The sequence below is a fragment of the Hakea prostrata genome, chromosome 9 (genome assembly GCF_041222555.1).
Source record: "Hakea prostrata isolate BN-2017 chromosome 9, UWA_Hpros_2, whole genome shotgun sequence".
Taxonomy (NCBI): Eukaryota; Viridiplantae; Streptophyta; class Magnoliopsida; order Proteales; family Proteaceae; genus Hakea; species Hakea prostrata.
Genome location: NC_142608.1, coordinates 878,537 through 1,147,555, shown reverse-complemented (window position 1 = coordinate 1,147,555; position 269,019 = coordinate 878,537). Strand labels below are relative to the sequence as shown.

Genomic DNA, 269,019 nt, shown 5'->3' with positions numbered 1-269,019 from the left:
CTGGGCTCTTCTTAAGAACGCTCTTGGGTTCTTGAACTTGTCAAGAACTCTCTTGGGTTCTTCGTTGATTTGAAGAGCGCTCTTGGGTTCTTAAGCTTGTTAAGAACTCTCCTGGGCTCTTCTTAAGAACGCTCTTGGGTTCTTGAATTTGTCAAGAACTCTCTTGGGTTCTTCGTTGATTTGAAGAGCGCTCCTGGGTTCTTAAACTTGTTAAGAACTCTCCTGGGCTCTTTGTAAGAAATGCTTGTGTCTTCTTCGCTATAACTTTCTTTTCAAGAAAAAGGATGTCAGAAATGGAGACGTAGACTTTATTGAGAATCAAATGGTCTTTCGACTTGCTTGCATTTTTCTGACATAGTCCACGGCATCTTTCTGAATAGTCGGCCAATAAAGGCCTTGGCGTATTATTTTGTGGGCTAAAGCACGACCTCCCATATGCGCTCCGCATATTCCTTCGTGTACTTCGGCTAAGGCATATTGAGCTTGAGAAGGGCCAACACACTTTAGAAGAGGCTGTGTGACCGATCTTTTATAAAGTTGTTCTTCAATAATGGTGAACTTTGCTGCTTGATTTCTAACTGCCTTAGCCTCCTTGACGTCTTCCGGAAGGATATCATTCTTCAAGTATGCTATAATTGGGCTCATCCAACTAAGCTCTTCTTCAATATCCATCGCCTCGGCCTCCCGAATACTAGGAATTTCTAACTGTTCAATATAAACGGCTGAGCCTAAGGTCGAATATTTGGATAAAGCCAACTTGGATAACTAATCCGCTACTTCATTTTCCTTTCTCGGAATTTGCTTTATCTCAAGATGATCGAAATAATGGCGACAATCATCGATTTTGGCTAAATAATTTGCCATTCTTGTTTCCTTTGCCTCGTACACGCCACGAACTTGATTCACGATCAACTGCGAGTCGCTTCGGACTTCCAATTCTCGGACTCTTAGGGCTCGGGCAAGTCTTAGTCCTGCTAAGAGGGCTTCATACTCGGCCTCATTATTAGAGGCTTTAAAGTTGAATCTTAAAGCATAATGAATAGTGAACCCATCCGGGCTGATAAGCATTAGTCCTGCTCCACTCCCCGAAGAGTTGCTCGAGCCGTCAACATGCAAAGTCCATAACTCTGGACCGGGTGAATTTTGTACTCCCGAACTAGGCATGCTATTCTCAAGAATGAAGTCGGCCAGAACTTGTCCCTTTATGGCTGGACGAGTTCTATACTCAATTTGATACTCGCTCAACTCAATAGCCCATGTGACCATTCTTCCGGCTAAGTCCGGTTTCGTAGTATCTTCTTCAACGGGAAGTTGGTCAAGACTACAATTGGATGAGCTTGGAAGTATGGTCTGAGTTTCCGAGATGCGATTACAAGTGCTAAGGCTTGTTTATCCACATCCGGATATCGTGTCTCGGCATCTATTAAAACATGACTTATGAAATAGACAGGATTTTGTGAAGTACCTTCTTCTTTTACTAAGACCGCGCTTACTGCCGCTGGAGAAATGGCTAAGTATGTGAATAATTGTTCTCCCGTTGAAGGTCGGGCTAAGAGAGGTGGAGTCCCGAGCTTCTCCTTCAATTTCTCGAACGCTTGCTGACATTCATCGGTCCATAAGGTATCCTTTGCCTTCCCGAGCTCTTTAAGAGCTTTGAAAAAAGGCAAGCATTTCTCACCCGACCGTGAGATAAATCTGTTTAAGGCTGCTACTCTTCCGGTTAGACATTGGATGTCTCTAACCGTCCTTGGTGACTCCATCTCGAGCAAGGCTTTGATTTTCTCCGGGTTTGCCTCAATTCCTCTTCGGGATACCATAAACCCAAGGAATTTTTTGGAAGAAACTCCGAAAGCACATTTCTCCGGATTTAGCCTCATCTGGTATGTTCTCAAAGTATCAAAAACTTCTTCAAGATCTTCCAGATGACTTCTTCGGACGATACTCTTTATGAGCATATCATCCACATATACTTCCATATTTCTTCCTATTTGGTCTTTGAAGACTTTGTTTACCATTCTCTGATAAGTGGCCCCAGCGTTCTTCAACCCGAATGGCATTACTTTATAAAAGTAACTTTCTCGATCCGTCATGAAGGCCGTATCCTTCTCGTCCTTGGGATTCATCATAATTTGATTATATCCCGAATAAGCGTCCATGAAGCTCAATACTTCATGTCCTGCTGTAGCGTCGATCAAAAGGTCGATCCGAGGAAGTGGATAGCAATCCTTTGGGCATGCTTTATTCAAGTCCGTGTAATCTGTACACATTCTCCATTTGCCGTTGGCTTTCTTCACCATGACTACATTCGCCAACCAAGTTGGGCATTCTATGGGTTTTATAAAACCCGATTGCTCTAGTTTCTCCACTTCGGTCCGGATGGCAGCATGTTTCTCGAGCGAAAAATTCCTTCTTTTTTGGATCATTGGAATCGCATCGTCCCTTATCCATAAGCTATGTTCTGCAATTCTTCGATCTATTTCGGGCATGTCTTCGGCCGACCATGCGAATACATCTAGGTTGTTTTGGAGAAACTCGGTGAGCTCTTCCTTGAATTCCGTAGGCTGTTCGGACCCGATCATAGTCCCTCTTTCGGGAAGATCCGGATGAAGTTGAATTCGCTCAAGATTTTCAACTGGTTCGGCTCTCTGCATAGCTTCTTCATTCCGATCATCCCGAATTTCAATACTCATTGTATTGCCCGATCTCTCGGCTTTTTTGACTTTCTTAAGATAATTCACATAACATTGTCTGGAGAGTCGCTGATCCGAAGAGCACTCCCCGACTCCCGCTGTGGTTGGAAACTTCAACTTCATATGTGTTGGAGAAACCACCGCCCCTAAGGCGTTAAGAGTTGGCCTCCCGAGTAAAACGTTGTAAGCTGAAAGGTCCCGAACCACCATGAATGTTGCTTGGACGACTGCATCCCGAGGGGAAGTCCCGATCCTTAGATCCAATTGGATAGTCCCTTCGGATATGGCGGACGACCCGGCGAACCCATATAAATGAGTCCCGCATGGAGTCATCATCTCGTCCTCAAATTTCAATTTCTTAAATGCTTCATAAGATAGTAAGTCGGCGGAAGATCCCGTGTCCACGAGAACTCGGTGAACTTCTCGGTTTGCCAATTTCACTTTGATAACTATAGCATCGTCGTGAGGAGAAGTGACGCCCTTGAGATCTTCGTCGGTGAAGGTTATTGGATCTGGGCATAAGTCATTTCTTCGTTTTCTTGGCAATTGCATCGATCCAACGAACCGTGCCTTTTGCTTCGTCTTCTTAATGGATTCTTCCGTCGGATTTCCCAAAACGATGTAAATGGGGGAAAACTCCCGAGTGTCGGGTTTCTTCTCGGGATTCTTATCTGCCCTCTCGGGACTTTTGGATCCGAGTCTCTTAGTTGATCTAGGTGGGGACTTCTCTCGATCTTGTCGCTTCTTCGAAGATATTTTTCAAGTTGCCCCGCTGCTGGATGAGCTTCTCGATCTCGATCTTTAGATTTCTGCACTCATCCGTATGGTGACCGTAGTCTTTGTGGAAACGGCAATATTTTGTCATATTCCTATCTTCGGGTCGGGCTCTTATCTTGCCCGGCCACTTCAAGTTGTCGTTGTTTCTGATCTGTAATAGAATTTCTGACCTCTTAGTATTAAGAGGTGTAAAGTCTCCATTAGCGAGTCTTTCTTTCCAAACTCCCTTTTTGTCATCTCTTGCCCGAGCATTTGAATTTTGACCTCTTTCTCCATAATTCTTCTTGTCCTTTACGCCTCTTGTGGACTCTTCCCGGGCTTCGATAACTTCGCAACCGTTGCTTGTTTTTGGCATTTCTTGAGAAGTGCTCCATAAGTCCTCGGCTTGTCTTGGAGTAATACCTCGAGCAAACGTCTTTGGGTTATTCCGCTCCATAGTGCATTGTACGCCACCGTGTCATCCAACTCTTCTACCTCGATAGCCACTTTATCGAATCTGAGAAGAAAGTCCCGAACGGACTCATTTGGTTTTTGCCTGATGGCAAAAAGACTATCTGCTGTCTTCTTACTCCCGATACAACTTCGGAATCGGGCAATAAATTTTCTCCCGAGTTCTCGAAAGTTTTGGATGGATCTTGGCGGTAGGCTAGAAAACCATTTTATCGCCGGGCCTTTGAGAGATGCCGGGAAAGTTCGGCATAATAGCTCATCTTCTCGGCCAATAACAGCCATGACCGATTTAAAATAACTAATATGTTCTCGAGGATTGGACTTACCTTCAAAGGGAGTGAATGTCGGCATGATAAAGTTCGGTGGAAGAGGTGCTCTCATGACTTCTTCTGAGAAGGGTTCTCTATCAACCACATCATAGTCGTCATCGAGGTCCCGATCATCAAGCCGTCTCTCCATGGCATCTAATCTTCTCCCGAGACCATGCGCCTCTTGACGAACTTGCGGAGACCGAACACTTCCGAGATCAGAATATTGGGAAGTTGGTCCATGAGAAGATCCATATTGACTAACCGACCCTCTCGGGTTATTAGATCTAGAATGGCCTCTTCCGTGACTTTCTCCTTCTTGCTCCCGAACTCCTTCATTTCTGCACCCTTTTCTAGGTAAATCTTGAGTTTGCCTAAGCCCAGCCAAACGGTGGAACACACTTCCCCTTGACCGATCCTCTCGGGGACGTGGCTCTTCGATATGCACTCCTTGGGATCTTTCTCCAAACCGTTCGGCTGGTCTCCTTGGTATTCTGGGATTTCTCCTTTCTTCATTCATCGGGCGTTGCCTATCCCGAGTCTGACGGACGGCTTCACGCCTTCGTCCCTCTTGGGAATTTCTGGGGGGTCCGGATGGTACCCCGATCTGATGGACTAAGCCTCGAACGACTCCTTGGAGTTCCAACATTTGTTGTTGGACTTCTCTTTGCATATTCTGCAAATCGGCCACTGTCGCTGGAATAGGAGGTTGACTCGAACCGCCTTCTCCAAATGGAGTTGGAATAGTTAACGGGGGATTCTCCGGAACTCCTTCTTGACCTTCCTCTGGAATAGGAATTTGTCGATCTAGAGAAGGGAGAGTTTGTTCTTCAATACGTCCGTTTTCTGTCTCCCTTTCTCTCGCTCGAGTGAGAATTTGAGAACTTGTCACCTGAGGCGTGGTACGTCTCGTCATGACTTTTTGTGACGTTTCCCACAGACGGCGCCAAATTGTTGCGTCTAGAACTTCTTCGAGAGTCGGATATTGAGATGACCACCTTAAGAGCTCTCCAACCAAGTTGGAATAACTGAGATGCCTGCACACACAAAGAAAGCAAGAACGGTCCGGCCTAGTTTTGGCCGGGGAACCGCCTCCGACGCTCAAATCAGCCTAGGTAACAATAATGGTTCTTGAGAGTGAGAGAGTTCTCAAGAACGTAATGAGTAAGTACTCAGATGAAAGTTCTCGTTACCTTTCTCCATGTTGGAGGTAGGTTTATATAGAAGTTACCTGGAGGCGGCGATTCCTTAGATTCCGGATCGATAGTTGAGGAGTGAGTGGAGTAGTGGAATAACGGCTCCTTCTTTGTCGCACCTGATATCGCCGTTATGATGACTCACCTCCCCAATTCTCGGAATAGATATGCTGAGTGTTTATGAGTAACTAACTCTTCTTGACTTAGTCAAGAGAGTCTTCTGAGAAATGCTAGAGTTGGATATTTTTCCCAAGTGTGGCACTTCTCCAACGAAGAAACGAGCCTGCCCAAGAGGGAGGTATCTCTCCCGAATGAGGCCCTCGGGACCTTCTCCAACGAAGAAACGAGCCTGCCCAAGAGGGAGGTATCTCTCCCGAATGAGGCCCTCGGGACCTTCTTCAAGGATGAGATGCACCCGCCCATGGGGGTGCCTTTCTCTCCCGAGATGGGGACTCGGGACTCTAGCTCCCCACAACAATAAGTTTCTAAATTTACCACACCAAACCCCTGAGTCTGACTATACCCGACTCTAATCCCTTCTTTCTCATGAACCAATTCACGGGAAGAAGGTTGAAGGAAATTGATTGCTCCGACCTGAACAGAAATTGATTGCTCCGACTGAACTAACTTCAAATACCCTTGAACGGAAAATAGAAAATTGGGTTCCTCTTTGTTCATCAATTCTTGTTTCTTGATTCTCTTCGTCTTCTTTGGGCATACAATTATATGGGATTTGTGGGACTTCAAGAAAATGGGAATTCAGATGGGTTCACATGTTCTTCATTGAGAGATTGTAACCAACAATATGAAGAGATATGTTTTTGCTTGCACGCCTTTGCCTCTCTCAACTCTATACTTTTGGGTTTCGGTGAGTTCCCCTCTTTAATTTGTTGTTTCATTCTGTAATGACCCACTGGGTTCTTCTTTTTTTTCCTCAACAGAGAAAACCCACATCTAAATTGTTAAGAATAATTAATGCACAATCACGAATAGAGAAAAACACAAGCAAAACACACAAGAGGAAAACCCACATCTAAATTGTTAAGAATAATTAATGCACAATCACGAATAGAGAAAAACACACAAGAGGAATTTAACGTGGTTCGGCAAAATTCTGCCTATATCCACCAGAGAGAAAAGGAGTTCCACTATTTCAGAAAAACTCACGCCACTCTTCCACCCACAAAGTATTACCCTTTGCTTAGGTTATCCACAGAGACTATTTATAGAGAAACCTAAAACCTTAATTCTAATGTAATTACAAGTTTAATCCAGTACTAATAATTGACCCAAACCTTGTTTCAATTACAAATACAACCAAAACTATAATTACATTGACCCACAAAAAATACAAGACACCCAAACCCAACAATCTCCACCTTGGCTTGAATTCTGCAAACCACCTTAAAGAAAACCATTGATGATGTCTCTCTGCAATCACCAGTCTCTGTGTATCCACCACACTTTACCGCATGGCCCACGTCCCCTCCAGGGATGCTTTTGTTACCGCCATCACTAAATCAGCATGGTGCACACCCTCCACCTGGGGTGTCTCGTACAACTAGCTGCTATACGATGAGACGTGGCTCCACCTCTTCTTCTGTCACAGCTGGCTTCGAGAGATCACTGCCACTCACCAAATCCAAAGCGAAAGTCACTCATTTCTTTCCAGATTTGCCCTTGTTTTGCGCCTGAACAACCTGCAAATTCTGTCTACCTATCCCCCTTGCCAAAGTGTCAATTGGAGCTCCACCTGTTTCAACACTCCCTGCAAGCCTGTACAACTTACTAATCATCTTTCCCCGCATCACAACCATTGATCCCCTTGAAACCTTGAAAACTCCACCTTCAGATGACCATCTGAAACTTTTAAAATCTAGAGTACTCAATGAAATCAGATTATTCCTTAGATCTGGCACATGTCTAACCTTAGTCAAAGTTCCCACAATCCCATCAAACATGCGAATTCACACAGTCTCAATTCCGACAACCCTGCTTTCCGCATTATTTGCCATCTTGACTGTACCACCTTCACATGCATGATATGTAGTAAACTGATTCCTGACTGAACACATGTGAAAAGAACACCCAGAGTCTAAAATCCAATATGAAGTATTCAAACCTGATGATGAAGTCAAAAGGACGTCATCTCCTCCATCATCGCTCAATAAGACAACAATAGATGATTCATCACTCTCCCCGTCCTTCCTTTTCCTATCCTCCTTACGCCTTAGACAATCTTTCTTTATATGCCCTTCCTCTTTGCAATAGTAACAAGTTACTTTGCGACCAACAAACTTTGAGCGACCCCTTGACTTGCTAGACCTCTCCATTTTCCCATTTGATCTTCCTCTACTATGATCACCCTTACAACCAAGGCACTACTTTCATCTAACTCCCTATCACCGCTATTTTTCCGCTGTGTTTTATTCATCAGCAGTGCAGTAATAACATTGTCAAGTTTCAAAGTATCCTTACCAAAAAGTAATGTGGTCACAATGTGATCAAATGACTAAAGCAATGATGCCAACAAAAGTAACGCCTTGTCTTCCTCCTTGATTTCCTCATCCAGAGCTGACAACTCCGTCAAAATCCTGTTGAGCTCATCTAGGTACTTGTCAAAATTTGCTCCCTCTAACAATCGAATGCTATATAACTGTTTCTTTAAAAACAACCGATTTGTCAACAACTTGGACTTGTACCTACTCTCTAGCTTTGCTCAAACTTCCTCTGGATCCGCCACCCCCAATGACTTCACAAAGAACATTATCCGCAAGATACAACTAGATCGTGCTATTTGTTAGATCCCTCAACTCTTGCCACTCGTCTTCCTTCATCACCTCTAGCTTTTCTGATTTGAGAGCCTTAACAGTCTCTTCCCGCGTAAGGATGTTTTTCTCCCATTATTGCCTCAAGGTGAAATCGTTATGACCATTAAAAAATTCTATGGAGAAATTAGAACTCTTCACTGCCATCTGATTTGTGCCCTTCATACCCGTCAACAACCCAAAAGACATGTTCATTGATCTCCGTACAAGCTCACAAAATCAATTCCAACGGAACAAAATCTCCTCAATCCGTCACTTCCACTGAGTCCAAAACGCCCAAAAACCATAGGAACACTTAACTCCGTACAGAAAACATTAACAAAAACCTATGAAAACAACCTGTACAAAATACGATCCGATAATAAATAAATAAATAAAAGAAAATACCATTTTCTTTTTTCCATCTTTTTCCCACTGAATCTCCCTTTTTTTTTTCTTTTTTCTCTCCCTGTTCTTCTCCCATGTTTCGCTTCTCAACTTTTCAAAAAAAAAAAAATTTTCGAAGCAAAGTAATCATTGCATCAAGAAAAAAGAATTAAAAAAAACTCTTATTCTTCATGGTCAACAACCTTCTTGACCGTACTCTTTTTTTTAAACCACGATCTTAAACAAGATCGCCTTCTTCTTCTTTTTTCCAATCCGCTTAAAGCATAAAAAATAAAAAAAAGACAAAAAACTTCACGATTCTAGATCTAGAATCGTACCTTCGATCAATCCGTCGAAGCTTTCTCCATTCTCCTAGCACCTATCATCTCCTTTCTAGATCTTCGCACACCTCCAGCGACGATCCACCAAACCTCGATTTGATACCATTTGTTAGGAATAATAGATGCACAATCATGAACAGAGAAGAACACAAGTAAAGCACACAAGGGGAATTTAACGTAGTTCGACAAAACTATGCCTACGTCCACCAGAGAGAAAAGGAGTTCCACTATTTCAGAAAAACTCAGGCCACTCTCCCACCCACAAAGTATTACCATTTACTTTTGTGTTTCTTAGGTTATCCTACAGAGACTATTTATAAGGAAACCTAAAACCCTAATCCCAATGTAATTATAAGTTTAATCCAGTACTAGTAGTTGACTCAAACCCAGTTTCAATTACAAATACAACCAAAACCATAATTACATGGACCCACAGAATACAAGACACCCAAACCCAACATAAATGACCATGAAGAAGCTTAAATCTAGACATGGACAATGGCTTTTTGAGGAGGACCATGTTAAAGCTAAAATTTGCCATCATTTCGCTACTATTTTCACCTCCTCTCACCCAGTTCCCCCTAATGAATTTCGTAGGAAGGGCTATTTCTATTGATGAGAATGATATTCTTTGCAAACCTTTCTCTCCCACATAAATTAGGAAAGCCCTTTTCCCAGAAATTGATGTCATGCCTACTAGATTATTCTTCAACAGAACTAAGATTTAGTGGGTCAATGCAAGAATTAATTGATGGGGTTCAGCGTTTCTTCACAATACTAAAGAGTCCTAATAAGATTGTCCTCATCCTCATCTTAGAAAAATTTAAACCACAGAAAGTATCACACCTGTGACCTATCAATCTTTGCACCATTCCATATATAATCACTACTAAGTGTTTAACTAATAGGCTCAAACCCACCTTAGGGTCCAATATTGGTTAAACTCAGAGCACATTTGTCCCTAGAATAGCAATTTTTTATAATGTCTACTTGGCCATGAACATCTTAATTTCCTCAAAAAATCACAATCTAGAAATGGTTACATGATTTGACTCATGTAAATTTTATGAAAAACTTGAGTGGTTTTCCATTGAACATGCTCTTAAACAATTGGGTTTTGCCAAAAAATAGGTTCATTTGTTTATGCAGTGTATTACAACTGTTGAGTTCCAAATTAAATTTAATGGGGCCTTCTCTAAAAAATTTATTCCCCAAAAAGAAATTAGGCAAGGGTGTCCTTTGAACCCATACATTTTTATTCTATGTCAAGAAATACTTTCCCAAAGACTAACATTCGATGTGAGCATTCCAAGACTACTTGGTATGCATATCTCACAGCATGCTCCTATTGTTAATTTTTTTTTTTTTTTTGCTGATGATTGTATGTTTTCCCCCCTGCATTTGTTGAGAATGCATCTTTGATTAATGTCTTACTATAGGATTATGAGTTAGTCTCTGGCCTTCATATTAACCTAACAAATCAACTATTCTTTTTAGTCCCATGACTTCCCCTTCCCTTAAGTCTGATATCATTTCTACCCTGGATATTAAAGAAGTCCTATCTGATGGTCATATTTGGATCTTGCATCTTCTTCTGGTAGATTGAAAATTAACCACATTTTCTCATTCATGATAGATAGACTTAAGTCCAAATTGCCAGGGTGAAAATCAAAGCTTCAATCTCAAGTTGGGAAAGAAGTCCTAAACAAAGTTGTAGCTTCTACTCTTTCAATGTATGTAATGTCCTGTTTTCTTCTACCCATTGAATTGTGCCACAAAATGAAACAAGCTATAAGATTATTTTGGTGGAAGAATAATAAAGGAAGGGAATCAACTAGATCAATTGGAGAATTTTATGTAGGAGAAAAAATGAAGGTGGCCTTAGATTCTCGAACTTAAGTGTTTCAATAAGGCCCTTCCTGCAAAACAATACTGGGGCATCCTTGCAAAAATCCTACTACTCTATGGGTCAAGTTTGTTACTGCCAAATACCTTAGAAACCACTCTTTACTTGAAGTCACAGCTAGGTCTAACGGTACTTGGGGTTGGGGAAGCATTCTTGCATGTAGAGATTTATTACTATCTGGATTGGTCAAACATATTGGAAATGGTCTCAATGCTTTGATCTATAAAGATCTATGGCTACCCATGTCCCTTTTAAAGGAACATTCAGCCCTCAAATTCCTAATGGTCCAACTATGGTGGCTGATTTGATTGTTTGGCAGTATATGAGTGGAATGATCCATTATTAAGTACTCTTTTCTCTATACATGAGACAAACAATCCAAGCCATCCCATTACTTTCCCGAAATACTTCTGATAAATAGGTATGGAGTAAGTCTCGAAATGGCAAATTCATTGTCAAAACTACTTATCATTTGTCTTTCTATTTCTGACTGTCATGGACATAATAGCTTCCTCATCTTTATCTCCCCATTTGAAAAGAGATCTGGTCAATTAACACATTACCAAGAATTAGGCATTTCTTATGGAAGTTTGCCCATGAAGTGGTGGTAGTTGGTGATATATTATTTCAAAAGAAATGTGCTTTTACTCCATTATGGCTTATTTGTGCTTCAGATCATGAATCATTGGCTCATGCTCTTTTCATTGTAAATATGTACAAAATGTTTGGAGGCTTTTCACCTTTAAGAATAAATACTACACTCTTTCATAGTAACTCTCTACTTGATTGGTTTTATTTCATCCACACTCTCTCTTCAATAGCTCAAATTAATTATTTGCCTTAAGTTCATAATTTGTGGAGCTCTATTTTATGGGCAATTTGGAAAGCAAGAAATGATGCTTTGTTTAGAGGATTATTTCCATTTGCAAACTACATACTTAACTTGTCTTCTTTGCAGGTTATGGAACTCTCAACTCTTGACCAATAACATGTCTCTACTCAAACACAAGTTGCTGAAAATCCATTTTTTGTCTTCTGAGACTGAGGACTTTCATCGTCTATATATGGATGGAGCATGGGAGAAGGAATATAACTCAGGGTTGAAGAGGATGCATCTTGTGGGACTATTATTTGAAAAATATTATTTTTTTCACTTTTTGTTTTGTGCTTTTTATGTTATTTCTTGCACTTTTTAAGCAATTTTTCTCGCGATTTCATCCCAATCTTACCAATTCTATCCCAATGATTCTAGACTTAAAAGTTAATATACTAAATTTAATTAGGAGAAAATTTTACATAGAATAATTTATAGATAGGAAGACATTTTATAGCAAAATCCTCAAGATTAATGAGCAATCTTACCAACTATATTCTAGTGATTTAGTCCTCAAAAGTCAACATGCTAAATGTGGTTAAGGAAGAGTATATACATGAAATAATTTATGGAAACAATTTAAATTATGAAGGAATTTTGTAATAGAATCGTCGGTTAATCATTCCAATTATGTCCGAATGATTTAGGCCTTAGAAGGTAACATATTAAATGTGGTTAGGCAAGAAATTTAAATGGAAATATTTATAGGAAATAATTTAAATTTATCACATATTTGCATCAAATTAGGATATGTATAAAATTTACCAAAATCATTGACTAAAATAACCCCGAAATAGGGGGCGAAATATTGCCGAAATCTCGGCGATATTTCGCCAGTTCGCCAGGTAGCGAACCCGGCGAACCGGGCGTACTTTCGTTCCTTGTCACTAAGTATTAGGAGTGATAAAGATGATTTTTCATCATTTCCCTAAGGGATAATTACTATTGCCCCCTTGTACTTTGGTTTTATTACTAATCAAACCTCTTTCTTTATGAAATTACTGTTGCCCCCCTCACTTCTAACGGTGTTAAGTGGTTGTTAACATCACATATGTAATGTCTATTTGGCCCTTCATTAAAATTAATAAGTTAAAAAATATGACATTATCTTCATTTTTAGAAACTATATTGAATGTCAATTATATCCTTAAAATCTTATATTTTACAATAAATTTTGGCTTTGGTGGGACCACACACTTTGTACAATGGTTAGCATATATTAGGGGATTTTCAATTTTCAACTTTGAATTACATTTTATATTTCCTAATATTTTAGTTTCTATTTTAAGTTTTATTTAATCACATATTTCTTTTATTCGGCGAATTCTTTTTAGAGAAGAAAAATCAAGTCTTTTCTTTATTCGGTAGTTTCTTTTTAGAAAAGAAAAATTAATTTAAAGTTAATTTTCCTCCATAGTCAATTAAGGATAGTATTATAACTTGCAAAAGAGTAAATAAGTAAAGAGATAATTGTAGGGTTATTTTTGGGTTTTTGAAAAAATATATAGATGCCACATCATCAGTAAACTAACTGAGCTTAACGAAAGGGGGCATTAGTAATTTTAGACAAAGTTAAAGGTTGGATTAGCAATTTTAAAAAGTAGAGGGGATAAAGTAGTAATAAAATCAGAGTACAAGGGGGCAACAGTAATTATCCCTTTCCCTAATTGTCTCTAATTTGAATTATTTCCATATCATTTCATCCTCTCATTTGAATTATTTTCATATCATTTCATCCTCTCATTTGAATTATTTTCATATCATTTCATCTTCTCATTTGAATTCTTTCCATTTATCACTCCTCTCATTTGAATTCTTTCCATATCATTTCATCTTCTCATTTGAATTCTTTCCATTCATCACTCATCTCATTTAAATTCCTTTCATTCATCATTTTTTACATTTGAATTCTTTCCATACCATCTCATCCTTCCATTTCATCAATATCCTAATTTGGCTTTGGCTTGATTAGATTTCTTTATTAAATCATTTACATACAAACATTTCCATGTATTGTATTTATATGTTTCATATCTTTCTTTTATTGTTCATAGTTACCTAATAACATGGGATGTATGTTGCCTATATATTTGAGGTTCTCTCATATGAAATCATTCAACTATTTTTCCCGTTGAGATTGTTTCCTAATATGGTATCAGCCTAGCATACGATTCTCCATCTTCATCAGTTACGTCTTCTTCTTCCTCATCTTCCACCTCTTCTTCTGTAACAACCCCCGTATTTCTAACCCGGGATCCGTATTGCAAGTCCGAGAACCCGAAGGTTTAGTCGGGTAAATTTGTGGAGTGTCCGGATAGAAGTCCATGATCCATACCCTGAACCCATGGATCTGAATTCTCTGTTTGAAGAGCCTGCCTTTCTTGGCAGTTGGACTTCTGGAAGTCAAGTGATGTCTGGAGATGTCCGGAATGAAGGTAAGATCTCCCCCATCTCTTCTTTAGGGCTAAGTTGTACTTGGACATCAACCCCCTGGCAAGAGCACCCTTGTATGGCAAAATATATGGGGGCAGTTGCTAGTGGCGGTCGATTGAACCAAGCGACCGACTGGTTCTGATTTCGGGGTTTAGCCCTATTTTGCCCCCTGACTTCTATAAATAGTAACCATCGCCTATTTTACGAAGATTTTATTCGTGGTTACCATTTTTTGAGGTTAGACGGCTGCAGAGAAGTGCTGAAAGCTGATCTGAAGTGTTGTAGAGTCCCAAAAGGTTCTACTGTCATTCATAGTCAATCCAGTTGAGGTAAGTGGTTCCCTGTTCACTTATGTTTCACCACTTGCTATGATTAAGGTAGTTCAGTGTTCATCTTTGGTTGTTCTTGATCCTTCCATTGCATTGTCTATCCTTTTGATGATCTTGGTTAGATCAGATATGAAAACGAAACCCTGCTTAAGTGAAAAGGCCTGATCTAATCAAAGGAAGGTTTCTGGGTAATCCATTTGTGATGATTGTTAGGTTTCTTATCACCCAGTGGTTATGGGAGTAATAGATTTGAGATTCGGACTATGATCATCCAAAATTCGGATTGAAAACGGATGATCAGAAGCCTTGAGTTTCGATTGAAACTCTCTGTTTTTGGGGCGGTCACTCAACCTAAGCGACCAGCTGGTAAACAGTGACCAATTGACTTTTGGTTTTAATCCAATTTGATTCAATTGATTTATACCTTATTGTAACCCTGTGTATAGGTGTTCTCTGTTTGAAGAGAAAGTTTTATAATTGTTTACGGATTTCTTTTTACGGACAAATTACTTATATGCAGGTAAGCGCATACAATCCTATCTTTATGAATAGACTTGAACATGCTAGTCCAGTGTCTGTTAGTATTAGCCTTTCATTTTATATCTTCCTGTAATCATTTCTCACATGCTGATCTTGTTATATTACTGTTGTTTATCTTGTTTACATATATTCTTTGTTGGTTATGAATGTGATACATTGATGATGGTTAGTATGTGGTTCTGATAGATGAGGTATTCCTTTGGGATATCTTAGCTTGGGATATCAGAAGGCTGTGGTATGGGATATCCTGCTGATATCTCCAGCACTGTCATAACTATTGGATGACATTCTTAGGTAGAGTCTAGAGTTGCATGGTTAGGTACCCCACATGCTACTACCTGAAAGGGGAATTGAAACCGGATGACTCGTGATGACAGTGATGTGAGGTTGGTCCACTGTTGGTCATGTAAATGGTAGGGTTGCATATGTTAGGGTTGGGCTCATGGACGTCTAAGGAACGAACTGGGTGTCGTGAGGAGTCATGAGAGCATTCTGCCCCAACAATATGTGGATGACCATAGGGTTATGGAATGAAGTCCAATAGCGGTAGCCAGTCCAAGAGGATTCTTATTCCTAGGTCACGAAGGATATTGAACTGAGTTGGTTGGTGCCATATGGGATGTATCTGGACTTCATGTAGACATGTTACCTGTATGACCTTGCATTGGATTAGAAACCCCGACATGCGTCAGTACTCATTGCCAATGGTCTTGGTGAGAGAGTGTTGACTTAACCCCAGCCATGGTTTGAGAGCCAGATGTGGACCTTCCATCTTACCTAGGATCCCTACAGAGGTAACCAGTCCTTGCCAGATCAGAGTGACTAGACTTACCCAGAGGAGGGCTGGTGTTATCTCTTAAGGCATGTCAGCTGTTAGAGACTTGCATAGTTAGAATCATAGTATCATTCATACTTTGCACTCATTCATATCATTTATGCATTTCTGATTTTGTTGGATATTGGATGGGAATAGTAATTGTTCTTACTAAGTTCTCCATAACTCACTCCTTTATTTGTATATGTTTTATTAGCCTATGCAGATGGAGGAAATGTGTCGGAAGATGGACTGGTTTCCTATGAAGGAACCTTCTCGTATGAAGAAGATGTGGCACCGACAATGGAAAATGGAGATAGCCTGTGCGGGAGCTCCTATGAGTGCATTCCATGCACTTATCGCACCCATTGATGGACAGAGAAGAAAAGTGGTTAGACAGTTCGCTCAACGAATGGAGAAGAACTGGAGGACCCCCTTTCTAGAGATTCATGAAAAACATTACTTAGCTTTAGAAAAAGAAACTGGAAAGAAAATAATTTAATATGTTTTTGAATTGCTTCTGTTGAACTCATATTCATTTTTGATTTATTATTCTTTCATTGATTATTTTATTGGAGTATTTGGACTCTTGTAATCCTTTAATTCATTAATTAAACTATTCTTGCTCTTGATTGTCTTTATTTTTATTTATTATTGTTGATAGACTAAAACCGTGGATCCTGTGACGGATCACTCCCACGGGTCGTCGGGCGGGTAACCGACACCGACGGGTGGGGTGTGACATCTTCAATGGCTACCAATACTACGTCTTCAATGGATTCCTCTCATACACTTCACTCTTTTGCTACAACTGTGATCCCTTTAGCTGTTGCACCATCTTTCACCACAGATCAGTACCATAAACTTCAATCTTTGTTGGAATCTGATAACATTACACCATTGGCAAATGCTGTAAGTAAAGTATCTTCTCTATGGGTTATTGATTCGGGTGCCATTCTTCATATGGGTTCCGACTTATCTTTATTTCATTCGGATAGTCTTGTTCCCCACACCCAATCTATTCGCCTTCCAAATGGTGGTTTTGCTCCCGTTACACATATTGGGAATTGCAGCCCCATACCCACTTTACCTCTCACAAACGTATTACATGCTCCTTCCTTAGGTTTTAATTTATTATCTGTTATCCAACTTACCCAACAACTTCATTGTTTCATAACTTTTTATCCTGATCATTGTGTGATACAGGACCTACGCACGAAGGAGAGGATTGGGCTAGGCAAGGCGTACAATGGACTTTATTATTTGGAGTTGGATTATCCCATCGCTGCTGTTCTTTTACCCGCCAAAGACCTTTGGCATTCTCATTTAGGCCATCCATCTTTAAAGGTTTTTAGTTATAATGCACATTTGGATCTGAATATTTCTTTTCTTAAAGATTGTATTTGCTCCATTTGTCCTTTAGCTAAGCAAATTCGACTTCCTTTTCCATCTAGTACAATTTCTACCACCTCTTGCTTTGAATTGATACATTGTGACATATGAGGAGCTTACTTCATTCCCTCAATTTGTGGTGCAAAATATTTTTTAACTATTGTGGGAGATTTTTCACATGCACCTGGGTGTTTTGTTAAATCATAAATCTGATGCTTAGTCCCGATTAAGGGAATTTTTTGCTATGATCAAAACCCAATTTGGATACCAGATTAAACAACTCCGAACTGATAATGGTCGTGAGTTTTTTAATCACCATTCAAATGCCTTTTTTACAACCCATGGTATTATTCATCAACATATATAGTTGCGTTGATACACCCCAACAAAATGGGGTTGTTGAAATGCAAACACCGTCATCTTCTTAATGTGGCCCGTGCTCTATCTTTTTAAACAAGTCTACCTCATAAGTCTTGGGGTCCTTGTGTTTTGACAGCCACTAACCTAATTAACCATTTACCCACCCTTCTTTTACATGGTAAGTCACCACTTCAAGTTTATTTGGCAAGATCCCTTCATATTCTCATCTTCGAACTTTTGGATGCCTTTGTTATGGTCATAACCATTCATCCATTCGTCATAAATTTGATCCCCGAGCATTTTCAGGTGTTTTTATTGGGTATCTATATGCACAAAAAGGGTATACGATTTATGATTTACAAACACATAAGGTTTACATTAGTCATGATGTCACATTTGTTGACGATTAATTTCCTTTTTCAAAATTGTCATCCCCATTATTACCTGTTTTACCCATTGCAGCTTCAGATATTGATAGTTTACCCATATTGTTAGACCCACCCTTATCAACCACACATTCTCCCCAACCGGTTGAAGAACCTCCTTCACCCACCCTCCCATCCACTACCATTTCTCGGCCATCTCGGGTTCATCGATTGCCACCCCATCTTCAAGACTATCATTGTTACGCCATGGATGCCCAAGCTCCTCCTTCATGCACAGGTACTCTCACTCCTGAAAATTGTTTTTTATCCTATCATAGATTATCATCACCCCATTTTAGGTATCTCAATGCCCTCAATGCTATAATTGAACCTACAAGCTTTGATAAGGCTATTATTTCACCTGATTGGAAGGAGGTAATGAACAATGAAATTGCAGCTCTTGACTTTAACAAGACTTGGTCTCTTGTACCTTTACCCCCAAACAAATAAATGGGTTTACAAAATTAAACGGCATTCAGATGGGTCAATTGAGCGTTATAAAGCACATTTGGTGGCAAGGGTTATACTCAAATTGAGGGGGTTGATTTCCATGAGACATTTGCCCCAGTTGCTAAGTTGGTTACTGTTTGTATAATTTTTAAAAGTAACCGCAAGCTCATGGTATCGTGTAGCTAACGGGTCGATCTCAGGGAGATATGCCACTTAGAATTTGAACTTCTTAATAGTAATGCGAGAGTGGAATGATTCAATTTTTTTGTTAACTAATTAACTAAACTAAACGATCCTAATCTATATGTCTAATGCAATCGAATTGAAACGAAAAATAAATTAAACACAATCAATGCATAAATAAAAGACAGGAAAAAAAATGCGAACAATAACAAAGCAATAAACAAAGAAATAAACAAAGCAATAAAAGGAAAAAGAAATAGTTAAAATGCAAATGCAACACCACCCGTCACCAGAAGCAGAGGCACGACTGTAGGCTTGCTCCGGTTATGTGGTCCGAGATTATGAATGAATAGGCAGAAAGTAAATAACAGAAAGTAAATAACAAAGCAATAAACAAAGCAATAAAAAGAAAAAGGAAATAACTAAAATGCAGATGCAACACCACCCGTCACCAGAAGCAGAGGCACGACTGTAGGCTTGCTCCGGTTATGTGGTCCGAGATTATGAACGAATAGGCAGAACAATAAATAATGGTGAAAGTAAATCCTAAATTAAGAATATGGAGGGGTAGATAGAAGCAGGAATGGAGGGAGGAGAGAAGATTAATAAAGAAGGTTACTTACTTGCGAATTGAACAAACGATTCGAATCTCAACCAACCCTAACAACCAGATCTAGATCTAGAATGATCTAAATCTGCAATTGCTAGACCCAGAGAAAAACGAATCTAAAAAAATTGAAACTTGAACTTGAAGCTTGAACTTGAATTGCATTACATAAAAAGATTAAACTTAAAACATTGAATCTAGAAATTTAAATCTCACTAATGCAAGCAAAGAAAACTAGAGAAAACCTTAATAAACTAAAGAGAGAAGAAAGAATGCTTCTACTAAGCTCTAAAACATGTTCTCCTTTGATGGAGTATGCTCTCCTTTTATAGAGTTTACATGAGATATGAAGCACGGCTGAATTTGAATAAAACTCAGGGTTTCTATCTAACTCATCCAATTAGGGTTTTGACGTACTAATCGCGCCGACTTAGAGAGATCAGATGCATAATCCCACCGTTGGATTTGAGGTTTAAGTAGTCGTGAAGCTCTTCTCCAAAAATCAGCACGATCGGACATCGGATGACCGTTTGATGAAGGGTTTGATCGAAACTGGACAGAGGCATTCAAAAACGGGATTTTTGCTTCATCCTTATCTGAATATAATTCTTTTTCCTCTTTTTTTTTCTTTAATCAAATCCTAAATAGAAAATAAGATATTGAGGTATGCAAGGACTCTTTTCCATCTAGACTCTCTCAATAATATCTCTGTAGATTTGATTTAAAATCTCAGCCGTATATCAAATTTGCCTTCTTTATCTCTTCAATATTTCGGAGTTGGCCCGTAATCACACATCTCTAGCCCATCATGCTCCAGATCAGGTCCATTTTCGCATTTGAGAATTTGAATGGACTTCTTGACGAGTAAAATAGCATGATTCAAGCCCAAAACTCCAAATATTTGCTTAAATCTTGAAAAGTCCTAAAATCTGCAAAAACAACATAAAACCCAAAGTAACTCCATTCTAAGTGTATAAAATGCATGCTTTATGCCCTAAGATTTCACACATAAATGTGTTCATCAGATTCCCCCACACTTAGACTAAGCTTGTCCTCAAGCAAAAATTAAAGAAAAATACAAATGCAGGTAAGAAACTAGTGCAACAAAATAAATCCTAACTCACTTTCGTAGGAATCACGGTTACACTTAGCATGTGCAATGAGCCTTTAAACCACTAGGTTACCCCTAGAGAACGAGTTTTGTCTCGTGGATGTTTTGCAGTGAATGTACATCCAAAATTCCAATTTTAGCTCAAAATAAAACATTGCAAATTCCAACTCTAACAATTGGTAAGTACTCATACAGGATCAATAGCTATGACAATTTTTCTCACAATTGATTTAAGATCCCCCACACTTGAACTTTATTACCCCATATTGATTCTTGAGACTTAGCATATATCTCAATCAAGGACTCACCTTATATCTTTCAAGTACACCTCTCCTTTAAGCAAAACCACTTATAAAGTAAGGGGACCAAGGACTAAGGTTTTGAAGTATTTTTGACCAAACAATTTTACCAAGGCATTGATGACACTTGTATTTATTTCTCTTTTTTTCTTTTGAGTAGTGAACTCTACATTACTCCACTACGGTTGGCTTGAATAACATGGTGGAGCAGACACCAGAAACCCAAGTTACTTAGTAGCTTTGCTTTGCATATGCCCACATAGACAGTGATGCGAGAGTTCTTTTCAATAATCTCCTTCCTAAGAGTTTCGATCAAGTCACCTCGATTCCTGAGTCGGAGTGCCCTGTCTAGTTCCAAGGAATTCAACTTTTACTTTCTACTCTTTTTTTTTTTTTTTTTTTCTTTTCTTTTTCTTTCTTTTTCTTCTTTTGTCATGCCATACACAAAATTGATCTCAACTTCTAGCCAAAGAAACAAGGACCCACAAAACTCATAGATGGTTCAACGCCTTAAGTTAAGGGCCTTTTATTTTTTTAAGGAAAGTCTTATCTCAACATATATACAAGTTCCTTCCCCTCAACAGGGTTTTTATGTGTTCATGATGGGTACCAAAATCACTCTCATTTCACACATCATAGCAATTGAAAGAATATGTATAATAACCAAAAGTCAAAGTTAAAATCTACAACGCAGCTATACCCCCCCCCCCACACTTAAGTAATGCAATGTCCTCAATGCATGTATGCTAAACAAATAAGACAAATGAGGGGTATACCTTTCAGTCAATATGTGCTTATCATGGGAAGCTTTAGTCTTATCTTCAATATCAATGTATGATGGGGAAGGCACTCCAAATAAGAAAAACCGTGAATCGAAAAATCATCTCTAAAGATTTCAAGAAAAACATTCACAATGTTAAAAAAAATTCTCATCATACGTTGAGGTTCTCTAGAAGGTTTTGCATCTTTCATAAGATGAATATGATATTGTTCAATGGAAGAGCTTAGACCTTTGATGTGAGTGACAAACCAACCCAATGCTTCTCTATTATCATTCAACAGTGTGATCAACTCTTCTGCTTTGTCAGAAGTTAAATCAGAGACAACAATAACAGGAAGATGATTATCTTGTCTCAGGAAAGCATACTTTAAATTAGAAGGCAACTCTTTCAATTCTAGCTTGGGGGGTTCAATTATTGATGGCTTGGGAATGGAGATGGAGATGGATAGAGGATTAATAGGCTCCAAAGGTGTGTGAAAATTTAAGACTTCGGAAAAGAAAGTTTCACTATCATCATCCAACATATCCATACATTCTTGAAATTTAGAATCAAAATCAATCTCAAAGTTGGTAATCACATCATTAGGAAAATCAAAAGATTCCTCAAGCATATTGATCTCTTCTTCTATTTGTGGTTGTTTCCCTATCCTGAACATATTAAACTCTATAGTTTGATTTCCAAAAGATAATCGTAAGAGGCCATTTCGACAATTGATTAATGCATTACTAGTAGCCAAAAATGGTCTTCCTAAAATTATTGGGATTTCATCCTTGATTGAAAAAGGTTTAGTATCTAGCACAATGAAATCAACTGGAAAAATAAATTCTCCCACTTTCAGTAAAACATCTTCAACCATCCCTTTAGGAATCTTAACTGACCTATCTGCCAACTGAAGAGTAGTTCTAGTTGCTTTCAATTCTCCCAATCCTAGTTGCTTATAAACATGGTAAGGCAAAAGATTCACACTTGCACCAAGATCAAGTAAAGCATGTTCAATGTGTGTATTGCCTATGACACAAGCTATGGTGGGGCTCCCTGGATCCTTATATTTGGCTACTAAAGGTTGAGTAATGATGGAACTAATGTTACCTGCCAAGAACGCCTTTTTGGGAATGCTAGTGATTCTTTTATGAGTGCATAAATCTTTCAACACTTTTGCATAGGCGGGGATCTGAGATATGACATCCAAAAGAGGGATATTCACTTCTACCTTTTTAAAGACATCAAAAATTTTCTCCATAGTTGCAGTCTTCTTCTTATTAACTAGACGACTAGGATAAGGGGCCTTAGGAACATAAAAACTCTCATTTGAAATTTGCTCTTTTCTCATAGTTTCTGATAGTGGTTCACCAAACTTAGGTATTGCTAAAGCAACTGGCTCATCCTCAACTTCTATGGGTTTCTCAGACAAACTCTCATTAGGAGATACTTGAACATTCTCCTCATCACAGTGGTCACTGATCTCGCTTTTTTCATTAATATGTGACTCACCTGTTAAATACCCTTTCCCACTTCTCAAAGCAGACACAGAATTAATTGAAGCTAAAGAAGAATGGGAGGATTCAACTTGGTTGACTTGATTTTGTGGTCTTTGTTGAATCTGAATCCTAGGATTTAACTCAGGTTGGCTAGGCATTTTACCTTTTTCTCGCTCAGACAAAGCACTTGCAAGAGTGGAAATTTGTTTTTCCATATTATGCATAGAAGTCATGAAGGTACTGGAAAGTATTTCCATATTCTTCTCTAAGGAAGAGAGACAAGAAAACTCTGGATTGTTACCTCTGTTGAAACCTGGTGATGATTGATTTTGTGCAATGTGAGGCATATAAGGCACAATAGGTGGATTGACAGGCCTAGTTAAATTGGCATTCTGGAAATTTGGGGCTTGAGGGAATTGGATATTTGGATTATAAGAAAATTGGGCATTTTGCTTTTGAGGGGCACCAAAGTGATTTTGTGTGGAATAATTGCTTAATCCATTTTGGTTTTGCCCTTGAGACCATGAAAAGTTAGGATGATTCTTCCACCCAGGATTGTACGTGTTACTGTACGGGTTTGGAAACATCGCACTGACATTTTCATGTTGGCCTCCAGAATAGCTAGGGCATTCCTCAATTACATGTGTAGGAGACTGACACCATGCACACATAGCAATAGATTTGTCAATAAAATGTGCTTGACTTGGTGGTGCAGCTTTAACTACCAAAGTCTCTAACTTTTTTAAAATGTTATCTATTTGTACTTCCTTATGAATTTGGCTATCAACAAAATATCCCCTACTAGTCCTTTCAGACTCTTTGGTTGACTCCCATTCTCTAGTTCTATCAGCTAGGTCTAAAAGAAAATTCCAAGCTTCGGAATCATCAGTGAATGATGTAAATCCTGTGGGGCACATTGATTCCAAAAGTTGCTTTGTTTGGTAATCGATACCCTCATAAATTATTTGGCATAAATGCCATAATTCTATACCATGGTGAGGGCATTCTTGGAGAAGGCTTTGAAACCTCTCCATTACCTTAGCAAAGGACTCATTGGGTTTCTGACGAAATTGAAGAATATCATTTCTTATTTTGTTCGTCTTAGAGAAAGGAAAGAATTTCTTCAAGAATAGAACAGTAAATTGTTCCCATGTGATAATGCTATCCCTAGGTAAGCTATAAAGCCACTTTTTGGCTTGGTCTTTTAATGCAAAGGTAATAAACCGTAGTCTTACGGCATCATCAGTAAGTTGTTGTACCTTCATAAGGACACAAACCTCCTCAAACTCCCTAAGGAACAAATATGCATCTTGATCAGGTAGCCCATGAAATTGGGGTAACATAGATAGATAATGAGATTTGAGCTCAAGATTATTACCCCTCACTTCAGGTAAACGTATACAGGAAGGTTGTGCAGATCGGGTAGGATAAAATCTATCCCTAAGACTCTTAGGTGGAGGTGGTGGAGGTAGACCTTCCATGGTCAAGGTAGACACTCAGACAATTCTATTTGTAGAATCACGAGTTCAGACACACATGCACTAACCACTTAATGCAATTAATGGCTCTTATGAAAGAATGAGATTTTTTTTAAATAAAAAAATAAATAAAGTACTAAAGAATAAAAGAAAAGAAAATAACAAAAACGAAGGGAAAGTAATGAATTTCCCACCACAAAGATTGAAACAATGATTCCAAAGCTGTAAGGTTGCCGTATAGCTGAGCGCTTATAGGTTTGACAGCAAGGGAATCCGTATAGTCTTCGGAGCCACCTACAATCGAATCCTGGGGATTCTGCAGTAGAGTGGGGACTACTATACGTTTTTGTTTCTACTCAAGTTAAGAGTAATATCTTTGAATTTTATTTTATTTATTTTTAAATCACTTCGATTTACCTAAGAATGAGAAAAACAAAGTGGACTAATACCTCCCCGGCAACGGCGCCAAAAACTTGTTTGTAGAATTTTTAAAAGTAACCGCAAGCGCACGGTATCGTGTAGCTAACGGGTCGATCTCAGGGAGATATGCCACTTAGAATTTGAACTTCTTAATAGTAATGCGAGAGTGGAATGATTCAATTTTTTTGTTAACTAATTAACTAAATTAAACGATCCTAATCTATATGTCTAATGCAATCGAATTGAAACGAAAAATAAATTAAACACAATCAATGCATAAATAAAAGACAGGAAAAAAAATGCGAACAATAACAAAGCAATAAACAAAGAAATAAACAAAGCAATAAAAGGAAAAAGAAATAGTTAAAATGCAAATGCAACACCACCCGTCACCAGAAGCAGAGGCACGACTGTAGGCTTGCTCAGGTTATGTGGTCCGAGATTATGAATGAATAGGCAAAAAGTAAATAACAGAAAGTAAATAACAAAGCAATAAACAAAGCAATAAAAAGAAAAAGGAAATAACTAAAATGCAGATGCAACACCACCCGTCACCAGAAGCAGAGGCACGACTGTAGGTTTGCTCCGGTTATGTGGTCCGAGATTATGAACGAATAGGCAGAACAATAAATAATGGTGAAAGTAAATCCTAAATTAAGAATATGGAGGGGTAGATAGAAGCGGGAATGGAGGGAGGAGAGAAGATTAATAAAGAAGGTTACTTACTTGCGAATTGAACAAACGATTCGAATCTCAACCAACCCTAACAACCAAATCTAGATCTAGAATGATCTAAATCTGCAATTGCTAGACCCAGAGAAAAACGAATCTAAAAAAATTGAAACTTGAAGCTTGAAGCTTGAACTTGAATTGCATTACATAAAAAGATTAAACTTAAAACATTGAATCTAGAAATTTAAATCTCACTAATGCAAGCAAAGAAAACTAGAGAAAACCTTAATAAACTAAAGAGAGAAGAAAGAATGCTTCTACTAAGCTCTAAAACATGTTCTCCTTTGATGGAGTATGCTCTCCTTTTATAGAGTTTACATGAGATATGAAGCACGGCTGAATTTGAATAAAACTCAGGGTTTCTATCTAACTCATCCAATTAGGGTTTTGACGTACTAATCGCGCCGACTTAGAGAGATCAGATGCATAATCCCACCGTTGGATTTGAGGTTTAAGTAGTCGTGAAGCTCTTCTCCAAAAATCAGCACGATCGGACATCGGATGACCGTTCGATGAAGGGTTTGATCGAAACTGGACAGAGGCATTCAAAAACGGGATTTTTGCTTCATCCTTATCTAAATATAATTATTTTTCCTCTTTTTCTTTCTTTAATCAAATCCTAAATAGAAAATAAGATATTGAGGTATGCAAGGACTCTTTTCCATCTAGACTCTCTCAATAATATCTCTGTAGATTTGATTTAAAATCTCAGCCGTAGATCAAATTTGCCTTCTTTATCTCTTCAATATTTCGGAGTTGGCCCGTAATCACACATCTCTAGCCCATCATGCTCCAGATCAGGCCCATTTTCGCATTTGAGAATTTGAATGGACTTCTTGACGAGTAAAATAACATGATTCAAGCCCAAAACTCCAAATATTTGCTTAAATCTTGAAAAGTCCTAAAATCTGCAAAAACAACATAAAACCCAAGGTAACTCCATTCTAAGTGTATAAAATGCATGATTTATGCCCTAAGATTTCACACATAAATGTGTTCATCAGTTACTGTAAGAACACTTCTTGCCATTGCTGCCATCAAATAATGGTCCTTGCATCAATTGGATGTGAACAACGCCTTTCTCCATGGCGATCTTGATGCAGAGGTATATATGACACTTCCACCTGGTTATCATCGAAAGGGGGAGAAATTGGTTTGGCGCTTGCACAAATCATTATATGGGCTTAAGCAGGCATCCCATAATTGGTTTTCCAAGCTTTTTGGTGCCCTTATTGATCTTGGATATACACAATCTAAGGCAGATTACTTTCTATTTTCTCTACTTACAGAATCTTCATCTATCTTTGTACTTGTTTACGTTGATGACATTTTAATTGCTGGGTCTGACACAAGTATGATTTCCAACTTAAAATCACTTCTTCAGCAACGTTTCTGAATTAAAGATCTTGGATTGCTTAAATATTTCCTTGGTCTTGAGGTGGCACGTTCCAAGAAAGATATTTTCATCAACCAACAAAAATATACATTGGACATCTTAACTGATGTTGGTTTCACAGGTGCTAATCCGACTCAATTTTCAATGGAACAACACCTCAAGTTAACTACTTCTAATGGTGAGCTCTAACCTGATCCAACACCATACCGTCGGTTATTGGGAAAACTTATTTATCTCACAATTACTCGTCCAAATATTGTTCACACTGTGAATGTTCTTAGTCAATTCATGCATGAGCCTCGTAAACCTCATATGGATACTGCTAATCGTTTACTTCGTTACCTCCATGGCACTCCAAGGCAAGGGATTCTTTTATCTGCTGATAGTGAATTATCTTCGTGCTTATTGTGACTCAGATTGGGCAAGTTGCCCTATGACTCGAAGATCTACCATTGGATATTGTGTATTTCTTGGTTCCAGCCCTTTATCTTGGAAATCTAAAAAACAAGCTACTGTGTCCCGCTCATCTACTGAGGCTGAATATCGTGCTATGGTTGTCACTACTTGTGAACTCATGTGGTTAGTTACATTGCTAAAAGATCTTGGCATCATGGTCCCTCAACCAATACCTTTATTTTGTGACAATCAAGCTGCTTTACATTTTACTGCGAACCCAGTCTTTCACGAGCGCACCAAGCACATTGAGATTGATTGTCATGTGGTTTGTGATCAAGTTCAACATGGTCTTATTCAACACATTTCCACCATTAGTGCTGCTCAAGTTGCCGACATTTTCACCAAGGCCCTTGGAAAATATTTATTTCTCAATCATAGAGGCAAGTTGGGAGTTCTTGACATTCACTCTTCAACTTGATGGGGAGTATTAGGCGTGATAAGGATGATTTTCCATCATTTCCCGAATTGTCTCTAATTTGATTCTTTCCATATCATTTCATCCTTTCATTTGAATTCTTTCCATATCATTTCATCTTTTCATTTGAATTCTTTCTGTTCATCACTCCGCTCATTTGAATTCTTTCCATATCATTTCATCTTCTCATTTGAATTCTTTCCATTTATCACTCATCTCATTTGAATTCTTTCCATATCATTTCATCTTCTCATTTGAATTATTTCCATTCATCACTCCTCTCATTTGAATTCCTTCAATTTATCATTCTTTACATTTGAATTCTTTCCATACCATCTCATCCTTCCATTTCATCAATATCCTAATTTGGCGTTGGCTTGATTAGATTTCTCTATTAAATCATTTACATACAAACATTTCCATGTATTGTATTTCTATGTTTTATATCTTTCTTTTATTGTTCATAGTTATCTAACAGCATGGGATGTATGATGCCTATACATTTGAGATTCCTTCATATGAAATCATTCAACTATTTTTCCCATAGAGATTGTTTCCTAATACTAAGAGATGATTTGGTCATTACCATGGAACCAATTTGGATGACCAATCCAAACCCTTTCCGCGATAACTAATTTTAAGGCTCTTCTTCTTTTCTTTTTTTCTTTTTTTTTTTTTTTTTTTTTTTGGGGGGGGGGGGAGAGGGTGAAAACTAATTTTAAGGCATATGACAATATCAAGATAAATATAACGAATATTCAATTACAATAGTAGAAACGCAGCACTCTTGTCAACTACTCTTCCCATCAGCATCATATGCTTGGCGTTGCATCTTAGCAGGCCTTGGTATCTCTTCATCTTCTACTCCTGTACATATTTCTCCATACTCCAATTCTGGCCAATTCAGTAGATCTGGTTCCCCACCTAACCAACTGAAGAATTCTGCTACATTGGGCTTTTGCTGCTCAGGTTTCCTGAATAAGAGCTTCCAGAATTTTAATCTCAACTTGGACAGGTAACTATCAGATCCTCGAATAATCAAATTCTCGATAGCATCTTTTCCATGCAAAGGAATTCCAAACCAGTCAAAGCCTTTGAAATAGTGAACGTAGATTATGTCTTCTTCACTTCTACGAATGCCCTCAATTTTCAGCGTATGATGAAACCTAGCTGTCATTTCATTTTCGCGTACGGTAGCAGAAATCTCAAAACAGATGACTTCTGGACTTCGTATTAATTTTTGACCATCGAACAAATTAGGTTTGAATTCAAAAACAATGCACAGAACCAATTCCTTATGACTCATCCCATCATTAGCTGTCAAGGAATAACTAAATTCATCAAGCCTCCCGATTAAAAGTGATCCCTGCAAATCAGAAGAGATCAATCAAAAAAAGCCACTATCATAATCATCATCATCGTCAAAGTTAGCACTCAGTAATTTCTAGATTAAGTAGTTGCAGTATAATTGGACTAATGACATCCAAACAAGAAAGCTAAAACCAACCTGGCCAAGTATCTTCCTTCTTGGAAGTGTTAACTGAGAGCAATTTGTGGCATCCAAAATTTCAAAGAATTTTGGTGTCTCAATAAATTGAATTTGTTGTAGACTATGGCAATTGTTAATATATAATCTCCTCAAACTTCTCAGCCTTGACATAACTGGAAGTCTCACTAGAGCTCTGCAACCCAAAGCATCTAATTCCTCAAGTTTGTCTAGTAACCCAACACCATCAGGCAATTCAACAATTTTTGAAACATTTCTCAATTTGAGCTCAACCAAAGATTTTAGATTGCCAATGGTAGTAGGCAATTCCTTTAGTGAGTCGCAGGATTCAAGATTAAGGCTTTTGAGTTGAATCAATCGTCCCATGGATTTGTCTAGCATATACAAGTTTCTGCAATATCCAAGGTCTAATTTTTCCAAGCAAGGAAACCATAGAAAGGATGGGAATATCTGTAGATCTCCACAATTACTAAGATTCAGAACCTTCAAATTTTGGAACTGTTGTCAAACAAAGAAAAATATAAGTACCATAAACAGAGCTCCACAATCGACAAATGAAAAACAAAAAAGCCAAATGTTATGTACCTTATTTTCTTCTTCAGGATTGGAAACCCAAGTTTGTTTAATCATGCTAAATGATAGGTTTAGATTAGTCAGTCTCTTATGATAAAAATTGTTTGGTAGAAAATCCCAAGAACAAGTATTCCATCTGAACCATCTTAGTGCATAAGAAAGGCGCCAAAAGTCTCCAATGAAACTTTTTGAATTGATGTTGAGGAGTCTTAGGTTGGACATCCTCTCAAAGTGTTCACTTGCTAATGTAATTGGTATGCCAGTGGGAAGAACAATTCCTTCAATTTTATTAGTTCCCTGCAACAGGAAGTTATCCAAATAATTGATATCAATGAACATCAAAGAAAACCCTAAAAAAAAATAGTAAAAGTTCCAAATAGAGAATCATCTTTTTAAGTCTTACCCTGTTTCCTTCTAATACCTCCCTGATTTCATCGTGAGACCACAACCTGCTACGATTGCCCGGCTCTCGAAAGCTTTCCTTCAAGACAATTTCCTTTCCCATGCATTGAATTTGATCATGCATCCTTAAGTAGCAACCACCATCCTCATCATATTCAAAATTTAGAAGGGACCTTTGAATTAGTCTTGTTATCGCTAATCTAGGATAAAAACCACAAGCTTCCCAGATGGAAATTACAGTTTCTCTATCCCATCCAACGAAAAAGCATGCAGAATCAAGAAATATGGCTTTTTGATAATCATTTTCTAGATTATCATAGCTTATCCTCAACCTTTCAAAGACCTCATCATTGGGAGCACATAATTTCAATTGTTCTATGGTACTTTCCCACTCTTCTTTGTTTCTTACACCAGATAGATAAGAACCCAACACTTCTAAAGTCAGGGGCAACCCTCCTGAATAGCTTGCCACTGCACGTGAAAGCTCCACATAATCTTCGAAAGGCTTGATCTTCTGAAAGGCACACAAACTAAAGAATTGAAGAGATTGGTCATCATCTAATTGTGTAGGCCAATATACTCTATCCTTAGCAATGTTGGCCATATTTAGAATACTCTCATCTCTTGTAGTTATTATGACTGTACTTCCTCGACCAAGCCAATTTAGATCCAAAGCGAAAGCATCAAGTTGGGAACGATGATCCACATCATCAAGAATAAGAAGAACATTTTCTCCATGAAGTCTTCCTTTTATCATTCGTTTTCCATTTTCAACACTCAATATTTCACCATGAACTTTTCTTTTGGAGACACTTAGAATAAGTTTCTCTTGTAAAGAAACTAATCCATTATCTCTTAAAGCTTCTTCTCTAATGTTTGGAAGAAAGCAACCCTGACGAAAGCTTCTGATGATGGAATAATAGAGAGCCTTTGCAACGGTTGTTTTCCCAATACCACCTATACCACATATGCCGATATACTGAACATCTCCAAAATTGATATTTAACAAAGATTGTAGATCGTTTACTCGGGAATCTAATCCGATGCGGTATTTAACATCCGTGAACGGAATATTGATTGCTTCACTTAAAGCCCTCTCAACAACAAGCTCAACTAGCTTTGCTTCATTCCTACAAATATTGAGCAAATGAAGAATTTAGGTTTTAGATGTTAGGAAATATGGTCAAACTAGCACATGAAGGGGCGGACCCACTAAGGGGCCGGTGGTCCATGGCCCAGGACCAAAATCAGGTCCATTTCTTACAAGGAAATGGATGATCCATTTCCTTGTAGATGTGACATGTGTCCTAACATCACATCAAATGGTAACAATCCATTTATAGGTTACATTAATCAATTCTTTGATGTGACTTACAAATGGATTTCAACCATTTGATGTGATCTTGGGACACATGTCAGAAATGGACCTGATAAATTTCACCATGGCCCACCCTCATTTTTAATTAGAAACCAACTCCTCAATCTCTATTTATTCTCTCATATCTCTCATCTCTCCTCTCTCCTCTCTCTTCTTTTCTTCCTATTTATTCTTCCCTTTCTATAAACGTGAGTTAAAGGAAATTTTGGAAAAAAAACTTCTCCACAATTAGATACTCTTTCTCTTTCTCAATTTATTTATTGTTTATATATATATTTTTTTATTTTTTATTTCATTTTATATTTCTTGTTTCTTTATTTCTTCTGTAATTTTTTTATTTGATTTTATATTGTAAATAAAATGTCTACAGTTAATAAGTAACTAAGTATTAAGTAACTAAGTATTTTGGTTTGCATCTGACTTTTTAAGGATGAAGTCGTGTATTTTTTTTTTCATATTGATGCTTTAATTTACCTATATCTTGTTTTAAAAAAATATCATTACCAATAATTTACCTATTTTTGTCAAATATGTGTGGGCTCTACAAAATATGTGGACATATTCCTTGATATAGTAAAATAATTCATAGATGGGACCCCTAATAGGTTTTATAAGGGTCTACACAATATGTGTGGGAAAAAACATTGTTGCTTCTCCAATCAATCTAGACTTCTATTCTTCAGCCACCAATATTGAATCCTGGGTCCACCACTAAGCACATCGTGTTGTTTTAGAAGGGATCGTGTGAAAGTAGGTTCATATTTGGGTATAAGATGTCAGTAAATAAGGTCTAACAGCCTTAAACTTCTTAATCTTGTTCCTAAGCCAAGGGTTGAATCATGGCCTTTTGAGTTCATCCCATTTTTGCTTTTCATTGCTAGGAACCTGAACGATGTTAGGCTTGGTAAAATTAATCAGGTACTGTTATCAAGCTGCCTTGAAGCTACAACCTCGTTAGGTAACTGTATTTTGGATATTTTCAGCAATTTATATTCTGTTTTCATAAAAATTTAAAAAAAATGAAGAATTCAGGTTTTCAATTGAATGAATAGCAATTACCAATCAACCCCTGTTTACCCATTTTGAGAAGAAAAAGAAAGCATAAAGTGAGACTTACCCATTTTCGATTTCACCGAGAACCCACCCTTTCATACTTCCAATCTTTGTCAAAGCATCCCTCCAAAGCTGTACGATATGGAGATCAAAATTCTTCTCATGTTCAAGAAACGCTTCTTCAAAACTTCCATTCTGATGTCGAACATCTGATGGATCAACGTCAAAGAATATTGGCAGAACGATCTGATTGTTGGATGTATGACACTCCAATATCTTGACAAGTTCCTTCAAGCACCATTTGCTAGCGGCGTAGCCTTTAGAGAAAACAGGAATGGAAATTTTGGAGCCTTGAATTGAATCGAGAAGTTTTGACCCAATGTCTTCACCTTCCCATAGTTCGTAGCTATCCAAAAAGACACGGATCCGTTCTCTGGTAAGAGCACGATGGAGGTGGCCAGTGAAGTTTCTTCGTGTGTCTTCACCCCTAAAGTTGAGAAACACATCATAAGTTGTTGAAGATTCAGCGGCGGTGTTGTAATAGTTGGAGGAAGAAGAGGAAGCCTTAGCATGACCTGCCATGAAGTTGAAGTTACAGTTGCAGAAGCTGTGGCAGTAGAGAGTAGGTGAAAATTGAAATGCCCTCTCTCTTTAATAATTGTACTGATTGCAGTAGTGCATCTCATAGTAGGACTGTAGGACACCTTTTATTTAATATTTTTTTCTTGGATGTTTCCTCATCTTTCTCCATGTTTGTTTTTTTTCTAGTGAGAGATGAATAAATCTATCTTTTTTTTCTTCTAACTTGTCTGCGTCTTCTTTAACCTTTTTGAAAATTGTGGTAGATGATTACCTGCTTTCTGATTTGTTTTAGGCCTGTTTTCTAACAATAATGCATCTTAAATTACTTTTTTTTTAGTTGTTTAATCTAAATTGTTTGTCTGTATAGTTTAGATGGGACCTTCGTATGCACTCACTGGAATGAATCTCTCCATTTGAGCACCTAACACAGGAAAGCTCACTATGAAGACAAAATTTCTATTATGATGAAAAAACTCAAAATAGAGGATTTCGATGGGGATTCTAGAATGCTAAGTAATATGGGTTTCAATAGAATTAATGGCATGGCAATAAGGGTCATGGGTAGATCTACATTTTGTTCAATAATGAATCTCCATGGAGACCCTAATCAGCCACCCAAGTCACCATGAAACTCATATGTTGGAACTACCAGGGAATAAGCCCTCCCCTAACTCAACAATATCTGAACATGGTATGTAAGAAAGTGAAGCCTAACATTGTGTATTTGTTGAAAACTAAGAAGGGGATGCTGATACTTTTATATTATCAAAAACTTTAAAATTTGGTAATCATTTTAGCATGGATTCGGTAAGCAAACTCCGGAGGGATTGAGTTACTTTGGAATAGTAATGTTTCTGTCATAATTTTGTTTGCTTCCTCTCATAATAGTGATTCATTAATTGGTGCTCTTTCTACGAAATATTTTGTAATGATGAGAAATTTGGGAGGAGACCTAAACCTCAAGTCCAAATGGATAGCTTTAGGAATGCCATTAAAAATTGTATTTTGTTAAGAGGTTAAATGCTTTGGACCTAAATTTTTTTAGCCCAACAAATTACAGTGTAGGGGTCTTGTGAAAGAGTACTTGGATAGACTTTTTTAAATATTGAATTCTTGGATTTATTTGGTAGTATTTAAGCTCATAAGCATTGCCATGATTGGTTGTGACCATACTCCAATAGAAGTCTCTTTTTTCCCACCCAATAAGAGACCTATGAGATTTAATTACGAATCTAAATAGAAAGACCACCCTGAACTCCTGCAACAAATTAGTCTAGGTAATAAAGCCTTTTGTCTTGGCTCACATGTTTACCAACTCCATCAAAAAATCAAAAGTTGTACCAAGACTCTTAAAATTAACTTAGAGCAAATCCACCTTTCAAAATGCCTCCCAAGAAATTTTCAGACTTTCCAAACAATTGGAAGGATGCCAAAGAAAATATCCCTGATTCTTTAGCCCAGGAAGAAATTGAAATTAAGAGGGAACTTGAGCAGCACCTTTTGGTAGAAGAAAATTTTTGGTGTTAAAGATCTAGAGTTTTATGGCTTTAGAAAGGGGTTAGAAGTACCAAGTTTTCATGCATCCAATACTTAATTTAGAAAATAAGAAAACACCATCTCCAAAATCCAACATAGGTTTGGAAACTAGTTGAATAAAGAATCCTAATTAAATATATCATCATGAAAAGTTACCTAGAACCATTTTCCGAAGAGATATTTTGGATGAGCAAATCCAAACCGTCACCACGATAACTAATTTTAAGGCTCTTTTTTTTTTTTTTTTGTGAAAACCAATTTTAAGGCTCAAGATGCCTATAATATGACAATATCAAGACGAATATAACAAATATTCAATTACAAAAACAGAAACGCAACAGTCTTGTCAACAACTCTTCCCATCAGCATCATATGCTTGGCGTTGTATCTTAGCAGGCTGTGGCATCTCTTCATCTTCTATTCCTGTACATACTTCTCCATACATGCCCTCATCTAATTCTTCCATTTCTGACTGCAATTCTGGCCAATGGAGGAGATCTGGTTCCCTACGTAACCAACTGAAGAATTCTGCTACATTGGGCTTTCGCTGATTAGATTTCCTGAATAAGAGCTTCCAGAATTTTAATCTCAAACTGGGCTTGCAAAGATCGGATCTTCGAATAACCAAATTCTCAATAGCATCTTTTCCATGCAAAGGAATCCCAAACCAGTCAAAACCTTTGAAATAGTAAATTATGTCTTCTTCACTTCTATGAATGTCCTCAATTTTCAGCGTATGATGAAACCTAGTAGTCTTTTCATTTTGGCGTACAGAAGCAGAAATCTCAAAATTGATGACTCTTGGACCGTATACTAATTCCAAATCATCGAACAAGTTAGGTTTGAATTCAAAAACAATGCACAGAACCAATTCCTTATGACTCATCCCATTATTAGCTTTCAAGGAATAATTAAATTCATCAAGCCTCCCAATTAAAAGTGATCCCTGCAAATCAGAAGAGATCAATCAAAAGAAGCCACTATCATCATCATCATCAAAGTTAGTACTCATTAATTTCTGGATAAAGTAGTTGCAGTATAATTGGAGTAGTGAAATCCAAACAAGAAAGTTAAAACCAACCTGGCCAAGTATCCGCTTTGCAGGAAGTGTTAACCAATTGCAATTTGTCGCTTCCAAAATTTCAAAGAATTCTAGTCCCTCAATACCTAGAATGTGTCGAAGCTTTACGCAATGGTTGATATACAATCTCCTCAAATTTCTCAGCCTTGACATAACTGGAAGTATCTGTAGAGCTCTGCAACCGCTAGCATCTAATTCCTCAAGTTTTTCTAGTAACCAAACACCATCAGGCAATTGAACAATTTGTGAAACATTTCTCAATTTGAGCTCAACCAAAGATTTTAGATTTCCAATGGTAGTTGGCAACTCCGTTAGTGAGTCGCAGGATTTAAGATTAAGGCTTGTGAGTCGAATCAACTCTCCCATCGATTCGTCTAACCTATACAACTTTCTGCAATATCCAAGGTCTAATTTTTCCAGGCAAGGAAACCATAGAAAGGATGGGAATTGCTGTAGATCTCCACAATTACTAAGATTCAGAACCCTCAAACTCTGGAACTATTATCAAACAAAGAAAAATATAAGTACTATACAGAGCTCCACAATCAACCAATGAAAAACAAAAAAGCCAAATGCTATATACCTTATTTTCTTCTTCAGGATTGGAAATCCAAGTTTGTTTAATCATGCTAAATGATAGGTTTAGATTAGTCAGTCTCTTATGATAAAAATTGCTTGGTAGAGACTCCCAAGAACAGGTATTCCACCTGAACCATCTTAGTGCGTAAGAAAGGCGCCAAAAGTCTCCAATGAAACTTTTTGAATTGATGTTGAGGAGTCTTAGGTTGGACATCATCTCAAAGTGTTCACTGGCTAACGTAATTGGTATGCCCGTGGGAAGAACAATTCCTTCAATTTTACTAGTTCCCTGCACCAGGAAGTTATCCAAATAATTGATATCAGTGAACACCAAAGAAAACCCTAAAAAGTAATAGTAAAAGTTCGGAATAGAGAATCATCTTCGTAGGTCTTACCCTGTTTCCTTCTAATACCTCCAAGATTTCGTCAGGCGACCACAACCTGCTACGATTGCCCGGCTCTCGAAAGCTTTCTTTCAACACAATTTCCTTTCCCATGCATTGAATCTGATCATGCATCCTTAAGTAGCAACCACCATCCTCATCATATTCAAAATTTAAAAGGGACCTTTGAATTAGTCTTGTTGCTGATCTAGGATAAAAACCACAAGCTTCCCAAATGGAAACTACAGTTTCTCTATCCCATCCAACGAAAAAGCATGCAGAATCAAGAAATATGGCTTTTTGATAATCATTTTCTAGATTGTCATAGCTTATCTTCAACCTTTCAAATACCTCATTGGGAGCACACAATCTCAATTGTTCTATGGTACTTTCCCACACTTCTTTGTTTCTTACACCAGAAAGATAAGAACCCAACACCTCTAAAGTCAGGGGCAACCCTCCTGAATAGCTTGCCACTGCACGTGAAAGCTCCATATAATCTTCGAAAGGCTTGATCTTCTGAAAGGCACACAAACTAAAGAATTGAAGAGATTGGTCATCGTCTAATTGTGTAGGCCAATATACTCTATCCTTAGCAATGTTGGCCATATTTAGAATACTCTCATCTCTTGTGGTTATTATGACTACACTTCCTCGACCAAGCCAATTTAGATCCAAAGCGAAAGCATTGAGTTGGGAACGATGATCCACATCATCAAGAATGAGAAGAACATTTTCTCCATGAAGTCTTCCTTTTATCATTTGTTTTCCATCATCAACACTCAATATTTCACCATGAACTTTTCTTTTAGAGACGCTTAGAATAAGTTTCTCTTGTAAAGAAACTAATCCATTATCTCTAGCTTAAAGCTTCTTCTCTAATAGTGGGTTAAGTGAATGATTAAAAGCATGGTAAAAAATTCGGGGAAACTCAAGTTTCGACTAGGTGGAAACTTGGAAAATTTCGAGGAAATCGAGGACTTTTCCGTATAAGTTTCGACATCAAGTTTCGATAGGTTTTAGAGAGTATTTTGGGGTGGGATCCTGTATTTAAGCTAATTAGAGTATAAAGAATACATTTGTTGTGTTTTGTTAAAAAAATCAATGTAGATATGGCATTCAATGTACATAACATCAATATAGCGTTACAAAAAGTACATTATAAACTTAACTACTTAAACACATAACATTCAATATATAATTTCTAACTTCAAAATAGTTGACAATAAGAGAAAAATACAACTTAGTGTTAAAAGGAGTGCCAATAGTGGATTCATCTTGTGAGTTGAATAGTACTATGCCTGTAACATCCTCTCCTCCAACCAACGAACATAGACATCCCATGACATTTTATGCCTATGGTTGTCAAGTTAATCGATAACTGTAACTTTATGAGTCTGGTCATCAATATGCTTAAGATAACCAACCTGAGGGAATACGCACTTTGGATGGGGCTTTGTTGTGGGTATTTGGGGAAACATGAAATAAACAAAAAAATTGAAATTACAAAATTTACAGGAAAAAGTCTCATGTTTCCACAAAATTTCCTAGGTTTCCACGAAATTTCCCAAGTTCCTACAAAATTTCCCAAGTTTTCACGAAATTTGGGAATATTTTTCCTCATGAACCAACTGATCCAACTGGGTTGAACCAAGTTTCGACAGGTTTCGAGGTTTCGACAATTTTCGATGAAATTTCGAGACCTCAATGAGTTTCGTTTCGCATTTTCCAAAATGGAAAATTTTGGTGGAAATTTTGCAAGTTTCGATAGAATTTTGTTCTATGATTAAAAGTCTCTAATTCTCATGGAAAGGTCTTGAGCTCACACCCATTTGAGATGCCTATATTAATAATATTCTCATGAAACGACCTGCTGTAACTTCTCCGTCACCTACATTAGGTATCCTCCCTAAAGCCGAAATTGCTTCATTGAACAAATTTCAACATAAGGGTATATCATGGTCTTTGTAATTGTCTAATGACCATTCTAACAAAATATGAACTATAAATTTTTCAAGTATAAAATTGGATGTCAATGCTTTAAGCCTCCATTTTGAAGTGTCAATGCAATTTGCTGAGGTAAAAATAAAAAAAAAAATTTGGTGGCTAGAAGGTCATTTAGTATTAACAATTTGAAATGAAAAAACTACAAGCACATAGGTTCAAACTATTGAATCTCTGAAAATTCAAACACATATCAATTCTAAATACAACCAAACAAAGAGACTGTAATCTCTCTTCAATCCGTGTCTAGAAATAAAAGCACCACCAACTAGATGCGTCAACATCCGCTTCCCCTTCTTTTAATGTGTCGAACATTCCTACAAAAAAGGTCTACTGGTTAGACATATGTTTCTTGCACATTAATTAAATGAAATAAATATCATCCCCTTCGTTGATGAAGATAGTTCCATTTTTTGAAGTCTTACCTTCTAATCAATTGTTTGGATCTATTCTGCTTCAATATCAATAGGCATCCATAGGCCTGAGGAAAAAAGTTGGAAGGATTGAAGAGACTTTCTTAATTATACTATCTCTAAATAGGAGTTTGCCACCACTGTGTAAGAAGCATATTCACGAGAAAAATATAATCAATTCAACCCAAAAAAGAAAAATATCATCGGAGCTCCTACATGTCCCACCAGGAAAAGAGAATGAAAAACAGATCTTAAAAGATTGGCTCTACCTATAATGGTCGAATTGGTCTTTCGGGTTGGTGAAATACGCATTTGAAATTTAGGACAGAATAAACCGTCTTCCATAAATTTTCAAACTTCGAACAAACAAGTAATGCAAGGCAATGGTGTCATGCTGACCAACATTTTGAATGGTTTCCTCTTAAGTTTCCAGGGGTTGTAGGCTGCACCCCTGGGTTGTGACAACCATGCACTTTGCAAGGCTGGGATTACCGCCCCTCACACAACAAAAAGAAAACCCCAATGATAAGTTTGTACATCCAGAAAGAAAGAGTTTTCTGGGCGTGTGTGCGTTGGGAATGCACTACTGCACAGACAAATTTTGCAGGCTTTTAAAGATTTTTTTTTTTTAATGATAAAGAAAAGGAGTATGGTGACGCAATATTTTGCAATCAGTTCTTTGATGTATTCAGTTCTTCATCCATCTGGCTAATTAGAGATGGAGGTACCCAGTGAGGATGGCAGGTAGCCCAGGTACCCAAGCCTGGAAACTGGCAATATAGGCACAAAGGGTGCAGTTAAATTTTACCTCAGGCCAACCATGGAATAATGTTCAACTGAACAAAGAAAGTTGTTAAAAGTAACCAAAGCCAAAGAAAAGTACCCACATCTGATCATATCACTAGAAAATGAACAATGAATTCAGTTATCAGTAAAACATTCAAGCTCCCAAGAGAATGCACCTATGGTAGTAACCAAATAAGAAGAATGCTGATTACCTTCAAAGCTTCATGATACAGAGGCTGGAACATTGACTGCCTGATGTAAAATTTCATATCTAACAATATGCATATACAAACTCATGATCGAGAGACCTCAACCTTCCCCCTGATACAAAAAGTTCTTTTTTCTTTTTTTCTTTTTTTCTTTTTAAACAAACAAGCAACATCCCAACAGCATATAAAATTTGCTTATTTACCATGTCGGAACTCAGGTACCATATAAATAAGACTTTACAGCACACAATTGTGGCACCACTAGTCTTGGAATTTAAGACCAAATCCACACTAAATATCAGGACCTTCCTGCATTGCCATGTCGCTGACTTCTGAAGTGATTAAGAAGCTGCTGTGCCTGCAATAAACAAGGAAGCTCAATAATTTAGACCCTAAAACGTTAGCATAATAGTTGGAAAACCCTAGCATGAAACCAAACAAATTTAAAAGGGATAGACCTAAGGTCCCTAGTTCAGAAGCTTGCTTATAGTTTGAAGATGTTCTCTGGACATTCCGTGTGTACCCAAGAATAAGCTCACTTACCAGGGACACTGAACAATTAAGGGAGTTCCAACTGATGTCCAAAAAGAACAATGTAGAGGACACCAGCATTTTAAGGATGAAATGATAGGAATCCGTAGGAATAGAGATAATAGGGTTTTCCTACATTCTCCGTGCATGATCACAAAAGGGCGTACCCAGTGCCGAAGCTCCCACACTGTGGGGTCTGGGGAAAGGACTTTCTAGGCAGCCTTACCCCTGCGTTTTGCAGAGAGGCTGATTCGAACCCGCAACCTCCAGCGCACAATGGAGAGACTCCACCATTGCGCCAGGCCCGCCCTTCTCCGTGCATGATCACAATGTTTCATAAATGGTAAATTTAAGGACCACTAGTCCTTGGGCCAAACATAAAGGTTCTCAAATAATACCCAAGAAATTTTCAGACTCGAGTAAAAATCATGGAATTTTAAGCCATCAAACTGCAAAAATTTGTCCAAATAAATTTTAACCTGGACCTCTTATATGTTTTCCGATGTTTTGTGAATACATTTCTTCTAGAGGGAAAAATTAAGTTCCCATAAACATCAATAATCTCCAAGTTTCTTCCTCTTATAGGCTTCCATCAGGCGATTCTTCCCTAACAGCGTCTAAATTGAGATACCCCTCAAGATGCTCTTTCAGCCCTCAGGTGAGAGGAGACCAACAATGGAGTAAAGGATATCTGGATTTCTCAGATTTCAATATTTTTTGCCACTAATGCAAGGAGCCTTGTTTGAGAGGCTCATATGGTATTTCAGAAAATTTCCTAATATGTACGATTCCTCGCTTCTTCCGATCATACAATTATTTTTCAGCTACAGAATCCATTGCATGCCAACAATGCAATAGTAATCTAATCATCTTCAAAAAATGATATACTAATGTTCATCTCCAAAGGTAAGACGAGCTTTCTGAATGCAGGAAATGGTTCAGTACATCCTACATTTGAGCCCAGAGCACCCACATTAGAGATTAATTGCCCAACCTTGAAAACAAACCCCCAAGATTAGTCTATTTTTCTATTCCTAGAGATATTAATATCAGGTAGTCAATAGGCAAGAAATCATCATTATCGAATAGAGGCTTCCTGGTCAGACTGCTATCCATGGATGAGACACATTCAACAGGAATTTCTAACCCACCTGTCAGAGGTTTCTGCTCAATGAACAGATGTCAAAATAAAGGCATCAAGATGCCAAAGACATCATTTGTGCTCACAAGGCTTCAAGAATCAGAAATTGGATCGGCAGATCACCTGACTTATAGCAGAATCAATGATCACCAATCTCAATTCCAGATGTTTTGATATGGCCAGTTCCCGTTATAAAAACACAGGAATCATTCACTCCTCAAATTGGCTGACTCTCCAGTTTTTAAGGCTGCCAATGCCATCCCCACTTCTGCATTTGAGATCCCTGATTCCCAGTTTTATAAGCATTCTCCTAAACTGATGTATGTGAAAAGCTATTAGCAGCATACCTTTTCTTTGGCACGGGGTGTACCAGACTGTGACAGTGCCACCAATGGTGGCACAGCTCCTTCTTGAAGCACCATATTAGAAAACCTATTGCTGGTGGTGCAGAGCTGTAGCAATGCTGCAGCTGCATTTTCCTTCCCCCTTGCTGACCCAAGTTCAACTACTTCAACAAGGACAGGGATCCCCCCCTCCTGACCAATTGCAATCCGCCCCTCTTGAATTGTTGCAAGGTTTGCCAAAACAGCAACTGCCTTATCAACCATCCCAGCTGCAGGATCCATCAACTCAACAAGGTATCTCACTGCACCAGCCTGCACAATCCGGGCCTTGTTCTCATGGAATATAGACAAATTAAATAAAGCTGTAGCAGCATCTTTCTTCCCCCGAGGTGTTCCATTTCCCAGTAACTCCACCAGAGGTCTAATTGCCCCAGATCGACCAATTCTGACCTTATTCTCCTCGATGACTGAAAGGCTAAAAAGGGTAGCAGCTGAGTTCTCTTTTGCCTCAGGGCTCCCTGCCTCAAGCACATGAATGAGGGGATTAATTGCTTCAGCATTTGCAATTAAAGTTTTGTTATTATCGTTAATTGATAAGTTAAGAAGCGCTGTGACAGCATTCTCTTGGATCCTTGGGTCAGTTGAGTGAAGCATAGCAACCAACAAGTTTATGGCCCCAGAGTTTGCAATTATGATCCGATTATCCATATTGTGCTTAGCAAGAAGACGAAGTTCAGCTGTGGCAGCCCTTTGTACATCTACAGAAGCACTGTTCAAGTCCTCGACCAACTTCCGAACTTGGGTTTCAATACCCGATAGATCAGACCTTGTGTCAATAGCTGGCGAAGAGACTATTCTTGGAACAAATCTCTCAGATGGTCGACGCCAGATTGTTTGGCTTCTAGATCGTGTCTCTAACCGTGCTGGAAACTCAGGTTCTCTCCGCGGTGCTGAAGTAGCTGGACCTGGGGCCTCAGATGTCACCTCCCCAGAATTATCACTACTGTAATGGGCCATATCACTAGACAAACGTGCCTCCTCATTGGTATCCTTTGGTGTTCCTTGGTGATAATCTGCACTAGAAACTGTGCTTGATGCAGAAGCACTACGATTATGACCCTGAAGCTGTTCGCCAGCACCACTTGCTTCAGGAAAGTCTCTTCGGGATGCCACTGAAGGTGGAGCACCTAAAGCATAATTTCTCTCTCCCAAACTGGCCCCCCTATCTTCAGAGCTCATCAGTGATATTCTACCAACATCCAGTGCAAGTCCACTTCCATTTCCACCTTCAGATGCTGGATGGGGGTGTGAAGGAGAAGTTTCCTCTATATGGGGTCCATTAGATGATGCAAAGCTCTTATTTGGTGAACCAATGGACCTGGTTGACTCCTGCGACCTTGCCTGGTTGCTCCTGGCAGGAGAATGAACTGAATGTGGTGGGATGTACGAGTCTCTGGCACCTGAATCAGCATGGGCAAGTAGAGTTGACGGTTGATTTAAGCTCATTGACTTCACAGGGTCAGGCAGCTTCACATTGTTTGACTCGCACCAATTAGCAATTAGAGCTTTGACAGTATAATTGGGGATCAGGTTAGTGTGGGCTAGAGTCTGGCGGGTCTTCGGACAGATAGTAAGACCAAGTTCAAGCCACTTCCTGATGAAAGCCCGCTCGTAGGTTTGTCCCGAAGCCACAATCACAGGATCTGTCATCAGCTCAAGGGAAAGAGGGCAACAAAAATCAGCAGGGATGGAGACAGGGTTATTGCTCTGTGACTGCTTTATTTTTACTAGGCGGTCATGCATGTGGGTGACAAGAGCAATCATGTGATCAATCTCCTCAACCTCTCCATCCTTTTCAATCTGTTCGGCCTTTGCTTTAACCTTTTCAAGAGCCACAGCCTCCATTAGAAGTTCCTGGTTCGATGACAAGCTCAAAGAATCAGCAACCTTAACCAGGATCTCTGAGCTTGGTACAGCTTTATCCACTTGATCATTAATAGCTTGTTTAATAATAGCTGATGTCTGCTCACTTCCCATACACCGGAGTTTCTGAACATAGTGCTGCAATTGATCATTCTCAGGGTCAGAATGAAGAAATAAGAATCAGGACATAATTTGAAAATGGAATTTAAGATTCACACGATGACACCCTAGGGATGATGTATCTCCTCAATCTGGTACTACAATCAGCAGAAGACATTAAAATTTTCACACTTCCCTACAGTTGCATCAACTGAATGGTCAAACAAGATGAAAATTCTCTCTCAAGATATCAGTTACAGAATGCAAATTTACTCTCCAAGGATTACTGATAATAGGTCTCTGTGGTTACAAACTTACAATCATCCAACTGATGCTTACTTATCAAGCAATAAAACATACTTCTATCAGGTACTAGGGTCCGGATTGCTGAGAATTTTCATCACTTAAAGGATGGCTATGGAGGGATAACAAAGTCCACATAAGACGGGAACCTTACCTCAAGAGAAGCTGAACTCAAATCATCAGGGAGGTATTCACACAAAGAGTTCAGAACACGAAGAAGCTCCAGACCAGAAGACTGAATCTTTGTAATCACTAATTCAATCTGCAACACCTGGTAACAAATCCAATCAAAGGATATAAGAAAATAAATGACGTTTATAAATTTAAAAGAAACAAAAAACAAAGAAAGGGAATAAAAGTATATAGTAAGTATGCAAATATTGAACCTACTTCAAGCCTCATTTAGATGCCCACAAATTCCCCAGAAAGAAACAGGAGTAAGTGCTAAACAAACCACTAGAAAACTGCAGAGCAAAGAAACTTTTCCACTTGGCCCAACAAAGTATACAGGTTGTATTTAGAATCAGGATTTGCACATACAATGATGTTATTAGAGATACACAATTTATTAGATGTAACATCCATCAGATTCTCTTCTTCTGTGTTTTTCTCTTCTTTTTCTTTTTTTTTTTTTTTTTTTTTGGGGGGGGGGGGGGGGGGGGTTGGAATAAATCACTATCTTGTTTCAACTCCATATGTCTATGGCCACGGAGAGAAGTATTGCTCCACGAGTCTCTAATACCACTCACTCAAAGGTTCCACTCATGTTATTGAAGAACTTCAAGTATTAATAACGAATGTTACCAACTAAAGGAGGAAAAACATACCACAAGGAGAGAGAGAGAGAGAGAGAGAGAGAGAGAGAGAGAAGAAGACAAGAGGCAACCATTAGACAGATTAGGTTAAAACCAAATTCCCAATGCTAGTAATGCATGAACTGAAAATTTTAAGACCAGGTTACAAGCCATCCAAACAGTTAATATAAACCCAAGGCTCTATAAACCATTACCAAGATGTTAAATGGATTAATTTCTCGAGATTGACAGCAGAAGGTAATTGCATACTGGTGGAATCATAATACAAAACTCGGGCAACTTTTCAGAAATTTCACTAATTTCAACATGCCAACAAGAAATAATGAGTGAAACTCAGAATCAACACTGTTTTATTTCGGTCGTGTTGAGCTCATTCGGTCTGTCCTCCAATCCTCATACCTCTACTGGTGTGGCATTTTCCCCCTTCCCAAGTCCATTTCGTCGGCGATGGAATCCATCTTCTGTGCCTTCCTCTGGAAAGGCTAGGAATCCTCGCAATTCCTCCGCCCCATCAATTGGTCCAACATCTGTCGGCCGAAAACTAAGGGGGGCCTAGGAATCCGTAGGATTCATGATGTCAATTCCGCTGCTTTGATTCGTCTCATCTGAAAAATTGTTTCTAAATAAGATTCCATTTGGGTCAATTGGGTCTACTCTTACCTTCTCAAATCGGACTCTTTCTGGACTGTACCTATCCCTTCCAATCCTTCCTGGATCTGGAGGAAACTCCTTCTCCTCAGACCCCACGCTCCCCCTACCATCACCACTCATATCTCCTCAAGCCTCTCCACTAAGTTTTGGCTAGATCCGTGGCATCCGATGGGTATTCTCCTCACTCTTTTTCCCTCCCGCACTATCTATAACACCCGCATCCCCAAGTCTTCCCTCTTATCGGACTTCATCTCCGATGGTTCCTGGACCCCTACCCCCCACCCTAGTCTCACACATGTCTGGAATTCTCTCCCTCCCATCATCCCCTCCACTCATGACACTTTAGTTTGGCTCTTCTCAACCTCTAAATCCTTCACCTCGGCTTCTGCCTGGAACCTGGTTCGATTCCCTTCCCCTTTCCCCCTATGGCCCCCCTTGTCTAGTTCCCCGGACACATTCCCCGTCACGCCCTCACCCTTTGGAGAGCCCTAAACCATGCTCTCCCAACCTAGGCTTTCCTCGTCTCCCGCCATATCCCTACGAACCCCAACTGTATCCTTTGCTGGATCGGTACTGAGGATACTGAGCATTTATTTTTCTCCTGCCCTTTCTCTAGTTCTCTCTGGAGAAAAGCCCTTGCTTTCATTTGGCCCCGCTCCCGCCGCTCATTTGGGTTTGATCGTGACTAGTCTTGGGTTTTGAGTAACTTTACAGGCTCCTCAATTTGCAACCGGGTTGGTAAGCTTGTCTATGGTGCTATGATCCATCATCTCTGGTGGGAGCGGAATATAAGGCGTTAGACTTCTAAATCCCGCTCTCTTGATTCGATTTGGAACGCAATTTATTTTGATGTTTCAGCTAGGCTCATTTGTATTCCCCACCCCCCGGTTGTTGATTCCCCAAGGAATAGGCTTATTGTTGTCTCCTTGGGCCTCAACTCCCAATTCATCCCTTCTCCTTGATCCTTCCCGTTTGGATCGTTCTTGTAGTTCGTCTTTTGTTTTATATTATTATTTATTCATCCAAAAAAAAAACACTATTTTATTTGAAAGTCTGGTGCTCTACCAAATATTGACATTTTGTCATATCCAAAAACAACTTTTTCAAATATACAACAACTCAATGACAAAACCCCTTATATTCTTGGATTTCAGCTACCCTACCTGATCAAACTGCCATACACTGCTGGGGTTGCCACATTACTCCATAGATATCAATTCCATACTAGTGAAGATTTGGTTGGATTCAACATTACAAACTAATAAACATCTACCCAAAAATGGTATTTTTCCAAAAAGCAAGCGGTAAACATTCACACAGTGGATGACACCTTGGGATCTCTTCGCATACATGATGTGTTGGTGCAAAATCAAGCTAGCCAAGTTTACCACCAGCCCATCCAACCAATCATATTGTAGGATAATCTGGAGCATGATTCGAGATCTCCCAAGATCTCACTTTTTCAGCCAAGCGAGACGAGACAAGAGTCACAAGACAATTGGTGAGACGAAAAATTTACCAAATCTCGCTCGTATCTCATATATCTCGGTCACATGTTGTATATCTCAGTCATATCTTGGAATATTTGATAATATCTCGACTAGCTTACTTATATCTTGGATATACTTCCGTCAAATCTTGGCAAGATCTTGTCAATATCTTGGATATCTCGGCATCTCACCAAAACCTTGGATCTCGCCATTATCTCAGCAAAATCTTGCCAATATCTTGGATATCTCAGCGAGATCTCACCAGTATCTCAGATATCTCAGTGAGATCTCAGTTTATCACAAAACTTTATTGTAATTTGTGCCCAACATGTCATAAACTTTGCAATTGAACATTGATGATGAAGATGTGCAACGTATAATATGTTATAGTTTTCTGAGTTTTGAACATTGATGATGTGTACAATAGGTTTTATAAGTTGTGCCTGATGTAAACCCAATTTTAGGGTTAGGGTTTTTTGGAAGAATTCCCTAAAATTGAAAATTTGAGGGTTTAAATCTTCCAGCAATCAATTATCAAATCAGGATGGAATGGACGGTATGGTTAAATTTGGGTTCTGGGTAAAGTGGGAACTAACAAAACCTAAATGGGTTGCAGGCGTTGAGATGCTAATGGGTTCAGGATTTATAGGGAACTTTAGGAGTAATTTCAGGGACAGGTAAATTAGTTATTGGTTGGATCTTGAAAGGGGAAGGATCTCTTCTATTTCTTCCTTTCTTTTATTTTCTTTCTTCTTTTCTTTCTTTCCTTCTTTTCTTCTTTTTTTTTTTTCTTTTTTTTTTCCCCTTCTTTTTCTGTTTCTGAATTGCAACAGGAAGAAGGGAAGAGAGGGGGGGACCGAGAGGGTTAGAAAGGGGGCGGGAGGGTGTTTTAGGGTAGGCAAGAGGTGGCAGAGGGGTCGGGGAAGGGATTAGGGTGTCGTAGGGGGCTGGGGATGCTCCTTCCAAGGTGCGATAGCAAAGCGGGAGGGGTCCTAGGGTTGCGATGGCAGGGGAAGGCGGAGGGAGGTGTGTGCAGGGTCGTGGGAGGGGCCAGCGTTGCTGAAACTGCAGGGTAAGGGGAAGGGAGGGGCTGCGATGGTACTAGAAAGGGTAGAAGGGGGTTGTTTACTTGTATAGTTGCCAGAATTTCTGGAAGAAGAAGGGTGCTAGACAGTATATGTTGGTGCTGATCTTTGAAGAAGAATCTCAATGCTTAACTCAACCATGGCCCCCACAACAGGAATCCCAATCCTCAACTCAGTTAATCTTGTTCAAATAATCAGACTTAGAGATTACAAAGACAGAGTAGGCCTATTTATGGCCCACTAAAAGACTCTAATCCTTAGTATGTTTCCTTTATAGATTAGGATCCCCTTACAAATAATCTCAACCGTCCAAATAAATATCTAAAGATCCAATGGAATCTCCTTAAAAATAGATTCCCTTTAAGACTCAAATACTAAAGAAACTCTTCTTGTAAATGAAGTAATAGTCTATTTTTAAAGAAGAATCCCAAAGAAACTAATCTTCAACTCAAACTAGACTCCCTAACTGATCAAGACTCCTTGAAAATAAAAATAAAATTCTGAAATTTAAAATCAGAAACTAATAAGGGCTGGAGTGGACCAAACTACCACTCTTGGAGGATTTGGCCAGCCGTAGGTGCACCACTTTGAAGTGGCCTTGGGGCACACTCCAGGGGTTCAGCCAGCGGTCGAATTCCGGATCACATTAGCGCCTTCGGCACCAAGGTTTTAAACCTGGAGTTGACAGGGAACTTAAATATATGGTTCTATTTTCATCAATCTAAGGCCACAACTATTTTCAGAAGGTCCAAAATGGATTGGATTGCAAGTCTTAGCCCCAAAAGATCCTTATAAGTCACCATGTAAGGCCATCAAGTTAGGGGGAAAATATTCCCCCAACTCACCAAGATCTTGCGAGATCTTGGTTTTTTGGCCCTGTGAGATGGCTAGCAATAGCGAGTTCTTGAGCCAAGATGTGGAGAAACACTCAGCCTTAATTGGCATTTAATCTAGTGGGACCCACCTGCCCCATGATAGGTTTTTTTGTTCATGTCCTGCCACATTGTGGATCTAACAACGCATGCATCTTATGAGGTCAAAATGGTGGGTCAGCCCAACCTAATGAACGGATTAAAATCAATGAAGACACAACTAAACAATCCTTTGTACTAAATTAAGGATAAATCCAACATGGCCTAATGTGTGACATTTATAAATTAAAACATTTCAAGTCTTGGCTTGAGCTGAGGGCAAACGCAGGGTTTCGTTGTTTAGGGGTTCGTCACCATCGACTCTCTTTTCCTTCTCTCACCCTCTCTTGTTCTATCCCTTTGTTCTCTCTCTCTTCATACCCTCTCTCTCTCTCTCTCTCTCTCTCTCTCTCATGCTCACCTTCATACCCTCTCCGACATTGTCTCTCTCAGTCTCTCTTCCCTCCCTAGCAACTCTTTTCACTCTTCCTTCCCTCACTCTCTCTCACTCCCCCTCTCTTCCATCCCTCTCTAAACTAATGATGACTAGGAGCCAGAGAGCAAGAGAATCCCTCCGAGAGAAGGGACATCTCTCTCTCTTCGTGCACCCTTTTAGGTTTCCTGTAAGGCTCAATGCCACATGTTGAGTCATCTTGTTTCTCTTTTGTATTTCCCTCTTCCCTTCTTTCCTTTGGTAATGACCATTTATTCATCCAAAAAAAGGGCTTGGCTTGAGCTTGAAGCAAACCTTAGAAAAGGAAGATGAGAGAGTAGGCCAAAAGGAGCTTGGCTTGGCCTACTACCTACCAGTTTCACACACCAACTCACATTACAAGTTAAGGCACACCTTATGTAAGCCTCTTTTATCCTCTTTTGGATTTTGGAAGACCTATAAACCACCAAATGCTACAGACATTGAACCTTACAAACAAGGTTGTAATGATAAATGCTCCTTAACCCTGGTGACTTCCCATCAATTGATAGGTGTAGACCTTTGATTTACCCAGGATCTAAGACTGTTTGACCATGCTAAGTCAAAACCATAACTTTGGGTTAATTACCCACCCAGCGTTTGCAACCCACATAATAATGGAGGCTTTGCTATGGAATCGGTCCATGTACACTCTTATATGAGATTTACTTCAAATGACCTAAAAATACCATTTGGCCATGCTTGAGGTCCTAAAAATCACAACATTGAGTGCGGACAACCACCAGTTTATCCTACATGATAAACAAGGGATAATCTAGTGACCATCTGTTGAAGCAAAATGCCATTTATGATTTTAAACATTACTTGCAAACAACTATATTTATAATGACTTTAAAACATTCATTAGTCAAAGACGAGCCACAAATGAAGGCCTATCAGGGTTTATTAAAGGATGTGACAGCCAAGAAAATCATTGATCAAAAGAGGAGTGACGAGAGATTGACTTTGTTTTGAATGTTTATGCTTGTATTGTTGTGCTTACTACATCGCATTGATGTTGATTTGCATCCTGCTTCTGCAATGGATGATAGATCCATCCATATTTTAACATGCATCTACACGTTACAATAGAATGCTTACGAATGTTGAAGACGAGAGATGCGCATAACTACTATGCTGTGGAACTGCAAAATGAGATAGAAATATGGAATGTGATCGGTCATAATTAAGATTAAATGCTGAGGAATATGAGGTGTTAGTTGTTGTGATTATTTATAAAATAGTAATGGAAATATGATTGACATATAAATGTAGACATAACTTATTTGGTTTCCTAAATACGACCCATACAACTTATTCCATAAATAGAGTATCTATATATTGTTGTGTACGGATCATGGACTATACTTGTACCACGTACATATCATCATGGTCACACAGCAAAGATCTCATGAGGTATCTCGCTTTTTTGTGAGAGCAACATGAAACCACAGGCGAATCTAGAAATTATGCCAACTTGAACGAGATCTTGAATCATAATTTCACAACAACCGAAAATTTAACCCAAGACATATTATAAAAAGCCTCTTAACTCGATTGAGTCAAGATATCTCGACTCAATTTCGCAAAGGTAGAGCTACTTCGCCTTTTTGTGCCCAGTGGAGCCAGAGTTGCCAAATTCCCATTGTTTTTTGCCAGATTCATGTTGTGAGCTGTGACAAGCTACTGCAACTAACTCTTAGCACTCCTATACCATCTCTAGTTCATTTCATCCACTCGCAAGCATGGTTTGAGATCTCACAACATATTTCGCTTTTCTAAGAAGGCAAGACAAGACAAAAGGCGAGGTTTCGCTGTAGATCTCGCCATATCTCGCTAGATATCTCCCCAAATCTCACCATATCTCATTGGAACTCTCAATTTTCGCCCAATTTTTTGTAGATTTCAGCTGGATTTTCACTTGCAACCACTTTTAGCACATCTACAACACCAAAGGAAGATCAGTCATTCTATGCTAGTCTTATGAACTTATGAGTTATGACTTAATAGAATTTCTAATGGTTGTATAATTTTATTATTCGATTCTTGAGAGTTGAGAGTTGATATTGTGATGCTCATATGGATGGAATTTTGGTGACATTTAAGCCATTTGATGTATTTGATACACTTACTTTTCATTTATAAGCCTTAAAGGTTCTATATTACATGTTATATAACATTGCATTCTCCAATCCTGCAACATTTCGATCTCACACTTAGGGTTCACTTAGAACTTATACTTAGGGTTGTTTTCTCACAAATCCAAGGCCACCAGTATGTTCAGAAGGCCTAAGTAGGCTAACTACCAAGTTTGAACCTAACCTAGACCCTAAAACCCACCGAGATGGGCCATCAAGTTGGCCAAACAAAAAAAGACCATATCTTGATGATCATAAAATAAAAGTAACTGCAAGCGCACAAATCATGCAGTAAAAATCACAAGGAGGGAGTATACGATCTCATCCCTTTAATTGATGTGAGATGTGAATTGCTCTTGAATAGACAAAAATTTTGCTACGCTTAGCCCGATCTAACTCCTCCAACCCTTGTCACTAAGATTGGAATATTTAGAGAGGGAAGTATCGCAAGAGAGAAAAACAAAGACGAGAATGATAAAAATAATAATTCTATTTTATTCAATAGAAATAAAAACTACAATGCATAAAGAAAATTTCTATCTACTTGAAAAGAAAAATTGAACTAAATTAAAAAAAAAATTGAAAGGAAAAGAAAGACGCTTACTTGAAGAATAAAATTATACTAAAGGTAGCAGGCTACCTTAAAGAGCCAACTAAGGGATTTTTACCAAGGAAGAAGAGCTTGAACAATTTCCAGTATATCTAGCGGGGAGTGGGGCTTGGCTTTTTTATAGGTAAAGATCGAGGAAAAATGCTTTACATTTTCCAATGTGGACTAAACAATAAAAGAGAATATTCCTAAGTAGCAAGGGATATTCATGAAAAAGTACAAAATACAATAAACTAAAAATCAATATCCCCATTTTGTCTTTCTAAAAATGGTTTCATATCTTCAAATCCAGGCTCCCAAATGGGGACCCACGAGAAGAGCTCGATGATGGCTTTTGAGCATCCTCTAAAATGTTCCTTCTCGTGCCTTTTAGCTCTACATTTGCCCTTTTTTATTTACCCTACAAATTCAAAAACAAGAAAAACTTCAAGGTAGCTTGTCTAAAATGTGTAAAATTATATGCTTTATGCTCTATGATTTCGCACATAAATGTGCTTATCACTTGACCGAGATCTCGCCAACTCGGTTGAGATCTCGGTTTTCGGAAGGGGCAAGATCTCGCTCGAGGGCGAAGGTAACTCTATGCCACCAAGTTATAAATAAATGTTGTTGAATAGAGCGAGATCTTGAACCATGCCCTCAAAGTCATCTAAAAGGAAGGTAACTCTACACCCCCAAGTTATAAACAAATGTTGTTGGATACTGGAACCAATGGAGCCGCTTAGCGCTTAGCACTTAGCACATGTTAGCAATTTGACATTATGGGAAAGATAAAACATAGGTTTCGAGTTGTACCTATGGATTGATATATGATCTCTGAGGTTTGATCAGTCAACATGTGCATTTTACAATCTTGTTTGAACATTAATGTACAAGGTAAGGGACTTGTACGCACATATGATGTATACAATACAGCATTTAGGCAGTTACTTCTGCATAACAGTTTCAAACTAGGGGATCCAACCTGGAACTCCCATTTATATTTGTTTTTTTACAAGACTGAGAGCACTGCTATGCTCAAAACGCCTGTTATAGGCTGGACAGCAAGACCCAGGCCCAAATGACACCAGATACCCCATTTGGCAAAGGAATAGACCTTGCCATATTAAACAGTGAGCAAAGATGAGCTTACCACTAAAGTTCGCCACTGATGACAGATGATGAAATCAACCACCTTAGAAGCCCTAGTTAAGTGGGTAGATGCTAAAATAAGCATAAAACCCTCTTAGATAAACAAAATAAATCTAACCCTTTTCATCCCATTAGGGTTAGATTGAATAAAATCTTGACCTTTAACCTGCTAAAAGGGTTATGGTAAGACAAGTAAAATTTGCAAGCTTAGTCCACAACATCTTTAACCACCCTCCAATAGGAACTCTAAGAGATCAACACTCATTGATGATTGCACCAGTCAAGGAGGTTTTACCAAAAAGAAAACAACATGTAAGAAGAGGCTTCCCAGTGATCCCACTGGTAATTCATAGGAGGATGAATACAAAGATCAAGACACCTCTATAGACACCAGCAGAAGGCCAGAAGTACCAAAGAAATTGCAGAAATTGCAGTAGCAGAGATTCTGGCTGTGCACAGGCAAGAGAAAATCTCAAGGCAGTGGGCTAAGCCCAGCCCACCTAAAATTCACAAGTCTTGTCCAAGTTGGGGGACGCCCTTGACCTGGTCCACAACATGAAGTGTGTAGAGGATCTTAGAGATTGGAATATCTACCAGAAATGTCTGAAGTTTGAAACTCTAAAAATTTTAGAGAGCAAAGGAGAACCAAGAGTATCCAACCATCCCAGCACAGCCACAAATACAAAAAACAAGAAGGTTAACCAATCTATCATTGGTTATATCCGTTTAAAAGAGAGAGTAAAAGATAGAGCACAGGATCCCAACCCTTTGTCATGTCCAGAGTAGCACGTCTTGCCCAGGTCATGAGAGGCATGATGACTTGCAATCATCCTCATCTTCCTCCGGCTCATCACTGCGTTTCAGACTAGAGCGCCAAGTAAACACAAGGGTTGCACTTGTTGTGGTACTTAACACAAGAGCTTACAGCATGAGCTGACAACAGCCATGCACCACCTGGTGTCCACGTCTCCAATGGCACCCCTCTCTCGACATGATCACGGCATGCCAAGCCCCGGTAACATTCTTCGCATTCTATTGAATTAAACCACATGCTCCACCACTTGTGTGGGTCCCATCAATTACTTTGAGTTTCATTCTCGCAAGTGCGCTCCCCAGGCACTTCTAGTCATATCCTGAAACTGGAAATGAAGTTATTCCAACTCTTACTCTACTGCACCTAACGCAGACCTGAGAATTGCCTGGTATGGTGGGCTTCCTCAGAAAGGGAATTCGAAGAATAGGAAGAAGAGGAAGGGGAAAATCAATAGTTTGATAACTGTAAATATAGGACAAGTGAGTCGATATGATCAATTTACCCTTTTAAATATATATGTTAATGAGGTAAAACAACAAAACATGAAAATATGAAGGTTTTCTTTAATATATTCAAATAGAATTTAAATAGCAAGCTAAGTAACACCCTGACCATGGCCAAACTGTGACTGAAAAGATTCTCTTGTACAATTCAAAAGCTGCATTATTTTAGACATGCCCTAATCAGTACTGCCATACCAAAGGGCTCTTCTTGGACTGGGACAGAGACAATGTCCAAACAAGTGATGGCATCATCAGTTTACATCATCTAATAAAAATTACCTTTTTCGATTTCAACAACCAAAATCATGTCAGTGTTGACAGCAAAAAGAAATGTTTACGTTAAACAACAGCATAATCCTAAGGATACAGCTACCCAGATTCTGTTTTATGCATAAATAGGTAACATTTACATTATCAACTGCATCAAACAGGTCAGGTTCAACAACTACTTCAATTTTCTCATGCTCAATTACCAACAAAATTTGGATAGTTGTATCAGCCAAGCAATTCATCGCAATGAATAAACTGTCAAATTTCAACTATTTCTCACAAAGAATCTCCTCTTATTTTCGACAAAAAGCACAATAAAAAATCAGAAAAGAAATAGTTTAACATACAAAATAAACTTTACTCATCATTGGATGCCAGCTGTCAACAAGTTCCCTAGCTTCATCAACAAAGCCATCCAACTCTTCCAATTCAATTTTCAGTTGTTCATTTGAAGCTACTTCAGAATCAATTATTGCATCAAGTAATGGCCTCAATAGCTTCAAGATCTCATCTAACTTTTGGTAATACTTCCGAACCAGTTCAGCGTCTATGTTGTCGAAAGAAGATAATTGACTGAACCGAGCAATATTGTTGAGGAGTGCTTTTATCAACGATATCTCCATCAGACTTGTTTCAAATCACAATAAAATCCTCCAGTGACTGAAAACAAAAAGCTCTGACTTCCTGATCAGTGACACAGTTGTCATTTTAGATAGCACACACAGGATAAAAGTAAACAACTTAATCATGACGAAATACGTAAAGTTTCAGGACAAACATATAACGATAACAGAGAAACTTATCAAACTACAAACCAAGGCCAAAACAATAGCAATGCTATCACAGTTCAGTGAGGAGGGATCACCGAAACAATACGCAGCACAACCACCAGAAGAAGAAGTCGAACAAGGAAAAAAATTCTTCTTTGTTTGTGGAATCACTTACTTCACAATTCATCATCTAGAATTGCAAGAACCATTTTCAATTTATCACCACATAACAGGACCAACTAAACTTTTTGATGAAGTTAAACTTGGGCAGTGTCTGGTGATTAAGTGGGAACAAAGCCTCTGACCTTAAATCTTTCATGATTGCAATAACACTTTTCCACCAACCACCAACCCTAATTGCAATTTTGGAAAACCTAATTTTGCACCCTACTGTTACATCGCTACATTTCTGCCACCCAGCTGTTTATCTTCTTTTTTTCTTCTTTTTCTTCTGTACACCCCCCCCCTCCAAAAAAAAAAAGGCTATTACTTAGCTGGGCTGGTGCTAACATAAGTTGCACTCATTTACAGAAGAAATTCCAAGGAACCCTAATTTTAGTTCATCCTTAGGGTATTCCTTAGCTGTTCTACATAAATATCGTTTCAGTAATTAAGAAATGCTAGTCCACAATTGAAAAGAACTTCATGAAAGAGATGCCTCAGTTTCTATGAAAAAATGGTGTTGCCTCGGATTGCAACTTTTGTAACATCTTTGAAGCTTAATAGGACAATAGAGAACACAATCTTTAGTCCAGTAGTTATTATGGTTGTATTGATTGTGATGTCATGGCATAAAAGCAAAGAAAGGAACTCACGTTTGTGATCTCTACACTCCAAGAGACACTGTAAATAGAGATAAATCTTGGATCAAGTGCCTCTTGCACTGAACTAACAACACAGAAATGAGAGAAAAAAATGACTGTAAGATCTATACCAAGAAAGCCCCAGAATTTAAAGTAGGTCTCCAAAAACATTCTCTTCTTCTTCTTTTTTCTTTTTCTTTTTTTTTTTTTTTTTTTTTTTTTTGGGGGGGGCGTGTGGTAAGGATGATTTCGACAAAAAGGAGAAGCCCCTAAAAAACATAACTTCATACACATACAATCTGAGGTCACAACAACAAGAAAAGCATACTTTCAACAGCTATAGCTAAACAACTAATTCTTGGAGACACCAGGCCATCACCATCAGTACTCTAAAAAGAATAATTGAAATGTGAATGAGAATGGTGAGAAGAAAACATCACAGTAAACTTTCTTTCTGAAAAATGGGGTAGCTGATGTTCTTGTGAAATGAAGTAGAGTTCATTTCCATTCCAAGTAAAGACCAGAATTCCTGACGAATGGTTGGCAAGTTATATAGAGACCCAAAAGAACAACAGCAGATGAACCAATAAGCTCTGATGAAAGAAGGGCTAAAATGGGAAAAATGCAAAGAATATGCATAACACAGAAGAATCTTTTGATATGAGGAATCAAACAGAGGCACTACCATTCCAGACAATGCATAACAGTAAGCAAGCGGAATACCACTTGAACTACTGTATCAGGTACCTTATCATATGGATAACTTAAATAAATATAACATATCACACAGAAGAGCATACTTCTTCGATCTGCGCTACAAGAACACCTAGAATACTCAGTTATATCAAGAAAAAACAAGTCTACTTCGGAAATGAATGTAAATGACTTTCTTTCCCTTCTTCAGTCTGGGAAAGATAACGTTTTCAGTCCTGCTACCTGGAGTTAGCTTAACAGAGAAAACCTAGACTTCAAATTACACGACATCGAACGAAGCAAGATGAACCAAAGCTAATCATCATGAACAGTTTCACAATCCAATATCCAAATTTGATAAAACCCAAACAATAAACATCCCGCACCAATAAAATTCATACATCAGTCACTCATGAAATAAATTAAACAGCTTGGAAAACAAATTTTGATAAAAAGAATGAAAAAAATACCTCTTTTACTATAAACCTTCTCCAATTTCAGATGCCAAACCAATCTCTCTCACATTTCTGCTCCTCCAATCACCAAATCAATCCATTTCGATCAAAGAAACCATCTCATCCCAAAATCCACAAAACCCATGTGCCAAAACATCAAGAAATCAAACCCACGTTTAAAATTGCAGAAACTTGATTCCAGTAACCGGCCCCTATAGAACCCCCGACCAAAACCAGCTATTTACCAGTTAATTGCCCCCAAGAACAATCTCCCAACAAGTCTTTCAGAGACTGGAACTGTAAACCCGATCTGGGTATTCGACTTCTGCGATGCAGTGTCGAAATTCGAAAAGAATTGAAACAATTATGTGCAGGGAAGAAAAGGGTCAAAACTCCGACATCTAAGAAATGGGCGCAGCCTGCAAGGGTAAGAATAAAGAAAAGTATATTTTTTTCCTCTCATCTATCTTACGTAAGCTCAGCTCATCCTACTCCTCCACACGGTTACTTCTTCCCTGAACGTGACCGTTTCACCTCAAAATTTGAAAAGGTTATTAGTTGAATGATACTAAGGACCTGGTCTTGACAAGTAAACTCTTCTTTCCAGTGCTAGCAGTCACAGATGCACGTATGTATACAAGCAAGGAGACCTCGGTTACAGAAGGGATTAAATAGGCAAATTATAATTTAGAGAAACATTCTACGTTTCTCTAAAAATCGGTACAAGTTCTTTGACAAAAAAAAATACAAGTTCAACCCAAAAAAATAAACACAATTTACCCGTGAAAAATCTAAAGTGTTTTGATGCTATTCAATCAAAAAAGTTAAATTTAAAGGGTACTCTAGTTGGCAAGTGATGATTGTCTAAAAAAAAGCTAGAGGCGTTGAGTTAGCTCTTCATTGGGAGTTTAGTGCTCTTTACTATTTTCGATGAAAATTGAATGACTCTAATACCTTATGTTCAAAACCCAACCTAAATGCATCACTTGAGGTCAACCAAGGTGGTATCGATTTCATATTCAAAGATTCATAAAGTCAAATTAAAGCAATGGCGTGCCTTTAGTAAATGAGGAAAAGCACTCGCTAATTCTGTACTTTTGATCTTATTCTACTGGTTTCATTCTATATTTTCGTCTTGTTTCCTCTTTTCGTATTTTGAAGGATGCAGCAAGGTTGTTGACTAGCTATTTAAACCAAAATATCTTTTCATATTCATGAAAAAGATTTTGGTCGATGTCCACTCCTTAACTATCTAATTCATGTAATGATAGATACCTTGATTGCTCTCGCTTCTACAATGGAAAAAAAAATCCAATCTTGACTAACTAGAATGAATAGCTCACACTTGTGCCCATGAGAGTAAAAGATTACTATCTAGAATGATAAAAACAAATTGATAATTTTGGATGAAATATTAAACTTAGATGGTGAGATTCTAGTAGAGGGTATCAAATCGAAACTCGTATTGCATATTGGAACTAAAATCACCCGCATAAAACTGTGTCACACCTAGTTGTTTCAAGAACAAAAGGTGGTAGGTTTTGAAACGATACTAGGTGCAATATGATACAAAAACGATTTCAGGTTTGTAAACATTATACAGCATATATCAGTTAGGTGTATATTTGTAAGAACTATTTATCCTTAGTTTTAATTAAGTATGTGTACAGATTATTTGATACCTTATTTGTATTAGTTGCAATAATTAGTAGTACAACCATTAAAAAAAAAAACCATACTACTTAACACCATTAATTGTAATACCTGAATTTCCTTTTTAACCTAAATCTTGTAATAATTTACCAAAAAAAAAAAACTAAATCTTGTAATAATAAAAAAATTGAGATACCTGACTTCAAACAGGCTGGCTATGAACTAAACCATAAAATGCCTAAATTCAGCCCCACACAATTATTAATAAGACTGGTTTATCCCCAACCAGAGCTCCTACATGTTCCCTTTTCATGGCAGGAAAGTTAAAGCTTCTATATATTTCTCCATAATCAGTGCCTACAAAACCGCAAAGTGAACGTTGGAATTTTCTGTTAAAAGGTGTTGAAGCCAAAAACACAACTTTTTTTAATGGGTGGAAACCCTAGAGAGGAATTTCAATCATTTTACTAGCATTGCTTTTCTTTCATTCCCATCTTTTTCATCTTGCTAAGGTATTAGGACTTCAAGAATTAAATTAGATCAGAACTTTAGTTGAGATTTCCAATGCAAAGTGAAAACAACATATTTTGTCCAAAGAAACTGACAAGCAACATGCCTTAATTATTTTCTTTTCAATAATTTTTATATAGTTTTTGTTTGGTGTTGTATGGGTATCCTTTGTGTTATTCTTTTTCTCGTTAGCTTCCTGAGATTTATAGTCTTATTGTTTTGGATAAAAAAAACCTTTACAATCAACGTGCTTTGGCTTTTGCCTTTGGATAAATGATAGACTAAAAAGAAGTCACGCTGACATGATATTTTTAAGATTTATTAAAAATTAATAAATTTATATATATTAAAATTTTTAAAATATAAGTTATTATATATATCACTAAAGATAATTTTGGTGCCAACCCGGTTTATACGTTCCCACCACCCGGCATGGTGGGTGGCCCATGGGGATTTTTGCATCTACAAGGATTTGATACCGGAACCTTGCTTAAGCGGATCAAGTTGGTATTGTTAAAAAAAAATAATAATAATTTAAGTTTAATCTTTTCATTAATAAGTGTTGGTATTGTTGATCGAGTCAATCCTTTAAATAGCATACCTGATTTTAATGTTGTAGATCATAACCATTAGATCTTAAGACTTACCATATATTATGATGCGAGAAATATTTGGCTGGCCAACACCTATGAAGAGTTCTTGGAGGTTATGGTCCAATCCAAGTGCCCTTTGGGCTAGAATGTTAAAAAATACATATTTCCTTAATTTTGATTTTTTGCAGGCCAAATTTGGACATTACCCATCATGGGGTTGGAGAAGTTTGTTGGAGGGGCGTGATCTTCTTAAAAAAATGCATGATTTGGATTGTGGGAGATAGAGAAAAGATTGATATTGCAAGATAATTGGATTCTTACTATTTATCGTTTTAAAATCAAATATTGTAAACCGGAGGGATGCAATCTTTCCAAAGTTGTAGAATTGATTGACCACAATACAAGATTTTGGAGGATCAATTTATTGGAAGAGATTTTCTTACCAAATGAGGTGCAGGAAATTTTAAAAACTCAGCTCAACTTATTTCCTCAGGAAGATAAACTTATTTGGAGCGGGACAAGATCTGGAAAATTCACAGTTAAGTCAGCTTATCATTTTCTAAATAATTTGAAAGAAGATCCTACTGTGAACAACTCTAATGGAGAAGATGCCTCTTTCCATGAAGGTCATTGGAAGATAATTTGGAATTCACAAACCTTGCCAAGGGTTAAAGTACTTATTTGGAAAATATGTGCTCAAGGTATTGCTTATGGAGATGGTTTTCGAAAGAGGAATATTCAGGTTAATCCTTGCTGCTCAAGGTGTGATGCAAATATTGAAACATCATAACATATTTTCTTGAACTGTCAATTTGCAAAGGCAGTATGGTTTGCTTCTTTTATTTCTCCTCCTTCAATGCAAATGCTTAATTTGTCCTTGAAATAATGGTTTGATGTTTGGGATCCGTTGTTTAAGGAAAATAAAAAATTTGCGAATGAGAGATCTCTATGGCCACTTTCTTATTTTGGTTTATATGGAAAGCTAGAGATGAGCTCATTTTTAATGGGAAGGACAGCTCACCCTTAGATGTGTTGAATGCTGCCAATGGAGCTTTCTCTTAATTCATTGTAGCTGCTAGAATTAAGCAAATTGATGCTTCCTCTCCTGATCGTGAAATCTTTCAGATCTATCATGATATACATAAGCTTCAAATAGAGTTTGTATCTTGTGTTTTTGCCTTTTTTTTTTTCTTTCTTTTCTTTTCTTTCTTCTTTCTTTTTCTTTCTTTCTTTTCTTTTCTTTTTTTTTTTTTTTTTTTTTTTTTTTTTTTTGTAAAAGGTAACTGTGTATTAGAAAGAAAAGAAAAAGTTACAATCTGAAATAAGTCTTCCCTTCAGCGTCATCTTTTATAATACGAGACAACGCTTCAGGTAAAGAATGATGAGAGAAAGAAATTTCATGTACAGATGGGTAAAGCCCAGCCAAAAAATCTGCTCCAGCATTAAGCTCACGGACAACATGATGAAGCCCATATTGGCATAACCGTCTCAATGAGTCTCGGATGTTACAGACATCCTCTGTTGCATACCATGGTATGGTAAATCGACCTAAAATCATCGCAATAGCACTCGATGAATCAAAGCGAATCTGGACTCTCTGGATAGAATGTTCCAAAGCTAGTACTAGTCCTCGACAAATGGCCGTGAGCTCAATGCAAATAACATTTGTTTCCAGACATCTACCAGCAGCAGCGAAGATAACTTCACCCATCTCATTTCTCACAAGAATCCCATATCCTCCTTGATTCCCCATGACAGAGCCGTCACAATTGAGAGAAACCCATTCTGCAGGTGGTTTATTCCAAGTTAGAGCATGTGGTCTTGAAATCCTATATTGCACCTTGATCTTCCAACGATGAAACAAAGACCGATTGCGTTCATTATCTATGACTGGAATTTCTGTCCCAAGGAATCTCAACCTCGTATCATAAATAATATGGTTTAAAACATCAGTGTGAGTCTCCGACTTCCCCTGAAAAATGCGATTATTCCTCTCTATCCAAAGACGATAGAGAAAGCAACAAAAACTGAACCGAAATAGTTTACCCATCAAATCCTGGTTGTTGAAATGAGAAGCTGCCCAGGTCAACTCTTCGCCCCAACTAGATCTATCACTTGGCTTAAAACCATGTAATCGAATAATCGAATTCCAGATTTGCTTTAAAACCATGTTGAAGCATTTTTTTGCTTTCATTCCAAGGTCTTGCAACTTGATTGCAGATTCCTTGGCTAAGGTGACCTTCTCGGTCGAGCTACCGACTGTTTGACATAACACCATTCCTTGGCTTTCTTCAGATGTGTAAAAAAATGCTTGTAATAGTTCTAATCTTCAATAAATGTATTCTTTACCTTAAAAAAGAAAAACTACGTAGAAATGTCTGCACAGTAACAAACAAGAATCATATATTATGTGGCTCTAATTTAAACAAAATAAAGATTAGTAAATTAATATTATCTTTTAAGTGGTAAGTCTCGAACCTTTCACACACAGGCTCTCTGAGTCTCTGTAATTATTTTTTGATTAATAATCTTGTCTAGATAATCATACGATAGATGATTTATATCCAACTCATTAAGCTGTACAACTTTCTTGAGTGAGACCCACCTCTAACATAGAATGGAAATTTTTTTAATGTACTTTTAAGTTTATATATATATATTATACATATTTGAGTGTCTTGTTATGTTATTACTTGGTTTAGTTATTAATGGTAATACCAACTTTGCTTTTTCAGCAAAAGCCAGAAAGGATTATGATTGATAATAACATGAATTGCAATTTGCATATAATAAAATGTATGAGACAACAAAAGTATTTTATTTTTGATGAAAAGACAACAAAAATAATTATCACAAAGCAGACCTGGACAATCCAATTAAGTGTTGTTCTCCATTTCACCGCTAGTTGAATTGGCCAATGGATCATCAGTATTTTCCTTTTCTCTTTAGGTAAAACTATTATTTGAATTGGCCAAATAGGTTTTAATAATAAAAAATTATGATAGTAACCAAAAACAAAAAGCCATTTGTTTAACATAGAGAATGTATGTGTTTGTGATCTCACGGGGGACCAATATCATGTCCATTTTTGACAAGAAACTGGACCTCATAAATTTCCATCTCACAAGGGATGTTGGAACTTGAAAACTTTCGTTTGCATAAAAGCTTGACTAAGTAAATTGGATTGAAAGCAAAGGATATTACTATTCGAATGTCTCTTCCATCAAATATTTGGGAGGGGGTTTACATCCGAACACTTAAAAATTAGATCATTTGAATGTATAGTAACAATGAATTAAGGGCCTGTGAATCCAGAGATTTGAAATCTCTGGCTTCATGAATGTGAGATTTATACCTGTTTGGTTGTGAAAATTTATAGATTCATGAAATTTAGATATTCATATTTTTACATAAAAAATGTGAATCTATAGATTTATGTGTAAGGGGTTATATTCAGATATTTCATTTCTACTATAAAAACGGTAAACATTTGTGCATTCACAAAAATCACAGATGAATTCACAAATTTCATTCCACGTATTCAATTAACTAAACAGTTAATTTTATAAATTATGACTCCATAGATTTGAAATTTCTAGATATTTGAAATCTCTAGACTCATGTAACCAAACAGACCCTAAAATACTGGCATCTTCTATCTTGAACCAGACTTGAATTAGGTTGGACTGACATGAGAGGGTTACAATTTTTTCTTTTTTTGCATCAATTTAGAAGAAAAGGAAAACGTAAATTACATGCAATAATCACAAACAGCAAAACAAAATTTTGGAACGTAAATTGATGGTAGTAGTCAGTTTTTAAATTTGTATTTATATCCATTTAACGGAATTCGATTCGAAATGGTCTAAAACTAATTGAATATGAATATGAATATGATATTCCCCACTTACATACAATATTCATGTAGTATTTCTTATCAACAAAATGACAAAGACAACAAGGGCTCACAGGCTTAGTGGATGTGAAGGAGATGGGGGGCACAAACATGAAAAGGGACGGACGTTTGAACTCAAGATCTCTCTAGTCACATTGTCCATATATAAGAGATTGTCACTACTGTACTATAAGCATATCCAGTGGTGAAGTTATTTTATGATTACCGTTCGATACCTAAATCTATCAAATGTAATGTGACATAGATATGCTAAATGTATATGGAGAGGAAAATTTTCAATCTATATGATTGGATGCTTGATATGTATCCAATCCTGAAAAATTATTTTTTTTATTTTTATTTTTCATCCATATGTTAAGCATCCAACCATGTGGATTGTAACTTAATCTAATTTTCCTTTCCATGTAGGTGGAGGAAGCAATTTCATCTTTAATGGCCTTGACACTATTCCGTAGGAGGTGATCTCTAAGACTTCGTTTGTTTGCTAGAATAAAGGTGGGGTGGGAAAAAATGGGTGGAAAAATTCTTGAAAAAAGTGTAGATTTTTTATTTTTCCTTTAAATCCCAAAATGGTACATTGTTTGGGAGTCCGGATCAGCGACCCGTACGAGGAGCACTTTGTGCTCCCCCCACGCTTCCTGACCACAAACATCAGTGGGGCCCACGGTGAAAAACACTTTTTGGAAATTTTTTTTTTTTTTTTAATTTTCACCAGTGGAACCTACTGATGTTTGTGGTCAGAAAGCCATGGGGGAGCACTCTGTTCTCCCCCGACGGGGAGAAGATCCGGATTCATTGTTTGGTTGCTTGGGGTGGGAAAGTGGGAGACAAGTTTCCTTGATTTAAAGAAACTTGTCTGTTGATGTGGCAGTCCAACTTTCTCACCCCATGCTATTTTAAAACCCCACATATTTAGTGGGACTTTGTGGGAAAGTTGGGAAAAGTAAAAAGTGAGACCCACCCCTATTATTTTTCCACAAAACCCTTTCCTTTCCTTCTCCCTCACCCCACTACACATGGGACCCACATGTTTTTTGTTCCCACCCCTTTTTTCCCACCCCACCTTTGCAAACAAATGCAGCCTAAAGCATCTACTGCTTGTTCATAATATTCCTCAATTTGGAGCCCTTCTTCTTTACCAGATATCCCTCCCCTTTTTAGAGAATGGCTTGCTCCTGATGAGGGATGGCTTCAAATCAATTTTGGTGCTGCTTTTCCAGATTATGCAACTCATGGTGGCATTAGAATCATTGGCAAAATAAGCAACAGATACATCATTTTTGTGTTCTTGGATGAAATACTTACAAGTTTAAGCTTAATTGGGGAACTAGAAGCAATTTAAGCTGGTCTTCAATGTGCTTTGGATGTTGGCCTTCGTAGAATCATTGTCAAATCGAATTGTCTTGTTGCTGTTAAAGCTCTCAACGAGGAAGCTGCTGGCAGCTACTCTAGTGGTGGAAGACATCTTGGAGTTTGCTTCTTCAGCTTGTGTCCTATTCTCTTCTATTCCGCGCTCTTCCAATATTGTTGCGGACTCTTTGGCCTTGCGTGGCATTTCTCTTGGTTCCAGGTGTTTCTTGTTTGTGAACTCCCTAGGCTGCAAGATGTGCTTGCTTTTGAGCCAGGCTTTTGTTCTTCCTCTTTTAGTTTTTCTGAATAAATTTACCTTCCACCAAAAAAAAAATATGTAGGTGGAGAATCAAGGCTCAATTACCAAAAACACGAATACAAAAATCTAGCTCTTTTAAGTGTTTATTTAGAAGGAGATAATAGAAGAGTTAATCTAGCGTTTTCGTTTTAAGTGCTGAAAATTTCTCTTTTGTTGAATTCAGGTTTATTAGCAGATCTTTAAACACTGCTGCAATATTATTGCTCGTGGAGCAAATCTATTTGCTCTTTCTAGGTTTTGGTGATTTGCCCCACCTCGTTTTATGTGTGTAAACAGTGACTTTTTTTTCAGGATTATTACTTGGGATATGTTAATATAAGATTGATAGCTATTGGGCAAAAAAAAAAAAGTTTGTCAATTGATGAAACTTTTCAGTAAAAAAAGGTGTATATATATATATCCCTGAATTTATAGTTAATAAAATTTATTACTCTTTTTATAAAAAAAAAAAAATATTACTCTTGAAAAGAAATTAATTATAAATATCTTTGTGTCAGTTTTATCACATAACATAATAGCAAGGTGGTATTTATAATTAAAATTTTCAGGATAATAGATGTAATTGAATACAGATTTAGGGTTTATATGTAATTTTTTTAATTTATTTATCCATCCAGTGGCCATATTTCATTCTGAGCGTCTCTGGTCCTTCCGTGGCTCGACTTCGCGGTCTAAAGCAGTCGAACGAGCAAGAAGATACGTTGTAAGTTCCAAAATCCCTCTTACAAAAATCGGTGAAAGCAATTTTTAGGGCTTCTTTGAGGCTTTGGAAGATCATAAGTTCATAACACGATTTGATTGCTCCTCGTTTCATTTGCAGTGTTCAAACCTGTACATGGTTCATCGGAATTAAACCAGCGAACAGGATAGATTTGGAGTTGCTACAGGATTAGTTGGGTTTTAGCCCTTTTCTTATTGAACCATGATTCTAGTACAGTGAATAGAGTGATGTGATGAACACAATCATGGCGACTGGGCGAATACATATCTCTAGTTTGGATGGAAATGGATTTCCCTTGTCGAAATGTTCACGGAATTGCTCTTCCTTATTTACTATTCCGATTTCTGTGAAACCCATGTTCGGTGTCCCTCTCGAAACGAAGAAGGTGAGCTACATTTGGAGTTTCAGTTTAAAATCATCCAATTGCAGAACAACTAAAGTTCTACTAAAGGGAGAGTCAAAGGAGTCAGTAAATGACGGTTTTCTTGAGAAGGAATTGAAGTTTAAGCCGACATTCGACGATTATTTGAAGGCTATGGAGTCAGTTCGAACTGTCAAGGAGAAGTACTCAACTAAAGATGCTAAAGGGCATTATCCAAAGAAGGGTTTGAGAGGAAAAGATATTCTGAGTACACCCATTTTGGATGGAAAATTGAAAAGTTTTAAATTATGTGAGTCTGAGTTGCATGCGCATTCATCAGAAAATGCCAATTCCATGAGAGGAGATGAATTACCTGAGAGGGAAGGTCTGGGGGGAGGCAAATCAGGCTATAGGGGAAAAGGGATTAGAGGACTCAAGAATCACAGTGAGTTGGATGAGGTGGAAACGGAAGACGCAGGGAAAGCCCAAGCTTTAAGCCTCAATAAATTGGATGACGGAGCCAGTGATGCTAAGTCAAAAGTTGGAGACGGGGATAAGAGGAAATTGTCAGAAATAAGTGGTAGATGGATGAAAAATCAGGATATTAGTTTAGGACAAAAGTCTGGAAAGTTCAGAGTCGGTCAAACAGTGACTAACAAAGGGAGATCTGATGCTGTAAAGCAATTAAGTGGTAATGTAGCTCTTAGGCAGCAAGAACTAGGGCTGAATGAAGGTTCCATACAAGTAAAGAAGGATCAGCTGAACCAAGATATTAACAAGTCTAAGAATGTATCAGATGAGGTTTTGCGTGACGAGTTAGTCTTTAGAGGTAAAGTAGCAAGTAAGTTGGAGCACTTTGAGCCTGCTAACATTATACAGGAAGAGATGAGCTCTTCTGGGAACCAACTGCATTTTAATTTGAATGGCAGTGACTCTGAAAGCAAACCATTTAGTCCTGGAAGCACTGTTACACATGAAAGCCTGGGAGGGTACCATTTACGAGCTGGGGACTCTAAATATAAACTTTCAAGGAAAAATTTCAAGCTGACAAATGGAAGGAAGCCTTCGCTTCATATAGGCGATGATGATTTGGAGCTTGAAAGAGCTGCCTTCAAGTCTTTTGAGGTTTTCACTGATGTCAAGGACAGACCACGAGTATTGAGGATGGAAATGGAGGAAAGAATCCAGAAGCTAGCCAAGTGGTGAGCAAGATATACCTTTTGAGACTTGCACCTGTGATTGAATCCCAAGTCCAGCCATAACAATCCGACAACTATTCACCGATACTCTTACCTATCAATGCGGAAACTTAATGTTAGTTTTTATATGATAACTGCTTTGTTGAGAGTGGAAATGATAAGAAGTGAACATGGAAACCCTTGAAGTGACTCTTATCACAAAAGCACAAAAAGAAAACAAAATGTTGCTGGATTTAAACAATGGTGTGTCATATATGGGCTGTGCATACCAAAGCATTCCGTGCTCCCCTGTTATTAGATTATGTTTATTTAATTTCTCTTCCTTGATTTATTCATCTGTATTCTAAACTTTGTAATATCTAATATCATTGTCTATCTGTTGACTTACTGGATTTATTTTTGCTCTTTCTAGATCGGCCTTGCATCAGTTATATATATCATTGAGCAAGAATATGCCTCCTGCAATCTTGGTAATCTTCAGGTTAACATTTATTGAAGTCCAGCCAGAAGCATCTAGTTGGCTACTTGTCCCCTTTTTGAATCAGATGCGACTTTTCATTTGGCATAGTCCTCCTTTGAGTACTACAGCCTCTGATAGAGAAGCTTCTCACTGTTGAGTTGTTAAACCTGGGCAGGAAAATTGTTCTCAATAAAAGAGATAGCTTTTGGGAAATGATGGCTAGTGTCTCAAGAGAGCACAGCCATGTTCTATTTATAACAAGAGAAAGAGTGTAGCTATAATAGACCCCTAGAACATTACAAAAGTTACAAGGATACCCAAAACACCCACAAGCTCAAATTACCCCACTCCCCTGTGAAGTTGTGCCGCATAATGTGTCACACATGCCCAACTTGCACAAAATAGAAGGAAAACCCTCATGACCAAGCAGTTTGGCGAAAACATCTGCTAAGCGGTAGCTATATTAAACAAACTCAATATAGAGAACTCCTATCTCAGGCTTCTACTTGATGAAATGATGGTCTATTTCCACATGCTTTGTCCTGTCATGTTGAAGTGGATTGTGAGTAATACAATTTCAGACTTACTATGATGGTGCAGCATCATTGGAGAATTAGTGCTAAAACTTAGGTACTGTAGAAGGCTTTGAGCCGTAAGAAATATATGTATGCCTAATGCCCTGGCACACAACTCTGCCTCAGTGTTGAGATGAGCAACCACACTGAGGCAGTCAAACGGTCACTGTTTGTTCTTTCTATATGTGGTAGATTCCTTTTCTTTGTTGGTAGTTGGTACAAGAGTATTGTTATGGCATACTGCTATATTCATGTTTTCTATGCCAACTGGTATACACATATTTGGATTCAGTCAAAGGAGCAGTTCACTTCAAAATTGTTTGTTTAACAGGTTGAATGCTACAGACATCAATTTACCTGAATGGTTGTTCTCCAAGATTATGCACAGTGCAAAAATCAAGTTTTCAGATCATTCCATTTTGAGGGTCATCCAGATATTGGGGTCATTAGGGAATTGGAGACGAGTGCTGCAAGTCATTGAGTGGCTTCGATCACGTGAGCGCTTCAAGTCTTACAAGATGAGGTAAGACTTCTGTGGAAAGATCTGCTGGTTACATGTCTTTGATATAGAATCAAACAATAGAAGGTAGCTCTTATGTCTAGTGATATTATTTTCACCTTTTAGACTGTTATATAGACTGGTAAAAATATTAATGAAACTTAAGATAAATGTTGTAGTATTAGACAGGTTAAATAGCTTCCGGTCGAACCCAAAAAAAAGGGGTTCTATGGGGTTTGGTCCAACTAGAGTTGGACTTAATTAAGTACTCTATTTCAGTTTTAATTTAGTCTTATACTTGGTTCATTATTCTTATTCATAGGCGAGAGTGAGTGAGACTTTGCTTAGGATTTTGTTTTGTATTTTGATTCCAATTAGTATTTGAATTTTATTTCCTTTAAATAGAGTGTATTAGGTTACAATTTTCAGGTTGATAGATTGAAATTGAAGTGGGTTATGTGTTATTGAGAGATTCTCTTTCCCCTGTTCTACTTCCCCTTTCTTCCCTTCCCTATTCCCGTAATTCTTCCTTTGATTAAAGCCCATCATTGCAGACTGATAAGAACCCACAAATCGAATGCAAAACTAATATTATTTAATTGATAGAATAGCGAAGAACAATGATAAACTGGTTACAATGGTGCTAGTGACCCCCACAGCACATTGCTGCCCCTCAGCCTACGGCTGCCCAAATACTCACATAAAAAATCCTTTTTTACTACTCACATCTTACCCCTATTTATAACCCCTATTCAACCTTAATCTCCCAAAATCTCTCTCATCCAATAGTAAATATTCTGCAATATTTTGTCTGTCCCCAAATCCCTCTTATTTAGTAGTAAATATTCTGCAAATTATTCACAATATTCTGCAACCTCTTTCTTAGGACCAAATCTGATTTCTTTCACCAACTGTTGTTCGCCAGATTTTCAGCAAATCATTCCTCTACCAATATAGCATAATAATGTGATCCCAGGGCTCTATCACGAAAAGAAATGATTTAGTTATCAATTCTTTTCAAAAGCACTATCATACAGGGCCCTAGGTTTTTATTTCGATAGTTCTTTAGTATTTCTTTTTTAGTTGTTCCCTTTCTTAAATTTTTTAAGAGGGAGGGTGCTTACTGTAATTTCAAAAGCTTTTGGTTCTGGAAATTCACAGGATCAGTGAGTGGAGATTTTTCTTAGGGAGGGAAGTTACTCTCTATTTCCCCCCCTCTCTTAGAATTATAACTTATTTTCTATTTGAACTATATTATGAGTATGTTTCACACTTTCACTACATTGGAGAACACAAAATAGTTCCTTTTAAAAGGATTGCTTCTCTCTTTTTGCTTTAGCAGTTTTGTCAGTGGAGATTCCTAGTTTCAGTATTAGCTAGGCTAGAAGATTTCTTAGTTGCTGCTAGGTTAATGTTAAAGCTCATCTCCTTTCTGTTTCGGGGTTGATATCCTTTGCCATAAGGTTGTGATCTAACCGTTCTGCTCTCCCCCTGGCCTCTGAAAATTGTGCAGAAATTATCACTTCGGCCTGCAACTTGGGCTTTAGATCTTTAGGACTGCTTTGGAGTATAAAATATGTTTTTTGAGTTATGGTTGATTTATCATAAGCTTATGATGTTTACTATTTTTCCCAGACCGACCCTCTGCTATGACCGGTCAACTTTATAGGGCCGTGGGGTCACCTTTTTTGAAATCTTGTTGAACTGACATTTAGGAATCAGGTACTTGTTTGGCAACTAATTAACTATATCTGTTTGAATTATTAATTTGGAGCTTCTTTTGATTTGTTGAATTTTACCAAAAGGCTGTCCTTATTTGCCTAAATCTTGGTTTCAACCTAGCTATTTGTCAGTTTAATTAAGAATTTCCCAGATTGTGCTTGGGTTTATTATTTTCAAGTTGGTGGCCCATTACCTATGGGATTAGGGATTGCTAGACCCTTCCTGTAATACTGTTGCTGCTTGCCCTTTAGCTTTGTAAATTCCTTTTCATGAAATCAAGCCTTTTTGTATTTGTTTCCTCAAATTTTATTCAACTTTTTGTTGACTATTTGTTGATCATTTGATACTTGGCCAACTTTGGCATCTTATCTAAGTCCTTATTTGCTTTACAGATATATTTATACCACTGCACTTGATGTTCTTGGCAAGGCAAAGAGACCAGTGGAGGCACTCAATGTTTTTCACGCGATGCGGGTAAACCAGTCATTGTGTATTTGTGCTTGTTATTTGTATTCATTATGAAAGACAATACATTTTCCGAAATTTTATTGCCACATTTCCAGAGACTCTTTTGGAAAAGCTTAGTTTATCATATATATCTTTTTTCATGATTTATTTGCATTGGGATATTTATTTTGTGCATTGGTTTGTTCAAAACACCTTCCTTTTATGTTGCTTAACAACAGCAACTGAAGGGTCCACAAACATATCTTGTAGCATATGAAACAGTAGGTGTGTTCTTTTTTCAGATTTCATGAGATCTCTATGTGAAACACCTTCCAATGTTTGTTAACAGTTATATCTTCAGTTTATGACCTTAATAAATGAAAATAACGTCGATAATCATAGAATAAATCTGGACTAACTTGGTATTTTGCATTCTTCCAGAATCAGTTGTCCTCATATCCTGACCTTGCAGCTTATCATTGTATTGCCGTCACACTTGGACAAGCAGGTCATATGAAGGAACTATTCGATGTAATTGATTGCATGCGCTCATATCCTGAAAAGAATTTCAACAAAGAGGTGGTTCAAAAGTGGGACCCACGTTTGGAACCTGATGATGTTGTCTATAATGCTGTAAGCCTTACTTTTCTTAACATCGTATTCATTATTTTGTTTGGATGTCTTCTAGAGACTGCAGTGTCAAGATGAAATCCTACCTTCCCTTGCATTTTAGCATGTTTAATTGTCACTATAAATCTTGGATTATAAATTCCTTATTACAGTGTGTAGGAATATTTTTAAGTTTCTTCCTTTTGCATGTAGGTATTAAATGGATGTGTTCGGCAGAAACAATGGGAGGGAGCATTTTGGGTTTTACAGCAGTTGAAACAACAGGGACTGAAGCCTTCTAGCACCACATATGGACTTGTCATGGAGGTCTGAAGCTACTTCCTCACTTCAGTTCCGTGTGGCTTTCAAAATAGTCTTATCAATCTCTTCTTTATTTGTTAGAACAATCTTTGTGGGGGTGTGATGAGCATGCTATTTATCAATTTAGCTTAGTTATCTTAAAACTTGAACTTCTTTTCTAATTCTTGGATTTTTGTAGGTTACTTTAAGTTTATTAAGAAATGAAGCTAGGGTTCATCATTATGATCTAGTCCAAAATATCAGTAGCATGTTGTGTTTTTATGGAAGAACTTTGATGTGTTCATACTTCATTGTAGCTCAAATTGGAATTCAAGTCCAACTCATAGTTCAAGATTTGTCAGATTTGACTGAAATCTGCTATGTCTGAACTGTATACAATTGATGACCTTTTTTTGGCCTGGAACTTTTGGGTAACCCTAATTAAGCATCTCTAAACATATACGAACATTTAGTGTTATTGAATCCACCCAAAATGTACTCATACCTTATTTAAATCACATATATTGTGTTTTAAACCCTAGTTTGTTAGTGTACATTGTGCATACAACAATATCCAAGCCTTATCCCAACTTAATGAGAGATTGGCTATGTGTATCCAATAACAGGCAAACCCGGTGCCAAAGGCTTATGCACAAGCAGAGTTCGGAGAACAGTTTTCCTATGCAGTCTTGCCCCAACAATATTTGTTGGGAGGCTGTGTATGCCTTGACCTTGGGGCTCTAATTGGGGTCCACCAACCATTGCGCCAAGGCCCACCCCTCACGTGTATCCAATAATAGTTAATATATTAAAAAGAGAAGAAAAGGGGAGTGGGAGGACATACATCTAAATCTCGAAGAGGTGAATAAAAACACAACATCACATTAAGATCCAACTATATGGGGTTGACTACATGGATCTTTGATCTCTCATCAATACTTGAGGTCACACTAGGAGCAAGGCCTAAGTCTCACTGGTTGAGTCTCATAAATATGAAAATTGCCTTATAGATGATCTCGCAGGCATAAATTCTAATTGGTTTTCCAATGTTGTTGTCTCCTTTTTTAGTGAGCTTTGATAGCTCTCTTGTGTATACTGTACGCTGCTATATTAGTAACACCAAGTCACAGTGACCTAGTAATGTAGTACTGGATTTGATTGATCAAAATAGTAGCCAAATAGGATCTTTCACAGGGAATCAATTTCAGATTTGATTGACTTAAGATGAAATAGAATTCAGATGTGAAAAAAGGGCTGAAACTAGAGTGGTATTATAAAGATAATAGCATAACAATATGGGCTGAATAGATCTTCAAAATAGGGGCAAAACTATGATGAAGCAATTGAAGAGGCAATATGAGGGAATTGAGAATAATAATGTAACACCCGGGCTTCACACCGCAAGGTGGAGCGATTGGATCAAACACCAACTTACCTTGATCAAATATACGGAGTCTCCATAGAGAAGGAATGCTAATAAAGTAATTTGATTTCACTTGATGAGTTGTGTCTCATTTCTTACATAAGTCTCTTTATATAGCATTCTAAAGAGACATAAACATTTATGGTAACATCCAACCACTAGCTAACACTACCTACCTATTAATAACTCAACTACTACCTGACTCTTGACAAAGGAAAACTTCTTTGACAATGAGTTCTTTTATTTTCAAAGCACAACCCCTTTTATTGACTTTTCAAAAACTAGACTTGGGCTTAGGTCTAGAGCATGGAAATCAAAATATGTGGGCTAACTTTAACCCACTAAAACAGTCCTAGCTCGTGAAAGTCATGGGTTGATTTAAGTGATAGCTTTAGGCCTTTGATGGGCCTGACCCAATGGGCTTCTTCTTTCTTTCAATTCTGCATCGACTCTTCCTGGCTTGAAAACATTTGTCTCCGACGAATGAATGAATGACATGTAACGTTCATAAAAATCGGGATTGAGGTTCTTGAAATCGTCAGCATGAATCCAAGTACTATTATGTTGTGGACTATTCTTCCATTTGACGAGGAAAACATGGTATCCAGTGCCACGACTAGTGGTTTTGTAAGAGTCATCCAAAACCTCCTCAATGATGTCAGTGATTGGTGGCTAGAGTTTGGGCAGCCTAAACATTTATTCAGTGTCTCCATCATTAGAGTGGTGTCCTACATAAAGATGTAAGTCAGCCACGTTGAAGACATTGCTTATGTCCATTTCTTCTGGTAGCTCGAGTACATAAGCATTTGGTCCAATGCGTTTCAGCACCCTGTATGGACCCATCTTCTTTGGATGGAGTTTGTTGTTGACCCCATGTTGGAACCTTTCTGGATTGACATGAACCATCATCATGTCTCCCGGTTGAAACTCCACATATCGGCGATTACAATCAGCTGTAGCCTTATAGACATCATTGTTGAGAGCTATTCTTCGGCGAACATCAGCATGTACCTCTGTGATATGGCGCAAAAACTCGTCAGCCTCAATACTCACATATGCTTGTGGTGGTAGTGGGATTAGGTCTATAGGCCGTGGGGGTTGAACTCTAAGTAGAATCTCAAAAGGAGTACAACCCTGTTGTACGATTAACTGAGCTGTTGTAAGCAAACTCAGCTATGTCAAGTATGGACGGCCATGTCTTCTCATAGTCACGAACCAAGCACCTCAGTAAGTTTCCCAAGCTTAGATTCACCATCTCTGTCTACCCGTCAGTTTGTGGATGGAATGCAGTTGAAAACTGTTACTTTGTGTTAGTTCTCAACCACAATGTCTTCCAAAAGTAGCTCATGAACTTGACGTCACATCACGTCACGATCTGAGACAATGCTACTTGGTGGTCCATGTAGTCGTACAACCTCCATAAAGAATATCTTTGCAATGTGAGATGCATCAAAGGTCTTGTGAGTTGTGACATGGTACAAAGTGAGCCATCTTTGAGAATCGGTCAACCACAACCATGATGGAGTCGTATCGCTCTTTTGTTGAGGGTAGCCCAAGTACGAAATCCATGCTAATATCAATCCAAGGTGCATAAGGAACTGGTAATGGTAAGTACAGACCTGTATTTTGCTTGGTTCCCTTGGCTAGTTGACAGACTCGACATCTCTTGATTACATGATCAATATCCTTTGCAATATGAGGCCAATAATTCCGATCGGTAACTTGTATGATAGTCTTATCCCTGCCGAAATGACCTCCCAAACCTTCGCCATGCAACTCCAGTATGATGTGATGTCGTAGGGAGGAATTTGGAATGCATAACTGAGTTCCCCAAAACAAATACTCATCATGAAGTGAGTATTTATGATGCTGCTTGCCTTGCTATAACTCCTTGTATGGCTTGTTGAAATCGTCGTTAGATGCGTACTCATCATGTATATGATCAATGCTAACTGCATGTGCTGAGAATGTGCTAAGAGTAAGTACTTTTCGGCTCAATGCATCAGCCACTGTATTCTCCTTTCCTGCTTTGTACTTCATTGCGAACACAAACTCTTGTAGATAAGCAACTCATTTAGCGTGTCTGTTGTTAATCGACTTCTGTGAATGTAAATACTTGAGGGCCTCATGATCGGTATAGAGAATGAACTCTCTGCCGATGAGATAATGTCTCCAATGGTGTAACTCTTGATTACAACATAGAGCTTCAGATCATATGTCGAATAGCGTCGGTTGGCATCATTGATCTTCTCGCTATAAAAAGTGATAGGGTGTCCTCCTTGCATCAATATACCTCCTAGACCAGCATCAGTTGCTACCTCAAATATAAGGTCAAAATCTAGCGGGCAAGCATCATTGATTTTCTGCTATAGAAAGTGACAGGGTGTCCTCCTTGCATTAATACACCTCCTAAACCAACATGTGAGGCATCAGTTGCTACCTCAAATATACGGTCAAAATTTGGTAGGCAAAGTATTGGAGCCTCTGTCATCTTTTGCTTGATAAGATGAAAGGCTTTGGTTGCCGCTGTTGTCCACTTGAACTCACCTTTGCCTTGCTTCAAACACTCGGTAATAGGTGCCACGACTGCACTAAAGTTCCGAATGAATCTTCTGTAAAACGATACAAGTCCATGAAAACTACGAACCTCGGTGATTGTCTTTGGTGTAGCCCAATCTGTTATACTTTTTATCTTCTCTGGATCAACTTCAACCCCTTGTGATGAGACAATAAAACGTAGGAACACAACCTTTGGCAACATAAAGGAGCATTTCTTGAGATTGATGTTTAGCTTCTCATGGCGAAGCAATCTCAAGACTTGTCGTCTGGATGCTTGCTTTAGATCAATATATCATCAAAGTATACGACCAAAAATCGACCAATAAAAGGACGGAGTACCTGTGTCATCACCCTCATGAATGTACTAGGTGCATTCGTCAGACCAAAAGGCATGACTTTCCATTCGAATAGTCCATCCTTGGTCTTGAAGGTAGTCTTCCGCTCGTCTCCAGGCTGAATATGAATATGATGATAGCCACTTCTAAGATCCAATTCATAAAAGATCTTAGCCTCGAATAACATGTCTAGCATGTCATCAAGCTGCGGTATAGGAAACCTATACTTGATTGTGATCTTGTTGATTGCTCTACTGTCCACACACATGTGCCATGAACCATCATTCTTTGGCGTGAGTAATGCTGGTACAACACATGGACTTAAGCTCTCCTGAATGAATCCTTTATGTAGCAACTCATTCACCTGTCTTTTGAGTTTGTTGTGCTCTGTTGGGCTAAGGCGATAAGCCAGTAGGTTTGGTAACACCGAACCCGGTACCAAATCAATGGCATGTTGAATGTTGCGTATAGGAGGTAGCTCATTAGGCAACTCATCAGGAACCACATCAGAAAAATCAGAAAGTATCTCTTTGATGGGTGGAGGGAATATACCTCAGGTGGAGGGGTAACTTCCCTCGTTACAAGAGCCAATACCAACCCTGTATCATGGCTAGTGTAAATGAACTCCTTGTGAGGAACAACCAACAACTTCTTTTACGGCATGGACAACCACTTTTGTGCTTCATTGGTCCCCTTTGGGTGGGGGTCGGGGGCGTGGGGGGGGGGGTTTGGGGGGGGGGGGGGGGGGGGGGGGGGGGGGGGGAGAAGAGGATCCTTTGAACTTGAATACACATTGGTTTTTCTTCCCCCTGACCATAACATCGTTATCATACATCCATGGTCGATCAAATACAACATCAGTAAGATGCATTGGGATTACATCACACTATACCTCTTCCTCATATCGATGGAGTTTCAGTGGTACAGAACACTGTTGATTTACCTCCAGAGTAGTCCCATTCAGCAAGGATACCCGATATGGTTGAGTGTGCTCAGGGGCGGAGCCAGGATTGAACATGGAGGGGGCCCGAATGTATGTGGGCCAATGTGGGACCCACTGTAGGTCCCATCTTAGAATATATTATTATATTTTAATGTAGAGTCTACATTAAAAATTAGGTAAATTAATAGAAAATTCGTGAGTGTGTGAGAGAGAAATGAATAATTTGAGAAAGAGAGAGTGAATACCTGATGTGGAGAAGATTTAGGAAAATTCCAAAGTTTGCTAACTACTTCAATATTTTGTGAGACGTGTGAGGAAATAAAAGAGAAAAAATAGGAATAAAAGAGGAAATCCATGAGCGAATAAATAGAAATGAAAATAGGAGAGAATATATAAGTAGAAATTCATGGATCGTGAGTTAGTTTTTAAGTTAGATTTTAATTAGAATTTAACCTTTTATTCCTTAAAACTAGGGATTGAATGATAACCATTAGATAGAGATTATGAATGACATTTGTACCCATCATCTTTATTTTAAAATTTTATTTTTAATTTTTGGAGGGGGCCAAATAGTGGTATTTCACATTTAAAGATAGAGAAATAAGGAAAAAAAACAATAATATTTCCAATTTCAAAAAATCCGGGGGGGGGGGGGCATGGCCCCCTCCGGTCCCAACGTGGCTCCGCCACTGAGTGTGCTTCTCCACCTTCAAGTTTGCTTTCTTCGCAAAAGTGTTTGAAGTAACGTTGACGCAGCTCCCACTGTCAACTATCACCAAAGCGGTATTATCTCCGAACTTCATACGGCTACAGAAGATACAATTGCGCCGCCAGTCCTCTCCTTTGGTTTCAGCTACCAAGATGCAGCTTACTATATGAATGCCATAAGCATCACCTCTATTAGCATCATCTTCATCATATGCAGCTCCGTCATAGTCGCCATCATTGAGCGGGTATGGGAATAGATCAGAATCTTCTTCCTCTGTTGACTTTTCAATCTCAGCAACAACATTAATCTTTTGACGGTGTGGGTAATATTTAGCATAATGTCCAACCTCTTGACAATGAAAACCTTGGCTGCCACTAGTCATAGGAGCTTTGCCCTTATCTTGTCAGGTAGGAAATGTGGGTTGAGTAGGGGTTGTTGTAGTCGGTTTTGGTGCTTGAAAATTTTGCCTAACCTCCCCGGCTTGATATCCAAACCTTTTGTTGTTGGACGCCAATAATTCTTCTACACATAGGGTTTTTTCAGAACAATCCCGCACATTCTCTACATCCACAATGCCAATGGCCCTATTAATTTCAGGCCGTAAACCCAATCTGAAATGTGACAAGATTTGGATCTCCCTCTCTCGAATTCCTGTACGAGAAGAAAGAGAATCAAATTGCACCATATATTCTGCAACTAACAAGTTCCCTTGACGAAGAGAATTTAACTTGTCTTGTAGTCGCAATTGAAAAGTAGATGAAGTACTTTTCTCTCAATTTTCCTTCATTTCCTCCCATGTAGTAGGAGCTCTACCACGATCTTCCAACTCATATTCGCGAGTTCTCCACCAGTCACGTGCAGCTCCAACTAACTTGGTACGTGCTAGCTTCAACTTTCGTACCTCCGATAGTTCATACCAATCAATATAGTCATCCAACATTGCCAACCAATCAAAAAACACTTGAGGATCATGCTTACCTGAGTATTCTTTGAGTTCAAGCTTACCTTGTGTGGGCCACCAACATGCCTATTGAATGTAGGTTGTTCTTCAGCGAAATAACTTCGTAGGTGCTCCTCAAAAGTTGGTTGCACAACTGGAATCCTTTGGGTCCTCTCCCCATATTTCTTCGAGTAGGAAAATTGGCTACAGAATGAGATGGATGGGATTCTTCACCAAGTGGAGGGTGAGGAGCATGAGTAGAGGCAGCAACTTTGGCCTCCATATCTGAGAACCTCTCGTCCATTTGCTTCTGGTTCGCAGTGATTTGGTTGCTCAGTTGTTGAACCATCTCCATCATTGCCGCGATAGGATTAGTTGGACTAGATGGTTCAGAATTTTCACTCACTGTCATGGCTCTAATACCAAATAATGTAGTACTGTATTTGATTGATCAAAACAGTAGCCAAATAATGTAATGCCAAATAGGACTTTTCATTGGGAATCAATTTCAGATTTGATAGACTTGAAGATAAAATGGAATTCAGATGTGAAAGAGGGCTGAAACTAGAGTGGTATTATAAAGATAATAGCATAACAATACGGGCTGAATGGATCTTCAAAACAGGGGCAGAACTATGATGAAGCAATTGAAGGGACAATATGAGGGAATTGAGAATAACAATGTAATACTCGGGCTTCACACCAACCTACCTTGATCAAACATAAGGAGTCTCCATAAAGAAGGAATGCTAACAAAGCAATTTGATTTCAATTGATGAGTTGTGTCTCACCTCATTCATAAGTTTATTTATATAGCATTCTAAAGAGACATAAACATTAATGGTAACATCTAACCACTAGCTAACACTACCTACCTATTAATAACTCGACTACTACCTAACTCTTGACAGAGAATTTTTTTATTTTCAAAGCACAACCCCTTTTATTGATTTTTCAAGAACTAGACTTTGGCTTGGGTCTAGACCATGGAGATCAAAATATGTGGGCTAACTTTAACCCACTAAAACTGTCCTAGCCCATGAAAGTCATGGGCTGATTTGGGTGATAGCTTTATGCCTTTGATGGGCTTGACCCAATGGGCTTCTTCTTTCTTAAATGTCTTCAATTCTGCATCACCTGGTCCTGAGCAGGAATGAGGATCTTTAAGTTATAACTGACAGGTTTTTAGTTCAGGCTTACAGTCAGTAACAGAGAACCAAGTCAGATTTGTAAGAGTAGGTATTTGAGCGCTACATGGGGGTCACCATGTGGGGTTTAATCACACCCAAATTTCAATTTCTATGGGTTGATCAAGCCCTGGAAGTCTCAGAATAAGGAAGTTAGAAGTTGCTGAATTACTCCGAAGTAGTGAAATTCAAAACTAGGTTTTGAATTAGAATTTTAACGGATAGGACTCAAAATCTCTAGCCAGCTAGAGGATATGCCTCAAATGGAGATCTTCAGGTAAGAGAATAACCCTTCCAATAGGCTTCAGTCTCTTCAAACCAGAGGGAGGTTTGCAGGGATACAGCCACTTGGGGCTGCAGCAAATTGACCTTAAGTCATCCTGTTTATATCAGTTCTCAGTTAATTTTCTATGTATGCTGAATCTGTACTCCGAGGAACTTCAAAGGCTGGTCGAGTGCACTTGTATAGGTCAGAAGCAATCCTCCAATCTCAACCCTGTAACCTGAAGGAGCTCTGAGATCAAGGCCTCATAATGAGCAACAGAAATAGAAGGTTGATGCAGCCAGGGGTTCTGGTTTGTCTTCTTACGTTAAGCAATCAAATCAGAAAGCCCTTTGGTCTCAAAGGTGAATCAAACACCAGATTATAACTTGGTAGCTTGGTTGCAAGTTTGAAAAGTCAAAATAGGAAGTAAAATATAGAGGGAAGTTCAATTGGAGAAGAGAAGGAGAGGTCTCTCACCATGTTTACTCATTACTTTCTCAAAGAGCAGCTGACTCTCAGCAAATTAAGTCTAACTACAAACAGAAGGGTATTCTTTTGCATGGTACTGGTTGTACAGATAATCATATAGTCATTGATTCCGGGGCAGACAGAAGCCAATTTCATCTCTGCTGATTTTGCTCAACCACTCAACCTTCCACAGAAGCAGCTCTTCAAGGAGATTTACAATAGTTTGAATAAATCTACGGGTTTGGGCCATTGCTTGGTCCCCGCCATTGGCACACTTGATACTCTTCTAAGATGATCTTGGCAACTAAATGCTGGCATTCTGTGTGATGATGGACATAATATCGTCAAGGTGCAGAAAGTAGGTCATGCATTATTACACCACATGCATTGTCAAACATAGCTCAGGGGCATCAGTCCCCACCTCCGGTGATACATCGGTGTATTTCCTTGTTCTCAGAGTTACTTTCTGATCATCTATTTCAAGAAATTTCCCAGTATCAAGATAATTACATGGTTGTCGTGGGTTTGCAACCGAAGTCATTGGTAATTGAATTTTTTCACAAGGGCTGATGTGGTTAGACATTGGACAAATTAAGAACCGTAATTTTTTCAGTCTCTTTCTTGTTTCTGTTTATCGAGCAATAGGTAGAATTAGAGTTAAAGTCTAAGGGCATCCACATTATGCCAAAAGGTTGGGACTGACTCTTGTCAGCTCCACGTAGGATCCTATGGAAGTGGATCTTGCACTGTTTTGTGTCATTTTTGTAACGTCTTTCTTCTACTATGTTTATTCAGGTTTGGCAAGATTTTATCAATGGTTCGGATTAACTTTGGCTGGCCGACAGTACAAAGTCTGGTGGAATAGTTTATCTAATGTATGTAACTTTGATTTTAACAATAGAGAAAATATAAACGCATAATAAGATATCTTTAAATGCATATTATTTCACATAAAGAAGATGTAGGTACACATCAAATGTTGAGACATTGATAGGCACCAGGAGTTCCCAGGTGCCTCTTAATTGCCATATATGTAACCTGAAGACTGAAGTAAATTTCATTTTTGTGGTGCAGTGGGCCCCAGCTTTTTTGTGTCTTTTTACTTTTGACCGTGCTCTTGCACACTCATGTCTTCTGATGAATTTAGGCCGTAAAGATGCATTTCAACTTCCAAAAGTAATGGTCCGTGACTGCTCTTGATCTATTAATTTAAACAGGTAATGCTTGCATGTGGCAAGTACAACTTGGTTCATGAATTTTTCAGGAAAGTGGAGAAGTCATGCATTCCAAATGCTTTGAATTACAAAGGTATTTATGTAACATTTCCCTCTGCAGCAGATAGTGAACTTTTTCTCAACAATATGTTGAACGGCTTTATGTCGCTCACTTGCTTGCAGTTCTTCTGAACACTCTTTGGAGGGAAGGTAAAGTGGATGAGGCTGTGTTGGTAGTCCATGACATGGAAAGGCGAGGGGTAGTGGGCTCTGCAAGTCTTTACTATGACCTTGCTCGTTGCCTCTGCAGTGCAGGAAGATGCCAAGAAGCACTCTTGCAGGTCTATACTTACATTGCTATTATGCCGTGTTTGTGTTAACATGATTTATGGAGAGGAATGTACTGTTACTAAAATGTATACTGACAATTCTGCTACTTGTCTTGATGTTTTTGCACAAAACAGTCTTTATTCCTGCCATTGTTTACTCATTTAAATCTTGCCTTCTGTTGTGATGAACAACTTATACAAGCCTAAAAGGTTAGTATTATAGAGAAATCTATAATCAGATATAAGGACGGCATTTTAGATTTCACCTAATTGTCTGAAAATGTAATGCTCAAATGTCAGTAGACCCAAAGATACTGAACTTTAATATATTGTGGGGGAGGAATACCTGACATTGCACACATGGCGTACAATTCTCTTAGGTTAAACTCTTGACTATTCAGATGTATTCTGCCTGTCTCATCATTTGGAGTGTAATGAAACTTTAGAGAATGCTTCTTTCAGCATAAATATACAAGCATGATTTGTTAGAGACCAAAGAAAATCAAGTGATTATCTGATTTTGAAGCCCAAGTGCATTTTTGTATCGCATAGTTTTCGCATTTTTTGACTGATTTAGGCTATTCTAGAGCAGTATAAGAGACACATTGACACCATGGGTCCAAAACAATAGGACCATGTTATAAGACTATACTAAATGATGTAAATGTATTTGCTTATCTATTCTCCAATGATTGTATGAGAAAATAAAGTTGTACCTAAAATTAAATAAAGCACCACTATGTTGAAAAATGCTATTTCTGTATCTTTTTAGTGATTCATTGCATGCCTGTTTTTGAAGAAAACAGATTTTTTTTTTGTGGAAGTTTTTATTCTTGATCTACTAATTGAAAGATTAGTTTGAGCAGAAAATACAGTGTTTTAATCCATGCACTTTTGAATGGTGTACGTTTGTAGAAAATAGTGATAAATTTCTAGCAGAGTTTAAAGTAATTACTTCGACATTACATTTCCAAATATTTTCATATATGGTACCATTTAGACAATTTCCAGTGTTCTTATTAATGGAAATTTGATTGGCAAGTTGGATCCCCTAACAAGAATGTACTATCTCCATAATTTACCAATTTTTGCACATTGTAATTGATTCTTTACATTGGGAGGAAGGAGAGCTCTTATTTTATGTTTACTTGCTAAGTAATTGGATGGCAGACTGACACTGTCATTTTCTGCAGATTGACAAAATATGTAAGGTGGCTAACAGGCCTCTCGTAGTCACTTTTACTGGACTCATTCAAGCTTGTCTGGACTCTGGAAGTGTTCAAAATGGAGCTTATATTTTCAACGAAATGCAAAAATTTTCCTCCCCGAACCTGGTAACCTGCAATATTATGTTGAAAGCATACCAAGAAAGTGGAATGTTTGAAGAAGCCAAAGATCTTTTCCTGAAGATATCTGAAAATGTCATTCACATTAAGACAGACGGTAATTATAGGGGTAGAGTAATTCCTGACGACCACACATTTAACATCATGTTGAATGCCTGTGTTGCAAAGAAGAAATGGGATGATTTGGAGTATGTCTATAAGCAAATGCTGCATCACAGGTACCACTTCACTGCAAAGCATCACCTTGGGATGATCATGGAGGCATGTGAGGCTGGAAAGGTAACCATTAAGATCCTGCTGTTTTACTCAAGTTGGAAATCTGACATTTTGGATCTACCATGTATGTAAATAAATGTTAGGACAATACCCTTTTCTCTATTCTCAGGCTGGAGGCCCTTTCAGCTAACCTTGTAGGGGAGGGTAAATATAGTGGCCTTAGAAGTTTAACCTAGGTGGTGCAAGCAATGTGGTTAAAGCATCACCTATAGTACATGTGCTGGGAAGGTGGGACTGTTGGCCTTAGGCTTATATTATTTAATTCTCCAGTTGCAGGACTGTGTGGTCTGATACCTTAAGTATATGAATCAAATATGCCAACCAGCCCCAGAAGTACTGTTATGCAATGGCTGATTATAGAGCCTCATAATCATCTAAAAGTAAGTAGCATAAGAGGAACTTCATATAGAAAACCAATCTGGTTTTAAGTAATAGATTTAAATCGTTGCAGAATTATAACTATTATTCAGTTTTTTAATTGAAACTGGTTTCTGAGAGATATTAGGAGAACAAAGTAGTAGAAAACAGCTCAGAAACTGATCTCTTATTAGCATAATTTTAAATATAGTGGTCACTGGTCACATGTCGCACAGAAACCAGGCAACACAATAATGCAATGGCTGCAATGGAGGAGGATCATGTCCTGGCATAATAGTGTATTGCAGGGGAACAAAGTAATAGAAAACAGCTCAGAAACTGATCTCTTATTAGCATAATTTTAAATATAGTGGTCACATGTCGCACAGAAACCAGGCAACACAATAATGCAATGCCTGCAATGGAGGAGGATCATGTCCTGGCATAATAGTGTATTGCAGGGGAATGAAAGGAAGCAAGAAAGAGACAGAGGGATAAGACTCTTTTGGGACTAGAAAAGTTCACATTAGCTATGATGTAGAAGAAAATAGGAGTGGAGAATGATGTGTAGCAAGGAGCTCAGAGCCACATACTTTTCACAAAATTAAATTCCAGTATACTGTGTAAATCAGTTGGGGAGTACATCCTTACATAGGACAGAAGCAGTGTTTAAGTAAACACCATCCCACTTGAAGTGAAATGCTAGCTGAATTAAATGGTCACTTGGCAACATAATGATCTTGAACACCAACATAGACAAGTTGCAACCGCTAGTAAACATGCACCCATGTGTGGGTCATATAGAGCCACAACTGGATACATGGGGTAGTGGCGAACGAGGTGAAGTATGGTGGCATTGTTAGAAAAAGGTCACTGAATTGATGTTGAAACAAAGTATGATTATCCGGGGATAAAAACTTTCATAGAGCAGAAAGTCATGTACCCCAGTGGATTAAGTTTTGGATTTGGAGAAATCTTGATATGATCCATTAATGGTGGCCTTTGACATCTATCATGATCACCCCATCGGCTGAGAATATATTTTGTCTGATGTCTTAGATTTATCTTTTGTTTTACACATGTTATTACTTGAGAAATTTGTTAAAGCAATCTAGAAGGAGGTGTCAAAGCACATCACAAAAAAAAAAGTATAAACCAAAAAAAAAAACGAAACAAATTAAACCCCCCCCGAAAAAAAAAACAAAAAAAAAAATCTAGAAGGAGGTGAGTCGGTTGCAACTAGTAGATTTTCCCAATTTTTCGGTTTGATTGCACATACAAGATTAGATATGCAAATTTAAATATAATTAAGCAAAATAAATTGAACTTAAACAAATTTGCAAACGCACAATCCACAACACAAGGATTTTATAGTGGTTCGACTTTACAAGTTTACCTTCACTCCTTTCTCGGCCTCGAGAGAGATTTTCACTAGTGATTTTTTCCCAATATGGTGGTTAAAGAATCAAACCTTTACAATCTTTGTTACGGGGCAAGAACACCCTTTTATAGTATTTGTTCACGAGCAAGAACACCCTCTTTACAATCTTTGTTCACGAGCAGGAGCACCCTCAACAATCTTTGTTCACGGGCAAGAGCACCCTTAAACCAATTCTAGTATACCTAGACTTAGAATTGGAAACAACTAAATACAATAGTATGGTTAGAGATTACCTAACAAAGGGTGTGATACTTTACCCCTTATGTGAGTGTGATTCAATGAGAGTTGTATGCCCAAATAGAAATGATATGCACCATCAATGACCTTTCAATAGTCTCTGTCATCTCAAGCTTAGCTTCCACAGGCTTCCTTAAATGCCTTGGTATGTTTTTCAAGGGTGGAGTAAGGTTGAGAGGTAAATACAGTTGAATTTTTGCAATTTGAGAGCTTGAGAGTATTTGGGGAGTAGATGATCAATTGGCAAGGTTCTAGCTCTCAAATGGGGTGAATTAAGCTTATATAGATGGCCTTCAAGTGCCTTAGCCTAACCCCCAATGGATAGAAAACGGACGACCTATGGCCCATACGGATCGCCTTCTGATCAGACGGATCACCGTTTGATTAATTGATTAAAATATAGCTGTTGGAGATTAGACGGATCGGATCGTCTTCTGATCAAATGGAGCGCCTTCTAGTCAGACGGATCTCTGACTGAGCTTCTGTGACTAAACAAATGTCCTTCTAGGGCCAGACAAAGCTCCTTCTAGTCAGAAGAATCTTTGTCTGAGCTTCTATGACCAGATGGAGCTCCATCTACAGCCCAGTGGCACAAGATTGGATTTTAAGGCGATTTGGGTTCTTCTAATTATGTCCTCATACTCTCCTAACAATGTCTTAGCTTAATCTAATGACATGATGCACAAGGTTTGATGCAGAGTGCAATTACATTTTTATATGCATGGTGGTGTCCTAGGTCCTAATTTGCTAATTCTGCTTACTTGAGCTTGAGTTGATGTTATTGAATCATCTTTTACTCCATTCTTCATGCTCATGTTGACTTAGACTTCACCATCTTGGTTTGGTCTTGGCCTTGACTTGGGCTTGGGCATTCGACATTGAGTTGGATTTCATCCACTTGCTCTCATATTGAACTATATATACACAGCTCAATATAACGAGTAGTAATTCATGTTTGTTATCATCAAAACTAATAGATGCTGATGTGGCAATGCTGATATGGCATTTTCTTACAAAATTCGTTCTCGCTTAGGATCTGTTGGGATAGCAGTGAGTGAAAGTGTAATTTACATCAAGTTTACTTCCAATCAAACAACCCATTGAAACATTTACTTTATTTTTTTTCATTTCATTTTTCTTGCTCATTATTACCAATGGAAGTGTTTCTCACTACTTAATTCAGGGAGAATTGGTGGAGATGACCTGGAAGCACTTGGTTCAGGTAGATCAAGTTCCACCTCCAGCTATCATTAAGGAGAGGTTTTGCATGAAATTGGAAGAAGGTAACTATGCTGCAGCCATCTCTTGCATCACTTGTCATCAGACAAGTGAAGTGCATGCCTACTCCAAGAAGACATGGCTGAATTTATTTAAGGCCAATGCCCATCGCTTTCAGGAGGATACTGTTCTTACATTGATGCATGAGCTAACCTTTCTTGTTACTGGCAGTGATCATCCCCACCCTACATTACAGCATCTAATATTATCTTGTAGAGAGTTTGTCAAGAACCATGTAACAGATAACACCAACACAATACAAAATGTCCAAAAACCCCTTCCTGTATAAATGAAATAATTGGTTTGAAGTACTTTATTCTATCCATTGTTAATGCTAATGGCACTGCCAGTGTCTCATGTAACTGTAGTAAAAATTGGAATTGAACTGAATATGTACATCCTATTCCTTGTGTCGATCTCTATGCAACTATAGGTCCTTTCTGCTGTTGATCATTGTCTTTTGAACTCGAAATCCGGCATTCCCTGCATGGTCATGGATGACTGGATTAAGATTGGTTAGAAGCTAGTGCTTTCTTTCATTTTTTTGGGTAATTATAGGCAAGTGGGATATAAAAACATGAAAGAAATTAAAGGAGACTAATGCATTGCAGTTACTAGCATCTTATGGATTCTCTGGCAAAAGTGTGGGCATTTGAATTTTCATTTCAGGCTCTTTAAAGCACTAAAATTTGTGGATTTCATTCCACTTTATTTCCTGTTCTTCTGCCCTCTGGAATAAATGACAAGGAAGCATCCATCAGAAAATGTCGCAAAAATATTTTACTAAAATTTTCTTACTACAATCAAATATTGAAGGGAAAATAATTCAACGTCTACAATTTCAGTCGAAAATTAAAAGGGTGTGCATATAAAAAAATTGGCATTAGTATTCTTGATCTTGACCCTGACTTGATTATCAAAAAATAAATAAATAAATAAAGATAAAAAAGAGCTTGACCTTGGTTTTGATCTTGATCTTAATTGATTCTAAATTGCTTGTGAAAAGGTGATGAAAAAATTGAGTATGTCGTTTGAGATATCGTTTAAATAATTTCCATGGATAGAAAGTTCTAAGCATCTCATTTGAATAATAAAATCTTATATATATCTTATAAAGAACAAAAGATCTAACATGAATCCTGTCTATATTCTAGTTTAATATGAAATAAATTAAAATAAAACTAATACAAGGTTGTGTAAAGCTAGGGTTGGGGTTGATCCATCACTTGAATTTGGTTCAACTTGATAGTATTAGGATTTGAGAATTGTGAAAGCCAAGTGCGCCCTTAAAGTAAATGGGGCCAATCTAGGGTTGGACATGAGGCAGGTTAACGTAGATTTGAACCAAGTAAGTTTTCATACACTGGTTTTTAAGGAAAAATGGACTTCAAACATTAATATGGACCATAATTAGTAAATTCGCTACATTAATATGGACCATAGTTAATAAATTTGCGTATTAATCACCGTATTGATTAGTATCTCGAATGCATAATCACCGTATTGCTACATTTCGGCATGTCACTGAAGGGCGACACGAAACCGAGCTTCATTACGACACCGACCGAAAGTTGTCGAAAAACCGTTGAATGTCGCCAGAAAATCGTCGAATCGGCAAAATATGGGCCAAAATCGAACTATTGCTGCCGGCTCTTCACCTTCTCCGACTCTGACGACGGAAAACTTCACCGCTATTGTTCCTTGCAACTTTTTCTTCAATATCTCTCTCTCCCACTCTCTCTTTGCCTACGTTTTCTTTATCCCGTCAAATCTCCAATTCTGTTCTAGATTTTGACCATGTCAAAAACTGATCTAAAATCTACACTGATACTAGAGCAGATAAAGCTTCACCTCACCTCCAACGTCGGTAAAGAGCTTACCAAGAAGATTGGCCTCGTCTATCAGATCAATATCGCTCCCAAGGTTCCTCCTTTCTTCTTTTGTTATTCTTTTCCTTTCGTTATTAATTTGGAGCCCTATTGCTTGCTGCTTCCCTTTCTAATCCGTTTATTCTCTGTTTGCTCAGAAATTGGGTTTGATGAGGAGAGTTATGTGGTTGATCTCAAGAAAGGAGAGGGAGGATCACGGATGATAGAAGAGAGTTTTTCTGCACTCTCCGACTTGCAATTCATATATCCAAAAATCGCTGAAGTATCGGCAAATATCGCCGTGTCAGTGGTGTCACCAGCCATCGACACGGCGACATGAAGAGATATATCGAACACTGTTTTCTGCATATCTTTTGATGTATTTTATTTAATTTAGATAAATAATATGAATATTCTTAATGTGTTATGATGCATATTATACTGAGAGAAAAAAATATTTCTTTTATTTGATAATATCGAAGCCAATGTTCGTGCTATAAATGGTAGTATAACACTAATTGAAGGTTCCGGAAGAGCTAATCTATTATTACCTGGAGACCAAATTGATTATAAATAATGCATTATTTTGTAGTAAGTTTCAAAAATTTTTATTAAGTTTCGAAGATATTTATTAAATTGATTATCATATTGAGACTACAAATGATGGTAAAAGTGAATATCTATACATTACTACAGAAGTATTAGATCTTTTCTCCCAAATTGTACCATACGAATATTCGCATGGTTGAAACACATGCTTTAGTAAATAAAAAAGAATATTGATTCTGATAGCTTTATTACAAGGAGGCGACTTCTTCTTTTTCATCTTCTACCAATTTAGAGAACAAGTCATCGCTCACGTGTCACAGAGGGCAGCAGCGACACAGGTGGTAGGCACCTCACTTCAGGTTGGGTTAGTTCAAGGCCTTGGGTTGAGGTGCATTCTTTTATCTGTGATAGATTGGGTTCCTACGATTCATGAGTTCTAGCCTAAGAACTTACACTCCAACAGGACCAATCAATTCCCTTGCAAATCCGTTTGACCACGCTTTTGCTTTTGAACCTTCGACAAGGTTCTCATAAGGGGTAGACAATGTTACGAGCCTGGTTAGGGATATAAGGATAATTGTAAAAGAATATTTGGGTTAGCATGGTCAGTAGTCCTACACTGTAAATGTAAGAGCATATGGCAGTGCAAAACAAATGAAAAATGATAATTCGTATCTCCTGAGTGTCTCTCTCCTCTGCTCGTCTTCCCCAGCCCTGATCTTTTAATTTTCTGTTCTTTCCCTCTAAAATTTTCATTCCTCTCACAGCATCTAAAATTAAGGTTTGTAACAGGCTTGCTGTGGTGATGGAAGATATAGTGGAAGGATTGGGTGTGTTTCAAAAGAATTGGTTTGTCAGTATTCTTCAACTCGTGTGGTGGGACTTCAATGATCCTACAGAGGCTGGGAACTTGTTACTGGTTGATTCTATCTGGTCCAACCAGTCTCTAGGTGAGCTTTGTACTCCCAACCACAATTTCACAATTGGCCTTCAGCTCAGCAGTTCAAGAGCTTGCTTACATATATAGTTTCTTTGAGTAATTTTTTAGTCTTCCATTCTGAAAAATAAAAAGAAATGCATTTGGGCCCCAAGAGAATCCCAAAGGCATCTGCTGTATAATACGAGTGTCAAATGCATAGGGGCAAGTTGGACATTTTTATTATTATTTTACCATAGATTCAAATGATCAAATTAAAATTTAACTCACGAATTGAAGAGGGATGGACACATGAAAATAGGTATAATGGATCTCTTTGTCTGATTATCTTAGTCTCAATACGAGGATTTTCATAAAACCATGAAGAGGAACAGGTGTTCTTACTATAAAAGGCATTGGTCAGGTTTATTGGGCAACTCATGGGTGAAAATCCAAATGGCCGGTCCATGGGTGAGTTTATTCATACTTGAAATACCAAGTAGGTCACTTTGATTATAATTTGTGTACACGTAGAACTCTTTACAAAATGTGCTATGGAAATTAATTAAGGACCAATCCTTATCATCAAACGCTGTTAAATTTTAAATTTCCAATTATCCTTCTCAGGTGGAAAAGTATATCAATAAGTTCACTAGTTAGCAACAATTCAACCAAAAAACCATAGTAAAAGTTACCAAAGTTACAACCTAATCATAAAAACACTTACAAGAAAGAAAAAAACCACTGGAAGACATAAATTAAAAATACCTGAACCGCTCCTCTTCCACCACCCTCTCTAAGGTGTGAACCAGACAGGAGGAAACCGAGAAAATTTCAAAACACTTGGTGAAAAAGGTTCAATGCTATTATCTTTTAAGTGAAAGACACTAGTACCTGTGGTCATTTCATGTACCTGTTGTCCTTCCCAACCGATTATTTCATCAAATGTGAAATATATACAATTTTCTCTAAATTGAGGATAGTCACGTGTTGATGCAGACGTTGAAGTACTCTTACTGATAAATAATATACGATCACCCAAGTCCTCCACCTGAATCCATCTTAGATTTTTCAAATCCAATTTGAATATCTTGAATGTAAGACTTCCATAATATCGTAAATCACCATCTTGACGACTTTTCACAACCAACAAAAAGTCTCCAAAGCATTCTACTAAATAAAATGTCCTCCGCTGCACCCTGCTCCGAATATCCAAATTATCCAAATTCAGATCCACAACAATGGGAGGAGGAATGTTGCAACTTGTTGTTTTAGGACGAGGAACCAACTCCACAAGTCTAAGATCACAATAATCATTAATGGCATACAATTTTCCATCATAAAGAATAATGTCTCTATAATATACTCCCAACTTGGTCCACCATTTGTCTTGTGGATTACAGAAGGCCATCATATGGTTAAAATAAATCGCAATTACCACGCAACTATCTTGCTTAGCTGCCACATAAGACGGAATATTCTTATGATCGAGATCATAATTATTAGCAGCACAAGCAGGAGTAGGTAACACTATAGCCTTATTGATTAAGTTCCTATTCAATGAAGAATGTTTAAGGCAATAAATGTCAGACACACCTTCCCCAAAGGGAAAGGTTAATAGCAGTGGAAGCTGAATCACAACTCCAGTTAATGGATTCAGAAGAAAAATTGATCCCTTTTTATGCACCATGATTAACCATCCTCCATTAGACCCAACGCATTGAGAACCATAGACGATTTCAGGAAATTGTAGCCTCAAAATTTTGTGATTACCATCAATGTTGGCCTGGGAAAGGTTGAAAAACTTAGGAATATTACCAAAATATGAAAAAAACATCAACCACGGCAACCGAGCCCGCAAGTGCAACCGAGACCGCAAGTGCAACCGAGACCGCAAGTGCAATGGCAATATTTTCTTGGAAGTCATTGCTGTTGAATACCAGGACTTGCAAACTACACCAAAGCTAAGAAAGTCATCCAAGTTTAATTTGTTTACAATGGTCACCCTGATATCTTCGGAAAGTGTATCCATGATATTTCTTTTAATGCCATCATCAATAATGTGATCAATCTTCGACCGCTTATAAGAGGAATTCATGATGCTTTTGAATGAATATAACCGAAACAATATAGGATGAGAGAACCTATTCTTTTATCTGTCTTGAAAGCTATATATACTGGAATTAGAATTAACAAATACATATATACTGGAATTAGAATTAACAAATACAGAAAATTAGAAACAAGATACAGATGATGAAATCTATGTTACATGACCCATTAGATTTTGGACAAATCCATGCAATTGTGTTAATCTTTTCATTAAAAAAATAAAAAAACTACAGAAAATTGGTGTTTACCCTCACTGTTGATTCTTGTTTCACAATCTAAAAACAGGGTCGTAGGATAAGGTGTCAGAAAGAATTCACGATAAACAAGAATTAGCGTGGAGGGAAGGGTGAGCAGCAATACACAAGAAAGAAAAATAAATAAATAAACTAGAGAAGAGAGACTTACAAGATATTACGCGTTTCCTACGATCGAAAGGTACAGGTTCATGGTATTGAATCTGCTTCTTCTTCAGAATGATTTCAGGTAAATTGAAAACGAATCACTCGAGCAACAAATCCTTCTTCAACCTTTTGGATCCAGTAATGGAAGATCCTCTCGGTCCTTGGGATTGAATCTGCTTCTTCTTCAGAATGATTTCAGGGAGATTGAAAACGAGTCACTTGAGCAACAAAACCTTCTTCAACCTATTGGATCAAGTAATGGAAAGATCCGCTCGATCCTTTCCTTGCCTTCGTTATCGAATTTCTAGGTTTTCCCCTGCCCTAGCTATACATAGACAAGTAAACCTAACCGACTCGTCAAGATTCCAAGTTACAATCGAATTCTGTTGCCGCTAGTTTCACAAGTGCGAATCATCTCCTGTGACGGGATTACAATCACAAATCATGTGGGCCTACAAGTAAAAAATAATAAATATTAAAAAAACATCACTCAAACCATGTGGGGCCCTGTAGTTTGTGATCAATAGCTCTTAGGAGAGCTGATTTGAACCTCTAGTTTCCCTGTTTCTTGAATCGTCTACCCCGGGGCAGACCTTGCTCCCACCCTCATCTGCCAGGTGGGACCCACCCCTCTTATGAGGGTTGTAGTAGCAGGGAAAAAAAAAAAAACTTCTATTATGCACATCTCTCTATTGTAGTGCACTTTTTGGATCAAATAGAGGCTTGATATTAAAAGCTTAATTTTAAATTTAAAAAATTCTCAATAACCTTGTTTTTGCTTTGCTTTTCAACACCATTTGGTATATATGTACACTATTGTGCACATCAGAGGATGTTTCCTCCAGTAAACGAGCAGGAATGCCCAAGAGAAGAGGATCACACACTTCAGGTATTTTACTTGTATCATATTAATTGTTTAATAATAAAAAATAATTTTTTAAAAAGAAATATATTTCATACTACTATTATATAAAAGCATGAACTACTCTTTTGTCACAAATCTTTTACTTGACTATTATATCATTTACTTTTGTTCAAATATCTTATTTTTTATATTAATTTCTATCATTTACTTTTTTTTCTTATTTAAATGTGCAAAAATCAAAATCAAAATCACAATCTCAATAAAAATTCCAAGATTTTTTTTTATATGATAAAAAGATCTCAATCAGTCGACAAGAAATTTTACTTACCTTAAACAAAATTAAATATTTTCCTAAATTTATATCATCCTATGATTAAAATTTTGTTATTTTGTTATTTTAAAATATTTAATCCTTTCTTGATTTACAAAAATTTATTATTTAAACTTAATTAATTCTATTAAAGAATCTTATTATTTTCCGCCTCCATATTTTATTTTGTAATTATTTTTAAAAGATTTTCTAATATATTTTTATTCCAAGTTTTAATATCTTTTTACCAAAATACTGTTTCACTTGTTTTTTTTTTGTTAAAGAAATACTATTTCACTTGCTTCTTTTTTTTTCTTCCATCTTTCTCTTTTAAAGAATATCTATATATTTTCATTATTTTGATAACAAAATTTTTCTATTTTATTTTTTATTTTTATGGTTGATGCGTCCAAAAATCGTTCAGTCCTTGAATTTCTGCAAAACAACATCAAACATGGGCCAACTTGGCGGTCGGGAAGTCACTTCTGAAGGTTGAGTCAGTAGTTGGAACACCACAGAGCCTTGGCTAGTTGCAGAGCTTAATTGACAGATAGAATGAAAAAAAAAAAAAAACGATTCAATTACCTCTATTGGGCATAAAGTTGTTTATTATTATTATTATTATTATTATTATTATTATTATTATTATTATTATTATTATTATTATTATTATTATTATTTTGGGAAAGGTAGCTTGTTACTATGGAGTGGAAACTAAATTACTAATATACGACGCCGAGTGGGTGTGAACCCAGGACCTCCTATTGGGCATAAAGTTTTAGTTTATATAGGATTTACCTCTCTTTCTTGACCGACGGATTTGTTCATGATCCTCCTTGGTGGCCGTCCGACTGATGGTAGGGTGTTTCCCCTTTTCTCGAGGGTGAAAGCGGTTTTCATGATTAACACAATTGCCCACTCCTTATGATAGTTGTAACCGTATACAACTCAATCACGTATCCCAAATTTCTTGGGATCTTGCTTATCCTTGGAACCGCAAGGTTCCTTCCTCATCACGCTATAATGAGCTGACCGGATGTCCAAACCCGACCATGATGGCCGAACCCGACCGTGATGGTCGAACCCGACCGTGATGGTCGAACCCGACCGTGATGTTCGAATCTTGACCGTGATGGCCGAACTTGACCGTGATGGCCAAACCCGACCGGATGGCCAAACTCGACTGTGGGGTCAGGCCATCTTCGAGCGGGGTCAAAGACTGAACCGAAGATGAACCCTGTTCAATAATATTTTATCCACAACGATACTACATAAAAAATTCTCTATCTTATTATATTATTAGCCTTCTTTAGAATGATGATAATGGAATATATAGAATATGAGAATCATGACATTCTTTCATGATATAAAATACAAATTCTACCAAAATAATACCTTCTCCTAAATTTCTACCCAAGATTTATATTTTCATTTATATATTTTTCTTACTATATTATTTGTATTTTCGAGATATAAATTATAGAAATCATGACATTCTTTCTTCAAAATATGTTTTTATATAATAATATGATATATAAAAAGTCATTTTAACGGAAAAATATGACAATTTTGTGAAAAAAAAATTTGAATGAAAGTTACGTAGTTTTAAATAATAGTATGATATAAGATGTCTTTTTGCTATAAAATTAGGATAATCCGTCGGAGACTAGCTTCAGGCTTGATCTGGTGTTTTCTTTCTTCCCCCCACCTGCAACTCAGGGTCATCTTTATCAGCCCTGTCAGGTATCGAACATTATACGTGAGCAATGCGCTGCGCTTCATCAGTTTTGACTTGAAAGTATTTACGCCAATCCGAATTCTCTTAACTTCTACCTTTTTCTGTTTTTCTTAATTCATTGAATTAGGTATCATGCTGACGTGACTGAGTTTTCCTGAGTTTAATGGAGGTCTGCTAATCGGGAACTTAACTAGAGGGCTTTCAAATAACTTTATTTGGATTTTTTTCCCTAAATTATTTGGATTTCATTTCTGAATAAACATTTGATAAGGAAGATCACCTCTTTTGCTGTGCATCTTGAGTATTTCCATGCAGATCCTGTGTATCATCTCCAATCCGATATGAAAAGATACATCTATTGAAATCACCCTACTGATACAATACAGATGACGATCCATGCAAATTGCTGTATCTTCATGTGAAGCCACTCAACTGTATTTAAACTTTGCTCTTCAACGATCTTTCAGCAGAGAAAGGCATGCCTGATCCTCTTTAAGTTTCAGATGTGTATAATTCATGGGTAGGATGCAGCTGTCCTATTATATTGCATTTTTTTTCCCTTGGATTTTATATGAAGAAATTTCTGCAAATGTCTCTACTGCTCAAAGTTTTAAGAACCTTTAACCTAATATTTTTAAAAGCTTGGTTCCATTCATTTGATTTTTGTATTCCTTAAATCAGATCAGTATTTCTAACGATGGATGGGGCAGAGATTTTAAATTAAAAATAAGAACATCAGTCAAAAGCGAATCCCACATATATTAAAAAAAAAAAAAAAAAAAAAAAAAAAAGGTGCAAAGTGCAAACAAACTTTCACTAATTTTCTGTTCTTTCCCTCTAAAATGGAAAATTTTCCATTCCTCTCACAGAATCTAAAATTAGGATTTGTAACAGGCTTGCTATGGTGACGGAAGATACAGTGGAAGGATTGGGTGTGTTTCAAAAGAATTGGTTTGTCAGGATCCTTCAACTCGTGTGGTGGGACTTCAATGATCTTACAGAGGCTGGGAACTGGTTACTAGTTGATTCTATCTGGTCCAACCAGTCTCTAGGTGAGCTTTGTATTCCAACCACAATTTGACAGCTCAGTTGTTCAACAGATTGCTTACATCTATAGTTTCTTTGAGTACTTTCTTAGTCTTCCACTCTGAAAAACAAAAAGAAACACACTTTGGGCCCCAAGAGAATCTCAAAAGCATCTACTGTATAATACCAGTGTCAAATGCATAGGGGCAGTTTGAACATTTTTTTATTATTATTTTACCATAAAATCCAATGATCAAATTAAAATTGAACTCACGTATTGAAGAGGGATGGACACATGAAAATAGGCATAATGGATTATCTTAGTCTCAATAGGAGGATTCTCATAAAACCATGAAGAGGAACATGTGTTCTTACTATAAAAGGTATTGGTCAGGTTTATTGTGCACCTCATGGGTGAAAATCCATATGGCTGGTCCATGGGTGAGTTTATTCATATTTGAAATACCAAGTAGGTCACTTTGATTATAATTTGTGTACAAGTAGAACTCTTTACAAAATGTGATATGGAAATTAATTTAGGACCAATCCTTACATCACACGCTGTTAAATTTTAAATTTCCAATTATCCTTCTCAGGTGGAAAAGTATATGAATAAGTTCACTAGCTAGTAACAATAACAATTCAATCAAAAAACCATATTACAAGTTACCAAAGTTACAACCTAATCATAAAAACACTTACAAGAAAGAAAAACCACCAGAAGACATAAATTAAAAATACCACGTGCACTGATCTCAATAGCCAGCCTGAACTGCTCCTCCTCCACCACCCTCTCTAACAAAAACTTGGTGTGAACCAAACAGGAGGAAACCGAGAAAATTTCAAAACACTTGGTGAAAAAGGTTCAATGCTATTATCTTTTAAGTGAAAGACACTAGTACCTGTCGTCATTTCATGTACCTGTTGTCCTTCCCAATCGATTTCTTCATCAAATGTGAAATATATACAATTTTCTCTAAATTGAGGACAGTCACGTGTTGATGCAGATGTTGAAGTACTCTTACCGATAAATAATATACGATCACCCAAGTCCTCCACCTGAATCCATCTTAGATTTTTTAAATCCAATTTGAATATCTTGAATGTAAGACTTCCATAATATCGTAAATCACCATCTTGACAACTTTTCACAACCAACAAGAAGTCTCCAAAACATTCTACTAGATAAAATGTCCTCCGTTGCTCCTTTATCTCAGTATCCAAATTCGGACCCACAACAATGGGAGGAGGAATGTTGCAACTTCTTGCTTTTGGACGAGGAACCAACTCCACAAGTTTAAGATCACAATAATCATTAATGACATACAATTTTGCATCATAAAGAATAATGTCTTTATATAATGCTCCAATCCTAGTCCAACTTTTGTCCAATGGAGTACAGCAGGCCATTATACTGTTATAAAAAATCGCAATTACCACGCAACTATCTTGCTTAGTTGCTGCAGAAGACGCAATATTCTTATTATCAGAATTATTAGCAGCACAAGCAAGAGTAGGTAACACTATAGCCTTATTGATTAAGCTCCTACTCAATAAAGAATTTTCAAGGTAAATGTCAAACACACCGTTACTAAAGGGAAAGCTTAATAGGACTGGGAGCTGAATCACAACTCCGGTTAATGGATTTAGAAGAAAAATTGATCCCTTGTTAGCCAACATTATCGACCATCCTCCATTAGACCCAACACACTGAGAATCATAGACGATTTCAGGAAATTTTAGCAGCCTCAACTTTTTGTAATTGCCATCCACATTGGCATGGGAGAGCATGACAAACCTAGGAATATTACCAAAATTTGGAAAAAACATCAACCACGGCAACCGAGACCGCAGGTGCAATGGCAATATTTTCATGGAAGTCATTGCTGTTGAATGCCAGGACTTGCAAACTACACCAAAGCGAAGAAAGTCATCCAAGTTTAATTTGTTTACAATGGTCACCCTGATATCTTCGGAAAGTGCATCCATGATATTTCTTTTAAGGCCATCATCAATAATGGGATCAATCTTCAACCGCTTATAAGAGGAAGTCATGATGCTTTTGAATGAATATAACCAAAGCAATATAGGATGAGAGAACTTATTCTTTTATCTGTCATGAAAGCAATATATACCGGAATTAGAATTGACAAATACAGAAAATTAGAAACAAGATAGATGATGAAATCTATGTTACATGACCCAGTGGATTTTGGACAAATCTATGTAATTGTGTTAAATAACTTAATAAATTTTCTCTTTCCATAAAAAAAAAATTTAATTACAGAAAATTGGTGCTTACCATCACTGTTGATTCTTGTTTCACAATCTAAAATCGTAGGATAGGATGTCAGAAAAAACTTCACGACAAACAAGAATTAACAGCGAGGGAAGGGTGAGCAGCAATACACAAGAAAGAAAAATAAATAAATAAACTAGAGAAGAGAGACTTACAAGAGATTACGCGTTTCCTACGATCGAAAGGTACAGGTTCATGGGATTGAGTCTGCTTCTTCTTCAGAATGATTTCAGGTAAATTGAAAACGATTCACTCGAGCAACAAATCTTTCTTCAACCTTTTGGATCCAGTAATGGAAGATCCGCTCGGTTCTTGTGATTGAATCTGCTTCTTCTTCAGAATGATTTTAGGGAAATTGAAAACGAGTCACTCGAGCAACAAATCCTGCTTCAACCTTTTAGATCCAGTAATGGAAGATCCTCTCGGTCCTTGGGATTGATCTGCTTCTTCTTCAGAATGATTTCAGGAAAATTGAAAAGGAGTCAACAAATCCTTGTTCAACCTTTTGGATCCAGTAATGGAAGATCCACTCGATCCTTTCCTTGCCTTCGTTATCGAATTTCTAGGTTTTCCCAAGCCCTAGCTATACAGACAAGTAAACTAACCGACTCGTCAGGATTCCAAGTTAAAATCTGATTCCGCTGCTGCTCACTGGATCTTCACGAGGTGCAAACTGCACACTGTGCGTGCTCGCTTGACGGTATTATAATCACAAATCATGTAGGCCCACAAATAAAGAATAATAAAATACTAAAAAAACTTAAAAAAATTACTTGATTGACTGCTTTTAAGTTTTCCTTACAAAAATAGACACTCAATGTTAAACTTTACAAAACTAGTTAAAACCTGAGTTTTGCAATTACAAAAATAGCCACAAATAGTGTTTTTTCACATCTTTGGACATTTTTACCCCTAAAGTTGACCAGACTTTTTCCTTTTGGATAAAATAGTGATTTTTTCACTCGATGTGATCAGTTTTAAGGGTAAAAAAATACCCAAAGAGGTAAAAAATACTAGTTTCATAAATGCAAACTCAGTTTGGCTAATTTTGTAAAGTAAAACATTGAGTGACTATTTTTGTATGAGAAAACCTAAAAGCAGCTAATCACATAATTTTCCCAAAAAACTTCATCATCCAAACCTTGTGGGTCCCCCTTCATTTGGGGTCAATAAGCGAGGAACTAATTCGAATCTCTAGTTTCACGGTTTCACTTGAATTTGGATCCTCTGTTCTCGAGCAGACCTTGCTTCCCACCTTCATCTGTCAGGTCGTCGGGCAATGTGGGACCCACCACTCTTGTGAGGATTGGAGTAGTAGGGGGAAAAAAATCTTCTATTGTGCACATCTCTCTGCTATACATAATGCACTTTTTGTACCAAATAGAGGGCTGAGATTAAAAGTTTAATTTAAAATTTTTTTAAAAATTTATCAATAATCTTGTATTTGCTTTGTTTTCTCAGCCAACCATTTGAGATATATATATATATATATATCCCTCTGAATTCAGATAATTAGATTTTTGCATTTCTCTGTATTAATTATACATTATGTCTATAATGGTAAATTAATATGTATGAATTAAAAGCAAATTCTGAAAGATCGTGAACTAAAAGTAGTTACAACATTAAATTCTGAAAGATCGTGAGAAACCGAGAAGCCATAACAATATCGTCAATAGACATTGATGAGGGTTGTTCATCTTTCATTATAGAACTCGACCACCATCTTCTGCTTCTGCTTTGAATCCCTCGACAAGTCGCTAAACCTTGAAAGTCACTCACTCGGTTACCATCTTCTGGCTTCGTTTTGAATCCTCGACAAGTTGCTAAACCCTGAAAGTCACTCACTCGGGCTACCTAGCGAGTTAGGTCGTCGATATAAAACCCTTTCTCTTTTCATCATCGTTGCATTTCTTGTTCTGTAACGGCGAGGGGGGAAGACAATAACTGAGTGACACAATGGTGTCGTTAAAGCTTCAGAAGAGGCTTTTTGCCAACGTTCTCAAGTGTGGAAGACGGAAAGTTTGGCTCGATCCTAGTGAAGTCAACGAAATCTCCATGGCCAATTCAAGTAGGTTCATCCTTCTTCCTTTTGCCTTTGTATCTCACCCCTTTGTTCTTTTCCTTTTGGTTGGTTACTTGCCTAGGTGATTTTGGTTCGGTTTCTAGAACAGATTTTATCTTCAATTTCTGAATTTGGGGATCTTTCAAACTTATCGATGTGCTGCAGCATTTTTTTTCCTGATAGTTGACATGGAAAACTGTTTCATATTTCTTCATGAATTCTTTGGAAGATTGGACAATACGAATTATCGAAAGCAGAAATATCCATCAGATACCAAGTTGTGTGGCGTCAGAAATTTTGTGGAGGGGGTTATATAGCTGAATTTGGGTAAATATGTTATATATGGCCACATTCCTAAATATCCAACTGCACTTTACCATTAACCTTCTACATGCCTCAACAAGTTGGACCTTCTGTAAATTCTATAGTATATGTGTCTAGGGAAGCCTTTACCTTAAAGTCAATATCAGTTGGTAAGGATGCAGATCCTAAAAGTGAAAAGCCAGCCTTTTTTCTTTATTTGGGGGGAGGGGGGTTAACTATGATTCTTATACTTCGGTTAAAATGAAACCATTTTTCATGTCTGCTTTGAACTTCTTTTGGGCATTGTGAAATTTGAAGGCTTCATGGTGAGAGTGTGAAACAATTCGTCTTTTATCTGAAATCAATTAATGTTTCCACAAGTCTCAAGGCATGGAAAGCATCAGTAGATGTTCTTGTGGAATGGCACATTTCTGTTAAGAGTTTCTTATGCATTGAATTGCCAATTTGAACATTTTTCAGATGTTCTCTTATTTTTCAGAATAAAGATCCAAACATATCTGATGTTATATGTTTCAATCTAGGTGGATTCATATGCTTACCTTCCTGCTGGTTTTGAACCCAGGAAGTAGATCTTTTGGATGATGGCTATAGCGTATAAGTGGCGGAAGTATGGCTAGGAAGTGGTCAAAGGGAATCCTCACTCAAGGTTGTACATCTGTCTCTTTCCTGTATAGTCATAAAAATTAGGAAGTCATTGCTGCTACATTACATCTCTTGTAACAAACCATTGCAGATTGTGGTAAAGATTTACAAATTGCTCTGTTGTAATGACTGGTCATTATAGTTATGTCACTTGAAAAGGAAATTAAAGGAGGATGAATGTTTGGAGGGAAACAACCCCAGTTATAGACATTGGTTTCTCATTTTACTAGATTTTGTTGAAAGAAATTTCAAAATTTTTCTTCGATGCTCATGGCTTTCCAAATGTCTATACTCTGCTTCAATTTAATTACATTAAGAGCAAAACGTCTACATGCATTTGCACGTGCATTTTTACTAGTATAAATATATATATAGTATCATACTATCATATAAAAACATATACTACTCTTTCGTCGCAAATCTTTCACTTGACTATTATATCCTTTACTTTTGTTCAAATATTTAATTTTTTATATTAAATTTTTTATGGTATCCTTTATATATTTTTTTCTTATTTAAATACGTAAAATCAATCAAAATCACAATCTCGACAAAAATTCCAAGATATTTATTTTTTTTATATGGTAAAAAGATCTCAATCACTCGACAAGAAATTTTACTTACCTTTAACAAAATTAAATATTTTTCTAAATTTATACCATCCTATGATTTTAATTTTTTAAATTTAAAATATTTAATTCTTTCTTGATTTACAAAAATTTATTATTTAAACATAATTATTCTTTTAAAGGATCTTATAATTATAAATCAACCCACCTCCATATTTTATAAACAAAACATCTTTCACTGAGTTCATTGTATTTTTATTTGTTTGTTGAAATTTATTTTTACCCCTTGTTAATGTATGCAATTTCAATCACAAATTGTGGTAAATTTATTGTCTAGATTGAGTTTTTGTTTGGAACCATCGAAATTACTTGATAACTTCTTCAAACCTTGTATTCTATTAGGATGCCTTGGATTATAGTGATTGATGACGTTTTACTCACCTTATAAGTTCGACTTCCTATTATATTTCTAGATATTTAACGATTTGGTTTGCGGTTTATCGTTTTTATTGACGGTTGAAGTAGTTCATGATGAAGGACAAAATGTTGGCTAAGATTTACTGCAAGAAGAGATTACTGCAAGAAGAAGATAAAGAAATTGATTTTACTCTCATAGTGAACTTCCGCCATCTCCCAGGATATGTCAATATCCACCCAAAAGATAAGAAAGCTTTGTTCTATTGATTCTTCGAAGTTGGGAGTTGCAGAAAAACCTTTAGTGGTCTGGCTCAGTGGAGGTTAGTTGCTTTCTCTCTCCCTCTCCTCTCCTAGAATCTTTCTCCATGGAACTGAGTTTTCTTTTCTTTTAAATCTCTTAAACTTTTCACAAAATGTGCATTCATTGGGATTTTTGTCCGCTCCGGTTCTGAGAAAGGCAATTGTTCTTATCTTCTCTTGAATATAGAATGTAGAATATAGAATAAAACTTAAGTGCATTTTTTTCTCCTATAACGGTTATCTTTGACGGTTGAGCCAAGGTTTATGGTTAACATCCTTTTTAGTCAACATTAATGACGATTAAAATTCTTTTTTCCAACGCAATACACAATGTAATTTGATGAGTTTACTGTTGAAATGCGGCCGGTCAAATTTTATGCACCTATAAGTGAAAGGATTAGATAGTTCTAACCGTTTATTCTCTAGGTTGTATGCAATTGTTATTTCTCGTAGAGTATGGTAGGTATTTTTCAAATTTTATGTCTAGGCACAATAACCAAACTCTGGAACAATCAAATAACGTTTTTTTTCTTCTAATTAGGTATAACAATTCAAAAGGAGAGCGGTTACACAAGCCAAGCTCTAGGGACAACAAGTCTCGGAGTCCGGGGAGAGTTCACAGGCCATAAATACCTAGAACCAGAATAAAGACCACGACGGGCCAAAGCATCCGCTACCAAGTTAAAAGAGCGCGAAATCCAAGAGAAGGAAACAGATAGGGGGCAAACATAGAGCTAAAATTTCATTAACAATTGGGGAGATAGAAAGGATGTCAGAACCTCCTTTTTGCAACTCAGAAATGACAAACAAGCAGTACGCTTCCACCACCACGAATTGAAAATCAGCTGGAATAGCAAAATGAAGACCCTCTTTAATAGCTTTTAACTCACCTTCCAGTGCAGAGCTCATTCTTCTAAAATCAGAGACAACAAATAGAATGGAACCATTATGGTCTCGTCTAACAAAACCAATGCCTCCCATAGTCTGACCTTCACAAAAAGTCACATCCGAATTGATTTTAATCCAGCCTACTGAAGGGCAGATCCAACCCGGCAAAAAGTGATCAGCAGCACTATTCGGTTTAGAAGACCAAACATTCAGATATTCCGAAGCTTCAGCTTGGGCCCTATTGATAACCTCCACCGGGGAAAGAGAAATAGCCTTAAATAGTAAAGAGTTGCGTGCATTCCAAATGGACCAAATGAGAAAGGAGGCTAGACAAAAATGATCCATAATTGTTCATACAGTCTTAAGAGTATTCTTTCTTCACTGTTCATGTTCCAAAGTTTCTTAATCCATAACTGCCAAAATTTGAAAGAGGGTGAAAGGCTTGAACCTGAAATGTCCAAAGATTTAATAATTACGATCACTTTAAATCGGGTTGATCGAATTATTTTCCATTGTTTATATAGTATATTGTTTTCATAATATTTTTAGGGATTGGGATTGTGTCGTTGCTTCTGGTCCTGGTATAAACCTGATTTAGTTATGTTTGCAACTTCAGTTTATGAGTCAAATTTCATTTTTAAATTTGTTTAGTTTGAGGTCACACCAAATTTGAGGAAAACGTAACCAATAAGAAGAATTAGATATCTTGGTTCTCTGTCTCTCACGATAGGAATCCCCAAAACTAGATCTCACAAAAAGAAGAAGAATTTCTTATCTCTTGTCTCACAGTGGAATTTCCAAAATTAAGTGTGAATTTATTTTTATCTCTTCTTTTTTTTCCCCACCTGTGGACCCACTGTATTTTGTGGTGGTAAAGCCATTCTGTGCTTTCGGACGGGAAGAAGATCCGGACTCAAGCATCCCATCCCCTCCCTTCTATAGGGAATGATTATGAAAAAGTAGGTTTTTTTTTGAGTGACTCAATCTGGGACACTACCAACAAACTTGTGTTTGGTGCTGATGTCTCTCATGTTGGGATGAAGCCTAATTTCAGGAGGACTTCCAAATCTTCCTCTATCAGCATGATTTGGAAAGTCAATTTATTTCCTATCAACTCCAACTTTTATTTAATTTCACATAGACGGTTTGACAATACCCAAAGAAAATGGCTTCTTGTTGTTACCTTTGGTTAAGGTGCTTCTATTCTCTGCTTTTAGGGCAAACTTTCTTTAGGTGTCGCCAATGATGGAATGTTAAAGCGGTTAAAGGCCCAACTTCCCTAGGGGAGGTCTTGGGTTCGCACCCATTCGGCGGCATTAATATAAAAAAGCTCCTCTGAGGATGTAATCGAGGTGCGCGCAAACTAGAATGAACCTCAAATCCAAAAAAAAAAAAAAAAAAATTTCTTTAGGTGTGCTTCTCCCCCACCCCAACAACCTTTTCTTCTCACTTTCTTCCCCCCCCCCCCCCCCCCCCCTTCCTCCAATAATCTGTTCTGCAGTTTTTCCATCATCAAGAATCACAATTGGAGGTACTTCAGTCTGTTGCCTTAGTGGGGTTTACAAGATATAAGGGTTATTGGATCTACACAGCAGATATGAACTTTCACAGTTGTTGCAATTAATTTTGTTCTCAACTGAGTTAGTTCCCAGTAATTCAATTAATTTTGTTCTCAACTGAGTTAGTTCCCAGTAATTCAATTAATTTTGTTCTCAACTGAGTTAGTTCCCAGTAATTCAAACCAGCTAAAATTTCCTTAGGCATATCTGAATTTAGAACCCCACAAATCATTTAGGGTTTGGAAGGGGCGGGGAAGAGAGAGAGAATCTACCCAGTGCAAGTATTTCTAAGTTTAGCAACCATATATAATTTCAGGGAAGTTTCTTAGAAAAGGTGTTGGGAAGAGAGAAAAGAGAAACGGTAGTGGAAAAGAAAGTAAGTAGTGGACGATATGGGGGAGAGATGAGGAAGAGGAAGGAAGCAGCGGATGATACAGGCAGAGATGATCAAAGAGAATGCAAGTGAGATCCAAAGAGAAAAATTAAGTTTCTTTTTTTCTTTTTTTTTTTTTTTTTTTTTTTGGGGTGGGGGGGCGGGGGGGAATACAATACATGGAACTGAATGTCTTCTATCTGGGAGGGAAATTGCTTGGGCACTTGCAGCGAAGAGATTTCGATCTGGACCGTTCATTTCTAAAAATTTAGTTTTCACACTTTTGATAAATTGACTCGATCTCGACCGTTTGAAGCACAATGTTGTGCATTAATCGCGCAGCACTGAAGTTGTTCTCGTCTGGGAGAGGGGACATGGGTGACTGTAGAGAGAATGAAAGTAGACATAAGAGAGGAGAGATGAGATGGTAGAAAGAATGACTTCAGGTTTGAGGAGGACTAAGTTTGAAAATTTAATTTTTTCACAAAAATTTATTAAATACAACAAATGCATACCAAAAGATGTATCAAAAGGGAACTCCTCCAATCTTACCCAAAGTTGGAATTTCAGTCTCTACTGGATCTCATCATTCAGAAAGGTTGATCAAGAAAAATAAATGGAGCCAATAACAGTACTGATCCAGGATGTATTACTACAAAATGTTTCAACTTTTAAATTGGTTTATAAAATTTTGGCTATTAATTCATAATTCAATGGTTGGATTTAAGATTTAGCATGAGGGAGATCAAGTGCAACCGTCCTAGAGAATGCAGGACTTAGATAACCACATAGGAGATCACAACCTATATCCTGGAAGAATTAAAGAAATAGAAAATAAAAGACTGTACAAAGACGTATCAGAAAAAGGAACAGAAAAGAAAATAAAGTGAAGAAGAATTGAGAGCGAGAGAAAGGGGTAGTCCAAGAGGAGATAGAAAGAGTAAGTACTAGAGGAGAGAGAAGTGACCAAGTTCAAGAAGGTTTTAGAAGAAAAAAATCAAGAGAGAAATAGAAGGGAGGGGAAGCAGCCCCATCGCATAAAGAAAAAAGGGAAGGAAATCCAAGAGAAGAGAGACCCTGCAATAAATAAAAGTAACAAGATCCATACTTCTTAGTGGAGAGGTCATGGATTTGACCATTGCAGACAACAAAGCTCCCTCTGAAGATGTTATCGAGGTACGTACAAGCTGGCCCGGATGAACCTCAAATACCTAGAAGATAAAAAACTGCCCAACCTAATAAATACATGATTCTTTTTCTTTTGATTTTGTTATTTCATAACATGTAAAGCTAGGCATATGGTTAATTTGTGGGTTTTTTTTGTCAAATTGAGTAAACCCTAATTGATGATTGCTTGCTAATCTCTTGGAAAGATGGTTGAACGTGAACCACCAATAACTTTATGAAAATTTAAAGGAATCACAAAATGGACTTACGTTGACCCAATACCATCATTAGAACAAACAATTATGGCATGAATTATTGTCCTTTTCATATTCTATCATTCATTTAAATCAACAATGACAAGATACCATATCCTTATTAGGTTATGGTTTAACCTTTTTGCCGGGAGTGGCTGATCCTATGGAATCATAAAAAAAATGAGTATATCTCCAAATCCACATGGAAATTAGATTTGAAACTTTACATGCGTCTAGAAGACTAATAGACGAAGGATTCCAATGAATTGAGATCCTTCTGACTTCGTCTGATAGGATGATAAAATACCACGAAGCAGATTAATGAACTGGAATCACATCGGAAACTCGGTTTTCGTAAGAGACATATCTAGACTTCTATAAGGTATTTTGATCTGAAATTTTTAAGACACAATCGATATTAATTCTACAATATATAATAAATGTCAAAAATATTAAATTAAAAATCATTTAGTGAAGGTTCTGGAGTTGTTTTTCCACCACGTAGCCTCAATTGTAATTACATTGGGATTTGGTGAGTGGCAGTGATCTCTCGGAGCTATCTGTGATAGGAGAGATGGAGCCACGTCATGCGTGTATAGCGGCGATGAGCTGTATGGGACACCCCAGGTGGGGGTGTGTGTCATGCTAGTTTAGTGATGACAGTAACAAAAACATTCCTGGAGGGGATGTGGGTCATGCGTGTATAGTGGCAATGAGCTGTACGGGACACCCCAGGTGGAGGGTGTGCGCCATGCTGGTTTAGTGATGGCGGTAACAAAAGCATTCCTGGAGGGGATGTGGGCCATGCTGTAAGGTGTGGTGGATATATAGAGACTGGTGATTGCAGAGAGACATCATAAACTGTTTTCTTCAAGGTGGTTTGCAGAATTCAAGCCAATGTGGAGATTGTTGGGTTTGAGTGTCTTGTATTCTGTGAGTCCATGTAATTATGGTTTTGGTTGTATTTGTAATTGAAACATGGTTTTGGTCAATTACTAGTACTAGGTAAAATTATAATTACATTGGGATTAGGGTTTTAGGTTTCTTTATAAATAGTCTCTGTGGGATAACCTATAGGCATCAATCTCTGTAGGAGATTGGGGAATCAATCCCTGTAGGGGATTGGGGTACCCATCCTGATAAGGATGTAGGACAAGCAAATGGTAGCATTTTGTGGGTGTGAGAGTGGTGTGTAGTTTCCAGGAAATAGTGAAACTCTTTTTCTCTCTGGTGGACGTAGGCATGATTTTGCCGAACCACGTTAAATTTCCCTTGTATGCTTTGCTTGTGTTTTTCTCCGTTCGTAGTTGTGCATCCATTATCCCTAACAAATTGAATAAGGACTATTGCTTCCAAGATCTTTAAAAAAGAATCAATTGTACAAGACTATTTTTGGTATTACTAGTGGTTGAGTTTAAATAAAACTTTATAGGATTCGTTTGCAAATTCTAAAGAGAGTATGGTCTGAAATTAGCAAAATCTAATGGATGGTTTTCAATTCCTGAATTTGGTAGGAGTTTTTATCCTAGTAAGGCTTCTATGTATAATGGATCTAGAAGATTTGAATGAAACTACAAGCCTGTAACTTGGGGAGAATGTAAATCTAATATTGGAGAAGGCTCCTCCAAGTTTGAGTCAATTCTAACCGTAATACGAGGGTAGATGTTACTTGGGAATTTGGTGTCTACAAGAACCCAAAAATCAACAAAGCAACAAAAATTAAAGAGATATGGGGTATTAAAAAATAAAGTGAGATGGAAGGGGGGATGGGAGATCCCTGGCTTACCAAATACTTGGAAGTAAAGCCTTGTGATAAGCTGTGATGATGGTGGACAAAACCGACGCAAGCTGAATCCACAGTCATAGAGGAATCTCAGGCTGACTACACTAGATACCCGTTTCTTTTTGCATTCGCAAATAGCTTTGAAGTGGAAGGAAGCCCTAGTCCATTTGGGAAGCATTAGTCCAAGCTAAGCATTTCGAATTCCAACGCATGACTATTGAGGGAGATTACTTGTTCCTTATTAATTCAGCTCTTATCATAAAAAATTGCTCTCTCAAACTCAGAATCATCTGGGACATACTACAATATCTTCGTTTGTTTTCTCACGTACAATGGGGTCATACACTCAGAGAAGGAAACAACATTGAGGAGTCATAGAATGGAGTTGAACTTGAATGATGTGCATTAAATGCACAATACCTGTTGCCTATGGTCGAGACCGAGATTTTGATTTAGACAGTAGGCAGCACGTACAAAGCTGTGCATTAAATGCGTAGCACTGAAGTCGAATCCCACCCTAAAGGGGTCTCCTTTCCAAAATCTCTAACGACATGTGTGATCCAACGAAATGCATTAAATGCGCAGCGAAAAAAATCGATTGTCAATAAGCAGTTCAGATCGAAATCTCTAACGCCATGTGTGATCCAATGGTGTGAATTCTCTCCTTTCTCCTTATTTATATCCCCCACTCAGATACACTGTTCGGTGTTCTTACCCTATGGTTTCTCTTATAAATAAATTAACTACTTCACCTAAAAAAAAAGAAGAAAAAAAAAATCTGGATTGACTTTCCCACTAAGGTAAGGTTATTCCTCTGTTCCTATTTCCCTTTTGTTTAAAGAGTGTGAAGTTATTTTTTTCTTAGGGTAATTCCTATGTAACATCATTCCTTGAACCCCTTTTTGCTTGTTAGGAATTTTTCTGTCGCCCCCTATCTCTTGCACCAGATCATTAACTTGTCCATTTCTAATTGTAGATATGATATATGTGTTTCAAAATTACATCAAAAAGTTGAGGTTCATTTACAAGTCACGTAATTTAAAAGGTTGATGTGACTTATAAATAGATTTCAACCATTTGGTATGATGTTGAGACACATGTCCCAACATGTCATACATTACAAGGAAATGGATGGTCCATTTCTATCATGTCCCTCTTGCACCCCATTTTTTTTTCTTTTTCTTATTCCAAGTATTCCATCACTATGTTTGTTTATACTATTATAGGATTCTTTCTTTCTTCTTTCCACATTTTCATTAACTTCTTTCTTGTCTTTCCTTCTTTTGCTGCTTTGGGGAGTTTCTTACGTGTTGGAATATAAATATAAAATGACAAAATCTCTAGGGGCATGTTTCATGACATGAATTCAGGGGTATGAAACGAAATGGGATTTCAAATCTATAGATTCATGATTCAAAAAATTAACTGTTTGGTATGCCTTAAATCTATCGAAGTTCATAGAGTTTCATTGGGTGACTCTGCGTGAATCCACAAATTTTATCGATTTTATATTTATGGTAGAATCCATGGATTTCACCCAATAAAGAAGGGCTTAATTCACGTTTTTAGGGAAAAAAGTGAAATCCATGGATTTCATGAATCGAAGGATGTTTTACAACCAAACAGGTATAGTTTTTCAATTTATCAATCCAAGGATTTGAAATCTCTGGCTTCTGATTGTTGGGTTTTGTGGGCTTAACTAACACTAGTCTTTTCATTTGGGTTTGAGGTTGTTTCCACATACACTTTAGATCATTATTTACCTCTTGTATGCACCCCAAGGATTTATATCAGCAAGTTGTTAATGACTGTAATGGCAGATAATTGTGTTCCATATATTGAGGAGCATTTCTTGTTGTTCACATTAATTGTTTACTAGTTGAATCGGGTTTTTGAGTGATGAAGGATTATGGACATTATAGCCAAATACTTAGGTAAAGGTACTTGTGTTAGTGTAGCCCAAGTGGGAGATTGTTGGGTTTTATGGGATTAACTAACACTGGTCCCTTTATCTGGGCCCATATGCATTCAGGGGTATTACTGACCTTTACTATTGTGGGAGTGGTTAAAGGTTAGGGTTTTATATTATAAATAACTTATTGAGTCCCCGTAGCCGTCACACAATACATTTGGGTTTGAGGTTGTTTCCACATACACTCAAACGAAAGATTTCAAAAAGTGAAAGGCTACGGAAGATTCAAGAAGAGCAAAAAAGGATTTATAACAAAAACACACTACAGGTATTTATTTCTACGCTTCCGTAATTATATTCATAACTATGATTTAATTATTAGAGGAACAATATAGATCCTGGTGTATCCAACACTGATATCTAAATGAACCTTAAAGAAATTGAAGGTGTAAACAACTAACATCCCCAAATTAATAATAATTTATTAAATAATTTATTTATTAATCTTATTCTATTTATTAACAAAAAAAAATCCATCATAATCCAATCTATCAAAAACTCATAATTTCCAACAATTTTTTTATGAAAAATAGTAACTATTTTGCCTTCATGAAATGCAAACTAAGTGTTTTTGATACAACAATTATAAGGCATTTTAAATGAGCAATAGTCACATAACTTTGCATGTATTACCAGGATAAAATATTATTATAAGTATAAATTAAGTCTAATAGTGTTTCCCTATTCATTTTTCTCCCTGTTTACCTTCTCATTCTAGACGTAAGTTGTGAGAATAATATAAAAAGAAATATCAAAGATAAATTTTCTAATGCAAATAACTGAGATATTGGAGAAAATTAAACTGGTAAGTACATAATGAAAATTAAACTTTTAGAATTATTTATTTATTTATTTTTAAATCATTAAAATCATGTTGATTGCAAGCCTTTAAGATACTTTAGATGTTTATTTATTTATAAACCATAAAAGTTTTTTAATTATATTAGATGTTAAAAATAAAAACAGAATTTAAATATCTAGAAGAAGACATGTGTGTGTGTGCAAATGCATGTAACTATGAGAAAAAAAATGAAAGAAAAATATTGAAATATAAATTTGAAAAAAAAAATAGATAAGAAGACTATCATACTAAATAGTAATTTATCTATGAATTTCAAAATAATTAATTGATGTCTATGACATCATACATTATATTCCTAAATGATATTTCTTAACCTAAATAACAATAAAGTTGTTATTAATTCATATTATTTTTTTATAAGATAATTCATATTATTCTATTGCTTAGATGTTTGTTTGAATATTATTTTATGTTTGTTTTATTTTTATATTATCTTTTAAAAAATTATTCAATTGTACAGTATTTTATTATTTTATTAAAAAAATATATATCTTTTAAGATATCAAAATTCGTATCTCAACTTATATTTTAGGGATAATTACTATTGACCCCTTGTACTTTGATTTTATTACTACCTGTATCCCTGTACTTTTCAAAATTACTAATCCAACCTTTAACTTTTTCTGCAATTACTATTGCCCCCTACCATTAAGTTCCGTTAGTTTACTGATGATGTGGCATCTTTATATTTTCTCAAAAACCCCAAAATACCCTTATACTTATCTCTTTATTTATTTACCCTTTTGTCAAGTTACAGTAGTACCCTTAATTAACTGTGGAGAAAAAGTAACTATAATGCATTTTATTTAAAAAAAAATACCAAATAAAGAAAGAATGATTAAATAAAACTCAAATAGAAACCGAAGAGGAAGGAAAATCGAATTCAACTCAAATTGGAAACTGAATATCACCTAATATATTTTCAAAATAAATGAAGTTTAGTGAAGGTGGGAAACCAAATCGGATTTAGATTTTGCCCATTTCATTAATTTTAAAAAATTAAATTTAGGGTAAAATTGACATTTAATCGGGTTTTTATAAATGGGGTAGCATCATCTTTGGATTTCTTAATTTTAATGAAGGGCAAATTAGACATTATATATTCAAACTTAACGGCTACTTAACACCGTTATAAGGAACGTAAAGAACATGGTTTTATTAGTAATAAAATCAAACTATAGGGGGCAACAGTAATTATCCCTATATTTTATTATTATTTAAAAAAATACAAAGAATAAATAAAATGAAATGAAATTATTTGATCAACAGTAAAAAAAATTTTGAAAGATGAATAGATTCTGATAGAAATTTCTATCACCTCCAGTACTGACATCCTCCTGTTTCATCCTATTGACCACTAGATGATGAACACCTGTCTTATTCTAATCCTATGGTTGTAAAACCTTAACCACCAGCAACCCACTCACTAGTATTTCTCTCCTCCTTCTGTCTTTTCCCTCTTTTACTCCGGCAACCCACTCACCACCAGCATCTCATTTCACTCTTCCCTCTTCTACTCCGGCAACACTACCGTTATCGTGGATATGGAAATTGGAGGGAAAGAAACTCGACGAAGTAAAGGCGAGAACTTCTCCGTTTCCAAGATCTGGCTCTCGTCAAAAAGAGTAAAATTCCTGATTCTTCAAGATCTCGTATGATAGGCATTCCTTCTTCTTCTCTTAATGGTGGCTTGCCGTTGGCAGAAAGAACTCCAGATCCATGAAGGGTCATTGTGATCTGTATTTTCTTGATTTATTCACTCAATTCATTTTCTGATTGAGCATTTTTTTCAATCGGGGAATCCAATTGGGTAGCAGTTAATCAGTTATGCTTCTCTGCATAAATACTCTTAAAAGTGAAATACCATAAAGGAGATTGCCTATATGCTAACTCATCTGATGGGTCTTTGTTCTTAATCTTTATGAGCTCAGAAAAGTAGCAGGGTTGCAGAGGATTCATTTTATATAATGAATTTTTGAAGAAAAAAATGGCCAAATATTTCTTCTTCTTCTTCTTTTTCTTTTCCCTTTATATTTCTCCTGCAACAAACAAGTCTCCAGAAAAACAAGCTTCGAACACCAGAAACCGAAAACCGAACCCAGATCTGAGAAGAAGAAGAATAGAGATCTAAGAAGCAGAACTAGAAAAAAGCAGATTTGAGACCGATCGCTTCGCTTCAGTGATCGCTCGATTCCTCTCTCTCTTCGCTTCGCTCCAGTGATCGCTCAATCCCTTGATTCGCTTCATCGGCGATGAGTCAATGTTGCTTGAGGCGAAGAGGGAGAGCCAGCCGAAACAAAAGAAAGAAAAAAAAATAAAGGATATACTGGTTAAGTTGGAATAATCGTAACCATACGATTAGAATGAAATACGTGTTGAAGATCTAATGGCTAACAGGAGGAACTGGAGCCTGACACGAACTGGAGCGGATAAAAATCCGTATGAGACTGAGTGAAACAGCTAGCTGAACATGCTCAAGAGAGGAGATCCTTCTAGGAGAATGAGTAAGATGTGCTTCTATCGCCACGTGGAAGGACCGCAACGTATATGGACAAGTTTCCGAGATTTCGGATCTTCTAACTGGTTTTCATTTTAGTTGCATTTCATTTATGGGAGATTGGGTGGAGGTCCCTTACCGAGGGGAAAAAATCGTATGATGTGCACAGCAGTGCGACATGTGTCTTATGCTAAATAGATGGTGGATATCAAAACACTAATTTTTTAGTAAAGGAAACCCATTTTTGTGACCCATTTTGGCCAAAACCCACCTAAACCCGGGTCTAAAAATAAAATAACCACGTTTCCCATCCCTTCTTTCCCTCACTCCCTTTCCTCTGTCTCTCGCTCCATCTAGTTTTCTGCGAATTTCCTAGTGGCTGAGTTGGTTTCTTCAAGAATCACTTGGTATGCATTCAAATAAAGACGAATTGCAGGTATTGTTTACAGATGTTCTTTGCCTCTTCTGCTTCAATTTTGAACACATCGGTTTTGGGGAAAAACTAGGGAAAAGGAGGATTGATGTAGAAAACTACTTTATTAGGGGATTAATCAGTACCGTGTTATCGCAACACGATCGTTCCTGCAAAATGGAGCATTCACTCTGGAGCCATTTGCCTCTCCTGGTGAGGTCCAACTCTAAAGAATCAATCGAGTATATTCTCCAAACCAGTCTCTAGATTTTTAAGAGAGTTGTACTGATTATCATCTTGGGTTAGTTAGATATGAATGCTAGACTTGGATCAGTCAGATATGAATGCCAGATTTCTCCCACTCCACTTCGGTGCGTCCCCAAAAATCCAGCCAAGAGTCTGTGCTTTTCTCATTTCAACGAAGCCATTCCAGTGGAGCCCATTCACCATTTTTCTAATTTAATCTGCGATTCATGCATTTAGGTTTTTCCAATTCTCTCATTTCTCATGGTTATAAATCTTTATAATAATCTTAACAGAACCAGTGACACTCAAATGTCATGAATCTTTTGATTTACCCCATTCACCCAACATCCATCATGGTTGTTTGTATTTCAATTTCAATCGTTTGTAATGGAAAATCAGGGAGAGAATCACAAGAAAACCTAAATGTATGATCGATCCTTGTAAATATTTACATCTAGGTGGTTATGTTGCAGAAGTAAATTGATCACAAAATCTAGAGACTGGCTGGATGCTGCCGACCGTGAAATCATCAGAGAAATGCTTCAACTAGATGGAGCGAGAGACAGAGGAAAGGGAGTGAGGGAAAGGGATGGGAAACGTGGTTATTTTGTTTTTAGACCGGGTTTAGGTGGGTTTTGGCCAAAACGGGTCACAAAAATGGGTTTCCTTTACTAAAAAAAACTAGTGTTTTGATATCCATCGTCTATTTAGCATAAGACACATGTCGCACTGTGGTGTTGCACTGCTGTGCACAGCAGTCGATTTTTTTCCCTTACCGAGCATGTCCAATTCCAAAGCCACTACCAAAGATACTTTCCATACTCAAACAGATATTTAATCTGCTTTTCCTGTCAATCAAACACGAAACTATCTGCAGGCTTCTTTTCCAGTTTTGATAGGGGCTCGCTTTCGACCGTCCATTTTTTTAAAGTGTAAAAATACACATTTCAAATATGGACTATCGAAATCTAAATCTCGAATGAGATTCCAATCTCAACCGTTCACCTCAGGTGCTGCGCATTAATTATGCAGCACCCAAACAATTTCCGTTTTGATAAAGAAACCCACTATGAAAATTTTATCTCCTTATCAATGATTGAAACGAAGAATGCTAATATAATTGATTGAGTACCTTATAGGCCATACCAATAGAGATTCTACCAGATTATTACAAGATGTCTAATTCTTTCACTGAGGTCTTGATATTTATCCCCCCAAAAAAAAAAAAAAAACTCTTGGTATATTATGTGTGATAATTTTTTCTTATTCAGGGAAAATTAGGATAAATTTGGCCAAACTCTAAAGATAAATCTTCGAGATCTTAAGTCAACCGCGAACTAGACCTAAGACGAACTGAGGAGACTCAAGGTTGAATTAGGAGTCTGTAAGTCGTACTAATCTGTATTCTGTTGCACCCTACACAGAAAATGCATCAACAGAACTTTTCTGATTTCCATCTGAATTGGTGAAGATGAGGGGTGTTAACGCCTATCATGAATCAATAGAACTGACCAAAACCCATCGAACCGATCCTTGTAAGCTCGTTTTGAGCTGTTATATAACGAGACCAACTGGAAATCGAATCACACAAGACCAGCTAATATCGAAATTGAAAACCAAAAAACAAGCAAACCGGAAGAACAGAGGATAAATTATGAGATTCTACTTGTCTCGAAACCATTTGCGACGGTAATTTTATCATATAGCACACCCAATCACACAAAACCGGTTGATCCTTTGAGGCTCTTCAGAAATTTCCAGAATCATTTGGAAAGCACAAAGCCGCAATGCTCTTCCACCTCCATTTCCAGCATCCCAAATTGGAAATGCACACCGTATTCACAATGCCAGAGACATTTAGCATTACGATCTTTCAAATCTCTCTTGCATATTTACTGGAACCCGGAATCAGAGCAGAAACCCTGTATACTGTACACAGCCCATTGCAATAAAACGATCAAATGCTACCATGACTTCTACACCATGGAGCAACCCAGTTTAACAGAAACCTACAAACAAGAAGACAGAAGGCAGCAACAAGGTGAAGGGAACTTTCCATGTATAGACCTTTAAGAGATACCTGTTCCATAAGATATAACATTTTTCACATCGAAGTAAAATCATTGTGCAAGATTAAGGATTGTAAGAATTCTAAGACATGGAAAAACCATTAAGAAAAATAACTACCTTGCTCAAGGTACCACCTACAAGGTAACATCAAATATTTGGTTCAAGATTTTCAATCCCAACAGGGGTTGAATTAACACAAGAAGATAAACTAAACATGTCCCGAAGCCAAGTCATGAAAATACAGTAGACAGGAGAATAAACTCAAGAAGCTTCAGCAACTGGTTGGGTCACTCCATACTTCACCAACAATTTACTAAGGGACTCTGGTGGGCAGACCTCGTACTTCACCTTCCCAGAACTGGAGAGAAAGACCTCAGCTAGTTCAAGCTTGTCTGATGTAAGGCTTGTGCTGTCCATGGTCTTACTAAGCACCTTCAATGCAAGCTGAACAGCTTCTTCCCTGGTGATTTCTTCCTTGTAATCCTGCTTAAGCATTGACTGTGCAGCCTGATTGTTTGCCCCAATTGCAGCCGCCTTCCAACCAGCATAATTGCCGCTAGGATCGCTCATGTAGAGCTGGAAGCCGTAGTTCTTATCCCAACCTGCGAACAGAAATGAGACGCCGAATGGACGGAGTCCACCAAACTGTGTATAGCCTTGTTTAGTATCACAGAGAGATTGAACCAACTGTTCAACTGGCATCGGCTCCTGGTAAGCATAAGTATAGCGCTGGGCTTGGACTCTGGCAGTGTTAATTAAAATGTTGGCATCGGACATTATACCAGCCACAGCACAGGCAACATGATCATCAATCTTGTACATCTTCTCGGTGGACTTGGATGTTTGGAGCAGTTTAGAAGTCACCCTCTTTTCCCCAACTAGGACAACTCCATCTTTTGATAAAATCCCAATAGCAGTTCCCGCATTCCCAATGGCTTCTATCGCATACTCCACCTGGTAAAGGCGACCTTCCGGGGAGAAGATTGTTGTACGGCTATCATACCTCCGAGACATTTTCTGGAATTACTCCAAAAACGGAGACACAATGTATTAGCACTTGATGTAGGATAAACCTACATCGGAGTACGAAAGGAGAAGTGGGTGAACTAATTATGGAAGTAACAATGAACATGGAAGGGATTCCTAGAATCTATGAACTTGGGTTATGTGAAGTCTAACTTGAAAAAGGGTCCATCCTATTTTCTATGTGGAGCTATTGAACTTTTTGACTTCCTAGTTACTTTTCATTTTCCTACAGTCAAAATAATTGGAAAATTAATTACCAAGAGTCAAGCTAGTTGGAAATTCAGGTGTCTAAGAGAGTCTATAAATTGCGATGTGATCTTTGAAGGAAATCAATCAGAAAATTATGTTTTGAGCTTTCTCAAATTTCTCTCTCTTCGTTGTGAATTCAAGTCTTTCTTAGTAAAAAACGGTGTTCTTCTATTATTCATGCTACCGCTGCGTTAGCACTCCACCTCTGATAGTATCAAAAACAAATGAATGGACATCAAAACATAGATGCAGAATGACTGAAATTATCATCAAAGGGTTCACTATAATAAGAACACTAAACCACTAGCACTACAGTGAGAGAGTTACTACAAAAACATGAAAGAAACTGAAGACTGAAATCACCTACGCCCCATGGTTCTTTTGGTCCCCACATGCAGCATAGTATTTTTTAATTGTAAACAAAAGCTAAAAGAAGTTGGGAGACATGCAGAAGGTGCTTCAACATAACTAAAACCTAAAAGAAATTGCAGACATCCATTTATCCCATCATTCCTGCCAGGCTTGTTCACCATAGAGCCACTTCGAAACATAAAAAGTTACCTATCCTTGCTCCCCCCCCCCCCTCCTTCCCCCCAACAAATAAATTCCCAAAATAAAAAATAAACCATAGTGCCACCACATGTTGAAGTTCCATGCCTTCTTCAAACAGTCAAAATCTTATTCTCATATTCTCTTCAATTAAATTACCAACAAAACAAAAGGTTTATGGTAAGTACCAAACTCTAGGGCATGGAGATAAATGGAGATATCTTGCTATAACCCTGAAACAAGACACTGTTTGTAAAACAAGACACTGTTTGTAAAACAAGACACTGTTTGTAAAACAAGACACTGTTTCTAAAACAACCCCATTCCCCATCCTGCCATTGCAGGAAGTGCAGCTCTTGCTAGCTACCATAGTTGGTTATTGAACCAAAGCAACTAATAAGAAATGCTAATGTGGTTTCCCAATTAGCTCCACATGCCCCCCCCCCCCAAAAAAAAAAAAAAACTGTCCTAAGCTGCAAACTTGATTAATGGTGATACAAATATACAATAACATCTAAATTCAATCTTCATGGACTAAATAATATACAAAATGAAAATTAAAACACATGCTTACCAAAAAAAAAAAAAAAAAAATTAAAACACATGAATCATGCATCCATGTCCCATGTAGGACGACCATGCATATTTGTCAAAGAATTAGGCAACCGAAGGCGTTGTAGGGCCTTCCTAAGCACTAGGCAACACGGTGGCCGCTAGGTGATGCCTGGGCAACCTACACTCCCTACTTTTTTCTTTTTCCCCCCTTTTTTGAAAAACGGATGCCATTATATGAAGCAAGACTGGTATACAATAGCCAAAAAGCAAACTAGTGATGATAGAATGCTACAATGTACATGTCAACTGAGATGCTAGAGTTACTAAAGATGATAAAATTCTAGAAAGCATAATGGTATATGATTAAGATTTAATAAAGTGAATTATAAATATAAATAGAAAAAAGTATTGTTTTCCAATAGATCTTGTCACAGACAATGCTATTAAACAATAGCTAGTTAATAAAAATACAAAAGCATACACTTAATACTAAAAGAAAAACCCAAAGATACCAATAAGGCAATAACCAGTTGATTTCTGAGACTAACCAGCAGCAGAAACTAGTTTATCAGCAGTAACAACACAAGCAAGACCAAAAAAAGAAAAAAAGAAAGAAAGAGAAGAAGTCAGCAATTATGATTCAAATCAACAGCTCGTACTGTTAAGGAACACAAGTTGTATAAAAAGAGAACTTTTTGGAGGGGCTATAACAAGTAAAGAGCTCCCCATACTCTATCATAGATATATGCCTAAATGCTACCCAGTGCTTCATTGCATCTCCAAAAAACTGTCTGACACAACACCTTTACATTCTTTTTTCAGCCACACCCCAAGATCAACTTCATATAACATGATCTCAGTCAAGCAGCCCATAACAACAATAAAAGTCATACTATCTGGTAGAACAAAGACCAATGAATAACAAAGAGGGGAAAAGAAAAATAGATTAAAGATGACACAGAGACTTAATGTGATTCACATCCAACATGATGTGCTACAACCGTGGGTGAACTTGAAGATACTCTCACTATGACATGGAAAAATATTACAATATGGAGATCTCCCATTACTTATGCATCTAATGTGAACTACTCTCAGTAGATCCTAGATATTTATCCTGCATTATTATCGGCAAATTGGATCTCCCCAAACTGAGAAGAAATTTATTTAGCTTTAGCTGCAAACATTAACTTTTGTAACCCTACATATCAGAACAGATCTGCAAATAGTGCATTGATGAAAAAAATGAAGTCCACATATATGCGAACACACTTGAACAACCATTTCTCCAATGGCTTCTGTATACATTATAGAGTCAATAAATGGGATACTAATTTGGTTAATGTGCAATTAGAGGCACTGATTAGTTCATTCGAACTGGTTCTGCCAAAAAAACAATAATTTTAACCTATAATTCTCGATCCTTAATTTCTCTTGCAATTGTCTATGGTATGATATCTAGAATAACCGGATTATCATGCTCAAGATTATGTTGGATTACATAGAACAACTTACGGAAACAGCGTAGAAACAACATGGGATCACTTCCTTGTAAAATAGGTTTTCTGCCCTTCCATTGACCTATTTTATTTTTAGAATCAAATGACTTCTGAACCTGACCCCAGCTTAATAATTTGTACCAGAAATCAAGCCTAAATCCCGAGTAAACAAACACGAGAAGAAAAGACAGAGAGTGATAGAGAATAACAGAGTTTACCTCCTGTGTAGCTCTGAATCGTCCTGAAGGGTCGAACACTCGCTATCGGTTTCCGTTATTCTCTCGATGAAAAGTTCGAGGCTGAAAGGGAAAATAAAGTATCTGAATAAAGTATCAGAAACTGTTCAAGTGAGAGAGAGAAGAGAGGCTTTAGAGAGAGAAAGAGACGGGATTCACACAGGCTCAGCTTTTCATGAAAAACTGATGTTGTTTGGTTCGAGTTGAAGTTCATATAATTCGGTTCGATTGAAACAAAATTGGTTTATTCTCACTTAAATTGATGTTTTGTGCACATGTTAATACTGAACAGTAGAGATTTAATTTAACTCTCAACTTTAAATCTGGGTCGTCCACGTAAAATAAGGGGAGAATGCTAGTTTTTTTTTTTTTTTGGGTAAATGGGGAGAATGCTAGCTTATCTTCCCTCTGCCCGACTATTCCACCAGATTTTCAACTTCACAAGGTGCCCTCGATGGAGGAACCGAGGAAGACGGCAAGAACAGCCTAGTAGCTGCTCCAGATGAACAACTAAAAGAAGCAAAAGGGTCAACGTCTGAGAAGCAACAAAAATCCTGTAACATTCTCGTGCCGTCTGAGACGATTCTCGTTTCTCGTTTCGTGCTGCGCTCTGAAGCGCGCTGCTCGTTGCCGTCTGAGACGATTTTAGCATTCTTGATGTTCAAATTGGAACTGTAAAATCCTGTAACATTCTTTCTGTTAGATGATATATTCAGTTTCAGGATTCTTTTCATTGGAAATGTCGGTTTCGTGCTGCGCTCTGAAGCAGCTGCTCGTTGCCGTATGAGACTATTTCAGCATTCTTGATGTTCAAATTGGAACTGTAAAATCCTGTAACATTCTTATATATTCAATTTCAGGATTCTTTTCATTGGAAATGTCGGGATAAAACTTCTGTAATATTCTTGTAATTAGACAACATCTGTTAGATGATACAGAATTGGAAGACATCTACAGATAGGGTTGGAATATATATGTATAATTTTTATCTTCATATTTCATGATTATGTTTCATTAAATGATTTCAAACTTTTGAGCCTTCTTTAATGTTATGTAATCCTAATTACTTGGGGACAGCTTCATCAACTTTTTTCCCCAATGAGAACCATACTGGTCTAGCCTTTTTCTTTCCTTGGCTATAAGTTATAAGATCCTTATATTAAATGGGGAAGCATGGTTTAGAGAGATCAAATACACACCATTGCTGTCAACTTGGCTATATGCAAGGATGGCTAGCTAGAAGTACTGGTCTGGTTCATAATTTAGTGGGTCAATGTGTTTGATCGTATGTCTATGTTGTGGAGAAATGAATTATACTGGTAAGTGATGGAAAGGAAGAAGGGAGTAGTACAAGAAAGTGATAAAAGCAAGGCATTGGCTGGTGAGGTCAAAGCAGTACTCATCTGTAATGGAGCAGGCTATGGAGGTTCATCAAACCTAGAACCTGGAATCCCAAGTTTTGTGAAATTTATGCTTTGGTCTCATGTTACCCGGGGCTTTTGGCTGGTGAGGTCAAAACACCTTCTGTAATGCATAAATTTAATGAATAAGGGTGAATCTTGCTTGTCTAATTATGGTAGCATTTGTTTCTGTTATAGGGACTTCCTACTAGATTCTGCAAGCTGAACTTACCTAAAAAAGATTGTTGCATTACCTTAGTAGATGAACATGGGAAAGAACACGAAACAAAATATGGAAGGACTATGCTTGACAAGAAAAGTGGGGATCAGAAAAGTGGCCTTATAAAAGTATGCTCTTGTTACTAAATTACTTTTTTGTCCTTACTTTGGTGTTCCTATAAATTTCCATCCATACTTTTCAATTTGAAATATGTTTGTCTTGCTTTGGAAAAGTAGTTAATGAATGGGTTGCTAGTTGCAGATGGATGTCTAACTTATTAGTAAAAACAATAAAGCATTATTGAACCACACAATTTCTATGTTGTCTAAAAACCTAAGATGAATTATAGTGAGATGGAGATGTCTATTATCCTGCTGCATCTCAATGGTAATGAACAAAGTCATGTAAAAACCTTAAATTTTTTATGGTATTCAAAATCCTGCGTGGTTTTGTAGTACATAGGACCTTAGAATGAATTCATGTCTTAATCTAACTGGCCGATGAACAATAACCATTAATGATTTCCTTCCCTGATGGGATATGTAAGCAGACAAAATAAGGTGAGGAAGAAGGAAGAAGTTATTTAAATGGTGTGGACATATGCAACAAAACGAGAGGCCAATGAGGGGTGAAACCGCTTGTGCTCTGTTTAGATGATATTTTGGCAGTTATTTAAATTAGAAGTGTTGGAAAAGGAAACAAAATCATAATGCCATATTATTTTTCTCTTTAAATCCACACCATCGAAGAGTTGAGCTATATCGGTGTCATTCTTGTCTTGAGCTTTTCTCTTATTATGTGTTAAATGCATTTTGGTGTATGTATTTATGATTTGTCATGACAAGAACTTGATTTTGATTCTAAATCTTTACAAAGTTTTGTGATGACAGTAGATAGTGATTGCTCGAACAGTATTGCTGTTTCTTCTGTTAAATGTTGGTCTCCAATTCTGGAGAAAACTTATACATTTTGATTAGTCAGTTGTTTATTTCACGATTTTGTAGTTTCTTGAAGACTATTAGATCAGGGGAGGGATAAAGTATTTACGATATGAATTGTATAATGAAGTCCATGGTTTTTCCTTCCTTATTGTGTAGTACTTTAAGGTACATGTGGTTCCCCTCCCCGGCCCCCCAAATCATAGCTGTCAATTTGTTACTGTCGACATAAATTTTCTGTTTTGTTAGTCTTCCATGCATGGTTATTCTAGAAAGCAAGACACTTATTGGTTATGCTCCAATCGAACCATCCCAGATCTTGTAATCCATCCATTGGAGCTGAACCAAATATGGAGCAGTATTTCTTCTCCTTTATCAAGTACAACATTCAAATGTGATATGGTGGGCCCCTTCAAATGACTGAATTATTGGTTTGTGTTTGATGTTCTGGAATGTAGGGTATGGTCTGAATTGTATAGTCTATTTGAACTCAAAATGTGAGAAAAATTTGTAGGGGTTGGAGGTGTTCTTATAGAGAATTGGATTGACTAATCACTCTTGAAACCTTATCTCTTGTCTCTGTTATTTTTTTTTTTTCTTTTTACACAAGAATTCTAACTGACAGCAAAAAGGAGGACTGCTAGCACTTGGCCATTTGGGGACAACCACTCCTGTGCACATCGGGTCAAGTCTGATTTAGACAGAGAGTGTTAAACAGTTGGAGGGGAAGGTTGGGGGAAATGTAGGAATCGAGGGAATGGTATATTGAGAGAAGTAGGGAATAGACGGGAAGAAAATTGTAAGGGCTGTTGCAAGGAAGAGTTGCAGGGGCAGAGCAGAGTGCTCTCGGGTAGGCTGTGGTGAGGTGTTTTGCTGCTGAGTTGACGAAGTTTCATTACTGAACTTAGATTGTAATATTTTCTTTGTTTTACTGTTGAATATTGATGAAGCTTTCCTCTATATTCAATGTCAGTTGTTGCTCTGTTTTGCTATCATCAAATTCGTCTCGGAATGATAAAGTGCTTTGGTTTCATTTCCCTTTTAATTTGCATAATCACAGTTCAATTGAAAATATTTTGTGACCAAATAGAATTAGTTTGTTCTGAAGGAAATATTTGAAGTTGTTGTCTTAAAAGAAAATGCAAATATTTGAAGTTGTTGTCTTATAAGAAAATGGAAATATTTGAAGTTGTTGTCTTAAAAAGAAGAAGTATTATTTAGCATCCAGCTTTTCCACTGCATCCCATATACTTAACTTCAGTTTTCTCATGGTAACTGACATCAGTTGTAACACTGGGTCAGCAGCTGGAGAACAATTTGAAAATGACTCTAAAGAAGCTGGCTCAGATGTTGTTGATGGGATTAGACTAGCATCAGCAGCTTTGGAATTTGGAGACGTGAAAATCTTTGAGAATTTTACCATTATCATGAATGGTTTGATCATAGACTCTGAGCTTCTGCAACATGTTCGACTGAAGTACTATGAGCTTTGTTGTAGTCAGAAGGGCTTCCTCCATGATCATCTTCCTAAAGGCATCAATTGTAAGTTAGTTACTGGAATAATTTCTGAAATTGTCAATGTGGCTGATGCGATGCAAGCTTGCAATCTTACAGAGTGTTGCTGCTCGATAAAGGTGGAGGAAGATTGCTGAAAAGACTCAAGGCGTTGCAAAGCTTATTCCAGGTGGAGATAAGCTTAACACTGCTGAGATGATCCAAGCTGCTTTCAAGTACGTGAAGTATTTGCATGCACAAGTAGGAATTCTTCAATATGATGGGCCAATTCAGGTACTTAATTAAGGATTAATGAGATTTTATTTGTTTAATGAGTGCAATTAAAAATGTTTGAAAGAAGAGAAAATTATATATATCCCTGAATTTATATACTATTACATTTACATCCTTAAAATTTAGGGTAATTTTCATCTGGAACCCTTGCGTGTGTTTTCTTCTGACTTGATTCTCTCATTAGAGAGAGTTATATTTGAATAAGTACTTCTGTAGTTTCTATCTTGTTTAATGCTATTATTGGCATGAGCTTGAAAGTTTTGAGCTAAAGCAGCATTGATTGTATTATATAGATAGCCTAGGATGCAAATTATTCTGGCATAGAGAATAGGCATTGAGATGTCTCATGTTCGATTGGTTTTTGTTCCTTAAAATTTCAAGTAGCATTAATTTACTTGCAACTGTGAAAGATCTTATGTACTGATGTGGGGCTTCAAACTTGTGGTCTTTCTTGTTTGCTATACATCTTGTATCCGGACATTGGATGAGGCTTTTCCTTGTAGTTTTTGCCCTTGTCATGCATTTGCAACATCTCACCTTTTCCAAACTAAATTGTGTTAGCTACATGGATCCTTTCCTTCTAATCAGCTCTATGCAGGGTCTTAATTGATATAGAGCCTACGCTGTGCATGTTTTTCCTTTTGACTTTTCCTAGGTCTCAGCTTGTCCTGGCTGTTTTAGTTCCTCTAGTTTTAATCAAGTTGCTCCTCTATTCTGGAGCATCCAAAGACCTCCGTTGAACCTGGCCGTGCCAACTCAAATGGCTTTCTTGTATCTTGTCATGTATTGTACTTATTCCCATATTATGTTCATTTTTCACTTCATCCTTCCTAGTTTCTTCCCTTTTCATATATGACACAAATATCTTCTTACTAGATGGGGAAAAAGTGGCCAGAGAATGGGCATTTTTCATTGTTATGGAATCTGCAGTTACCTTCATAGAAGCTAGTCAGTGTTTTGTTCATTGAGGATGTATTAAAAATATTCAGGGTTTGCATTTTAAGAGCAATAATGTTGTCTTGTGGTCTCCTGCCTGCTGAGCTGGATCCTTTGAGAATTCTTCCATTGATGGCAATATGATTGCTAGATTCTTTTTGGTGTTATAATTCTTTAACTATCAGTACTTACTTGATAGAGTGTATTTCTGGTACAGAACTTTTATGCTGCCTTATTCTATTCAGAATTTCAGGTTTCTGCCTTTTTTAGTTGTGTGGACATCTTCTTTTGAAGGAATGAACCATCATTGAACCTTACCGTTTGTTTTGGATTTGCAGGCTGAAGGTTTGGGATCTCTGTCTGATATCGATGATCTTGCCAGTACCTTTTCAAAGGTTGTTTTTCCAACTCTGATGTGGCCAAGAGTGAAATGCAGACTATAAAATATATTGTAGACTTAAAAAATGCTTAATATTTATGTGTTGTTGACCTCAATACAATGCAAAGTTATATTGTTCCTCGTTATGACTTATGACATAGTAGTTTTTTCCTATTTAACTTCAGCACTACCAAAATTAACTCTTTTTAACAGGAAAATTTTGGTTTTTCATTATGTCTTAGTGCACTGTTATTAAATGTGGTTCTACTTCTATCTTCAAAATTTATAATATTTTCATGAAAGAGTCCCTTCTCTGCAGTTCACTGCTGAGTCGATTGCCATGCTAGTGTATGAATTGAAGTGTTGATTGAAACTTTGAGATTTTATATTGAAGGCTTGATATGAGAACACTAATCAAGGTTTCATGAGATATTGGTAAGAGCTTGTGACATATTAGCGAGATCTCGCTGGATATCCTTCTATTTTGAAAGGCGAAATGAGATCAGTGGTAAATCAAAAAGCTACCCAACTTGCTAGAGAAGGCAAGATGAGGTCAGTGGTGAATCATAAAACTAGCCAACTCACAAGATATCTCAGTCAACTACTCGAGATCAGTTTGATTAGAGTTTGAACCAAGTTGAAGAATATAATGGCCCCAAACTTGATATAGATGAGATATCTATCAACTTGATTGTGTTCCTGCAAGTTAGTTATCCAAGCTTTTAGTTGATTTCTGCCTGAAAATTTGTCGAACTTGCTCTTGTGGATGATTGCTACCACATCTCAGCTACATCTACAACCAATTGAGCCTGATTTCAAGCATATCCAAGAGAATGTGATATTTGAGTTGTTTTACATGAAATTTCTAATTTGATGCTTTTATCATTAAATAATTTGTAGACTAGGATATTTTAGACTTTTAGTTCACCACAATTGTAACAACCGATGGTTTGATATCGAACTCCATGGTTGTCAAGGCAATAAACCAGTTTACCTTAACCCAAAAATGGGCCTAGGCGGACGCTTTGGCAACCATGTAAAACTCTAATTTATATATATTTTTTCTTAACTTTCCTACTGTCAGTGGGTCGAGAAGGCCTGACATAGATGGTATACCAAGTTTCACTGTCAAATCCACCCCCCTCTTGAGATCGCCAATCAAGTTGCCCCAAAAGAAACTAAAAAGCCCAACTTGCGAAGATCTCAGTTGGCAAAATGTTTTTTTCCCCTTTCTTCGAGGGACCAAGTTGGGCCTCAAGTTTGAGTTCTAGAACTATGTATATGAATATATGATATCGAAAAGACGAACCTCGTGAGTCATCTTCATGATTGGGATTTTCTATGCATGGTGGTCTATGTTCTCTGTCTTCTTATGATTCAATGCCCTGACTCAATGAAGTTATTATTCTACTAATTTGCATGATTATTTGCATCTTCTGAACAGCCAATTTCATTCCTTCTCTCCTACATAAGAGTATAAGATGTTTCTATATGCCACTATAGAGAGAAGTGAAATGTGTCACTTCTTTTAACTTAAGTCTTGTAAATCACTTTAGACTTGAGAAAATAGGTAAGAATATGGGTAAATATGTAAGTAATATCACAGATGATGGAAGAGGCCGGTTCTCCAAGGTGTGGAGAAAGGAGATGAAGCTGACTCCCGGGGGGGGGGGAGATGCAGCCTGGGGAGGAGAGGGGCTGCAAAGAGTGGTCCCAAAAGATGTCTGGTTTGCAGGCTGCTGAAATGGGGATGAGGCTCATGGCAAAGGTGGGGGCAAAGAAGGGATGTAGTGGAAAGAAGTGGAGAACAACATTACAGTATAGCATAAGGGTTGGTGGCTTCATTGGGAATTTGTAACACTTCATTTTGAGGGTTTGTTGCTGGAGGATCATCTGGTGGGCCTGGAAAGGAGTTTGGAGTCCGGTGCCATTGAAGCACCACCCATGGTAGGTGCCCTGCATTTAACCCTACTGGTTGATCCGTCTTTCACAAGCTAAGAGCGAGGCAACAGGGATTTAGATTAGGTACTATCTCCGAGGTGGAATCTGAGCAACAATAGTGATGTGAGCTGGTAACCAAGCAAGTAGCATATTACGAGATCTTGTCAAATCTCAGTGATGTTTCCTTTGTGGGCTGACCGAGATGAGATTGCATATGAGCTCATATCTCAGTCATATCTTGGTATATCTCCGTGACATTAATCTTACAATTCTTGCCCAAATCTGGCTTTGATATAAAGGGGAAAAAATAAAAATAAAAAATAGACTTGGCAAGATCTTGGTCCAACTTGGCCTTTTGGACTGCAGAGTACAGATGCAGCCTCCGAGTTTGAGTTCTCAAACCATGACAAGTAGTTAAGTGAGCTAATAAATGCGATTAGGAATGTCGCTACCTTGTATCCTCCTATTTATAGGGTTTACTGGCGGTATGGAAGCTCTTGTCACAATGTTGGTTATTTGATGAGAGAATTCATGCTTTGATGGGTGACAGTAGTGTTCATTGCAGTCTTCCACTTAGAGTGTACCTTATGACACATGTTAAACATCTATAGGTGAACTGCATAAAAATAGGTGAACTGTTTTTATGGATATCAGAATGCATTCAACTAAAGTAGTGAAAAACAGCGTACGTTACAGGACTTTACTTCCCTGGTCAAACTAATCCCATATATAAGGTTTAGGCTCTGCTGAATAATGTTATGGACTATCCAGTTTGCCTTGATGCAGCTACTTGTCCTTTAATGTTAGTTTCAGAGAAACACCTTCCTTTAAAAAAACCATAAAATGATTTTTCTAGGAATTCTTTCATATGATAGGAAGTCACTGAAGAAACTTTCTTTTGGCAACATTTGTAATTCCTTTTTCGGGGGCTTTATAATTTCCTTTGTGTTTTGTCTATATTTGAACTTTACCTTCCATATTTGTTTTTCATTTTGATATTTTCAATTCTTGTCATATTTATTTTATTTATTTGATTTTATTCTTACTTATAAGTGAGTCGGTATATCTGGTTACAGCCGAACAAGGTCGTTAGTGATCCAAGAAATGCAGGAGTTATTGGTGACAGGGGATCATTTCTAGGGAAAGTAAGTAAAAGTCTTCCATGTGTTTTTCACTGGCGTATTCTATATAGCTGAAATTGTCATGGAACTTAATTCCTTTTGAAGAGTAATATTGGAATGTGTTCCCTATTTTTTCTTTTCGTCTTTTCAAGCATTTCATATGGAACTCGGAACTGTGCTTTGTGATATGTGAATCTTAATAGATAATTTGTTTGGTCTCTTTCTTTCTCAGTAATGGTGTACGGAACAGTATTACCTCCAAGTTAGGATTGACTTTTGAAAATGTCCATATTTGTTGATGGGATGACTGCAATCTCAAAATCTCTAGATGATTTAAAAGGAAGTCCTGATGTTTGCTGTTTAAAAATATGAACGAATATTCAGTTGTGCTCTTTGCCATGTCAGTAGTATGCCTAGCATTGAGCAGATCAAGTAGAGATGTATCTCTATTAAAGAGAAAATCAGCAATAGAGTAGCACCATTTCAAAGCTACAGTAGCAACAAAGAAAGGGTGAAATAGGCTATCAGCTAGTAGAGAGTATAATATGGAGAAAAAGAAAAGACGAGGGATTGAGTAGAAGGTGAAGATTCATTTCTTTTCATTTTTTGGCCCGGGTGGGGGAGGGAGGGAAGGGATGAGAGATTGTGCTTAACCTTCTCAGAAAAAAAAAAAAAAAAAATTAGACTTCAATCCATTACCAAATCGTGGAAGGTGTAGTAGTGATTCTCTCTTAATTTTCTCTCCAATTATGACTCTTAACCTTCCTAAACTAACTTTTGAAGGACTTCTCAAGATTAAACTAACTTGCCTACTTATTAGCACATTCTTTTTCTTGTATTTTATCCAGTGTACCTCCTTAAATCCAAACTTATAGTTTTATAAAGAAGCCCTGAAGCAGTGAAGCACATTACAAAAAAGAAAACTCCAGAGCCATGGGTCCCGATAAAGTATTATAATGCTCAGTTGACCTGATTGGACACAGTTACATAATTTCCCTGTTTTGATACATCGTTGAGAAAAAGCTTTTGCAACTGCTTATTTTTTTTGTGCACGAGTTTGCATATATGGAAGACTACCCTAATTTATCTTTGCTCCCGCCCCCTCTCAAAACAGAACGACTCAGGCCAAAATCTCTCTCTGTTCCTCCGTCCAGTCTCTCCCATTTTTTCTCATCCCTTCTCACTCTTTCCGCTCCCAATTACCCATGTCTGTCTTTTGTCCATTTCTTCGTCATTTCTCTTTCTCTTTATACCCCTGTGCTCCATTGTTCCTTGGCCCAGCTTGGGTCTGTGCTGAGCTTGGATGGATCAAGTTTGGGAATACCAAGGTGGTCTTTCTTCTGGGCCTTCAAGGAATTAATATCAATTTGTCTCTATAAAGCATATTTTTGAACAACTTTGAAACGAAAACTAAATCAACTAGAACTGATTTCCTCGTTTCGCAAAGAAAATGATGTGAAATAAATCTCTAATCCTGACACTATCCTGGCACAGCTCATGAACAGATCTTGGGAGTGAAATAGGCCAGCTAATGTTTGAAATGGAGATAAGAACATGGAAATTAAGAAGTTGTCGGATTACAGGGAAAATGTAACCATTTTGTTGGAATAATTCTTCTACAAAATCTTCAATATGGGATTTTGTAGTTAATTTCAAGTCTTCGTAGAAGAAGAAAATGATAAAAGAGAAACTTGTCTTCCATCATCGGTCATTGATCTGGCCTTGTTAGCTTGCAGTTTTTAAACTTCTCTCTGTGTTTCCTTTGTGGTACTTTCCTTTTTTGAGTTGTTGGGGAGGGGAAAAGACTTAATTACTTTAAACCACCCCCCCCCCAAACCCAAAAAAAAAAAAAAAAAAAAAAAAAAAAGAATGAAAGAAGAAAGAAAAAAAAGATGAAATGAAGTTCATGTCCAAAGTTAGAAACAAAAAAGGTGGGGGAGATTTCCTTCAGAAGAGAGTGGAGAAATAACTCACAAATTTGTGTTGTAGTATACATTAATTTTTTTTTTTAGCTTTCACAACACGTTCATGGACATCTTTCTTTTCATGTCTTACATTGATCTGAGTCACACTAGTTGATTGAAATGGCTTAGCTCTTGTTTTCAGCTCTCAACTGGCAGAACTGTATTCAAGCCTAAATAATCGGGAGAGGGCTTGCACGTGTCTGGAAACTAGCTAATTCATTTGCAGTCTTAATAGTTCTAATCTCCTAGTAGACTTAAATTTATTTATTTGACAATTTTCTGTTCGTTGAGTAAGGTGGTGTAAGATGATTGAAGATGTTTTAAGGGCTGAATTTTGACCTGATGTAAAATGTCTTTGATGTTAGAAGAGCTACATGGCTGAATCGGCATGAGCTGATCTGGAAATATAGACCGACTTCAACAAGCCCTAAAAGAAGTCTTTTGAATGAATGGGGTTTGTCCCCTAAGTTTCACCTGAATATTTCATTTCTTCAATCAGAGTTTCTGAAATACTTCTACTTCCTTGCTCTTAACTCTCTAATGATAGAACTGGTTTCCGCAGGGAGACCCTGATCTTTCTCAATGGCTTTATTTCGGCCTGAGCTCTTTGAAGCTTATCTTAGGGAAGACCAAAATCCTGCTTTAGTCTTTCTCAGACCGGCTTTAGTCTTTCTGCCAGCCATTTTCATTAGATTACTGTGGGTCTTCATGTTACTGAACCACTCGATGGCATGAAGGGTTACCATATTAGAGAGTTAGAACTATACCTTTGCTTTGTCATGCTCATCTAAGCCTATTTGGTTGAGTTTGAAAACTGAAACCTGTCTTGATTACTTTCCATCCTCTTCCTTTTTGAGTGGTAGGGGAAGACCACCTCATCATATTTCACATATAAAAAAAAGGCCCAACTTTCAAAAGTACCCTTAAGCACTTGTGTTCTCAAATTATTTCTGTTCTGATTCCCTCCTCCTCGAAATTAGAGATATGTCCTGCCCTGCCCCTAGTAAGTTTTTAATATCCATTCCTGTTCTTGTTCATTCTTCTTTAAAAGAATTCTTGATTTCAGTTGTTAATGCATTTGCTACTGTAAATGTTAATTTGAGTTAAAATATTCTTGTGGGCTCTAAGTGGGTTGGGTTTTTTTTTTTTTTTTTTTTGGGGTGCGAGTTTGGCCCTGATGGAGTGAACCCATGCTTGCCACCCTGAGCTGAAACAGGGTCCTGAGAGCCGGGAAAACGCTCAACCCTGACAGGTCACGGGGGACAGGGTTAATTTTAAAAGCCTTAGACTTTAAGCCATCTCAAAGCATGATTCTGCAAATGCGGAATGCAGAATGTCGCTTGGGCGCCATTTGCACTACAATATTGAATTGCTGCATGCTGTTGGCGTTAATCTTGTTGGATTACACTATTCTTAAGTGGTGTTTGTTTTCGACTTGGTATTCCTGAAATCTTGTTTTGTATATATATATATATATATATATATATTCTACTTTTTCGACTTTACGCTATTCTCTTTTCAGGTTCATCTGTGGCTGAGTGGCAACAAGAACCAGATTTTCCAAACTGGTTAGATCAGCAAATTTTTGAAGAAGAACTTGTTCAGGAAGGCAAAAGGTGGTCATCACAGCCACATACATTGTATGAATCAAAACCTTTGTACAGAACATCTTCGTGCCCTCAGCAGCAGCAACAACAGCAGCTGCAACATTTCTTAAGTGAACCAATCTTAATTCCCAAATCATCTTTCACATCCTACCCTCCTCCTGGTGGCCGATCTCAGCAGGCTTCTCCAAACCACCATTCACGCCACCTTAACATTCCTTCTCTTGCTGGAGGATCTCAGATACCCTTTTCTGCACCAAATCTTTCTCCTTTCTCTAATCCTCAGCTTCATTTGTCTGGCTTGCCTCATGGGCTACATTATGGTGGAAATATGCCCCAGTTCACCTCTTCAGGCCTCCCCGTCAATAACAGGCCACAGAATCACTGGGGAAACCAGGCCAGCATGTTTTCTGGAGATAATTCAAACATTTTTAACAACTTATTGCAGCCACAACTGCCTCATCCAAATGGTTTGATTCACCAACAGTTGATGTTGCCACAGCAGCAACAACAAAGACTGCACCACCAGTTCAACCATCTTTGGCCCATTTTTCACCTTTGCAGTCACAAATATTTAATGCCCATTCTTCTCCATCTCCACATGTAAGTAGCAAGTATGAAGCAATGCATGGACCAACTGATCCAAGGGAGCAGAGAATGAGATCAACACAGAGAGGGAAACAAAACCATCAGTTTTCTCATCAAGGCTCTGATAACGGTAGCCAGAAAAGCGATAATGGATGGCCACAGTTTAGGTCAAAGTACATGACAGCTGAAGAGATTGAGAGTATTCTGAGAATGCAGCATGCTGCCACTCATAGCAATGATCCATATATAGATGATTATTATCGCCAAGCTCGTCCTGCAAAAAAAACTGCTGGTTCGAGATTGAAGCACCACTTCTGCCTGACTCATCTACGGGATCTGCCTTCTCATGCACATGCTAATGCTGAGCCACATGCTTATCTTCAGGTTGATGCACTTGGTAGGGTTCCATTCTCTTCCATATGCCGACCTCGCCCATTGCTTGAAGTTGATCCTCCATCTGCATCATCAGGGGAAGGCATTGTTGAACAGAAAATCTCTGAGAAGCCTCTGGAGCAAGAACCCATGCTAGCTGCCCACATCATGATTGAAGATGGACTTTGTCTCCTTGATGTTGATGACATGCAGTTGGGATGGCCCCCAAAGATGACCTTGTGTTCTTAATCATCAAAACTGTCTTGGATACATGTGCAAGACTGTGTTTATAGCCTACATCACAAAGGACCTCTACTTTATTTAGGAGGCCTGAATCTTAAACCATAAAACCCTAAAAACAGTCTAAACCCTAAACCCTAAATGCTAAAACCCAAAACCCTAAGCCTTAAACCCTAAAACTAAACCCTAGACCCTAAAGCCTATACACCTAAACCCAATTTTAAGTTATCAAATGTCATTGCATTGTTTCTGTAGTAGCATACGAAAAGAAACGATTTAGTTATCAATTATTTTCATATCATACAGGGCCCTATGTTTTTATTTCAATAGTTCTTTAGTATTTCTTTTTTAGTTTTGCCCCTCTTAAATTTTTTAAGAGGGAGGGTGCTTACTGTAATTTCAAAAGCTTTTGGTTCTGGAAATTCACAGGATCAGTGAGTCTGGGAGGAGGTTTTTCTTAGGTAGGGAAGTTACTCTCATAATGATCAAACAGTTTAAAAGTAACTAGCATAAGAGGAAATTCAAATAGAAAACCAATCTGGTTTTAAGTAATAGATTTAAAGCTTTGCAGAATTAGAACTATTAATCAGTTTTTTAGTTGAAACTGGTTTCTGAGACATATTAGGAGAACAAAGTAATAGAAAACAGCTCAGAAACTGATCTCTTATTGGCATAATTTTAAATATAGTGGTCATGTGTTGCACAGAAACCAGGCAACACAATAATGCAATGCCTGCAACGGAGGAGGATCATGTCCTGGCATAAGAGTGTATTGCAGGGGAATGACAGGAAGCAAGAAAGTGACAGAGGGATGAGACTCTTTTGGGACTAGAAAAGTACACATGAGCTATGATTTAGAAGAAAATAGGAGTGGAGAACGATGTGTACCAAGGAGCTCAGAGCCACATACTTTTCACAAAATAAAATTCCAGTCTACTGTGTAAATCAGTTGGGGAGTGGGGGATTACATCCTTACATAGGACAGAAGCTGTGTTTAAGTAAACACCATCCCCTGAAGGGAAGATTGGGGAATTAACCCAAATGGATTGGAGAATTAAAGCTCAACTCTCAAACCAGGATTAATAATGAAAGAAGAAACACAACAAACCCCATCTTTTAAATGCTTCAGGACATTATATAATTTTGGTTATTCACCAACACTCATGTGTGCAAGCTCACCTGATGGACTAGAAGGAGAAAAGTGGAGCGTGAGAGTGCTATGGGAAGGAAAGATTCAAGAAATCATTAAAGGAACAGCACTCAAAAGACAACTAGTAAGAGATAAACTACAGGCAATTTAGAAAGCAACACGGTCAACAAAACTGAAACAAATTCAAATACAACAACTCTAGTGTGATGAGTACATGATGAAACAAGTGTTAGAGGGGAAAATAGATCCAAATCTATCCCCTCTTTATTTCCTATGTTGGCAAAATTTTTACCTATAATGACCAACCTAAAGGCTTGTAATTTAAGTAGGTACTCAGCAAAATTATGGCTTCTCAGCTTAACTAGGCAACACATGGGACTATCTTATGTGGAAACTATGGACCGTGATGGATGTAACAGCAACACCCCTACTTAATGGTAGTTTTCGATCTCTTTTCGTACAAAAAAGAAAAAGTAAACACCATCCCACTTAAAGTGAAATGCTAGCTGAATTAAATAGTCACTTGGCAACATAATGAACTTGAACACCAACATAGACAGGTTGCAACGCTAGTAAACATGCACACATGTGTGGGTCAAATAGGGCCACAACTGGATACATGGGGTAGTGGTGAACGAGGTAAAGTATGGCATTGTTAGAAAAAGGTCACTGAATCGATGTTGAAACAAGGAATGATTATCCGGGGAGAAAAACTTTCATAGAGCAGAAAGTCATGCATCCCAGTGGATTAAGTTTTGGATTTGGAGAAATCTGGTGGCCTTTGACATCTATCATGATTACCCCATTGGTTGAGAATATATTTTGTCTGGTGTCTTAGATATATCTTTTGTTATAGACATTTTATTACTTGAGAGATCTGTTAATACAATCTAGAAAGGGGTGAATAGGTTGCAACTAGTGAATTTTTCCAATTTTTCGGTTTGATTGCACATACAAGATTACATATGCAAATTTAAATTTAAATTAAACAAAATAAATTGAATTTAAACAATTCATAACACAAGAATTTTATGGTGGTACTTTACAAGTCTACGTCCACTCCTCTCTCGACTTCAAGAGAGATTTTCACTAGTGATTCTTTATCAATACGGTGGGCAAAGAGTCAAACCCTTAGGCTGCATTTGTTTGCAAAGGTGGGGTGGGAAAAAAAGCATGTGGGTCCCATGTGTAGTGGGGTGAGGGAGAAGGAAAGGAAAGGAAAGGGTTTTGTGGAAAAGTGATAGGGGTGGGTCCCACTTTTTACTTTTCCCAACTTTCCCACAAAGTCCCACCAAATATGTGGGGTTTTAAAATGGCATGGGGTGGGAAAGTTGGGCTGTTACATCAGCAAACAAGTTTCCTTGAATCAAGGAAACTTGTCTCCCACTTTCCCACCCCAAGCAACCAAACAATATACCATTTTGGGATTTAAAGGAAAAGTAAGAAATCTACACGTTTTTCAAGAATTTTCCCACCCCTTTTTTTCCACCCCATATTTATTCCAGCAAACAAACGCAGCCTTACAATCTTTGTTATGGGGCGAAAGCACCCTTTTACAATCTTTGTTCACGAGCAAAAGCACCCTTTTTACAATCTTTGTTCATGGGCAATAGCACTCTCAACAATCTTTGTTTAAGCACAAGAGCACCTTAAACCAATTCTAGTCTCCCTAGACTTGGAATTGAAAACAACTAAATACAATAGTATGGTTAAAGATTTGCTAACAAGGGGTGTGATACATTACCCCCTTATATGAGTGTGATTCAATGAGAGTTGTATGCCTATGCCCAAATAGAAATGATATGCACCATCAATGACCATTCATTACTCTTTTATCATCTCAAGCTTAGCTTCCACAAGCTTGCTTAAACTCCTTGGTATGCTTTTTAAGGATGGAGTAAGGGTGATAGGTAAATATAGTTGAATTTTTGTAATTTGAGAGCTTGAAAGTATTTGGGGAGTTGATGATAAATTGGCAACGTTCTAGCTCTCAAATGGGGTGAATTGGGCTTATATAGATGACCTTCAAGTGCCTTAGTCTAATCCTAATGGATAGAAAATGGACGACTTTTGGCCCAGACGAATCGCCTTCTGATCAGATGGATCACCGTTTGATTAAAATATAGCAAAAAATAGCTGTTGGAGCTTAGATAGGTCACATTCTGATTAAATGGAACGCCTTCTGGTCAGACGAATCTTTGGCTAAGCTTATGTGACTAGACAGATGTCTAGATGAAGCTCTTTCTAGTCAGATGAATCTCCGTCTGTTTAGACGAAAAATCCGTTTGAGCTTCCATGACCAGATGGAGCTCCATCTGCAACCCAGTGGCACAAGATTGGATTTTAAGGGGATTTAGGTTCTTCTAATTAACCTTATGTCTTCATACACTCTCCTAACAATGTCTTAGGTTAATCTAATGACAAGATGCACAAGGTTTGTTGCATAGCGCAATTACATTTTATATGCATGATGGTGTCCTAGGTCCTAATTTGCTTATTCTGTTTACTTGAGTTTGAGTTGATGTTCTTGAATCTTTTTGTACTCCATTCTTCATGCTTATCTTGACTTCAACTTCATGTCCATGTTGGATTGGTCTTGACTTTGACTAGGGCATGAGTATCCGGCGTTGAGTTGGATTTCGTCCACTTGCTCTAATAGTGAACTAGATATACACAGCTCAATATAACCATTAGTAATTATGTTTGTTATCATTAAAACTAATAGAAGCTGATGTGGCAATGTTGACATGATATTTTTCAACAAAATTCACTCAGGATCTGTTGGGATACACGCACCTAGCAACCAAAAATTGTCGAAGCAGAATCCCACATAACACGCGCTAAGTGGGGACAGCCGCCATACCTTAGCTCCATGATCCAAAGTATGAGCATGGATCAGAGTCTCATCCCCATCCTTGCATAACGGACAACACTTGGATGAAGAGATCTTCCAGCGGGAGAGACTTTGGAAAAATTCAACGTGTACAATTTCAATCCAAAATTAAAAGGGTGTGCATATAAACAAATTGGCATTAATTATCCTTGATTTTGACCTTGACTTGATTATGAAAAAAAAAAAAAAAAAGAGCTGGACCTTGATTGATTTTTATCTTGATTTTATTGATTCTAGAAAGCTCTAGATTGGTCGTGAATAGGTGATGCAAAAAATTGAGTATGTCATTTGTGATATCATTTAAATAATATATATCTTTGTGGGGGGGGGGGAACTGCCGTATGCAAGGGTCGAATACATGAGAAGTATAGATCTTACCACTCTATCAACCTTGTATTGACACTCCTATCTATATTTAGTTTTATTTTAATTTTGTTTCATATTAAACTAAAATATAGTATTTTAGTTTAATATGAAACAAAATTAAAATAAAACTAATACAAGGTTGTGCAAAGCTAGGGTTGGGGTTGACCAATCACTTGAATTTGTTCCAACTTGACAGGGTTGGACGTAAGTTAGATTTATATAGATTCTAATCAACCAAATTTTCACACTCTTATTTTAAGGAAAAAATGAGTTCAAACATTAACATGGACCATAGTTAGTAAATTCGCTACATTAATATGGACCATAGTTAATAAATTCACATATTAATCAGCACATTGATTATTATCTCGACTGCATAATTGAAAAAACAATAACTTTTTTGTTAGTAGGAAGAAAAAAACAATAACTTATCATTTATTAAGTAGTATGTTGTTTTCATAAGCCCATGACATGTTAATATCTGTATTGCTTGCATATTAATGAATTGCAATTTAGAATTAAAAATATAATAATTGTTGTATTAATGTCATTTTAATTTTAACAAAAAAATAAAAAAAATTAAATGTCGTATTAGTTATAGTATTACTTTACATGCTAAAATTTATTAATAGTTCAAAATTTTGCTCTTGTTTTTGTTCAGAACATTTGTAATGAAACAATATTAAACATTTATTATATCATTAGCTAAGGATGATTTTGTTCTTGCATATAATCAGTGGATGAGGAGCAACAGCTTTTTCAATAATTTTCCCTAGTTTATGACTCAGAGAACAAAGGATATTCTCCTTCTTCTTCTTTTTTTTTTTCTTCTTTAGGTAATCGGGATATTCTCCTTCTTATTCTTTATATTATAGTTGTTATATATTATTATATAATAAAAGGAGGGTAGGAGCAAAATAGGTATTTTAACCTGTAAAATTATCTGGGTTGGTTGATAAGGAGCGTTTTTTTTTTTTTTGAACCAAATAAGGAGCGTTTGAAAGAATAGAAAATTATATATATCCCTGAATTTATATACTATTATATTTACATCCTTAAAATTTATTATATTACACATACCTCTTTTTCTGACATCATTATTTTGAAACAGAATAATACATATTTGTTTTTTTCTTCTAAATCTTCTTATAATTGAGAAAAAAATTGGAAAAAAAATCTACCAATCTTAAGGCCAAGGGGCCATGGCTCGCTCCGACTTTTAAAAATTCATTCGACCACTTAATATTAAATCTTGACTATGTCCCTATCTTCATCCAACTCTATCTTCTTTTTTTTTTTTTTGGGTATTTGAGGTTCATCCAGGCCAACTTTTTCTGCGCACCTCGATTACATCCTCAAGAAGGTGCTTTATCATCCCCCGCAAGGATCGAACTACTGATATCCCTCTTCTTTTTTTTTCTTCCCCTTGAAAGTGGATGAGACTAGATGAAGCTAATCTTAGAATTTTGAAAATGCAATAGATTGCTAATTCATCACTTAACCCCATTAATGAGTGTGTTTGATATATAATTTAAAATTTAGGGTGTGTAAATGTAATATGATAAATTTTACGGAGATGTAAAGGTAATAGTTTATAAATTTGAGAATATATATATATATAGAGAGAGAGAGAGAGAGAGATATATATATATATATATATATATATAGAGAGAGAGAGAGAGAGAGAGAGAGAGAGAGAGTTGTAATTTGCTCTTGAAATAAAATAAATTTTAAGGGATAGTCGTTGTAAATTTGTTATTGACTGCCAGTCCAACATACGTAGTTTGCTCAAAATGTTAAAAAGAAAAGAGAAGAAAGAATAAAAAGAGGACAGGTGTGACTGTTTGAAGTGTGCGTTTCCTACGTCGCCAGCTCATGACGTTTTTTTGGTTTCTGAATAATAATTTAGACGAAAAGCTCAGCCACATCTGCTCTCTCTCTACTTCTGTTTCTTTTTCTCTCTCTCTCTCTCTCTCGCTCTCGCTCTTCTCTTCACCGTCACCCCCATTTCCCCGCCTCTCTTCGTCTCTCTGCATGTGTGTGCCGTGAGCGTTTAATCTGGCAATCTTTTCTCTCTCTTCGTCGCTTCTTCTTCACGGCTTCAATTTTGAGCCAAGCCCTCTTTGTTTTAAGTGGAGAGGGAACTCTCTCCTGATGAATTTCCCTCTCCATTTACTTCACAGATCTTTTCATCCTTCACTCCTCATTCAGAGATAGCCCTAGAAAATTTCAATTTCAATTTCAATTTCAAAGGTTTCTTTGTCTGTGCTTTTCTTTGATTCTTCCTCTACTACTTTTTTATTCTTCTGGGGAGTTTCCATTTTCAGGATTTTATTTTTCTCTTCGTTTGTTTATGTTTTTTTTTTAGGGTTTTAGTTCAAAGTGTACAGTGATGGATGGATTTGACGATGGAGGCGGTATTCAACACAACCCTAAACCGGAGAGTTCTTCAGGTTTGCTTCCTGTTTCTAGCTCGATCCATGGTTTTTTTTTTTTTTTTTTTTTTTGTCACTGAATTCTGCTGTTGTATTTTGCTTTGCTTCGTTCTGCTTGCTTATACACTCGAGTTAAGATTCATGTTGCTCTCATATTTGTGTTTACTGTTTGATCGATTTGTATTGTCTTGTTCCTTACTGTGTATATGCTTGGATTCAGTTTTATGATTTATCGTAGTCATGCTTTGGGCTTTCGTAGGGATGTTAAATCATCCCGAGTGGCTTGAAGAGTATTGGTGTGATTTATAGAGTTACTAATGGTAGATGAATTGGAGTTTATGCTGGCATGTGCTTCTGGGTAATTCACCCTCTTGTAGCAGTCGGATCCTTGATTCAGTTTTACGACCTGGTTCATCATTCATGTTTGGTAGAGAGCTGAAAGAAGAAATAATTGATTCGCCGAGAGATGCATTCTTGTTTCTGATTCCATTCAGTGAAGTTATTCAGTTGACGGTGCTGTTTTTGATATATCTAGTTACTAACGTGGTGTAATGTCTTTAGCATTTAGCAGGCATACAGTCTGGTTGTGTATTCGATGACTACTATTGCTGTCACTATTTCCTATCCCATGACTGAGGTCTCTTTATTTATTTTTCTTAACTGTTACAAGGAGAGGGGAGGGAGTGTTGGTCGTGAGTCTACTTGAATTCATTGAGTTTATGGTGTGTGCTATTACTGATAACTTCTACACCCAAAAAAAGAAGAAGAAATTGTTATTGTCATATATATATATTTTCGCTTTCCTGGTTGGGGAATTGGTGTGGGGTGGGGGATGTTAGGGGAGGGGTTAATCTGAATTTTCTTTAATAGGATAAGTTGTACTTTATTGTCTGCTTTGCATGAAAGGAATGTTATTGGATCATTCTCTGTGTACTACCAGAGTTGGTCCATTCTAGCTAATTTTTTCCATGTGAAGTTCAAAGAATTATTAATACCACTTTCATGGATCTCAGGTTAATTTTCTTTCCTGAAAACTGTCTTGCAGGGAATGCACTTTTTGATGCATCACAGTATGCATTCTTCGGAAAGGATGTGCTAGAGGAAGTTGAGCTGGGAGGGCTGGAAGGCGATGAGGATGTCCCTTTTGGTGGGATTGGTGACGAGGAATACCGTTTTTCAGACAGAGAAGAGGTGGCATTTTGTTCTTTAATGTCATTTGTGTTGTTGGCTTATTGACTGGTCCAGCTTAAACTGAGATCAACTTTAGTTAGTCTCTGTTTTTCAGGTGTTGTTTGATATATTTGGACTACGATATGTGCTTTCTTTTGTAAAAAAAATTAATGTATAATTTTTAGTTCTTCTAGATTGCTGGCTATATTCTGGTTTCTTGTACATTATTAGTATTTTAAAATAATTCTCAAATTAGATTTGTTGATTTATTGACGAATTAAATTTATAATATTCTGTTGGATACTGGTTTATCCGGTACGCCAATTTTGTTAGTGCATGGGACAATTCTCTAACCTCATGGTGGTATATGTACAAGCCAAACTAGGATTTATTATTGAGATTTGGTTATCATGCTCATTTTACAGTCTCTTAAGTGATTGCCCATGTCAATTTGTGCATCACTAGCACCGTGGCTTTACTTGCTTTTGTGTCCCTTGTTGAAAGGTCACTGTTTGTCAGTGGGTTTTCTTTACAACTTTTGGGGTTACAGGAGGGTTTTTTTTCTTCTTTCTTTCCTTTCTTTTCTTTTTCCTCTCTTTCCCTTCTTATGGTTTGATCCTTCCTTCCTTCCATTATTTTTTACCCTTTATTTAGTGCTTGCATGCAAAAGTAGCACTGAGACTTTGTGCGAGCTTCTTTTTCTTACTGCCAAATTTTGAATTGTTTATTGGGTGGTATTTCTCTATGTTATTCTATCTATATTAAGGTCTTTGGGATGAATGGATAACTAACCATGCTGGTTATTTGGCTGAGCTATCTTGGTCTTTTAATTTCTATTCTTTATCTGTACTGACTTCTGTGTGTGTTTTCTTCTGGCTTGATTCTCTCATTAGAGAGAGTTATATTTGAATAAGTACTTCTGTAGTTTCTATCTTGTATATTGCTATTATTGGTATGAGCTTGAAAGTTTTGAGCTAAAGCAGCATTGATTGTATTATATAGATAGCCTAGGATGCAAATTATTCTGGCATAGATGGTAAGCATCGAGATGTCTCATGTTTGATTAGTTTTTGTTCCTTATAATTTCAAATAGCATTAATTTACTTGCAACTGTGAAAGATCTCATGTACTGATGTGGGGCTTCAAACACATGGTCTTTCTTGTTTGCTATACATCTTGTATCCAGACAATGGACAAGGCTTTTCCTTGTCGTTTTTGCCCTTGTCATGCATTTATGACATTTCACCTTTTCCATACTAAAATGGGTCAGCTACATGGATCCTTTCCCTCTAATCAGCTCCATCCAGGGTCTTAATTGATATAGAGCCTAAGCTGTACATGTTTTTCCTTGTCACTTTTTGTAGGTCTCAGCTCGTCCTGGCTGTTTTAGTTCCTTTAGTCTTAATCAAGTTGCTCCTCTATTCTGGAGCATCCAAAGACCTCCGTTGAACCTGGCCATGCCAACTCAAATGGCTTTCTTCTATCTTGTCATGTATTGGACTCATTCCCATAATATGTTCATTTTTCACTTCATCCTTCCTAGTTTCTTCCCTTTTCATATATGACACAACTATCTTCTTACTAGATGGGGGAAAAGTGGTTAGTGAATGGGCATTTTTCATTGTTATGGAATCTGCAGTTACCTTGATAGAAGCTAGTCATGTGTTTTATTCATTGAGGATGTATTAAAAATATTCAGGGTTTGCTTTTTGAGTGCAATACTATTGTCTTGTGGTCTCCTGCTTGCTGAGCTGGATCCTTTGAGAATTCTCCATTGATGGCAATATGATTGCTAGATTCTTATTGGTGATGTAATACTTTAATTTTAATTATTGGTACTTACTTGATAGAATGTACTCTGGTACAGAACTTTTTATGCTGCCTTATTCTATTCAGAATTTCAGGTTTTTCTGGCTTTTTTAGTTGTGTGGACATCTTCTTTTGAAGGAATGAACCATCATTGAACCTTATCGTTTGTTTTGGATTTGCAGGCTGAAGGTTTGGGATCTCTGTCTGATATAGATGATCTTGCCAGTACCTTTTCAAAGGTTGTTTTTCCAACTCTGATGTGGCCAAGAATGAAATGCGGACTATAAAATATATTGTAGACTTAAAAAATGCTTAATATTTATGTGTTGTTGATCTCAATACAATGCAATGTTATATTGTTCCTCGTTATGACTTATGACGTTGTAGTGTTTTCCTATTTAACTTCAGCACTACCAAAATTAACTCTTTTTAACAGGAAAATTTTGGTTGTTTCATTATGTCTTAGTGCACTTTTATTAAATGTGGTTCTACTTCTATGTTCAAAATTTATAATATTTTCATGAAAGAGTCCCGTTGCTGCTGAGTCCATTGCCATGCTAGTGTATGAATTGAAGTGTTGATTGAAAATTTGAGATTTTATATTGAAGGCTTGATATGAGAACACAAATTAAGGTTTCATGAGATATTGGTGAGAGCTTGTGAGATTTAGGGAGATCTCGCTGGATATCCTTCTATTTTGTAAGGCAAGATGAGATCAGTGGTGAATCAAAAAGCTACCCAACTTGCAAGAGAAGGCAAGATGAGGTTAGTGGTGAACCATAGAACTAGCCAACTCGCAAGATATCTCAATCAACTACTTGAAATATCAGTTTGATTAGAGTTTGAACCAAGTTGAAGAATATAATGGCCCCAAACTTGATATAGATGAGATATCTACCAACTTGATTGTGTTCCTGCAAGTTAGTTATTCAAGCTTTTAGTTGATTTTTGCCTGAAAATTTGTCGAACTTGCTCTTGTGGATGATTGCTATCACATCTCACCTACATCGACAACCAATTGAGCCTATTTTCAAGCATATCCAAGAGAATGTGGTATTTGAGTTGTTTTACATGAAATTTCAATTTGATGCTTTTATCACTAAATAATGTGTAAAATAGGGTATTTTAGTCTTTTAGTTCACCACAATTGTAACAACCGATGGTTTGATATCAAACTCCATGGTTGTCAAGGCGAGGCTAGGCTAGGCGATAGAGGGCAACGAAAACCAAGGCGATAAACATAACCCAAAAATGGGCCTAGGTGGCTAGGCAGATGCCTTGACAACCATTTCAAACTCTAATTTTATATATATATATATATATATATATATATATATATATATATATATATATATATATATATATATATATATATATATATATATATATATACTTGAGATCGCCAATCAAGTTACCCCAAAAGAAACTAAAAAGCCCAACTTGCGAACATCTCAGTTGGCAAAATGTTTTTTTTTTTTTTTTTTGAGTTACCAAGTTGGGCCTCAAGTTCGAGTTCTAGCCCAACTTGCCAATCATCTTCATGATTGGGATATTCTATGCATGGTGGTCTACGTTCTCTGTCTTCTTATGATTCAATGCCCCAACTCAGTGAAGTTATTATTCTACTAATATGCATGATTATTTGCATTTTCTGAACAACCAATTTCATTCCTTCTCTCCTACATTAGAGTATAAGATGTTTCTCTATTTACTTTTTATCATGGGTTCCTCTATATGTCACTATAGAGAGAAGTGAAATGTGTCACTTGTTTCTCTATTTATTTTGTATCATGGGTTCCTCTATGTCACTATAGAGAGAAGTGAAATGTGTCACTTCTTTTAACTTGCGTCTTGTAAATCACTTTGGACTTGAGTAAAAAGGTAAGAATATGGGTAAATATGTAATATCACAGATGATGGAAGAGGGCGGTTCTCCAAGGTGTAGAGAAAGAAGATGAAGCTGAACCGGGGTGGGGGGTGGGGAGATGCAGCCTGGGGAGGAGAGGTGCTGCAAAGAGTGGTCTCAAAAGATGTCTGGTTTGCAGGCTGCTGAAATGGGGATGTGGCTCATGTCAAAGGTGGGGGCAAAGAAGAGGGGTGTAGTGGAAAGAAGTGGAGAACAACATTACAGTATAGCATAAGAGTTGATGGCTTCATAGGGAATTTTTAACACTTCATTTTGAGGGTTTGTTGTTGGAGGACCATCTGGTGGGCCTGGAAAGGAGTTTGGACTCCGGTGCCATTGAAGCACCACCCATGGTATGCGCCTGCATTTAACCCTACTGGTTGATCCGTCTTTCACAAGCTAAGAGCTAGGCAACAGGGAGTTAGATTTGGTACTATCTCCGAGGTGGAATCTGAGCAACAATACTGATGTGAGCTGGTAACCGAGCAAGTAGCAATAGCATAGTATGAGATCTTGTCAAATCTTGGTAATGTTTCCTTTGTGGGCTGACTGAGATGAGATTGCATATGAGCTCATATCTCAGTCATATCTTGGTGTATCTCTGTGACATTAATCTTACGATTCTTACCCAAATCTGGCTTTGATATAAAGAGGGGGGGGGGAAGACTTGGTAAGATCTTGGTCCGACTTGGCCTTTTGAACTGCAGAGTAGAGAGGTGGCCTCCGAGTTCGAGTTCTCAAACCATGTCAAGTAGTTAAGTGAGCTAATAAATGCGATTAGGAATGTTGCTACCTTGTATCCTCCTATTTATAGGGTCTACTGGTGGTATGGAAGCTCTTGTCACAATGTTGGTTATTTGATGAGAGAATTCATGCTTCCATGGGTGACCATAGTGTTCATTGCAGTCCTCCACTTAGAGTGTACCTTATGCCACATGTTAAACATCTATAGGTGACCTGTTTTTATGCATATCAGAATGCATTCAACTAAAGTAGTGAAAAACAGCATACGTTACAGGACTCCGTGGTCAACTAATCCCATATATGAGGTTTATGCTCTGCTGAATAATGTTATGGAATGTTCAGTTTGCCTTGATGCAGGTACTTATCCAGTTGTCCTTTAATGTTAGTTTCAGTGAAACACCTTCCTTTAAAAAAAACCGTAAAATGATTTTTCTAGGAAAACTTTCATATGATAGGAAGTCACTGAAGAAACTTTCTTTTGGCGACATTTGTAATTCCTTTTTCGGGGGCTTTATATTTTATTTCCTTTGTGTTTTGTCTAGATTTGAACTTTATCTTCCATATTTGTTTTTTATTTTAATATTTTTTTTCTATTCTTGTCATATTTATTTTATTTTTTTAATTTTATTCTTACTTATAAGTGAGTCGGGTATGTCTGGTTACAGCTGAACAAGGTCGTTAGTGATCCAAGAAATGCAGGAGTTATTGGTGACAGGGGATCAATTTCTAGGGAAAGTAAGTAAAAATCTTCCATGTATTTTTCACTGGCATATTCTATATAGCTGAAATTGACATGAGACTTGATTCCTTTTGAAGAGTAATATTGGAATGTGTTCCCTTTTTTCTCAAAATTTTTCTTTTCGTCTTTTCAAGCAGTGCATATTGAACTCGGAACTGTGCTTTGTGATATGTGAATCTTAATAGATAATTTGTTTGGTCTATTTCTTAAGGAACAGTATTACCGCCAAGTGAGAAATGACGTTTGAAAATGTCCATATTTGTTGATGGGATGACTGCAATCTCAAAATCTCAAAGATGATTTAAAAGGAAGTCCTGATGTTTGTTGTTTAAAAATATGAACGAATATTCAGTTGTTCTCTTTGCCATGTCAGTAGTATGCCTAGCGTTGAGCTGAGGCTATTGATGCAGATCAAGTAGAGATGTATCTCTATTAAAGAGAAAATCAGCAATCAATAGAGTAGCACCATTTCAAAGCTACAGCAGCAACAAAGAAAGGGTAAAATAGGCTATCGGCTAGTAGAGTATAATATGGAGAAAAAGAAAAGATGAGCGATTGAGTAGAAGGTGAAGATTCATTTCTTTTCATTTTTTGGTCCGGGTGGGAGAGGGAGGGAAGGGATGAGAGATTGCGCTTAACCTTCCCAGAAACAAAAAAAATTAGACTTCAATCCATTACCAAATCGTGGAAGGTGTAGTAGTGATGCTTGCTTAATTTTCTCTCCATTAATGACTCTTAACCTTCCTAAACTAACTTTTGAAGGACTTCTCAACATTAAACTAACTTGCCTACTTATTTGCACATTCTTTTTCTTGTATTTTATCCAGTGTACCTCCTTAAATCCCAACTTCTAGTTTTTTAAAGCAGCCCTGAAGCCCATTACAAAAAAGAAAAACCCAGAGCCATGGGTCCCAATAAAGTATTATAATGCTCGGTTGACCTGATTGGACACAGTTACATAATTTCCCTGTTTTGACATGTCGTTGAGATAAAGGTTTTGCAACTGTTTTTTTTTTTTTTCTGCACGAAGTTGGACGAGTTTGCATATGTGGATGACTGCCCTAATTTATCTTCGCTCTCCCCCTCCTTTCCTCTCTCAAAACAGAACAACTCAGGCCAAAATCTCTCTTTCTGTTTCTCTGTCCAGTCTCCCCATGTCTCTCCCATTATTTCTCATCACTTCTCACTCTTTCTGATTTTTTCTCCTGACTACCCATCTCTGTCTTGTGTCCATTTCTTCATCATTTCTCTTTCTCTTTATACACCCGTGCTCCATTGTTCCTTGGCCCAGCTTGGGTCTGTGCTGAGCTTGGATGGATCAAGTTTGGGAATACCACGGTGGTCTTTTTTCTTGGCCTTCAAGGAATTAATATCAATTTGTCTTTATAAAGCTTTATAAAGCATATTTTTGAACAACTAAAAAACGAAAACTAAATCAACTAGAACTGATTTCCTTGTTTCGCAAAAGATGGAAAAGTGCAGTTAAACTGTCCCTAGTTATTTCAACAGGTTATGGTTGGTCTGACTTTTGGAAGATATTATTTAGATCTCTACTCCAGACACTATCCTGGCACCGCTCATTAACAGATCCTGGGAGTGAAATAGGCCAGCTAATGTTTGAAATGGAGATGAGAACATGGAAATTAAGAAGTTGTCAGATTACAGGGAAAAATGTAACCATTTTGTTGGAATAATTCTTTTACAAAATCTTCAATATGGGGATTTCGTAGTTACTTTCAAGTCTTCATAGAAGAAGAAAATGATAAAAGAGAAACTTGTCTTCCATCATCGGTCTTTGATCTGGCCTTGTTAGCTTGCAGTTATTGAGCTTCTCTCTGTGTTTCCTTTGTGGTACCTCCCAGCTTTTGTGTTCTATATTCTTTCCTTTTTTAGGTTGTTGGGTAGGGGAAAAGACTTAATTACTATAAATCACCCCCCAACCCCCCCCGGAACAAAAAAAAGAAAAGAAGAAACGAAGTCCATGTCCAAAGTTAGCAACCAAAAAGGTGGGGGGGGGTTTCCTTGAGAAGAGATTGGAGAAACAACTCACAAATTTGTGTTGTAATATTCATTAATTTTTGTTTTTAGCTTTCACAACACGTTCATGGACATCTATTCTGTTTCATGTCTTACATTGATCTGAGTCACACTAGTTGATTGAAATGGCTTAGCTCTTGTTTTGAGCTCTCAACTGGCAGAACTGTATTCAAGCCTAAATAATCAGGAGAGGGCTTGCATGTGTTTGGAAACTAGCTAATTCATTGGCAGGCTTAATAGTTCTAATCTCCTAGTAGACTTAAGTTTATTTATTTGACAATTTTCTGTTCGTTGAGTAAGGTGGTGTAAGATGATTGAAGATATTTAAGGGCTGAATTTTGACCTGATGTAAAATGTCTTTGATGTTAGAAGAGCTACATGGCTGAATCAGCATGAGCCGATCTGGAAATTTAGACCGACTTCAACAAGCCCTAAAAGAAGTCTTTTGAATGAATGGGGTTTGTCCCCTAAGTTTCACCTGAATATTTCATTTCTTCAATCAGAGTTTCTGAAATACTTCTACTTCGTTGCTCTTAACTCTCTAATGATAGAACTGGTTTCTGCATTGAGACCCTGATCTTTCTCGATGGCTTTATTTCGGCCTGAGCTCTTTGAAGCTCACCTTAGGGAAGACCAAAATCCTGTAACCCGAGATCTTGAATATTATTGCAATCGTGAGATCAGAACCATTACTCAGACCTGCTTTAGTCTTTCTGTCAGCCATTGTTTCATTAGATTACTGTGGGTCTTCATGTTACCGAACCACTTGCATGAAGGGTTACCAGATTAGAGAGTTAGAAATATACCTTTGCTTTGTCATGCTCATGTAAGCCTATTTGGTTGAGTTTGAAAACTGACTGTCTTGGTTACTTTCCTTCCTCTTCCTTTTTGAGTGGTAGGGGAAGATCACCTCATCATATTTCACATATTAAAAAAAGGCCCAACTTTCAAAAATACCCTTAAGCACTTTTGTTCTCAAATTATTTCTGTTCTGATTCCCTCCTCGAAATTAGAGATATGTCCTGCCCTGCCCCTAGTAAGTTTTTAATATCCATTCCTGTTCTTGTTCATTCTTCTTTTAAAGAATTCTTGATTTCAGTTGTTCATGGTTTTGCTACTGTAACTGCTAATTTGGGTTAAAATATTCTTGTGGGCTCTATGTGGGTGGGCTTTTTTTTTTTTTTTTTTTTTTTTTTTTTTTGGGGTGGGGGGGGGGGGGGGGGTGCAAGTTTTGCCCTGATGGCATGAACCCATGCATGCCACCCTGAGCTGAAACAGGGTCCTGAGAGCCGAGTAAATGCTCAAGCCTGACCCATGACGGGTAACGGGAGACAGGGTTAATTTTAAAAAGGCTTAGACTTTAAGCAATCTCAAAGCATGATGCTGCAAATGCGGATTGCAGAAATGTCCCTTGGGTGCCATTTGCACTACAATATTGGAATGCTGCATGCTGTTGGCGTTAATCTTGTTGGGTTATACTATTCTTAAGTGGTATTTGTTTTCGACTTGGTATTCCTGAATGCTTGTTTTCTATATATATTTCTATTTTTTGTGTTTAAATACAACTTGGACTTTACACTATTCTCTTTTCAGGTTCATCTGTGGCTGAGTGGCAACAAGAAGCAGATTTTCCAAACTGGTTAGATCCACAAATTTTTGATGAAGAAATTGTTCAGGAAGGCAAAAGGTGGTCATCACAGCCACATACATTGTCTGAATCAAAACCTTTGTACAGAACATCTTCGTACCCTCAGCAGCAGCAACAACAGCAGCTGCAACATTTCTTAAGTGAACCAATCTTAATTCCCAAATCATCTTTCACATCCTACCCTCCTCCTGGTGGCCGATCTCAGCAGGCTTCTCCAAACCACCATTCACGCCACCTTAACATTCCTTCTCTTGCTGGAGGATCTCAGATACCCTTTTCTGCACCAAATCTTTCTCCTTTCTCTAATCCTCAGCTTCATTTGTCTGGCTTGCCTCATGGGCTACATTATGGTGGAAATATGCCCCAGTTCACCTCTTCAGGACTCCCCATGAATAATAGGCCACAGAATCACTGGGGAAACCAGGCCAGCATGTTTTCTGGAGATAATTCAAACATTTTTAACAACTTATTGCAGCCACAACTGCCTCATCCAAATGGTTTGATTCACCAACAGTTGATGTTGCCACAGCAGCAACAACAAAGACTACACCGCCCAGTTCAACCATCTTTGGCCCATTTTTCACCTTTGCAGTCACAACTATTTAATGCCCATTCTTCTCCATCTTCACATGTAATTAGCAAGTATGAAGCAATGCATGGACCAACTGATCCGAGGGAGCAGAGAATGAGATCAACACAGAGAGGGAGACAAAACCAGCGGTTTTCTCATCAAGGCTCTGATAATGGTAGTCAGAAAAGCGATAATGGATGGCCACAGTTTAGGTCAAAGTACATGACAGCCGAAGAGATTGAGAGTATTCTGAGAATGCAGCATGCTGCCACTCATAGCAATGATCCATATATAGATGATTATTATCACCAAGCTCGTCTTGCAAAAAAATCTGCTGTATCGAGATTGAAGCACCACTTCTGCCCGACTCATCTACGGGATTTGCCTTCTCGTGCACGTGCTAATGCTGAGCCACATGCTTATCTACAGGTTGATGCACTTGGTAGGGTTCCATTCTCTTCCATACGCCGACCTCGCCCATTGCTTGAAGTTGATCCTCCATCTGCTGCATCAGGGGAAGGCATTGTTGAACAGAAAATCTCTGAGAAGCCTCTGGAGCAAGAACCCATGCTAGCTGCCCGCATCATGATTGAAGATGGACTTTGTCTCCTCCTTGATGTTGATGATATTGATAGGCTTCTAGAATTCAATCAGTCACAGGATGGTGGAGTCCAGTTGAGGAGGCGAAGGCAGGTATTGCTAGAAGGTCTGGCGGCCTCCCTCCAGCTGGTTGACCCACTAGGCAAAGGTGGACATGCAGTTGGGCTGGCCCCCAAAGATGACCTTGTGTTCTTAAGATTGGTCTCTCTTCCGAAAGGACGGAAGCTCCTCTCGAGGTACCTTCAGCTCCTCATTCTTGGGAGTGAGCTTGTCCGGATTGTCTGCATGGTAGTTTTCCGTCATCTGAGGTTCTTGTTTGGTGGCCTTCCCTCAGATACAGGAGCTGCGGAGACAACAATAAATCTTGCAAAGACCGTTTCTGCATCTGTCCGTAACATGGATCTTAATTCACTAAGTGCTTGTCTGGCTGCAGTGGTCTGTTCATCTGAGCAGCCTCCTCTCCGTCCAATCGGCAGCATGGCTGGAGATGGTGCTTCTGTTATCTTAAAATCCGTTCTTGATAGAGCAACTCAGCTGCTAACTGACCCTCAGGTGGCCAATAACTACAGCATGCCCAATCGGACTCTTTGGCAGGCATCATTTGATGCTTTCTTTGGTCTGCTCACCAAATACTGCATGGGCAAGTATGAAAGTATTGTGCAATCATTGCTTGTGGATGCTCCAAATGCAGCTGCTATTGGGTCAGAAGCAGCAAAAGCTGTTAGTAAAGAGATGCCAGTGGAGTTGCTTAGGGCAAGTCTTCCTCACACTGATGAGCGCCAGCGTAAGCTTTTGCTGGATTTTGCACAGCGGTCTATGCCTGTTACTGGAGTTAATGTCCATGGTGGTGGCAATGGTGGTCACATAAATTCTGAGTCTGTGCCAGGATAATGAAGCAAAATTTATGGAAGCATTATTGTTGAGGTGGGGTAGCTTCTTTGCCTGCTATCCCTTGAATGCCTCTCACAGGAGGCCTAGATCTTGTTGTGTATGTGGGAATGCATGGAGCAGAAAGAATGGGGAATTGATACCTGCTTTAGGATTTAGTTTATTGACTCAAGGCCTATTTGTTTACCCTTTCTTTTTCTTAATTTCTTTTTTAATGTTTCTCTTGGTATAAGAATTTGTAGTTATGTTCATGTGTATTATGTTGAAACTTTTTTGGGGAGTCTGACTGGAAGTTTTCTTCTGGGGAGCTTAATTTTGGTCCTCTGTGTTGGAACCCGGGAACTCAACAAAATATTCAAGTTGTAGGAGGGTGGGGAGTATATTGTACAGGGTCCATAACAGGTCTTCCTCTTCTTTCATTTTTCATTCAATTAGGGGAAGAACTTCTGGGTAATCCTTCTGGTTTATGAGGTCTTTGTTTTTTCTTTTGTATGTGCCTTGATGTTGGTAAACACTACTGTCTCTGTCTTCTCCGCATCGATGGTAGAAGGATTGCTTGTTTGGAAATACTTTTGAGGAAGCTTGTACATGTTGATATGGGATTTTGAAGAAAGATCTGAGTACTCTCTGTTGGTTGGTTGGTTGGTTAAATCCTAACTTGTAACTGTTGACATTTTTTTGTTCTCTTCTGGGTAAGGTATATCGATTCATTTGGGTGTTTTAAAATAGATCCAGCCTTTCTGGAGGTGCCGACTGATTAAGGAGCTTATTTCATCTCCCACTTTCTCAGTCAAGTTCAAAGGGACACCATTTTCTTGGTTTTATGGTTCAAGGGGACTGAGACAAGGTTGCCCCCTAAGCCTTTACCTTTTCTTACTCATTATGGAGGTGTTATCACGCCTCTTAGACGAGTATAGATCTTTAAAGCTACTAAGTGGTATTAAAGATGGGAGGGGGCACCGGAAATATCCCATTTGTTTTTTGCAGATTATACGTTTCTTTTCTATAAAGCTGATGTTGAAGAAGTTTTGGCTCTAAAAGCTGTTCTAGAATTGTTCTCAGATCTGACAGGACAAGAAGTAAACTTTGAAAAAAGTGGGGTATTTTTCAGCCGAAATGTACCGAGCGAAGAAAAGTGAGGGATTCTATCAATTCTCAGAGTCTCGGAAATCAAAGGGAAGACATTGTATCTAGGATCAACTCGATGGCCAGGAAGGGCGAAAGCTAGAACACTACAAACGGTGGTGGATCGAAAGACAAAAAAGATGTCTATATGGAAGGCGACCAACCTATCCTTTGGAGGGAGGGGAGGGGGGTAATAATATAGGCATCTATTCAATCCATGGCGCTCTACCAAATGCAATGCTTAAGATTTCTCAAGATAGTCTGCAAAAAGATTGATGCGATTTGCCAAAAATTTTGGAATGGACACCCACACAAAAGTAAGCAGTTGAATCTCATTGCATGGGGGAAGTTCTGCAAGCCAAAATCTTTAGGTGGAATGGGGTTCAAAAAAATGGAGGACTATAACACGGCATTGCTATTGAAGCAAGGATGGAGAATAATATCTAATCCAGATGCGGTATGGGTACAAATCCTAAGAGCAAAGTACTTCCAGAATCGGAGTTTTTTTGATCCTAAAGTAATTGCAAGAAAAAGATCGTGGATTTGGAACAGTATCACAAGCATCATCCCTCAATTAAAAACCATGGTGACTTGAAAAGTCGGGAATGGTCGAACAACGTCGTTTTGGTTTGACCCTTGGGATCATCAACAAGCAAACATTTTGCGAGAAAAAGAGGATTTCGAAAGGTGGCCAAGCAAGGCAACTGTGGCGGATGTGGCAAACAATCTACAACATCTTAACAGGGAGATTTTTCTAAACCCGCCTGACCCAACTTCAAAGATTACTTTGCCAATCCTTTGTGAGGATCAAGAAGACTCTTGGTCTTCGCTTTTTTCTCCAAATGGAGAATTTTCTGTTAAAATGGTAGCTCGTGAAATTGTTAAATAACGGTTCACGACCCATGAAAACCAATTTAAGAATTGGTGGAAACAGATGTGGAAACTACCAATACACCCTAAATTTAAAGTATTCTTTTGACGTGCTTTAAATTCAGGACTACTCAATGGACACCAACGGTCGAATGTAGACTATGGGAAAAGAAGATGAACAACATGGCATTCCAGGCGTGAATGGGGAAAAGGGGCCTATGCGGCCTTTGGGCTTACGTACAGAAAACTAGACGGATATATCCCTACTAAGTTGGTGTCACAACATGTTATCACATTTAGACAAGGATAAATTATGCTGGTTTTTTTCGGTCTTCATTATAACCTGCTATTTTATTTGGAAAGAAAGAAATGATACAATTTTTAATAAAAAAATACCTAACCCTCTAAGGTGCTGGGGAATCTTAACCACTGGATTAAGATGTTAGAACTACAAAAGGAAAAAGAGAGTGCACTTTTAAATAGACAACCTAATGCAATTCTACAAGGTGATAGTTGGTGTATCGCTATACCAAAAGCTAACAAAACTATTTTATTATGTGCAGGGGTATCAAACCAGCAACTAGATAGAGCAGGATGGAGCACGGGGATAAGCATAGATGGAAATATACAGTATGTCAATTTCGGTAAAGGAAGAACAAAAAGCATCTTGGAGGCAATTCTAATGGGGCTACAACTAGGAATGGACAAGGCAAAAGGGAATGGATTACAAGTACAAGAAATATGGACCAACAATGAACAAGTTGCGGCCTTATTACCATGGCCATCAAGAGAGATATGGCCTCTAGGGGATTTAGGCATGTTAATGGAACTGGCTAAGACAACAAAAAATGTGCAATACAATAAATTCCCAAACCCTGTGCTTCAATCGTATTTTGAAAATTATGCTAACATAACAGCGAATTAAGTGGATGACTGTAATAGAACAATACCTAATATTTGTAACTGCTTTTAACCTTTCTTAATGCTATTTTTATTTCACCAAAAAAAAAAAAAAAATTCCAGCCTGCTCACTCTCTCTATTAGTGTTAGTCATTGCAATTTCTCCTTGACTTGTTTGATTATAGGATTGTGGAAACTGTTTTTGTTGTGATCAAAGGTAGATGTTGTTGGGAAGAAAGCAAATCATGTGAAGATATTTATGGTAGTATGTACGTTGAAAGAATGCTCCCATTTCGTGAAAGCTAGATATATTTGGATATATTTTTGGACTCTTGACCTTGTTCACTCTCTACCACCTAATATGAAACTAACAATCCCCTTAGAATAGGAGAGGCTATCTTATTTAAGGTCCCAAACAAATCTAGGGTTTTAAATAGATTTTATTATGATGGAATTGTGATAATTGATAAACCATATTCGTCGGATGGTATATTATGTAATACTTTAATGTCCCGTATATGAAAAGTCCCATATTTTAACAGATAATACCATCATATTAGAACACATTAGAATGGTAATTATTATATTTAAGATTTTTTTTCACACGAATTCTTCAAAATGAATATAAATATTTCAAAATAAATATAAATATTGATTGAATACAAGTAATTTTATTAGTGTTAACATCATTACCATTCTTGATCGGTATATATTAGGTTTGAAATCCGAGAATTTATCAACTTTTATTTCTTTTATCCTTCTTAGTCATTGTTTCTACAAGATTCAGCTAGAGCCTCATCAACCAATATAATTTTGGACCATTGGTTTGAATAGGGGTCCGGTGCTTTGCAAATCAAAGACAAAGTTGCACATAACTACAACTTGTTTTTTTTTTTTGGGGGTTATCTTGCACAGAACTACTTTAGAGCGAATCCGGATCATCTCCCCGTCAGGGGAGCACAGAGTGCTTTCCCATGGCTCCTGACCACAGAAACTAGTGGGTCCCACTGGTGAAAAAGTTTTTTTTTGTTTTTGTTTTTTCCAAAAAGTGTTTTTCACCGTGGGTCCCACAGGTTTTTGTGGTCAGGAAGCGTCGGGGCCATCGGGGTCGCAGATCCGGACTCCTTTAGAGCTTCATGAATTCTGCCTATCATACCTAACCCATCATCTGGAAAGACAACACCAAGCTGGACAAAGCTAGACAACTTAGTAACACTTAATTGACAAGAACTATTTTACCAAAAAAATATTGACAAAAACTATCAATCGCAGAGGGAGAGAAAATGATGGTGAATGGTCATATTTATTCTTTTTTCAAGTTTAAGCACTAAGGAACGCATTTACTCATCATGAAATGTAACTTCCTAATTGAAAATCCAATGGTTTGATGACAAAAACCGACCCCAGTGGAGAAGTGTGCACAATTAAGATTAGTGAGAACTAATCCTACCTAATTTAGCCTAATTTTTGAAATAATGTGGACACCCAGATGATATAATCTTATCCTTTGACTAGGGTAGTTTAGGAATTGATAATTGATGTCATCATCTAACAAGAATATGCTTTATTGGGGACATTCACTTCTTTCTGGCTTGATCCATGGTATCCTGTGGGAGTCCTCTTCCTTCGGTTCAACCCCTAGGCTACATACTCCTCTGGTCATATTCCTAAAGATGTATACTCTCTACCTTCATTTTATCGAGATTTAGGATTTCCCCAATAATTTTCCCCCTACTCTCTCCTTCATCCTCTCTTTTCTCCTTCCCCATCCCGATATACCCGCTTGGGTCCCTTCTTGGTTTGGCATTTTTTCCATCTCCTCTACTTGGTACATCATTAGGTCCCTGTCCCCAATGGTCTCTTGGTTCAAGATTATCTGGTTTGAACCTAGACACCCCTTCACGGTCTGGAGAGGCCCTATCCCCAATGGTCTCTTGGTTCAAGATTATCTAGTTTGAACCTAGACACCCCCTCATAGTCTGGAGAGGCTCAATCCCCTACCTTCCTACCCACCACTCATTTCTCACCCTTCGCCACATCCCAGTGACCCCCTCCGCAATGCTGAACTTGAAACCATCCTCATCTCTTCTTCTCTTTTGTGCTTTTAAACCCATTTGGCTTCACGTCCCTTCATTAGGTGCTGCCGCAGAAGGCCCTGCCCCTTCAACCTCAAGCGCGTTTGGATCTTGTCTTATTTTGAAGGGTTCTCAATTCTTAAAACCATCCACAAACTTGTTTTTGGGCTTGTACATCCCCATTGTTGGCTTGAGCATAAACTTCGTAGATAGACCAACATATCCCACTCAATTGGCGAGATCTAGAAGGTCACCTATAAGGACGTCAGTCATAAGAGAGCTTCTATTCTCCTCAGTCCTTTGTTGATTCCTTAAGAAACAGACAAATTGTTGTTACCTAAGTTTAAACTCCTCTACTTTGTTTTAGTTCCCTCTTAGTTGTTCCTCCCACCCCCCCTTCTCTTCTCCCTTTTCAAGTTGCTTAGTATAATTATTATTAATCCCAAAAATAATTTGGTAACCGAATAGAGTAATCTATTATTTAAGTATAAAAATGAAATTATTACACCATACTCTTTTGTTTGGTATGATTGAAGCACTATCTAAAAAGGTACATCAAATTAACCTATATTTAAATGTGCTAGTGTGTCACCATGATTGTTTGAGAAATTGTCTTTTCAATATGTTTATTTGAAATGTCTTCACTGCTTTTTAATGAAATTTAAACTTTTGATTTTTTTTCACTAACTGAATTCTTGAGTTACCTCATTAGAATGTTAATGCAAAGACCTAAAAGAAGGCTTACCAAAAAAAAAAATGAAAAAAATTATGATAATTTTATTGAAAAAGTATATGAAAGAATAACATGTAATAAAACATGCGAAATAAATGGAAAATCATGTATATGATCCTTGTTTTAGATAGTAACAAATTATAATAATAATTAAAAAATGCAAAATTAGTGTTAATTTTTTTAGGTAATGAAAATTTTTGCTGACTGACATGTGTAACAAGGCGAAATATTGAAGAATCAAATTGACTTGAGAAGTCATAAAAATTTTGGACAGTAAGTCAAGGGTTCCTTTAAGGTTATTTGAATCAATCTCAATTTGTAGACTTTAAGTCAAAACTAATACACAAAAGCTCTTTTATTGGGTTTTGATGTATATTCAAGCATTTAAACGTGCATGCCTGTTATAAATTTCTATCCCAATTGATTCACGTAAAGGTCACCTTGTATCTTAGAAGAGAGAAAGGCAATCCATTACATGTAGAGATCATAATTAAGTTGCTAGATGATGTATCATACACTAATGATTTGATATTTTAAAAGAACAAGATTTTAAAAATTATTAGAAATGCCCATTTGCTCATGCTACGTGGTTCGCATTAAATGTTTCTTATGTACTTCCCCTAGAAAAGACAATCATGTGGATCAATTTATTGCAGCTTGGTTGGTTTTCATTTCCCAATTTGTAAAAAAAAAAAAAAAAAAAAAAATCATTTCCCAATTTCTCAAAAAGAGTGGTGGAGAGAAATTTCAGGAAAGGCACCTTCTTCATCAGTTCATCTATTGGATTGCTTTAATAGAGGTGGCCAGGTTAGCTTATGCACATCCCAATATGCTTAGGGAGTAGGTTTACATATAATTTAAATACTGAGAGGAGGAGTTCACTCTGGTTGGAAGAAAACTCTTCATCATATACTATGAGAAATTGTTCTTTATTAACTGAACCAACCTCTTGAGATTCAAAGTTAGATATGTTTTTCATTTTTTTTCTTTCCTGAAACTAACGATTTGATATATATTAGGGATTGATTATTACATACATCATTAAATAGAATCGAAGTTTGACCTCTTTACTAAGAGGCATTAGTAATTGTAAAAGTCAGATTGTTTTTTCAAAAATTGTGGTTTATATTAATTTACTAGGAAAAGAGAATGAAGACTTTTACGTATACCTACTACCATCAAGAAGGATGCAACCCTAAGCTCCCTAGTGGGAGGTATTGGTCATGTCATGCAAAATGAGTTGGCATTTGATCTCATGGTATGGGAAATTGCTTGGTGCACGATATCGCGCAACATACTATCGAGATCGAAACGAGGACTCGAGATTTTGATATTAATTGTTCGTTTCGCAAAAGTTGTTTTTTACACTTGTGATAAACGAGCGGTCCCTTGTTTTGATCTCCATTGTGAGCTGCGCAGTGCTGCTCATTAATTACACAACACCCAAATAGAATCCCATGGTATGAGGGGTTTGGATCCTCTCTAGGGAGGATATAGCCCATAGAGTGCCCAGTAAATTCTCAGAGAATGCCATGTAGCTGAGTCCAATTAAAAGGCTATGATAAAACAATTCATTTTTAACCAACTTGAAACCCAAACTACTGTTAAACCCGACTAATATCCCAAACCTGACTAAGTTTCACAATAACGTGAGTTTCAAGTTGGATATGAAAAAAGAGCTGTTTTATCATAGCCTTTACATTGAAATCGTACACGGAACATTCTTTCAGAGCTTACTGGGCATTCTAAGGGCAAATTCCTCCCAGGAGAGGATCCAAACCTGGAATGAGACTCTGGATATTTAATACAGTGGGACTCACCATGTCATCATGCCGAGATGGAATTCTCAGAGAAAGTTCTAAGCTCATACAACCATACACCCTACACGTTTAGAAGAAGCTAAAGAGTTTCAGGTACCGACATTAATGGCTCTTTGCAAGTCTAGAATTTCAGATCTCCTTTCAATAATCTCACTTCTCCTTCACTTTCAGATCCCCATCTTTCTCATCTTACTATTTCTGATTCCTTCTGCAAATTCCATCCACATCAATTTTTCAAGTTTCGATAAAAACACAAAACATATTAGGCTGGAAGGAAGTGCTTCTATCTTAAACCAAGTCATCCAAGTTACTGGATACCCACCAAGCAAAAGCAGAGTTGGTCGAGCTTCTTACAGAAAACCAATCCATCTATGGGACAAATCATCAGGAAATCTTACTGATTTCACTACCCATTTCTCTTACATCATCAGTTCTAGTCAATACAATTTTGGTGATGGGCTTGGTTTTTACATGGCTTCCACGGATTCTACCTTGCCCTTGAATTCTACAGGTGGGTTCCTTGGTCTTGTTGATTCGAACACCGCACAAGATCAGATTTTCGCTTTGGCTTTGGATACAGCAAGCCAAGAATGGAACCCTAGGACCCAATTTGGTGATGTCAACAATGGTGCTCTCAAATCTCAGGTTTGTATGCCATGGGATGATTATGGAACTTTGGGTGAAAAAACAGCTAATGCTTGGGTAAGTTACAATTCTAGCACAAAAAATTTAAGTATCTTCTTGACTTATGCTGAGAATCCAGTTTTTAAAGGGAACACTACCCTGTCTTACACTGTTGATCTGAGAGAGAAATTACCAGAATGGGTTACTGTTGGATTTTCAGCTGCTACAGGGTCAGTCACCCAGTCTTACCGTGTTCTTAGTTGGGAATTTAGTTCAAGTTTAGAGATGGGTCATGAATCAAAAAAGAAAAAATTGCAGGTGGGTATTGGTGTTGGTGTAGGTAGCTTGATTCTCTGTATTGGTTTGGCTCTGTTGCTTTTGTGGAAGAAGCTGAAGAGAGGGGAAGTTAAAGAACCTGATGTGATATTTGAAGAATGCTTTGATGATGAATTTGACAAAGGAGCAGGACCTAGAAGATTTTTCTATGACGAATTGGTTCGTGCAACTAATGATTTTGCAGAGGAAAAGATGCTTGGAGAAGGAGGATTTGGATGTGTTTACAGAGGTTTGTTGAGTGATTTGAACATGGATGTGGCTGTCAAGAGAGTCTCTAAAACATCAAAGCAAGGGATTAAGGAATTCATCTCTGAAGTGAAAATCATAAACAGATTGAGACATAGGAATTTGGTGCAAATTATTGGCTGGTGCCACCAGAGAGGTGAGCTTCTCATTGTTTATGATTTCATGCCAAATGGTAGCCTTGATTTCCATCTATTCGGAGGAGAAAACCCATTAACATGGGAGGTGAGATACAAGATAGCTCTTGGCTTGGCATCTGCACTACTCTACCTGCATGAAGAGGGGGACCAATGTGTCATACACAGAGATATTAAGTCAAGTAATGTAATGTTGGATTCAAATTTCAATGCTAAACTTGGGGATTTTGGATTAGCTAGGCTGATTGATCATGAGAAAGATTGGAAAACAACTGCATTGGCTGGAACCAGAGGTTACATGGCACCTGAATGTATTATTTCTTGGAAAGCTACCAAAGAATCAGATGTGTACAGTTTTGGAGTTGTTGCATTGGAAATTGCCTGTGGGAGAAGACCTGTTGATCCCAGAGCTGAAGAAAGCAATCAAATGTTGGTGGAATGGGTTTGGAGACTTTATGGGACAAGAAAGCTTGTTGAAGCAGCTGATGTGAGATTGAATATGGATTTTCATCAAGGGCAGATGGAATGTTTGATGGTTGTTGGTTTATGGTGTGCTCATCCTGATTATAAGCTTCGACCCTCAATTAGACAGGCACTGCAAGTTCTTAATTTTGAAGCTTCATTTCCCCTTCTCTCATCGAAGATGCCAGAAATGAGATACTCTGATATTCCATTTGACACTTCGGATACATTTTCATCCATGGCAGCACCTCTAAGCATTACTGATTTTGAGAAAGGTAGAGACTAGTAAATCCCTCATGTAAGAGTCTCATCTCATCACGAATTTGAATAAATAAATCTGTTCATGTTTTGCTTTTTTTTTTTTTTTTTTTTTTTTTTTTTTTTCTTCTTCTTCACCTCCCCGGAGCTTATAAGATTGTTCAATGGGTTTATATTTAAAATAGATGGCAATTGGAGTCAGAAATGGATTGTCCATTTTCTTATAAATGTGTGACATGTGTCCCAACATCATGTCAAAAGGTTGAGGTCCAGTTTTTTTTTTTTTTTAAAATTTAGTCACAACTCTTTGATGTGATTTATAAATGAATTTCAACTATTTGATGTGATGTTGGGACATATGTCATATATAATACATCTACAAAGAAACAGATGGTGGACTTGATAAATTTTCAATGGGAACTCATACGTACAAGGGCAAAGCTAGGATTGGGCCAACTTGAGTTAGAAAGGTTTGGATGGCTCAAGATTCACATTAAGGTTCACACAGGCACCACCACGTCAAATGCACTTGCCCAACAAAATCTCTCTAAATAGCTTTTGATCGAGCAATGACCCTTGCTTGAACAAGATCTGTTCTATAGGCTCATGACTCTATATCCTTGAGTTCTAAGCATGGACCGAAATGTTGCCTGGTGTCGCTGTGTCGATGCCTAATGACATAGGCGATACAGTTAGCGACACCAAGCGACTCAGCCGACATTTCGGTCTACTTTTCGACCGGCCAATCTGAGGCGAGTCGCCAGAGATCGTGGTAATAAAGGGAACCTGCAGAGAAGAAGGAGAAACCTCTGCTGTGGAAGTAGACGATGACGGGGAGGGTTACGACAGGAACAACGGCGGTTTCAGTAGGTGTGTAGAGGTGAAACCAGATTACCAGAGGTTTTGGGTGGCATCGATCAGTAGATGGAGACGTCGGAAGCTTTAACACCTCCGACGGGTTTATCTCTAGCTTTGGCTTTCAAGTCAAGCTCGATTGTGCCGTTGGGGCGCTGCAAAGCTTCCGTTATGGCAACAAGGATAGTAAGCACGAGCTTTGGCTTCCATGGAAGCTCTAGCTCTGAAGCTGTTGATGTCTCTCTTTCCATTCTCTTTGATTTCTCTCAGTCTCTCTCTCTCTCAAAAGGTTGAGAACGCAGTATGACCCAATTGAGTTCCTAATGAAGAAGAGAGATTCGTGAGATATGTGCATTCTCTCTGATCTCTCTCTCTTTCCATTCAGCCAAGGGTTACAGAAAACTTTCTTCCGTTTTTTCCATTTTTGAAATTTCATGGAGAAATACTTCTTCTTCTTCTTCTCGATCTTCATCTTTGTCTTCATCACTGTTTGCAATTACGAACTACACAAAAAAATAACGAGACGATGACACAGAGACTATTATTCTCTTCTTCTCCATTCTCCTTTTTCTCTCTAACCTAAGACTTGTTCGAAGTCATCGTCGTCTTCATTGGAGAAGCAATTGCAGGTTGTTTCCTCTGATGTCTCTCTCTCTCTCTCTCTCTCTCTCTCTCTCTCTCTCTCTGCAAACTGTCGACTTTTCAACGGTCGGCTATATATCGACGATATATCACCGACTTAATGATAAAGTCATATCGTTGGGGGGTTTTGTTCCCCCCCCCAGTGATACGTCGAAATATCGCCACACGGTTCCATGGTTCTAAGCTCTTGATCAAGCAAAGATAAGATGAGAATTTTTTTTTTCTAACCGAGAATTAAATTGAGCTCCACATAGTGACTCTTCTAGAGGCAAGAAAACTATTTACAACGAACAGAGGTGATACATGCCACCAAGTGGTTCAACTTCAATGTTGCGTATTAAATGCGCAACACAGTGCTGCCCATTTAATGTGCAACATTCAAATCTTAGCCGCCACCAAGACCTATTTAAAGAGAATTGCTTAGCCCTACGAGATATATAATCGTATTTAAATAATTATGTCATTCGATCAACTAAGACAGGAGATAAATGTCACTATCCAAAATAAGGAAAATACAAAGCATTTATATTACATATGTATTAGTTAAGCTATTATATGAGTTTTATTGCATGATTTTGCATAGATTACTAAAAACAAATTATTGTGGGAATGATCTATTAATATTATTAATAGACATAATCGAACAAAATAATGTGGTCAAACTACATCTACTACATAATATCTAGAGGCTGCTCCAATCTTATTTTATTTTATTTTGGGTAAATAATCTTATTTTATTTTTGGTGGGCTTAAATGCTCACCAGGAGACAATGACAGTGATACTTCATTTCCTTGAGTTGTGTTGTCAATTTTGATTTGGTGTCATTTGGTCCTACATTTATTGTCTTCTTTCTACTTTCTTCTTCAAATTGTGTTCAAAAAATTATCTTTTAATGCAATACCATGGCCTTTGGGGTTGGGGCCTAGGGGGTGGGGGGGGGGGGTCGTGCCCCCCCCCCCCCCCCCCCCCCCCCCCCCCCCCCCCCCACCCCCCCCCCCCCCAAAATCCGGCTCCCCATGAGGCGGAGAGCCACCGCGCGGCCCCGCCCCCGCTCCCTCTCCGATCTTCTCCCTCCCGCTTCTCTCCGTCCCACTCCCGCTTCTCCCTCCCCCGCTCCCCCTCCCATCTCTTCCCTCCAACCCACGACGATCTCTGCTTCCGCTCCCCCACCTCCTCTCATCTTTGCTTCCCGCCCTCTCGTTTCTCTCCCGTTCTCTCTCCCGGCGTCTCTGTCTCTCTCCCACCCCCGTTTCCCATCGCTCCCCGCCCTCTGTTTCTGCTCCCTCGCCCCTCTGTTTCTCTCTCTCGTTTTTCTCTCTCCCGGTGTCTCTGTTCTCTCTCCCACCCTCTCTGTGTCTCTCTCCCGTTTTCTGTCTCCCGTTTCTCTCTCCCATTTCTCTCTCCCGTTTCCCTCTCCCGTTTTTCTCTGTTTTCATCTGTTCTCTTTTCCGTCCTCTTTCCCGTCTCCGCCTCCCTATTTCCCGCCTCCGTTGTGCTTTCTCCATTAATAACCAGATCTAGGGTTTCCCCTTAGATCTGTGGTTGCAGTGCTTTGTTTTTGTTTTTTGTTTTATTTTATTTTTCTTTTTTTCATAACAGCTCCTTTGGTTACAGCTTTTCCTGGTGCACACCGCAGAACAACTCCAAGTCTGGGTCCAAGTTCTTCTGCGTCGAGCTTGACCGGTACGCCTTTACGGCATCGATGGATGGGAGGTTTTGAACCTTCTCCACACTTTCGCTGCTACCATCGCTGTAATTGTAGGAGTTTTGACTCCGCCCTTGCGGCGTGTAATGTTGTTTTGGTGTTCTTGTTCTAAGGGTTTTGTGGCTGTGATCCACTTTGGGCTTGACCCAACCCTTACCCTGGCTGACCCTGTCTCTTGCATGTACGACAGTTTGGTCTTTTGCGCTCATTGGTTGTTTTGAACTTGTGATTCTCATGCATGTGTGTTTGTACTTTGTTTAGTTATATAAATGAAGTGCTGTCCAGGGGGGGGGAAAGGGAAAAACAAAAAAAAAAAAAAATAGAGAAAAAAAAAATAAAAAAAACTTTTGACTTTGCTGATGAGATTGTTTTTTGAGAATATAGTTGAACGCCGAATAAGTTTAAGTGAAACAGTTTTAGAGAAGGGGAGCTATTTATGGAATTTGACACCTTAAAATATGAATTTTGCTAGAATGCTCTCAAATGCCAAAATAAATCATCTTCTGTGCACAGCAGTGCACTTTTTATGCCAAATAATTGGGTGAGATTTAAAGTTTAATTTCAAATTTGAAAAGTTCAAAATAACCTTATAGTTTCTTTACTTTATCAGCCAGTTATTTGGCATATATGTGCACTGCTGTGTACAATAAATGATTTCCCCCCCCTCTCAAATTCTTGTTGATACCTCAAATGTGTCTATAAAAGTCCTTTTGTCTATGGAAAAAACAAAAAATTTCTCTAATGTTTTTCAAAGAGAAACACTTGATGATTATCAAATGAATTCTTAATTTTTATGAAAACTTATACACTTTTTTTAAATTTCACAAGTACCCGAAAAAGAAGAAGAATAGATTATTGAAACACTTTAGAAGATCAATTTATCTAGAAGATATTAATGAGCAATCAAAATACCACAAGCACTACCACCCCTTTCACTTGGCTCTTGACATTAAATAGAAAACAAAGGAAGTATTTAAGGGTCCTTATCATTAGGTGTTTCAAATTTATATACTAAATAGAGAACAATAATTAACAAAATCAATTGTAAAATGCATGAGAATTTGGTGAAAGGCTAGTAAGCAGGCCTTATCAAAGATCTAACCATTTTTTATTGTAACCACCAAATATTATTTCATTTGATTAGAAAGAAGTTGATTGATTGAAAGATTATGGCCCAACCAACTACTATTAAAATTTATCAAATTTCGTGGTTTTAAAGAGGGAAAAATATGGCATAAAGTTTATAAAATTACTATATTTGAAAGGCCTTTGTAGTTTGGGTCCATTTAATAAACACAAGGTACAGTTTTGATTGCTAGGTTGTGATATTTTATAATTGTATGATTTAGAAAATGTGGTATTAGGGTTCAAGAAGTTTCTCAAAAATGGAAGATTTGATGCTGAGAATTTACACACCAACAGAGTTTAGAAAGTAATTTTTTATCTACTCTTACTTCATGTTAAAAAATTATTTTGATATATCAAACTACAGCTTTGATTCTCCAATCATTGTGTCAAGAATCCAAGAATCCACCATTAGAGGAGTTATTACTTCTTTACAATTCAGATTTCACAGGAGACTAGTATGATTAACAATATATGAAGTTGTTCTCATCATGTCCTTGATAATGATTAGATTTATTTTTTTATCAAAAAAAAAATATTGATTAGATATTTTAAGAAACGTTTTTTATTCTAATTTGCAAACCCTACCATACCATTTGTTTATCCACTAAAACAATGAAGCCTTCATGGAAAGATAGTGCCCTGCTACTCTCATTCATGACATAGGGAATCATGGAGATAATACTTTGAAATCAAAGCAGAGATTGATTTGAAATTGGTGATAATAACAATAACAAAGGAGTAATAAAACTTCAATGGAAAAAACAACGGGAGTTGATCAAAGTGGTAAGCAGCTTGGTCCGCTTAAGCAAGGTTCTGGTATCAAAACCTTGTGGATGCAAAAAATTCCTGCTGGGAGACTAACCCACCATAGCCAGGTATACGACCCGGGTTGAACATCGGATTAGTCAGGGTAAAGCCTTAGAAACCGGGATTGGCAACCCAAAAAAAACACTTCAATAGAAAACTTAAATTTGATATAAAAAATTAAAAAAATATCTCATATTAACAAAATCATGGTATAAACATTCATTTTGTCTATCTTTGGGGCCAGAATCTTGAATCCTGACCTCGTTGAAGCCTAGAGCGAAGTAGTTAGTGGTAAATACAATCAATTACAGGGATGGAATGAAATACACCTGTTGAATACAGAATGATACTTCCAGTAACAAGATTCTAAGGGATGGACCCATTCTCTAAGGGATGGACCCATTTTGTCCCGTGCCTTTTTTGTCTAAAATTTTATCATAGTCTGAAATCGATATATAATTGCCAATACCTATACGAATACTCATACCAAATTCTAAGATGTATTCCATAAATGTTCATTATTTTTATGTTTTGGGTAATAAATGAATATTTATTATTATTTTCTCCCTTTTCTTGGTAACCAATGAATGTTCATTAGTATAAAATAAGAAATCTCCACAAGGTCAATGGCCTTAATTATACGCATTAGATCCAAACTAAATAATATATTTTTGTGAGGAATAAAGGTTGTTAGCATTGGTAGGTTGAACCTAAGAGAAGGTAACACATCAAAAGAGTTCGGCCCACATGAGAACTCTCAAAGGAGAAGACACTTATAGGGTTCACATTTAAAAAACAGTTAGTGCAAATACACGTTAGCATCACATTACCCTTTGCAATCACCTTTAAGTGCCTAAAAAGAATGAGTAACATGTATTATTATTAAAAAGAAGGGGAAAAAGAATGCCATGGTTGATCATGACTTGTGATTTCATGGTCAAACAAAATTATCATCTCTTAAAGGCACATATTAGATTGCATTGATATTACTCAGAATAATACAATACTCGATATAGAATGGTATTCGTTTTTAAAATCATCTGACTAATACGATATTTGATACTGATATTTTAAACTTTACTTGATGGAGAAATTTTTTTGCAGTTAAATATAGATACGCTTCCACTTGACAAAAAATAATAAGATACAAATCTTCAACATAGTATTTTACCCAAAAAGAACTAGAAGATAAAAGGAAAGAGTGCAAACTCTTGCGGTGTGCTAGGTGTGCACGAGTTTTAGTCAAGGGAGAATAATGAGTTTTACTTATGCTTCTTCCCCATACAATAGTTGTGAAATCATTTTCCACCTTAATTTATTATATCAATATTCATAGAAATGCGGCATTACTATTATGAATCTAGATCACCTCCTCATTGAAGGAGCAGTATGTTCTCCCTCGATGTTTCTTCACACAAATTTAGGTGCCGTACCGCCTACACATGAATAATAATAATAAATAAATAAATTTTAAAATAACTAACGTTGAGTCTCACACAGGTATTACCCAAATTTGTGGTGAAAGAAGTGCCTGCTTCCCCATAGGGAGGTGATCCGGATTCCAGTATTTTTTTTTGATAGAAAGACACTTTTTACTTATAGGGATAGGGATATTACATATGCCGCCGATATGAGTTGAACCCATGACCTCTCCACTGAGAAGCAGGTTCTTAACCATCCTACTACTCCTCCATTGACGGGATTCCAGTATTATGTGGTGAGAAAACGTCAATACATTGTTCTCTTTTGATGGAAATGTAATGTTGGACTCAACTACACAATGTATACAACTACATATACAAACGGTGCTAAATGACCATCACACCCTTTGAAAATAAAAATCTCCTAGAGGGTGAGATAGTCATTTGGCATACGTGTCACGCGGTTAGTGTTCTTTCTCTTTCTACTGTGGCCTGTTGGAAATAAAATCGAGAAAAGTCATTGATTCGCTGCCTACCATTTCTACGCTGTCAACGTGGGAAGCGAAGTCATCACTGGACTGGGTGGCTTTCAAATAGAAGATATCTCTCCTCTCTCTCTTTACCGTCTCTCCCAATTCAAACTCTCGCTTCATCGCCCCAAAGACCAGGACTTGGCCCGTATTCTTCTCGCTTCATCTCTCTTGTATCTATTTCCAGGTAGCTTCCAATTCCTTCTCAGGTAATCGTCTTCGTTCTTTCTACTCTTTGTGTTTTAATTTCTTTTTGGAATGCAGCGCAGGGATTTTTTTTTCCTCTCTCCCTCAACCTTGAAGTCATCTTTTAATTGGGCAAGAAACCCCTTTGATCTTGAAGATTAGATTATATAAGCTTTCTGGGGTGTTTTTATTGTTTCTAAGGAGTTTATCGCTTCTTATTTTGAGGTACTTTTGAGTCTTTGACTTTAAATTGAGGTGGGTTACTGTTTTCTCGATAGTTCACGGTTGTGCTTGTGTGTTATCGATTACTCAGTCTATCTCTGACATCGGTTTGTTTGTTTTTGTGCTTTTTCCTGTTTTCTTTCTTTGCATGTTATGGTCGAAATTTTTGTTATATGGGTCGATTTGGTTGTCGCATGATCTTGAAAATTGAATCTTGACATAATCGTAGGTGAATTGGGGGAGGGGAGGGGGTGTTATTCTCAAAATTTTAACTTTTAGAAAAAATTCCCTTCTCTCCTCGGTTCAGTTCTTCCCAGTTCGTATCCATTTTCTGTCAATATTTTATTGTAATAGGTGATCTCTGGTGGGTTTTCGGTTTTTCCTTTTTCCCCCATTTAGGTTTAAATAAATTTGAAAATATATGCTTTTGATGTCTCCTGTGTTTCTACCTCTCTCGCATTTGGGATCCCCCCCCTCCCTTTTTGGTTTGTAACCGTCATTTACTTCTGTCTCCTTTGCTCTTACTTTCCTTTTATTCTTCCTTCCCCTTGTCCTTGTCACCCATTAAATTGGTTAGTTTAACTTGTTGCAGGTTGCAGAAAAAGCACATTAAAGAGGATCGAATTTTGGGTAGGATTTTAATTTCTACCTGTGTTTGAAGAAAATTTGCACATGCTAGGGTTCAGCAGAAACAGAACTCAGCCACGGGCTAGTAGACCTTGGTCGTTATCAGGTGGGTTGTCATTGAGGGCCCTTGATGTTATCCTGCTCTTTCTCTCCCTTTTTCTGTGGTGTTGGTGTCTCTTTGTGTCTGCCTGCTGCACGGGTAGATAATTATTGTTCTGCCTTTTGCTGCAAATAGTTGCTGTACTTGGATTCTAATGGAACATGAGCTGGAGAGTAACATGATACTGTCATCCAAGAACAGTTTTGTATGAAGAACACAATGTGGAAGCTATAAATGAGAGACTTTAATTATTTCAAAATTTATAGGGAAAGTAATTGTACTATTGAGAGTTAGAGTTTGTGGACTCTGGTCTATTGTCTGCTAAATGTTAGTGGGAGCTGCTTAAAAGGGGACTGCATATGCTTGGGGAAACTAGTCTAATATTGAAAAGATTTTGGTTGTGAGACTTGCCTTGCAGACTAATTAAAATTTTCCACATTATGCAGGAATGGATTATGCTGACTCAAAACGGAAGAGCAATTTTCTTGGAAAAATTGTTTTAGCTGCTTGTCTGACTGCTATGTGCATTATTATGATAAAAAATTCACCTGGCTTTACTAGCCCAAGCGTAGTAAGTTCCTAAATATATTACACTTGTAAATTTGTTGAATATTTTAATTTTTCATATTCAATTGTCAATCATTTTCACCTAAACCAATCTCATGAAGTTGTGTTTTCATTTTTCCATCTCTTGTAATTTTACTGAATGTTTCGATGCCTTGACCTCAAGCTACAACTGTGGTCCACCAACCACCGCCCCTTCTATTGAATGCAAGTATAGCTAGAGCATCCCTGTAGCCAACAACCTGTATTTTTCTTAAAAGGCTACACATAGTGGAGGTTATTGTGATCACTTGATCTGGTCAGTTTAATCCAGATCTGGCACATAATTCTAGTAAGCACCCTCTCTAGTGCTAGGAACTCCTGTGCTGAGTAGGAACCGATATCTCCTCAACAAGTTTCTATTCAACTTGGGATCTTTAGCAGGTTGTTAATTATGCTTGATATTTTTTTGGAACATGATTTAGGCCTTTCGGTTGGCAGGATCCTGTTAGCTTATAGCTGTCTGTAAAATGAAATATCTTAGACTGTCCTAAATCTGGAAGGAGTGTTACTAGATGTTCCTTCCCCCCCCCCCCCCCTTTTTTTTCTTTTTCCTTTATTTGATTTTGAAAAAATAATCATCTAGAAATTACCCATCTCTTCTTTTGGACCTTGTGGAATGATGTCTACTACATTACCATGTCTATCTCTATATGCTCTTTGGGAATTTTTTTTTTAATAATAATTAGTAAATAAATATTTCCATATGCTCATATTTATGCAGTGTACTATCTTAAGGATGTGCATAATAGTTTATTTTCCTTCTTTCCCCTTTCTCCCACGTGTCTAACATTTCATTGTTGTCTCATCTGATTTCTGTCCCAAGTTTTCCCGCCATGAAGCAGGCATAACACATGTACTTGTAACTGGAGGGGCTGGCTATATAGGATCACATGCTGCATTTCGACTTCTGAAGGACTCGTACCGCGTAACAATAGTGGTAACTTCCATTTCAGAATAAAGAAAATTTCTTGGTTATCATTTAAAGTGTTACTTGCTGAATGTCTAAAATTCCATGTAGCAATACTTATCCTTTCAATGTCATTTTGATAGGACAATCTCTCCCGGGGAAATCTTGGGGCTATCAAGGTTCTTCAGCAGCAATTTCCAGAACCAGGAAGACTTCAGTTCATATATGCTGATTTGGGGGATGCCAAAGCTGTATCCTACACACATAATTGTTATATGCTGCACAGTCATACCTTTTACAAAAGAAAAGAGTATTAAAAAATATTGTATTCAAATTATGCAATTGTACAAGGGCATTTGAACATCTTTCCTTAATTAATACTTCAGGTGAAAAAAATATTTGCAGAAAATGCATTTGATGCTGTGATGCATTTTGCAGCCGTTGCTTATGTTGGAGAAAGCACACTTGAGCCTCTTAGGTAAGGTTTACTGATATTATATGTTGGTTTCCTGCTGCTCAACCCAAATCAATTAGTGTTTTAAAAACTTTCTGCTTTTGGGGTAGGGTAGTAGGCTTGCTACTTTACAATGGCTTGGGTAGGTTAATTTAACCAGAAGACTGTGAATGTCAAGTAGAGAAAATATTCTATGCATGACCACATATGCTTGGGCTCTAGTTTGTCTTGTCCTCTTTTATATGCACATTTTATTGGCACAATATTGATTTGCATTATGTTATTGAAGCTTAAAAGTATTACTCCTTTTACCTGGCCTGGCTGGCTTTATATGGCTTTATAAAAGAACAGAAGGAAAAGGTGGGAAGAGTTGGATGAAGAAGGAAGTTGTTGCTGACTCTATGATGAGACAATTGGTTTTCTTGACTGATTTATTTTCAAGAAGTTATTGCTGAGCATTTTATATTTAAAATTGATTTCACATGGGGGCACACCAAATTCTGCTTAGGTGTGTGTCAGGTTCTGGATTTTGATCAAGTTAAAGAATGTTAATAATCACATAATTGGAATTCTCAGTAGAGAAATTTCTATATTAATAAAAGCAATGAAATGGTGAGCTTAGTCAACATTTAGAAGTTTTGCCTGAAATGATTCTGTTCTTGAAGATGTTCTGATATCAGGGCTTGAACTATGTGGGTCCTTTCATTAATATAAATGGTTCTCCAGCATGTTAATCCATGTTCACTTATTATATTCTACAATTTGTTTCATGACATTATGTGTTTTCTCGGCATGCATTTAGAGAAGATGTTTGACGATGTCCCCCCCCCCCCCCCCCGGAACTTTAATTCTAATATATTCCAGTTGAAAATTAACAAGAAAAGAAAAAATTTAATCTTTTGTGAGGAAGTACAAATCCTGTCACCTTACAAATAACATATTCGATTTTACTGCAGATATTATCATAATATCACTTCGAATACATTGGTGGTATTAGAAGCAATGGCTGCTTCCGGTGTTAAGACATTGATTTATTCTAGTACATGTGCAACATATGGAGAGCCTGATAAGATGCCCATCACCGAAGAAACACCTCAGGTTAGAGCTTGTTCACTTTGCTTTTGCTCATTCGTGAGGTGTTTGAGCTTCTCTTTCTTAATTAATATGCAAAGCGAAGAAAAAGTAAATACTATTTGCAACTGTTTGCTACTGCATTTTTTGAGCTCTTTGAAATTGCATAATTGCAGGTTCCCATTAACCCATATGGAAAAGCCAAGAAGATGGCTGAGGATATCATCCTTGACTACTCGAAGAATTCACAGATGGCAGTTATGATATTGAGGTTGGTATCTGTGTGTTTGCAAGTGTGTGTTTGTCAGTATGATCTTTTTCCTCTGGAATATGAATGCTACACATTCCTGTCAGAGCACCTACATTTTTTTTTGGGTAAACAAAGCACATACTTATTTCTGATTGCTTCTTGAACAGTGTTTTTTTATTAAGGATTTATATATAACTGGGCTTTCTCATGCTGCTGGAACCTTGAAAGCAAATTTAAAAGCCAAGATGATTGACAAATGCTTTGTTAAGCATGCCCAAGCATATTAGAAGGGTTTGTAGTCCTAGTCCTTTTAATGAAGGTTTAGGTTCAATCCACTCAAAAACTTCAAAGTTATTTTTGGGTTTTAGTGAAACACTGAAGAAGGTACTGGCCCAAGCTGAAAAGCATGAACATATAATGGTAGTGCAAATCAAAGGAATTGTTTCAAACTTCTTATCTAGCCACCTGCTGATGTGTGGATCTTTTCTGTGTCAGTTGACATGATTTATTGTCTTCATTTTAAAATCCATTTGCTTGACATTAGATTTTATGAACCTACAAATGACTGTTAGAGTGTTGTTTTCTGAATTTCTGGATGAGCGTAATTAGTTTAGCTGGGAACTTGGACTTACCTGGTTCTTTTGATGCAAAAATTTTCAGATATTTCAATGTCATTGGTTCAGACCCAGAAGGAAGGTTAGGAGAAGCTCCAAGACCCGAATTGCGTGAGCATGGTCGGATATCGGGGGCTTGTTTTGATGCTGCATTGGGGATCATTCCTGGGATAAAGGTAGATTTTGTGACCAAACCATACTTAGTATTCCTTCCCAATTTACAGTTTTGATTTGTACTGATGAGATAATATTTGTTTCCTATTAGGTTAAAGGAACAGATTATAAAACACCTGATGGGACATGCATTAGAGACTACATTGATGTGACGGATCTGGTGGATGCTCATGTCAAAGCTCTTGCAAAAGCCAGTCCTGGGAAAGTCGGCATCTACAATGTTGGCACAGGAAAAGGTCTTTGAAACAACTTCCATGTTACAACATCATCTTATTTGATGAAGCTAAAATTTTATGAGTTTCATTGGCACTGAATTTTTGTTCCAATCCTGTGAGCAGGTAGATCGGTAAAGGAATTTGTGGATGCCTGTAAGGCAGCCACAGGAGCAGACATCAAGGTTGATTATCTTACTGCTCGTCGACCTGGTGATTATGCTGAAGTATACAGTAACCCATCAAAGATCAATCTTGAGCTAAATTGGACTGCCCAACATACAGATCTTAAAGAGAGTTTGCAGACTGCATGGAGATGGCAACAAAAACACCGAAATGGTTATGGATCATCATTATCTATGGATTCTTAGATACACCACAGCTTGTATCAGAGTAGCAGCATAGATGTGCTGTCACGGAGTATATTCCAGACCGAGTGCCGATGTCTACTTTTTACCTGAAAAGTAGTTAGATTTCAATGCAGATTAAAATTAGCCAATTCATGGGGAGGTTGATGGGTTATTGAAATTTATTTTGGGGAGAGATGGTGTAGCAGTAGAGAAGCAGCAGCTCATTTGTTATTTTTATGTGAACATAGAAAAGCTCAATAATAATAATTCATCCTGCCGGTATAGCTTCTTACAACTTATCATTTTATAGCAGCAGTATCCTTATCTGAGAAACAAGGCATTCGTTCTTAAAATTAGGGCAAGTAATCTTCATGATTTATTATTGCACTCTTAGCAACTGTCCTATGGTGTGCCTAATGGGTTACCTCTGTTTACAATAGAGTGGTTCCTCTCATCAGATCCTCTCTCATGTCCACGCCCTTCGGCTGCTACCAGGCATGGCATTGCCTGCTGAAATTTCACTTGGGCTCTCATGTCAATGCTTCGGCCTTTACTTGAATTTTAGAACCAGTGTCATACATGTTTATCAAGAACCTCTTTGGATAAGTTCTAATCTTTATCGGGTAGTTTCGTAAACAAAATCTTTCTTCTTATTGTTTAATATTCCGAATTGTTTACAAAGCTCGTTTTCAGCTTTGAGGTTTCTATTTGGGATGTTATTAGAAGAAATCATCAAAACTACTTGCAACAGTCAAGGCTGTAAACCCATGAAAACAGAAATTTGAGACCTTGAACCATCAAAACCTGAACTTACGAATTTTTAAGATGACTTGTAGTAGCTAAAACAGGAATTCCATGAGAATTCAGGAACCTCAGATCCTATCGTTCCCTGAAATCTCTATTGAATGAACAAGGGCTCAAACTGGCGATGCAAACGTTTATCTAAGTTAGCCCTACCCGATCCCTACTTCTAAAGGACGGGTAAGGCTGCCACAGCTCACGTGGATAATCTAATGAATACACTTCAAATGGTGCTGCTGCGAATTCGAAGCCTTCAGTAAAGCTTCTCCGACCGCCTGTTTCCGGTAGGTTTTGCCAGCGATGACGTAACCCACCAGGGTATTTGATCAGTAAAGTCATGGAAGTAGAGAGATGGAAGCGAAGACTCGATCGGAGAAGAATATACTAATGGCGGAGCCGGAGGACAAACACGCAAAATGGAGGAGGAAAGCAGGTACGGTGGACGTTTAACTTGAAACTACTACTTTGCTTTTTCAAACTTCCACGCAATGAGATCGGCGGTGAAATCCATTGGTGAAGGTGGAAGCCTACTGTATAATCAAAATCGGAGGATAGCCCAGTTGGGAAAATGTGGTAGGATCCAAGAAGCCATCAAAATCTTCGAGAAAATGGAATATCGAAATGTTGTGAGTTGGAATTCGATGATCTCTGCTTACGCCAAAAACGGCAGAGTAACTGATGCAAGGCGCCTTTTTGATGAAATGCACTCTAAGAACCTGGTCTCTTGGAACACAATGATAGCAGGATACTTGCATAATGATCAAATCAATGAAGCTTCTGTATTGTTTAACAAAATGCCCAAAAGAGACATATTTTCGTGGACTCTGATGATTACTTGCTTTACCCGAAACAGGGAGCTTGAGAAAGCAAGATATCTCTTTGATCGGCTTCCAGATAAGAGAAACCTTGTTTGTTGGAATGCAATGATCACGGGTTATGTGAAGTGCCAACAGCTGGAAGAGGGTCGGAGACTGTTTGATCAGATGCCGGTGAGGGATATGGTCTCATGGAATTCGATGCTGGCAGGGTATATCCAGAACAGAGAGATTGGTATGGGATTGACATTTTTTGACCAAATGGAAGAGCGAGATGTGGTTTCTTGGAATTTAATGCTTGATGGGTTTGTCCAGGCTTGTGATTTGAACTCAGCCTGGCAGTTCTTTCTGAGAATTCCTAGCCCAAATATTGTTTCATGGGTGACATTGTTAAGTGGCTATGCAAGGAATGGTCAGATTGTTGAAGCACGTAAAATTTTTGAAGAGATGCCTGAGAAAAATGTGGTTGCTTGGAATGCCATGCTTGCCGGTTGTGTGCAAAATGGTGAAACTGATGAAGCTATTAGCTTATTCAAACAAATGCCAGAAAAAAATTCTGTGTCCTGGACTACCATGATAAATGGGTATGTTCGTGTTGGGAAGCTTGATGAAGCTAGGGAGTTATTAGACAGTATGCCATACAAAAATGTTGCAGCTCAAACTGCCATGATTTCTGGGTATGTGCAGAGCATGAGAATGGATGATGCTTGTGACATCTTTCACAAAATAGGTTCTCCAGATGTTGTCTGTTGGAACACAATGATAGGAGGCTATGCCCTGAATAGGAGAATGGATGAGGCAATCAAATTGTTCAAGAGAATGAAGAAGAAGGATATAGTTACATGGAATACCATACTAGCTGGTTATGCTCAGGAAGGTCAAATGGATAAAGCACTACTGATTTTTGATGAGATGGTAGAGAGAAACACAGTTTCATGGAATTCTTTGATTTCAGGATTCACCCAGAATGGGCTTTCTACTGATGCACTTCAGCACTTTGTCTTGATGATGAGAGAGGGTAAGAAACCTGACCAGTCTACGTTTGCCACTAGTCTCAGTGCTTGTGCCAACGTTGCAGCTCTACAAGTAGGCAAACAACTTCATCATCTTGTTATAAAGTTAGGTTATATTCTTGACTTATTTGTTGGGAATGCTTTGATCTCTATGTATGCAAAGTGTGGAAGAGTGTTGAGTGCAGAGGAAGTCTTCAATGATATTAATAGTGTTGATATCATTTCTTGGAATTCTTTGATTGCTGGTTTTGCATTGAATGGCTATGGTAAAGAGGCCATCCAGCTCTTTCAAGAGATGGAGATGGAAGGGGTTGCTCCTGATCAAGTCACCTTTGTTGGGCTTTTATCTGCATGTAGTCATGCTGGATTGATTGATCAGGGCTTAAAATTGTTTAAATCTATGACGGACGATTACGCCATTGAACCTGTGGCTGAGCATTATGCTTGCATGGTTGATTTGCTTGGACGGGCAGGACGGCTAGAAGAAGCTTATCAACTAGTAATGAAAATGCCAATTAGGGCCAATGCAGGAACATGGGGTGCATTGCTTGGGGCATGTCGGATGTACAGAAACTTAAAGCTGGCAAAAGTTGCTGCTGAAAAACTTTCCGAATTCGAACCTCATAAGACTTCAAATTATGTGCTTTTGTCAAACATACATGCTGAGGCAGGTAGATGGAAGGAGGTAGAGAGAGTGAGGACGCTGATGAAAGATCAAGGAGTTGAAAAGCAACCTGGTTGCAGCTGGATTGAGGTGAAGAATCAAGTCCACACGTTCATCTCTGATGATCCAGCACTACCAAGGGCAGCAGATGTGTGGGAGACACTGAAAAATCTTACAGAACAGATGAAAAATAGAGGCTACACGCCTGACATCAATTTTTCTCTTATTGATTGTAGAGAAGCGTTTGTTGTATGAGAGAGAAATGCTAAAATCTTTTGAGTCTACCATTTGAGAATCCTCTCATCTTGAAAGCAACTGCCGGTGAAGCTGAAATACTGTAGATGGTGTATGGTCTGGAGAGGACATAGGAGAACCTTTGGCAGTAGCTATCAATCCAAATGCCAGTGCCGAAGTTTTCAATGTGTTGCAGGTCAGAAATAATCTTTTTGTTGTGGTCCGAAACCCTGCAAAGCCATGGAATCATATCCTTCTTCCTTCAGTTTGATATGGAGCTCCTTCTGAGTATATCAAGGGCACAAGGAGAACCCAATACAGAGCATAACCCAGAACCAACCCAATACAGAGCATAACCCAGAACAAATAGGAAAAAAATTAAGACTTCTCATCTCTCCGTAATTGAGAACTTTTCTTATTGGAAAATATGAATTTTATATCTCAATTAATATATGTACACAATCAACCATTTCAAGTAGAAAAGAAAAATCGTTATATGTTGTTAACACATCTTTATTTATGTCACTCCGTATTTCATTTCTATTTTGGGCAAATCTTATCCTCTTGTCTAACTAATCCCTTTTATCCTATTGTGCACTAGATTACCTATATATATATATATATATATATATATATATATATATATATATTTTTATATTTTTTTTGGTAAAGCACTAGATTACCTATATAAGGGTTTATATTCAGGCCATAAGACCGTAACAATCATGAATCTCTAATTACTTGGAGGGTAAGGGTGGAGCTCTATACTGCCTAAATTGTAAATGGTGGGAGTGCAAGACCAAGATTTGCAGTGCAACAGGGTCAGGTGGGCGAAGGCACTTAAAAGTCTTGGCCTTGACCTGAATATCTCAGTCTGATTTTGACCTTGACTTTATCGGGCAAAGTCCAATGCTTAATCTTGACTATGATTTTGATCATAAAAAAATAAAATAATATACAATTTCATATTATTTTCGTATACTTCAAAAAAATTGTTCTACAAAGTGGCAAAGACTCAACTGAGTTAAATCAACGACTCGTTCAGATCAGAATATTTCGATGAATGAAATAATTACAAAGAATCCAGAGGGGTTCTTTTTTCCTCGAACTTGAACAGCCCTAAGGGCCAAGATTTTGGACCCACACCTTATGTCCAAGCAAATTAGGGTCAAACTTACACTATTGATTCTAATTGTAGGGTAGTTCACTCAACTAAATTTCTTCTCGTATTTGCCATAATAATGCTTAAATGGTTCCAATCCACTGTGTAGAATGATCAAATCAGTACCTCTAGGTACCAAAATATGTACACTGAGATTCTGAACGTAGAAGATAAATCCAAGAGATAGACTTCAGTGTAACGCAATTACTGTGCGGCACTATGCTGCGAACGATTTCAAATCGTTCACTGCTTAATGCACAGCACCCAAGCAATTTCTTAAATCCTTCTGAACAGGAAATGGCAATTGTGAGATTGAGCGTTCTTATGACTGGACTTGGCTCAAACTTTGCATCATCCAAACTCAAGTTTTCGAACCCGACGATCTAATGATTAGTCTCGCAATATGTTCTCCCAGAAATAGCTTCAAACTACTATAGAACTCTAATTTTCATTCCCCCCCCCTAATGCTGAAGCTTACAACTCTAGTTATGCCCATGTTGAATTCGTGTTCTTTTTAAATTAAGCAATACATACAAACATATATATGAAACAATTTAGTAGCTCAGCAAAAATTTGTAATATTATAAGAATGTTCAAATAACCATCATCTTCCATAGTATAACAGATTTAACCCTAGGATAACATGTCATCCCATCCACTAATGGGGAATAATCAAGCATCTACCATTAGGGCATGGAGAAATACAGTATCTGCTTATCAGGCTTCCATGAGGGTGCTCCAATACAGATCTTGAGTACCATTTGCAAAGCCTCCACCTGAAAAGGGCTGTGCAACTCTAATTCCTCCAAAACTGCAGGTTGCAGAAGCCACAACCATCTCTCATTCCCTCTCTTTTCAATCATCTAAATTTTGTTAATAAAGGTTTATGGTATACTTCAAAATTTTGATCATAACTCATCGTGGGCCTCAGTCTCAGGTTCTACTTTGTCACTGGGAGATCCGGCTTGATCTCCTTTGGGTTGGTCAGTGGTGGATGCGTCTTCAGAAGTAGACTCGGAAGTGCTTGCAGTCTCCTCACCTCCCCTATCAGTTTCATTCTTTGAAGGCTTCTCCACCTTAGGTTTTGGCTTAGGAATTTTATTAATGCTTGCAACCTACAAGGGCAAAATTATGCATCGATTTATTGACTAAATATAACAATTAAGGATGGAACCAGAAACTCAATTTTCAGACTTGGACATCAGTGATTTACATACCTTGTCTTGGAGATCAAGTACCTTTTGGTACACTTCTTCAGAAGTAAATGCTGGGGTGCTAAATCCAGAGATCCTGTATGTGAAACTTAGTTATTAGAAGAGCATTTCAAGATTTTTCATGTATAATAATATAACTGGAATGAGCAGAGCATGCAATTGTTTGCTAGCCAATCCATGTAGTGTGATAAAGCAACAATGTTTCAGTTCCAGAAAATGATATGTAGCTACGAAGCATGTCAGTGTGATACTTAACTTTCCCAACCCCCAACAAAAGAAATTCAAAAAACTCTCAGGGCAACATAAGGGATTATGTCTCCCCAAACTCAACAAAGGGGAAAGGTATTTTCATATTCAGCAACAATGTTTGGCAATTTGTTGATGGAACAACGATCTCATCCTATGGTCACATCACTAGTGGACAAGAGATTCTTCCGACTCAATAAACTGAGGGAGAAATTTTACCCAACAGAAATGCCAGCTCTACAAGCTAAGACATTTCATGCTTAAGTGATTGTAATACACAATCCCAAACCTAAGAGGAAGATGCAAGCACAAGAATATTTTAGAGCTCTTCGGAAAAAGATCAGAAGCTCAGGAACTCGACCTGCTAACTCATGGTACAACCCTAGGCCCCAAGTGAGTAATCAAACCCTCAAGCAAATAATCAAAACTACTTACAACCAGTCGAATGCATCAACAGCAAGAAACCAGAGGGTCCACCCACTGGTGTCGAGCAAATTGGGAGTATATGATAAAAACTCCAGACAGTATAACTCTCACAATTTTTACCATAGAAGCGTTTCTATCTCTACTTTCAAATAAAAAAATTTCCTGTTCTTTATTAATGAAAACTTTCACTTTGAAGTTCCCCCCCCCCCCCCCCCCCAATTGAATGCACAAGGTCTGGCAAACAAACAAACAGATGTAGTAACTTTCAGAAGTATCTGTCTATGCAATAGTTATTCCTGACAAATTACTTACTTCTTTTGCTCAGCCTGCTTTTCCTTCAACCAATTCTTGATCTTATCAGCATCAGCTTGAACCTGAATCAAAATTTACTTGTGCAGTCAACCTTGATGTTTTGCATAGACTAATACGGATAAATTAATTCAATAAGCAGAAGCTGGTAAAGTTGAAATTTTGATAACACACCTCATCAATTCGAGTTTTGGGAAGCCAAGGCTTGTTCTTTTCCCAATTACTGACAATCTGCAAGAGAGGTCAAAGCAGTGGGCTTTAAATCTGCAATCAGATAAGTTAATAAAGGGATGTGTGTGCATCATTTTTTTGGGCCCCTAGTTTATTGATAGAGTGGTGTCTGTAAGCATAGAAACCTTACTAATTTACATGCCATCCATAACTTAGCAGATTCGATGGGATCACATAAAAATCATATATTCCCTTTGCATAGTTTCCATTTTCAACACGATCACCCCAATCAAAAAATAAATAAAAATAAAATAATTAAGGGCAGGTGTGAAAAGTTTTCAGGGGCGAAGTCCATGTTATTACAAGGAAAAACAAGTAACTATACATTCTAAGGCAACTGTATCTGAATCAGAGGCACCTCATGGATGACTAACAGCTACAAGAGTGCAGTTCTTAAAAAAGAAAATGGCAGAAAAATGCATATATAGATCTACACCAAATGGAAACTAAAGATCTTGGTTATTCCAGAACAGGGAATTGGACAGTGCTTGCTAAACTTATGAAACATCATAATAAATCTAACCCTTTGCAAGGAAAAGGGGAGATATTATCAAACACTTGGAACAATTTATTTTCATCACAGGTTAAAAATATTTACAAATGTTTTCCTTTTTAACCCCAAGGGAGCTGCTCAGTTGGCAAGACCAACACCTTACAAAGAAGAGATCAAGAATTCAACTTCCCTTGGGACTCAACTATCAAAAATAAAACATTGAAATCACAGCACGCTCCACTTCTCTTTGCAGTTTTGTTATTTTAGCATGCAGCATTATGACAAAACAAGGAAAACAAACAGTGATCTACAAGTGCTTCTAGAGATGGCCCGTGTTAGATGCGATTGGGGAGTTTCTTCCCTCTCTCAAAGATGTAGTCAAAGCTGTTATTGTTGGTCACAGGTTGAAGGTCAGAAAGTGAAAACTCAAAAAACAGAGGGACTCCAGCAGAAATGACAGGAGGCTAGGAATCACCGGCAGGAGTTCTTCCACTTTGATATTCTGAGGATGATGAGGACTATAACTCCTACACATAGAAAGTACAGAGATGCTCCGACGAGCATTCAACTCCTGATCACTTTTTGCTGCCTCCAACTAAAAACCTTAGCGTGGTCCAGTGACCAAAATCGGTAAGCAATTCACTTCTGCATCTATATCCTTAAAATTTAGATTGAAGATTTATTGTTAAGCCGGCATATGGTTCTGTGGAAGGTGTACAAAAGTTCCAGCAGTCAAATTGGAGGTGTTCTGTGGAGGAAGACAAAGGGTGTCGGAAGTGTTTGATTATAGTTTCACAATTGAACTTACAAACTAACCCCCCCCCCCCAAAAAAAAAAAGGGCAAAAGATATAGTTACAACAGTAGGTGGTATCAAAATCGGTTACAAACAGATTTGTTGTGTCTTCTTTTATCAATATTCTAGCCAGAAAATCCAAATTAAACATTCAGCTTGAAACCATCAATTATGGTGGCCAATCAAAAACATATAAGGCATCAGCTGCCACTATTCTTACCGAAGACAAAGGCATCAACTATATCAATTACCTGTTTCAACTCTTCCAGATATTTTTGAGCAAGTTCACATGCTTCTGGCCGAGCTGTAAGCTCATTTAATCTGTATGAATTGCGTGTCATCAGTATATTCCCTACCAGCAAGTATCCATCATAAATTAAAAATATATAACTAGGATACCTGAAAAACATTGGGTCACCAATGGCCTTCAGCAAATCAAGGCGTTCCTGGAAGTCGGATGCTGATGCATCTTCCCCATCAGTATACAACCACTCTTGCCCCTGAAGAAGTAAGAGAGTCAGCCTAAATTGTAAGTTAGAAGAGGATGAGCTGGAATTGAGGAACAGCTATGACTGACCTCATCCAGCTTCTCATTAAAGGATTGTCGTTCATCACCAGTTGAAACTTTCGCAAGCTCCTCAGAGGATTCAAGCTGGTAAAGAGATGGTTTAAGTAGATAAGTAAAAGTCATAGTATGCTGATTTAAAAATCAAATATCTATAAGCACAAGAAAGCAGCTAAAATTTCAAGAAAATAGAAAATATCAATTCAGCTTCAATGACTTGAACATGAAATCAGGAACATAATACTCCAAAAAACAAAATTGTAAAACATGACTGGAGGAAGTGTTCAAGAAAAATTGAAAACATGAAACTGAGACCTGATAACTTAGAACAGCTAAGAAGACAAGAAAACATTAATCAATAGTCAGAAGTGAAACCTTGATGAAATCAACATGAATATACTAGAAAAATAAATTAAGGAAATTTTAAACTACAAAAATGAGGATTAGCAGTTTCATTCTGAATCACAAGAAACTAAGTAAAAGAGAAGAACAGAAAATAGCCTTATCAAACATTACTAAATTGGTGAAGTACTAACTTTTTCTTTAGTAGCATATATGTATCCTTCCAAGTTATTCTTAAGTTCCGCAGTTCTTCTTCGCTCCGAATCCTTCTTGTCAAGGACCTCCAATCTAAGTTTTGCTTCAGCAAGAGCTTCTTTGGATAGAGGCACACCAGAGCCCATCGTCTTTTCAGCTACCTACTTTTCCCAAATGAGAATTGTTAGCTACAAAGAAAAGTTGTGCAAGAAGCACTAGCTAATCCATTTTAGAATTCTACCTTCAGTGAAACCCTAAAGGTTCTCTTTTTCAGTTTCTTTTCTGTAACAGCATCCATGCTACTTTTCTCTTCAACATTGGAACTTGATGTGTTACTACTCCCACCATCACTGGTCAAGTTGTCTTTGCTTTCTTCTGTCGGTTCCCTTGGGCCATCTTCAATTGATACATTAGCTGTAGTTGTAGTTGCATTCTCCACAGTCAAATTCTTTTTAGGAACTTCTACCCACTCTGTAATTTCAATGACAGCATCTGCCCGATCCAGTGAAAGAATTCCACTTCTGCTAAGAGAGAAATGTAGATTTGCCTTGATGGGAGCAGAGAGATTGCGAGAGTTATACCTATAAGTGAAGAGTGAAAAGAAAAGAAGAAAGAAATTACATCAGAAAAAGTTAAGGATTCTTCACAGAAGATTGATTTTCCATTTCCAGCAAAGAAGCTCCTTACTTATCACTAGTGTCTGTAAGACCAGTAATTGCATAATGAGCAAATTTATCAGAAGAAGCCCCAGGAGGCAATGGATCTGAACTTTCATAGCTAAGTGAGACTTCAAAATCTTTATCATGCTTGATGGACTTGAACATCTGTACGTCAAGACACAAAAATAATTACTAAGGAGAAGCTACATTCCAATCAAATATTTTGATTTGTATAACTGACAGGCGAAAATAATGCACTCACCTTACTAGGGATTTTCTTCATTCGATGCACGAGTGTCTGTTTAGTGCCTTCATCTTTTGGAAGACCAGGCCCATCTAACTCAATCATAAATCCATAGGTGGAACCATCAATGATTCCGAGTTTACGGTTCAATTTGATTCCATCACTTAAATTTGCAGCATGAAGTGCTGAACCAAGTACAATAGCTTCGTCAGCATCCAGATGTCTGTCCAGATCCTTCCTCCCAAGAAATTCCTGGAGCTTAGCCTTGCAAGGGAAAGCAACAAAAGTGTCTATAAACTCATCGTGCATACATTAAATAAATTAAAGACTCTAGAAAAAACTAGCATTACTATTTACTGACATAAGACATACATATATTCAATGAGTACATAATAGTAACATAATCTAGAATAACTAATATGACCAGACCTAAAGCATCTAAGGAGACATCAATTAATATGCATGTTTACCTTTATGATCAAGAAAGACATTAATAATATTAGTTACCGGTTGGACATTTCACCCGTTTCCAGTAAGCCACCAGCATGCACTAATCACAAGGATGGACAAACGAGGGAATGAAATATTTCCCAAGGAGGGAGAGAGAGAGGGTGGGGTTGAGTATGACACATGCTAGGAGCAGTCCAAGCCCTGTCCCATAATATTTCATACCATACTATCAGCATGTTTAGGGGCAGGCCTAAGTGCAATGGTCAGCGGACCACAGTTATAGCCTGAGGCCAACGCATTGAAACTGCCTCTTGGCATAAATTGCTGAGGTCAAGGCATTGAAACTGCCTCAGCATAAGCTTCACCCCAGAGTCTGCTTGTGCGAAAGCCTTTGGCACCGGATTTATGCTTTATAATTCTACATGTTCATGTTCACGCACAACCCCATCCAAGAGGTGAAAACTTTTACCCTAGTTGATTCATTTCAGGGTATCATGCACTTCACAATTTCATCATGCACAAGAAGCAATGAGCCAGAAGTCAAGGATAAAAGTTTGAAGTTACTGAATAAAGCGAGTTAGCAGGGAAATGCAGATAAAATCCACTTTGAGACATAGGTCCTATATAAAATGTGTTGATCGCATATTCGGGATTGTAAATTTTGTTTGGATGAATTTTTTTTCCTTCTTTTTTTTGGTGGATAGTAAAATTTATACCCTTTCAACATTTTTGATACTTAAAGTCCTGGCATTTTAAACAATATAGGTCATAAATCAAAATATATTGCAGCTTTAAACACAGTAAGAGACAGAGCAAACTAGAAGCACGGGCTTGGTTAGCAATCGTTCTTAGGGGAACTCGAAAAAGGAAATGCCTACCAAGCATGTCTCCATAACTTCAAGAGAATCTTTACATGGTTTAAAATTCAATATTTTAAATATCTTTCAACGAATTGAGAGATTTTGCCATTGCTTAACAACCAATGCTGCAGTCTGGAAGATGCAATCATGCAACTTCTGTCATTCACAGATTACAGTTGCAAAGGTTAGATGCTTACCTGTAACTTAGGGACACGGGTGGCACCACCAATCAGTTCTATTGCATATATCTCATCCACCTTCAGTCCAGAATGCCTGAGAAGTTCTTTCAAAGGTACAAGAGATTGCTCCCACAGGTCTCCACAGAGTTCCTCAAATTTCTCACGGGTAATTGTACTCCTGCAGAAAAGAGAAGCTATAGGACATAAAAATTTCAAAAATAATAAAAGGGAGCGGGAACAAAATAGCCCACTTACTAGAGGCGACATTTTTCCCTTTTCATGTGAAAACCAAAATTTTAGGAACTCAGTGGAAACTAAATAGCTACCAATACTTTCAGTCAGCCACAGATAATCAAGACAAGCAAAAAGTATGATGTCTTCAACAAACAGTTACCACATTCTTTTCTTTTTTATATTCAAATGTTTGAAATGCAATTTAGATCAAGGCTGTGGAGAAATCATAAACTGAAATTAACAGATTTCCAGTACAAAAATCCGATTGGGAGAGATTAAGTAGGGTAAGACCACTAATAAATCATAAAGAAGCCACACAGAAGATATTTCTATATGAGGCAATGAAGATCCATTATGTAGAGCTAAATGATCAGAAAGAGCAATCAAATGGAAAGACGGAACAGAAAAATAAAAAAAGAGGGGGGGGGGGAAGAAAAAGAAAAAGAAGCAACAATAGCCCAATGCCAACTGAAACAACAATAACCAGAATATAGCTCCAGTTGGTCTTTGATAGGACTCCAGACAAGAGAGAGAGAGAGAGAGAGAGAGAGAGAGAGAGATGATTCAGCAGAGCTATAAAGTTGCACAAAAAAAATCTGGTCTTTAAAATATCTATACAATCCAGTTTTGCAATTATAGCAGTCAACTACTTTGCAAGAAGAAGTAACCAAGAGAACAATATGTCTGAATGGTAGACCCTCCCTGCAAATAAAGTTTAACCACCAATTTCATTCATCAAGTATGTGAAAGAGAGAACATTGAAGACTCCATCCCCCACCCCCAGAAAACAAGACAAAAAAGAACGTGATCAGGAGGTTTGCAATCTAACAGTGGAAACGAGAAAGTTAAGCAACCATAGTGGTAACAACATGAGCGAGCATGCATATTTAAGACACAAACACCAAGAGCTCAAATGTTGCTTCTGGCCACGAAGCTGGTAAACAACAGACAAAGGATTCAAGCATAGCGCTGATTATCCTGTCAACCCCTTGGCAGGAAGTGTGATTCATAAACACTCTTGGGTGTTATTTTCTTTATTTTTTTCAGCAAACTACTTTTTGTTTATTGACAACAAAAGAGTAAAATACCAATTAAGGAGTCGAATATTCAACAACAATGAATTTTGGAGAAACTTCACCAAGTTTAATTTCCTCACCTAAAGTCACGGTCATCATAAAGAGATTCAACTGATATTGGAGCCATTGTGTTTGCACTTAGAATTTCTTTAGTACGTTTAACCTGCTTCTTCAATTTCGCCATTGCCTTAGGAGATTTTCTCACATCCACCTGTCTACCAACTTGTTTATTGAATTCATCTGCAAAGTATTCAACCAAATGCATTTCCATATGTTGACCCCCCAAAGCTGCGTTCCATCTAACATCCTTAACCTGCAAAAGAATCAGGAGTATATTAACAATCCCATTTCCATGGCATGTTCAAAAGATCCACAAACACAGTGCTTGTGTAACAGTGACCTCTTTCTGATATGAAGTGTTGGCCTGCTACACAATTCATAACCAAGGCAACCTCAGGAGAATCTAGTGTCACTATTGAATTAGTTTAGTGCATTCAGACGTGGCACCTAGGTTTCAAGCAATTTAATTTTATCCAACATCTCCATACATGTATCTAGCCTTGGCTTGTAAGGATGTTACGTGCAACCTTGAAGGGTTCTAGTCCATTTGTAAGAAATTTCCTTTTCTCCCCTTGGTAAAGATTTATAAGTCCTCTTACAATGGAAGAACATTTAGGCCTCTACCATTTACCCAAAACAAGAGGCTGCACAGAAAGATGATGGAATGGAAGAAGAAATTACTGACAGAGGATTCCCACCACACAACACCTAGCACCACCCCAGGGAAAAGGAAGAAAAAAAAGAAAGAAAAAAGAATCACATCAGTTCATTGAGTCTCACTCACATTCTGCGTCGAGAAAATGGTGGAAACAAAAAGTTAAAGAAAGTAAAATGTGTTAATACCCAATAAATCCCAAGTTCCTTTGCCAATACTCAAATTTTTTGGTGTAACGCAACAACAACCCACAGGGTAAAAAAGAAAACAAAAAGAAGCTGTTTCTGCTCTACATAATCAGTGGAACAAAGAACATATGCCTATACGTTGTTATATGTAATATCTAAGTGCATTATACTTTTTTCGATACATGTGCCAGTTTCCACCAAATTGACAGACGAAAACACAAGGAGTATCCTTTTTTCCCCTACACCTTCCACTGACCAGCGAATATTTGGCATCAGGGTGACCCTCTAGAAAATTTCATGGTCACCTCCTGATAAATGAAATGAAGTAAATAGCTTTTCCGGATCTGGTCATTCCTATGAATAAGAAGAAAAAAAACTCCAAAATGAGGTTTTTATTCTAATGGAGAATTTACCTGGAATTGGTTGACAGAGACAGTCTTCCCGTACTCCTTTGCGTTATAAGCAGAGAAGTGGACAAGAGCTGCATAAGTACCAGTCGAGCCCATGTCATAAAATATAACATGTCTCGACTCATTTGAGAAATTCTTATCAATCCCATACTGAAGAGCTGCACCAGAGTGTTCATTAACAAGAGAAAGCACATTGATGCCAGCCAATTCAGCAGCTTGAAGCAACCCCTTCCTCTCCGCCTGTCCAAAGTAAGGCGGAACCGTGATAACAGCATCCTTTATGGGCACCTTAGCATGAACCTCTGCTAAATTTCTTCCATAACTAAGTACCATGGCTACCAATTCCTCTGCTGAATAAACAGTAACACCATCATCGATCCTAATAGCAGCCGAACCTCTAGAATCTTCCACCAAATCAAACGGTAAATACTGCGAATCAATAATATCCTTGGCATACTTCAGAGGCTTCCCGATCAAATCTCTAACTTGTGAATAAACTTTATCAGGATATCTAGCTGCAATTCCTGCTGCTTCTTCACTAAGCAAACGATTTCCTCCTTGGAATGCAACTAACGCCGGGGATTTCCTCTTCGACATCTCGTTAATGGCTATCGAAATCGGACTCTGGCCAGGTTTCAGATTCACAACCGCTACTTTCATCCATTCTGAACCTAGATCTATACTCGAAACCGCTGATTCCGATGGAACTGCAACAATTGAAAAGATCAAAATTGCTAAACTGAACTCGAACCAGATCTTCATTTCGACGGATCTAAGCCAGTATTACTGTGAAGTGCGGACAGTAATTCAAAAGAGGACAATTTCGAGGATTATGTCGGAAGAATGTACGACGAATTTCACCATTAAAACTGCACCGGAAGCTTAAAATTAGGGTTTCAGGTATCAAACAGGAAGAAGGAATAGAGCGTCCATGAAGGGAACTGGCCTTGAGAGAGAGGGAGAATGGAAGACTGGGTTTAAAGAGGAATTGGGAAAGAATAGTCTACTTGGAAGTTCCACGAACTCTGACCAATAACGTAAATACACGTGTCTATTATGACACGTGGCGGGTTCGGGGAGTTTCGCGTGTGTTGTACCGACGCAGGTCTATAGATGGTTTTTCAAACTTCTTGAAGGGTAAGGAAGTCTTTTTAAATGTCATAGAGTGTGATTTCCGCGCGTCGAGGAACGCACTTGTGAAATTGAAGAATTAAAACAGATGAAGACTGGAATATTCTGGATTTCGTTTGTGTTCTTGTTTTTCCGGAGCAAATTCTAGAATTTATTTTTTTCTTTTTATGGTCTATATGCATATATCATATCAAATCTATCTTAGGATTCAGTGTTGCGTTTTCTGTTTTTTTTTTTTTTTTTCCTTCCTTTGGTTGACGGGAAAGAAAAAAGAACCAACCATTACAAACCGAACAATCTAAAGATAACCACGGGAAAGCCATGTGTAGTCGGTTTATTGAGGCAGTTGAATGGATATATGCCGGATTTTGTTTGCGCCTACGCGGAGGATAAGGGTGTCAATCGATACAGTTTCGGTAATTGGTACGGTATCAATTTCGAATACCGAAAACCAGAACTGTACGGTACCGAATTTACACTTTACGGTACGGTTTCAAAATTTACAAAAACGGTTTGATACAGTTTTGATATTAAATTAGTGCAAGAAAATGGTTTAAACACGGTATCTAGTGCGGTACAATTTTGGTACGAATGAACTTATGCCACTTTTATTATTAGTTCGTTAAGATCTAATTAATAGAGACAAAACAAGTAAATCTAAAAAGAAGAGTGAAGGAACCAGGTAGTTCAATTGACAAGTAATTAAAAAGTTGTATTAAAAAGTTTTCAAATTTACAAAACATCACTCCTAGTGATATGTGAATTCACAACCTCTTAGATGATAATGGATTTTACTTCCTCGTCTTTGATGATCCAATATGAGTTGTTTGGATTTTTTTCTTTGAGAGAAAAAAGAAGAACAGAAGCATATCAGAAACCCAATGCTCATAACAATAATAAAAAAATAAAAAAAAAATTTGAAGACAAAGGATTCATTGTTGCTGCTAGATTTTGAATCACAATGTTGTTGCTGTTAGATTTTGAATTTACTAGTTTGTTTAAAATATTACCCTCAACCTAAATTAGCCTTTAATACTCTTCTACATTTACTAATTCCTTTTCCTACTTTTGAATTTCCTAGTTTGTATGTTTGATTCAATATTTTTTAGCGGCAGCAACAACCCTTTCTCTTCAGAAAAGGTAAAAAAACAGAGAGAAGTTAAAGAGGGGCAAAATTTCTTTATTTGGATTAGGCTTTTAATTCTTTTTCCCCGATTATGTTTTAACCTTCTTGTAATGCGAAGCAAAGGAGAATGACTACTTCAAAAAAGTTCCAAAGAGAACCATTGAAGGACAGCTTCGAAGTTTAGAGTTTCATTTGACCGATAGACTTCTAGGTTAATTTTGTAAATTTGAGGAATCTTAAGGGTTTAATGGGTTTTGTTTGAGATGAAAAGCCACCAGATATATCTCAACCGTTGTTATTTTTGAAGACACGTGTTAGTGTCTAGTGCCTACGCGCCTGATATTTGCGCAAGCACGAATAAAAATCCACACATGCCTCCGTCTTGGTGCAAAGGATTTTGCATGCATACATGCAAGGATGGAGCCAAGATTAAATATTTTGTGAGGGTCAAATAATGAGTCTGCATCACATCTTCGTCGAATGAGCCCTAACGTCTTTTCACCACATATTATATGGATCCATGTGAGATCCATTGTAGTCCCACTTCTGAATTATTTTATTATATTCAGACATAGAACTCTCATTAAAAATATACATAAATTAATAGAAAGACTAAATATAGATTACACAATTATAGATAAGTGACTGAAAATATATTGGAATAAAGCATAAGGGCCAAAATTGGGCGACATTCGTCCCCATTCAAAATTTTAAAAGTCATGAAAGAAATTAGATAGAAAAAAATTATATAAACTTTTTTGCCATTTTTTTTTTTTATACAAAACAGTAAAAACCCCTTATTACAAACTATTTATTATATGGTTCCATTCACATGACTGTTGTTTCTGTATTGCCGCTTCCGCTAAGAGTTTGGCCTTCCGTAGAATTTCCTGTTCTTCAGATGTATCAATTGGAATTGCTTGTGTCTTGGTTGCTAAGAATAGAAGATCATGGATTATTTTTATCGGCCAAGGAGTAGTCGGTCTCGACAAATATTGATTGATTCATTTCCAATTGGTTGCTATTAACTCTATCTGGAGTTTGTGATTTAGTGCCAATTGTAGCCCTGATGCTAATCCTTTAACTATCGATGATATTAGTGAACCGCCTACCTGTTTGGCATAGCAAAAATACACGATTTTTCCTGAGTAAGTGATCCCTCAACAGCATCCCACTTCCTTTGTTGATTGTCGCATTGTACCTGCACAGAATAACATTGTGAGATGCATAGGTACTAAGTTTTGCATATGTGAGAATATTATCCCACTGTGCTCAACATAAGTAACATAAGTAACATGAGTTACATTTGGATGGGAATGACTTGAGTTCCCAGGAGGGTGAATTTTTAGATATTGACACCAAGAATAAATGTTTTTCATCACCCATTATGGATTTGGGTTAGCCTTTCTAAACAACACTTCATTACGTGCATGCCATACCATGTAACAAGTGATGATGATAACAGAGAAAATCCAGCATAGCATAGGTTTCCCATATGAAGAGTTATACAACAAATCAAAACAATAATTGTTAATGTCAGGAGAATGGTAACATTTCAGTTCGTAATCCTAGTGGCCCATGCGATCCATATTCTTCTCGTCCATTAACAATTGAAGAAAAGATGCCAACTTGATTCTCCGCTATGACCACAAAGCACACATCGATCCGGATTCTTACTCCATTTTGTTAGAATTGCAATAACTGGAATTCCTGCATTGAGCAATCGCCAAAAAAACATAATAAATTTGGGGTGAATGTGAAGTTTCCACAAGAAAGACCACCATCGTTTATATAATAAAATTGACAGATTGAACAACTGAGAGGTTTTCATCAATTGTTGATAAGCTAACTTAGTAGTTAGAAACTTTGCAGTTGAGCAACTAAGTCTCCAAGAATCCTGTTCTTCAGAAAGCATAACATTATTAATAGCTAATGCAATTAAAGGACGGAAAGTGAGAGAGATTTCCAAGTCAAATCTACCTCTCATTCTAGCCACTTCAGCCACAGTCACCCTATCCTGTGCAAAATGCATATTAAAATATCCGACAACATGATCATGTGTGTTTTGAATCCATGGGTCAAACCAAAAGGATGTACTCTCCCCATTACCCACAACTTTAACAATCAAGGTCTTAAGCACTGGAATCATAGTACGTAGACTATTCCAAAAGGGGGAGCTTGATTTTTTTCCCTACATTGGGATCAAAAATAGTGGTGTGGGGAAAGTATTTGGCTCTAATACACTGGGCCCATACCGAGGAATGCTCAGTGAGGATTCTCCATCCTTGTTTGAGCAACAGGGCCCTATTCATCATTTCTAAATTTTTTAACCCTAGCCCTCCATACTGTCTCGGTCTACAACATTTAGTCCAAGAAATAAGAATGAGATTCTTACATTTGTTAGCTTTCCCTAACCAAAATTTTTTGCACACAGAATCCATTGCCTTACACACATTTTTCGGGAACAGAACATATTGCATGTGATAAATGGGCACAACCTGCATCACAGATTGGATCAAAATGGCTCTCCCTGCAAAAGATAGGGAATGAGCTTTCCAACTTGCCAGTTTATTCTTCATCTTATCCAGGATTGGGCATAAGCTACCAGATCTTGCTTTTCCAGGGTTCAGAGGACTACCCAGATAATTAGATGAATTACCCATCTCTTTAATCCCCAAGCAATTCAGAATTGATTCTTTTAACTCATGGGGGGTATTCTTGCTGAAGAATGCTTCACTTTTATCCAAATTGATTACCTGTCCAGTAATATTCCCAAAAATATCTAGCACATATTTAATTGCACACACATCATCCAAAGTAGCACGACAGAATATGAAAGTGCCATCAACAAAGAAAAGGTGTGTGATCTCCGGTGCAAGTCTAGCAATCTTGATTCCTTTGAAAGCATTTTCATTTCTTAAGGCACTAAGAAGTCTAGAAAGGACTTCCATAATGAGAAGAAAAAGATAGGGGCTTAAAGAGCAACCTTGTCACAATCCCTTAGTACCCTAGAAGAGAGAGTAAGGGGGATCCATTGAGTTTGATAGAGAAGGAAGCAGTAGAGATGAAACAATTAATCAAGTGCACACAATTTCGAGTCAAACCCTAGGCATTTTTAAACCTTTACAATCACACTCCATTCCACTTTGTCATAAGCCTTAGACATGTCAAGTTTTTTGCCATTTTGCTCACTTAAGTTGGCCCAAACTCTTGTTTGTCAGATTCAATATTCAATATTTTATTTTATCCAATTCAGGGAACTTGGAATATTATAAAAAAAAAACTCAATGTTACTTTTTGTTAACTTTGAATTTAAAATTACCATTTTCGCTATGGGGCGAAGGAAAATATTTTACAAAACTTCATTTTTTTTTTCAAATTTACAAAACAACTCCCTATTCACTCGATCCAATTTCACAACAGTCATTTAGAATTTGAGCCCTACCACTAGGTGGTTTGATGGTCAAAAAACAAGAAAAGAAGAAAAAGGGCTACTAGTGATCTTTATATAAAAAATCAAATGAAACAGATCAAAAAGCCAAAGAAAAGATTATCCATCTTTGAGCCATCTGACCTAAGTCTATGATCTGCAACCATACAAAGTGCTTTTTCAATGCTTTCTTTGAGGATTCTGAGCTCTGCTTCTTGTGCACTTCCTGTAAATCCAAAGTCCATTGCTGAAGACAAAGCAGTTGATTATAAATCAGATCTGATCCACGCCAGTCTTTAATTGTATTAATATCAAAACTCCTATCTGCTGAGCCTGAGCATTGCTGATTCATCTGACTTGGGGGCTTTTACACAAGGAGCAGGGCTGTTTTTGCTCAGCGAGCTATGAGCCTGTGAGTCACGTTGGAAGATGAACCCTGTTGTATATGTGATACTTTCTTCCTGAGCTCACTGAAGACTAGGCTTTCAGATCTGACACTTGTGCTACCAATATCATTCACCTTGTAGCTTTTATGGATTAGATTTTAGATGTATTCTACATATAAGAATCCTCTTTTAAGTCAGGTAAGTTATTCTCCCGTAAAAACCCAAATGGCTGTTTTACTTTTGAAATTGGATCGAATGAATAGGGAGTTGTTTTGTAAGTTTGAAAAAATTAAATGAAGTTTTGTAAAATATTTTCCCCTCACTCTATGGATAAAAGAATAATTTTAAATTTGAAGTTAACAGAAAACTAATATTAGATTTTTTTTTTTTTAATATTTCAAGTTCACGTGATTCAACAAGTTGAAATATTAACCACTTACGTGGGTAAACAAGAGTTTAGGCCTAACTGCCAATGCAGGGTTGGTTGAGGGTAAAGATTCCAGAATTAAAAAAACACCAGTACAAAAAAAAAAAAAAAAAAAAAAAGTTTAGGCCTAACTTAAGTGGACAAAATGAGAAGAAAAAAACTCTTTTGAGTCTATTAACTAGAATACTAGATATGATAAAAAAAAAAAAAAAGAAAAAAAGAAGAAAGAAAGAAAAAGGAAAAAGAAAGAAGAAGGACTTGCAATTTTATGAGAAAGTTTAGGGATTCTTGGAATGGGGGGCTAAATAGTGTATCTTACATATGCAAATAAAAAAACGAGAATTATTATTGTCCCTTATACTATAGCTTAATTATTAAAAGGACTTTGCTTTTCAAGGAATATTCTAGGGTTAGTGTTTTCAGTGAAATGTATTCATAATGAGTTGTCTATTTAGTTTCTGTATTCAGATTCGTATGTTATTGAAGTAAGCAATGAACCTTTAAGAAATAGCTTAAGTATTTTATAGATCTCAATATTATTAGAAGTGTGGTTTTCTTTTCTTGGAGAATGGAAATGGGATTTTATTGAGTTTCAATCAAGGCTATAAGTTTGTAAATTTGAAATCTTAAGATCCTTGAATATAAAATAAAAAGGTTAAAATTGTAATAATAATTTGTCTTTTTAACGTACACCGTTAGATCGAAATGGCATACATGGTACAATCTTGACCATTGCACCATAAGGATATTTTGGTCATCAAAATTATGATTTGTCCTTTATTAGTCATTTCTAGAAACCTTAGTGGGCCATATACAAGGAGAAACATTTTCTGGACTATAAGTGACATGAACCAAACCTGAGAAGGTTGAGATGAAAATTACCCAATAAAAAATAAGACTTAAATGTAAATAATTTTTTTTTAATTTTACTAAATCTTTTCTAATCTTTTAAAATTAATAATTTTAAAAAGAAAATTCGTGTAAACTAATGGAATCTCTCCCGTCCCTAAGATGGAATTTGCTACTTGACCCGGACTAATCAGGGGATGTACCGTTTGCGATATTTACGTGCACTGAATCTTTTAGTTTCTCCTAGACATTTAGTTTTATATTTCAATCTCCCTCCCTATATGCAATTCTCCTCCCCCGCATTCTTCACAAATTAAAGTGGCACCATAAGCATAAAAAGCCCAAATAAACAAATCCAACACATAATCTGCAGCAAAATTGAACTCATGATCAAAGCTGCTGAACCCAAAAGCTCTAGGTTTTTTCTTCATTTCCTCATAAGGATTCAACATTCCATTCAATTTGAATAGTGGTGTTCTTGAAAGTTGGTGCATGTTGGATTTTTGTTTTAAAATAAAATTGAGCCGGCACCCCAAAAGGAGGCCTAAAGCACCGACACCCCTTTATGTTTAAAAACACACTAGCCCACCGTTAGAAGGGTTATTACTGGTTAATCATATTTTTGCAAAGACTATCATACCCTTGACTTATTATTCAAGAAATCTATTCTTATTTACCAAAAAAAAAAAAGACTAACTTTATGGACGATTGGGAGTTCAACCGTTTCACTTCATTTTTTTTATTTTTTTTTTTAAAATTTTTTTTTCCCGATTTTAGTAAGGTCATTTTTGGAATTATAAAAAAATTTAACAGTGGGTTAACAGTTTAACTAACAGAATGGACTAGTGTGTTTATTGAATTGGGGTGTCAGTGTTTTTTAAAAATAAAATGGGGTGTCCATGCTTTAAGGCCTCCATTTTGGGGTGCCAGTGCAATTTGCTCATAAAATTATAATATAATATAATATAATATACTATTTAGATAAGTTTCAAAACATTAAAACTCTATTTCCCTAGTTTTGTTTTAAGACTCTTGTTTATTGTTACTCTATAGGACTCTTCTGGATGTATAGGTTCCAATCTAAGGATTTTGACAATTCGACATATATTAGGTAATTTAGGTTACCATATGTGTTTAGTCCCACATCAGATGGAGCTAATGATTATATGATTTTTATATATATATATATAGCTCCCAAGTGGGGTGTATGCCCGTAGAGAGTTAAGTGTGGATCACGCGCATGCACCGAACTGGACCGAGTCGGGCATGGTTGCGGTAGTGGTCCGTAGACCCTAACCAAGTCTAATCAGACCATGGGGTACTATAATATTATATAAATAATATTAAGTGTCTATGATGGGACTTGGGACTTTAAAACATACTCTAAAACTTCATAAGTTGAGTAGCTGAATCCTCTTGACAAACTCTAGTGTATATGATGAGACTTGGGACTTTAAGGCTTACTCTAAAACTTCATAAGTTGAGTAGCTGAATCCTCTTGACAAACTCTTGTTCCCAACTCTGGCTCATCAGGTTGGGCACACACAGAGTCCACTCTTTGGCCTTTGTTCAGCCCCACAAAGACTCCACTCTTTGGTTGTTGTGGAGCCATGACCTTCTCCGCCTAGTGTGCTCTGGCAAAGATCCTAGCCTCCAAAACAGGGGAGGTGGGATTCTCCTCACATATCCTCCTTTATAACTTCCTTCTCTGTCCCCAATTCTCCTTCCAAAACCTCCATTATTCCTTCGTCTTTATCTGATTAGTGAAATCCGTAAACTGTGTTCTTGAGAACTTCGTTTTTCTTCATATTAGTTGTCGTGTTAATATCATCATATATACTGTTTTTTCAATTTCAGTTTAGATAGAGATGTCCTGCATTCATTCCATATGAGTAAAGGAACGTTAGAGAGACTTTGGGTAAGATAGCCTAATTCTAGGAGCCAAGTCAGCCCTTTAAAATTTCACTTCCTTGACCTCCGACTGGAACCTCTTGGGTTGCTCTCCCATCTTGAACCACTCATCTTCACCCCTGGTTAGTGCTTAGCACTTCCCATGTCGCTGGTGATTCTGAAACCTTTCTTCACTCCAGAATTCAATCACAGGTGCAAGTCTCAAAAGGAATATCTTGCTCACCACTTGGCTAGCTTCTGGATTCTTTCCTCCATTTCCATCCTCAATACCCGTGGTCTGTCCTTGATATCAGTGAAAACCTCATCTGATACATTCTTAGACTTGTTAGTCTCTTGGTTCAGCTGATCCTTCTTTACTTGTATGGAACCTTCATTCAGCCCAAGTTCTTGCTGCCCAAGAGCTACATTACCACTTAATTGCTTTACAGCATCAGATCTCCCTTTGTTAGTCACTGTTTGACTGACTCTGAACTTTCCAGACTTATGTCCTAAACTAATATCCTGATTTTTCATCCATCTACCACTTATTTCTGTCAATTTCCTCTTATCGCCGTCTCCAACTTTTGACTTAGCATCACTGGCTCCGTCATCCAAGATATTGAGGCTTAAAGCTTGGGCTTTCCCTGCGTCTTCCGTTTCCACCTCATCCAACTCACTGTGATTCTTGAGTCCTCTATTCCCTTTTCCCCTATGCCTGATTTGCCTCCCCCAGACCTTCCCTCTCAGGTAATTCATCTCCTCTCATGGAATTGGCATTTTCTGATGGATGCGCATGCAACTCAGACACACATAATTAAAAATTTTCAATTTTCCATCCAAAATGGGTTTTCTCTGAATATCTTTTCCTCTCAAACCCTTCTTTGGGATAATGACCTTTAGCATCTTTAATTGAGTACTTCTCCTAGACAGTTCGAAATTCGAATTGACTCCATAGCCTTAAAATAATCGTCGAATGTCGGCTTAAACGTCAATTCCTTCTCAAGAAAACCGTTATTTACTGACTCTGACTCTCCCTTCAGTAGAACTTAAGTGTTCTGCAATTGGACGATTTTAAACTGAAACTCCAAATGTAGCTCACCTTCTTCGTTTCGAGAGGGACACCGAACATGGGTTTGACAGAAATCGGAATAGTAAATAAGGAAGAGCAATTCCGTGAACATTTTTTAAATCCATTTCCATCCAAACTAGAGATATTTATTCGCCCATTTTTTCATCACATCACTCTATTCACCGTACTAGCATCATGGTTCAATAAGAAAAGGGCTACAACCCAACTAATCCTGTAGCAACTCCAAATCTATCATGTTCGCTGGTTTAAATCCAGTGAATCATGTACAAGTTTGAACACTGCAAGTGAAACGAAAAGCAAGCAATCAAATCGTGTTATGGTCTTCCAAAGCCTCAAAGGAACCCTAAAACTGCTTTCACTGATTTTTGTAAGAGGGATTTATGAACTTACAACATGTCTTCTGTACCTTCCTGTTCCTGGAACATGTGAACCGAATACATATAGATAGGTTATAAGGCAGCAAAAGACGGGAGGAAGAGGGGGGGGGAAGGGGGGACGACGGAGGGGCGGGTCGGGGACTAATGTTTTTAGTATATTTCAATGGAGGAGACCTGAAGAGGTTGGGCAAACATGGATACGTAACGGCTAGTATCTTATGGTATCGTGGGATACTTTAAACCTTGGATAGGTTATAAGGCAGCAAAAGCATATATGCATAACCTGAAATTAAAATTGCAATAAACCTATATACCATATGAGATCAAACAATATAATCAATAAACGTACATACCGTATGAGATCAAACAATCAAATGATATGTAAAACCATACATAAACCCTAATTTGATTTAATCTAAACACCTGTCACAAGGCTCTGATGCCAATGTGTGATCGCATATTGGTGATAAACAGTATATATTACTAATCTAAGCAAGAAGAAGACAAGAGAGAATTGATTACGGAGTTCAGTTCTTTCGAACCTACATCTCCGACATCTCCGGGACTCTAGATAGAATCCGATCCACTATGGGTTGGAAAAACTTACAAACGTCAGAGGAAAAGAAATGTACAAGAATAACCGTATATGGCAACCAATGATACTCAAACCTCCATCGAGTCTCCTTTCTCCGTGCTGAACACAAGCCCTTTAGAAGATCCTCCAAGAACCTTCACGATCAAAGTACAAAGGCGAAAATCAATGTCGAAGCAGCCATGGATGAAACAGAGAGCTCAGAAAAAGCCACAAATCAGAAACCCCAACTCTCATTTGCAACATCTGATTTGAACCAGCCCAAAAGCATAATAAAAACAAGTGAACCAGCCGGTTCAATAGAAAACCAACTTAACACATATAAAATACCCAAATTACCCTTACAAAAACTACAGTTCCATTCTCTGTTCCAGCATTCCAGAGCCACGGAAGAGGGGGAATTCCATTAATTAATAGTTTCGAAGCCTTCTTGCCACACTTTGGTGGTTTGGTCATTTGACAATGAAATTAAATAAAGCATTTATCGAAAGAACCTAACAAATGTTTTATATATCGTCTTCAAATCGAAGAAAGAACATAACAAATGTTTTGTAATATAAAAAACTATAGAATCCATCATCTACAACATCATTTACAAGAAAGATGTACAGGTATCTGTTCAAAGATCTTCGGGCCTTTTCCAAAATGCCGCGCTTAGTGATAATGGGCTCCATTAAAATGAGGAAAGCAAGGAAGATCTACTCCGCTCCTCAGAGAGCTGTCCCTTTCAACAAGGAACAAAAAATTCTGAAACCACATAACAATGAAACCTCCATGATGCCAAACAACATGGGACTCAAATGCTTGGCGACTGAAAGACAGCAGCCCTGTCTCCTGTCCGTTAAGGCTATAAAATGTAGCACCACAGTACTGACAGTGGTAGTAGGATCCTCCAAATATAAGTGCAGCATATGACAAACGAAAACCCTAGTCAAGAACTAGACACTGGCTTGATTCGTCTGAAGGGAAACGTAACCCTCCCCATTGAACACTGAGAACCACAATAGTTCAGCCAACGGATGCATCTAAATCAAATGATTCAGATGATGAATATGATCGGCCATGAGCTCGGAGTCCAAATAAAGAACAAGGGTTGCGCTTCTTGAAAGTACTGGATTAAGTGATATAATCATTTAAACACTTCGATTTAGAACTTGGACCAGTACTTCCATCTATTGATGAGAGTGTATACATCAAATAAGTTGACCATTATGTCTAATACAAAAAAACTATCTATACAGGTTTAGACTATTTCATGTTTCCTGCAATGCATTACTTTTATACTCATTGACGCTAGCAATTTCAAAATCCGATGCTAGAGCTTGTGTTTGGATGTAAATATAGTACATGTATACTCTTTAACCACATATATATATATATATATATATATATATATATATATATATATATATATGGGGAAGGTGAAGCAAGGAGTGCAAATTTTAGAATTGAACGGAATTGGCCAATTAAAACCAAAATCTTACCAAACTAGGGCTAATTGGACGGGGGTATATCACTTGGGATTGAAAAACCTATCAGTTTTGGTTTGTTCGTCCATCCGGTTAGCACCTAAGATCAAATGGACCAGCGAACCAATAATAAGCGCAAGCCATTATAATCCGAGCTAAAGAGATTAGTTTATGTATGCCTTAAGTCCAAGAAACAAGATCCAAGGCTTAAATATAATTTTTAATTTAAAATGGATTGAAATAGTTTGATAATAGATAAATAATGGTCCCAAAACATGACCCAACCCAATGCTATACCATTAGTCCATACTCAACCCAAATCGCATCAACCCAAAATCAATTCCAAATTGAAATTTTACTGATGGTCTGGGTCTGTTTGGTAATTAGCTCAAAACTCGAAGTCCAAATGAGCCTATATCAACCTAGACTTAACCATTGACATTCGAGCATGTAAGAACTAGTAGTAAGTGGGGGCAAAATGAAACCATGTCGCATGTGGTTGGGCTTAATTTTGGGCTGTAAAAGAATTTATTTTTTGCGGCTGTACAAGAAAGCATATGTTCTTCATAAATATGTATAATTTGACAAGGAATCCTTTGTAAAAATAATCATTAACAATCATATCGATAAAATTAAGCAATGTAAAAGTACTTACTGTAACAAATTGCCGAGACTACCGACTCCAAAGGAATTCCTAAGCACCAATGTATATGAATTTGACTGTTTTCCATAGTAATACAACCACCATTATCTACATTGAAAGAATGAAACACAACTAGTAACTAAGTTTGAATTTCTTTCATTGGTTGCAATTTCTTTATAGTTTACCGGATCCACAAGAGAAACCCCAAAGCGGAGTTACCTCACGGATCAAGCAACCAAAGCTTGCTACTAGGGAAACCAGCCAAGGATGGGCAAAATGAAAATGCTTGTTATTGAAATATCCGTTGGAAGAGAAAAAAATTAACTGAATTATAGGTTAACTCAGAGTCGGAAATGGCTTCTATCTGAACGCAATCATCTTTGGGATATTCAGAAATGGCTTCTGAATTTAAATTCAAAAATTTATTGAATATCCAGAAATTATCCAATCCATTGAACTATTCTATTACCAATTATCGATTATAAATTACGGGTTTTGAAATTCAATTATCAGCCTTTTGAAAACTCGAATTTATGTTCAAACACTTGAATCGGACCTAAATAAAAATGCAATCCACGGAATCTAAACATCTAAATAGAGCAGTCCTAAGTTGCGAAAACCAAAAAAAAAAAAACTCTATTTGTAAGATATAATGAACCCACCCTGTCCCTTTGAAAATTTTCCAGCCACTGGAGATTTAACACACTGACAAGTAACTAAAATATCGTGAAACAAAAGGAAGTGAGGATTCATCACAAAGGACACCAAGAAAACAAAGAAAATCGTGATGGGATTGTTTATAAGACATAGGAAAACGAAAGAGGCTCACCTTGGTTTTAATGGAGGAAGACTCATACGTTTCTAGGAGACGAATAAAGAGGAGGAAGGAACTAATGAGAAAGAAGAGAAACAGAGATTTAGATTAGGTATAATATTCTCTTCCTTCTATTTAGTGCCAAAATGAGGTTATATGCCTCAGCTCACACAACGGACATTGAAACAAACATCATGCATTCTAGCCAAACAGCCCTACACAATTATCTAAACACTTCTAATATAATCGGTTATAAAATGCACACATACAAAACTCATGACCTCCATGTTCCACCAATTGCCAAGTTACACCTAATTTTTTAGGACTTTCTTCTCACAGGGTATAATCCTTCAAATGTTTGAGTATCTGTCCCACGCGAGATGAGCGTCGTGTTGGTTCCATGCCCTTACTTGCTGATGTGTCAATTTCTCCTGGGTGATGTGTAGGGAATTGGTTTAACCGACCTCTAGTTATATCAAGGACACACACTTGTGGCTGCCGCTGGTTGAAGGGATTATGGTTTTAAATTTTGCCAGATTTGAAGAATGACGATCACTTTAGAAACATAATAAAAAATGAGGACCGTGTTTTGGGTATATATCATATCATATCATATCATAATATAATTTTACTTTTTATTATAAAAAAGAAAATTATGATTTAACGGTCTTCAGTGATAAATTAGATTAATGTGTTCAATAAAAATCCAATTTTAGAATGTCTATATTTTTCAAATATAAAGTGGGGTGTCATATAATCTTATATACAATAGACACACTTGAGAGAGAGAGAATCACATAAGAATAGAAGATGGTAATTAATTCGCACACCCTGGCTCGAAGGTTGGGCATCTAATGAGGTTGAGTTGGAAACTAAGTCTTGATCACTTGATGAGGGTTAATGTACTTAATGGTAGTAAGTTTTCCAGTTATCCACGATTAAGTTTCTAAGCTTTGATCAGGTGTCTTCTGGTGAGTTGCTGCCACAAGGTCACTTGTATCAATCTCAAATGCGCCGGAATCGGTCATTCCGATGCCTCCGCTGTTCCCACCTTCGATGACTACAAGCAACCTCTTATCGACTTCTTCTCCTCCTTGCCTCCACATCAACAGGTCAACTTGGGATTTATTGGGTATCAACACATTTTACTTTCTTTAACTTATTGTTTCCACCATTTTCTCGACGCAGAATGTGAGTGAGACTCAATGAACTGATGTGATTTTTTTTTCTTTCTTGTTTGTTTTTCCTTTTCTCTGGGGTGGTGCTAGGTGTTGTGTGGTGTGGTGAGTATCCCTGTCAGTAATTTCTTCTTCCATTCCATCATGTCTTTCTGCGCAGCCTGTTGTTTTGGGTAAATGGCAGAGGCCTAAATGTTCTTCCATTGTAGGAGGACTTCAACTTGTAAATCTGTACAAAGGGGGAGAAAAGAAAATTTCTTACAAATGGACTAGAAACCTTTTTCAATGTCTTCGTCTGGATCATTAAATTTTGGTCATTGCTTTATTTAATGAGCTTCAAGGTTGCACGTAACATCCTTTACAAGCCAAGGCTAGATATATGTATGGAGATCATGGATAAAATTAAATTGCTTGAAACCTTGGTGCCACATCTGGATGCAATAAACTAATTCAATTGATCACTAAAATGTTTCTTTTAGAAAATTTTAAAAAATTAAAATGATAGGAGAATTTAAAAAAAAATTGAGGGAGCCATGGACCCCTTGGCCCTAGGGGAACTCTTTCCATGCCTCCATAGAGTCTTAATAGGCTCTTTAGGCCTCCAGTTTTTCCTTCTTTTTGTTTTTTCTTCGTACATAATGTCTTGCATCTTAGTAGATTCAACAATTGAGTAGGAAAGAAGAGGAGAGCATCTACAGGGCAAGGCCCAGGCCCAGGCCCAACTTGAAGTGACCGTATTATATGTTGTGCATGGACCAGCCCAACTTTATGGTCAACAAGAAAGAATGCTAGTAAAAAAGGGACTCAGAGTGGCAAAGTCTATTGTTTTATTTGCTTAATGAACTGGTGCTGGACTTGGTAACTGCCTAATGTGCTTTTTTTCAAGAACGAAAGCTATTGCCAAACCAAAATCTAACATAATTATGGTGAATGAAATTCCAATGACTAATTTGAATATCAAAATCTTCCTTGCCATCTCTAACTCGCCCGGGAATGCAACCAAACATTGCGCATATAATTGCACCAATAACTGATGCCCCCAAGAATCCAATACTAACATCATAGATAAGTTTCAATGTTGTTCCAGTATTCTCCAGCAATTGATGTAGAAATTAAAACAATAGCAACGAACTTGAGAGTTTTTTTCAAATTCAGAACCACGGCTTTAGAACTGCCATTTTCCCTCTTACAGCTTTAGAGATGTCCAAACAGTGCCCTATTGAATATATTAGAAGTGTCTAACTAAAAAGCATTTATGTTATAAAATGAAACTTATTTCATGAATGATGTTTGGCATACAAAAACACAAATAAAAAGAAAAAAAAAGGAACAAGAAGTGAAACTCAAGCCAAAATATAAAGCTACATTTTATTTACCTCAATAACTCATACCCTTGAAGGAATTGTCCAAAACCAATAATGCTTTTACTGGAAAAGGAACTTATAACATAGTAATGATGAATTGTGAACATGGTTCTTATTTATTTAATATAAATGGATTTATTTAACACCACATGCACAACGCATCCTCACTGTAAATCTAGGGTTTATATTTAAGCCACTTATGCATAAACAATTAAAATAGAAACAACCGAAATAGAAACCAAACTAAATTTTTAAATCTCCTAAGAACAAAATCTTGGCATAATCTGAACTTAAGCCCCCAAAAGCCACTATGAGTATTTGCAATATGCCAAATAATGGACTTGGACACTGTTCATGTGAACAATGATGTCAACAGTGGTTTGGCTTCTTCCAGAAATTAAGAAAAAGAGTAAACCAGACATCCTTAGTCAGATAAGGGAGCAATTCAGAGATGGAGAAAGAGAGGAACCTTCATATCATCTTCTATACAAGTTGGAGAAGACAAACTCATCCAAGAACATGGAGTTCTACTCGTCTTCCGTGCTAGTTAGAGAAGATCAAGTCATGCGACTTAAGTTTTCCCTGATAACGACTTTACTTGAACATGATCGTTCTGTAGGCTCGTACCTATGTATCCTTGAGTTCTTGGGGGACAGGAACCTAAGTTTTCCCTAATAAATTGGATTATATGAAATTCATGTCTCTTATACTATGGGTCTTAGATGTTGATTCAACATTGAGATCAACTATTGAGGCATCTCAACCGTAAGTCAACATCTAAGGATAAAATGTGAATTTGAGTGAACCATATGATTCAAATGAATCATGTTGTTTTAACCAAACAGTTTTTACAGCATCATATCATGATTCCATCCAAACTCATTGAACAAAATTACACAAGCAAACACTTTTTAAGCCATTTGATGAAGATATGAGTTGCTAGAATATAATAGCAAACTTGGTAATTAAGGAGTCACTGGACGCTAGAATTATCTATTAACGTAAGTTTTATGTTGGGAGAAGCTGCTTCTCTAAGCAAAGCTGAGATTGCATATGTTTATAGAGACAATGGATCTAATAAGCCACATATCTGAAAATCACTTCACACTTTGCATGCGTAAATGTTCGAACAGGTCATTAGAAGCAACCTCTTATATATCGACTTCTTCTCCTCCTCCTTGCCACCACATCAACAGGTATCTTACCAAACTCTCTTCCACCATCAAATTCTTACTAAATTGCAAAGGATATGGATTTGAATCAACGTGAATATGATGATCGATCATGAAACATGCATTAATAGGGAATTGAAGTAGTTTCTAATTAGATTTGTTCAATGGATGATGATCGATCGGGTGGTACTGGTGGGGCATAGCACCAAAGGTTTGAGCGTGACTGATGCGATTCATACTCTGGCTTCTCCAATGGTGGTCTTTGGTATGAAAGGGTTGGTGGTTGCACGCGATATAAAAGAAGATGGAGTTAGGGCTGTGTCACTTAAATAAGTGAGATGACATTTTAATAATTTGACAAACACAAGGTATTTTGGTTAGTTGACCACTTAAATTTAAAAAACTGATTTTTTTTTTTTTAATTTTTTTTTTGGTAATTAAAAGAGGGGAATGCAGTAGCGGCGACCTAGCGCCCCCGCTACGCAATGTTCGGACTTTTTATCGAGTTCGACTTATGCAAGCATTAGCCCTGTGCACTACCAGCCCAAGCACTGGCTCCGTTAGCGAAGCCCCACCAGAGGCCTAGTATAGTCCACAGAAGCCGGTATGACTCGTGCCCAAGCCAAAGAGCACACAACTGTCCAATGCAAGAAACAGATGAGCAGAGGGGATTCGAACTAGGACATGGGGTTTACCAAACCACTTGAGAGTGAGCTTGGGACCACTAGACCACCACCCCCGGTGGTAAAAGCTAATGTTCAAAGCTTGAAATTTTAACAGTGATATAAATTGGAATTTTCAAAAAATAATGAATAGTGGGCAATTTGGAATTTCTCTTATTTAAGTGCACAGTCAAGGATTTGGACCTAACTTAAGCAAGGGCTTGAAAAATAACTCAAAAAAAAAATGATAAAAATAACTTTCCAAATAAGTTTCCAAACAAGTTTGTAAAAGAAAGATTGATCCCCAAATAGAGCGTACAGAAAATAGGGATTGAAAATGGCAAAGCTTGTTTCTTCCTCTCTTTTCTTTTTTTTTTTTTTTTTTTTTTTTTTTTTTCATTATGGCAAAGCACGGAATTTACATGACATGCAGCCATGCAAAGCAGAATGTGAGATGGCGCATTTTACAATGATCCATCAATTAACTAAAGAGCAAATTTGGATTATTGAACCCAACAAAGGGTTGCTTCATTGGCAAGACCAATGCCTTTTAGTAAGAAGTCCTTAGTTTGACCCTATTTTATAGCATATGTAATATCCTCTTGTCCTATATTAAAAACGCCTTGTACCAAAAGGCAGGGGGAAAATTTTGAACCATGAAGTTGTCTCGCATGGATAATTTGGAAGGCACCCCCCATATGTTGATTATCTCTGACACCCGGATTACTCAAGGGATACGATCCACTCTTAAGCTCCATTAAATTAACGCCACCCGTGAGTTCTAGAGGCAAGAGGCTGGATTCTGTTCCTACCAAAAAAGGGGGTGGATTCCATTAACAGCATATGGATGATATCATGATATAGAAAATTCAAATAGTCTTCGTGGACTCTATCAAAACTAATCTAATAGCTGGATATATTTTTAGCATAGTGGTGACAACCTCTTATATAAAATTAGTATGTCCAAGGAGATCATAGATTTGAACCTCTATCTGTAGCACACTTTCCCCCCTTCTTTCTAAGCTTGTAAGCCCCAACTGTTATGATTGATTTGATAATTAAAAAAGAAGAAGTTAACAATGAACTTTGGAGTGGTTTAATCCATTAGGTCCTATTATTATTCTTTAATGTCCAAAAGCCTTTTACTAAAAAAATCAATAAGGTCATTAGAAGACCTACAACACCAATTAAAAACAACTCATCCGAAAGATGAACATATACTCTTAATGTCTTCAATAGTATTTCAAAAGATCCAATCCAGTGAAGCTGGAGTGCTCATTTCATTCGAGTGCGATTTGAAAACGCTAAGCAATCTCGAAGGTTGAGGCTAAATGCAAGTTGAAATCCATCTCTAATGCCTTTGGCTTCTAATGAGAGGACACAGAAACAAGGTGTAAAGGAGCATTTTTGCAATCAAAAAGGCAAGGCTGGTTGTGGGAGTGTTGGGAGGGGGGGAGGTTAAGTGCAGGTGCGAGGGGCTGGGTGTGGGTGGAGGGATATTTTAGTCATTTTATACAAATAAAGTTAGCATTCCTCAAACGCTATTCCTTGGTTTGAGAACTAGATGTAAATTTTTGCGCAGGTGGGTTGAGACCCTCGAGCCATAGCCAGGAGGGACATATACAACAACTCAATACAATCATTGTTAACGAGAAATCACAAATGATATTAGTGTCAAATCAAGGACGATAGTAGACGCTTTTCAGCAGTGGCAAGGTGGGGCTAGCGGTGTTTTTTTTATTTTTATGAAAGGGGTGTTGTGGTTTCCGGCGGTGGTAGATAAGTTCCAACAATTTGTAAGAAGAAGATGGGTGAAGGGGGCTTCGCCTACCTAAGGTTTGGGTATGATATGAGAAACAATGATACTTCAGTAATTAAACAATGAAAGGTAATTTAACTATTTTATATTAAAAAAAATTTTTGGTAAACTTTTTATACTGAAAGTTAACTGGACACCAATTAAAATTTTGAAATTGTTAAATTACTAATTAAATGTAGTTTATGTCATACAAGGGAGGCACCTAAAGTTTTAACCCATTGTAGGTGGGACAAACATTAGTTATCTCTGGCTGTCAGCAACACAGAAAAATCTCCGCAATAAAAATTTTCAAATATCACTCACAAAGTCACAATCCGAAATGAGCTTTGTTCTTCTTTTTTTTTTTTTTTTTGGTAAGCAGTATTTCATTTATTAAAGAAAGAAAAGTATAGACACACAAGATTCACACCGAACCAAAGAGCGAAAAGTGACCAAACTGTCATACATGCAATAGACAGGGTCATCCTGAGTAAGGGATGGGTCAAGCCCGATATACCCTTAGAAATAAGGCTGCAACAAATACAGCACCAAATAAGCACCGGCACCCACATAGGGGAACAAAATACACGCTTCAAAGGCGGACACATAACACGCCTCAAGGGCGGACAGACAACACTCCTCAAGGGCGAAAACAAAAATCGCTCGGTTGTCGCAGTGGTAACATCAAAAGTGCGGAGGAGGGTCAGACCTACCATCCGGCTCTGCCGTAAAGGCGTTCAAGCTTGCCGCAGAAAGATTTGTATCCAGATTTTGAGTTTTTCGGCGGTGTTCACCAACGATCGCTGCAACCAAAGAAATGTTTTGTTATTTAAAAAACTAAAGAAAGGGAAAAAGAAGTACTGCAACCAGGGAGAGAGAATGGCCGGAAAAACAAAATAGATCGAAGCCAAAAACTACAGATCTGATTGTCCGAACAAAAAGCAAGAGGCAAGAGGCGGAGATGGAGATGGAGACGAGTAGTGGAAGAGACTGGAGAGGCAGGAGGCAGAGACCGGAGAAGCGGGAGCGGAGAAACGGGGACGAGAGGAAGAAAGAGGAAGAAAGCGACTGATCAGAAATGGAGAAGAAAAAAAAAAAGCGACTAAGATGGAGAAGAAAAACAGAAGCGGATAGAGCAAACAGGGAAGATGAGAGAGATTGGTGATGAGAGAGATCTGAGACGAAGTTCAGATCTCGTTTTCGAAATTAGAGAAAAGGAAGAGAAATAAAAAAATTCGATTCAATCCGAAATGAGCTTTCTTCTTTTTTGATTGCAAGAAAAATAAATGAAGAAGAATAAGAAGGTAAAAATGAAGTTTACCAAAAGTTTCACCAGAAAAAGTAAATCTAAGGAAAGTCATGAAAAAATCGTGTAAATTACACCAATCAATAGATTTCTTACCCGTTAAAAGTCAAATTGGGTGGGATCCATTAACTTGTTTGAATCTTATGTTAAAAGAAAAAATATAATTTAAAAGGCTGGGTCAGTAGGCAAAAGACCAATGTTTTTACATAGAATGTTAGGGGTCGAATTACCTAGGACTAAGGGCCGTCTATATTAATTATATAAAAATTCTTTTAAAGATGTAGTCAAGATACGCGTAAACTCGTTAAAAAAAAACGTCAAAATTCCTAGAAAATGATATGAGCATCAATTCATGTATAATATAATCACATGTAGTTGTAGTTTTTGGAATTCGACAATGCATGTTATAGGTTACAGTGCCGTCCCCACCTATTTGAACTCCATTACAGCTTTTAATGAATAGTGCTTTTGTTACCCAAAAAAATATTAAATGACAATACCATCTCACCACATCTCAATCAAATGTTTAATTCAAGGAAAAACTAAGGATTTATTGTCAAAATTTCATCATGCACATGGATTACAGAACTTTTTCCGACAAAGTCTTTAAAAAAAAAGTCTTGAAGTTATAAAAAGAGATTGTGTACCAAACACTACCGTTTAGTCAATACACCAAATCTTTTGCCAATTTTTAATACAACTTCAAAATTTTTAATTGTTTGTAAGAAATTTTAAATAGTCAGATTAATGATTAACCATTATGACTTATTGTATGTTTGTGTAGCGAGCATTAGACATGCACTCTGGAGATACTTGGACGACGGTCGTTTCGGAGAATGAAACGTTCTTTTTCAAACATCTCTCGAGATCATAATTCTACTAATTTATGTATCTACTGGTGGAATATTTGGTTTATTGTAAGTTCAAAATGCGAACCAGAAAATTAATCCAGCATTGCACATCATCTTCATTACTTGTAATTAAGGGTGTCAATTTGGTTAAAAAACCGTTAAACCGTACCATACCGAACCGTTTAAACCTTACCGTACCGTACCGTTTCCAAATTCGGTACAGTTTTTACCGTTACCGAATTTGGTAATTCGGTACGGTACGGTTACGGTAAAGAGTGTCATACCGTCGGTAAATACCGTTTACCGTACCGTTTTACCGATTACCGATTACCATTTACCGTACCATATACCTTAAAGATATTAACCCTTTTAAAGTTTAAACCCTAAACTTATCTCAGAGAGTCACGCTTCACTTTGAAGAATCAGAGGACAAGAGTCACAAAGATAGAGAACATTGTCAGTGTTGGGAGCATAGAGAGTGATATTATATAATGCTTGAGGTAAGTAACTAATCAAATGTTATAGATCTAATTAATTATTTATTACCCTTTCTTATTCTGTTTGAAAACGTGGACATAGACTGTAGTCAAGTAAACTGAAGTAGACTCAGTCAGAAGGGGCAATGGAATAGACAGAAATCTAGTGAATGAATTGGAAGTCTTGAGAGAAGAATTCCCTCTCCCTTGGACGACAAGCAAAGACAGAAAATAATGAATAGATTTAATGATTGCTCTTTTATGGGTTTTTGTAGATCATGGCAATGTTGCTGAGCTCAAGCATTTCAGTAGCTTTAGCAATTGCATATCAGCATATGTGGCTTCTTCCACTATCACATATCTAGACTTTAAAAAAAGCAAGAACTGTTCCCATATAAAAAACCCATTACAAGTGACAAAACAAGAAGAAGAGGGCAACAGAGAAGCAAGACAATACCGTAACAAAACCGCACCGTATACCGAACCGTGTCGTTTTTCCATACCGATTTTATACCGTTTTCATACCGTACCGTTTTTTAAATTACCGTTTTCATACCGTACCGTATAAATATGGTACGGTACGGTTATGGTTTGAGGTTTTCAAATTCAATACCGTACCATACCGTACCGAATTACCGTTACCGTACCGAATCGACACCCTTACTTGTAATGTATCCTTCGGTGCATGGACCTTCATAATTATAGGGATCTTATATTTGGTACTTGCTTTTACCCGCCAGTAATTTGCAAGGAACACTCTCATGCTTAAACTAGTGATTAATGTTGGCTTAGTACTAGCTTTCAATCTCCAAAAAAGTTCCACTTCTAGTTCCTAAGAAGTTCACCTTCTAGCATTAAGCACTTGTTTTATATAAGAAGAAACTTGAAGCATGTTTTTCATATATAATTTTTTTGGTTTCACATTGTAAGTCGTACATAATCTTATTTCAATCCGTATAAAGAATTTTATGCGCCTTCAATTGAGTTAGCAAGTTATGTCCCCATTGCACCTCGTTGATCCTTGACAAGGAAAAATTAATTGTTTTTCTTCTTTTATATTGCTTCATTTCTCGATTTTGAAGAAATATGGCTCATATTAGGTCCTAGATTTCTTTTCTTTTTTCTTTTTTTCTTTCTCTACTAGTACTACATAAGTAAAAAAATCTTGCTTATTCGCCAAAAAGAAAGAAAGAATAATAACCTCTTCTCATAACAAAAATTATAAAAAATAACCACAAATGGCTTTATTGAACAAAAATTGATGATAAAAAATGGGAGTTTGGTCTGGTCCATCAGACCATCCTAGCCTGAAACCTAGTTGGATATGTTTGGGCTTAGGCAATCCAACGTAAAGTTGGTCTGGGCCTTTGCCATCACACACCAAGAAGTCTCAATTTGGGCCTTGCCTGACACGTATTAGCTTTCAAGCCCAAACCCTCCTATTCAACCCACAAATTGTTTTTCTGGATTGGTACTCAGAATAGTTGGTCAAGTGTGGGAAATCAAAGAAAGACACTCATTACCAAGACAAAGCCTTGGCCCAACCTGAGAAACCATATTATATGCCTGCGCATGGACCAGCCCAACTAGCTAACTGCAGATCATTTCATGTTTGGTTATATAAATTCACTTTATTTTGACTATGATTTAAGCATATATATATTTTTGGGTAATCAAAAGGGGTTGCAATAGTGGAGACTTTGCACTCCCCTGCTACACAATGTTTAGACTTTCGAGTTCAACCTATGCAAGCATTAGCCATGTGAAGAGGCACACAACTGTTCACGGCAAAAACAGAGGAGCAGAAGGAAGGGGTTTGAACCTGGGATAAGGCAAAAATCAAACCAGATGGGAGTGAATTTGGGACTACTAGACCACTATCCTAGTGGTGATTAAAGTAACTTACTTTACCCAAAGAACAATTAACTTGTACAATCACCTGAGATTTTTAAATATACAAGAATCTAATTTTTTCCCCCTTCGTTTCCGTTACAATCAAACATACAAGAGAAGGTCTGAAGTAGTAATACAACTAGGGAAGCAAGCCTGTCTACTGCTGGATTTGCTTTATGAATAGGTGTTGACCTAGGGAATTACTTTAACCAAATTTCTTTCAAAATGGAATTCTATTGCTAAACCAAATTACAATGGCTAATTTAAATACCACCATCTTCCTTGCAATTGCTAACTTCCAAGTAACAAAACTAAGTGTTACACATACAATTGCACCAACAACTAATGTAACTGAGAATACAATACAAGTATCATTGTTGAGCTTTGATGTTGTTCTAATATATTTGTACGATTTCCAAGCTTGCAAAAATTCATAGATTTCAACAATGGCTATAGAAATTAGAAAACAAGCAATGCACTTGATTTTTTGTTTTTTTTAATTGTCAACCAAAATGAGTTCTGTTCTTGTTTTGACTGTAAGAAAACTAAATGGAAGAAGAAGAAGGTACATATATATGAGACTCACCAAAGGTTTCAGTTTCACCAGAGAATGAATCAACTGATACAGAAGAGACTTCAGAAACGATATATGAACGGAAAATGGCAAGTCACACGCACCTTAGCGGCCCTATTTGTAAGTGATATATATATATATATATATATATATATATATATATGGACAAAAGTGTTCTTCTTAATGCAAAAGTTTTCTTCTTAATGGACAAAAAATTCTGCATTTGGGGCAACTTCCTAGATGTTCTTAATGGACAAAAATCTCCCCCAGTAGATAGACGTGTTGAGTGTTGCAACATTTATATGGTATTTCAAGCCGTGTTTGCTTTGCAAAAAGTTAGGTGGGATTTGTTCTGTTGATGAAAATATCAATTCCTTAGCCGAGGGAAGCTAAAATGTAATTAAACTCATTAAGTGACTAATTTTGTCTGGTCATGTACATCAAATCGAGATTTTGGACCGTTAGATTTTAAATTTCGATCGAAATTCAATTTCGACAGTTGAATTTCAATGGTCAAGATTGAATTTCATCCAAAATTCTAATCTAATGGCTGGCTTGATGGTCCTGCTTTTTAAGTAAAGTCCTTAAATGACATTGGCACATTGTTGTTGAAGTGGCCTCTGTGATCGTGAATTTGTTCTCGTCATTGACCTATTACATGGGTTTTTAGTTCAGATTTTTTATTTTGTCTTTGCATTTAAAGATGGTTGGAAGATGAGGGGGTGAAATTGAGAAATAAACAGCAGTCTAGGCAGCCTAGGTGGGGTCGTTGGATGACTTCTATCATACAAGGAAAATGAAAGAAATGGGAGAAGATTAGGAATTTCTTCACTCACCTACATGAAAGGGCGCTTAATAGCACAATAAAAGTAGTATCAGAGATTTGGAACATGAAATAGAGGAAGAATTAGGGGAAGAAAAAGTACAAAAAGAGAAACCTTTTTGATTCATTTGCCTTCCTTTGCTGATTCTTTCAGATAGCTTTTCACCTTTTCTCTTCTGTGGTCATAGATTCCTGTGAGTGACCTTTTTACCCTTTCAGTTTGTATTCCTTTTGATCCTCACTCCAATAAGAACATGGGTATGGGACCCATAGACACTGGAAAGGCAGGTTTCCTCTTCTGTGTTCATATGAGAAACTCAGGGTTCAGTGACTTGTGGTGGGTACATTTATTAATGTAGGGTTTACATGAAGCTAGAAATTCTGGGTTTGGATGGGACTTGCAGAGTTACATGGAAATTGAAAATTGATGACATGGCAAATAATGTTAATTGACTACATGATGGTGAAAGGTACTGACCTTTTTCATTCCTCTTCTTGTTTATTTATTTATGTTTTTGAAAAATCAACCTACAATTTTGTTAAAATTTGGCCAACATTACATAAAGCTAGTAATCCTAGATTATATTCTTATAAGGAGTATTACATTGAAAATAGATTTTGATCTCAATGACATCTTCCAATTCCTCAAGTACTTGCTGCACTTCCTGAGAAAGAAGTCGTCTTGGTATTGGATCCGCTCTTCTGTTGTTTTTTAAGTTGTTTATTTTCTTTTATTGCTAGATGAGGTAATAGTATAGCTGATCAGCTGGTGAGGAAGACTGCGTGCACTTCAGGAAGGACGTCTTAACCAATTTCCACTCTCTAACTTAGAGATCTTTGTATGTCTGAATCCAGATATTTTTCCTATGTTGAATGAAAATAAATTTACAACAAAATAAAAAAATAACCACGATCAAATGAAGTGACATTTTGATGGATCATATACGAAAAAAATAAAGTTGACATGTAATGGACGTTCCCACATTCCAAAAGAAAGAAAATAGCCAAAACTACCCTAAAAACAAACTTTGGAACACTTTGAAGTTGACATGCAGAAAGTCGATTCTAACCTGTGAAACTTACCAAAATATTCCAACTCCTTTTGAATCTTACAAGCTGCGACTCAATTTCTTTTCCATCTAAAATTAAAGAAAAGGACGAGATTCAAAGACATACTAATTATAGGGATGTGGTGATGGTGGTGGGCCCTTCAAAATAACTTTTGAAATTTTCCGGAAAATGAAGAAAGCAAACTTTTCAAATTAAGATGGAAGCGGAACAAAAGAGAAGTTGAAGCGGAAGAAGATGAATTAAGGTGAGTGGGATCCAACGTACGATCTGAACAAAAGAATGTATGGAACATGACAGTTTGTTCCCGAAAGGACGAACAATTTGAACCCTTCGAATCATAATAGAATCAATCGAATGGGAGTTGATGTTGGATCGCGACACGTAGTTTGGAAAATCAACTTTCTTCGTCGTGATAAAAGGAGAAGCTAGTTCTGCTTTCCTAATTTGGATTGGATATGTAATTAATATCCCTATCTACTAAGAAATCGGATTTAGATTTAAATAATTATTTATCGGATTCAATAATATCAAAATAAAAATTTATCCGCACACAATTGAGTATTTTTAAATTTTTTTCTGAAAAGGGATAAGAAATCCGATTCCAAAACCGAATAATCAGAAATCGAGAATTTCCTAATTAGAGTAAAGTATTAAACATTATTTTCTCTTCAAAGAGGTTGATAATTGAATTTGGAAACCACTAATCAGACAATCACCAATTAATAATTGGATCAGATTATTATCAGATATCAGGTAAAAATTCGAATTCGAATTCGGAAGCCTACTTTAAATTACCATCGGATTTTGATACGAATGGCGATTAATCGAATTCGGATTTGAATACTAATATATCCAAGCTGAATTCAATCCATTTACAGCTCTATAGTTTCACCACGTCAACATTCATCGCACGTTAACTAATAATAATAATAAATTCATTGCATGGAATTTACTTGAATATTACGCAATTAAGAACGGGCCCTCCTCCATCACAGGGAAGCTATATCTCCAAGCGGACCAAGCCTCCCTTAGCTGGGCCCCACATGTTGATAATCCTAAACGGTTGGTTACCCCTGGCACCCGGATTATTCGGTCGCAAGAGCCGTTACGCTTCACGCGATTACCGACCCCACAAAAAATATTATCATTTTTTTTTTGGTAATCCAAACTTCATTCAGAAATAGAGCAGGAACAACAACACAAGTCCTCGAAATTACACAGATCTGAGAGTCAAGGAGTGGAATGTGACCAGTCAATCCTTCTTGCTGAGGTGACTGCCCTCTTGGCTAAGGAATGAGTTATGAAATTACATTCCCTAGAACTAAAAGTAAAACAACAAGAAACAAAAACAAAAACAGAAGAGAGATGGATAATATAACTTCCTGTTATCATTACTATCAATCTTCTTGAAAAGTAATCTCAAATCCAGTGCCTATGCCTTATGCTAGCTTCCAGGAAGATGGGTCAGGGCGAAAAACTTTAAATTGTTTGCCTTATGGTAGCTTCCAGGAAGATGGGTCAGGGCGAAAAACTTTAAATTGTTCAACAAAGTGTACAAATTCTGCAAATGGGAAGATATTCTGGGAATCAAAAAGGCGTTAACAATCAGTTTAGTGGCTTTAATCCATCAGCTCTTACCAATCTTAAATTTCTAAGAGCTTTTTGCTGAAAAATCAACGAGCTCATCAAAAGACCTACAAAACTACTGATCTAAAAGATGAACATATACTGTTAATATCTTTATTAATATCTTAATAGATCCAATCTAATCAAGCTGGAATATAATTTACCGTTGCTGCGATTATCGGAGTAGAATGCTATGCAATCTCGAAGGTTGAGGTTAATAGTGAATTGAAGTCTATCTCTAATGGCTTCGGATTCCAATGAGAGGGTAGAAAACTCAAGTGAAAAGAAGCTTTTATAGCCACAAAAGTAGCACCAAGATCCCTCTACCATGTTCAAGTTTTTGACACCAAGCAATATCAGTTAAAATTGAAAAGGAAAATGTAATGGTGGTGGAAAATCGTGGGTCCCACTCCCTCTTCTTCACGTTAGGATTTGAATGTGGTTCTAGATTTCTTCTTCTTCTTTTTTTGTCAAACTATAGTTTTAGATTAGAGGATGGGAAGATGGATGGAGAATTCTTTTCACTGTGTCTATTATTTATTTATTTATTTTTAGCATAAATGCATTTATTTATTCAAATGAATAAACTAGCGGATTTGAGAGGATTGCATTGTGAAAGAGTATAACCAATCCCACTGCAAATCTTATCAAGGGGAGAGTAGCATCGCTGAGAGATGAATTCAAATGAATTTTGAGTATAATTACTTCATCGCCAAGAGATGTTGGTGCTTGTCTTAGGTGATTTGCATCTTCATTAGGAGTTGTGAAACTTCAGTTGTGTTAGGGCATTTCCCCTGCAATAATAAGAATGGTTTCATTGTAATTGACCAAGTTCCAGTTGTAACACGAGCATATAAACTAGCAAAGGTTCAAAACAGTAGCCACTTTGATACTAGCCATACTAATGCCCAATAGACCAGACACCCATAAATGATTGACAAAGTCACAATGAAAAAACATAATCCATACCAAAAGCAAGATCAAAGAATTACCACCAATTGAGGAGTTCATTGACAATTAAGCAATCAGCACTACTTCAATAAAACGATTCATAAAAAATGCCACCAATGCCACCATGCATAGTCCTTCTGTTTCTTAAAATTGCCCAAGGAACCAAATATCAAGATCTTTCTATCAAAGAATTAAGTCTACTTAAACAGAAATTATCTTACACAAAATCAGACGGACAGATGAGACTGAAACTCAAAACGACTTCAATATTTAGGGGGTGGAATAGCTGTTTAAAATCTTAGGATGCTCTCTAAAGTCTGAATCAAAAATATGAAAAACAGAGGGACAAGATAACTTTTAGCAATTAAGTCAATAAAACAAGACTCTTCAATGAATTCCACAAAATTAAACCAGAAATTTAACTTGAACGGTGCAATAAGACAGAGAGCACAAAAACATGAGCTAAGTAGGCTACTCACTTCGAATCCGGATCTTCTCCCCGTCGGGGGAGCACGCTTCCTGACCACAAAAATCAGTGGGTCCCACTGGTGAAAAAGTTTTTTTTTTAATTTTTTTCAAAAAGTATTTTTCACGGTGGGCCTCACTGATATTTGTGGTCAGGAAGCGTCTGGGTCGCTGATCCGGACTCACTCACTTCATGATAGGAGAACAATTCCCAGTCATTGAAAAAGTATTCAATCTGAAGCAAAAAGAAATGGTACTACATGAAAACAACATCTTACCAAAGATATGAGTCTACATGAAACAAGATGACTCTTTTTTATTTTTTATTTTTAAATAGAGTTTTAGTTTTGTAATGGTTCATTGTAAAACTGAACGGGGTTAAGTCTCACTTAAATTAGTTTTCTTGTACATCGGTAAAATCTACGATGACGATTTAACTAAAGACCTAATTTTTCATCTTGACCATTCGTCGCTTGGAGCAGTGCCACGTAAGCACGGCTTCTAAGCAAAATCTCATTGATACACGTGAATGAAGGGGAAGGACCCAGTTTTGATAGGATAGGTCCATTTGGGTTATACGTTATACGACCCACTTTCAAATCCGTTTCACACCTAAACTCCCATTTGCCTTCATTTTTTCTTTTTCTGGTAATAAAGATTTGCCTTCTTTTATTCAAACTCCACCGTGGACAGCGCCCAGGCAGTTCCTCATTTCCCCTCTTCCCCTCACTGAACATAGAGGAAACAGTTGAGAAAGTCAAAAATGGGGAAATCAGATTGTAGTTTCGCTCTTACTAACTTCCTCGAAGAACAGAGGTGAAAAGCAAGTGGCGTAGCAAAGTGACAATGACAGCCCAAAGACCCCACATCACCCCCCCACCTTTCACCTCAAAAAAAAGAAAGTCTTGTGCCTGAAAATCTGTACCGTTGGATGAAGTAATCCGAATCTGCTCCCCACAATAGACGGCTGCTTCACACAGTCAGCCCTTTGAGCGTGTTTGTTATATATTTCTTTTCCTTCCCCTTTAGCATGCAGAGCAACTTCTTTTCTGCAACTTCTTCTTCTGCAACTCCTTCTTCTGCAACTCCTTCTTCTGCAACTCCTTCATTAGCTCTATCCTCTTGCTCATACAGGTGAGAAACTCTCATTCCCAACTCTATCTCATCAGGCTCATCAGGTGCGCAAAGCTCAAACTCAGTGGCTTTATTTTCATTACTTCATCTGTCAATTTTCTTTTCTATGTTCATATATTTATGTTTCACTTGTCTAGTTTTATAAAGATTCAAATAATCGAGTTCTGCTCTAATCATGTTTTCCACCCATTTACAAGTGTTCTTAAGCAGTCACCAACTCGGTCAAATTCGCCACCTTAAATCTTTCTCAACTATGTTGCTGCAAAGTTTTGAGTTGATTTTTATCCAGCTTCTATCAGATGGACCTCTGAGAGATGATATTTACTGATTTAACAGACCTAAAGGGAGCATTAGGCCGTATTTGAACTGTATCGAGTAAGCTTCCGTATCCTGTGGTGACCAACTCAAGCAACCTAATCCAAGCAAGATCCCAACCATATCCGCTACGAGAAAACTATCAGATCCCTACTGCGGTGATTTTATTCAGTTCTTTCTTGAATCGGTTCTCTAATCATTGGTTTAGCCGGAAATTGATCGTTTCTTCCGTTTACGGACAAAGAAGAAGAGCCTTGACAAAATGAGACAGGGATTTGGGTCGTGGGTAAAAGAGCGACCTCGTTTTGTAAATTAGAAAACTTTAAATCCTTAAAGTTCAACCAAAACTTTAAACCCTTAAAGTTCTTTCTTTTAATTCTGATCATTTCCAACTGATGTGGCACAATCAGGGCCGTCAGTAGCTGCAAATAAACCAAAGGTGAAAAGGAAGCGGCATAGCAAGTGACAATGACAGCCCAAAGACCCCACCCGACCCCAACCAAACCTAACACGCCCCGTCTCACCCAAAACTACTGATTTTAGTTGAAAATCAAGACTTTTTTTTTCTCCCCCAAAGAGAATCTATACCTTAGTGAAGTGTTTGGACCATTGAGTGGAGTGTTATTTGTTCTGGACCCACAAATCTATTGATCCCCAAAATAAGCTACTGCTTTACGGATTCACATCCTCTGTAATTCTTTTCTCAATAATTCCCTCCTAGAATTGGGTCAGGAGCCCATCATCCTGGACTGACTCATCCGGTAGCCCATCAGGATGGCTTTGGGCTTAAGAAATCTCAGTCTCAGCTTCAAGTTGGGCCAAGAATGCCCAAAGCTACAAAGGATATCTGGGATTGGTTCTGGGCCTTCAACAGTTAGACTCAATTTCTGGGCTTCTATGATTTGGATATAAATAGTCTCTGTTATTCTTTTTATACTTAACAATAAGCATGACAGTGATGGTCAACCATAATATTTCGTGCTTCATTTTTCGGTTTTTGGTAATATTCCTGTTTCATCTTATCTTGCAGGAAGAATCTTCAATGTCTTCACCAAACAATAGGCCAACTTCGGACATTCAATTAAGTATGTATATTTCTCCAACTCTATCTATCATTTTTTCAGATTGCACTTCTAAAGAAAAAATAGTACTTCATCCAGATAAATGTTACTAATAAGGCATGTAAAATTAAAGCATTGTTATCAAATGGCACCTAGCCGATGCTTTAACATTCCTTATCAAATTAAGCCCATCATCCAGGATGTAGTAGGATTAGTCAGGTCTTTTAACAGGTGTAACTTCAGTGCAATTCTTGGAGAGAAAAATGGTGTAGCCCAAGCCCAAGCCCAAGCCCACTCCATACTCCAGAGGATTTCTTCGTTTCAAGCCAGACATATTGGCATGTTTCCTCGTCCTTGTGTCGAACCTAGAAGTTGTAGCTTGTGTTTTTTTGAATGGATTGCAATTTACCATTAAGAAAACATCCAAACATTTTATGTATATCAATTTCACTCTTGCTTGCCTAGTCGAATTTGCCTTGTTTCTGTAATATTCTGCAACACCTATTTTTTTTCTTTCTTTTTTCGGTACAAAGACGGGACTAAACAACCCAAAGGAACAAACAGAAAACTTAACTTAAACAAGACTCTCTATCCACCATGAGAATTCCTTCTAACCCAGCTGGAGGATCTGGGAAGTCTGCAACACCTATTTTATTCAGATTTAAATACTACTAAGTACTAACATATACTACTTGAAGCTTAAAGTATGAAAACAATTATTTTAAACACAAATAATAATAATAATAATAATAATAATAATAATAATAATAATAATAATAATAATAATAATAATAATAATAATAATAATAATAAAAATAAAAGATTTCTATTGTACCCTCAAAGCATCTGCCAACCCCTAACCACATGAAATTCTGTAAATATTCTGCCCTTCACCTTCTGTTTTGATTTGCTTTTTTCTTTTCTTGAAAAAGAGTATAATATATGTATTTACATCTTGCTCCCTTTGTAGAAGAAACTTTCTGAAAGAGCAACTAATTACCATAAATGTTTTAATTCCTTTTCAAGTAACACTGTCATATTTAGGTGGATTTATGGTGCTCTACAATTATTGTCTAGGATATTTGTGGCACTTGCAAATCATCAAAATAGAGTAATGACAATATCACTTTATTTATTCTAAATTTTTTTATAGTTTACATCTTATATCTAAGAGCAAATTGCACCGGCACCCCAAAATGGAAGCCTTATTAAAGCACTAACACCCCAATTTATGTTTAAAAAACACAAAGACCCAAAATTAGATTTTTATTGGATATATTTGTCCAATTTTTTTCACTGAAAACAATTAAATCAATGCTTATTTTGTTTCAATTCCAAAAATATCCCTATAATAAATAGTATTTGGACTGTTTTCAGTGATAAATTGGACAAATATATCCAATAAAAATCCAATTTTGGGTTTTTGTATTTTTTAAACATAAATTGGGGTGTCAGTGCTTTAAGACCTCCATTTTGGGGTGCCAATGCAATTTGCTCTATATCTAAAGAAGGTAACTTCATAACCGTTTCTCTTTTTACCATGTAGATAATAGAAAATGAAGCTCAAGGAAGTCCAGAACCTCCATTACAAGTGAGTGAGAATCAAAAGTAAATAGAATATTGACTTTGAAACCAATTAATACGCAATTATTTCTTGTCAAAATCTAATTGTACAATATACACCAATGTGTAGAAGCAATTGATCAAATCCCTTTTTTATTTCTTGCCTTATTTTAGGAGAAAATATAAGCTAAACTATTTCTTTTTCTACCATGCAGATAACTGAAATTGTAACTCAAGGAAGTATTGAGCTTTTACCACAAGTAAGTGGGAATCAAGAGGTAAAAATGTTTCCCCAACACTTTATATCAGAGTGAACAAACAATCATTTCTTGTGAAAATCCGATTGTGCATCACACACAATAGTGTAGAAGTAATTGATTATATCACTTCCCAATTTCTAAATTTTTAGGGAAAATTATTGTTGTCTCCCTGATCTTTGTTTTTATTACTAATCAAACATCATTCTTTACAAAGTTATTATTGCACCCTTCTGCAGTATTAAGTAGTTGTTAAGTGTGGATATATAACGTCAATTTTCCCTTTCATTAAAATTTAAAAAAATCAAAAGACAATACATAGTTATAAAAACCAATGTAAATACCTGTTGTACCCTTATTTTCAAACTTTGTTCATATCCATCCCCCCCCTCCAAAAAAAAAAAACATTCATACTTTGTTCTCCCAATCTCTTACCCATTGACAACAATGAATTAAGCCTATGAACCCTGCTCCTTACTAAAGCTCAAATCTTCTCCCAAAAAGTTTATATTTTAATTGTTTGCAAGACATTTCAAATATTCAAATTTATGATTAACCATTTAAATATGTAATTTATTTTTCTAATGACTTGTTGAATGTTTATGTAGCAAACATCAGGCATGCACTTTGAAGCTACTACAACAACAGTTGTTGGGGAGAATGAACCATTCTTTTCCCAAAGAGCTCTGGAGATCATAACTCTACTAATGTATGTATCTACTGGTGGAATATTTGGTTTCTTGCAAGTTGAAAATGCAAACAAAAAAATTAATCCAGCATTGCGCATCATCTACATTATTTGCAATGTATCCTTTGGTGTATGGACCTTTATAGGGATCCTATATTTGATACTTGCTCTTACCCACCAGCATTTTGCAAGGAACGCTCTGATACTTAAACTAGTGATGGGTGTTTCATTGGTTTCGATAATGCTGAACGCTGGCTTGGCACTAGCTTTCAATCTCCAAAAATGTTCTACTTCTAGTTCTTAAGAGTTTCACCTTCTACCATTAATCACTTGTTTAATGTAAGAAAAAACTTGAAGCATATTACCTCAGTTGTACATAATCTTATTTCATCTGTACAAAGAATCTTATGCACCTTGAATTGAGTTAGGTAAGTTATGTCCCTATTGTACCTTTTTTATCCTTGGCAATAGAAAATCGTTTCTTTTTGTTCTTTTTCTTTTTAATATATATATATGGTTTCATTACTTGATTTTGAAGAAATATGGCTCATATTAGGTCCCTAGATTTCTTTTTTCTTTTCTTTTCTCTACTATATACGTAAAGTCATCTCTCTTATTCACCAAAAAGAAAGAAATAGTAATAACCTCTTTTCATAATAAAAATTATAAAACAATTGACCACGAATGGCTTTATAGGAACAAAATTTTATGATAAATAAAGGGAGTCTGGTCAGGTCTGTCCTAGCCTGAAACCTAATCGGAAATGCTTGGGCTTAGGCAATCAACATAAAGTTGGTCTGGGCCTTTGCCATCACACACCAAGAAGCCTCAAGTTGGGCCTTGCCTGACACATGTTAGCTTTCAAGCCCAAACCATCCTATTCAACCCACAAATTGTTTTTTTCTGGACTAGTAATAGGAATAGTAGTCAGGTGTGGAAAATCAAAGAAAGACACCCATTACCAAGACAAAGCCCGGGCCCAACCTGAGATAAACTTATTATATGCCTGCGCATGGACCAGCCCAACTTTAAGGTAAACAAGAGAGTACACAAGAAAGAATGTTGTTGTATGGGCTAAGAAGTAGAATGTGGTGTACAAACTGGGAGGCTCTAAGAATTATCAGGCAAAAGGGCCTGGGATGGAATCTCCCCTTGTGGAATGTATCTACAGGAAACATTGGGCCTAAGGCTTGGACATGTATGTTAACATAGAAAAAAGACTATATTACTACCTAACTGCAGATCCTTTCTTGTTCGGTTATATAATTTCACTTTACTTTGACTATGATTTAAGCATATATATATATATATATATATATATATATATATATATATATATATATATATATATATATATATATATATATATATATATATATATATATATATATATATATTTGGTAATTAAAAGGGGTTGTAGTAGTGGGGACCTTGTACACCCCTGCTATGCAATGTTCAGACTTTCGAGTTCAACCTATGCAAGGATTAACCATGTGAAGGGGCATACAACTGTCCCATGAGAGAAACAGAGGAGCCGGGGGTTGGGGGGGGGGCATTTGAACATGAGATAAGGAGAAAACCAAACCAAATGGGAAAAAAAATCCTCTGTTGTGCACATCTCCCTGCTGTGCACAACAGTGCGGCACCACAATTCGACACGTGGTGTATTCTTAATAAACGGCTCCGATTAAAAGGCATGGTTTTAAGTGAAACTGACCCACCTTATGACCCATTTAAAAAAAAAATCCGTTTTAGTGACCCAGTTAAAAGTAAGAACCATCCTTTGACTCAGCCAAGCTTTCCTCCATATGCTTATTTATCATCAACGAGTGTTACTGAAGGATTATCCTCTGCCTTTTCTTCTTTCTCTGTCGTCAAGCCTAAATCGTGCTGATCAGCATCGACTTCAACTTGGGATTTATTTTCCTGCTCCAACTCATAGTCAGCTCATGTTCTGCATTCTCCACATGCTGACTATGAGACATTGTTTCAGACATATGGAACTTGGAAACAAGAACTGGGGTTCATCCATATGTTTCTAACTTGTTTCTTTTGCTGCTCGTTTTCTCACTGTTTCAGAAACAAAGTGTATATATATACAAAAACGAGTTACAAAATTCAGATTACATGGAATTCTAACAAAAATCAAGATAGGGAAACTGAATCCCAGATTTTGAACGAAATGGGGCTTAGAGGAATAAAAGAATCACAACCAAAACCTCAGATTTTGAACCCCAGATTCACAAACGAAGGAGAAGAAGAAGAACGGGTTAATCAATCAGAGAGCTTCGAAGAAACAATTTCCTCCAAAGGTACCGTCCATTAGCCATATCAACTAGTGTGGCAGAGAGGAAGATCAACCAGTGAGTGTGGCGGAGAGGAAGATGAGAATCAACCTCAAGGGAAAACAGATCGATCGCTCGAAACCTAGAAACACAGCAAATCGATCTCTCTAAAGCTCTTCTTCCACCTGCAACTGCTTCTGGGGTGACAGAGAAGGATGAAAGGGAACATCGCACAGTAACATAATGGGAGAAAAATGGGAAAAAATCTTGGCATCCATATTTATAAGCGGGTCACGAAAACGTTTTTTTTTTTTTTTTTTAATTTATAATTTTATTTTATTTTAAATGGGTATAAGGTGGGTCAATTTCACTTAAAACCCTGCCTTCTAATCTGAGCTGTTTATTAAGAATACGCCACGTGTCGAATTGTGGTGCCGCACTGCTGCGCACAGCAGATGATATTTTTCCAACCAAATGGGAGTGAACTTAGGACTACTAGACCACCACCCTAGCGGTAATTAAAGTAACTTACTTTTTTTTGGTAAATAGATATTTTATTAGAAAACGAAAGAACTACCGAGGAAACCACCCAGTTGGTAACACACTACACAACCAGGGATCGGATAACGGCCAAACTGTCTTACTCGGGATAGACAGAGCCTTCCTAGCTAGGGAATCTGCCAAACCATTGGCATCCCGACAAACATGAAAGAAATTACAAGAAGCACAAGTGGAGGATAAGAGTAATGTATCCTCCAAAATACCCTCAACCTCACTAGGAATATTTCCACTCTGAGTAATTAAAAAAGAAACCACATATTGGTTATTAGAAAATACACAAATACGTCGAAAACCTCGATCAATAACATCCATCAAGGCTTGACGAATTACTAATGCTTCCCCAGAAATCACATCATGGAAATGTAGAGGTTGAGAAACTGTCAGACGGACTTCTTTTGTTGAAGAGATTAGGGCATAACCAATGCCTCCTGTATTACCATCCCGGGTTAAACTTGCATCACAAAACAACAAACAATCTTGATCCCCAACAATAGAGAAACAATTGGACAGCATGGTAGAAGATGGTTGCAAATTATCTTGAGATCCAGAATGGTTATGCAAAGAAGAATGCGCTTGCTGAATAGAAGATGATGAAATTGAATGTTGCTGAAATTCTGAGAATGTCCTCTGAATATTAGTAATAAGAACTAAAGGAGGTATATTCCCATGAGCATGAACCAATTGACATCGAGCCAACCAAAGATGCCAAAGAATAAACGACGCAAAAGAACAGAAAGTTCGAAATTGCTCTTTATTTCTGCATCCAAGATCATCCATCTTATAATGAAATCCTTCAAACTAGGTGATGTACCTAGAGGTGGGGAGAAACCAAGATTTGATCCATGCCAAACTGCATGTGCAAAGGGACACCCAAGAAGAACATGATTTATAGTTTCCAAATCTCCACAACGAGGACAATGTGGGTCTACTGGTATATGACGATAGTGAAGTGAGTAACCTGTCGCCAAAGCTCCAACACTTCCACGCCACAGGAATCTTGAGATCTTGGGTAGAGTCTTACACCGCCAAATTGTTTTCCACAGAATAGAAGAAGTGGTATTCAAGGAACTTACTCTTGATGTAGAAGGATGTTGAGAGATGGAAGAATCCTTGCGAGTTTTAAGAAGATGATAACAGCTTCAAACAGAGAAGTGACCACTTCGCGCAGCACTCCAAAATTGATGATCCTCTTCTGGATAAATCCTTAAATTTATTTTGAGGATTCTACTCACATCCATTGGCTCCACAAAATTCTTCAGCACATCGAGCTTCCAAGTCATAGTATACTGATCTATAAAATCAGAGACCAAAATATTATCTGGTGCATTCGGTAAAGCTCTGGCCGGTTCCATACCAATGTCACATCGTATCCATTTATCTCTCTATGGATCTATCAAGTTTTCTCTTCCAACTGACCAACCAAAAGTAACTTACTTTGAATCTGGATCCTCACCCCGTCGAGGTAGCACAGAGTGCTCCCCGACGGGTTCCCGACCACACAAAACATGGGGCCCACAGGTAAAAAATTTTTTTTTTTTTTTTGTTTTTCCAAAAAGTGTTTTCACCGTGGGCCCCATTGCTTTGTGTGGTCAGAAACCGTCGGGGGAGCTGATCCGGACTCACTTACTTTACCCAAAGAACAATTTAACTTGTACAATCACCTGAAGTTAATGATTAAAAAAATTTATTTTCAAATATATACAAGAATCTAATTTCTTCCCCTTAATTTCCGATATAATCAAACACACTAGTGCTCGGATTTTTATTTGTAGCAGCAGCTGGCCAAGATTTGGCCAGATGAATCGGACGGCTGCAATAAAAAAGGCAAGGAAATATGTGAGAATATAAAATTTTATGTTTACATTTAAAGGTTTAAAAGTTTAAAATTTACAAAAATAAGTCGTAATTCTATCGATCCCAAATTTCCAAACCCTCTGCTCCTCCCCTCCATCTCCTGATCGTTCCACCACCACCGGCACTATGCAACCCAGCCCAACCTACCAAACCCTTTAAGAAGTACAAATTACTTAACCAAGCTATCCAAGAAGTAAACACCCTCTAAAAAAGAGAAGGAAACGAGCCCAGATCTATGAATGAAAATGGCAACTCACTCAGATCTAAGCCCTAAAAACAGCTAATAAAATGCATTTTGGAAACCCTAACTTGACGATGGGTATTAGTTGAGGAAGAGAGAGAGAGAGAGAGAGAGAGAGTTAGTTACCACTTACCAGGGATGTAAGTGGTAACTGGGGTTTCCAAACCACAGCGGCAGGTATCACAGTAGACTTTGCCCACAACAACGGAGGGTTTTCTGACAGCGTGGGAGGCGCTCACGACGGCCGGAAGGACACAGAGACCAATCAACATCCTAGCCATGGCTGTTGCAGTCTTTCGAGTCGTGATTGTCACAGCGTCTGAACGAGATTTAAAGGAGCACTGGAGAAGGTTTGCTTCTTCGAGATGACAGAGAATTGAATAAGCAAAATCTGGAGTGAACTCTTAACTTTGAAGTGGGTAACTGGGTTGGGTTGCGTTGGATCGGATAAGTAGGGATTGACTTTTGTAAACTTGAATACTTTCAAACCTTTTAAGTATAAAAATAATTTTTATATATACACATACACCCTTGCCTTTTTATTACAGCCGTCAGATTTATTTGGCAAAATCCTGGTCATTGGCAGCAGCGGCTGCAAATAAATATCCGAGCACTTCAAAAATCTCAATTTGGTTTTTTATAACTTGACTTTGTTATACTGTATTTTTATTATTCTTAGAGTTCAAGTCAATGCAAACTATCTCTAGATGTTCTTCATAGTCCAATTATGCCATATTTTGTTTGGCTGTTTGTATTAGTTTTTTCCAGTTATATATTCTCTTGCTACAAAGGAAGTTTCGAATCTGTATATAACTTTTTTCCCTTGGTAATTGATCTGTACATTATTCTATGTTGTTTATAATCTATATTATACAATCTAACTTGTATGTAATGGCTACATCCCTAACGCATGGTATTATCCCTATTGAATACTAAGATTCTCAAGATCACCATCCTATTGAATTTTATGCATATAATTTTTGGGTAATATATTGGATTTTATTTTCGGTGGTGGAATTTCTGATTTTTCACAAATACAAATTGGCAAAGAAAACACCAAACATAAAGCATTTATTACTTTAAGAAATATCACTTATTATACAAAGTCCCTAGAAATCATTTAGGCTCTTTTTCTTATCAATATTTATTGTCATTAAAAGATAAAAGAAATAAACGTTTAAAACCATCTCTTGATAAGAAAAAAAAAATGTTTTAATAACTATTGTCTTGAACAAATTATGAAAATGAAAAATAGATTTGATAAGGATGACTAAAAATAGTGTTGTAATTTTAATCTAATTTTAATTTTATTTTATTTACATGGGACCACGGTTCACTGTGTCGGCGATATATTGCCATGTCGCTGGGGGGCGACACGACTCCCCCCAGCGACATTATATATACCATATATCGGCGACATATCGCCCTGTGTCGGCGATATATCGCCAAAAAATCGGCAATATATCGCTACATTCGCCATATATAACAGCCTTTCGTTTGTTTTTTGTCAATTTTTCGTTCGCTTTTTGCCAAAGTGACATAGGGCCTCTAAAAGCTCCGAGGGAGCTACCCCCACACCCCTGTTGGGCGGCCTCCCCGGACCCCCGCCCGCTCATCGGGGAGCGGGACCCCGTGTTCGTCGGCAACAATATGTGAAGCATGAGCCATACTCAACATAATTGTATAATGAATTGTAAATTTTAGTACATCTCTTTACTAATTGTGTATTTGTATTCTCTTTGCATATTTACATTAGTTTATATGAATTTTCTAAACTTCCATTTTTGCCCGCATATAGTCGGACATGTGCCAATTATAACTTTAGGTTAGGTGATGTTATAGGTCAAAATAACACTCCCAATGTGTTTATTGACCTCAAATTAGGTTACACGTCAAATTTCAGGTCAAAATGACTTGAAATACCCTTTGAAACAGTAAAAATTGAACCCTTACCAAAAATCGACTGAGTTTTGGCGACATGTCGCCCAAATCGCCGTGTTGCCAGGGTCCGACACGGCCACATGGGCCGACATGTCGGACCTTGCATGGGACGCTAGTTGTGATGGTCTTATAAAAAATCAAACCGGAATTTATGGAAAAGAAAATAAATGGGAGGTACATCTTTTTCTATTCTCAAAGTAAATCACATTATTATCTTTATTTTTCAAATCACGTAAGCAACACACGCCCATTAAAAGTACCATAAAAATGATTGATTTTAATAAATTCTAACCCAAGTTCTATAAAAGACTAAAATCTACTACAGATTATAGGATTTTTTTTTCTATTCTTTTCAATGAAAAATAGAATTGAGAATAAATACCAAACATAGAAAAATAAAAATTTCTCAAGAATGAAAATGAAAACTGAAAACACCAAACCAGTGTACGTGAACCTCAAATATGTTATTGCTTGCGACTTATGACGTATCCTCATTTTTTTTTAGAAGCAATGTATCTTTATGTACATCTTATCCGTTATTATCATTGCTATTGTATGTGTAGTGTGATGACTTGGATATTCGAATTAGTCATTAGAATTTCATTGGTTCTTATCGTATCAGATTTGGTTTGGCGAAGTTCTCATTCTAGCATAATTGAAGTTTCACACAAATCCTAATGAAGATGCAGATCACCTAAGACTAGCACCAATATCTCTAAGTGATGAAGTGATTATACTCAAAATTCATCCAATTCATGTCTCCGCTGCAACTCTACCTGTTGATGAGACCTGCAGTGGGTTTCATCATAACTCTTCTGCAATGCAATCTTCTCAAAATCTGTTAGTTTATGCCTTTGAATAGAGGCCTTTTTGATAATAATAATAATAATATACTTTTGTAAAAGAATTCCCCATTCATCCATTTTCTCGTCCTCCAATCTAAAACCATAATTTGAAGCAAAAAAAAAAAAAAAAAAAAAAAAAAATAATAATAATAATAATAATAATAAATAAATAAAGGATAAATCTAAAAAGCAAGCGGACGGGAGTGGGACCCACGATCTTTTGCCATTACACATACAATTGAACCTCTTTCTCTTCAAATTTCTAACCAGGCAACTTGATGTGCTTTTCAATTTAGTTTTTGCTATTTTTTTTTTGGTAAGAGGAATACAGCTATTTAATCCTCGAAGAGATGGTAAATGCCATCTGGGTTAAGGAATGGACCCACCCATTACATTCCATAACATTTTTTTTAACTGCTACTGTTTGGTGTCAAAAACTCGAACATGGTAATGGGGCTTGCATCATTTGAGACCTACGCTCTACTTCGTGGCTGCAACAAAAGCTTCTTTTCACTGGATTTTTCTGCCCTCTCATTGGAAATCAAAGCCATTTGAGATGGACTTCAACTTGATTTTAACCTCAACCTTTGAGATTGCATAATATTTTCGAACTATGCTCCAATGATTGCAATGCTAAATAATATTCCAACTTTATTAGATTGGATCTATTAAGATATTAATGAAGACATTAGTATACGTATTACGTTCATCTTTTGGATCAGTTGTTTTTTTTTAATTAGTTTCGTAAGTCTTCTGATGGCCATGTTGATTTTTCATCAAAAGATTTAAGATTGGTAATTATGCATATCCATAAGAGATGTGATACGGATGAAATTGAGGCCTTTTCAATATGGAGGAAAATTTCAATAAATCTCTTTCTTATTTTCTGTTAATTTTTTTTCAGCAAATTTTAGAAAAATTAAACATCTCAACTCTCAAGTCACATACTTGGAAAGAAAGTAAAAGAAAATCAATCCAAACGTTTTACTTATTTTAGAAATCAAACCAGAAAAGAAGAATGATGCTATAATTTTTTAAAAATCAAATTAGGAAAGAGAATCCAAACTACATATTTTCCCCACAGAATAATAGCCTTATCTGTAGTTACATTTTTCATAGTTTCTGCTGGTGAGATTTATTGGGATTCGTTTATTCTTCAAAAGAAATTCTTTCTCTACAAGGATATTCTTGAATCACCTTATCTCTTTAATTAAGTGTTGATTTAAACGGTCCCAAAATCCATTTGGACAAGTCCATATAAAATTTGCTTACATGTATTTACAATTGCTTAGCCTGACCCACTTTGAATTTAACATTTTCAAGTTGCAAAATATGCATAGTTAAATCACCTTATAGGGGTTAAATACACAAAGCTCCAATGATAATCACCATTCCCATGAAGACTATTAGTCAACAATCTCAGAACCTTTTTTTCTAAAGAAGAGTAGAAAACAGGGGCATCGGAGAAGACTTATTAAGTATCAAGAAGGTAGTCTTAATTACAGACAAGTGGAGAGAAACTCAAGCAATAGCTCTTGCATCAGGAGAAATTAGATATTGTACATCTAACACAGGAACACAGGAACACAGGGTCAAGTTCAAATTTCAGATAAAATTCACAATTGCTTACTCATAACACTGACAATGATCAATGTATATGAATGAGAAATGATCATTATAGAATCAAGTAAATTATTATGTTTAAGGATCTTCTAAAGATATAATTATCAAGGCATACTTCCAGAACATATCATAAAGTGCAGAACACAACAAAACAAAGTTGCAATTAACCATGATGGTTCCCTAGGTTTATGGGATCATCAGTGGATCTTCTGGTTACCAACGTGGCAGAACCAAAAGGCTAATGTCTCAAAAAAAACAACCTTCCTAGCTAAGACGTTAAAATAAATAGTGGCACCAGTCCACTTTGATTGTTGAATGCTTATTATAATTTGATGTCTCACGGTCTCACCTCACGAAATACCATTTATTGGCTCTTTGTTTCTGTAACTTGTGTGACTCGAAGTCACTAGCTCGCTTCCTACTAAAGGAAAACTCTTTGTTTGACTAGGGAGGGGAAGGTTTAAGGTTAACTAAACAAAGAATAGAAACAAAATGAAATACGATTGGGATTTCATTCTCCAATCAGTTAGTCAAATTTACATCTCTCTTTTCACTTCACACTTGTACTCAAAGCTTCCGGTGTTCGTTGTTCGGACGTTCGCAGCCGATTTGTCTGCTTTCGTTTAGGATAGTAGTCCATCGAAGCTTTCAGCCAAGTTGATGTGCTCATTACCACCAAGGGGAGCAGTGCAGAAACTAGGGCTAAAGATTCTGTTTCCAAGAGGGTTGGACTGATTTGTGCAAGACAACGATCTTCAAATTGAAGATTTCTTGGTTTTCGGATATGAAGGTTTCATGGCCTTTAACTTTAACGTCATCGTCTTTGATCGAAGGGTTTAGAAATTACCCATTTTGATGTAATCGTCTTTTGACTTCCCACTCTGCGAGTCTGCGTCTTCAAATTGGGGATTTGAGTCGGTTAGAAATAGGGGTTTTGATTTCTAAATTTAGAAAACATTAAACCTTAGAATGTTAAAAAAAAAAAAAAAAATTCATAATTATAAATAAGTCCCTATCATTTTAATTGCATCCATCCGATCAAATTTTAGACGTTGCAAATAAAAATTCAGGCCCTTAGCAAAAAAAAATCCGTCGTTTTCATTCTTAGATTGCTTGTTGGTTAATTCACTTTGGCTGTTACGATTTGTTTGTAAAGGTGGGCGTAGAAAAAAAAACATATGTGGATTCCTATTGAGGTAAGGAAGAAAAGAATTCGAAACCGTCGTTTTCATTCTTGGGGGTTTTCTTGTTGGAATCCGTCAGCACCCGTCACTTGGAAAAGAATTTCAAACCTGTCAGCCCATTGAGAATCACTCTATAAGAGATCCAACCTTGATAGCTCAACTGGAGATCAAGGTAACGGATTACTCTGTTTTTGCTTCCAATCTTCCATTATTCAATTGGATCGTTCACTCGGTTTTGCGAAGCTAGGTTTGGCTACTTGTTTTTCAGTGAATCTCATGCCTTCCTTCCTCTTCTTCCCGAAATCCTGATGCTCTGTTTTGCAGCAGCTTGAAACCCTCAGGTGAAAACTGGAATAGGCAACCTTCAAGTGCGTGCGATTGGCTTTGGGCAGTAATAGCTAGCTGATCATCCTACTTCTTTCTCGTCTCTCCTACAACAGATAACCTGATACTTGTTTAGCAGGAGCAGCAGCAGCTTCAGACCCTCTGGGTAAGTAAACATTAATTTCCATCAAATTTGAATTTTAAAGGTATTTCTCCACGCTCGTGGTGCTCTAACATCCTTCTCTCCTACAACAGATAGCCTGATAAAGCAGCTTCAGACCCATCTGGATAAGTCAACATTTCCCAAATTTGGACTAAAGGTGTCGTTCGGGAAGATTTTAATGTAGCTGAACATCTCTGTGCTCATTCTAACTCTTTATCTCAGCTCTAACGTCGTCTCCTGCAGCAAAAGACTTTTTTTTCCCCCTAAATCTAATGCTTTTATTTTCCTCCCATAAGTTTTCTTCTCGAGCTCTGAAACTAAAACGATATAAATTCATTACCAGGAATATCTCTCTGTTCATATCTTAGCTCAAACGTTGTCTCTCGCAGCAGAAGATATTTTCTGTAAATCTGATGCTTTTCTTTTCTTCCCATAAGTTTTCTTCTCTCAGTAACTTCTTAAAACAAGAACACAATGAAACTCACTTAATTTTCATTGCTGCTGTCGTCATTCCAAAGATTTTGATTGCAGAGATATATGTGGTTTGACAATCGAGACTGTAGTCCCAGGAGTCCCCACTCTGTAATTAAATTCAAGTTCACAGTTATTACTCTGTAAACCAATTTATAATCTAATCTGTTCCATATAAATCTCAGATTCAAAAATATATTAATGATGCTAAACTAATTTATTGATTTCAATCTTATAGGAACAATCTTTGAATGCCTTTGCCTTTGTCAAACAACATGTTACCCGTCAACGTCCAACTGGGTATGTATTTTCCTCCAATTCTATCTGACATATTTTTTGTTTGCACATTTTAAAAAAATGTAACTCTTTATTCACATTTAAATGTCACTAATGTGGGTGGAAAATTTGGACTTTTAATTTAGAAAAATTGCTATTGGGGAATTCATTATCATGCTTCCAATGATCTTTACTATCTTCTAAAATCTTTTTCAGATGACACTATCAATGCTTCAACACATTTGACCATAAGAGATGTGATATGGATGATATTGAGGCATTTTCAATCATTATTCTCTACGATGTATGGAAGATTTCTAAATTGTTGGCATCAAGGAGTACAAGTAATTATGCATATATTCATTTTTATTTTTATTTTTGGTCAATATCACTTACCTTCCCTTTTAGCTAGCAAACATATTAAATATTTTCTTTTTGTTAATTCTTTCACTTAAATTCTATTCACACTATTAAATATTTTTTTAAATCCACAAATTGAAAAGATTTTTTAGTTTAAATTCCAAATTACAGTCAATTACCTTACTACTTAAAATCATAAATTACCTTTAATTAATATTATTGTTAAAACACTACAATACCATTAATTACTTTATTAATTTAAATCATAAATTACTTTTAATTAATTTTATTATTAAAACTCCCAAAATACATATTCTTTAATCTATACATTTTTCTTTCATTAAAAAAAATGACGTCCATATTTGTTAATTAATTATCTTTTACTTTTGTTTTTCTAATAAAATGTGGTTTAAGAATAAGACTCATTGGGGAGAATTTATAATTTAACTACTAAGGTAATTGAGGGAATTTTGAGACTTTAACAATAATATCAATCAAAGGTAATTTAAGTTCTACCCAAAAAACAAAGGGGTAATTTAAGGTTTTAACTTGCAGGGTAATTGGTTACAAAAAAAAAAAATACCAGGGTAATTGAGGATAATTTAGAATCTAAATTAAAATGTCTTTTCAGCTAAGAATAGTTTAGAGTTTTATATAAATATTTAATAATAAAATATAATTCAACTACAATAGTTAATAGAAATGAGGTGTTTGATACATTTGCCATGTGAGAGGGGAGGTAAGTGATATTTACCCTTTATTTTTGTAACATTTAGTATTATTCTTCTTCTTTTTCTATTCATGTAGATGATTAAAAATGCAATTCATAGAGCCAATGAACCCTCAGAAGTATCGAGTGAGACTCATGAGGTAAATAAGTTCTTAGCTATATTTTTCATGGTTTGACTTGAATTCCACTTCTAGAATATTACTTTATTTTTGAAACGTTTTGTATTGTTTTTTAATAAAAAAAATTACTTTCAAAACTATCTTCTTCTTCTTTTTCTATTCATGTAGATGATTGAAATTGCAATTCATAGGCCAATGAACCCTCAGAAGTATCGAGTGAGACTCATGAGGTAAATAAGTTCTTAGCTATATTTTTCATGGTTTGGCTTGAATTCCACTTCTAGTTTTTTCTTTTATTATTTTTTGTGTTTTATATGCCAAACATCATTTGTGAAACAATATTCATCTTAAAATAATGTGAATAATATCTAATTAGAGTATTTTATTATTCTTTTTTTTTTTGGTAAGCAGTATTTTATTATTCTAATAATTTTTTGATTGTGAAACTAGCAAAGAGAACAAAACGAGCAAGGTGCGGTCACCCTTGAAACTAGGAGAAGAGAAAATGATAGTGAAGCAAAGGTTCTCACTTTGAAAGAACTTCTCAAATTCTATGTCAATTTTCAATTGGCTATAGTTGCTGTTGGAGTCTTTGAGTTTTTGTCAATCTGGGAGCCCAACAAAAATACTGGAACAACATTGGAGCTCATCTATGATACTTGTATCAAATCTTTCGGAGCATCGCTTGTTTGTGCAATTGTATTTGCTACGCTCGATATCATTGTTTCGAAGTTGAGAATTGCATGGAAGATCAAGATATATAAATTAGCCATAGGAATTTCAATTACTTTTATCATAATGGATTTTAGTTTGACAATAGCTTTCTTTCTTGTAAGAAAAAAAATTAAATAGTTGCCGAGGCCAGCACTATTTCATAAAACAGTAGATAAGCTAGCTTCCCCAATGGTGTCAGTGCAATCTTATTTATTATCGATTGTAAGCAAAATAAGATTGGAGGGACATGTTTTTCTAATCTTATTTGATCAGTGAAAATTAAAAATAGTTTTTTACTCCTTATTTTAATTTAATTTATTTCACATGGGATGCAATTTAATGATGGTCTTATAAAAAGTCAAATTAGAATTTATTGTAAAAATAAAATAAAATTGGAGGGACATGTTTTTCTAATTAGTCATTAAAATTTCATTGGTTCTTATGATATCAAGTTTGGCTTGGCAATAATAATTTTTCATTGGATCTATTAAGATATTATTGAAGGACATTAATAGTATATGTTCATCTTTTAGAGCAGTTGTTTTCCTTATTAGTTTTGTAGGTCTCATGATGACCTTGTTGGCAAAAGCTTTAAAGATGAATTAAGCAAGAGCTATAAAGAGGGATTAAGCAAAAGGTTTAAAGATGGATTGAGCAAAAGGTACGTTGATTGTTAACCCTTTTGTTAGTTTCCCAGAATATCTTCCGATTGGTAGAATTTTAACATTTTTAGACCAAAAATTTGACGCTGACCCGTCTTTCTGAAAGCTACGTTTAAGTTACTGGGTCGGTGGCTGGGAAATTTATCTAAAAAAATCCGTGTGATCCACCGAGTGCGAGAAACCAATTAACCGATTTGTAGACTTCTTCTTAGCGAGTAATTTACATGGTTCGTTACGTATGTGGGTTCCAGTAAGACTCTTCAATCAAACTGTCGAAGTCGAACATCCATGAAATGATAAAGTTGTTAGAAAAAAATGAAAAAGGAAAAGATGACTGTAACGTAACACGGCCTCTAAGTCTTACCCCTATTGATATCTATCAGATTCAAAACTATGACTGTAAGGTACGTTTGCCCCCAAAACTCATGCTTTTCTTTTCTTCCCATAAGTTTTCTTGCCTTCAAAAACTATAACTTTCAATCTCCAAAGAGGTTACATTTCTAGTTCGTAAGGAGGTTACCTTCATCATTAACATCATAGAGTAAATAGAGGGAAAGTATTGTTCGATGATATCCTATCCTGGCCATATGATGAATGACTTGTTTTATGGGAAGAAGAAACAGGTTTTTGTATGTTATTTTTACTCTTCAACATTGTGATGTTAATTTTATATAATCTTCATTGGATAATTGTACGTATAATTTAGATATAAGATAAGATAGGTCTTCACTCCCTAAACTAGAAGGTGTTCAAACTCTTGACCTCATATTATGAGGTTGTTTTTTGGCCAACTAAAAAACCTTTGAGGTTTTTGCTCCTCATTCTTAAATTCAAGTTCACTGGGTGATCCGGAGCGAACTTAGGACTGGGACAGTCCGCTCAAAACGGACCATGGCTCAGGATCATATCCGAGCGATGAGACGAGCCCCGCAAGCAAGGTTAGATGCCGGCTTGTCTTAGAGTGCGACGCGCTCCGATGGCAAGAATCGAGTTCGATGACAAATGCTGCCGCCCACCAGCTTTGAATAAGGGATCCGAAGTATCCCTTCTCAGACGTGTCCATCAGCATTAAATTCAACAATAAATGCCTAATGCCCCATTTAATGATCAGGATAGCATGGAAGCTTTTGATTCGCCTTGAAGCTGTCTCGAGTACCATGAGACCTCTTTTTGTCCCCTCAACCAAAGAATAGCGTCACATCAGTGTGATGCTTGAGTTGACCTTCAAAAGGAAAATCAACAAGCAACATCACCCATGGTCAGAAGTCATCTCCACTGTCGAATTCTTCCTCAAGGCATCTACCCCCATCATAGAGAGAAAAGGGTCTCAGGTTCCTTATAAATAACGTGGGTCTCCTAGGTGAAGAACACACCCTCTCCTGCCATTACTTTTCTTCTTAACTCCACCAATAATGTCCCCTTCATTAATCTCCTGTATCTTCTTTGAACATTTATTCTTCATGAAGTGATTTTTAGTATCTTCTTCAAGGACTGACTTAATCATTGGAGGTGACCTCCCATCCTCAGAGGCTTCTTGTTTTTGTTTTGATCTCAGGAGAACTAGAAGAACCGGACTCAGGAAGAACTCGAACCAAACGAGGAAGTTGATCCTCCCACAACACTATCATTACTTTTTCAAGAAAATTTTGACTATTGAATTAGTGGTTGGGGTTTTATTGGTTCTGATCAGATTTAGCAGTAGCTCTGAATCTCCAAAGAGGTTCTCCTGTTAGCTACTAATGAAGGTTGAGTTCTAACACCAATTCTAGTTTTGCTGCTAGTGAACCGAAGAAGAAACACGTTATGTTTGCGATTCCATAACACATGAAAAATCTTTATCAATGATCAAACTGTCTCTGTGTTCCGTTTCTGCGGATCACTTTACTTCATGATTAACCCTTCAAATTAATATACGTTTCGCGTATGGTCTATCATTAAATAAAAAATTTGTAGAATGTTAAAATTGGATTTTTCTTTAAACAAAAAAAAGAAATTAAAGCTGGGTTTGAAAACTACGGCATGATGAAAGCTCTCAACATGACAACTGCATCTTTCGCTGCTTAAATGCGAGAATTCAAAACATATTTGCTTGTTGTCACTGGAGAGGAGGGATTTTTAAAGAGATCAGAATCGAAACAAGTAGAACCTTAGATTTTAGAAAACAATCATAAATCAAACAGAGAAAATGGTTCTCAAATCTAAAAATGAAGTGCAATACCTCTGTAATTAGAACCTTAAATTTTCTTCCTAATTCTGCTTTGCAGGGTATTCAAATAAAAATCAGGACACTAAAGTCACTTTCGAACTAAAATCATCAGTAGATCAGCTGGAATTTTTCCATTAATAATCAGCAAAGGGAGAATCCAATATTTTAGTAGGCACAAAAGAATTCAAAGCCACTAAACGCATAGAGAAACCGGAAGTGGTATTGAACTTCCTGTGAAGCAAGTCCGATAAAAAAAAATTCCCATCGAATCAGGAATTAAAACAAACTTATCAACTATATTTGAAGAGCTAAATAAACGCCGTACTTGACCATCGCAATAGCTTCTCTGGAATATGCAAATGCAAGCATATAAATTCCTCACGGAATTTAACCCTTCTAGGGTTCTTCAATCCTTATGTAGGGTTTGATTTGATTCAGTGTTTATTTATTTATTTTTTTTCCTTTGATGGGTCTTGTGTCATTTTCATTTGTGTACTGATCCAACACCATATTACTTGGGTCGTACAAGCACACTGGATTTTAATTTGGTTAATCACAGTTCATGGATGATGATAATTTCTAAGGGTTGTTTCTTAGACATCCACAATGGCCGCCTGAGAGCTTTCACCTTCGCCCTGTCTTGAGAGCTTGTGCTGCTTCTATCCTTCCTTGGATGTCTGATACTCCAAATATTTGTGTTCCCCCCTTTATCTGCTCATTATCATTATTGATATCAATCTGGGTGTCTCTTCTTGAAAAAAAAATAAACAATTAAAAGGTGCAATGTAAAGAAATGGGGAACTCATTTCATAAACACTGCAATGTTGTTTTCTTTTGCTTCCATATCCAACTCATTTCCATGGCATTTTTTCTTATGGCTATGGTTGTGGCCATAGCTGCGGGCACTATTGTTGTTCCCGGAGAAGGGGAGGGGTGGTGGTCACTTGTAGGGGAGGACAGTGGTGGAGTTTCTAATGAGATGTAGGAAGGAAGATGATGGACTCACCCACCTAGGGAATAAAATTAAAAAAAATTAACTGAGGGATAATTTGGTTTTAACAAGCCAAACTTAACCATTGAGCATTTTGACCGTTAAAAGGGGTAATTTAGAATATTAGACTTTAAGCAACGGACGTTGTATGATTTCTTACAGTCACTAATTTGAAGCTCACATAAAAGGGTGCTATAGAAAAAACTTTTTTTCCAGTAATTTCTATTGACCACTTGGAGAGCTCCATTAGGTAAAGTCATTCCATATGATGAATCAAATAAAAATCATACTACTATTATAAAAGTATGAACTAAAGGGACATGACTATATTTTGTTTTCCTTCAATATTTTTGTGTATTAAATCAATTAGACCTAAAAGTATGAACTGAAGGGACATGAGTACATTTTGTATTAAATCAATTAGACCTAAAAGTATGAATTGAAGGGACACGACTACATTTTGTTTCCCTTCAATACCCTTCTATATTAAATCAATTAGACCTTTGTACTAGTAATAAAGTTATGTCTATAATGGTCAATTAAATTTCTTAAATTATTTAAATCAATTTGATTCTCAATTCCTCCCCTTCTCATTATGCAAAGAAACCATTAACAATAACTATCCCAATGAATAAGAAAAGCTTCTCACAAAATCAAAAAAAATATTAGTTGGGAAAGAAGAAACTGCATTAAAAACTTTTGATCAAATTCACGCATCCAACAGAGGAGGGGTTTTAATTTAATCAACATGTTCAATCATGATGTTAATTTCAATATTTTTATGGGTAATTTTCATCTGGACCCCCTGAGGTTTGGTCCAAGTCACTTTTAGTCCAGTTTAAGTTTTATTTTGCATCTGGCTCCCCTATGGTTTGAAGAAATGATCAAATAAGGACAAGCTTAACAGAATCCATTAGTTTAAAAAATTTTGTGACAAAAATACCCCCTTTTTTATTTATTTGTTTTAGTTTTTTTTCTTCCTTTTAATAAGTTTCTTTATTTTATTCAAAGAACAAATGTAAAACTGCATCTACCCGTCTTCTCCGTCGTCGGCCAAGAACCAGCAGCTGCTCAGCCTTGTTGCTACAGATGACTTCGAAGGCTTTGGAGAGGAAGCGGAAGAAGAGCCCTTGTACCGATCTACCCTTTCGGTTTTTGGTCCCTCCTATCACCCAATCCGATTGCGAAATTCATCACCACCGCCAGAGCCGGCCACTTCAGCTCCGTCGCCGCCTTCTAATTCCTCGCCTAAACTATAGCCTACAATTAATGGGACAAGGATGAAAAAACAGAGAAAAAGGGAAGAACAGAACAATTTGGTTCAAACTCAAGCTTCAGATACAATAATACAATAAAAAGCAAAAAAAGGAGAAAATCAAAACACGAGTGGAAAAGTTGTTCAAAGAGTCCATTTCCAGATTTTCAAAGTCGCAGGAGTTTTTCCTTTTGGAAGAGATTTTCAAAGTTGCAGGAGTTTTTCCTTTTGGAAGAGTTGTTTTGAGCCCATCACAAACTTCGTCTTCAGATTTCCCATCTGAACCTTCACCTTTGTATCCAAGAATTACCATGGGTATCCCTCTCTTGGTCAGATCCGATTTCAACGAAGCTGCCGACGATGAGTTCAGATCTCCACCGTCGCTTGTTACCGTTGACCTCAAAACAATCGTGTTCTTGGTTTCGTGGGTTACTGACGTCGACGCTGCCGGAACTCATGGTGATAAGGGTTGGATCTTTCAAGAAAACAAGCTTCTTGTTTCGGTTCTTTCGAGTTAGGTCTGCCTTTTAGACAAAGTGCCAACACCATGGAAGAATTAAACAAATATTTTCCAAGTGTTGCTTTCAGAAGCAGACAGAGAGAAAGAAGGCCAGAGAACGACCTTCAACCCACCCCCTTCAGCTGCTCGGATAAAGTTCTCACTTCTCAGAACCACAAACACCCTTCTCTATTTCTCTTATTACTCTTCGTCGGGGTTTTGATTCTTTTATTAGTTTACGCAATCATTATTTGAGTAAGCATTGAAGCAGAAGAAGGCAGGGCTAGAAAGGATTCACAGGAGGACAGAGAAAGTGGGTTGGTGAGAGCGGTAGAGAACCCATACAACGGCGGCGGCGATTGCTACAGATGAAATCATGTTGCAGCTCCGCCGATTGAGAAGACGGATAGAATGGCGAGGAAATACGGAAGGTCTCACCGACCCACTTTCTTTTCACAAAAAAAAAAATTAAATTTTTACATCTTTTTTTTTATTAAAAAAAAAATCGAACAAAAAATACATGGGTATTTTTGTCATAAAAATTATTAAACTAATGAATTCTATTAAACTTGTCCTTAATTGATCATTTCTTGAAACCACAGGGGAGCCATATGCAAAAGAGAACTTAAACTGGACTAAAAGTGACTTGGACCAAACCTCAGGGGGTCCAGATGAAAATTACCCTATTTTTATTGATAGTACTAATTGTAAATTCTCATCCTTAATTTCAGTAATATTAATATTAATTGTATCTTTTCATTGTCAAACATTCATTCTCTCCCTTAATTTCTCCTTTATAGAAAAACCCAAATCTCCCATCTCTCAGTCTCTTCAATTTTTACTTCGAATTCCAACGTAGTGTAAAATTAATATAACTAATTTTCATGAGTTCATGTTGCTTTGTTATGGAAATAAAACCCAAAAAAAAAATGGAGAAAAAAGGGGGGGGGGGGGGGCCAAATTTATATTATATCCCCGCCCCCCCCTTTTTTGGGGCCTTTATTTTGGGGGGAAGAAGGAGACCCTCTGCGGGGGGGTTTTTTTTTGTGGGGTTTAAAATAAGGTGAAGAAAGCAAAAAAAAAAAAGGGTTTAAATAAAGTTGTTAAAAATGGAGGTAAAAAAAAAAGGTTATTTAAAGAAAAAAAGGTGGGGGTAAAAAAAAAAGAAAAATGACATTTCTGCGAAGGTGCTTGAGGCTCGAGTCTTGAGAGTCTTGAGAGTCTTGAGTTATGAATTATAAAACTCAGGATGACCGGATAAGGCAACCTTTACATAAGCGCGACTGGCTGTGGGCGGTAACAGCTGACCATCCAAGCTCAACTCAGGATGACCGGATGGGCAATCTTTAAATAAGCCCGTAACAGCTGATCATCCAAGCTCTTCCCTCGTTGCTCTAACATCGTCTCTTACTTGTATTGCAGCAAGCTTCAGACCCTCAGCTGGTTAGGTAAGTAACCCACTTCCATCAAATTTTAATTTTAGGAATGTCATTCATGATGGATGCTGATGGTAACTAAGGATATATATATAAATTCTTTACCAGGAGTGTGCTGTCTCTCTGCCCATCCTAACTCTTTATCTTAGTTCTTAGCTCTTACTACGTTGCCTCTTGCAGTAGAATTTTTTTTTTCCACCCATAAATCTCTTGCTTTTCTCTTCTTTCCCATAAGTCTTCTTCCCTCGGAAACTAAAACGAGAATACAATGAAGCTCATTTAATTTTCATTGTTGCTGTCATCGTTCGAAAGATTTTGATTGCAGAAATATATGTGGGTTGACAACTGAGACTGTAGTCCCAGGAGTTCCGACTCAGTGTAATTAAATTCAAGTTCACCGTTATCTGAATGAGTCAATCGACTAATCAGAGTTAGTCGAGTTGGGGTGCAAAGTCATGAATGACCTCAACTAGCTTACTTTCTCAGTATAGAAGAACAGAAACAGAGAAACTCCATGGGATGGTTTCAGACTTTGTTCCAAGCCACTGGACAGTTTAATTAGCTTTCATACTCAAAAGTGGTAAATTGCTCCATTAATCCATTGGTCCAAACCCTCACTCTTTATCAGTACATGGGATCCAATCTAACTAAAAGCCCGAGCCTGGTCTGGCGCATTACAAAGCAGAGAAAGTGGGCTTTGGGCTTCGACAGTCCCAGCAAAGATTTGGATTTTGTACCAAGAACGCTGACAATATACTTAGGCTGCGCTTGTTTGCAAAGGTGGGGTGGAGCCAGTGGGAGGTGGGTTCCAACAGATGGTGAACCACTTTTGCCCTTTGATTTAAAGAATCCGGATCTTCTCCCCGGGGTGGGTCCCACTTTTTACTTTTCCCAACTTTTCCACAAAATCCCACCAAATATGTGGGGTTTTAAAATAGCATGGGGTGGGAAAGTTGAACCCATTTTTTTCGGACAATTTGGTTCCTTGATCAAGGAACCTTGTGGGCCCACTTTCCATTTGTGCCCCAAGCAACAAACACTGCTACCATTTTGGGATTTAAAGGAAAAATCAGAAATCTACACATTTTTCAAATATCCGATTCCCAAATGAGTTAGAGCGCCGATAAACCTTAATCTAACAAAAATACTAATATATGCTAAGCAACATCTATTGATTTAAATATGATTAGATGGTTAGCCTGATAAACCTTAGATCTAAAAAAATACTTATAAATGCTAACCAACATTTATTTATTTTAATTTTATAGGAACATTGAATACCTTTGCCAAACAAAATGTTACCTGTCCACATTCATCCGGGTATGTATTTTCCCATTATCTGCATTTGAATATCACCAATGGGGTTAGTGTACATATTCTTTCAATTGTTATGATGTGTGAAATGAGACTGATTTTGGTACCTATTGTGAACACATAAAAACCCTGTTGAGAGGAAGGTAACTAGTATGTATGTTGAGATAGGACTTTCCTTAGAAAAATAAAAGGCCCTTAACTTAAGGCGTTGGACCATCTATAAGGGTTCCTTGTTTCTTTGACTAGGAGTTGAGATCAATTTTTTGTATGGCATGAAAAAAGAAATGGGAAAAAAAAAAGTAGAAAGTAAAAGTTGAATTCCTTGGAACTGGACAAGACACTCCGACTCAGGAATCGAGGTGACTTGATCAAAAACTCTTATGAATAAGATTATTGAAAAGAACTCTCGCATCCAATGTCTCTATGGACATATGCAAAACAAAACTACAAAGTAATTTGGGTTTCTAGTGTTTGCTCTACCATGTCATTCAAGCCAACTATAGAGATTTATTAGGTTCAATTCTTAGTTGGGTTCTAATCATGACCCTTGGATAATTAACTACCACGTGTTGGAATCCTAGATAGGAATTACAAGGAATTATAAGAGATGAGAATTGTAGATGATGTGAACCCATCACTAAGGTGGGTGGAGGATTTGGGCTCTTAAATTTTTTTTATTTTTTTTGTTTTTGGATAAATTTCCTTTTTATTCTTGCTCTTGTAAAAGGGGAAAAAAAAAAAAACCATATGATTGTATAAAAATATCCAAATACAAAGTCTTTCTCTTCTGCAAGAGAAATGTTGCTATAGGGAATTCATTACTATGTTCACAAACAAAATTTTGATATAGGAAATTTATTACTATGTTCGCAAATGATTGTTACTATGTTTTAAAATCCTTTTCAGGCAACAACGTCATTGCTCTGGGACATTTGCCTTGTAGGGGTATGATATTGAGGTGGATTTTATCATTATTTTATATGATGTATGGAGGATTTCTGAATCGTCAGCATTCAAGAGTAAGAAGTAATTTATCATATATCCTTTTCATTTTTGTAACATTTTGTATCTTTTATTTTTATAAAGAAAACTAATTGTCAAGCTATTTTTTTTCCTATTCATACAGATGATTGAAAATGCAATTCACAGAGCTGATGAACCTTCACAAAGAGTGAGGGCGAATCTTGAGGTAAATAAAATATTAACTTTACTTTTTATGCTTTAGCTTTAGCTTGAGTTTCACTTCTTGTTTCTCTTTTTATTTATTTTTTATTATTGTTTTTTTTTTTTAAATTTTGTATGTTTCATGTGCCAGACATCTTTTTTTTTTTATTTTGTATGAAATAACATTCGTTTTAAAATAGTATAATATTTTTTTAATTACATCTTCTAATAAATTCAACAATCTTGTTCTAATGACTTTTTGAATGTGAAACCAGCAAACAGAACGGGATGGGCACCATTTGGACATCTTTGGAACTATGAGTAGAGAAAATGCCTTTTATGAAGCATACGTTAATAATCTTAAAAAATTTCTCAAATTCATTGTTGGTGTTCTAGTTTCAATAGACATTGCAGCAATCTATGGATTTTTGCAAGTCTGAAAATCCAACAAAAATACTGGAACAACATGGAAGCCCATCTATGTTGCTTGTATTATATTCATTGGGGTAACAATTATCGATGCAATTGTATGTGCAACATTCAGTTTCATTACTTTGGAGTTGGCAACCGCAAGGAAGATTGTGATACTTAAATTAGCCATAGTAATGTCATTGAAACTTATCATGTCAGATTTTGGTTTTGCAATAGCTTTGGTGCTTGAAACTACTTACACTAAGTAGTTGCCTAGGTCAATAGCAAATAAACCATTAGAGTGGTGATTGTATTGAGTTAATTGTGCTTTTTGGGTAAAGTAAGGTATTTTAATATTTTATCCTTATTTAGTATTGATGCATGTTGAATGTAATCTCTTCTACTTCTTAAATCATAGTGAATGATGTAAAGTAAAGTGTAATTTTGTAACCAAACATGAAATGATCTGGAGATTGGTAGCGATATAGTCTTCTTTTATGTTAACACAGGTGCCCAAGCGTTTGGCTAACCATTCCCACAAAATCCCATCTCATGCCTTTTTGCCTAATAACGCCTTAAGTGACTCTCAGACTATACGCCAATATTCTTTCTTTTTTTCCTTTCAGATCTCTGAGGCTCCTCTCCAGATCTTCTAGGCATATATTGCTGCACATCTTGGATTTGGACACTCAAGTTCGGGCCTGAGTGCCTTGTGATTCACGTTCGAGGGCTGATAATCCTGTTTTCTTCTGACTTCATTCATCGTCAATGCCGAGGCGTGGAAACCACATATTTGACCATGATTCCATGTCTGTATATAACGAAATTGGGTAGAACAGAGGAATTAAGAAGCAGGAGAAGCTTGATCTGGATATGGGTACTACTAGTGTTACGTACTGATTTAGCATGGGAGGAATTGCTGAAAGAGCATCTGACTTTTGGAGAAGGAGAAATAAACAAAGTAAGATTTAAAAGGGAATAATCATCCATATGAAATTGATGGAATTGGTTGTCAAACCGGGTAATTAGATAGGAATTAATACGGAGGACCTAGTGGAGCAAATGTAGGTTCCAAGAAATCCTCGATCGAACCAGGGGTTGGATTGGATTCGATGAAGTACAAATTGCAGGTTCTTTCTACATCTTGACCTAACGAGCGTCTCCATCTTCAACTCTGCTCTATGCCCCTACAACCGGGCCATTCAGCATCTTCAAATTATATGAGAGGAATATAGAGGTTGAGTAGAAAGGAATGGATAGATGGGAAGAGTTAGCACAGAGGAAAAACAAGAGACCAAGGACAAAGAGTATTTATTATTCTCATTCTCATTCTCATTCTCATTTAGAAGGGTATTTTCGTCCCAAAAAATACCGTTAAGAAGACTTCTCTGGAATGGCCTTTCTGGGGGCCTCTCTTGTTTTTTTGGTAACAAAACTTCATTAAGAGCCCTGGGCAAGGAGGACAAAGGCTGACGCGAAAACTTCCAGCCAGGGCATGTGGATAACGGCCCTCACCCATAACCTCATACGTGGCCCTACCGTAATTTGGTAGTGACGGACTGATTTTTCTTAAATCTTAAGGTCCAACCGTCCAACTAAAAATCATCTAATATTTTATTTATTTATTTATTATTATATAGAAACACCTTGACTCTGAGTCACTTGCGGTGAAGATGCAATACTTCCTTCAATTACAACTTCAATTATCTACATAAAACTAATGAGGTAGTTAGTTATGTTTTAATTTTCTCTTGAAATAAGGTACAAATCATTAAAAGAGAGTTTGTGTATCTGCAATTTAGGTGACGGCTCGAAGAGCTTTCTCAATTTAGGTGTCGAACCAAAGAGGTTTGTTTCTCCTCGTACATTTGATCGTTCAATCCGTGCCTTAGATTCTAAATTTCGTATGCATTAACATAGATTTTCTGACAAGGTGGGATCTGCAACTTTAAATTCTATAATAAAAACCCTATATAGTTGAGAAGGCTCTCCCTATGTGCAAGTGTAGGAACAAATGGCTTTACTGCTAATTAATCTTCTCACCCTTTGTCTCTTTGTCTCTTTATCTGGGAAGTTTTAATTTTGGTTTCTCTTACTCATCTCTCATAGCCTCATAGGTGGTCTTTTCCCTCTACTTTTCCTCTAATTTTATAGTTAGACTTTTGCCCTTCATATATTTTCTGTTTATTTTTTTTTTTTCAGTAAATTTTAGAAAAATTACACATCTCTTCAAGTCACATACTTGGAAAGAAAGTAAAAGAAAATCAATCCAAAACGTTTTTACGTATTTTGGAAATCAAATCAGAAAAGAAGAATGATATAATTTTTGAGAAATCAAATTAGGAAGGAGAACCCAAACTCTCACAGAAAAATCAAAGCTTATGATGTTTAGAAAAATCAGATAGATTTTCTTCACCAGTTTGAGAAACAAAAATTATTTTTCTTTCAAAAGAAGAAGAGATGGAATGGAAAAAATTAGGGTTCTTTAGAAGAAGTGGGAGATGAGAGAATCCAACTTGTTCAAACTTAGATCTCACTGTCTTAGTCTCTTAAGGAAGGGGTGGTAAAAATAATATGAAAAATAAATAAATACAACTTCAATTTAAAGCAAATTGCAGCCCATGAGGTGAGCGAGGTTGGTGGAATGGTAAAATCAAACACTCACTGATATTTGCAAAAATAAATGACATGCATGCCTTTTTTTTTTCTTCAAGTCACTTAAGCAACATGCCCATTAAAAGTACTACAAAAATGATTGATTTTAATGAATTTTAACCCAACTTCTATGGAAGATTAAAAATCTACTACAGATTTTAGGATTTTTTCTATTCTTTTCAATAAAAATAGGTTTGAGAATAAATAATACCAAACATAAAATAATAAAAATTTGTCAAAAATGAAGATGAAAATTGAAAACACCAAAGTAGTGTACATGAACCTCAACTATGACGCTGCAAGCAACGTATTCTCATTTCTTGATAGAAGTAATGTATCCTTATGTACATTGCTTATTATTGTTGCAATGGTATGTGTTGCATGATGATTTTTTTTTTTTTTTATTGGTAGAAAACTAGATTAAGTAGAAGGAGACAGAAGCTCTGGCTGAGGAACATTCTCCTTCAGCTAGACAATGGAATTATGTCAAATCCAGTGCTGGCTCAAGAACTAGAGCTTCATGAGCCAAGGAATGAGCCACAGAGTTAGTCTCTCTTGGAGTAAAAGAAAAAACACAAGACAAGGTAGCCTTCGCCAAATGTCTGACATTAGAGAATACATTTTGTAACAGAATAGGGACCGGAATAGCTGAATTTAAGAGGAACCTTACCACTGAGAGACAGCCACTCTCAATGATTACATGAAGCCAACCTTCCTCGTGTTGCATGATGACTTGAATACTTAAATTAGTCATTAAAATTTCATTGGTTCTTATCATATGAGGTTTGGTTTGGCAATAACTTGTCATTGGATCTATTAAGATGTTATTGAAGACATTAATAGTATATGTTCATCTTTTAGAGCAGTTGTTTTCTTTATTAGTTTTATAGGTCTTATGAGTTATGATAAGATTTCTGGGTCTGTTTGGACAAGTAACACTCCTGCCAAAAATGAAAACGAGAAAAGGAATAATTTCGGGCAAATTACGACCCGAATGCACAGTTTGTAGCCTACGGTCCACCATACAGTGCTCGAATAGATCTGGAGTGCTTTCCATGGGCTTGTCAGAAATCTAAAATTTACAATAAAATAATGGTTAGAAATGTAAAATTTACAATAAACTAAGGTTATTATTGTTTTCAAATCACCCCCGATAGAAATGTAAAATTTACAGTAAAATACTGGTTAGAAATCTAAGATTTACAATAAATGATTAATGATGGTTAGTGCTGTTTCGAAATCTAAAATTTACCATACTTTTTGGGTCTTCTAAGTTGATGACGAGTCCGGATCAGCTCCCCCGACGGGGAGCTTTGTGCTCCCCCTATGCTTTCTGACCACAAATATTAGTGGGGCCCACGGTGAAAAATACTTTTTGGAAAAAATAAGATAAATTTTTTTTTTCTTCATGTCGGGTCCCCCCTGTGTTTGAGGTGAAAGCAATTGGGGAGCTCCCCGACGGGGAGAAGATCCGGATTCGTTGATGACACACTACTTTGTGTAGCCTACTGCCTACACTCCATACTTTTTTTTGTCTTCATGTCGAATGACAAATGAAATGCTGTCCGCAAGAGTCGAACCCAATACCTCTCCACTGAGAAGCATGAATCTTTACCACTCAACCAACCCTACATTGGCAATGACACACTACTTTGTATAGCCTACGATCCAGATCTCTTTCTTTTTCATGGTAAGAGCCTACGGTCCAGATAGAATGGATCATATATATATATATATATATATATATATATATATATATATATATATATATATATATATATATATATATTCTTTTGGTTCAAGATCGAATGGACTATACGGTGCTCAAGCGTGTCCTTTGAGCATAAATTGGAGATCCTGTCAATGCACGGTTGGTAAAGTAGTAAGATCCATACTTCTCAGTGGAGAGGTTATGGGTTTGACCCTTGCGAACGACAAAGTTCTCTCTGAGGATGTAATCAATGTGCGTGTGTAAGCTGGTCCAGATGAATCTTAGACACTAAAAAACAAAAAATAAAGATATTGAAGATCCAGAGCTCCATGATCCAAAGGAGACTACTCAAGCTTTATAGCTCAATTGGAGATCAAGGTACTGGTTGCTCTGGTTCTGCTCCCATTTTCACTAGGTTTTGCAAAGCTAGGTTTGGCTACTTGTTTTTCACTGAATCTCATGCCTTCCTCGTCTTTCCAAAATCCTGATGCTCTGTTTTGTAGCGGCTTGAAACCCTCAGGTGAAAGCTGGAATGGGCAACCTTCAAGTAAGTGCGGTTGGCTTTGGGCAGTAATACTTGATTATCCTAGTTCTTTCTTGTTGCCCTAACATTGTTTCAGAATTCAGACCATCTGGGTAAGTTAACATTTCCATCAAGTTTGATGTTAATAATGATTGGTAACGACTCCAATTCTCGTTGAAGTTGAACCAATACAGATATGTAATATAGGTTAGTTCGTGCCAAGTCATCTAAAGATGCCTTTGTTTTTTTTTTTTGGTTTGTCAACCACGGTTTTTATAAACCGGTGTTCGACCCGCGTCGCACACCTGGTTATGATGGGTGAGTCTTCCAGCGAGAATTTTTTGCATCCACAAGGATTCGATACCCGAACCTTGCTTAAGCGAACCAAGCTGCTTACCACTTTAACCAACCCCCGTTGGTAAAGATGCCTTTGTTTACTATAATAGGTTCCATAGTTTCATTATCAAAAAGAAAAAAAAAATTCAGATGATTGGATTTTAAAAAATTCACTAAATAAGATATATTTTTAAAATATTTCATTCAAATGGATACTATTTAAAAAATGAGACTGAAATTTTTTTGGTTCAGAAGAAAAAAACTATCAAAAAATGATTTTGTAACAGTCTTTAAAGTTTAACTTTATTTTTTCAGCAGTACAAAAAAAGTCATGGTGAGTATTGCGTCTAGAACTTCTTCGAGGACCGGATACTGAGATGACCACCTTAAGAGCTCCCCAACCAAGTTGGAATAGCTGGGATGTCTGCACTCACAAAGAAAACAAGAACGGACCGGCCAAGTTTTGGCCAGGGAACCGCCTCCGACGCCCAAGTCAGCCTAAGCAACAATAAGAGTTCTTGAGAGAGTTCTCAAGAACGTAATGAATAATTGATCAGATGAATCTTGTACATTTCTCCATGTAGGATGTGGGTTTATATAGAAGATACCTGGAGGCGGTGCTTCCTTGAGTTTCGGATCGTCAGTTGAAGAGTAAGTGAAATATCTTCAAAGTTACGGCTCCTTCTTTGGTGGACCAGATAGAGCCGTTGTCCGATAGCTCATCTCCCCAATTCTCGGAACGGCCTAATTGAGTACTTATCTGTAACTAACTCTCTTGACTTGGCTTTCTTCAACGTCACTCTTGGACTTAGTCCAAGTGGGATTCTTAAGCTTATTCCGAATATGTTTCTTGAAGGGGTTAATATGCTTCCTCCCAAGGGGATCAATAAACTTCCTCCCGAGGGGGTTTTCTCTTTTCTGTGCCTCTTATGAGAGATCACCGTTCCTCCCGAACATGTAGAAGACACATGTCTCGAGGGAGTATGTGTTTTACTCCAGAAGGGATTCTCAGAATCCTCCTAAGAGGACTTCCCTTAAAAAGACTTCTCTATCCCGAGTGGGGGTGTACGTTCGTCTTGGGGGGCCCTCGGGCTATATGTTCTCCACAACAATGAGAAACACATTACTTTGTGTATCTTATGGTAGTTCATAAGAAAAAATTAATTAGACTGAAAAAATTATCAAAAAAGGATCTTGTAAAAGTCATTAAAGTTGCCAAAAGTGGTATGTTAAAGCGGTTAAAGACCTGAAATTGAAGATAATTTACATATATTTAGAGACTGTTCTTTCGCCAAGAGTATTTGGCTTCAACTTGTGGCTCCTCTGAACAAGGATTGTTTCTTTAATTGCTCCATGAAACAATGGTACGTTCTTAACACTTATGGTGATGCATCCAGATGGGCATTGGATTGGGCCGAGAATTTTGTTTGTGTTCTCTATTTCTTGTGGTTTTGGAAAAATAAAGATCATCATGATCCTGATTTTATTAGGCCAGGAAATGGATGGGTGGTTATTAAAGATTTCTATAACACAGTAAAAGAAGCATGGGTGTCATGCCAAGCTCCGTTGAGATTTCAATATTCGAATGATAAAAAAGAAAGTTGATGTAGACCATGAGAGGGTTGGTTCAAATGTAATATGGATGCTTCCTTCTACAATAAGAACAATTTTGCCCAATTGGGAGGAGTAATACGAGATCATGATGGCAATTTTAGAGGAGGCTTCTCTAAAAAGGTTATTTGTAGTGATGTGCTGGAGGCAGAACTGATGGCGATAAAAAAAGGGCTTAACATGTCACTTAATCTAGGGGCGTGGCCAGTCCAAGTGGAATCAGATTCATTGCAAGCTATATCTCATTTGGAGCCAAATGGGAGTTTTCATGGAAAATATGGTGACATAATTTCCGCTATCCGGAAAAGCTACCACTCGCATGGACATGTTCGATTTACCCATGTGGGTAGGGAAGGAAATAAAGCTGCTGATTGGTGCTCAAGAATGGTCCTTCCGTTGGATAGACCCTTCTGTAGATAAGAAGGAGTTACTTAGGGCAGATCTACTGCCTAAACCAGTGTAGTATCTTTTTTATTCTTTTTTGGGTCTTGTTTTGACCCCGTATTCTCACTACCAAAAAAAAAAAAGCGGTTAAAGACCCAACTTTCCTAGGAGAGGTCTTGGGTTTGCACCCACTTGACAGCATTAATATAAAAAAACTCCCCCTGAGGTATAAAAATTCATTAAAGTTTCTAATTATATTCCTTAGTTCCAAAAAAAAAAAATTCATTAAAGTTTAATTATATTTCTTTAAGCCAAAAAATAATCTTATAACAGTCTTTAAAATTTCTTACCCAAAAAATTAAGAGTCTTTAAAGTTTAACTATATTTTTTTCAGCGGTATAAAAAAATCATGTAGCCTACGGTGCATATCTTGAATATCTCCAAATCAATCGAATATCGAGCGGCTGTTCCAGCCCAAGCACATTAGTTTTCACACGTGCGGCTAAGGAAAGCAAAATTGCCTCACACGTGTGGCTAAGGTCACAACTTCGCAGAGCATTCTCAGGGACGCGAAAGTTGCCTCACGTGCTGCAAAGAAGCGTGGTTACAAGGAAGAAAGCGTCATCTGCGGTGATGGAGAAGAAATGTTTCAGTGCTGCGCATTTAGGTTTCAGTGCTAGTAAAGCGGAATGTCGGGAACGAAATTTTGATCTCGACGGTCTATTTCGGTGTGATGTGTTTTTAAATCGAAATGGACGGTCGAGATCGAATATCGGTTGTTCGGCTTCAGTGTGCTGCGCAGCACTGAAGCTCTCTATCACTGATTCTTTATTTTGCATCGATTGAAGGTCCAATACTTCATCTTCAAAGTAGACTACTTGAGCTTCATAGCTCAATTGAAGCTCAAGTGGAGATCAAGGTACTGGTTGCACTGGTTCTGCTCTCATTTTCAATTGGATCGTTCACTCGGTTTTGCAAAGCTAGGTTTGGCTACTTGTTTTCAGTTTATCTCATGCTTTCCTTCTTTTCAAAATCCTGATGCTCTGTTTTGCAGAGGCTTGAGACGCTCAGGTGAAAGCTGGAACGGGAAACCTTCAACTAAGTGCGGTCGGCTTTGGGCAGTAATAGCTGATCATCTAAGTTCTTTCTCGTTGCCCTAACAATATTGTTTCAGACCCTCTGGGTAAGCTAACATTCCATCAAATTTGAGTCGGGTTGATTTTAATGTAGCTGAACATCTCTTTGCTCATTCTAGTTCTTTATCTCAGCTCTGACGTTGTCTCCGTACGTTTGAGTTACAATTTTTCCCCCCTAAAACTAAGGCTTTTTTTTTTTCTTCTTCCCTTAAGTTTTCTTGCCTTCAAAAACTAAAACTGGTTCTGTCATTCAAAAGATTTTGATTGTTGCCTGCAAAATGAAACTCATTTAATTTTGATTGTTGCTGTAATTCGAAAGATTTTGATTGCAGAGATACACTGGGTTTGACAACTGCGGCTGTAGTCCCTGGAGTCCTGACTCAGTGTAACTAAATTCAAGTTCACAGTTATTCATGAGCTCAGCTAGTTTAGTTTCTCAGGATAGAAGAGCAGAGACATAGAGAAATTCCATGGCATCGTTTTACACTAGATTTGTTCATATCCCCGGGCATTGAACATTCTCCTTTTTAGTTTAACAATTAGCTTTCACACTTGAAATTGGTACATTGCTTCATTAATCTGTTGGATTTTGATCCATTGGATCGTTTCGGACTCTGTTCAAGGCTTCAAGCCACAGCGCAGAGAACATTCTGCTTTTTAGTTTAATTAGCTTTCAAATTTTAATTTTATGGATGTCATTCATGATGGATTTTGATGGTTACCAGGAATATATAAATTCATTACCAGGAACATCTCTCTGCTCATCCCAACTCTTTATCTTAGCTCTTGGTTGTCTCCTGCAGCAGAAAATTTTATTTTTTCCCCCCAAAATCTCGTGCTTTTCTCTTCTTCCCATAAGCTTTCTTGCCTTCAAAAACTAAAACAAGAACAAAATGAATCTCGTTTGAGTTGGATTGTTGCTGTCATCATTCGAAATATTTTGATTGCAGAGATAACTGGGGTCAACTGAGGCTGTAGTCCCAGGAGTACCGACTCAGTTTAATTAAATTCAAGTTCTTCTGTACTCATGAGAACTTAAGCTAGCTCCTAACTTTGATGAGTCGACTCATTCTAATAACTAATTTATTGATTTCAATCTTACAGGAATAATCTTGAATGCCTATGCCAAACAACATGTTACCCGTAAACGTTCAACCAGGTATGTATTTTCCTCAAACTCTATCTGACATATTTTTAGTTTGTAACTCTTTACTCACATTTAAATGTCTTTTTTTTTTTTTTTTTTGGTAAGACTCACATTTAAATGTCACTATAGAAAAATTTGCTAATTGGGAATTCATTACCCTGTTCCCAATGATTTTTACTATATTCTAAAATCCTTTTCAGATAACAATGCCAATGCTTTAGGACATTTGACCATAAGAGGTGTGATATGGATGATATTGAGGCATTTTCAATCATTATTCTCTATAATGTACAGAGGACTTCTAAATTGTTGGGATCGAGGAGTACAAGTAATTATCCATATATTCATTTTCATTTTTATTTTTGATAAATATCATTTACCTTTCCTTTTACTTAGCAAACGTATCAAACATTTCCCTTCTCTTAATTATTTCACTTAAATTATATTCACACTATTAAATATTCTTTTAAATCCACAAACTACTCTTAATTGAAAAGATGTTTTAGTTTAAATCTCCAATTACCATCAATTATCTCACTACTTAAAATCATAAATTACCTTTAAATAATATTATTGTTAAAACCCCACAATACCATTAATTACTTTATTAATTTAAATCCTAAATTACTTTTAATTAATTTTATTATTAAAACTCCCAAAATACACGTTCTTTAATTTAGACATTTTTCTTTCATAAAAAAAAATGACGTCCATATTTGTTAATTAATTCTCTTTTACTTTTGTTTTTTTAATAAAATATTTTTATTAAAGAACATAGAAATATTTTGGGGGTTTGAGAATAGGACTAATTGAGGGGAATTTAGAATTTGACTACTAAGGTAATTGAGGGAATTTTAAGATTTTAATAATAATATTAATTAAAGGTAATTTAAGGTTTTAACGGGTGGGATAATTGGTTACCAAAAAAATTACTAGGGTAATTGAGAATAATTTAGAATCTAAATTAAAATATCTTTTCAACTACAGATAGCTTGGAGTTTTATAGAAAGGTTTAATAATAAAATAGAATCCAACTAAAATAGTTAATAAAGAGGAGGTGTTTGATACATTTGCCATGTAAGAGGGGAGGTAAGTATTATTTACCATTTATTTTTGTAACGTTTTGTATTGTTTTTTAATAAAAAAATAACTTTCAAAACTAACTTCTTCTTCTTCTACTTTTTCTATTCATGTAGATGATTAAAAATGCATTTCACAGAACCAATGAACCATCAGAAGGATTGAATGAGAATCATGAGGTAAATAAGTTCTTAGCTGTATTTTTCATGGTTTGGCTTGAGACTTGAGTTCCACTTCTAGGTTTTTTCCTTTATTCCTTTTTGTGTTTTATATGCCAAACATCATTTATGAGAAAATGTTGATCTTTAAATAATGTGAATAACATTTAATTAAAATCTTTTTATTACATCCAACAATCTTATTCTAATGACTTTTTTGAATGTTAAACTAGGAAAGAGAACGAAATGAGCATCATGTGGACATCCCTGAAACTCTGAGAAGAGAAAATGATGCTAGTAAAGCAAAGGTTCTCGCTTTGAAAGAACTTCTATACTTCTGTTTCAATTTTCAAATGGCTATAGTCGCTGGTGGAGTCTTTGGGTTTTTGCCAACCTGGGAGCCCAACAAAAACACTGGAACAACATTAGAGTCCATCTATGACGCTTGTATTATATCCTTTGGGGCAATGCTTGTTTGTGCAATTGTATGTGCAGCGCTCGATATCATTACTTCGAAGTTGAGAATTGCGACGAAGATCAAGATATTTAAATTAGCCATTGGAATTTCAATTACTCTTATCATACTAGATTTTAGTTTGGCAATAGTTTTTTTTCTTGAAAGAAAATAAATTAAATAGTTGCCAAGACCAACACTAGTTCATAAAGCAGTAGATAAGCTTGCTTCCCAAGTTGTGTCACCTGCAAACTTTATTTATGTTTGATTGTAAGTGAAATTAAGGGGAAGGAACTTGAGCTTGTATACTTAGAAGTTTTGTAACCATTAACTCCAGGTGATGGTACTAGTTAATTGTTATTTGGATAAAGTATGCCACTTTAATTTTGTTCCCCTTATTTAGTATTAATGCATTTTAAATATAATTTATTGTACTTCTAAAATCATAGTAGATGCAAAGTAAAACGTAATTGTATAACCAAACATGAAATGATCTAGAGTTAGATATAGTCTTCTTTTATGGTAACACATGTGTCTAAGCCATAGGCCCAAGGAGTCGGGATCACCTCCCCGTCAGGAGCACTCCCTTGATGCTTCTTGACCACAAAAAATAGAGAGGGCTCAGGAATAAAATATATAAAATAATTTTTAGGGATGGGACCCACAATGAGTGGCGTAGCCCCCCATTCCACAAGTGAACCCTTAATAAGCCCATCTCAAGTTGGGCCGGGCCTTGTTTTGGTAGTTGGTTTTTCCTTTGATTTCCCACACCTGACCAACTATTCTTAATTAGTAGCCGTCGAGAAAACAATTTGGGGGTTAAGTGGAGGATTAGGGTTTGAGAGCTAATACGTGTTAAGCGATACCCAACTTGGAGGTTCTTTAGTATGTGAAGGCGAAGGCCCTGACCAATTTAATGCTGGATTGCCTAAGCCCAAGCATATGCTACTAGGCTTCAACTGGGACAGACTATACCGAGTAAGGTTTTATTTATTTATTTATTTATTTATTTATTTATTTATTATTATTATTATTATTATTATTATTATTATTATTATTATTATTATTATTATTATTATATATACATATATTTTTTACCAATAAAAGCATTCACGTTTTATAATTTTTGCAATAGAGAAGAGATTATCATTATTTTCTTTGGTGAATCAAGAGAAATGATTTTATTTATTTAGTAGAGGGAAAAAATGAACCTGGGAATCTTGTATGAGTCATATTTCTTCAAAATGAACAAATAATGTAATATAAAATAAAAATACAAATTTTTATTGTCTAAGATCAACGAGGTACAAGGGGGATATAATTTAGCTTACTCAATTCAAGGTGAATACATGTAAACCAGAGAAGATTATATACAACTAAGGTAACAAGGAGGAATTATATACGACTAAGTTAATTATTTTATCCAAAAAAGGAAAAAGGTTAATTATTTTATATTCACTTTTCTCATAATTCATGTTTTGATGTTTTCTTCCTCCCCTACGATTTTTCTATTTTTTTCTTCTTCTAATAGGAATTCATTCTTTTAAATTTATGTTACTTTATTGTAACAAATGATTTTTTGCAACTCGGTTCATCCAAAAAATCTTCAAGGTTTAGTGTTTGAAGACTATTGCAGGTGATGAAGTTGCCCTTAGAACTACCATTGAAGTTCGATTCTAGAAATTGTTCTGCTTTTATCTCAACTGTTCCAAACTTATTCTTTCATGCTTCCTCCCTTGTTTTTTCTTTTGTGACATTTTAAAATAAAGTTTTCTCTTGGCAGTAATATATACACCGGTAAGGAATTTTCCAACGAAGGATCTCTCTTGACAGTAACCATCAGCTTTTTTTTTTAAAGAAGTTGATTTAGAGCATAGTTTGTGGTTCAAGCAGTAGATTTGAACCAAAGTGAATCAAATAAACTCGAAATAATAAAATCAACTTCGTTAAGAATAAACGTTCTTTTGAAAGAATCAACCATGTTATTCCCAGATTAATACTGAGAGGGGGGTGAATCAGTGTCTTCAAAAATTCATCACAATGTGGCTGGGTCTACCAGACAGTGTACCACCACTCTGCAATCAAGGCACTCCAATATGTGCAACAAAGAAAAATAAACAAAAACGCAATGCACCAGAGTTTACGTGGTTCGGCCAAATTGCCTACATCCACGGAATAATACCCTACCTAGGGTTTCGTATATTATTCAATACACTCTTAGATATTTTGACTGCTACAACAGTCCAGGAACACCAATCCCTGCTATAGTCTAAAATGCAATTTAGACAAGGGCACCAACCCCAACCCCCTAGACAAGCTCCAACTTGCTAAGTCACAATGTAAACAAGTAATTCAAGTTCCCCAAATTACATTCATGAGCTAGATTTTTCATCACTAAACATAACCTAGAAAATAATAGACAATCACTTGTGAATACGGGTTACCTCAACTTGTGTAAGATGCATGGTAACAATACTTGTTTCTCTTTTTCTCCAACTCTTTTTTTTTCTCTTTTCAATCTTTTTCAGTTTTCTCTCTTTAAAAAAGCCATACAACCATGTTCCCTTCTTTTCTTCTGCTGCTTCTCTTTTCTTCTATTTCACTTTCTTTCTTGTTCAGCAAAACAAAAGACTTCTTATTCCCAAGCTTCAGATCTTCATAGCCAACCAACGTCTTCTGGTTCGACCTCCACGCTATTCCCAAGCTCCTCAAAACGTCCTCATCTTCTGCTGGAGTTTGCTCTCCTTTTATAGATTAATTTAACTCAGAGTTTGAATCAAACTCAGAGTTCCTATCTGACTTAAACAAGGAGTGTTTTAACGTACAAATCGGACTAGCTTCGAGATCTCCAATGAACAATCCCACCGTTGGATTTGAAGATCAAGAAGTCGTGAAGCTTTCCTCCAAAAATTGGCTCAATCGGACACTCGATGACCATCTGATGAAGAGGTTGATCAAAACTGGACTCAGAGTTTGAATCAAACTCAGAGTTCCTATCTGACTTAAACAAGGAGTGTTTTGACGTACCAATCGGACTAATTTAGAGATCTCCAATGAACAATCCCACCGTTGGATTTGAAGATCAAGAAGTCGTGAAGCTCTCCTCCAAAAATCGGCTCAATCGGACACTGGATGACCATCCGATGAAGAGGTTGATCAAAACTGGACAGAGACCCTCAAAAACGGGATTCTTGAGTTTTCTTTATTTGAATTGGATTCTTTCTCTCGAAACCTTTTTGTGTGTTGCTGTACCATATCAAAACCCACTTAAGTTGCCAACAATGACAAACCATGAATGCACAGTTTAAGAGGAACCTCATCACTGGCAATGGTCTTCACACACACACCCCTGAAAATTATTTTGAATGAATCGACTAACCGTTGCACACAAAACCAGTTGTTAAAATGGGGTAACATAAATTAAATTTAAAGGAATGAATTACTGTTAGCAAAGAAGAAGAAATCAAGGGGGGTTGAACACAAATTTTGAGAAGAGTGAAAATGAATGATTAACTTAGCTTCGTATGATCTTGGTAAGTAATTTTTCGGTTCCACATTGTTACAGTTTTATATAATCTTCTTTTGGTTTGTATGGAGAATTCTATTGGCTTGAGTTTGAGTAAGCCAATGCATGTCACCCTTTGACCCTTGTACCTGGTTGATCGTAGACATTAAAAAATTGTTTCCTCCTTTTATATTTCATTATTTCTTGATTTTCTAAGAAATCTTGCTCTACAATAGGATTCATTTTTTTCTATAAATATTTAAAATCATTTCCCATATTCATAAAATAATAATAATAGTCTTTTCTCACTTCCAAAACTTATAAAACAAATTGACCATGAATGTTTTAATTGGAAATTTTTTTTTTTAATAATATAATGGGGCCCAACCTTACTCGGAGCTCTAGTCTGGTTTATCTCAGCTGAAGACATAATGCTTGGGCTTAGGCAATCCAACATTCGGTTGGACAGGGCCTTGGCCATTACATACTAGGAATAGTTGGTCAGGTGTGAAAAATCAAAGAAAAAGACCCATTTTCAGGACAAGGCCCAGGCCCAGGCCCAACTTGAGTGACCTTATTATATGCCTAGCCAATTTTAAGGTCAACAACAACTAAAGTTAGTGTATGTCTTTCTTTCCTTTTCTTTTCTTTATTTATTATTATTATTAATTTTTTTTTCCTGGGTAGAACGTTAGAGCATAGGTTGAATGGCAGAATGTACCGTATGAGTTAGAGGCCGAAAGGGTTGTTAGGCAAATGTATTGTATTACTACCTAACTCCATATCATTTCATGGTTGGTTATACAATTACGTTTACTTTGCATCTACTATGATTTAAGAAGTATAATAAATTAAATTCAAAATGCATCAATACGAGTTAACGGAAAAAGAAAAAAATTAAAATAGAATGTTTTATCCAAATAATAATTAACTTGTACAATCACCCGGAGTTAATGATTACAAAATTTTTAAGTACGCTAGTATCTAGTTCATTCCCCACAATTTCTCTTGCGATCAAGCATAGATAAAGAATCAAGCCTGTCTACTTCTGCGTTGGCTTTATGAACTAGTGCTGCCCTTGGCAACTATTCAATTTACTTTCTATTTTCTTTCAAGATAGAAAATTATTCACAAACTAAAATCTAATATGATAAGAGTAAATTAAATTTTAGTAGCTAATTTAAATATCTTCATCATCTTTTCTTACAATTGCTAACTTTGAAAGTAATGAAATTGAGCACCACACTTACAATTCCACCAACAAACGATATCCTAAGGATATAATACAAGCATCATACATGAGCTTCAATGTTGTTTTAGTATTTTTATTGAGCTCCCAGCCTCCCACTTACAAAAACTCATAGACTCCACCCGTGATTATAAGTAATTAGAGAATAAGCACTGAAGTTGAGAACTTATTTCAACTCAAGAACCATTGCTTTATAAGTGTCATTTTCTCCTCAGGAAATGACCAAATGGTGCTCATTTTGCTTTCCTTGCTAGTTTTAAGTTCAAAAACTTATTAGAATAAGATTATTGAATGTATTAAAAGACTATAATTGAATAATATTTATATTATTTTAAAATAAACATTTTGCTTGTCAGTCATCAAATAATCTGAAACATGAATATCGACAAAAATTATATATAAGGTAAATGAAAAGTCTCCAAAAAACCGTTCCTAGCTAAGACGTTAGACGTTAAAATAAATAGTAGCACCACTTTGATAGAATGCTTGTTATAATTTGATGTCTCACCTCACGAAAGGCATCCATTGTATTGGCTCTTTGTTTCTGTAATTCAAAGTCACTACCTTCTTAAAGGAAAACTCTTTGTTTGACAAGGGAGTGAAGGATTAAGATTAACTAAACAAAGAAAAGAAACAAAGGTGAAAAAGGCAGATGAAAACACACGAAAATTATAAAGTTCATCTGTGGTCAGAAGGAATGAAATTATAGAAAGCTGAAGGTTTAGAGATCGCTTTAAAGCTTAATTTGATCTGAGTTATGATGTACCAGCATTGGTGAAGCCGGTTTATAATCCAAACAGAATTTATAAAGCGGTTGAAAAGCAAAATAGACAGGTGGCGTAAATAAGTTAAATGCCCACTTGATGGTGGCCTTCTTGTAGGATGTGAACTCTAAATAAGGACGCTGGCCTTAGGTCTCATGAGACAAACGATCTAAGATGGGTCACTAGGATTTGGATCAATTGTCCTGAAAACCATTGTGGGTTTCTTTCACATTATCCCACTAATCTGTACATTAAGTCATCTCATAAAATTAGTGAGGTCTAAAATAGTATTTGGGGCTCTTTAAGCCTTGTTTGGTTATTTTAATCATAAGATTTCAAATCTCTTGATTCATGAATTGGATATTTATACCTGTTTGTTTGTAGAATATTCCTAGATTTAT

The 269,019-nt window shown here is 37.1% G+C and overlaps 9 protein-coding genes, 1 non-coding gene and 3 pseudogenes across 18 annotated transcripts; 8 read left to right on the top strand and 5 right to left on the bottom strand.

Moving 5' to 3' along the window:
* The first annotated feature begins 23,926 nt into the window (after positions 1-23,926).
* LOC149003896 (small nucleolar RNA R71) lies at positions 23,927-24,033 on the top strand. Its single transcript, XR_016170015.1, has one exon. It is a non-coding gene; the product is annotated as a small nucleolar RNA R71 (small nucleolar RNA).
* Positions 24,034-28,565: 4,532 nt separating this feature from the next.
* On the bottom strand, positions 28,566-33,403 carry LOC149003895 (disease resistance protein RUN1-like). Its single transcript, XM_089135591.1, has 5 exons — positions 32,814-33,403; positions 30,320-31,448; positions 29,929-30,213; positions 29,344-29,841; positions 28,566-29,202 (listed from the first exon to the last, which is right to left on the bottom strand). The coding sequence occupies exons 1-5, from the start codon at positions 33,329-33,331 to the stop codon at positions 28,627-28,629; spliced, it is 3,006 nt and encodes a 1,001-aa protein (XP_088991717.1). The 5' UTR covers positions 33,332-33,403; the 3' UTR covers positions 28,566-28,626.
* A 6,931-nt stretch (positions 33,404-40,334) lies between these two features.
* Positions 40,335-58,871, bottom strand: LOC149003894 (U-box domain-containing protein 4-like). Of its 2 annotated transcripts, none has more exons than XM_089167703.1 (5): positions 58,290-58,871; positions 55,901-56,237; positions 44,818-44,934; positions 42,342-44,399; positions 40,335-40,680 (listed from the first exon to the last, which is right to left on the bottom strand). In XM_089167703.1, exons 2-5 carry the CDS (start codon positions 56,174-56,176, stop codon positions 40,621-40,623), a joined length of 2,511 nt encoding a protein of 836 aa, XP_089023829.1. In that variant the 5' UTR covers positions 56,177-56,237; positions 58,290-58,871; the 3' UTR covers positions 40,335-40,620. The 2 variants fall into 2 exon arrangements, with proteins under 2 accessions (XP_089023829.1, XP_089023830.1); XM_089167704.1 differs by having other exon boundaries at positions 55,901-56,213.
* Positions 58,872-67,239: 8,368 nt separating this feature from the next.
* On the top strand, positions 67,240-89,325 carry EMB2279 (pentatricopeptide (PPR) repeat-containing protein). The gene is made up of 10 exons (XM_089167673.1): positions 67,240-67,318; positions 67,436-68,899; positions 70,263-70,454; positions 72,545-72,626; positions 73,041-73,232; positions 73,422-73,535; positions 83,555-83,645; positions 83,735-83,892; positions 85,074-85,505; positions 88,721-89,325. The coding sequence occupies exons 2-10, from the start codon at positions 67,569-67,571 to the stop codon at positions 89,102-89,104; spliced, it is 2,976 nt and encodes a 991-aa protein (XP_089023799.1). The 5' UTR covers positions 67,240-67,318; positions 67,436-67,568; the 3' UTR covers positions 89,105-89,325.
* A 29,952-nt stretch (positions 89,326-119,277) lies between these two features.
* On the bottom strand, positions 119,278-123,633 carry LOC149003892 (proteasome subunit alpha type-4). 2 transcript variants are annotated; one of them, XM_089169532.1, is made up of 3 exons: positions 123,564-123,633; positions 123,396-123,476; positions 119,278-120,316 (listed from the first exon to the last, which is right to left on the bottom strand). In XM_089169532.1, the coding sequence occupies exon 3, from the start codon at positions 120,311-120,313 to the stop codon at positions 119,561-119,563; it is 753 nt and encodes a 250-aa protein (XP_089025658.1). In that variant the 5' UTR covers positions 120,314-120,316; positions 123,396-123,476; positions 123,564-123,633; the 3' UTR covers positions 119,278-119,560. The 2 variants fall into 2 exon arrangements, with proteins under 2 accessions (XP_089025658.1, XP_089025659.1); XM_089169533.1 differs by having other exon boundaries at positions 123,575-123,620.
* A 224-nt stretch (positions 123,634-123,857) lies between these two features.
* LOC149003891 (B3 domain-containing protein Os01g0234100-like) lies at positions 123,858-127,623 on the top strand (annotated as a pseudogene). Its single transcript, XR_016175566.1, has 3 exons — positions 123,858-124,919; positions 125,012-125,161; positions 127,159-127,623. The product of XR_016175566.1 is annotated as a B3 domain-containing protein Os01g0234100-like (transcript).
* On the top strand, positions 127,602-137,220 carry LOC149003890 (protein PAT1 homolog; annotated as a pseudogene). The gene is made up of 4 exons (XR_016175673.1): positions 127,602-127,759; positions 129,034-129,090; positions 132,092-132,170; positions 135,623-137,220. The product of XR_016175673.1 is annotated as a protein PAT1 homolog (transcript).
* Positions 137,221-143,276: 6,056 nt separating this feature from the next.
* On the top strand, positions 143,277-156,111 carry LOC149003889 (protein PAT1 homolog 2-like). Of its 2 annotated transcripts, XM_089167919.1 has the most exons (6): positions 143,277-143,566; positions 143,682-143,766; positions 144,794-144,939; positions 146,910-146,966; positions 150,043-150,112; positions 153,747-156,111. In XM_089167919.1, the coding sequence occupies exons 2-6, from the start codon at positions 143,706-143,708 to the stop codon at positions 155,861-155,863; spliced, it is 2,451 nt and encodes an 816-aa protein (XP_089024045.1). In that variant the 5' UTR covers positions 143,277-143,566; positions 143,682-143,705; the 3' UTR covers positions 155,864-156,111. The 2 variants fall into 2 exon arrangements, with proteins under 2 accessions (XP_089024045.1, XP_089024044.1); XM_089167918.1 differs by having other exon boundaries at positions 143,277-143,766.
* A 7,147-nt stretch (positions 156,112-163,258) lies between these two features.
* Positions 163,259-165,543, top strand: LOC149003888 (L-type lectin-domain containing receptor kinase IX.1 pseudogene; annotated as a pseudogene).
* A 7,003-nt stretch (positions 165,544-172,546) lies between these two features.
* On the top strand, positions 172,547-178,587 carry MUR4 (NAD(P)-binding Rossmann-fold superfamily protein). Of its 4 annotated transcripts, none has more exons than XM_089168186.1 (11): positions 172,547-172,719; positions 173,533-173,673; positions 174,114-174,238; positions 175,097-175,210; positions 175,324-175,431; positions 175,567-175,658; positions 176,591-176,732; positions 176,882-176,976; positions 177,616-177,745; positions 177,835-177,979; positions 178,082-178,587. In XM_089168186.1, the coding sequence occupies exons 2-11, from the start codon at positions 173,613-173,615 to the stop codon at positions 178,324-178,326; spliced, it is 1,257 nt and encodes a 418-aa protein (XP_089024312.1). In that variant the 5' UTR covers positions 172,547-172,719; positions 173,533-173,612; the 3' UTR covers positions 178,327-178,587. The 4 variants fall into 4 exon arrangements, with proteins under 4 accessions (XP_089024312.1, XP_089024311.1, XP_089024314.1 ...); XM_089168185.1 differs by having other exon boundaries at positions 172,547-172,741; XM_089168188.1 differs by lacking the exon at positions 172,547-172,719 and adding an exon at positions 172,755-172,943.
* Positions 178,588-178,738: 151 nt separating this feature from the next.
* Positions 178,739-182,165, top strand: LOC149003886 (uncharacterized). The gene has a single exon (XM_089168183.1). The coding sequence runs from the start codon at positions 179,595-179,597 to the stop codon at positions 181,851-181,853; it is 2,259 nt and encodes a 752-aa protein (XP_089024309.1). The 5' UTR covers positions 178,739-179,594; the 3' UTR covers positions 181,854-182,165.
* A 1,361-nt stretch (positions 182,166-183,526) lies between these two features.
* Positions 183,527-193,786, bottom strand: LOC149003885 (heat shock protein 70 (Hsp 70) family protein). Its single transcript, XM_089168202.1, has 14 exons — positions 192,828-193,786; positions 191,592-191,824; positions 190,220-190,379; positions 188,731-188,976; positions 188,497-188,633; positions 188,051-188,390; positions 187,809-187,970; positions 187,285-187,359; positions 187,107-187,207; positions 186,959-187,028; positions 185,364-185,420; positions 185,193-185,254; positions 184,212-184,284; positions 183,527-184,109 (listed from the first exon to the last, which is right to left on the bottom strand). Exons 1-14 carry the CDS (start codon positions 193,584-193,586, stop codon positions 183,903-183,905), a joined length of 2,682 nt encoding a protein of 893 aa, XP_089024328.1. The 5' UTR covers positions 193,587-193,786; the 3' UTR covers positions 183,527-183,902.
* A 2,403-nt stretch (positions 193,787-196,189) lies between these two features.
* Positions 196,190-198,032, bottom strand: LOC149003884 (uncharacterized). The gene is made up of 2 exons (XM_089168495.1): positions 197,580-198,032; positions 196,190-196,282 (listed from the first exon to the last, which is right to left on the bottom strand). Exons 1-2 carry the CDS (start codon positions 198,030-198,032, stop codon positions 196,190-196,192), a joined length of 546 nt encoding a protein of 181 aa, XP_089024621.1.
* Positions 198,033-269,019: the final 70,987 nt, after the last annotated feature.

Coding starts and splice junctions, on each gene's coding strand:
- LOC149003884 (XM_089168495.1), bottom strand. CDS start 198,032: ATGGAAGTCCTTTCTAGACTTCTTAGTGCCTTAAGAAATGAAAATGCT. Junction 196,283..197,579: donor TGATCCAATCTGTGATGCAG/GTTGTGCCCATT, acceptor TATTCTGTGCAG/GTACAATGCGACAATCAACA.
- LOC149003895 (XM_089135591.1), bottom strand. CDS start 33,331: ATGGCAGGTCATGCTAAGGCTTCCTCTTCTTCCTCCAACTATTACAAC. Junction 30,214..30,319: donor AGGTATTAGAAGGAAACAGG/GTAAGACTTAAA, acceptor TTCCTGTTGCAG/GGAACTAATAAAATTGAAGG. Junction 29,842..29,928: donor ATCCTGAAGAAGAAAATAAG/GTACATAACATT, acceptor GTTTGACAACAG/TTCCAAAATTTGAAGGTTCT.
- LOC149003885 (XM_089168202.1), bottom strand. CDS start 193,586: ATGAAGATCTGGTTCGAGTTCAGTTTAGCAATTTTGATCTTTTCAATT. Junction 188,634..188,730: donor TGAAGAAAATCCCTAGTAAG/GTGAGTGCATTA, acceptor CTTGACGTACAG/ATGTTCAAGTCCATCAAGCA. Junction 187,971..188,050: donor CCTTTAGGGTTTCACTGAAG/GTAGAATTCTAA, acceptor TGGGAAAAGTAG/GTAGCTGAAAAGACGATGGG.
- MUR4 (XM_089168186.1), top strand. CDS start 173,613: ATGCTAGGGTTCAGCAGAAACAGAACTCAGCCACGGGCTAGTAGACCT. Junction 173,674..174,113: donor TAGACCTTGGTCGTTATCAG/GTGGGTTGTCAT, acceptor CACATTATGCAG/GAATGGATTATGCTGACTCA. Junction 175,432..175,566: donor ATTTGGGGGATGCCAAAGCT/GTATCCTACACA, acceptor TTAATACTTCAG/GTGAAAAAAATATTTGCAGA.
- LOC149003894 (XM_089167703.1), bottom strand. CDS start 56,176: ATGGAGATATCGTTGATAAAAGCACTCCTCAACAATATTGCTCGGTTC. Junction 44,935..55,900: donor TGATGAGTAAAGTTTATTTT/GTATGTTAAACT, acceptor ATTTGTTACCAG/GTGTTGCAGATTGAATTAGT. Junction 40,681..42,341: donor CACCCCGTGCCAAAGAAAAG/GTATGCTGCTAA, acceptor TGTTTATTGCAG/GCACAGCAGCTTCTTAATCA.
- EMB2279 (XM_089167673.1), top strand. CDS start 67,569: ATGAACACAATCATGGCGACTGGGCGAATACATATCTCTAGTTTGGAT. Junction 70,455..72,544: donor TTCAAGTCTTACAAGATGAG/GTAAGACTTCTG, acceptor TTTGCTTTACAG/ATATATTTATACCACTGCAC. Junction 83,893..85,073: donor GCCAAGAAGCACTCTTGCAG/GTCTATACTTAC, acceptor CATTTTCTGCAG/ATTGACAAAATATGTAAGGT.
- LOC149003886 (XM_089168183.1), top strand. CDS start 179,595: ATGAGATCGGCGGTGAAATCCATTGGTGAAGGTGGAAGCCTACTGTAT.
- LOC149003889 (XM_089167919.1), top strand. CDS start 143,706: ATGGATGGATTTGACGATGGAGGCGGTATTCAACACAACCCTAAACCG. Junction 143,767..144,793: donor TAAACCGGAGAGTTCTTCAG/GTTTGCTTCCTG, acceptor ACTGTCTTGCAG/GGAATGCACTTTTTGATGCA. Junction 144,940..146,909: donor GTTTTTCAGACAGAGAAGAG/GTGGCATTTTGT, acceptor TTGGATTTGCAG/GCTGAAGGTTTGGGATCTCT.
- LOC149003892 (XM_089169532.1), bottom strand. CDS start 120,313: ATGTCTCGGAGGTATGATAGCCGTACAACAATCTTCTCCCCGGAAGGT.